This window comes from Meriones unguiculatus, chromosome 7 (assembly GCF_030254825.1).
Source record: "Meriones unguiculatus strain TT.TT164.6M chromosome 7, Bangor_MerUng_6.1, whole genome shotgun sequence".
Classification (NCBI taxonomy): Eukaryota; Metazoa; Chordata; class Mammalia; order Rodentia; family Muridae; genus Meriones; species Meriones unguiculatus.
In genome coordinates this window covers 17,249,433-17,529,969 of record NC_083355.1, presented here as the reverse complement: position 1 = coordinate 17,529,969, position 280,537 = coordinate 17,249,433, and the positions used below count along the sequence as shown (strand labels likewise).

The following is a 280,537-nucleotide window of genomic DNA, read 5'->3' as shown; positions in this document are numbered from 1 at the left end:
GCAGTGCCGTCTGGGTCTCTGACCAGGGAGGAGGGTCACTTGCACCTGCGTGGCATGAGATGCTAGGAGCAGACTGGGCTGGCGGTGGCCAGAGAGCTCCACAGCTCCTGCTGAGCCAGGAGGGTAGCTGGGGGACGAGGAGGAGGAGGAAGAGGGGCATTCTTGAAGGATCCATAGAGTGCCCATCCCTGACAGGTCCCCAAGCAGGAAGGTGCTCTTAAGGTGTGGATGTGGGGTCCAGAGAACACTGGGTGGGACAGTAATGTGCTGGTGGCTTCTGTATCGACTTAGGAGTTTGGGGGTGGCGTAGGGAGAGCAAGGGACAGCCCTCCCAGGTGACTGTAGTGACCTAAATGGACTAAGTGTCAAACAGCCACACTGAGACGGGTCTCCGCTCTGCCTTCCAGCCTGAGCAGGGGAGGGGGATACGTTGAGCAATGTAGCAGCAGGAGGGTATGTCCCAAGCATGCAAAGGGGCTGTAGTCTCCGAGAAACTGGGTGTGCCTGAGTGAGCAGGGCTGGGTTGAGGTGAGGGGTGGGCCTCCTGTCCAGGGGCTGTAAGAAAAAGCTGCTCCCGGGTACCAGAGGAACACCTGAGCACTGAGCAGCTCTAGGGGGTGTGGGTGTCCCAGGCTTCAGGCAGTGTCTGGGCAGGTCCCTCACTGGACATCAGGGGCCACTCTGCTCCAAGGAAAGTTGGAGTGGGGAAAGCTTCCTCTGGCTGGGAGTGGACTGACACACATCATGATGTGAAAGGGCCTGACAGCCGCTAACTGGATTCGCAGGGCCCTCTTCCACCCCAAGAGGACAGGCCTGTCCCTCTTGTCAAAAAGAATGCTGCTCCTATCACACCTAGGGAAGAGCTTCCTGAGAGCCACCCCTCGCAAAGGACCTCACTTCTCCTGAGAGTCTCTTGGTGGACACAGAACAGCAGGGAGAAAATCTACCCCTTCCTGACGTCACTATAGCCCCCGCACAGTTTCCCATTGAGCCTCTGTGATGAGGAGGGATTTGTCTTGGGGCTAAGAGCCACCAGACCAGGGGAAATCACCTTTTGAGGAGGTGGAGAAGGTTCTAGAATCCAGAGAGTTACACAGACCTTAACTGGGACCCCTGTAGGCTGCTTTACCATCCACCAAATCTGTTCTAACATATTATCTGATCTTTAACACAATCGGGGAGCCAGACCATTTTGCAGTAGAGAGAACTGAGGCGGAGGACAAAAAGCCAGCTGCACATCTGGGGGGGGGTCTCCTCTTCCTGGAGTCCCCTTGGCTTAGAAGGCCAAGACCCACAGAGCAGCACTGCGGTGAAGGGGCCATGAGGCTGACACGGGAGTCTCGGGCTGATCTCAGCTGTGCTGGCATCTTCAGAGGTTGGCCTGGTGTCCAGTTGCCAGGCCAGCTGGGGACTTCTTCTCTAAGCCTTCACTCATCTCCCTCCTTCAAATGATGCTTCACTTCAAATCGTACAACCCAGGTAACCAGAAGCCGCTGTCAGCCTCGTGTCCCCAACCAGGGACCCACTCGGCCTCTGCAGAGGCTTCCACAGGGCCTAACATGGGGTGGGAGCCTGTCAGCAACCCTGATCCCAGTCCTTACTATCAGCGGGCACCAGGCCTCCGACAGCGGCCACACTGCTCTTTATCTACCCCTGCGAAGCAAGTACTGTTCTGCCATTAAGAGCCCAGAGAGGATAAGAGGCCTTTTCCCAAGGGCGCTCAGCAGCGCCGTGACTCGCCGAGAACCCAGGCACCTGCTCCGCTGTTGCACCAGGTGCTCCAGCGCCCTTTGCAAGGTGGCCCGCTAGCTGCTCCGGTTCTCCAGCTTCCCAGTCGGTAGAGCCTCGGTAGTCAGAGATGAGCTGGCTGAAGAACACAGGCCTCAGACCATCCACCCTCCAGCGTCCCAGCCTGCTCTGGCTCCACATTCGAGCATGGTCCCCCACTATCCTGCTAGCACATCATCAGGGTAAGCTTTGTAGCTCAGGTTAAAGGAAGACCTGGACCAGATGAAGTCTGCAAAGCTCTCAGCCTTCAGGGGACAGTCATGGGTTCCAGACTGCAAGCCACTCCTCCTGTCTCTCTATGGGGTCCTGGGCAGACGCCCTGACACCCAGCCTCATTACCTATTGGACAAAGGCACAGGGCAGGAGCAGGGCATTTTAGAGAGAGAGAGGCTGAGAAATACCACAGAGATAGCCCCTTGAGTAGGGTGGACCACGGGGGGGCTGTCCCTTCTTTGGCCTTCATCCCCTGGGTGGTGGGGGGGAACACAAATAGTGCCCGGGGCCCAGATGTGTTCCAGCTGGAAAGGTGTGAGCCATTGGGCCAGGCCAGGAGGGTCTACGGCGCCCAGTCCCTTCCCCAGCTTCCAGAGTCCCATGTCAAAGTCCCCAACTCCAGTCCCCGCTACCTTGATTGGATGAATGCAGCTATTCCAGCTGCCATCTAGGACCTAGGTCACCGCAGAAACCGACACTTCCTCATCCCCAGCCACCTGGGGAGCTCCTGAGAGCCCCATCCCAGCTGTGGGTGGAGTGGGGTCTGGCGACACTGCTATCACAGAAGGGTGTAACTGGAGGCTGTGGAAAGACTCCTAAAGATGGATAGCCTGGAGAGTAGTGGAGCCCCCAGAGAGGCCCTGTGAATTCCCTAACAAAGGCACCAAGCAGCCACACAGGAGGACAGTTCTGGGGCTGCTGGGCTGGGGGTTTCAGGGGCAGCAGTGACTGAATAGGTCTCCTAAAGCCCCAAGTGAACCAGACAGGTGTGTGGAGTGAGCGATTAGGAGAATTCTGTTAGCCAGGGCGCCCCTCGCACCCCCAACCTGAGGATCAGGCATGGAGCATGGTGGAGGCAGCAGTATCGGGTGATCACATGTTCTCAACCTCACTGGGCCGCCCACTGGCCAAGAGAGTCCTGATGACCAAAAGTAACCCCATTCTAGGACAGAGCTACTGCCCGGGTTTCTTGGTTCTCGTTTTCACTACCGGAAAATGCACATGAACATAAAAGCTCACGTTCCAACATGCGAAAGTACACAGTGCTGGTTGGTAATATCATCACAGCCTATAAATAGGCTTGATTATTAAATGTCGATAAAACACACACACAACACTATTTCCAGAATGTTCCATCACCCTGAATGGAAACCCCATCTCTCCTCCTCCATCCCTGGCCACGGCGAATCTGCTTTCAGTTCTTCTGGGAGGGTCCCCAGGAGGATGCTAACTCCTAGAACAGCTCTCTGTGTAACTGAAAAGGGACCTTGTCACCCAGCTTCTCCTTTGGCCATGCCGCTGCGCACTCTCAGCGCTGTGCAGAAGGCTCCCATTTGCCCACATCTTCGCTTGTGACCCCGTTTGTTGGCTGATTGGATTGGTTTTAAGACAAGGTTTCATGTAACCCAAGCTGGCCTCAAGCTTGCTATGAAGCCAAAGAGAGCTTAAAACTTGTAGTCCTCCTGAGCATTAGGATTACTGTTTTTCTGTCTGTGCTGGGGTTCGAACCCAGGGTTTCACACATAATAGGCATTCTACCAACTGAGCTATATCCTTGGCTCAAGACCCCTTTTGGGGGGGGGGTTGCATATCAGATATTTATATTACAGTTCATAACAGTAGCAAAATTACGGTTACGAAGCGGTAATAAAATAATGTTGTGGTTGGAGGCCGCCACAGTATGAGGAACTGTTAAGGGCTCACGGCTAGGGAGGTTGAGAACCACTGCTCGGAGTTGACGTCACCACATGCCCTGACAACTGTTGTACAGGCTGAGCCTCCTCCCCATCCCCAGCACCCCTTAACGGTGCATCTGTACCTCTCCGAAATAAACATTCCTCAGAAGGGGACAAAGGAGCCGAGGGCAGCCATGTCTCCGGGCCCTGTACTCTCCCCCACCCCTCCCCCACCCCCGGCTTGTGGCAAGTCGCCAGTCGGTTGCTCTGGCTCCCTAATGTGTTTCTGACAGTTTGCCTGTCATTGTAATTACTGTCTGTGGTGTAATTAAATGTTACGTTAATGGATAAATCAGAAGTGCACAAACAAGGGGAAATGGTTTTGATGAGAATTCATTCAGTTGGATGCTTTGAAAGACACGGTTACAAATGAGTCACCAAAAACCAAGCTGTCAAATTAGGTGTCGGCAAGATAAACGTAAGTAAGTAGGAACAAGAAAAAGTCAGAATCCGAATGTGGCCTGCTGACCACTTTGCAAGGTTCTTTAAAAACGGCCTCCGCTTCAAAGACTTCAAGCTGGTGCTGGGGACACCTTTGGTGTCCTCTCACTGGTGTGGAGTAAACTAGGCCTCTCCAGTGTAATCAGATTCAGAACAAGTGGCCTGTAAGCCATGGTGACACCATGGTGACACTGACAGACAGGGAGAACATAACAGTACTGGCAGAGTAGAATGGCTCATTATAAGCCAGGGTGGCCCCAAGGCTGGCTGGCCACCACCTAGGAAGAGGTAAGCAAACATGCCGTCTCCGTCTCCCAGGCTCAGGCTGCTGCTGTAAGCACAGCAGACATTGATTCCTCAGGGTTCTGCAGAAATCAGCATCCAAGATCAAGGTGCCCACTGATTCGGGTCCTGAGGAAGGTTCTCCACCTATTATAAAGGGCCCCTGTGCCACGGTGTCCTCACAGGGCCAACAGAGAGGCCATCGCCCCTGTGTCCCTTCAATAGGCTCTAAGAATCCGATGAGAAGGCTCCCATCCCGTGATCTCATCACGTGCCCTCACGTTGTGGGCAAGGCTTCAGGGCACACATAAAGAGGGAACACAAGCCTTCAGTCAATAGCCCACTTACACCTTCCAGAATTGTGAGGGGATGTATTTCTGCTTGTTGTTATGGTTGCTGTTATTGTTGGTGTGTGTGTGTGTGTGTGTGTGTGTGTGTGGCGGGGTAGGGGAGGACGTTAGGTTGCTGCTGAGGTTAGCTCAAACTGGCCTCAAGGTCACCATCTTCCTGCTTCTGCCTCCCTAGTCCTGCAATTAGGAATATACGCACCGCCACACCTGGCCCCCTTTTCAGGGGTCTCTTTTTTAAATTACCCTCTATTTATTTACTCAGGGGAAGGAAGAGCCTGTTGTGTCATGGTGCGTGTAGAGTGGTCACAGGACATGTTTCAAGAGCTGCTTCATCTTCATTTCCTTCTGCTCTGTGGTTCCTGGATTGAACTCAGGCGGTCAGGCTTGGCAGCGGCCACCCCACCTGCTGAGCCAACGCCCTGGCCCCATTTCTGTTCTTTTTGAGCCATGTGGTTCATAACATCATTTAGCGAAGTCAAAGCAATTTGTGCAGTGAATGAATAGGGATGGAACTGTGTGTGTGTGTGTGTGTGTGTGTGTGTGTGTAATTCTCTTACTTTTCTATTGCTGTGATAAAACACCATGACCAAAGCTACTTACAAAAAAGAATTTAATTTGGTTTATGGTTTCAGAGAGAGTCCAGGATGCCAGAGAAGAAACAGCTGAGGGCTCTCATCTGGGTCCACAACTACTTGACAGTGGGCACCCAAGAATGGCACCTCAGATTCTGCCCCCAGTGATATACCTCTTCCAACACCTCCTATCCTTCCCAAACAGTTCCACCAGCTGGGGACCATATCTGGGAGCCTGTGAGGGGCCATGCTCATCCAAACCATCACCATAATGACGAGGATAAATGTCCCTGTGGGCACACACCAGAACAGGATGCACCCGGGGTCTTCCTCTATCACACCCTAAGCAATTCTTTTGAGAAGGGATCTCTTACTGATCCTTAATCTGCCCAGGAAGTTTCTAGATTCTCTCTGCCCCTCTAAGGCTGCAGTTACAGGCACACGCAGCTATTCCTGGCTTTTCTCTGTGGGTGCTAGAGAGTCAAACTCAGGCCTCACTCTTGCAGAGCAAGCGCTCTTATCCACTCAGCCATCTCCCCAGTACTGGCTACAATTTTTTTTAAAGGATTTTCCATTTCAATTGTCCTCGTCAATGAACCTACTTCCCGCCCTGGCCCCAGCACCACTACCTCCACAGTCTCTGAGAGGATGGTATAGGCAGTGATAAAGGATGCTATGCATAGTAGTGACAGGTACTATGTGCAGTGGCAATGGATACTATGTGCAGTAATAACAGATGCTATGTGCAGTGATAAGGGGTCAACCAGAGGCTCTGACGTTTAGCAGCCTGACTCTGGTTCCTAAACACAATTGGAACTTTGATAAAAAGCTCTGTAACTGCCCAGCACATCAACCCTGTGACTGTGAGTTCAGTCACTCACTCACCAATCCCGAACATTTTGAGCATTGTTTTCTGTTCAAAAATCTTAGATCGCTAAGTAGGACAGATAAGGTCCCCTGCCTTCACGGACCTCGTGTGCCTTCAGTAAGGAGCTAGAACATACCAGACAGGCACCGTGCTAAATGCTGGGCAGTAAGTAAAACCTGCGGCGTGATTGTGGTGGCAAGCTTGAGGCTCAAGGCTGTTTTTCCCCCTGGGGATGGTGGTGGAGATAATCCTGGAGCCAAGGCCTAGCTAGCACTCTCAAGCAGCAAGTGGTAGAACTTATACCAGGATGCTTGGGGCAGAGAGCACATCAGTAGGGTCAGGAGAGTTGGCTTAGTCATGAGATGCTTGCCTAGCACGCTTTAAGGTTGTAGGTTCAATCCCCAGCACAAAGAAAGGAGAGAGAGAGAATAAATTGGTTGAGCAGAGCTAAGAGGTCCCAAGTTTAGCCTAAAGAGCTGGGTGTGCACAGGGTTGACCAAGGTGGGGCATAAAGCCATGCTCAGGTTTCCTGATGTGCCCTCAGCATGTTCCAGAAGCCCTGAACCAGTTCCAGGGAGGGCCTCATCCTGAACCAGAGCCTCTGCTGCCATACTGATGACAGACCTCGTCTCCAGCAGTGAGAGGTCTCAGTATCGCAGTGACGGGAGCTGAATGCCAGGCAATGCATAGTAGAGGATGGCTACAGGCCAGCAGAAAACACGAGAACCCAGTGGCCACTCCCAGCATCCTCTTCTGGTCCCAGGGCCCCAAGGTACCTCCTGCACATACCTGTTGTCTTGACAATCACATTCAATGCATCCCTTCATGGGTGGCCTGAGGAAGACTCGGGATAGGACAGTTTGGGTAGCCTTGGGTAGAAACCTACTCATCCTGTACGTAGGGTTGGTTCTTGATTTCAAATTCAGCTTCCTGCTCAACCCCAGAAGATAAGCAAGGAGAAAGGTTTGTGAGGCATCAGAGTCCAGGCTTAAATAGTATGAAAAACTTTGTAGACTGGTCCACTTGGACTATCTGACTATACTCCTGATATAGGAGTATAAGGTAAGGCTAGGCCACCGTAACAAAAACGCCCATGACAAGCAGACAGCTTAATGTGGAAGATCATGTATCTCTCTAGTAGCAGTGAGCATCCCAGATAATTCCTCCATGCAGCTGCCCAGGGACCCTCCCCTCTCTTCACTCTGTCCCCATCCCTTCAGGCAGTGTCCTCACCACAGATCTGTCCTTGGCCTAAGTTTCAAGAAAAAGGGAAAGAGTAGGTTAGACGCTCCAAGATGACCCTGGGCAGAGGGATTGGTTTAGAGGGACAGTGCGCGGCCTCCAGCTAGATGGGTATTGTGGAGTTGCTGTGACTGCAGGTAAACACCCTGGCCCTTAAGGTACTTGCCATGGAGCTTGGCATCTGGGCTAGAACCTGGTGTAATGAATGTCCTTGCTACTTTGCAGCTAACGACATGAGTCCCCGGGGCTGGAGGGAGGACTGTGGGTGAAGGTGCTGGGTGAGAAACCATGAGGACCTAAGCTTGGATTCCCAGTACACAGATTTGAAAAAACGGGGTGTGGCCAAACCCACCTGTCTCGGCCCTGTTGGGAGAGGTGGGGAGACAGGATCACTGGGACTTGCTAGCTGCCAGCCTAGCTCCAAGTTCAGCAAGAGACCCCTGCCTCAAGGGAATAAGGAAAAGTGTGATGGAATGTGACGAAGACAGCACTGTGTCCTCCTCTGGCCTCTGAACCTGCGTAGGCTCATGCACCTACACATATATGTACAAAAATGACATCCACACTGCCCCGGTTTGCTTTCTATTGCTGGGGCCAAAAACAACTTAGGGAAGAAAGACTTACAGGTTCCAGTCCATCTTCAGAGCAAACCAAAGAGAAACTCAAAGATGGGAGCTGAAGCAGAGGCCATGGACGGGTGCTGCTCACGGCTTGCTCACCCTGCTTCATTATAGAACCCAGGACCAGCAGCAGCCCCGAGGTACCATCACCCACAATGGGCCCTCCCAAATTAGTCATGCAAAAAAAAAAAAAAAAAGATGCCCACAGACTTACCTCTCGACAGCCTGTTGGAGGTATTTTCTCAATGTAGGTTTCTTTTCTCAGGTAAAGCTGTTTCCAGGATCCTGCCTGGGCTCTCCATTGTCAACCCCACACACAAACTTACTTCAACTTCCCTGGCCTAGGATTACCGGGGTCCAGGTAGGGATAAGATCTCAGGTGACCTCCCTACTGGAGCCAGGGTTAAGAACACGATCCTGAGAGGCCTGCGTCCCACAGAGTGCCTTTCCTCACTTTATGACAAGGTAGGTGTGGCTCTGGTTTCCAGGACCGGTGGCCAAGCTGCTCTGTGACAGAGAGCCACACCCTCTCCCCGGGAGGGTAACAGAGCCGTGGGGCAGCTGCCTCTTTGGGAGGACGCAGTAGGTGGCTGAGGAGGATGGCATGCCTGGGGTCCCTCCTCCCCATTGGCTCTCTCCTCCTCCTTCTCCTCAGCCCCGAGGCCCGGGGGGAATACGGCGTGGTCCGTGTCATCTCAAAGAACTGGAGCAAGGACTACTGTGTCCTGTATAGCTCTGACTACGTCACCCTTCCCCGGGACCTGCGCCATGCCCCACTCCTGCCCCTGCATGACGGCACCAAGACACCATGGTGTCCGGATGAGGACTCTCTCCCCCAGGGCCAGGACAGCTCCCCTAGACAACGACCCCTCCACCAGATGGCTATCATGGTGATGGGTGGCAACTGCAGCTCCTATGCCAAGGGCTGGCTGGCCCAGGGCCAAGGTGCCCGTGGGTTGCTCATTGCGAGCCAGGTCAGCAATCAACAGTGTTCAGACACCATCTCAAAGTCCCAGGGCCCCAGCAAGCCCCGGCCCACCCTCAGCATCCCCCTGGCTGTGCTCCGCTACACCGACATGGTGGACATCCTCAGCCACACCCACCGTGACACCAATATCCGAGTAGCCATGTACGCTCCACTAGAGCCTATGATTGACTATAACATGGCGGTCATCTTCATCCTGGCTGTGGGCACTGTTGCCGCAGGCGGCTACTGGGCTGGCTTGATGGAAGCAGACCGGCTGCAGCGGCGCCGGGCTCGAGGAGGAAGGCGGCTTGGGGGTCACAGTCCGCCGCGAGCAGTGGCAGCTGAGAGTTTCCAGAGGGACGACGAAGACGACGAAGACGCACCTTTGGATTTCACGCCAGCCATGACGGGCGCTGTGGTCACCATGTCCTGCTCCATCATGATTCTGCTCTATTTCTTCTACGACTGCTTCGTCTACATCATGATTGGCATCTTTGGCCTGGGTGCCAGTACCGGCCTCTACAGCTGCCTGGCACCCATCGTGCACCACCTACCCCTATGGCAACACCACTGGGCCCCGCCTGGCTTCCGGGACCCTATAAAGCTGCCGTTGCTGCTGCTGGCGGGCCTGTGTGCCACGGTGACTCTCCTCTGGGTCATCTATCGCAATGAGGACCGTTGGGCGTGGCTCCTGCAGGACACTTTGGGTGTTGCCTACTGCCTCTTCGTCCTGAGGCGGGTGCGGCTGCCCACGCTCAAGAACTGCACCTCGTTCCTGCTGGCCTTGCTGGCCTTTGACGTCTTCTTTGTCTTCATCACGCCCCTCTTCACCAAGACTGGCGAGAGCATTATGGTGGAGGTGGCATCGGGCCCGGCAGACTCTTCGAGTCAGGAGAGGCTGCCCATGGTGCTCAAAGTGCCCCGGCTGAGCTTCTCAGCACTGACACTGTGCGACCAGCCCTTCTCCATCCTTGGCTTCGGTGACATCGTCGTCCCTGGCTTCCTGGTGGCCTACTGTCATCGCTTTGATGTGCAGATCCACTCTCGACAGGTCTACTATACGGCCTGCACCATGGCCTATGCCGTGGGCCTGCTGCTCACGTTCGTCGCCATGGTCCTCATGGAGATGGGCCAGCCTGCCCTGCTGTACCTAGTGTCCAGCACCCTGCTTACCAGCCTCGCCGTGGCCGCCTGCCGCCACGAGTTCGTCCTTTTCTGGACCGGCAAGGGCAGAGCCAAGATGCTGGCTGGGCCTGTGGCAGAGCCCCACGTTGCCTCTGCAATAGCCCCCAAGCTGAAGCTGGAGGGTGTGACGGGTTCCTATACTGCCAACAGGTTTGAGGAGGCCGTTGAGCAAGAGTTGGTGGACTTAGACAGCAATGCCGGGGACAACATGGCAGACATGGTCACCTTCTCCGAGGACGAAGCCACCAGTCCAGAGGGCCACAGTGAGAGCTCTGAGGGCTGGAGCGATGCCAACTTGGATCCTGATGAACCACCCGGCAGCTCCCCCGTGGCCCTGGAAGAGCTGATGCCCCTGGCCGTGTTGATACCGCTGATCTCCCCAATGCCACCCCCCTCAGAGTTGGGTCACATCCACACCCAGGCTCAGGTCCATGATGCCAACCTGCCCTGGATGGGGCTACACAAGAGGAAGGGCTTGAAGGTGAAGAAGAGCATGGCCGCGCAGGCTCCCCTATGAACAGAGCTCCCCAGAACCTGGACTTCTCAAAGGGCTTCCAAAACACCTCACAGCAAAGCCAGCCAGGATGAGATCAGGCATTAGAGAAACTCCCTATCTTCCTCTGGAGTCTCTTTGCTTATTAGGACCATATGTCAACCACAGTACAGAGTAAGCCTATGCCTGGCTGGAAGGGTCCCCATGGGTTGGTACCACGTCCAGATTGCACAGAAGGGAAACTGAGGCTCACGGAGCTCACACGACTCGTACAAGTCCATGCAAGATTTGTCCTCCCAGAGTTCCCTGGGAAGCTGCTCGCCCTTTCCCTGCCTGCCTAGCTCCTCCCAAGCCCCAATCCCTTAATCTGCCACATAGCTAGCTACCCACCCTACTTCTGCGCCCCTCCCCCAACATCAACACCCCCTCATGGCTTTGTGATCCTTTTACCTCCTCTTTCTCTCTATTTGTACATGCTGTTCCCGCTAGCTGGATGCCTTTTCTGTCACAGAAAGACCCCCCAAGACCCCAGGAAATCATGAGGCTTCCTTCCAACCTTAGTTCACAAGGACTTGCTGGAGCCCTCAGCTCAGGGCCCAGATATCAGCACCCGGCCCGGCCGGAGACGTTGAATGTGCTCCCGCTGTGTGTCCCTTGACTTGGTAGGCACAGGAGGAGGGCCCTGTCATCCAGAACCATCGCGCTATGGGGCAGGCAATGACTTAAAGTCAGAACGGAAAGCTTTACAGATCACGTGGCCAGGTCCTGCAGGGTCCTGCAGGGTCCTGCAGGGTCCCGCAGGGTCCCGCAGGACTGAGAGGTCTCACCAGTAGGCTTACAATACTGTATCCTCTAGAAGTAGGGGCATGGACAGGGCAACCTCTCCAGGCCTCCACAGAGTTTTAGACCAGGTAGTGTATTTAAAAACAGTTTGATTACAGCAACCAGGGTATAGGGTGGGGGAAAGCCTTATGAAGGGGGCCTTGTTGGAGGGTGGGGTCGGGGGGGCATGTCCCAAGAGGCAATGCTGCAAGGTGCTTAGAAGTCCTAGAGCTGGGAACCTCAGCCCCACACTGACTTAGAGTATGTCACCTAGCTCTGTGCTCTCAGCTTGCTTATCTGGGGCATGGGGCGAGCAATAAGACCTATGGTGGGACTGTCAGTAGGCCTGAAAGAGGTGTCTGTCAGATGACCAGTGCCCATCAGGGAGGAAGAGCTGCAGGCTGCCGTCCCCTCCTTCATGAATTTCCTGGGCCTCGTTCACACCAGTGGTCCCTGTAACTCTGGTTTTCTTGTTCTTTGTAGTAGAGTTTGGCTTTGTGAGGGTGAGGACCTACCTTGTCCTCCCTGTTCATAGGTAGGTTTTCAAGCCAAGGACAGAGCCTGGCATGTCACAGGTATTTGGTTTCTGTTTGCTGGAGAGAAGGAAGGAAGGAAAGAAGGAAGGAGGGAGGGAAGGAGAGAGGGAGGGAGGGAGGGAGGGAGGGAGGGAGGGAGGGAGGAAGGAAAGGAAGGAAGGAAGGAAGGAAGGAAGGAAGGAAGGAAGGAAGGAAGGAAGGAAGGAAAAAATTAGGCACTGATATCATTTAAACTGTAAGGACCGGGAGGGAGGGAGGGAGAAGGAAGGAAGGAAGGAAAGAAGGAAGGAGGGAGGGAGGGAGGAGGGGGGAGTGGGGAGGGAGGGAAGGAAGGAAGGAAGGAAGGAAGGAAGGAGGAAGGAAGGAAGGAAGGAAGGAAGGAAGGAAGGAAGGAAGGAAGGAAGAATTAGGCACTGATATCATTTAAACTGTAAGGACCGGGAGTCTCCTTGAAGACTCCATTGCCTATGCCTCTCTCTCAGAGTTTGGTTGGAGTGGACGGGCTTCTCAGAGCCCCACTTACGGGGAAGAACCACGTCTCAGCAAACAGTGGCTGCAGACCCAGCTGGACAGGACAGGGTGGAGCACTGGAGCCAAGTCTGACCTGAGGCGTTGGCAGGCCCTTATGCTGCAGCCAGCGGCCACCTGGCCTGGACAGAGGGGCCGCCATAGGCCCTGGCTCATCCCCAACTCAGGCAGCCTCCCCACTGCTGGCCTGCGTCACTGGACCCACGGGGCAGGCTGCACTCCTGCTGGGCCTGAAAGGAAGGGCTGGACGGAGTTCAGGCCTCAGCCCCCTCAGTCCCGGCAGGAAGCTTCCTCTCCAGAGTGTGTGTGGCAGGGAGCTCTGACGATGCCAGCCACAACAGGTGGGAGAGTGATGGAGCTGACCCAGGCCTTCAAGGAAAGAGCCTTGGGGAGGGTCTGGATAGGGCAGCTACCCTTTGCCAGAGTCCAGGTGGGCAGGGACCGCTCGGGGACGTGAACTCGCATACCATGTGCTGTTAGAACAGCAGAGCACCCACGGGGATTTGGGGAACAGGGCAGCTGTGCTGGAGCTAGCCTAGAAAGCAATGGACACTGGTGTCCCGGGCACCCCAATGCAGCCAAATTTCAGCTCCTCACTGGAAAAGCATTCCTGTATGCTAAAAGCCAGCTACCCTGGACAAGGCTCCCTATGCCTCCTCCCCCAACCCCACTCCCCAGATGGTAGGGGAGGCTTCTGTGTGAACAGCCTCACTAGAAGCTGGCTCTTCCTCCTCTCCCTGCTCCCTTACCTCCCTCCTCCCACCCCGTGTCTCCCCAGACCCCAGGCCTTTCTGCCTCCACCAAGGATTCTCCTGAGCTTAATTCCTAGGACCCCAAGTTAAGGAATCAGAGGCTAAATGCAACCTATAAAATGACCTAGATTCTCCTACCTGCACCTGCTAAGCTACTCTGCACAGGATGGGTGGGAAAGGGCAGGAGAAGGCCAAGGCATCTTTTTTTTTTTCTTCTGTCAAGAATATACCACAGTGATTCTGCGAACAGGTTTAAGCAATGACTCCAAACAGATGTTTCAGCCTGGGCTGTTTAAACACAGACATACTAGCTCAGCTGTATGCCAGGCACTCAGGTGAGGACACATTTGAAAAAAATAAAAGTTCCCGAGCCCCATGTTCTGACTGAGTGTGCCCAAGAGGGACCAGGCACCTATGGGTTTGAAGGGCACCTGCCTCTACTTCGGGTTGGGCCTCTTCAGAATGGAGCCCTGGTCCCTCTGTGCACCTGGGCTAGCTGGTGGGAGGACACAGACCAGAGCTCAAGGTACAGAACACAGGGCAGCCCCCAACCTCCTGCCATGACACGTTCTTCCACAGAGATGAATGCCCCTGCATGCCAGGTCCCTGGAGAAGGCCATCCCCAGAGGCTTAGGCCCCCACGGCTTTACTGGCCAATCATTGGGAAGGAGAAATTGAGCCAGAATCATCAGACCACCAATCAGCTTTATCCAGGCCTTAAACTCTGGAACAGTGGTTCTCCACCACTTTCACGCAGTTCATGTTGTGGTGATCCCTGTACCGGCTGGTTCTGAGTCATCCGAGAGGAAAGGGCCTCCATGAGAGCCAGCTGAAAGGCATTTTCTCAACTAGTGGTCAACAGTGGAGGGCACGGCTCCTTGTGGGACATGCGATCCCCTGGGCTGGTGGTCCTGGGTTCTATAAGAAAGAAGGTTGAGCAAGCAGTGTGGAGCAGGCCAGTAGGCAGCACCCCTCCATGGCCTCTGCATCAGTTCTGCCTCTAGGTCCCTGCCCTGCTTGAGTTCCTGTCCTGACTCCCTTTGGTGATGAACAACAAGGAGGAAGTGTAAGTTGAATAAACTGTTTCCTCCCCAGCTCGCTTTTTGGTCATGGTGTTTCGCCACTCTAAGAAGGATGTTGGTACCAGGAGTGGGGTTTTTCTCTGACAGACATGACCATGTTTGGGGGAGGACCATGGAAGGACTTTGGAACTTTGGGCTAGAAGAGCATTGAGCGTTGAGAGCTCCCAGGGGTGTTCTTCAGGAACCTGGAAGAGAAGGATGTTGAGAGCGGTGCAGGAGATGGAGGCCTGGCGGGTGGAGTTTCCGAGTGAAATGTAAAGCCTTTATCAGGGTTATTTGCTATTTTGAATTAAGATTCTGTCATTCTGGTCATCTGTGGGCGAAGAGTTAGTCCCGACTAACAAGAGACCAGCACCATTGAAGTGAAACCTTTATGTTACTGGGACAACTGATGCTGCTCAGCTGGAGCTGAGAAATTAGTGGTGATTAAGACCATCACCGGTGAGGTGAAATCTTCTGGAAAGTGCTTCTTGAGAGCACAGAGAAGCCATGTTCCAGAACTGGCCGAGGTTGTACCTCGTGCTGGCAGCCGAACTTGGTAGTGTCAGAGTCACCCAGGTGGTCCCGGTTTTGAAGGCATGAGGGGGTCAGGGAGAGCAGCTGAGGCTTGGCACTGTGAGAGGCCAGAAGAGGCCATTAGGCCAGAAGGTGCATTCTCTGTGGCAGCTGAAGACCCAGGACTAAAAAGGTCATGCAGAGAAGTTGAGGTTTGGCACCAAGAAAAGAGCCTGTAAGAAACTAACGGTGAAAGTGCAGCCAGATGCAGCAGAAGACACCAGCATTTTGGAGATGCCGCTACCACGGGACGACCACCAAGAACAGCAGCAACAGTAGAATGGAGTCAGCTGGAACCTAGAAGACAAGCTGTGTGCTGCGGAGGGCAGATCTGGAGAAGGGACCCAAGCCCTTCGGACCCCAGAAGATTGTGAGTGGATCCCAGATATTGGAGGGTTGGAATTTGGTTTTGCTTTGATTTGATTGTGACTGTGCCCTGATTTTTTCCCTCTTGAAGTAAGAAACCATTTGGTTTATTTTTGTTTTACTGGAGTCCACAATTGAGAGACTTTGAATTTTATTTTTTTATTTTTTATTAATTACACTTTATTCATTTTGTATCCCCCCATAGGCTCCTCCCTTCTCCCCTCCCGATCCCACTCTCCATTCCCTTTCTGCATGCATGCCACTCCCCAAGTCCACTGATAGGGGAGGTGAGACTTTGAATTTTAAAAGACTGGATTTTTTAAAAGAAATTGGCTGTTTTAGAGGGACTAAAACGTTAATGTGTTCGAATCTGCAGAGACTGTGGGACTTTTAACAGTATTTGTTTTTAATGTGAGATCTTGGGGATGAATGGGAAAGGAAGGGTTAACAGTGATGTGTTTGTGTGCCAAGCTGACAGGGGGTCGGTTGTACTGGCTGGTTCTCTGTCAATTTGACACAAGCTGGAGTCATCAGCAGGGAAGGAGCCTTAATTGAGGAAACGCCTCCATGAGATCCAGCTGTAAGGCATTTTCTCAATTGGTGATCAGTTAGGGAGGGCCCAACCCACTGTGGCTGATACCATCCCTGGGCTGGTGGTCCTTTTTCTATAAGGAAGCAGGCTGAGGAACAAGCCAATGAGCAACACCCCTTCATGGCTTCTGCATCAGGTCCTGCCTTTAGGATCCTGCCCTGTTTGAGTTCCTGTCCTGACTTCTTCCTTTGATGATAAACAGCAACATGAAAGTGTGAGCCAAAGAAACACTCTTCTGCCCAGCTTGGTTTTTGGTCACGTGTTCTGTCACAGCAATAGAAACCCTAACTAAGATGACCCCCAACCATAAAATTATTTTTATTGCCACTTCATAACTGTAATTTTGCTGCTATTATGAATCATAATATTGGGCTGGAAAGATGGCTCAGAGGTTAAGAGCAATGGCTGCTCTTCCAGAGGTCCTGAGTTCAATTCCCAGCACCCACATGGCGGCTCACGGCCATCTATAATGAGATCTGGTGCCCCCTTCTGGTGTACAAGTGTACATGCAGGAAGAAAACTGTAATAAATTTAAATTTTTTTTAAATGAATCGTAATATAACTATCTGATATGCAGGATACCGGATATACAATTCCTGCGAAAAGGTCGTTTGACCCTCAAAGGAGTCATGGCCCACAGTTTGAGAACCACTGCTCTAGACTATTATGACACCAAGGCAAAGACTACTTTTATCTGTTCATCATGCATTGGGTCTGACACATCATAGGTGCTCAAGAAAGCAGTTGTCAAACCAATTGTGGGGTTGGTGAACGTTTCCCTTGCTAACTGGGCCTATGGGGACGTGAAATGTTTTTGCCCACGATAAGGACAAATAACAGGATGTGGCCTGGTGTGTGTGTTAAGTGTTGAAGCATCTGGGAATGAGTGAGCCCCGTGCTCAGCACAGGCAGAGACCTCAGTGTTGTGGCTCTGCTCCTACCCAGGGGCGGCTCCTGTGTGCCTGCCCCACCTCGCTTTGCAAGTCTACTTCCTGGGGATTGGCCTGAGTAGCTGGTGGAGCCAGACCTTCCCAGAGCAGCCAGAGCTGGCAGAAAAGACACACATATGTGCATGCACACACCAATACATGTATCTGTGCACACTACACTACACGCTTATACAGACACACACACATATACAAGCATATATGCAGGCTACACTGCATGGACACACACACACACACACACACAACTATACGAAGTTCACATCCCCTACTATACACCTTACCACACACATACCCACACGAACAGACAGGCTCTAGCCTGTTCCCCTCGGAGCTGGTCCTTCCCCACTAGGCCTGTCCCAGCTCACGCACAGGTGGAGGCGCTGAGCATGTCAGTGAGGCAGGCAGGGGACGCCAACCCCTGGCACACAGAGGACAGCTAAATGACCTAATTCCCTCAATAGACGTGAATACCACCAGCCCTGCATTCTCGATGAGAAGCTTTTGCTTGATGACCTGTGACAGGGTCAGGCACCTCCCCAGCGAGGAAACGAGAGCATGTGTGGCTGCATCCAAGTCTCCCCGACCTGCTGGGAAAGGCCACCACTGGCTTTGGATGGGTGCGGTCTTCCCTCTGAGCCTGCTTTCCCCTCTGTAAAGTGGACTGATGATACCTACCTGTGCTTGGCTTAAGAGGAGGCAGGCAGACTTTGCTACGCGCTTAGAACAGATCAGAATAACAGGCGGTGCATCGTACACCATCCACGTTAGCAAGTTTCCAAGACAGTACCCAGCATGCCCAGTGTCCTTCTCCCTGGGAGGCAGTGTGTGGATGGCGTGGGCTGTTGCTACCAGGAGGAGGCGTTTCTGTGGATTACCAGAACCAGACCATCCCTGCTTTTGCAACTTTGAGGCTTGTGTGTTCTTGTGCTGCCACCTGCTGGCCAATATGATAAGTTCAGGCAGGCTCCAGAATAATTCCATATGATTAAATGTAAATATAACTACACCTCTTTACCGAGTTGGCGGAGTCCCCAGTGGTCCAGGATTGAACCTTTAGGATCTGATTTGTGAGGAAGTGAAAGTAACCTGGAAAAGGCATTCTGGTTCTAAGGGAAGTAACTAGAGCCCCAAGCATGTCCCAAACACCTAAAGACAAAACCTGCTCCACCAGGGCCTCACCCACAGACCACAGTGGACCGGGGTTCTTAGGAGGGGAGGCTTCTCCACAAAGCCAGCACCAGCACCTGCCCTACTGTGCGCACCTCCAAACTCATGAGAACTAGTCTGTCGTGGCAGTTCGTTGAGTTCCTAAACAAATTCCTACCACTGTCGCTGTTGTCTGAGGCAGGAACTCACTACGTAGCTCAGGCTAGCCTTGCACTGGAGATGGTCCTGCTTCAGCATCTGGAGTGCCAGGAGTCCAGGTGAGAGTCCCCAGACAGTATTTTCAAGTGCATACTGTACCTCTGTACCTCTGGCCCAGAAACTCTCATCTGGAACGCTTCCTGATATGAAAAGTCTGAGTGGGAACCCAAGCCTCCCTCCTCGACCTTCCCAGGAAGACCCCAGCCACTTGACTGGAGGGGGTTTTCCAAATCATGGTTTGCAGAGTCTTTCCAGAACTCCTGAGGGCTGTGGTCAGAGAAAGGAAGCACCCTGCCCAAGCTCACCCAGCGAGCCATCCCCGTAGCAGGAGGTACTGTCCCTTACAGTTGTGATTTTCCTTCTTCTAGGACAGGAACCTCAAAGCATCTTTTCTGTAGTCCGTAGCCACGTGCACATCTTCCTTGGGGAAATCTTTGTTCAAAAATTTTGCTCATTTTGAATTTGGTTACTGTAAACTACTGTACCAGACGATTTGTGTGAGATGGATCTGGTGATTTTGTTTCCAGAAAATCAGGGATATGAAAATCTTTAAAGCTCACAATGCACTTCACTAAATTACTTTTCAGACTCTCCTTTCATGGGCTAAAAAATGTGGAAGAGATGGAAATCATCCCTGGCAGCAGCTCTGCTGACCTGATATGAGGGAAAATTGTATCACTTTCAGTTCATACGTCTTGAAGCTCCTGTAGGGATGGGCTTTTACTTCCCCTCTTCTGATATGTTTTTGTTTGGCTGGTTAATTAGTTTTGTTTTGTTTGTTTACAGGATTTCTCTGTGTAGCATTGGCTGCCCAGGACTCACTTTGTAGACCAGGCTGGCCTCAAACTCACAGAGATCTGCCTGCCTCTGCCTCCCTGAATGCTGGGATTAACAGGCCTGCCTGGAAGGAGGTTAGACACAGGTGCCAGGTTACAAATGGTATTCTTTGGCCCTGAGGGTAATTACATTACTAATGAGTTGCATATTTCCAAGTAACAAGAAAAATGTTTAAGTGTTCTCATCCCAGTGAAATGGTAACTGTTTGAGGTGATAAATATGCCAATAACCACTCAAAATTTAATCATTTACATATCATTTGCATGTATCTAAACACCATTCAGACCTCATAAGCACATGCAATTATATGTTTAATTTTTTTTTAATGTAAATCCCAGCCAGGTGTGCTGGTACACACCTTTAACCCCAGCATTCAGGAGGCAAAGGCAAGCAGACCTCTGTGAGTTCAAGGCCAGCCTGACCTACATAGGGGAGCTCCAGGTCAGTCAGGACTGTGTAGTGAGGCCTGTCTCAAAACAACAATATAAAGCCTGTTTCTGGATCCCATCCCATTTCCTGAACCATTAGTATCCTTGTTCAAGAAAAGAATACAGCTGATGTCTGCTGGGTCCTTCCAACGTCTGCCAGCAAGTCTGTCCCCAAACCTCAGCCTGGGGTTTAAGGCCTCCAGGATCAATCCATTGCCCTGGCCAAACCTACCTCTTAGGAGCCCCTGGAGAGCTGGGTGGTTCTGATATGGGTCTTACACATTCATCGTCTCACACCCACGCCCTGCTGTTCCACTGACCCAGAGCTTTGCCCTGGTTCCCACACGAGATCTTCACTGAGCTGCCGTCCACATTTGCCAGGGCTGGGCACTGTCCAAGGTCCTGGAGAGAAACCGGTTGTGATACCCTAACTGAGAGGGTCTCACCAAGGAAGGAAGGTGGTCGGAATGGAGGGCTCTTCTCTTTCTCTCCCCATTCCCCTTCCCCTCCTCCTCCTTCCTCCTTCTCCACCCTCCTTTTCTCTCCAGGGTCTGGTAGCCCCAAATTCTCTACATAGCCAGCCAAAGATGACCTTGAACTTTTGATCCTCCTGCTTCTGCCTTCATCTCCTGGGTGCTGCGATCACAGGTGTGTTCCATGTCACTTGGATGGTATGACCATACCTATACATCATACATTCCCGAAGATCAAAAAGAAAAAAAAAAACTTTTGTCTTCAAAGAGTAGAAATTTCATCAAAGGAACGCAAGCAAAATAGCCAAGGAGATAGAGACATCGTCTCACAGAAGCAGGACAAACAGCCCAAGTTGGGCTGGTAGGAACAGGACTGTGAACACCTTCAGGCTTCCCATCATGCAACTTCTGCGTGCCTCCGCTTCCTCCTTTGCCCTCCCTGAACTAGTTATCCCTTTGCCTTTGGCCCTGAGTCCACCTCCCTGCATCTCAACCTAGAGGTACCGCCAAGGGCAACAGGCTTATACAATCCACCAATCAGAATCTCAGAGAGAGTGAGCCTGGCTTCCATTTGCCATTCAGGCAAGGTTTTAATCTTGGCTGTGAGTGAGCCTTTGGGCCCTTGACTCCTGGATCCACCTGTGGTTCAACCAGGGGAGGCGGAAATGAGACCAAGGAGAGCAGGTCAGATGGCATGAAGGAGGTTCCAGCCCCAGGTGACTCATGGCGCAGTTCCCCAGCTATGGAGAACAGTGCTTCTGGAAATATGGTCCTTGATCCAGCAGCCTCAGCAACAGCTGAAGTTTTGTTTAAAATGTCAGGCCCGGCTCAGCTGAATCTAAAGCTCTAGCTAAGTTTCAGCCCGTTGGATTCCATGTGTCCCAGAATGGGACCATCATCACTCTAGAGCAGAGCCCCACCAGCTCTTCCTAGGAAGGGCCACACAGTAAATACAGCTGGTCTTTGATATCTGTGAGTACAGCTGTTTAGGCCATAGGTCACAATTCCAGAAACAAGGTCATAAAACTCCCTCCCCAAGGAACAGCCTGAGGACAGCCATAGGAATGAGAAGGTGTCTTATCTCAGGGTGGGGCATCAGTGCCAGGCAGCCCACTGACCTTGTAGTAGAACATTTCATGGCATAGAAAATACCTAACACTCCTGGGTCTATAGATAGCTTGTTCGTTGTTACTTATGTTAGTTAGCCAATCTCTTTGTAACAAGCTTGCCCTTGCTGAATGTCATCCAGTAACTGCTAAGCTGGGAATTCCAGCTCTTGCTCAAAATCCAGTAAAAACCCTGCCGTGCAGCTGCTTGGGGCTCTCCTCTCTGACCCACTGAGTTGGTGATGGTGGAGAGACCAAGTTTAGGCCTGAATAAAGCTCTTTGCTCTTACATATGTGGTCCAGCTCCTGGTGGTCTTTGGGGACCTGAAGATCTGGACATAACATGCTCACCAAGAAGGTGCAAAAAGTTTCACCTTGAGAAAGGATCTATGAAGTAGGAAGACAGTGACTCCAGGGAGACTGTTGACACCCCGGGATCACAGGCCATGTGGAAACCTTGATTTCAGTCTGGTGAAACTCTGAGTAGAAGACCCAGCTTAATCTTTCCCCGACTCCTGACTCATAGAAAGTACAAGACAGTACATGAGTTAGAATAACTTATCCCAGCCAGTCATAGTGGCACACATCTTTAATCTCTGAGTTCGAGGCCAGCCTGGCCTACAAAGAGAGTCCAGGACAGCCAAGGTAACACAACAAAACCCTGTCTCGAAAGAAAGAAAAGAATAACCTATCCTGCAGCAATAGAAAAGTAGCTAAGTATGGCGAGCTCTGACAAGATTTTATAAAAGCAGACAGCAGGACAAGTCAGCAGTTGGTTGGGCCCAGTCTAGAGGCATGGTGTGTGAGCAAACAATTCGAACCCAAGAGTTACACAGAGGCCTGCGCTACACAGGAGCAAAGAGACGGGGGCAGCCTGGTGCTGCTCAGCTTAGGCTCTCAGCGCCTAAGATGCAGACAGGAAGGGCACTGTCTATTTCCTGCCAGTCCTTTGATAACAGGATCTACAAGCCACGTGTGAGTCATGCATGTGGACACGGCCACCGATCTGGAGAAAGATCTGTAGGCAGTCATAGGGAACCAAGTCTAGGCTCTGCAGTTAAGGTGAAAATGTCAAGGCTGAAGATCAGGCCCAGAGGATATTCTCACCATTGTCCAAAACAATGGACACATAAGACACTTTTGACAATGGGTTGTCTCTGAGATGTGGGCTCAGGGGCTCGGGGGCCGTCTTTCCCTCAAATGGCCTGTCTTAGTTGTTTACTGCTCCATAGCAAACAAACTCGAAACAGCATAACACAGTGCCAAACTTATTTTATTTTAGATAGGATCTCACAACCAAGGCCTGCCGCGGAATTCACAATACAGCCTAGACTGCCTCCCCCCTCAGAAGTGCTAGTATTATGGGTATGCTCCATCGCACCAGGAGAGGGGGCTGAAAGGGAGGTGGCTATAAAGATGGCTCAGCATATAAAGCTGCTTGCCACACAAGCCCAGAGACCTGAGCTTGAGCTCAATAGCCCATGTGAAGGTGGGAGGAGAAAACAACAACACAGTTGTCCACGTGTGTGCTATGTCGTACATATGGGCATACTGATACAACATGCACACACATAGTAATAAAGGTGTGTGGGGTTTTTGTTCTGTTTTGTTTTTACATTTCCCTGATGTACTGGGGATGGAATCCAAGGCCTCACACATACCAAGCAAATGTTCTACTTGTTAACCACTCCAGGATATTTGGTTTCTTGTTTGTTTGGGTTTTGTGGTTTTGTTTGTTGTTTGTCTGAGACATGGGCTCATGTATCCCAGATTGATCTCAGACTTACCATGGAGCTGGGGACAATCTAATTTCTGTTCCTCCGGCCTCCTCCACCAGTGCCAGACTAACGGGTGTGTACCAACAGGCCTGGTTTTATGAGGTGCCAGGATGGAATCCAGGGCTTCATGCAGGCTCAGCAAGCACTCCAACAACCGAGCTTCACCCCTAGCCCCACTTGATGTGCCCCCCCCAAAGGCTGCTTTGTTGCCTTGTCATTGTGGTTCATTCCTCTTTCTGGACGTTTCTTTCCTGCCTGTGGTACTTTCCACCTGACTGAGTGGCTTGGATATGAGAGGCTGACAGCCACTTCTTCACTTGGCATTGGCTAGAAAAGGAACCATATTTCCTGGGTTCGGTGGCTTGGCCAGGAGCCCGCCTTGCTGCTCTGAGGTATGGCTCCAGTGAATTAGCCAAAGGTCACACGGGGAAGTGATAAGGGGACAGGGCCTGACTGATGAAGACCTGCCAGTGTCCTGCCAACCCCACATGGCCTAGCAGTCACCTATCTGGAACCCTAGAACCTTGTTTGTCTATTTGTTCTGCCAAAACAGAATGCTATAGGCTTGGAGGCTTAGAGACAGCAGATACCTATTTCTTACAGTTCTGGAAGCCAGGAAGTGTAGGCATCAGGTTATTGTGTAATTCAAATACTGATTTCTATACCCCCTTCCCATCGCAATCCTTGTCCTGGGAATCTCCTGTCTTAATGTTGTGTAAACACTGCTCCCCAAATGTTCCTGATATGCCAATAAAGCAGCTTATAGCCAATTGCTGAGCAGGGGAGCGAATAGGGCTGGACTTCCTGCCAGCAAGGAGAGGAGGAGTTAGAAAAGGAAGTAGAGGATTCAGCCAGGAGACAGCACACAGCAAGGAAAGCTACAAAGTGCAAGTATCTCTGGAATATATACTGGGAGGAAGCCAAATTAGCTTAGAGGGTTAAGATTAGGGTGATAACTGCTCAGTTCTTGTGTTGTGAAGCTTATTGTTAAACATACATAAAAGAGTCTCAGTTATTTGTGTAATAACCAGGGTTAATGGAGAAACAGAAACACAGTTGTATGAAAATAACTAACAAGGAATCATGAAGAGCAGATGAAGTCTTGAGTGACTATTGTTGACAGTTGTGGACATGAGCACAGGCATGTCGCAGATGGTGAGATCTTCACCTAGTCTGAATACAGATGTGGACAATGTGAGGCGTGTGCAGAAATACCGATGGCAGCTTCCTCCTCCTGCATGACCTCAGCCTGAGTCTGCTCCCCTCCACCTGCTCCCCTACAGAGACCAGCTACCTAGACTAGCTAACCTGCTTCCTGGCTCCTGCAGTAGTTAAATCCGCTCCGTTCCCAGTCTGCTGCACATCTCCATCAAGGAACATATAGGCCTGTGGAACCCAGCTTTGTTTCCTCCTTCCTTCCTTCCTTCCTTCCTTCCTTCCTTCCTTCCTTCCTTCCTCCTTCCTTCCTTCCTTCATTCCTTTCTTTTTTTTTCTCTCTCTCTCTTCCTTTTTTGGTTTTTGAGACAGGATCTCACTATGTAACCTTGGCTAGCCATGTAGACAAAGCTGGCCTCAAAGTCATAGAGACATCCACCTGCCTCTCCCTCCTGAGTGGTGAGATTAAAGACGTAACCCACCACACCCATCCGGATGGTGAGTTTTAATGCCATCATTGGCTCCTACTGGTTTCTTGTGGATACTGTGACAGCTGGCAGCTCCAGACATCAGAAATCTATTCCCTCTGTCTGGAGATCAGAAGTGTGAAGTGCAGATTACAGGAGGGCCGTGTGCCCATCTGAGAGCTCTGGACGAACTCAGGGTCCAGTGACCCCAGGGCCCTATAGCTTATGGCTGCATGAACTCAACTCCCTTCTTCTATGTCCTGTGACCTCCTTCCATCCCTTGCGGTGTTTTTTGTTTGTTTTGGTGGGGTTGTGAAGTGAGGGTTGGGAAGAAGGGTCTCACAGTTCAAAATCATTTACTCAAACCAAAAGACAAAAAAAAAAAAAAATATGGAGAGATGGCTTTGTGGTTAAGAGCACCTGCTGGTCTTGCAGAGGGCCTGAGTTCAGTTCCCAGCACCCATGAAGGAAAGCTCACAACTGCCTGTACCTCCAGCTGCAGATGATTTTGAACTCTCAGTTCTCCTGCTTTTACCTCCCAATGCTGGGACTTCAGGTGTGCATTCCCACACCTGGCCTATGCCATGCTGGGAGTCTCTGTATGTGCTAAGTAAACATACTACCAACTGAGCTCCACCCCAGCCTGGCTCCTCTGGGTCCTGAGGCCACCTCTGCCTGTCTCTTGTGCTTGGATTTAGAGCCCCATAGGTGACCTAAAACAAATGCCTCCAGAAGTTCTTAAGGTATATCTTCAAAGACCCTCTAACCAGATAAGATTTTACTCACTGCTTCTGCATGGTCATGCAACTGACTTTGCCAGCCTCCCAATCAAAAGCACAGGTCCCACTGGGGACAAATTATATCCTCTGACATCTCCATCTTCAACAGAGCTACGATGATAAGATGCTTTGTTAACCCCATATCAGAGCCGTAGAGACTCTCAAAGATACCAGGCCAGGCTCCTGGGATCAGAGCAGTGGACAGATGCTCCTGCTCCTGCCCACAGCAGTGCCCACACCCACAACTTCCTGTGGCTAGGAGATGACATAATGCCCACAAGGCAAGTCAAGCCTCTTGAATGGCATCCTGGGAATTACAGGGCTGTTGTCCTGAGATGCACAGCCCCCTCCTGTAGCTTCCGATCTGCCGGCAGAGAAGGTTTTACCCATGCCAGAACCTCAATTAAGAAGGAGGTGGTCGGCCAAATGGTGCATTCTGGGGCCTCGGCAGCAAGCTCTCTCTGCAGCTTGTCTCCGCCGAGAGAGAGAGAGACTTCCCAGAAAGCTAGAAAGCAAACTGCTTCCAGACAAGATCCCAGCCGGATGCCTGATGGAGTCATTAGGTCAACAGTAGTGAATGATACATGGGCCCGGCAGTCCTGGTCTGCTGTGCTTGAGGGACACTGGTAAGAATGAAGCCTGTGACAGCTGGGGACACTACGCAGAACAAGGGGGAAAGGAAGACCAGAGGGCCAAGGAGAACTGGACAAGCGTGGGAGGCAGGAATGAGAAGTTAGGTTAGACATGGGCTCTCTTCCTAGTTCAGCTGCTAATTAAGCTGTGTGTGCTCAGAACTTTCTACAGAGCTTTTAGGATTCAGAAGGAAAAGACAAATGATCCAAGAAGGGGGAAATGGGCAAATAGTCTGAACAGGCATTTTGCAGAAGAAATACAGATGGTCAGAAAACATACAAAAAGATGGCTGATCTCCCTAGTTAAGAAAGAAACAGATTTGAAACAACGAGAACATAAGTGGGGAATTTAGCGGCATCTGAATTAAATCCCAGCTAATAGCATCATTAGCAGCATTAATTTCTTAGTTTTGATCTTCCTTCCTTCCTTTCTTCGTTCTTATTGTCATTGTTGTTTTAAGATAGGGTCTAATTATATAGTCAAGACTGTTCTCAAGCTCAAGGTGATCTTCCCCTCAGCCTCCTGGGAACAGGAGTTATAGGATGAAGGGCTTTTATTGTTGCCATTGGTTGTTTGTGACTTTCATTTTGTTTTTGTTTTGGGGTTGTTTGTCTGTTTGTTTGTTGAGACACAGTCTCGCTGTGCAACCCTGGCTGGCCTGGAACAAATATAGACCACACTGGCCTCAAGCTCACAGAGCTTTTCCTGCTTCTGCCTGCCACATTCTTGGAGTATAGCTATACACCACTATGCCTGGGATGAACATCTTTGACTCTGGGCTGCCATCTCCTTGCTCAGCCCTCAAAGGTCCAACTTTTCAGACTCCAGCGCCTTCATACCCATGGCTGGCAGGCTCCGGGTTGCATCTTTGCCAGCACCATTGTTCATAGCTTAGAGTAGAGTCCAGACAGCCCAGTGTGACACAAGAACTGGAGAGAAGGTAGGGTTCCAAGATGGGATCTTGACTGAGGACAGGAGCAAGGAAGACTACAGCTCAGGAGGAGGTAAATGTGGGTGGCCAACTTCACCCATTCCCCCAGGCCCTATCAATCCACTCAATCCATGGTAGACCACGGAACACGACATGGGCCAGAGTCCGAGCAGGTGGGATAGTTGGAGGCACGTGGAGCTGAGAGAGAAATCTGAAATCTGAGGTGCCCAGGTGGATTTCTAGGGAGCTTCCTTCAGGGCAGTGTCCCCTCCCCTAAACAGAGACCGTCCTTCCTTCCTCAACTCACTCAAGGCATGGGTTCCTTCCTGCTCTTGCTTCTTTAGATCCTTGCCCGGAAACCCAAATTATTCTAAGCGATGTCTCTCAGCAGAGCTGGAGAGATCACTCGGAGGTTAAGAGTGCTGGCTGCCCTTCCAGAAGTCCCAATATCCTCACGGTGACCTGTAAGAAGAAAAAAGAAAAGTCTCTTTCTATGCTGACACATCGTTCTTGCTTGTTCTCTTTTTGCCTTTCTCTCAACCAGTTTTCCTGTTTCCCACTGTCTTCTTTTTCTAGTATTTAGCTAAAGTCCTATCTCAGTCTTTTCTTTTTTATTACTTATTTATAATCCGTGTGTGTGTGTGTGTGTGTGTGTGTGTGTGTGTGTGTGCGCGCGTGTAAGCTAAGGGCTCCATTGCCTGTCTTCCTTAGTCCCTTTCCACCTTAATTTTTCTGACATTGAGCTTGGATGAGTTTGGAGCCTGTACATTTGGTCAGGCAGGCAGGCAGGCAGGCTGGCTGGCTGGCTGGCTGGCTGGCTGGCTGGAAAGCCTTAGCGATGCTCCTGCCTGTACCTCTCCATTGTTGGGATGGCAGGTGCACCCAGCCTGTCATTTCACCTGGGTGCTGGGATCTGAGCTCAGGTCCTCCTGCTTGGGAAGCACACACTCCTCAGCCCCTTCTGTCTTTGGTTAGCCAATGAGATCAGCCATTCTCCCTGGAGAATTGTACTTCTGGTGTCCCTACCCTAGTGGCCCCTCCATTTGACTACAGCTCCTGTGGCTTGGGCTTCAGGCCTGCTTGCCCACAGTTGAGCCCCTACCATATACAACTCCGCAGGATGGAGAGGAAGTCGTTGGCTTGAGGCAAACAGCAGGAAAGGCAGGATAGCTCAGCCTGGGCTCGCACCCTGTCAAGCATTTACCTGGATATTCTGTGCCCACAGAGCCTTGGGGCTACTTCTAGACAAGGTTCAAAACATCAAACTAATAGGACATCCCTGTTCGGAAGGAGAAAGGGTCCCAGCAAACCAGGCAGTAGGTATCTGTCTACATCATCTTGATGGCCTGGTCTTGTTGCACATGAAGATGGGCAGGTAGGATCCCTCGTGACCTTCTCTCCCCTCCTCTAACACACAGCTTCTGCCTTCTCCTACAGTGCCCACCCCTCACTGCTCACACCCAGCAGCCCTGCCTTCAGGACACTGGCTTCTGAGATGCTGCTGAGGTCTGACTCTTCGGCAGCCAGCCCAGCTAGAGGATGCCACTTTTAGATTTAATGCTTCAGGTTTTGTTATGGAAGTGGTTTGTTTTTCCAGACAGGGTTTCTCTGTGTAGCCTTGGCTGTCCTGGACTTGCTTTGTAGACCATGCTGGCCTCAAACTCTCAGAGATCCGCCTGCCTCTGCCTCCCTGGATGCTGATTAACAGGCATGCCTGGCTAACACATCAGGCTTTGAGAGCCTATCCATCTTGAAAATGTAGCACGTGTGTGGGAGAGAGGGCAGATTCTCGATTGTCCCCAGGACGCTGCTACTTTTCAAAGGACTACAGACTTCTTACAGCTAATAAACTCTTAGAAGTCTTCTTCCCCAAACCCCTTCCATCCAAAAGAGACCAGAAGTGTAGAGCTGGGGAGATGACTTAGTAGGTAAAGCACTTGTCAGACAGACATGAGGGACATGAGTTCAAATCACTGGAAGTCACATGTAGCCAACTGGGATAGCACACCTGAAATCCCAGCACTCCTATAATAAGGTGGGTGGTGGAGGCAGGAGGATCCCAGGGAATTTGCAGGCCAGCCTGGTGGGCATAGCAGAGAACAAGAAACCCTCTCTCAAACAAGGTAGAAGGTGAGAATGGACACCTCAGGTTGTCCCCTGAACTCCACATTTGCGCTGTGGCATGCGAATACCTGAATGTATGGGGACACACACACACACACACACACACACACACTACATTACATTAATTAATAATAACTTTTGAAGGCTCAAGTCAAAGACATTTCTACATCTCCACGAATATAACTATTTTTTTTTCTTTTTTGTGCCTTCATCTACAAGATGCTTCACCTTCACCGATCACCGGTGGAAATGAGTCTCATGCCACCCTCAGGTATGTGGGTGGGGGGGTCCTGTTGCTGAAGCAAAACACTTCAGGGCACTGGAGAAGTCAGGGCTGAAGCAATTCTTGTAAAGCTGACTGACCGCCTCTACCTGGCTTATCTAATGGGCTCCCCCATGTCTGTATTCGCCCCGTGTAATCTTCCTTCTATACTCTGCTCATAATTTTAATTCCATACCCCAACCCCAGGGCCACTGGCAAGAGAAAGGCATTATTGTGGATGAGCCAGTGAGGCACGCAGGCTCGAGACGCTATTGTTGGACACAAAAGCCGCTCTGTGAGCGCCGGAGCCAGTGCCCCGCATGTTGGGGCAGAGAGAGAAGGGTACTCGCTGTGCCCAAGCTCTGAGGGACCATCCTGAATCTGTAAACAACCAAACACACAAGTTGTGGGGTTTTCTTCTTAGCACGCTGGGTGCTTTTTACTCAATGTGTTTATTACAGGGCTCTATGCTTTATTTTTATTATTTTACTTTATTTTATTTTGAAACCTTCCGCATTTGAGCTGGGCGTGATGGTGCACGCCTTTCATCTTGGCAGAGGCAGGCAGACCTGTGGGAGCTCGTGGCCAGCCTGGTCTACAGAGTGAATTCCAGGACAGCCAAAGCTACACATTGAGAAACTTTAGATAGATAGATAGATAGATAGATAGATAGATAGATAGATAGATAGATAAAATAAACTTCTGCTTTTGAATAGACTCCACCCCCTGGTTTGAATAAGCATCCTTTTTGAATGCAGGTTGATGTATGTGTCTGAGTGTTATAGCAGTCAGAAAAAGCAAATTCATGGTGTAATTAGTAACAAATAGACTTAAAGGGCATGGCCCCACACTGCTCTCCATTCACAACCCTCTTGGCCTCTGAGGATCACCAGAAGGTCTGGGGCTCCCAGAATCATCTCAGCAGAAAGAGAGAAACCTGGAGGCCCTGGGACAGCAATCATGTGACTCCAACTAGAGATGTCACCTGCCCTTACAACCCTCTAGTGTCTGGTCATCACTAGCCAAGCAGCACCAGCCAAGACCAGGGGTCACAGAAAAAGGACTCCATGCCTCTGTTTGCTCTCCAGGGGAGGAGAGTGGTCTATTGCTCTGTTGAGGCCTCGGCACAGGTGCAGCACAGGACTCTCACCTGGGCCGTAAAACAGTGTCTCGGGAGAACCTCATGGCAAAGCACCCAGAGGCCCACGCACCAATTATGAGCAAGACTCTGAATGAGACATAGATTTCAGTGTTTAGTGTTTAGACATGTAACCAGTGTCACAGGGGTGCTACAGAGGTCAGGAACACTGCTGCAATGCTAAACAGCCAACAGCCCACAGGACTGTCCCTCAGAGAAAAACGTATGTGCTCATAACCGAACCACGGTTGCTGATACTCTGACCAAAATGCTTTACGGGACGACTTAAGGGAGGAAGGATTTGTTTGGGCTCACAGCCTCGGGGGGTTCTGTCAGTGGTGGCCTGGCCCCACACACTTGAGTAGATCATTCGGCAGCAGGAGTGTGTGCCCAGGAGCTATTCCTCACTTCTTGGTGAACAGGAATCAGAGGGCACAACAGAAAAGGGCCAAGGACAACATACTCCCAAAAATCCATCCTCGGTGACCTGCTTTCTCCAAGTAGGTTCTGCTTCCTACAGTTTCCGGAAGCTTTCAAACTAGCACCACAGCTAGATGCCAATCTTTCAACACAGGAGCCTTTGTAGCCAGACTTCTGACTACTTTATTGGGTTCTTTTATCTACCTCCAAACCCTCAGCACTGGGTAGGAGAGAAAGAAGGTTAGAGGGGGAAGGGGGTGTTGATATTGAAGACTACTTCCTGTTGATTAGGGGCATTGAGTCCCTTGAGGAGAGTTTGATCTTCATTGTCAGGATATCGCCAACCATCAAACAGTAACCAGCAACAGCAGGGGGAGCAGCAAGGGCCACAGCAGGGGGAGCAACAACCGCCTCAGGCATTTGTACCCTCTCAAGAGTTCCCAGAATTAAAAAACGAAAACTGTCTTCAGCTGGCAACATCGCACCTCTGCCAGAGCATGAGACCAACCATAGTCAGCTGCTGTGGACAGTCGGAAACAGCCCCGTACCCCACACGTGGGATTAAAAAAAAAAAAAGCATTCCCATACATTTCTGTGTTTTCAAAGAAACCAAAAAATAAATCTCACTGCAAGCCTTTGAGTGGGGATCAGTTCATATCCAAACTGGCCCAGCATTGGAATAGCACAAAGTTCACACTCAGAAAAAAAAAGAAAAAAAAAAAAAAGGAAAGCAAAAACAAGTCCCTGCCTTAGTCACCATTCAGAGAGGCACCACCCTCCTCTGATAAGGCCACACCTACTCCAAAAGGCCACACCTCCCAATCCTTCGAATCTTTTCCAACAGCATCACACCCCCGTGACTAAGCATTCAAATGTATGAGTCTATGGAGGCCTTTCTTATTTTAACCACCACAGTCCCCAAATCACAACAACAAAATGTCTGCCTTTTGGTACATCCTACATACTGAAGGAAGCCCAACAGAAGAGCCACATAGGAATGACCATGATACAAGCCACAGCAGGGACAGGCCAGAGCGACTGAGGTCACACCTCTGATCACTGGTTACCAGTGGCCTTTACACTGGCAAAATGCAGGTATTGCCAGACGTCCTGAAGACAAATTGCCTCTAACCTGAGACCATTTGGCTAGAACCTTCTAGTTTACAAAGGCCATGTTTGGCTAGGCAAAAGAAGGAGCCAGCCCTGAGAACATTGATGCCCAAGTGTAAATATACTACTACCACTGAATAAACCCTAGGCCTCCCTCTCTGGACCTCAGTTTCTCTGTCTGTAAACTGTCAGGATTCAATGAGACAACTTCTAAAGTCAGTTCAAAGCTTCCGGAATTTTTCATTTTGACCCCATTCTAGTTCCTCCCCCAGCCTGAAACACACACACACACACACACACACACACACACCATGAAGATAGCACTCCACTTAACTTTTCCACTCTAATGGATTTGAGACAGGGTCTCCTGTGGCCCACGTGGGCCAAGAGCTGGCTTTGGTTGAGATAACCGTTAGTTCCTGATCTAGCTGCTGGGATGGCAGGTCTGTCTAACAGGGTATGCACTCAGGAACTGCTAGAGACTCAAACCCAGGCCCAGGTACTTTTTTGGGGGGTGGGGGGGTGAAACAGGATTTCTCTGTGTAGCCGTGGTTTCTCTTTGTAGACCAGGCTGGGCTCACAGAGATCCACCTGCCTCTGCCTCCCTGAAAGCCAAACCCAGGTCCTTTGATGCCTCGGGTAAGCACTCTACCCATTGAGCCTAGGCAATACGAGGGTAATCGCAGAGCAGGCAAGATTGTGGCCAGGAGAGTGGTTGACGGGGGTGGGGTAGGGGTAGAGAGAGATAGCGTCCTGGTTAGTTTTACGTCAGCTTGGCATAAGCCAGAATCATTTGGGAAGAGGGACTCTCAATTGAGAAAATGCTCTCATAAGATCTCCTGAGGGCAAAGCTGTAGTGCATTTTCTTGATTAATGATTAATGTGGGTGGACCCAGGTTCCTGGAGGCAGTGCCACCCTGGGGGAGGTGATTCTTGATGGTATAAAAAGCAGGCTGAGCAAGCCATAAGGAGCAAGCCAGTAAGCAGCGCTCCTCCATGGCCTCTGCTTCAGCTCCTGCCTCCAGGTTCCTGCCCTGCTTGGGTTCCTGACCTAGTTTCTCTCAGTGATGGACTATGATGTGGGACTTAAGTGAAAAACCACCACCGAGGCAGACATGGTGGTGCATGTGTGTAATCCTGGCTCTTGGGAAGCTAAAGTTGAAAGTTCATGAGTTCAAGGCCAAGGTGGGCCACATAGTGAGTTTGAGACTAGCTTGAGCTACACAGTGAGTCCCTGTCTCAAGGAGGGACCTGAGGGGCTCAGCTGGCAGTGTTTGCGTAGCGTGCATGAAGTCCTGGGTTCAAGAGCTGGCACTGCAGGAAAGTGGGCATGGTGCTACCTGTTTATAATATCAGAGCTTTGGAGATGCAGACAAAAGGATCAGAAGGCCAAGATCACGATACATAGCAAGTTCAAGGCCAGCCTGGGCTACATGGGACTCAGCCCCAGAGGAGAGGGGGGATAAGGAGGAAGAGGAAGTGGCAACACACGGATAAAAGAACATTTATGTCTAAGAATGATGGAGGAGCATGTGTGTGTGTGTGTACACACGTGTTGATTTTACTGTAACCAAAATTCACCTCAAAGCCACCGTCAACATCTCTGAAGTGTCATTTGTCCTCTGACCGCTAGTCCAGATAAGGGAGAGAGGGCCTCACCCCCCAGACACTCCTCACAGTTTGGCCTGCTTCATTTCAGAATCCAATAAAGCTTGACTGTGGCCTGGAGAGGGAGTCTGGGAGTTTAATGAAAAGCTGCTCCATCTAAACAATGACTCAGGCCTCTCGGGGAACAGAGGAGGGTGGTCCCCTCACTTCCTGCCCATGTGCCCCTGAGCAAGGGCAAACTGTACTCTTCAGCTTCTGTGTGGAGCTGTCTTTCCTGCTATACCGACAGTTCTTGGGGGGTGCCAGGCTGTGGTGTACCCCAGCACCTCTTGCTCAGGAAAATCCTATTGGCTCGCTTGTTCATTCCTGAGTTCTTCCTGCAAGTGCTGTTTGGGGTTGAGGCTGTGAAGTAGCACAGGAGATGCACTCAACTGAGGGGTTAGAGTGTTTGCACAGCTGTGCACGAGGTCCCGCCACAACACATGTGTGCACACACATACTCGAGCACACATACACACACAAGTGCACACGCAAACACACATACTCAGCACACACATGCCCACACGGGAATAAAGCTCAGGCTGGGCGACGAGAGCATCACGGCATCTCATTGGTCTGAGAAACTCACTCCCCAGCGGGACACCTACAAGTCACATTTGACCCTGAAAAGTTACATCTGTGAGCCCAGCACTCTGGAAGTGGAGGCAAAAGGATCAGAAGTTCAGTGTCATCCTTGGCTACACAGTAAGGAGGGGTCAACCGATTTGAAATCCCATCATTAAATAAAACACAAACAAAACCTTCTGAGGCTAGAGAGATGCTTTAGGAATTAAAGCCATGCATGGCCTGCTCTTGCAGAGGACCTGAGATGAATTCCCAGCACCACAATTACCTCTTACTCCGATTCCAGGAGATATGGTGCCCTCTTCTGGCTTCCAAGAGCAACTGCACTCGCATGTACACACATGCATATGCATAATTTTGTAATCTATTTTCAATTGACTATATTGAAAAACCTAAACAGAAACCTATGTATCCCAAGTACTATCTATGATCTCTAAAGTAGCTCACGTCAGAAGTGTCTAACCTTGTGACATTTCAATGCAATGTTCTCATCAATAAAACTCAAAAGCATATGTGCCCCCTCCGAAAAAAAAAAAAAAAATCTCTTAACATTTTCAGTAAATCTATGAGGGTCGTGTTGTATTCCTAGCTACCATGGGGGCGGGAGTGGCATTCAGCCCACAGACTTGCCTGCTGGACACACCTAGCGTAAGAGACGCAAGAATGGATGGAGAGGTATCCACGAACAGAAGACTAGGGCAACAGAAGTCACACACCCTATCAGGCCGAGACATCAATCGGGGTGAGCCAGACTGGGTCAACGGAATCAGCCCCAACGATGTGCCTGGAAGCCCAGGGGGTTCTCTCTCCTGCCCCAGCCGACAACGCCAGAGCTCCACGTTCCCAGCTGGAAGAAACTGACAGCGGCTGTCAGAGCTGCAGCCCCCGCTATCTGCCCAGCCGGGAGCTGGAGGAGCCATCTGGCGGGCTGAGGCTGCAGAGATTCCCATGCACAGTGAGACGTAATCTGCAGGGACAGAGGATGCCCAGGGCTCTCCCAGGGCAGGGATGGGTTTGAAAGGCTGCATGATGCTGCCATGGGTTTCGTTTAATGGCTTAGGCCGCAGACAGTTTCTTCCACAGACAGAGGTGAAACAGAAGCCGCTCCCCTGGAGGCAAAATCTCCTGCCTGACTCCTGAACACACCAGGGACTGAATACACTGAGAGACTAGAAGTTGATTTTTCAAGCCACATGAGGTAGTTTGAATCCGACTGGTTTCACCATGCATGGATGGTATCTGACTCTTAATTATCTTTTTGTTTTTTTCATGCAAATGCTGTTTTAAGTATAATTGGAAACAGGATCTCACGAACTCCGGGCCAAGCTTAAACTTCCTATGTTGCTCAGAATGACTTTGGACTCCTGGTCCTCCTGCCTCTGCCTCCTGAGTGTTTGACTTACACATCTGCAGTGCTGGGGATCGAACCTGGGGCTCCAGGAAAGATGGGTAAGCACTCTACACTCCCAGCCTTTGCCTTTTAAATTTTTTTTTTTAATTTTAAAATGAGACCTTATTGGGTTTTAGAGCAATTTTAAGCCTACAGCAGAATTAAGCAGCAGGCACAGAGACCACACAGGTCCCAACTGTTCATAGCCATACTTGCCCATTGTCCACAAGCCTGAAGAGAGAGATCTCATCACTCCCAGATCACTATCAGCCAAAGCCCACGGCGCATACTGGGGTTTGCTCTTTCTGGGGTACACTAAGGATCTGGACAGATGTGTAATGACAAATGTGTACTGGTCTGGGTTTCTTTTCCATTGCTGTGCCGAAGCACCTCACAAAGAAGACAAAGAAGGAACGGTTTATTCTGTCTCATGGTTTGAGGTACCGCCCACCTTGCTGGGGACATCACGGGAGCAGATAAGCAAGACCACCTTGTTCCTGTAGTCGCGCGATGGCCAACCAGCGGGGCTTAGTCATCAAACGCCCACCCTCGTCCTAAGAAGGGACTCTGATCTCAAATGTCCACCCAAGGTGGACGGCTCCTGAGAAATGACACCCACCTGACCTCTGGCCTCCACACACGTGTGCACGCATCCACATGCCACACACATACATGCATAGGTACAAAATAAATAAACCCCGTCAGGTTGACAGTGGATACTCATCATCAGAGCGTGTGCCACCATCCTAAGTGCAACATGGGACAGCGTCACCGCCTAAAACCACCACGCTCGGCTTGTTCTCTCCCAACCCTCACTCCTGCAACATGTGGGGACTGTATTTTGAGGCAGGGTCTTTTTATATAGCCCAGGTTGGCCTTGAACCTGCCATCCTCCTGCTTCTACCTCTGAAGGGATTAGAGGCATGTGCCACCATGTCCAACTGAGGTCTTTTTGCTCCGCCCACGTCTTAACAGAACGCAGCTGAAACTCTCCCAAGTCAGCTAATTTTAGGGGGAAGGGGTTTGAGACCAATAAAGGTTAATAGAGCACCAAGAAATCATCTCGCTGAGCAGCTAGGGGGCTGCGTCACTGTTGTATTCGCTGAGCTCTGGAGACGGGGTCATGCTTCTTGAAGGATAGATGGAGGCAAACAAACCCTGCTTCCCTAGGAAAGACTAAATAAATAAACACTGTGTAATTACAGTCAGTGGTTGCTCTTGGGAAAGGAGGTGCTACGGTGCCTCAGGCCTATGGTAACAGCACTTGCAAGGAGGAGGCAAGAAGGTCAGGAGTCCATGGCCACCCTTGGCTAGCTTTCTGCTGGGACAGATAACAGCTTGTAAGATGATGCAGCCACACACAAACAGCCTTCACGTCACGAGACTTTAAAGCGCAGACTCACAGGTGTGGATCCGGTTTAGAATTCTGACGACCTCTTCCAAAAGGAGGGAACTTTGCAAGCGCTGAAGTGAGAGGATTTCTGTTCTTCTTTGGTTAGGTGTGGAGTTGGGGCCTCTCCCTCTGAGCACCACCCGAATGAGTGTCCCCCAGGCAGGGATATTCAGCGTCAAGGTAAAGCCAAATAGCTTGGTAGGATGACCCATTCACCCAGAATCATCCTCAACAATTCTTGGATGGAAATTAGACTGCCCTGACCCTGATGGGGAAGACCAGCATCAGTGGGAACAATAAAAAGAAAGAGGAGAAAGATTACAGGACAGTCACACTGGCCAGGGACCTTAAGTTCAGCCAATCGTCAGGGAGAAGTAAGTCAGAGGTGTTAGGGTCCATATCCGCTTCACTTTGTACATCAAGATATTAAATATGGGCTGGAGAGAACCTCAGAGAGTAAGAGCCCTGACTGCTCTTCCAAAGGTCCTGAGTTCAACTCCCGACAATCACAGGGTGGCTCACAAACATCTATCATGAGATCTAGTGCCCTCTTCTGGCGTGGAGGGGTACATGCAGGCAGAACACTGTACATAATAAAATCTTTTTTTTTTTAAATATATTAAATATGAGCTCATGAGTGCATCACATTTCTTTCTTTTTTTTTTTTTTCCTTTCTGTTTTTGGTTTTTTGAAACAGTATTTCCCTGTGTAGCCCTCCCTGCCTGGGAACTCACTCTGGAAGACCAGGCTGACCTCCAACTCAGGGATCAGCCTGTCTCTGCCTCTTGAGTGCTGGGACTGAAGACCACCTCACCCACCTTAGTGGATTACATTTCAGCTGCATCAGAGGGGAAGGCGTGGCTCCCGAGAACCTGACCTTTTGCCCCGCACAGCACTGTGTGTACCCCCTATGTGTCAGCCAGTAGCATCTCACAGGAGAGAGGACTATCTCATCCCAGCACCCGCTAGCAATTAGGCAGACTGTGCCCACGGGATGCACGCTAGGCTGTCTAAACACGCCCTGGATGTGAGCCCCTGAACGCAAATACTGAAAATAAAGGAATGCAGGTTTTGAAAGCTGTCATCTAATCTCAGAAAATGTGCCTTTTGAGACTGTGTTTTCAGGAAACGTTCAAAGAGAAAGATTGCTCATTCATAATTGGAATTTGTGAGTGAGATGGCTTCTTCGGAGCTTCTGGGCTCTTCTCCAAGGTTTCCTGGTATTTAGCTGGTCGCAAGGCCCTCTGTAATGAAGTAATATGATTGCCATTGTTTATTACAGTGATAGTCATGTGCACTGTTAATGCTGCGTTCATTATTAAAAACTTACATTTCAGCCAAGCTTGCCAAAATACAGCTACTATCCCAGGTCATGTGCAAAACTGATCAGTAATATGCTAGCAAGGATGTCATGCGTGGACAAGCATGATGGTGCACTCCTGTAATCCCAGCCCTCGGGAGACTGGGGCAGGAGGATTGCCGGTTGGGAGCCAGCCTTGGCTATTGTAAGATTCCATCTTAGAGAAAACAACAACAAAATACTATCAAGCTTAGAGTGGGAGATGGTGGGGTGTTTTTTTTCTGTGCTCTGTGGATGTCCTGGTGGAGTCATAGCTTCTGGACAAGTAGAACATGGAGACCGGAGACCGGTGTCTGCTCCGAGGAGACATTACGACAGCAGTAGAGACTGCACTGGTGCCATTCTGGCTAGAGGCCGTGTGCCTTGAACTCAGGCAGTCCCAGTACTGGAAAGCCTCAGAAGCAGTGTCCTCTGTCAGGACGGGGTCCACGTGACCCACCGTAGCCTTCCAAGACTGTAAGACAAGGCATCTTTTCTCCTGGAAGACATATGCTCGTAGCAATTTATTGAAGCATCTGCCTTCTCAGGCTGGGATCAGGCTCCTGTCATTCGACGGTGCCCGCTGGTCAAGGGTAGGCCAAGAAGCGCCCAGGTGCTGGCTGTGGAGGCACATCCCTGCAACGGCAGCACTTGGGAGGCAGGAGCAGGAGAATGAGGAGTCTTAGGTCAGCCTGAGTTCTGTCAGCTTTTCCCAGAACGCAGGGGGCAACCCCACACACAGAAACAAACAGGAGCCAGCCATGTTAGTGACTTGTTGAGACAGAACGCCTTACAAGAAGCAAAAAAACGTGAGGGAAGACCGGTTTAGAACCGTTGGCGAGTTTACAGTCCACTTGGATACGGAAGGTGTGGAGGCAACAGTGTGAGGCAGCTCTTGCCATCGTCTAGGAGTCGGAAAACCGAGAGGGAGGACCGAGCAAACTCAGCTCACTTCCGCCTTTCTGCGCTGCCAGGGCTCCAGCCCACAGCCTGCCGCTGCTTCCCCCGACCTCAGCCTGCCCAGCTCTCCTCATCAGTGATCTGTGGCCATCGGCTCGAGCCTTGAGTCTGTACATCGTCCAATCCTGAGCTCCTTTTAAAAAATACTACATTGGCTCGCGAGCGCGTGGCTTCCAGGATGCATGCGTGGAGGTCAGAGGACAACTTATGGAATTCATTTCTCTCCTTCCACTGTACAGGTCCTGGGTACAGAGTTAGGTAGTCAGGCTGAGCAGTAAGCACCTGGAACCAGTGAACCTCCAGCTTCTCTGCCCAGGCAAACTGGCTGAGCCCTGAACCTTGGGAAGAGTTGCTTTTCTCATTCTGGGACACAGCGCAATCACCGCCGCAACCTTCCCATCATGGTGGCGACCTCCAGCACTGTGGGCTCTGGGACACCGGCAGCAGACGACTGAACGGCTGCTGTGCTTGCTGCAGGGTTTCTTCCTCCTTGGAGACACGCTTACTGCTGGCAGCCTTTTATGCTGACTGAGGATTGATCCAAACAGCATCCCCAGATATGGAATACGCTGTGTCCGCACTCTAAAGAGAATGCCTCCACGTCGTCCCCCGCTTTATCACTTTGGGGAATATAAATCATGTGTTCTTCATCCAAAATTCTTGAGCCCGGAGTGTTTCGAATTCGGATTCTTTTGGATTTGGGAATATTTGTACAGACATGATTAGATGTCTTAGGGATGAAAGCCAATCTGAAACTCAAAATTCATTCATGTTTATATATACCACACATACGGAACTGGAGGGAATTGTACGCGGTATTTTTTTTTTTTTAATACATTGGAGTTTTACTCTGGGAGACTAGGAGATGGCTCAGTAAGAATTCTTTCTCTCCAAACACAGGGACCTGAGTCTGAGTCCCCAGCATTGACACGAAAAGCCTGGCATGGTTGGGTGTGTCTGTACCGCAGAGGTGCATGGAAGTGACTGGTGGATCAGATGTTCAAGGTCATTCTCAGGAGCCCGCCTACATTAGGGCCGAGTGAGGCTCCAGGCAAGCCAAAGCAGGCAGGTGAGCACACCACAGGAGCTGAGGGCTCAGAAGCTGCATTCTCAGCAGCGCCAAGCCCAATGCATCTACCCTCACTGGGAAGGCCACAGTGACACCAGGTGCTGGGTGTACAGCCAGGGCCCGCGGCACCCCTGGCATCCAATGATGCCAGAAAAAGCAAAAGCCAGCCACACCAGGGCCCTCGGGAAAGCCTCTTCCTTCCGTGTGCTCACTCCAGGGCACCGCTTACCGAAGCTTAACTATAGACTCTAATCTGAACTGGTTAACAAGCCCAGCTCCATCAGCACTGAGCAGGTGACTGGCCAGGCAGAGTGATGTACACCTGGAATCCCAGAACTTGGAAAGCAGAGGCAGGCAGGTGAATCGCTGTGAATCTGAGACCAGCCGGGTCTACACGGCTAATTCCAATCCAGCCAGGACTGCAGAGTAAGACTCAAATAATAATAGTCGTAGTAAAAGAGTAATAATGTTAATAATAATTTAAAATAAAACTTCTGCAGACTGGATGTCGACACAGGCCGGAAAATTCAACACAGTCAGCATTGCAAACGGTGGAGATCTTCTTTCCAGACAGGGAGGGAGCGGGATAAATCCACAACAGCCACAAAACGCGCATCTGAAGCTGCTAATCCTTTCCAGCAAAGCAGGTCTGGCTTGGCGGGCTCTGGGGGGCATCTTAGGTCCTGTGCTTTGTGAGCCAGGGCGGTGATTAAATGGTTAAATGGAGCTGTGGAGGGAACTCCACTCCTGCCTCCTCCCGTGTCCCTGAGGGGAGCCTCACTCTCCTCAACCCTCCCATTCACTTCTCACTGCAGCGGCAGAGTGGAGAGTAAGGGTTTCCCAACTGCTGTAACTCCGCCCCCACAAGCTAACATTTTGTGTGTGTGTGTGTGTGTGTGTGTGTGTGTGTGTACCACCACGGTGGGCGAGGACGCTCAATTCTTGAGTAGGCCGATCTCACTTTTTTCCATGGGAACCATGGACATCTTGCTGTGTGGGGCTTATAGACCCCAGGGACTCCTGCCAGCCAACCGGGAGACAGGGTACATGGTCTATCTAATCAATCAGAGCCTCTTTCTAGATGGAGACACAAGAAGGCCCCACACTAAATGAAGACCAAAGCATATACCCTTTAATAAAGCTGGTACTAAGCATTTTTTGTTTATTTATCCCTTTTTTTATTTTTTAAGATAGGGTCTCCTGTAGTCAGGTTGGCCTTGAACTCACTATGGAACCCAGTACAGCCATGAACTTTTCATCTTCCTTACTCTAGCTCCCAAGAGCTAGTACTCTAGGCATGTGTCACCAGGCCTGGCTTCCTTGTATGTTCTACACATAGAATGGAACTACATTTCTCAAAACTTTGGCAGCTATAGTCTAGATGGGTGAGGGTCGCCAGCAATATGGCTTTGGGTCCCCTGGAAATAAATACAGGTAGCAACAAAGTTAAGTAATATTAACCTTGTGCCCACATAGCAAAGAGCCACATCTGGGTCTTCTCGTGCCCATGAGGACCAGTGGGCCTGACTCTATAAGAGCACATTCTGGAGCTGGAGAAATGGCTAAGAGTGTTAAGAGTGTACACTGACCCATGCCAGGTAGCTCATACTCACCTGTCACTCCGGCTCCAGAGGGATCCAATACCTCTGGCTTCTGCAGTCACCTGCAGGCACATACCCATTCCCCAACATGGACACACTTATAATTAAAAATAATAAAAAGAAATCCAATATCCCATGTCCCTCACATTAGTATGAACCGCTTCTGTCTTGCAGGTCCTTTAGGGCCATGTTCCCTTTAATTCCTCATTAGGCCATCCTACCTGACTGATTTATACTGTGACCTAACCTTTGGTTTTATTTAGTTTGTATTTGTGCCAGGAGAGAGCATGAGGGACAGATACTCTGCTTGAAATTACATGTTAGCCTGGGGTAAGTCTGCATTTTCTCCCAAAAGAGATGGACGAGCGCACTCCCTCGGCCTCAGAGCTGTCCAGGGAATCTGGAAATCCAGGCCTACATGCCTTCCTTTCCCAAGAAGGGCCCTGACCTTGCTGTTGTACACCTACCTTGCTGGGAAGCTCAGCCTTTGGTGCTATTCAGCTAACCTGAGCCGAACTCCACCCAGTATGGAGCATCTCACTGTTCCAAACACCTGGCACGCTACACCAAATATTCCACACACCATGCCCGGGGACTGGACTGCTGCCTGTGCTGGGCTGGCTGTGCTCAAAGGGCCACAGGTGACGGGGTCCTCACTGACTAGCTCTAACGGCCAGCTCACCCTGCACTTTCTTGGACCATCCCAGACACCAGTCGCCCTGGGTGAAGAGCCCTAAGCAGCAGACACTCTGGGCTGCAGAATGTTTAATAGAGTGTTCCATCAACACCTGCCCAAGCTGGGGATAGGAAAAAGCTGAGCCTCCATTCGTCATGAAACAGCCTGTCGAAGCTTGGCTTCCTCTAAAGTTAAAATGGTCCATGATGAGTGTCTATGGCTGGGCCAAAAGGACCTGGCCTTTATCCCACACCTTCATCAGCCATTGACTCTGGGGTTTCCTAGGACAGGATATTTTGTTTATTATTTTGCTGTGTTTGTTTGATTTTTTGAGACAGGGCTCATGTAGCCCAGGCTGTGGTCTCAGACTTGCTGGATAGCCTGGGATGATCTTGAAGTTCTGGCTCTTTTGTCTCTACCTCCTGACTGTTAGAATTTACAGGTATGTGCCACCATGTCCACTTGAAGCAGAGGGCTCCTGTAGCTGAGGCCATCATCCCTGGAGGTCTGAACACCCAGGGGCCCATCTAAAGAGAGCTCCCCAACACTGGAGCGTGTTCTCCCTGAAGGGCTCTGAGCAATACTTCCCCACCACATACTGTAGCACAGTGATTTAATGTTCTGAAAACCATACATAAGATGTCTGCTTTGTAACTGGACATGTTCTTTAATATTTATTTCGCTTTACTTATGAGTATGAATGTGTGTGTGTGCCTGCATGAATTTATGTGTACCACATGCATGCAGGTGCTTGTGGAGGCCAGGGAGCATCAGATCCCCTGGAATTAAGAGCTGCACGTAGTTGTGAGGTACCTCATGCAGGTGCTGGGAACCAAACCTGGGCCCTCTCTATGAACAGCAAGCACTTTTCACTATTGATCTAGCTCTCTGGCCTGCAATTGTACATATTTTACTTTATGTGTTTAAAAGTGTTCTTCTGGAAAGGGGTTTCCTGAGATGTCTAGGGCTCCGTGGTGTTAAAACAGGTGAGCCACCCTCTGATAGAGAAGCAGGAACAGCATCTTCTTTCTCAGCAACTTCTTTTGAAAATTGGCTTTATCTTTCCCTGGTAGCTTTCCACCTTCCTGTCCTCCGTGATCTTCCGATACATACATCACATCCATACGGTCCCATACCAGAGTTCGAGTTCTGTTTTCATTTTCCCATGATCCTTTTAGCCCTCAGCATAGACCCTGGCATTTACCAAAATCCTTTATCCTTTTCTTCCAAAACTCACAACTCTCCTAAGTGTATTGATCTCTTCGTTGAAGATGACTGACTAAAGTGATCCTGTGCCAGCCTCTGGGACAACCAGCACCTCCTCTATGTGCTCCTCCCCTTCCTCCAAATGGACGCAGTAAATGACAGCCCAGCCTCTTCTCCCCACCCCCAAAGAACAAGGCCCTAAGACGCAGCAGTGCCACAAAATGAAAGGAGACTGGTTCCATGACTTTCCAGGGAGAGCTTATGTGCCCCAACCTGGAATTCCTACCTGAACTATTGGAATTGGGGTAAAACCGTCAGAGTCAGGATCCATTGGTTTCAATGCATCAGCTTATTTTGTGAATACATTTGGTGGCAGACCTTCCAGACTCTCCTGATCTGGGCGCTAACTCCATCGGAGACTATTCAATCAAGGACCTGAAGCCAGAGAAGGTAATGAGTTTGTCTAACCTCACACATGATGGCTAAAATTGGACCCACGGCCTGCTACCCCCGTCAATTTCCTTTCTCTTATGCCAACCTGCTTTCTATGGTCCTCCTTGTGTGGGCTTGTGCTGGACCCAAGAGGCCATGAGCTTTCTGTTTCAGCGAGAGGGAGGGGTAGAGGGATGAGAGGGAACACATTTTCTTGGCCTGCATTAGTGAGCCATTAGCTAGCCACAGTGATCAAATGATCTGGAATGAACACTCAGCTCCATATCACAGGCATTTAAGGAACAGATTTGCTTAAGACTCTTTCTAGCATTCATTAGCTCCATTTAGTGTGGGCAAATGTGACTGTTGGGTATCACGGGACTGCAGGGTCATTAGGTCCCTGACAGTTCTCATTCATACTCTATATTAAGGGCTCATAAAGTTAAATTTGAATATGGAGGAGTGTCACTTTGATGGTTACATATGACATATATTGAGAAAATCAAGTGTAACAAAAGCATTGACCTTGAAAATGATAATAACATAAATACAATTTATCATTTAGTGAGTGCAATTTGTACACACACACACACACACACACACACACACACTTACTAAACTGCCATAGTCAGCTTTGTCATGCCCAAAACCAGCTGCCAAAATCTTGGTGACTCCTGAAACAAATTTGAATTTTTGCTCCTGGCGTATGTACTTCCTTAGGCATTTTCACTCCAGAATCCGGGCTGCAGCAGGAGGTGGAGGGGAAGCTCCAGGCGATACATCTTTCTTCTGGTAGCAGAAAGGAAGAGTCAAAGACATAGAAACTTGTGGTGCCTTCCGCTTCTGTTTGGACATGTGTGCATCACATAGCTGGTACTGGGCAAGGGTGTGCGATGCCCACATGGGAAAAGGCAACTACTGGTGACAATAATAAAATGCCAGACCTGCAAGAGAAATGCTAACTCTACTCCTCTCCTCGGGAATAATTTGGCTAAGTTCCTTGGAGAGCCCAGAAATATCTCTTCTTCCTGGGGTGATTGGAGAAGGCTTTGGTAAAATCTAAGCTTGAGTTTGAGGGTTAGGTAGGGTATTAGTGGGCGGAAGGAAGAGCAAGGACCTTGTAGGCAAAGGGAAAGCCAGAGCACAGAGGTGGGCGGGAGATTTAGCGGAGCAGCCTCAGTCACAGAGTTGGAGAGCAATAAGAGTGGGATGGATGGGAACACTGATCAAGGGGGAAGGACTGATGCCGGCCAAGGAGCTCAAGCACACATTCGAAAGCTGGTAGACATCTTCTGAGCAAGAGACTGCCATGACTGAAAGGATTATGTCTGACCAAGAGTGCAGGTGGGCTGAGAGAGGGGGAAACTGAGGGCAGGGAGACCACTGAGCTCCTAGATGCCGAGAACCGGGGTAGGAGTCTTGAAGCATGGTGGTGAGAGTTGAAAGAATAGCAAAGTCAGACCTAGAAATTCAGAGCCTGATGATTAAGAAATTAGCCCCACTTCTATCATCTACCCAGAACTCAATAAAATAAAATATTAATAAATAAATATTAATTTATTAATATATAAATAAACATATTTATAAATATTTACAAATATATAAATAAATAAGTAAATAAAATATTTTCCCCATTAAGCCTACATGGGGAAAAATGTTTGTGGTGCTAGCAAATTTTTTTTTTATGAATGTTTTCCCTGTGTGCATATATGTATGTGCACCACAGGTGAGCTTGGTGCCCTGAGAGTCTGGAAGGAGGTGTGGGATCCCCCAGATTTGGAGTTACAGACCGTTGTGAGCTGTGATGTGGGTGCTGGGAATCCTGGTCGTCTGCAAACACAGCAAGTGCTTGCTCTTACCTGCCAAACTACCTCTCCAGTTAGGGTTGTTTGTTTGTTTGTTTGTTTTGAGACATGCTCTCACTCTGTAACCCAGTCTGGCTTGAATTCATGGCCCAGGCATGGTGACACTCCTGCCTCAGCCTTCCAGAAGGTTGGGATTACAGATGGGAGCCAACACACTGAGCTGATACAACGTTGGAGTTTTTGTTTTTTTTTTTAAAAAACTAGCTGGGATAGCAGTGCACACCTTTAATTCCAGCAGCAGCAGGGAGGGGAGGGAAAAAGAGAGGGGAGGAGAGAAAAAGCTTAAAGACAATTTTGAGAGGAGAGGAGAGAAAGAAAATGCTTAAAGGCAAGTTTCAGCCTGTCTGGCAGGAGGTGCCTGCCCCTCTTGGCATTTGAACAGGCTCCAGCTGTCCAAGAGCTTTGAGCTCTGGGGAGGTGAGAAATTAAGCTGCAGGCACAACCCACGCCTAGGTGGCTAGAATGAGGACTAATGGCCAGTTTCAACCGGAAGCTTGACTCCAGCAGGCACCTTAAAAATTCAGCGCTCAAGCGGTACAGAGGTGTCTCAGTAAAAGAGATAAAAATAACTGTGAAAATACCTTGCAGCGTGCTAAGCACCATTAAAACGTACCTTTTTTTTTTTTTTTAAAGATTTTTCTTCCCTAGGATCAGTTAGATACCTAATAGGTTTGAATGCTCCTTGATAAAAAAAAAAAAAATGAAAAAGTTTTTTTTTCCATGAAAACTCTAAACTGTATTACGATCAAGTTAATCTGTTTCAAGAGGATTTGTCAAGAAAATAATTCATTTTGGCCCTTAACAAAAAAGGTGGAAAGAAAGCAAGCCAACAGCGGTCCCTGGAAAGTAGGCTCCAGCCGGGAGCACACCTTTGGGGCGCTTGAAGGAGGCCTCGGGGTTCAGGGGAGCCCGCGAGGGTGAACTGAAAAGCACACGGCGACCCGCACACCGCTCCGCCTCGACCCCTCGAGGACCGAGGGAGGAGACCCCCGGACTAGACAAAGGCGCAGCCCCGGGAGGCCCGGGTGCGCGTGCGCCACGGAGCGCGCGTGCGCGCGGCGGTCAGCTCGGGGCCCGAGGCGTGGCGAGACCCGGGAAGGGAAGCCAGGCGGCGCGGGGAGGGGCGGGCCGTGGGGCGGCCGCGCGCGCCCCCTGGTGGCCGGCGGGGGGGTGCCCGCGCAGGCTTCACTGCCCGCCCCTCCCCTGAGGAGGTCCGCGCTCCCGCGGCTCGCGCCTGCGCCGCCCGCCGGCCTCGGGGACGCGCGCTCTCGGCCGCGCGCGCTCTCGCAGTCTCCGCCACCCACCAGCTCCGGCACCAGCAGCAGCGCCGCCGCCACCGCCCACCTTCTGCCGCTGCCGCCGCCGCCGCCACGGCCACCTTCTCCTCCGCGGTCCCCTTCTGTCCTCGCCTTCTGTCGATCATCAGGTAAGCGCCGCAGCTCGGAAATCTGCTCCCCATCTGCCCCTGTGCGCCATCCCCCTGCCGCCCCTCGCCCCAGAGATGGATTTAGGGAGCTGGGGCATCAGTCAGGCGCAACGGCGGGGGGCCTCTCTGCGCCCTGGGCGCCGGGGAGCTGGGAAGGAACGCGTGCAAGAGATGCACGCACGCAGGCGAATGCGTGTGTCTGTGTGTGCTGGGGTCCGCACCACCGGCTCCGCGCAGACAGGGTGGGGTGGGGGTGCTGTGCCCGCAGGGTGGGGCGCGGATGGCTGTGACCTAGGGGAGGAGGTTGTTCTGTAATCTGGATAGCAGCCTCTTGCCGCAGTGGGCGGGGGGGCGGTCCAACGACGACCCCCGAAACCGAACCTGAAATCAGATTTCTCTGCTCCTGATTGCCATCAGCCCTAAGGAAGGTGTGGACGGGGTTCTAGCAAAGATGACTGCCAGCATGCCTCTCCCGGTACCACCTCCCTGACAGTGATCCTGACAGGGCCTTCCCTGGCCCTGATTTAAGGCGGTGGCCCGCCCCCTCCCCTCTTCCTCCTTCAGAAGCCGGCAGGGGACATTTGGGGGCTGGGAGGACTCGGGAGGATGGGGAGGGGTCCAGGCGCTGTCACTTTAGCCGCCCTTCCCCGTGCGCGCGCTTGCTACAGCGACAGGGGCAGCGCTGGTGCCCGAGGAAAAGGTGGTGCGCGGATCCCAGGGTGGAGGGAGCTGGAGGAGGCAGGGGGTCACCTGGCCCCGGGGGTGTCAGCGGGCTGGCCGGCCGCGGCTCCCCGCTCGGGGGCGCGCACAGATCCAGGCGAGGGCTGCAGGTGCATTTCGGGGCGCGTTTCTTTCTCTGCGTTCGGCTCCCGGCTCCCGGCATGTGCGCTCCCTGCCGGAGGCGCGGGCTGGCGCGCGGGGCTCGCCCCTCACTGCGGCAGTGGGTGTGGACTCGGGTGGGCGAGGAGGGGGAGAGTAGGCTGTCTCCTCCCCCTGCCACCCCTCCTCCGGTTTTTTCTTTTTCGTTTTTTTTTTTTCCTTTCCCCCCCACCCCCCGGCTCTGAACGCGAGGTGCCATCTTTATGCGGCGGGCACGTCTCTATCGTAGCATGCCAGGCGCTGTGGCCGGGCTTTGGAGGACCCGTCTGGGACCCACGTTGAGGAGCAGGGGCTGATGAACACGGAGATGGCGTTTAGCGTCTGCAGCCGTGCGCGCCCGAGCGTTCACCTGGGCTCTCCTGGGGGAGCTCGCTGCTTTGTTCGTCGAGGTCGTGTGATTTAGGATCTCTGCCACCAGCTCTGAGGGGTTTTTTTGGCTTTCATTCGGCGAGGGGGGGGGGCATTTACCTGCGCGCCGTGAGCAAGTCCATCCTTTCCTCGCCACTCGTTTCAGACCCTTTGTTGGAGCTGCAGGCTTGCTGGGGGGTCTAGGCACAGCCCCCAGGGCACGCATGGAACTCCGCGCAGCCTCTCCCCCAGCTCATCCCGGAGCCACAGGGGTGGGGATTCGCGGTAGACTACAGGTGTCCTCCGGGAAACCACATTTCTCCCCACCCCTGGGCCGTCCTGAGGACCACACCCCACCGTGTTTCAAGCTTGAGAAGCTCTGCTTCCCACCATCGCCACCTTTGAGCTGCTTCTCCCGGTGGGAGACTGAGCAGGGGCCGAGATTCCCCTAGGGTGCTGCGGCCACACCCACCCCTCCTAACCCAAGAAGGTGGGGTACGGGGTTAGGGGTTGCCATGGGAACCACAGCAGCCAGAGGAGGAACCTCTGGGCGTTATCCCGCCCCTTACTTCGCGGAGATTCGGAGCCCTGGGGTAGTCTGACAGTGCTAGAAGATGCAGGGAAGGAGCCGCTCATCCCTGAGCCGGGCATCATTCTCATTGGCACTGGCAGCCATCAGCTAGGCGCCCCTAATGTACTTTTTATAGGCATACTGGCTTGCGTTAGTTTATTATTATTTAAACGAGGACTTTCACTTAAAAGTCCACAGCTACAACAGCCCCTTGAACAGAATAGGAAGCAAACAGGTCCCAGCCTCCCCACCCTGCAGTAGCCAGCTTTAGTCTCCGAGGTTTTCTGGTTAATTCTACCCCTGAATACTGGTGCGGGCGTGCAGTTTTGAGGCCGATGAGCACCTTAAGGGCCGAATCGCCCACGTCGGCTGCCTAGATTGATGTGCTTTTCTGAGAATTGTCTGGGCTGGGGGTGTGGGGGGTTGAGGGGTGGAACGCCCTTTCCAGGGCAAACGGCGGCCTGAGGCTGTGGCGTGGTGGCTGGGCCCACCCGGCTGACATTTCCGAGCAGCTGAAGGATGGCTTCAAATATGACCCATCCCTAGCCCCACGACGGGCTGCTGGGGGCAGGGTTCCTAATCTAAAAGAAGCCAGGCTCTTGGGGTGACGCCTGGGAGGGAGGCTGCCTATGGCGGCCCTTTGGGCAAAGGTGTCACAGTTCTGTAGGTGGGAGATGGGCGGGATGGGGAGGAGAGAGAACATTTCACCCAGCGCAGAAACAAAGCAACAGACCACGCGTCTCCGAACCCGCGCGGTCGGGTGAGGTACTGTGGTCGCCAAGGCCCCGGGCTGCTTACTAGTGTAAGATCATCCGGGCTGCTGCAAGGCCCTTCTGCAGAGTTTGGCGGCCTCCATTCCTGCCTCTGCCCCTTGCCTTAACAAACCGGCTTCCTTCGCCTCGGAAGCTACAAGTTTTCGCTGAAGCCGACACTGTGGAGCGCCTGGGCTCATCCGAAAGGGTTCAAGAGCCAAGATTACACCCACTGTCCTCAGCAGGTGACGAGCCATTTTCTGTCCTGGAGGCCCTCCTTCACCCCTGGCGCTCAGGAAATTGTGATTCCAAGCCTTCCCTCCCCACCCCCCCCACCCCCGGCTGTTTAGCGTTGGGTGGATGGTGGAATCGCCTCGCCCCACCCCCACCCTCCACCCCTTCAAGACTGTCCAGATTTTGCGCGGTCCGTGTTCGGCCCCTTCAACTGTCAGGTCTCACAGCAGAAAAAGAAATATGGTTAATTCTGTGGTTCCAATCTGAGACGTCATCTTGTGTTTGCTGCTGCTGCTGCCGGTGGTGCTCGCAGAATAGGAATTGCTTGCCTACTCGCCATTTGCAAAGCTTCTCTAGATGAATGGCCGTCCAGCTAAGCATGCCCATCCTCCCCCAGAGCCAGAGCCGCTGCGGCCACCGCTGATCTGTTCTGCACCGTTTGCCTGGCTGGCAGATGTGTATTGATACAGTAGTATCAATACTGGCTGGCTTTACCTTTGATGATCTGAATGTCCCTTAGCATGGCTGGGTTGGTTTTTCTGGATGAGTGACAGCCCGTGGTGTGTTTCTGTGGCCCTGCACAGACCCTGTCTACACACTTGCGTGGTGGTGGAAGGGTGTGGCCTTTAAGTGGCTTCTAGTGTCAGAGTCTGCTCCCCAGGGAGGAACAAAGGAAATAGACAGTGCCCAGGAACTGCAAGAAGAGACTTAGTAATGGAGTGATTGAGGTAAGGTCGGGCTTGTTCCATTTGGGAAAATGAGCCCTTGTACTGAGCAAGCCTTTTGACCCACTCGTCCTTGGAGGGCGAGATAAGCCTGGGGACAGGAAAGGACTGTGGTGGCCTTTGTGAGGATGGACTTTTCCTTCTCCTTTTTAAACATCAACCCATGCAGTTCACTTATTGAAAATTCTAGGGAACTGTGTTTTATTCGGTCTCCCCTGAGCATGCTGTACGTGGCTTTTGTGAGGCCCTGGGTGTGTGTATGAGCAGGCATTGTTTTTCCTACTGAATATGTGAACCTTTCCAACTGTGCCTTGTCTTCTCTTTATCTAGTTAAGATAGTCCATGATCCCCTCTTGAGAGTGAATCACTTCAAAAGAGATTTTTTTGAAAAAAGAATAACTTTAGAGACCTAATAGAGAGCTAGACATATAATGGGCGTTTGGCCCATAATCACTTAACAGATAAGTGGATAAAATGGAGAGACAGAGGTCAGGAGGGTGTCAAAGAGAAAGTAGAGTCAGGGGGTCATAGTCAAGGTCACAGCATCTGGGAAGCTTGGGCACAAATCTAGTCTATTTGTCTAAGTGCCCAGTTGGTGCCAGACACCTGCTTGTGATCACAGCTTCCACAGGTGGCTCACCTGCCCCTTGTGGGTAAAATAGAAGAAGAGCAGGGAGGGGGCCATCACACTCCACCAGCCCACCTGTGGGGGCCATGTTCCTGCTGCAGGTGACTGGGATGGGCCGGAGACCACACTCTCTCAGTTCCTTCCACTCTCCTCACCCTCAGGGGCTCATCTGACTATTGTGCACCCAGGAGTTAGGGGTGCCTGGCCAGGTGAGAAGGAGAGATGTCCCTATCCCCTAAACGGAACCACATAAGGCCACTGAGACTTGGGTCTGCTCCTGGAAAATCATGGTCCTCAGTGGGGGTGGCTGAAGTGTCTGGAAAGTAGTTGGGGTAGGGGGGCAGTTTGCTGCTATCGGCCTCTTGTGGGTAGAGGCCAGAGATGCCGCTAAACATTATGGGACACTTGCCAAATGGCACTGGCACTGGCGTAGAGCAGCCCTGCTGTGGGAACAGTGTTCCTCTGGCGCTTCTGTCTCAATTGTATGGGTGTCTTCTAGGAGTGCTGCTGGGGATGACCTCATGTAGTCCCCACAGCTATGTCCCTGGAGAGTAGTGACACTTACCCTCTGACGGATAGAGGGAAGCTGAAGCCCAGAGAGATTTATAGCCAAGCCCCACGAGGTTTAGTAGAATTCTGCGGGCTAGCCTGGGAACCTGGTCAGACTTTCCAACCACACAGCCCTTTTGGATCACGGGCTAGAATACGTTACGGAGGCGTGGATTTAAGCCCTTGGTGTCTGATTTTTGACATCTGGAAGAAAGTATTTTACTCCACCTTGGTGCTCTGACTATGGAACAGAGAGGAAATCTTCCCAGGGACCTTACCCCCCACCTGACTGAGGGATTCTGGACTCATCTGTTGTGTGAAGGGGCAGCCAGGTTTGATTGGCTCAGAGACAACTATTAAGATGGGGGGGATGAAGGGCAGGGGAAAGGGCTCAGCTGTTATAATGCCAGTTCCCTGGCATGAGGATCTTCCTAAGTTCAGATCCCTAGTGCTTACACAGAGGCTGAGTCCTGCAGTGTGTGTCTAGTGACCCAGCACTGGGCAGGGATGGATTCCCAAAGCTCCCCAGAAAGCCCAGCCAAACACATGACCTCCAGGTTCATTGAGAGACTCTGCTTCTAAAAATAAGGGTGGAAAGTGACACAGAAGACACCAAATGTCAACCTCCATGCAACTACATGTTTATACAACACACACACACACACACACACACACACACCTAAACAGAGATTGGAAGGTCAGTCAGATTCAGCTGTGGTGAGGGTAAAAATCACTGAGGTTTGGGGGATGTCAGATTCCTGTTAGATTCTGTCCCTCCCAGAGCCTGAGCATTAGCACCCATAGCTGAGGCCCCAAGCTCTCAAGCTGTGGACACATGTGGAGCTGTGGTTAGGAGAAACCCTCACTGCGAGCATCCAGGTCTTCCTGGGTGACCGTGGGCCCTGGAGGCTGCCCTTGTTGCCTGGCTGGACTCTGAAGTGCGTTTCCATCACCTCTGTGTGGGTGGTGCTCCTGAGACTGCTCAGCGACCACGGGCTCGCTGCTGCTCTGCGTGAGAGTTGTGAGGCAGTTGCGGTTTACCAGGCCTTCCTTCTACCCAACCAGTGCCAGGGACGGCACAAACACCGTCACACTCGCCTCACGACTGTCACCTTGCCAGAGCCATGGCAGGCCAATAACTCCCTCCCTGCGTCTGCTTGCTAGACCTCTGTTCCTGGGGCTCCCATGGAGTGTGGGGGAGGCAATGTTGGAGCCATCCCAGATGGCTGTGGCATCCGGGATTCTTGTGTGGCTAGAACAGGCTTCTGCAAAATGAAAGCTCAAGGAACTTTCCTGGCTATATCTTAACTTTTTCCTTTTGCTCAGGCACCAGCAGGCTATTTGCTGAGCCCAGTTGGCTACTCAGGGGAGTGTTGCCAATGGCTGGAGAGCAGGTGCCCAGCACAGAGCTGTGTTCCTGCAAGCAGAGGACATTTGGTTTCGAGTCCTTGGACACCAGTCCCTGCTTCCCATCAACCCAGCCTACAGCAGAGCTTAGCTACTTGGGAGGGCTTTTTTGTTTGTTTTGTTATTGTTGCTGATTTAATATATTCATATTCGACCTGGGGTATTGTGCCTATCTAGAGGGTTGCCAAGGCATTTGGATGAATTAATGTGGTACTTACCATGGCCTGCCATGAGACTGCTCCTTAACCTCGTCCTTTAGATGGACACTTGCAGTAGCATGTGGAGGTACCTTGGGCCACTAGTGTTAGAATAAATGACACCAAGTAGGAACCAAGCCCAGATCCTCTGGAACCAGGCATTGTTGTTTGGGCGGAAGTGGATCTCCAAGCTCACACACACACCCATGTTTAAACGAACACACAGAACTCTTGCCACAGCAAGCACTGGGAATTATCTGTTGTCCTGCTTCTGTCTGCTTCCTTCCTGAAACCTGCCCCATGCCAGGAATAGACTGCAAACTCCCCACACCAGCCTTGCCTGCATACCCACTGGCCCTCCCTCCCTCCCTCTCCCCCTCATTCCCTCCCTCCCTCTCTCATGGCAAGGGTGACCTGGCTCAGGGTGTTAGGGCCAGAGGTCTTCTGGTTTACTCACTGAATAAAAGTGCCTGCTGACGATGGAGAAAGTAATGACAGTAACGGAAAGCAGTGCCTGTGGGGGAGATTGCGGATAAAGTGTTCCGCCGATCCTGCAGACCTTAGTAGCCGGGTGAGCGGCCTTCCTGGCAGATGGTGTCAAGAGGCAGAGACCAATGTTAAGGGTCCTACACTCCTGGGATATGAAGCCTAGGAATTCCAAGCTTCCGATAAAGCAGAGTCCTATGTGATTCAGTATAACAAGCTTTCTCATCTGTGGAATCAGGGAATCCTAATGCATCAATTTTTAATCACTTTTAGTTTTCTTTAATTATTTGTTTGTGTGTATGTTTTTTTGTTTGTATGTATGTATGTTTGTATGTATGTAAGGGTGCCCTCAGAGGCCAAAAGAGCATCAGATCTGACCCCCTGGAGCTGGAGTTACAGGTGGTTATGAGCCATGGATGTGAGTCTTCTACAAGAGCAGTACATGCTCTTAGCTGCTCACCCATCTCTCCAGCCCCTTGAGCCTTTAAAAAAAAAGTGTGTGTATAAAACATGTGTTTATTTACATAAGGTGTGTGTGTGTGCATGTATGCCCGTAGTACACATGCGGAGTTCATAGAACAATTTGTGAGAGTCGGTTCTCTCCTTCCAACATCTGGGTCCTGGGACTCACACTCAGGTCATTGGCTTGGGAACAAGATGGTCAGCCATCTCGCCAGATCTGCTTATACCTTGGGGGGGGGGTCGTATTTGTGTATGCCTGTGTGTGCACCCCAGTGTGCTGAAAGTGTGCACATGCTGTGTGCATGTGTACATACAGGTGGAAGCCAGGGGACAGGATCAGGCTGGCCCTGCGTTGCCTTCCACCTTACTTTCTTGTTTATTAAACTTTATTTTATTTTTTGCGTATGGGTGTTTGGTCTACCTGTAAGTGTGTGCACCAGGTACATTCCTGGTACCTCCAGAGGCCAGAAGAGGCTGTTGGATCCTCTGGAATTGGAGTTACAGATATTGTGAGCTGCCGTGCGACTGTTGGGAATCAAACCCGGGTTCTCTGGAAGAGCAGCCAGTGCTCTTAACCACTGAGCCACCTCTCCAGCCCCATATTTATTTTTGAGGCAGCATCTCTCCGTGAATTCAGAGCTAAGCAAACTGACTAGACAGCCTGGCTCCTAAGTTCTGGGATCTCCTGTCTCCATCCCTCCTCGGGCTCTCAAAGCTGGCATTCCAGAGGAGCATCAGTAGTGCTGAGAATCTAAAATAAGAGTTCCTAGAGCCAAGTTGATGGGGGAGGGGGGGGCGGCTTGGGAGGTAAAGTGCCTGCCACACAGCATGAAAGCCTGAGTTCAGAGTTCAGATTCCCAGGGCCCACATACAAACCAGGTGAAGCACTATGCCTCTCATGCTTTCCAGATAGGCACTTATCTCTCTCCAGCCTCTAGCTTGTGCTTCTGTAAGTGAATTAATTGTGATATTAAGATATAATAGCTATGTAATGGTTCGAGTTATATGATTAGCATGGAAAATACCAAAAGACACAGAATGCTTCTAGACAAGCCCAGACTGTGAGCAAGAGCTTGGCTGTGCTGGGAGTCTGCCCTGGCTGCAGACAGGCCCTTTGGACCCTGGCCTTCAGACGCTGGTCTTTCATTTCTTCCTGCAAGAGGCCAGGAAGGCAGGAGAGACTTTTGTGTTAAGTTAAAGGTAGGTGTTCTCCTGCCTGCCCACCTTTGGCCTGTCTTTAAGGCCCCCAGAATACCCATAAGACTAAAATTTAAATTCATTCGACCCACGGCGCTCCTCTTTGAAATACGTTTTATTCAACAACGTAAAGTTAAAAAAAAAAAAAAGGAAAGCAAATCTGTAGTCACTGATAATGGCACTTAATCTGTGGCCTTTCCACCCCACATCAAGGGGTCAAGGAGAAGAGGAACATACATGATCTCTGGTCCCTGTTGCTCGTTTTCCTTCCAGCCTGTGGATTAGCGTTGTTTTCCCAGGAAGTGTGGGTGCCACCAAAAATCCAGAGATGTGCTTTTGATCTTGATGTCTTCCTCCCTGGGACACCAAGCATATCAGAAAACCCCTGGGTCCGTAACTGCCTGTCACATGCTTCACAGTCAACATGAGACGATAAACAGGGAATGCTGGGAAGACCCAGCAGGCAGAACCACAGGAGAGTGACCTCCTCAGGGCAGCTCGCCCATCAGGATGCATCAAATTATGTGTAAACAAAATTCTGAGAGTGGGTTTAAAAAATGGAAACAAAGTAAAACTAGCAAAACCCTCAAAATTATTCTCTATAAAATCTAGTCCTGCCATTGATTGCTGAGTTTGGGTGTCTCTCTCTATGGCTCCACACCTTATTTTTAATTTTTATTTTATTATCTTGTACGTGTTTGCCTGCATGTGTGTCTATACAGCACATGTGTGCCTGGTGCCTATGGAGGTCAAAATCGGGGAATCTGGGGACAAATGGTTTTGAGCTTCCGTGTAGGTTCTGGGAATTGAACCCAGGTCCTGTGGAAGAGCAGGCAGTGCTGTTAAACTACCGAGCTCCCTCCCCAGCCCCTTCACACTTACTTGAGCTCATCATTTCCATTAGACTGACTAGTCAATAGGAGCTAGCTGTCACACACACACACACACACACACACACACACACACACACACGCCCATACACACACTGCCCATACAGACGTAAGCTGCCACAGCTGGTTTTTATGTGGGCACTAGGGTTCTGAACTTTGCTCTTCACGCTTTGTGGTGGGCACTTTACCCGCCTCTGGAACACTTATTTCCCCCAAATTACCCTTCCCTTGTGGCCTTACCCCCCAAAAGAGGTTTGCGGATGAGCTGATAACCTGAGACCATTTGTAAGAAAGCGTTTAGTCTTTGGTTACACACCCATAAATGTACATATTGGCTAGCGAGCATCTGGAGTTTTCCTATGGAGCTTGCTGAAAACCTGGTCACTTTTTAACTTTGATACTGGCAGTGCATCAGAATTTAAGTAAATTTATGTTAATAGTCAGAGGGAAAGTTGGCTGCATGAATAAGGCAGAGTAACTGCCAGATGCCTTTGGGGCACAATGAAAACTGCAGTGTGGACGGAGAGAAACAGGTCTCTTTCAAAGCTGCCCGTCACCTAGAAGACTAGGACAAACTAGGTATCACCAGCCTACTTCCTGCCTGGTCTTTTTCCAGAAGAACACAGGAAATACTACATGGCCTCAATCTGCTTTGGGCACAGTGGTTCAGTCTCTGCCCCGCCCCTATGCAGCCAGCTCGGAAAAGGAAAGGAGGATAGATTTTGGAAAAGAAAAGAAAAAAAAAAAAAACACTAAATCCGCTTAAATATAGAATGATCTTCACACACTCCCCAGGACCTTCTTTAAGCCTGTTGAATATTCTCCTCCAATATGCCTCTTGGGAATGATCTACCTCCCAGGTGGCTCAGTGCTGGGCTGAGCTCCTCCCCCTGACTCCTAAGTCCCTCCCTCCCTCAGCTGGGAAAAGGCTAGTCGCGGCTGCACTGTTCCCTGCAGACTGCCAACAGGGACTGAGTACATTGAAATTCGTGCCTCTTCATATCATAAAACATTATAAACCATCACAAGACAGTGTCCGATGGCTGATAGATAGAGAAGTTGCATGAAAAAAACAAAAAAAGTCTGTCTTTTGATAAGCAGAATTCATGCTGTAAGTTGACAGTCAGGACCAAGGCTGAAAATAAGATTGAAGATGTGCTTCATCATTTGTTGCTGGCAAGACTGAATTACAGAAGCCAGGGAGCCACTCACAGCATGGTCTTGGTCATCATCTACCACTGCCTTCCAAATCTAATTACCAATTGCCCATTGGCCGATGAGAGATTTTTGGCAAAGATGGAGAATTCCTGGACCCTGATCCTTCGTCTGTGAAGTGGGAGTGATGCAGTCTCCCCTTGAAACGCAGTGGATGGGAAGGCCTCAGCCTCGATTTTCACTGGCTAGTCACAGAACAGGAATGAAACAATCCGTAAGAATTCCTTTGGGCACCTCAGAAGTCAGTGCACAGGGAGCCGCTGCACATGTCAGATCCCTAGCGGGCTGAGTGCCAACTGATGCCTGAAATGATACAGCTGCTGCCCCTTGCTCCTGTTTCCAGCCAGCCAGGGGCAGCTGGTCCCCTGTGGTGGACACCAGGCCAACATGGGCCCATGCCCCAAAGGATGAACACACAACCAGAGTCAAGTCTGTCCCTATTTTGGAGAGGAGGAGACCCAAATTCAGGGTGCAGGACAGTGGGTGGGGTGGGTGACTGCAAGTGATTTCTAGCCCATGCCAGTGCCGACCTCTCCCGAAAGGGGCTGAGACTTCCTGTCCGGCTGGAGCTGTGACCCTTGAATGGAATTTCCTGGGAGCGGTCCCATGTTTTTATGGAATTTGCAGCTTCTTCCTAGATGGTGCAGACTTGGTGCAAAACCTCATAGTCTAAACTTTCCCAGGGCGGCTCCTCCCTGCCGGTCAGTGTTAGCTTACGACAGGAATGACGGAGGCGAGAGTGAGTGAGAGCTGGGCGGTGACTTTTGGTGTCAGGATGCTTTTGTGGCTCATTAGCCGAATGGCTTTAATTGAGCTGAGTGCGGCTGGGCTGAAGTTCGTTGGCCTAGCCCTGTGAACAGAAGTTTTCTCGCCCTGGCCTTCCGCCCCCCCCCCCCCGTACTAGGGGACTGAACTTGGGGCTTCGTGCCTCTGCAGCCTGGATGGAAGGTTTCTGAAGGACAAGGCTGGTGGGAGATGTTACCAGTGTGCAACCCCATTCTGCCAGGGGCCGTGGGCTCGACCTCAAAGGTGAGCTTAGGTGTCTACTGACCCCACGTCACTGCTCCTTAGGAAGCCCAAGACCCCTTACCATCTGACCCTTCCCACGTGGATTGTTGACACCTGCCGTCTTCCAGTACCTTATGTGATAAGCCAGACTTGAGCTCTCCCTCCACCTCCTGGAGCAAACCTGGCAGCTTCCTGCAGACATCTTACCCTGGCCTCATTAGAGAAGCAATAGTAATTCCTAGAGTGAGTTCTAGAATGTATGTCTGCATTCCATTGCCAAACGCTCCCCAGAGCAACATGCTGTCTGTCACGCCCATGTCCGGCCATAAGTCCTAGTCATGTTCTCTGTCACCTGATTAGCCAAGCCTGCCCCCCAGACTCTGGACCCCCTTCCCACTTCTCACTGACAGCCAGCTGCCATCTCTCCTTCATAGACGGCACCCACTTGCGCCCTCATCCTCCGTGGCCCTCCTCACCTGTGTAGACCACTGCACGCAGTCTGTCCCCTCCCTGAAGCTGTCCCCTCCCGTGCACACTAGATCCAGGAACTCCACATACTTCCTCTCCCCACTCATTCCCACTGCAGTAGCTCATGTCTAAGCTGTGGGCCTCTCGTCTCGCTTTGTGTGCAATTTCTGTCTCCCCCCCACACCAGGTTGTCTGTCCTCTGAGAGCAGAGACAGTGTGAGCCGGAGTGCCTGGGCCCCAAGCGCATGCGCAGTCGCCCAACCAGTACTCGAAGCCCAGAATGTTGTGTTTTGGTTTAGGGTTTTGTTTTAAGATAGGGTCTCACTCTGGAGCCTAGGCTCTCCTGGATCTCCCTAGATAGTCCAAATGAACTTCAAACTCATGGCGATCCTCCTGTGTCAGCCTCCCGGGCGCGAGGATTACAGGGCGTGCCTGCTAGAACGCTGGGTGAATACTGCTTCGTGCTCACTGGCTGTGCAGGCTGGCGCTGGGTGAGCCTGACCTGTTTAAATGAGACAAGCCTTTCCCTGCTGCTCCATAGTCCCACTGCTCTGGACACCCAAAAATAAAAATCACATTTTCTTCGAGATTGCTGTCTGTTCTACTTCAGACCAGCCAGCCTCCCCAGTGATCCAGATCCGTTGGGCTGTATGGAGACACACAGAACCCAGCAATTACTAGTCGCATTTCTTTTACCAAAAACTGGGCCTCGTTCCTCTTTCCCCCATGAGTCTGGCTCATTTTTTTTTCAGAGGAGCAAAGAAGTTTGGGGGCTTAGGAAAGAGCCAGGTAGTGTCTTCAACCCAGGCCTGGCCCAGGTCAAAGCCTCCTCCATCAGGCTCCATGCTCTCTGCCAGGCCCCGGGAGCCAAAGGACCTGTCTTTAGTGCTAAGAATCTGGGAAGCATGCCCTGCGAACGGGTCACTTGTAACACGAGCCTGAAGAAATTATTTTAACCCGAAAGCAAGCCTCCAAAGCAGGCTGCTGCTTCACATGGCCCGTGACGGCAGAGCCAAATTTAGCATCACGGACAGGTCCACACCTACCAAACTCCACTCTCTTAAAATCTTCCTGCCCCCGGAAACCACAGGAAGATGCACACACACACACACACACACACACACACACACACACACACACAGTGCCACGAGGTTCCCACTGATCAGAGGCTGGGAGTTGAGTGTGAGGGGGGCCGTGTGTAAATAAACTCTCTGGGAAGAGGGAGGCATCGTCTCCAGGGAGAGAGAGAGTTAAAGGGGACAGTTTTCCCTGGGTGAGACAGACCAGGGCAGCTTCTGCTCCTGGGGGAGAGGGTCAGGGTGGGTGGTGGGACAGAGGTTTGCAGAATGATTTCGGGAGTCAGTTTTCTCCTTCCAGTGTGGGATCGAGGGGAATAAAAACACAAACAAGGAAAAATAAAAATAAAAACAGGCACAAGATGGGCTCGTGTTAGGGCTGCGTGCGCAGTTTGATTTCACTGATTTGGGTGGGTGGTGGGACAGAGGTTGACCTCCTGACTGCACTCAGGAATCCCTGTGCTTCACGCTGTGGGACTGACCCAGAAGAGGGGAGTGATGGGAACAGAGGGAGGTGTTCCCTGGTGAGGCTGGGGTTCTGTCATCTGGGCTGTTGAGCTCTCAGGGCGCTTCCGTGACACTGAGCTCTGTCTCCCACAGCTCCTCCTCGCTCTGACTGAGAGGGCAGCCATTTCTGTTCCCTCTGCCTCCCACACGCTTACCAGCATTTTCTAAAAAGTTTTCTACCAGCTGCAAAGATACCATATGTGAGCCATGTGAGATCCACCCAGTGTCTGTTCTCTCTCTCTGTCTCTCTCTGTCTCGCTCTCACTCGCTTTAACTGCGAGCAGGTGTCTGCCAGCCCTGTGTGTGCGTGACTGCAGGTACAAGGGTGTCTCTAGACAGCCCACAGAAGGCTGGTCACATTGGTGTTTGGGGACCTCACTGCCAAAGACTGTGCCACCTAAGACTTGGGACCGTCCTTACTGTGACTCCAACAGTGGGTCCCTCACGTTGCCACTTGCTGGTAGGACAAACCCTGACCCCCCGCTGGATCCCAAATTTGCAAAACAGCACTTGAGAAAACCTTTCTGGATTTGCCAAAACTGGTGTGATTTGGATGAATTTAGAGAAGATGAGTCATTTTGAGTTCTGGGTGTTTGAGATCTGGCACAGCAGCACACACCTGTAATTCCAGCGCTCAGGAGGCAGAAGCAAGCAGATCGCTGCGAATTCAAAGCCAGCGGGGGCTGCATCGTGAGAGCCTGGCTCAAAACAAACACAAACACAAACAAGGAAAAAATAAAAATAAAAACAGGCACAAGATGGGCTCCTGTTAGGGCTGCGTGCGCAGTTTGATTTCACCATTTTGAAGCCCTGAGCCCCAAGTTATATTCAAGGGGATAGTACTTTACAGTTTCCATGGTGGTGTCATTTAACTCTTGACAGGAGGCTGTTTGTTAAGAACTCTTTCTCCTCAAGGGTGTATGTCAGTGCTAGAGCTCTGGCCTGGTGTGTACAGGCCCTAGATTCTATTCCCAGCACCACAAAAAGGAAAGGGGGTGCTAGTTGGAGGCCCTGTGGGCAACAGTGTTCTCACCTGAGGTTAACCCCTCGATCCCACACTGGAAGGAGAAAACTGACTCCCGAAGTTTTCCTCCCGCCCTGACGTGCTCCTGCACTTAGACACACACCACACCCATGCGCCAATGAGGACACCAAGGCACTGAGATTTGGAGCGTTATGGTGGGGTTTAGGAAAGTCAAGGGAGCCCTGGAGTCACTTGGCTAGTTTGAGGCAGATGGGGAATTTGAACCCAGCATTTCTTCTTAACCCTAGCGCTCACCTGTGGAGGTCCTGCCATTGGTTAACTGCAGCCACTGAGCAGGGGTTTACACAGACCTCTCCACATTCTCTCCAAAGACAAAGAAATGTTTGCCTGCCTGTCTGCCTATCTGCCTGCCTGGCAGTCTAGATTGGTCAGAGACCTGAGAGCTTATACCATAAGGTAAATAAAGACAGCAATTGCAGCCAGGCAGTGGTGGCTCACGCCTTTAATCCCAGAGGCAGAGGCGGGTGGATCTCTGTGAGTTTGAAGCCAGCCTGGTCTATAGAGCAAGCTCCAGGACAGCCGCAGTTATACAGAGAAACCTAATCTGGGGGGGGGGGGGGAGACACAGATTGCTTTCTCCTTTAAAAACTAAAACTGTCCCACATAAGATGTGCTTGGGCGTAGGTGTGATTTGTGGGTGCAATGTTCCCCATAACTGTAGCAATGGGGGATAGGTGAGAAGAAAAATCCCACAGCCTAGGCATCCCTGTGGGGCTGAAGAAGGGTGGAGGAAGGCTGCTGGGCTCGTCCTGGGAAGCATGGGACTGCTGGGGCTGGGGTGGTCAAAGGAGGCTGAGGCCAAAGCCCAAGCTCACCCACATTTTCAGGGATCCAGAAGACACGGGAAGAGGAAGAGCCATGCCATGTTAATGAAGCTCCAGTTAAAGAACTCCTCTTCAGATACAAGTTAATTTTTTTTTCCTGAAACTGAAGTCTAAAAATAGGAAGAAGAACTTAAAAATAATTGGTAAATTAATGAGGTTCTGTCTAGTTCCAAATCAAATTGGTCTTTCCACCTTCCTCATTGCCTCTGCCCATTGGGTGTAATTCCCATGATAGTGTCTCGTCCTACTGTTTCAAGCCTCCCTGGGGAGCAGTTTTTCAGTTCTCCCATATGTTGAGGGGCGTTTCCCCTCTGTGTCCTCAGCCCCTGGCATACTGCAGGACACAGAATGAGCCCTATTCACCATTGAATGGACGAATAAAGGGGCACAGATTCATGAATTAATGTAGTATGAATTTCAGGGATACATGGGGCAAAGGGAAAATGAGCGTAGGTCTATGTGCTTATCTCTCTGCCTTCTACAGAGTAGTTACAGTTCTGCATTTGGGCTCCGCATGCTAAAAGTAGAAAGGCGCGCACAACTTGTGTGTACATGTATATATTACAATCGTCTTTTTTGCTTGCTTGCTTGCTTGCTTGCTTGCTTGCTTGCTTTTTGAGACTGGGTTTCTCCCTGTAGCTCTGGCTGTCCTGGAACTTGCTCTGTAGACCATGTTGGTCTCAGACTCGGAGCTCTTCCTGCCTCTGCCTCCTGAGCGCTGGGATCAAAGGCGTGTGCCACCACTGCGTGGCTACAATTGTCTTCGTAAAAGTTGAGTCAGATGCCCCTAAGTTCCCCTGAACATTGGGATGACACCGTGAACCGTAAGTCCCACTTCAGTGACCGTGAATCTTTGTGTACAGGGTTGGGGTCTGTGGCTTGGGTCAAAGCCTAATTAATCACTGGCACTCCATCTGACTTCTACAGTCCGGCTTCCAGACAGAGCTGTTAGAAGAGATGGCTCAGCAGTTAAGGGCATTGGCTGCTCTTCCAAAAGGCCTGGGTTCAATTCCCAACACCCCCCCCCACACACACACACACACACGATGGCTTACAACTGTCTGCTGCTTTAGTCCCAGAGGACACAGTGCCTTCTGCTCACTTCCAAGGGCACGAGGCTTACACATAGTAGACATACATACACGCAGGCAAAACACCCATATATGTAAGATAAGAAAATAAATCATGTTTTTTAAAAACAAAAACTGGAGTGGGCAAGATAGAACACAGGACGTCCAAGAGCTGGAGAGATGGCTCATGGGTTAAGACATCTTATTGCTCTTCCAGAGGACCTGAGTTCACTGCCCAGCTCCCACAGCCTGTAACTTCAACTCTGGCGGAATCCAATACCCTCTTCTGGCCTCCACAGGGCCTGCACTCCGGGGCACCTACCTACCCCCTCACACACACACATAACTAAAAATATAATCTATGTAAAAGAACAAACAAGGGGTCCAGCTAAATTTGGACAGCAAAATAAAATAAAATAAATCAGCATAGGAGTAGGAGGCTACAGAATGTCCCCTAAAAGTATTTGGTCCTAATCCCAAGAGCCTGGGACCTTATTTGCTAAAAGGGTCTTTGCAGCTGTGATTACATTAAGGGTCTTATGATGGAGACGGAATGCTGGATTATCCTAGTGCTCTTAGAACGGAAACGGGGAGGGCAAGCTGTGGCTCGGTGGTAGGGCATTTGCCTGGCATGCCTGAGGTCCTAGGTGCTTAAATGAAGGAAAACCCTAACCACTCTAATGTACCAATAAAAACTCAGGAGCCAGTTGCGGGGGTGAAAAACTGCTAGCCCAGAGAGGCAAAGGAAGTACCCAGATAACCTGGATGGGAAAAAAAAAACCCACAAGGCCAAAGGCTTGCTAGCTCAAAGCCCAAAAGCCAGAGGAGCTGAAGCCTAAGCTAAAGCCAGAGCTTGAACTAGTCTACTTCTTCTCCACACGGTCTTAAATACCCCTCAACTCAAAGTCCCTTCTACGCTTTAATCTTTGTCAGCTGGTTTCTAGCTCTGCCTCTTGACCTAGGGTTAACTTTATTAGATCCAGTATACAGAGAGGTCTTGGATTAAAGATGTGTGCTAGGGCTGGCTGAACCACAGAATAGAGGGACGTGGCCACCAACTAGGGATAGGAGAGAGAGAGAGAGAGAGAGAGAGAAGAAAGAGAGAGAGAGAGAAAGAAAGATTATATTGCCAAATTCTTTTATATCAAAAATAGCCCCACTGCTAGTTTTTCTCTTGGTGCTTTCACACAGATGACCTCATTGCATGCCCCAGGCCACTCCAGTGCTGGTGGCACTTCCTGTTTGGAAGGGGAGGAAACGGATGCTGCCTGCCTCCAACTCCCTGCCTTCCTGGGTGCAGATTCCGCACCCTGTCCCTGCCCAGTCCCTTGCCAGGCCACTCTTCGTGGTGAGCAGAACCTCTCCAGAATCCCTGCCAGCCCAGATCACCTCAGAGAATATACTGGAGACTCTGATCATCTCTACACCCCAGGAAGCAGAGTCCAGCCACCAGAAGACTCAGTACAGCACAACAGTGATGAAGGAGAGATGTCCCCTAAGCTGCCCAGGCCGTGGGGTTCTGCAAGTCCCATGGACTGGCTTCTCTCTCACCTGTCTTGTCCACGCCTCCTCTTTGTCCCCCTTCCCCTCCTGCATGACTTCTCTGCTGACTGCATCTGCCCACATCAGGCATGCTCACTAGAAAGAAGCTGGAGGGAAGGTGCAAAGGCCTCCCTCACACCTGCCTTACCTCTGGAGACCGGGGAAAGGTTCCTCACACCCAACACAGAGAGCTCTGTCCACCATCAGTCCCTGTGGCTGGACCTACACATGTCTTCATGAGAAACAACTGGTTCACATCTAGAGTGGGCTGTGCCCACCATGGGTCCTCCCTCCCTCCCCACCGAACCCATTGCCAAGCTTGATGAGGTTTAATTCTCAGCTCAGTTAAAGGGGCTGAGCCGATGTGGTTGCTCAGTGTCCTCAGAGTCTGTGGCAAGTACATGCTGGCATCAGCCTTGGCAGGCTAGGAACCTTCCAGATGGGCTCACAGCACAGGTGCCAAGAATGATGCTCTCCCCATGTCCCTTCATGCTCAGACCCCTGGGCTGGCCACACACATGGTACAAGTCCCAGGTCCATTTTTGGAGTTTCTATTTGGAGATATGGGGGTGGCCACCGAGCATAAAACAGCTGGTACATTCCTGGCTCACCTCATTTCCTCATCATGATGTGTTTGTACCAGTGTGTTTGCAGATTCTGTCCGCCTCCCCTCACCCCCATTAGGAAAACTGAGACCCACGGTGGCTAGATAACCTTCCCATGGGCCCTTAGCCCATAGCATCCTCACTGGGCACTGCAGGGGCTGCTTCGTCTTTCTTTCCGTGTTGCTTCCTGAGAGCTTGTCTCCCCTCCCTCCCTGTGGACTCTCTGTCTGGCCCACTTACTAGTGGCCTAGCATTTACCCTTGACCCTTCCCAGACTGCAGCGGTCTGGTGGGAACAGTGTGGCTGTATGGTTGCCTTCCTGTGCATTGGAATACCACAGGCACGCTACACACACCCCTCTCATCTGTGACCTATAGAGAGAGAACACACCTGAAATCCACAAGACAGCCAGGCCTGCTGCAGAGCCCAGCTGTTGGGCCCAGGCAAGAGTAGCGGCAGGGAGAAGGATTCTAGACACTGACTGGTGTGTGTGCAGCTGAGCCCTACCTGGCGCTATCCAGCACCACCTCACACCTCGCATCATCGAAGACATCACACAGCTTTCCCCATAGCGGGACAGAGACACTGCTCAATGCAAATCCAAGGAAATCTGACTGAGGAGATTTTTACTCCGTTCCCCTCCCTGAACTTTTAGGCTAAAGTTTGCTGATAATGTCCCTTTATTTGTCCTAGTAGTTGAGTTAGAAACTGAAAACATTGAATCAATACTCTTTTCTTTTATTTTCTTTTCTTTCTTTTCCCAGACAGGGTTTCCCTGTGTAGCCTTGGCTGTCCTGGACTGGCTTATAGACCAGAGTGGCCTCGAATTCACAGAGCTCTGCCTGTGTCTGCCTCCCCCAGTGCTGGGATAACAGGTGTGTGCCACCACCGCCTGGCTTGAATCAAGACTTATATGTCTTTCTCCAGTGTTTGCTTGTTTTTGTTGTTTTATCTTAAAAAAAAATAGAATGCTTTAGATTTATTTATTTTATTTTAGGTATTAAGTGTTTTGTTGCATGCATGTACACTCATGAGTCTGTGCACCACACTCATGCCTAGTGCCTGAGGAGGCCAGAAGACAGAATGGAAAACCTTGGAACTGGCATTACGGATTGTTGTGAGCCACCATGTGGGGTGCTGGGAATCGAACCTGGGTCCTCTGCAAAAAAAATACCAAGTGTTCTTAAGCAACGAGCCATCTCTTTGTTGTTTTAGTTTGAGATTGGGTCTCATGCAGACCGATGCTGGCCTGGAGCTCCCGAGCCTCCTGCCTCCATCTCCCAAGCGATGGGATTATAGACTTGTGACAGCACACCTGGATTTCCGTCAGGAGTGAGTGTTCCTTTCCGGCGTCCTTACCTGTGGAAGTCCTGCTGCAGAGCCAGCAGTGGGGACGTTCCAGAAGCCATTGTCCTTGCCGACGAACGCCATGCCTGGCCCGAGGCCCTGACGGTTGCTGTGAGCATGTCCTCAAACAAACCCGGCTTAGCCAGAGTCCAGTGGCTGCTTAGCATTCTCCCCCTGCACACGGGCTTTGAGAGCCAAGAGGTCCGGCTCCCAGCCGACAGGGCAGGACAGCTTTCGGTGGAGAGGCTCGGCGGCTGAGGGAAGGCTAAGGGTACCACACTGTCCACAGTGGCAGGTGACAGCACACTCCTCATTAGCCAGGAGATGGTGTGAAAAGCTCAGTGGCGCAGCATGCCACCTACTGCCCCTTGCAATTGCTGCTGCTGTGGATCCCTCTCCCCGCTGCCACCAACGCTGGCATCTCAGGAAACTATACTCCCATCAGAGCTGGCAAGATGGCTCAGCGGGTAATGGCACCTGCTGCCAGGTCGGGCAGCCTCAGTTCACAACCCACATGGCAGAGTGGTGGAAAGAGAGAACCAGCTCCCAGTAACCCTCCGACCTCCACTTGTATACCCTGGTCTGTATACACACACACACATGTAATAGCTGCTGCCATCAAAAATCCTTGTCCTGAGGTGTGGTGGTGCACACCTTTAATCCCATCACTTGGGAGGCAGAGGCAGGTGGATTTCTGTAAGTGAGAGGGTTGTATTTTGAGTTCCAGACCTCAACTCAGCTGGAGCTACAAAGTGAGATCATCTGGGGGAAAAAAATCCCTTTTTCAGACGTTGGCAACTAAACTAGGGAAATTACTATGCTCCCGGGATGTTTGATTTGGACTTCATCAGAAGGGAGCACTATAGGCAGACAGCAGGTAGAACTTCCTGAGACAAGTAAGACTGTAAGGAAGGGGGCAGGAGGGCAAGTCAGAGAGCAAGGGCCACTGGCAGCTCCAGGGAGCTATACTCAGTGATGAAACCCCTCTCATAACTCGCCCCAAATATCCCTCTCCGCTGCTCATTAACCAGACGACCCTGAGCCACACCCCAAGGGTGCCCTATGGAGAGGTATAGTGGGGTCTCCCTCTGCAGGGTGCTGAGAGGACTTGAGCATGGGGACCCTGTCGGAGCAGGATTACCATAAATGCCCTGACTCCCCCTCCATCTGATGGCTGCTGCTGGGGGCTATGAATTCTGAAGTGGCTGAGACAAACCCCTTCCCTCTGGAAGTCTCCAGGAATTCAGAGAGCTAGACCATCCGGAAAACAAGGGAATTGGGGTCCAGAGGAGGTTTGGGGAGCTCACGGGGACAGGAGCCCTTCCCCTCCCCCCAAGCCTGGAATGGTCATGGCCAGGACCACAATGGCCCCTTCATGGTGGGTTTACTCTTGATCTAAGCCACAGTAAGATACCCTGGGGACATTCAGCCTTCAGAGTCCTCATGGCTCTGGGTGCTCCCGTGAAGGTGACCTGTGTCCTCCACAGTCAGGCCCTCATGTGCTCAGCCACCAGCTATCTTACCTATGCACTGTTCAGTGCTTTGTCATCAATCGCTTCCTAAATAACACGGACCAGTGAGGAGACAGACTCCATTCCCACCCCAGTGGGCGTTATGTGCCCTAAGGACCTCTGTACTGGAGTTTCATTGAGAAGGCAGGGAGATTTTTCATGCACACGGCAGGGTGGGGGTTCAAGGGTCACGACTGTGTGAGCCTGGATGGGTCATTCAACCTTTCTGTGCCTCCTCTGTAAGATAGAGACGATGGGTTTTGGAGGGAGGGTAGTGAATTAAGGACAGTGTAAATCCTTGGTGTATAACTTTGCGTGGCATAGCAGCTATATAGGTGATGAAATAGAAAGAGAAGATCCTTAAGCATCTTCTGCATGCATTCCCCAAGCCCTCCGTGGTCTGGGTCTCACCAAGCTTTGTAGCTGTTTCTGCCTTGGGTGTGAGGCTGGTTCCTCTGTGTAGGAAGAGGAGGCCGCCTCAGCCCCAGGTGGTAAACTGGAACACAACTCCATCATCCCTGGCTGGTGTCCACCATCTGCAGCCTCCTGGTAAAGCTTCTCCCAACACCACCCCAATGGGATGGTCATGCTTTACCCTGCAATCCATGGGGACAGGACACTGACACTCCTCTCTAGCTGGAGCCGGCTCCTGACAGGAGCGATGCTGTCGGTCAGCAGAAGCCCAGCGTCCCTTGGGACTGTCACTCCCTCCCTGTGAAGATGCCGTTCTCCCGGCAGAGGGAGCGGATGCAGGCACACCCACTCTGTCCCTCCTATGTCTCTGTGGCTATACTGGGAGATGAATGGGGCTGAGACTTGTCTCTCACAAGGAAGAGCCCTTGATGCCTGAGCATGGATGGAGGCTGGCTTGCTTCCCGCCCTCCCCGAGTCCACCTGCCTGTTTTTACCTCCCCACCTCTTGCCTCCTCCATCAGACAGAGTGATGGCAATACGAAGACTCATGCTTCGAGCATTTCTTGAGTGTTTAAGAGCCAGGCAGAATGGGAGGCCTGGCTCCCATTCTGGGGTCAGTGGTCCCTGAACCTCTTCCCCCTGTGTTTCCACGGGAAGAGGATTTGTGTAGCTTCTGTGCTCCAGGACCACACCTCTCCCCCTCCTCAGTCATCTCAAGCTCAGTCTCCACTCCAAAGGGCAACATTTGTTCAAGCAGGTGCCCACACAGTGCAGGAAGTATGGGCAAATTGGAAGGAAGTCATCTGAGGCTAGGAGAAAAAGTTCATATGAGAGTCAGACAGGGTGACACATGCCCGTCATCCCAGTGCTCTGATGTTTCGGGCAGGAAGGTCTGACGTTGTAGGCCAGCCTAAGCTACATAGAAACTATGGGCACAAATGATGGCTTTTAGATGAAGACGTTTGTTGAACTGTTACTGATGGTAGAAAATCTCAGACAAACTACACTTTGACCTTTAGAAGATAGTGTAGTACACAGCCATTAGAAAAATTGTGTCCGTGGAATTTGTTAAAACTTACTTATTTTTAGTATATATATATATGCATGTATGTATATGAGTATTTACCTGCATGTGTTTATATGTACCACATGTACCTGCTGCCCACAGAAGACTGAAAGAGCACGTCAGATCCCGTGGAAGTGGAGACCACAGATGGTCATCAGCCACTGTGGATTCAGGAAACCAAACGCAGGCTGTGCAAGAGCTGTGAGTGCTCTTAATTCTGGGCCATCTCTCCAGCCCTCCAGCGCAATCTAAACTGTTTCAGAATGTACAGGAAAAGCTGGGTGTAGGGGTATATATCTGTAGTCCCAGCACATGGAAGACCAAGGCAGGAAGATCAATGCAGGTTCAAGTCCAGCTTAGGATACATGGTAAGACCCTGTCCAGATAGATAGATAGATAGATAGATGGATAGATAGATAGATAGATAGATAGATAGATAGATAGATAGATTAATCAGAATGTCTCCATTGGTAGTGACATTCTGTCTCTATCCTTCATAATATAGGTACATGTTACTTTTAAAATACAGAGTTTAAAATTGGAGTTAAAACAGTCCACTTGTGTATATCTGTAGGGCCAGCTACTCCATAAGCTACGACAAGTGGATCACTTGACCCCAAGGGTTTGGGCCAGCCTGCATAAGAGTGAGATCATGTCTCCTAATATAAAATCATCGGATGAAAGGGTCTTTTAGAAAGTAATTGTGCCTGTTACCCCGACATAGAGTCTCAACGAGGCAAGAAGACTTTAAAGTCAAAGCCAATGTGAGCTACATAGTGAGACCCTGTCTCAAAACAAACAAAATGGCGACCAATCTATAAATGACAATGGACTCATACAGGTTGATCTCACCCCCAATGATTGCCTGAAATGCTTGGGACTAGGAGTGTTTTAGTTTGGGGAGTTGTTGGGGAAGGAGAGGAGTACTTGTTTAGAATACCATTTAAATATTCTTGATCCCAAAGTCCTAAATCACAAATGCTCAGAAATCCAAATTTTTGGAGCATCAAGAAGTTTTGGACTTCAGAAACTCTGTGGAGGGGTGGCTCAGTGGTTAAGAACGTTTGCTGCACAATCATAAAGACTGGAGGTCAGATCCCAGCACTCACATAACAAACTAGGCATCCCAAGCATGCCGTAAGCCCAGCTCTTAGCAGAATGAGGATAGGAGGATCTCTGGGGCTTGCTACCTTCCAGCCTAGCCTGTAAAATGTGAGTTCCAGGTTCCGGGAGAGATCCTGCCTCAAAGGAATAGGCAGAGAGTGATATCAAATAGTGCCCTCTTCTGGCCTGTGCACATGTGTGCATTCACAGACATATTTATTACACAAAAGTAAATAAGTAAATAAATACATAGTTTGGGGTTTGTTTGTTTTTTTAAGGTTTGGATTTTGAGCATTTCAAGTTCTAGATTTCAGCTCTGGGATGCTCAGTCTGGTTTGGTTTGGTTTGGTTGGTGAGACAGGGTCTCTATGTAGCCTTGGCTGTCCTGGAACACACTGTGTAAACCAGGCTGGTCTCAAACTCACAGAGATCTGCCTGCCTCTGTCTCCCAAGTGCTGGGGTTAAAGATGTGTGCCACCATGCCCAGCCTGGCACATTCACCCTGTGTATCACATGAGAGGTTCAAAGGCTCTGTAGAAAGTAGACTCTTTCTTTGAAGGGAAATTTCTCTGCATTCTCTCTATGCCTTGCCCACTTCCCAGGCTGAGGAAGAAAGATCCTTCCTCCCAGAGGAATGTGTAAGTAGATGATCCTCACATAGTTCAGGAGAAAATGTGAATATGAATATTCATGTTGCACATATGCACTTGATTACATACATAGCATTATATAGGTATATACCTAAATAGTGACGGCTGACATATGGCCCCTTTAGCGGTAGATGAGACTGAATCCTGGGCCTGTGCTATTCTTTGTATTATTTGGGCAATTCTTCTGTCGGTTTGAAAGGTTCCAAAATGGATACTTGGGGGAAGGAGTACCAGCCAGCCCTTTGCCCTTTTTGTCACAATGGAAATTGAGCCGGTATAGTTTGACAGTTTAATTCATGGAGTGTCGATGAGCCTTACGTGTTGGGGGTAGGAACTCTTGGGCTGTGGCTGTCCAATGTCCACACTTCCAGGGTACAGGTGTTTCGCTCCACTGACCTTCGGGACAGGAGGTCCTGGTCTGCGGCTGGGAGGCGCCGACTCAGCAGAGTACACCACCTGCTGATGCATGCTCCTCCGCAGCCTGCCTGCTCCGTGGCCCAGCCTCCCACCCCGAGCCTCAGATCCTGCCCCTTGCCTCTCACGGCCTCTCCTCTGTCTCACAACCCTTGTTTAGATTTCTCTTTCCCCTTTTCTATTTCTATTTTCTTCTCTGCTGCCTCCCTGCCAGTATTTATTAAACTTTAAGTAATTCCCCCTTGGGCTGGCGAGATGGTTCAGTGGTTATTGCTACTCAAATGCAAACCCAAACCTAATAACCCCAGTTCAATCCTCAGAACCCATAGTGGACCGAGATAACCAACCCCTGAAGGGTGTCCTGTGACCTCCACACGTGTGTCACAGTACACACGTGCATGCAGGCACACATACACGTAATTAAAATCCCAAAGGTGTTGATAATTAAAGAATAAACTGAGTGACAGTGGTGCAGTCCTTTAATCCCAGCACTCAGGGGGCAGAGGCGGCCAGATCTGTGTGAGTTCAAGGCCATCCCTGTCTACAAAGCAAGTTCCAGGGCTACCTACAGAGAAACCCTGTCTTGAAAAACCAAAATAAATAAATAAATAAAGTTAGTTAGTAAGTAAATAAGTTATGTAAGCAATCCTCATCTTTGACTAAGTAAAGCACCTCCTTCACTCATTTTTTTTTAGCCCTCTCCTTTTCCTTTGCTTGTGGTGGTGAGGTGGGGTGGGGGTTGTTTACTTTCTGTACCAGGTCTTGAACCCAGGGCCTTACACATGTTAGGTAGGCACTCCACCATTGAGCCTTATCTCTAGTCCTTTTTTATTATTTTCATTTTAAGACAAGGTCTCACTAAGTTGCCCAGGCTGGCCTTGGCCTCCTTATGTAGCCCAGGCTGGCCTTGAACTTTTGATCCTCCTGCCTCAGCCTCTGAAGTAGCTGGGATCTCAGGCCTACAACGCCAGGCCCAGCTCCAGATAGATGTTTGCTGAGACATCCCGGATACTTCCAACATGGCCACCCTCTTCGAAAGAACCCAGAGAAGCCTGGGCTTTGCCTGTCTCCCAAAACCACCTGTAGTTGCCAGCAGAGCCAGGTAGATGCCTCAGTAAAAAGCAAGCCCCCAGCTGAAGTGGCTTCACATGCCCAGTGCACCGCCGGCTGTATCTTCCTTTGACTCCTTAAAACGTTTGCTCCCCTGGGCTAGCCCCTCTGCATGGACTGTCCCTTCCTCCTGCCTCCCTTTCCTCCGCATCCTTTGGGTCTCAGCACAAATGTCACTTCCCCAGGGAACTTTTCTCCAAACCTGACCAGGCTTGTGACCTACTTAGGGAAAATACAGGAAGAGCTCAATAAATATTACCCTCACCCCAAAGCAAAACCAAAACCTCATTGTTTTTTTAATCCTACTTAAACCTCCCCTCTTTCCTTGTTAGTCTCCCCACCTGCACTCTAGGCCCTTAATTCTCAAGGATAGAGTGTTCTGGGGTATATTCATGTCCACAGCATTGCGAATGGCCAGGTGACCTGGCCATTGTTTACCTTTAATAGACCCCTTGAAGCACAGGCTCCCAGGCAGCCGACCACAATGCTCCGTTCCCAAGGAAGCCACCTCTAACAAGCTAAGTCCGGTATGGCTGAGGTCTGGTGCTCTCAGGAGGGGTTTACACACCTGTAGAATTTGTTCTGGTGCTAAGGACTAAGGAAGGGATCGTGAGAAGGCTCAGTGGATCTAGCCACCAAGCCTGACTACTTGACTTCAGTCTCCCAATCCCACAAGGTGGAGGGAGAGAACCGACTCCTACGGATTGTCTTCTGACCTTCACATGTTGTGTCAAGGCATGTGCATACACACATGCTTAAACAGATGAATGTAGACAGACAGACAGACAGACAGACAGATAGATAAATTCAAAACTAAAGGAGAGGAAACTGAGATGTTCGCAGGTTCTTATTTTCATTCATGCCAGCGTGTCACAAAGCAGGAAAGTGAGGCTCTTCTACCTATGACTTTCATCCCCAGAATGTGATAACTGTTGTTTAGAAACGATCCCACGACAATTCCAAATGCACCTATTTCTGCTTTGTCATGGCTGCCTGGTCCCTGCCAGCAGACCAAAGAAGTAGGTCACGGCTGCAGGGACCATACACTGGCTGCTGCTTCTGTTTCCGGGACCAAGCAAAGGCCACAGCCTGCCAGGGTTGTTCATCCTCCATGGGCCCTGCTTGGGTTTCATATCCTGGTCCTGGGGAGCCTGGACCAGCTTTCACACTGCTGAGTTTTGCCTTCTTGAATTCTCTGTCTGTGGCTGCTGCGGGAGGCAGTGTCTAGAGGAACGCGTGTGGGCAATAAGCTCCTGATGAACTAGGAGCGTCTCGTCTCTCTTCATTCTCCTGGGGGCCGCTGGCCGCTGAGACCTGCTGGGTGCTGAAGCAGGGCTGCCCCGTAACTCACGCCATCCTACAGAACAGTGACACGCCGAGTCGTTAGCTGCCCAGAGCTAACCTTCGCTTTAACAGCCCTCTCCTCTGTATTCCTTTCAAAAATAACCCCCACCTCCTGCGTGTCCCACTGCGCCTGGCTCTTCTTTCACATACTTAAGCAAGTGAAACCTCCAGCGGGTCACAGGCAGTGGCCTTCTGTCTCTCCATCTTTATTTCTGTGCTCTTGTTCAAGTCAGGAATCTGCTGCTTGAAGGCAGGGGCCAGGGGTCTCTCCGGGGAGAGGCCCCTGCTCCCAGCATCTGGAACTCCTGAGGCTCAGATCTCACTCTTGAGCAAACAGGTACGCATCTGACTCCAGGTCTGCCGGTGCTGACCACGGAGTTGGGAGTGCTCCAGATAACTTCCATGAGAAAAACAAAGTGTGTTAAAGAACGACGTCTTTGAGATGCTCATCTGGACCTTACATGTGTGTGAACTCAATAGAGATGGCGCCAATTGTCTGAATCTTAGACTGGGAAAGTACTTCTGCCAGGAGGGGCATCTTAGCCCCAAAGGCTGCTGGTCTGTAACGCTGAAAGCAAGCTGACCGGCTTTTAATCATGTGGTTCGGCATTTTGGTTTTGGAAGGCGGGGGTTGCTTGTCTTTTTTCCTGAGTTTTGGTTGTCTGTTTTTGCTGTTTTGAACTCTGGAGTCCACCCCTTTATTACTTGTCCTGGGGGAACTATTTGTTCCCCACAGTGCAGCCCAGACCTTGTTGTTGGAGAGTTGAAGGTGGATTGTGACATAGCTGGGTCACCGTTCCTAGGGCTGGGCTCTAGGAACTGGGGACTCTAACACTAAATGCCTTTTGTTCAGAGGAAGCAGCACCCTTCCACCAAGCCTGAGACCGCATGCCCTTCCTTCTGGAAGGAGGAAGATGCCCTGGGTTCTAGTTCTTGATGTTCTGAGCATCTTTGCATGTTAAAATATTTTCAGTGGATTTTTCTGTTACACTAACTTCTAAAAACTGATAAGCAATAATGCTAGGTTTGAGAAGAAAGACACAAGGGATTGTTGTGAGCTATTTTTTTAAGGTTTATTTATTTTTACTTTATGTGCATTTTTAGTTTTGCCTGCATGTATGTCTGCACACCATGTGCATGCCTGGTGTCCAGACGGGGCAGAAAAAGGGTGTTGGGCCCCCTGGAACTTGAGTGAGAGATGTCTGTGAGCCACCATGTGGTTGCTGGGAATTGAACTCAGGACCTCTGAAAGAACAGACAGTACTCTTAACCACTGAGCCATCTCTCCAGCCCATGAGCTAAAGTTCTAACAGGCTTCTCATAGCAGAAGTGATGTCACTATCAGGCCTTGCACTGGTGGCTTTTTTCGGTTCACTTATGATCACTGGTGAGCACTCATATTTTAAAATGAGTTTTGTTTTGTTTTGTTTTGTTTTTAATGGCTCACTGGAGCCAGGTGATGGCACACACCTTTAATCCCAACTCTGGGGAGGCAGAGGCAGGCAGATCTCTATGAGTCTGAGGCCAGCCTGGTCTACGGAGTAAATTCCAGGAGAGCCAAGGCTACACAGAGAAAAGTCTATCTCAAATAAATAAATAAATAGATGAAACAAAAAAAAAAAAAGGCTCATTGAATCTAAGTGATATTTATTTTGTTCTATTCTCAGAGAGTGGTATATATTGGGGTTTAAATTTAATTTTAAGAAACCTTAGTTGGGACAGATAAGATGGCCCAGAAGAAGCCAGGCAGTGGTAGCATACACCTTTATTCCCAGTAGTTAGGAGGGAGGCAGAGGCAGGTGGATCTCTGAGTTCAAGGCTAGCCTGGTTCAGGACAGCCAGAGGTACACAGAGAAACCCTGTCTCAAAAAAACAAACAAAGAGGGCTGGAGCGATGGCTCAGAGGTTAAGAGTACTGGCTGCTCTTCCAGAGGTCCTGAGTTCAATTCCCAGCAACCACATGGTGGCTCCCAACCATAAGATCTGGTGCCTTCTTCTGGTGTGGAGGTGTGCATGTGTGTAGAACATTATGTATATAATAAATAAATAAAATTTAAAAAAAAAAAAAACAAACAAAGATGGCCCAGTGGGATAAAGTACTGGTCACAGAAGCTTGAGGATACCAGTTGGGTCCCCAGAGTCCACAAAAGGTGAAAAGCAAAACGACCACAAAGTTGTCCTCTGATTTCCACATGCAGGTGTCTACCCATATACAGACACATGCACACACACATATACACATGCAGACACATACATACACATGCATACACACACACCCATGATGATAATGATAAGTAAAATAAAGTTTAAGAAAACCTTAGTTGGGGCTGGAGAGATGGCTCAGAAGCACTGGCTGCTCTTCCAAAGGTCCTGAGTTCAATTCCCAACAACCACAAGATGGCTCACAACCACTTATAGTGCGATCTGGCGCCCTCTTCTGGCGTGTAGGCATACATGCAGTACAGAGTACTGTACACATAATTAATAAATCTTTAAAAAGAAAGAGAACCTTAGTTGGACAGTTGCCCGGATGATGTCATCAGCCATTCGACTAAGACTGTGTGTCACAGCAATTCCTGGTCTGTGTTTACTGGCCACAGACCAGGTAGACCCAGGCTCACTATGGCGAGCGTGACACCGTGGCACACGATTCTCAGAAGCATAGGCAGCTGCCAACCAGGACTGGCACAGAGCAGAAACCAGCTTCTTATTTTCCCTTTGTGGCTCACTGGCTGGGCCACTCCTCACGTCTTGCTTGGCCTCTTTTCCTCTTTCCTTCCACAGAGAAGGTGGACCCTGGGCCTGAGGCTATCTCATCTCGAGTTTTCCCTCCTTTGAGTTTAACCATTGTGGGTTAACGGTTGGGAAGAGCAAGGGCAAGCACTTGGCTATGTCTGGGTTATCAAGCCTGCCTCACAGGGTGACCTCCCCGGGGAAGGTCAGCAGCTGATGCTCTGGCCTTGCCCCCTCCTAGGAGACCTTCCCTCCTCCCAGCGGTCAGCAGGCATGTGGCCTCCCTTGGGTAGCCTGCCCCAACTCCGCTCTTCCCTCCTCCGTTCTCCTTCTGTTCACAAGGTCAGGGCCTCTTCAAGGCTTCATTATGTAACCTGACAGTGCTCCTGGCCCACGACCTGCCTGGAGCAGTGGTCAGGGGTGAGCCTGCAGGAGCCTCTAGTACTAATTTTGGAACCAGGACGTGGCAAAGGAATCTGGGATCTACAGGACTCCCCGACAGCCTCTGAGCCCAAACGTGAGAGTGACGCTCTCTCTCTTCATCCTTTGTTAACTTAAGCTCGAAGGCCTGGCACAGTCTCTGGCTTCTGCGGTCCTTGGGAAGCTGGTCCCCTGAAGCTGGCGCAGACGTTCACCATTCTTTGGGCCTCTCATCTCTTTCTCATCTGGGTCCCTCCAATATATTCTCTTTCCTGCCCCACCCCTCTGTCTCTGTCTTCCACCTCAGTAAAGCTTGTGTGTAGCATATGCAGGCCTGGAAGTGAGACACAGGAGGGGCGTGTGGAGTGCGCCTTCTCTTCCACTCTCCCGCTCATTGATCGAGTGCCTGCCCCGGGGCAGAAGTCCCGAATGGTTTCCAGTCGTTCAAAATAATTCATTCAGGAGCCTCTGTCCTTAAGATGCTTGCGGCCGGTGGGAAAGCAGAGGTGTGGTGTGGCGGGGTCAACAGTGTCTGGTGGAAGACATCAAGTCAGTGATTCCTGCCTGTGTCTCCAGCCCAGTCCTCCCGGGAAGGGAGCAGGACCAGGGAGAGCAACTATGGAACTCTTCTGCAGTAAGAGTGTGGTGATTGACACACGGATCCGACGCCCCTCAGCTTCCTCTGCAGCCTAGCAGGGCAGTGAGGGTGGGGGGAGGGCCTTCTGAAACCCGCCCTGCACCTTCCCTGGCAGCTAACTGGTCTCCTCACACATGATCACCTGCCCTTCCCTGTTCACCAACACTCTGCTTTAACGCGTCAACCCAGCTCGTGGCGCGTGCCCCTCTGTGCAGGGATGGTTGCTCTGCCAGTCCCGAGGCCCACCCGCCCGGGAAGGTATCCGTTGGCAGGGCCTTTGTCCTGTCTGCCTCTGCTCTCTGGTGGGCGGCAGCTCACGTTCCACCGATGCCCTGCCCTCTGGGATTCCCACCCCCCAATAATAATCCTGAGATTGTACAAACAATGGCCAAGCCACCTTGACAGTTCCACACAGACAAGATTTCCTCAGCGACAAGGTTTGTGCCAAATCAGATTGGCAGCAGGGAAACCCGTGTACAGGCCATTCCCTGGGGTGAATTCTTTTCACCCTATGGGGTCAGAAGGTCCTGCTAGGAGACTGGAGATGGGGAAGCAGAAGCCAACCAGCACCGGACTCTGCAGGCCACCTGGGAGTCCCAGCTGGGGCCCAAGCTCAAAGGTCTTCTCTATTTTTGGACATGACCAAAGAAAATAAATAAATTTAATGTCATGCCTGTTATGCAGCTTTTGATTTGGGGTGCTTTGCTGCTATATTTATTTATTTATTTATTTATTTATTTATTTTTGACAGGGTCTCATTATGTACCCTGGCTGTCCTGAAATTCACTATGTAGATCGGGGACAAGGCTGGCCTTGAACTCACAGACCTGTCTCTATGTCTGCCCCACCTCAGTGCTGGGATTAGTCATGAGCCACCACATCTGGCCCTTAAGTGACTTTTGAAAACAGCCTCCTCTTTCTCTCCTTTCTTCCTCTTCTTTATTTATTTATTTATTTATTTATTTATTTTTGAGACAGGAGCTCCCTGTGTAGCCCAGGCTAGCCTTGAACGTTCAATAATTCTGCCCAGGTGCTGGTATTAGAAGCATGGACCCAGCCCACCCACCCGTGTAGGGCTTTGCTAGTGACCCCTGTAACATTCAAAGACCCAGAGTAGGGCTGGAGAGATGGCTCAGAGGTTAAGAGCACTTGCTGTTCTTCCAAAGGTCCTGAGTTCAATTCCCAGCAACCACATGGTGGCTCATAATCATCTATAGTAAGATCTGGTGTGCAGGCAGAATGTTGTTTAGATAATAAATAAATCCTAAAAAAAAAAAAAAAAAGACCCAGAGTAGAGGTACAGATTGACATGACCATAATCCTCATTGACTGGCTTTCCTTCTTGCTAAGCTTATGTGCACACGGTACACCTACACATACACACGTAAACATGCATACACATACACATATGTTCACATGTATGCACAAACACACACACGAGCTCCTGTGCTGTCTCTCTTTCTTCCACCCCAGTGACATGTTTTCTTCGGACTTTTTTCTCATTCCCTTCTTCCCTCCTCTCTTTCCCTGTAGCCCTCTCCCCTCCCCCACCCCACCCCCACCAGCAGCCTTCCTGTTTCTGGACGTAACTCCCCTCCAGGCTCTCTGTGGGTCTTTCTGCTGCACAGTGGACACTTGGCATCCAGCAAGACGGCTGCTTCAACAGGGTGTTCTTGAGGCCCAGAACCTACATGTGTGCCCAGGCCTCCTCTCTCTCTCTCTCTCTCTCCCTCTCTCTCTCTCTGACCCAGATTTCTGCTGTGTCCACTCTAAGTGGTCCCGGCCTGCAGTGCCAGCCCGTCCTCCCTGGGCTGGACTCTGGAGCAAGCATGTTTTTGTTTTGCCCAAATGAGAGTGTGTTTATTGCTCTTTGTCAGCTGTCAATATGGCAGATGTTTGAAAACAACTGCAGTAAGGAAAAAAACGCACTCTCACAAGGACACACTCACAGGGGCTTCTCCTGTGGGAATGTCCCCCAAGGGGGTGTCTACAAGGGGATGTCTCCCAAGGGGGCATCCCCCTGCTGTACTTTTGAAAACATGCTTGTTCTTCCTGCAGCCTGAGGATTTTTGTCTGCATTCACAGATGCTCTCTCTGTAAAAGTGATATTCATGAATAATTTCTACTGTTGCTCTTTGCTCTTGCGGGGGGCCTTTACAGGCCCCTCACCCCTCCCACAAAGCGGTTGCCTTCAGGAAGGGTGTGCCAGGACAGGGTTTTGGCGTAGTCCCCGGGGTGTCACGGGACCAGGGGATGATCTCACAGGGTCCGCCATCTGCCCTGCCTGGCCAGAGGCTGCATCGGGAGGGCCAGGGGCCACCACGTGCCCTGGGTATTTTCAAACAAGAGCCTTTAGAGAGAGCTGGCGGCTCACACAATCTTCCTTTTGCTGACGGGTGCTTCTCCCCTGGTAGGCTCCCAATCCTATAAAACTCCAGGGGCTTCTGCAAGGGCAGCCTGAGGTAGATATTATTATACCAGAAGCTGAAGCAAACCTGTCCCATGCAAGGATCTGGGATGTGTGGGGGCATTTTCCCTGAGAAGCTGTTTGGTCTGAAAACACAACTGCACCATAAAGGTTCAACTGACTGAGTGATAAAGCTTTGATAATTAACAGAGAGGGCCCTTGTGTAGCTTTTAAAGCACGTGTGTCAGTTGTTTAACCCCCACGACTTATACACAGCTGAGGCTGAGTAGTTGGCCCAGGGTCACACAGCTGGTAACGGAGGATCCAGGCGGTCAAGGCAGGCTCCACCCTGCCCTGTTGTGAACTCAGTCCCTGCTGCCACCACACGGAAGGGCTGGAGCAACCAACTATGGTGGCACACGTCTGTACTCAGAGCACTTACGAGGCTCGGGAAGGGGGATCAAGGGTTCAAAGCCAGCCTAGGCTGCATAGTGATGCCCCCGTCCCCGCCCCTCCACTGGAGATAGAGTCAAACCTCACTGTCCGTGACCCAGGGCGGCATTTTGTTTGTGTGTTTGTTCGTGGCCGTTGTTTATTTTCTGCGCTTCCAAGTTCAGGTCATTCATTACTGAGAGACAACTGCTGGTTAGAGGGTGCTCCTCACACCGGCCCCTCCCCCACACCCCTCAGGACACGTCCTCAGACTCAAAATATAGGAATGGACACAGCTAAAAAAAAATTGCCCCCTTCCCTTCCCCAGTTCTCCTCTTCCTTCCCCCGGCTTCCTTGTTGTCCCCGGCTAATGAGACGTCTTTGCAGAAAGAGCCAATTTCGGCCTGTTCCCCATGGCCTTTCAAACTCTTGCCTCCCCCGCTGCTGTGGGCAGGTCCCCAGCAAGCTGAGGCTCTCCAGGGGAAAGTTCCAGGCTCCATCTATCCCCCCAGATCTGCCTGTGCTTCCCAGTACTCACCCAAGGACTGCGCTAGGAGTGAGGAGCTGGACCTTCCCCTGGGGCTTTCCTTCACTCTCCCTCTGCTGAAGGGGTTCCCCCTTCTCCTCCCCTTCCCCCTCTTCTCCCCTCCTCTCCTCTCCCCTTCCCTCCCCCTTTCTTCCCCTCTCCTCCCCTCCCCTCCAGCCAACCCACCCTCTCCAGGGCTGCCTTCTCTCACCTCCATCTAAGCAGACCTCAGGTTAACCCTCTTTCCTGGAGCCCCCTTATCCAGCACCCACATGTCACGGCGACAGGTCTCTTCGGGGTCCAGGCGTGCAGCCACTCGTGCCACCTTCCACCCGCAGTATTTCAGTCACACTCACAGCCACCGTGCACGGCAGCAGCTGTGCCCTGTTACACATTAAGACCCCGCAGTGTGGACAGGGTGGGTGACCCCCCACCCCTCCCCCTGGCCGCTTCCCCAGCTGACGTAGACCTGGCTTTTGACTCCACACTGGCGCCCTGTCTAGCCAAGTCTGGGGAGAGGTGTGAACGGAGAATCCCCCTCAGGGAGACTCAGACCCCAAAGCCACAAGCTTGGAGAGTCGGCCACCAATTCACCCTAGTTAGATGGACCCGCTGCATTCTGGGAGGAGGTGGGTGAGGTTGGAGGACTTCCCAGTGCAGAGAGGCTTGACACAAAGAGGGCGACTCAGATCCTGAGGTCTGGCTTCAGGGGAATATGGTTCGAAGGGAAGCCACAAAAGGGGTCCTCCGGGCTCTCCTGCGAGCCCCTTAAGCTCCTGCCATAAAGAGGAGAGGCTGCACGCGTCCAGCCACCTTCAGAGAGGCAGGTGAGGGCTGAGGAGAAGGTTCAAGCATGAGGACCTGAATTCGAACCCCTATGTGCAGTGGGACACTGTCACGTGAGTGTCTGTAATCCTGGTGAGACAGGAGGCAGGGAGCAGAGACCCCAAGAGCTGGCGAGTCAGCTAGCCTGGCATCTGCAGTGGTAAACCACAAGGAAGAAGGTGAGGACTGGCACCCAAGGTCGCTCCCTAACCTCTACATGCACAGTGTGGTATGTGTATGCCTGCAGTTAGACAAAAATGAACACACACAGGACACACACACACATACACACATGGCCAGGTGGACGGACAGACGGCTGGGAATAGGCCAAGGGAGGAGCACTCAGTGCTCTTCCCCAATCATCCAAGGGTGCTCCTTAGGCCTCAAAACTGTTTCGGGGCGTGACGGCCATTCATGGTGAGAGGATAGTCAGTCTTGGTGTCCAGATGCCTCCCCGGCCCACCCACAGCCCCTGCTCTAATTAGGACCACCCTATCCATGGCTGAACACCCGGCACTTGCCTAACTTTTATCTCCTATGCTGGGTCCACTTGAGGTTCTGGGCCTTCCTTCTTTCTACCTGCAACATGGACCCAAGACGACCTGTGTGCCTTACAGACCTGTGGCTGGAGCAACTCCTCCTACACCGTGGCCTCAAGAGGCTTCTTGAGGCTCCGAGGACCCAGCGTCAGACCGAGAGCGATGTGATTTAAGGGCAGAAGAGGCAACATGCTCAAACAGTACCTGGCTGTGGAATTATTCACTCTTATTGAAGGAAAGTGTGCACAGCCCACGAAGAGGGCAGCTGTGAGGCAGGCGTGGTAGGTCTCGCCTGTAATTCCAGCACTTGGGAGACTGAGGCAAGAGGATCTCGAGTTCAAGGCCAACCTGGGCAACCTATAAGAGATTGTCTCAAAAGACAGTGGAGGCTATAAGAGCTTCTCTTGGGGCTGGAGGGATGGCTCATTGGTTAAGAGCACTTTCTGCTCTTCCAAAGGACTGGGGTTCAATTCTCAGCACCCACATGGCAGCTCACCACTGTCTGTAATGCCCATTCCAAAGGATCTGACACCTTCATGCTAATGCAAATAAAACAAAGATAAATAAGTAATTTTTTTTTTTTAAAGAAAGCTTCTCTTATCCATTTGGGGCTCTGAGTTCAAGGGACTCAGTCTGAAAGTGCTAACAGAAACATTGGTGTTCCTTGAACCAGACAGAGGCTCAGGAACCCATCTCTACCCATTAGGATATTTTAAGTGACAGCTCCTGCCCTAAAATGACTTGGGTCTGGGGGTGTGTCTCAGTGCCAGAGCAATTACACTAAACCAACAAGCAAAGCCTCAGCAAGGGAGAATAGAGGACAACTACAGAATTTATTCTTTAATGCTTTTATTATCATTACAGCATTTATTCTTGGTGGGGGTGGAGGGCAGAGGGAAAGTTGAGACAAGGTCTTATTAAGTAGACCACGTTTGCCTTGAACTCCTAGAGCTCCACCTGCCTCTGCATCCTAAGTGCTGAGAGCACAAGCATGCCCCACCTTTAAGGCCAAACTATTTGGTCATAGCAGGAGTTACAGAGCATCTTAGTACAAACAAGCAAACAAAATCCCCAGTAACTTGCTTAAAGCCAGAACTGTAAACTGGGCACGGTGACACACAGCCATGATCCCAGCACTCAGGATGCAGAGGCAGAGGCAGGCAGATCTTTTGTGAGTACAGCCTAGTCTACAAAGTGAGTCCAGGACAGCCAAAGCTACAAGACAGAGAAACCCTGTCTTGGAGGGAAACAAACAAACAAACAAAAACAACAGAATTCTAACCAGGCATAGTGATGCACACCTCTAATCCTAACAAGGGGAAGGCATAGGTGGGGGGTGTTCAAAACTAGCCTGGGCTATATAGCAAGATATTTTAAAAAACGCCAAGACTGTCCTCTCAGGCCCATGTGACTTCTCTACACTGATGGACATCGCCAGCTGACATCAGCCATGACATCTATGCGCACACAGCAGCACCACCTTCTCTCTGAAGCGACTTCCATTCATCTTTTCACACAAACGCTGATTGTTCTCTCTTTTGATGGAGGCTCAGAAGCATCCGAGCTCCTCACCGACATGAGTCTCCTCCGTGTACGTGGTTTTCTCACAGTTAATTTGGCCGTTCTGCTTGACACCTGGGCCCACTATTGCTTGGTTCTAGGACGTTCTGTGGTAAACCCCAACGTGGTATGACCATGAGCTCAGGGGCCCGTGACGCTGTCTTCCCCACCCGCCTGGCTAGAGAAACGAGTAAGGATGTGTGACTTCTGAGGCGCCAGGACCCTGCTTCAGGAAGGCATGCATTTAAACCCTGGAGGATGATCTTGCCCTTTAGCTGCAGCCTGATCCCCTGGCTCTTCTGTGTCCTGACAGGAGGGCTATCCTCGCTGCCTTGGCTCCCGTGGAAAGCAGGGTTGCCAGCTCCTTAAGCAGCCTTTGTATGGAAAAGTGGAAGAACGGGACCACAGGCACTTGCAGTAAGGAGTACAAATACGAGGAGATCCTCCTTGTAGCCCAGGATGGCCTCAAACTTGACACGCGGCTGAGGATGGCCTGGAATTCCCTCCATCTCCCACGTACTGGTTTTCGAGCCCTGGTTCTCTTACATACTTTCTTTTGTGGCTGCGACAAATTGATCTTTCTGGGCCACCTGTGGGAACAGGCGCAGCAATCGTCTGCCGTAGGAATTAAATAAACCAATACCAGGAAGCTTTTGAAACATGGTTTCCTGTCCTTAGGAGAATCCCGCTTCCTGCCTACAGACCCTGGCAGATCAAAGGGAACAGAACAGAGAAGGACAGAACAGAAGCAGAGGAAAGATAGGGGGCACAAGCCAAAAAAAAAAAAAAAATAGCCTCTTTTTAAAGATTTCTTACTGTCTGTGGATAGGTGCTTCACCTGCATGGACACACTGTACCACAGTGCAAGCCTGGTGTCCACCGGGGTCAGAAAACGGCACTGGAGTTGCCTGTGGTTGGGAGCCACCATGTGGGTGCTGGGAACCAAACCTGGGACCTCTGCTGCTCTTAAGCACTGAGCCTGTCCAACCTTGATTTTTTTTTAATGATGTATTTATTTTGTACACAGTGTTCTGCCTGCAGGCCAGAAGGGGGCACCAGATCTCATTATAGATGGCTGTGAGCCACCATGTGGTTGCTGGGAATTGAACTCAGCACCTCTGGAAGAGCAACCAGTGCTCTTAACCTCTGAGCCATCTCTCCAGCCCCAGCCTTTGACTGGGGCTGAGATTTGACCTTACTATGTAGTCCAGGCTGGCCTTATTTCCGAGTGCTGTAGTCAAAAATAACCCTTGAGGGCAAAGCCCATTGGGAGGTTATCTGGAACTCTTAATATATACTTGCTTTTCAGCATATCTGCCTGGTATCTATTTTTGACTTAATGGGTTTCTTTGTGGGGATGGAGTCTGTTGAGACACGTATGTATGGATGTTTGTATGTTGCCCCAGGCTGGCTTTGAGCTCATGGAGATCTGCCTGCTTATGCCTCCCAAATGCTGGGGTTTAAGTTGTATGTAACCACTCCAAGGTAGGAATTTTTTGTTTTTTAAAAAGAACAACAAGCCAGTTGCTGTGGCACACACCTGTAATCACTCGGGAAAGCAGAGGCAGGCGGATCTCTGGGAAGCCAGCCTGGTCTACAAAGAGAGTCCAGGACAGCCAGGGCTACAGAGAAACCCTGTCTTGAAAAACCAATAAATAAAATAAAATAACAACAGCCAAAAACAAAAAAGAAACCCAGCCACTTTACGAACACAATTACCATGCAGTAGATGTCGTGCGTGTTTTCAATACATTCACAAAGCAAATGCGGCCATCCCTATTATCCAGTTGGTGTTTTTAACCCGAGGCGGGTGAGGACAATCCTCCTTTGGAGCGGAACCTGGCTGGTGGCAGCAGATCCGCTGAGTCACAGCGCCTGTGTCCGAGCTGATCCCGGGTCTGGCGTCGGGCGCCCCCTAGCGACTCCTGAGCGCTGCCGAAAACCCCACCCCGCGCCGCCCCGGGCACCGCGGTCCACCCGCACGCAGGAAGCTGCTAGGGTCATAGTCTCGCAGGGCACTCGCCGCGCTGTCACAGAGCCCAGACCAGCCTGAAGGAAACCTACTGTAGCTTCTTCTCAAGTAAGAAACGTCCCAAAGTAGGGCAGCCTGCCTTCCAGGGAGGCTGGGAGGTTCCATTCTCCCCTGGGAAGAAGGCTGAAGATCTGGGAGTTGGAAAAGACCAGTGCTTCCTTCTGCAGCCGGCAACGTTTCTCACCACAAGGGAACCGCTAATTGGCGTTTGTAGACTTGCGCACGTCGCAGCGCCGGGTGGCACTCAGGCCCCAGGCCCCAGCACCACTGGGAACCTTGCTCCCAGAGGGCATTAGCCAGTCAAGTCTTCCATAGACTCAAGCGTCTTACCAGCATGTCAGGTCCCTGTTAGCTCGCCTATCTGCGATTCCCGCCCTGCTCACCTTAAAGGTTTCCGTAGAGCTCAGAGGCCTGTCATGGCAGACATGTTCAAGAGAGCAGACAGGTCCCTGAGAGAGCTCCAGAGGGGCGGATGCGGTGGCAGTTGCTGAGGGTTTTCTTGTCCACCTCCTGATGCTCTAGAGGGCCACCTGAGCTGTCAAATGCGCTGTTACAGAAGACAAAGGAACCGATGTCTTTCAGCCTGGAAAGTTGCTATTTTTTGGGGACAGAAGGTCCTGGGGCTTCATTCCCAGGCCTCCAAAGGTCTGGGAAATGTGTCTGATAGGGTGAGGATGGCTGTTCTTATCTGAAAGGGTTGAGGAGCACACAGTAACTCCCCTCTTTGGCAGTGCCAGGTCTTGGGGCTCTTGAGGCATCAACCCAGGCAGATGCCCATGAGCCTCTTCTACCCCTGTGTCATCAGTCATAGTGCTGGGGAAAGGGGAACTGCCTCCTGCTCTCCAGGGACCAGTTCTGAGGTTTTGGTCCAGTGGACCCTCAAGAACCTTCTCCTCACCGCTCCCTCCTTTCCTCTTCTCCACCCTTCTTTCCACCTTTCCTATGCTGCAGTGGGAACTCGGGGCTAGCCTAGTGTTCTACCACGGAGCTACATACCCGTCTTGGCTTGTCCTGAGACCCCAGCTGACCTAGCCCAGCCATGGAGGGCGTAAAGAAGGAGCAGGATTGTAAGGGCACCTGGCCTCCCAGGACTTACTTACTTACACAGTTTTTCCTATTCCCCCACAAAGGGAAATAGTGGCCCTTGAGATGTGCACAGTTTATTTATTCTACGTAGTGAATAGTAACCTGTGTTTTTAAGGATGATTTAATTTCTGCACAGACCCTGCAATTCACCCTGCTTCCGTAGGCTGTGTCTGGCCCTCTAGCCCTGCCCAGAGGGCGGGGTACACGAAGGGGCAGAGGGATCACAGGAGCAGACCATAGCATGGATGGTGGTGTGTGAGTGGGTTGAATGAGGCAACTGAGCATCAGACACACCCTGAGCCATCATCCCCAGGCCTAAAAGGAAAAGCATCCATCACCCAAATGCAAGAGTGACTCTTGGCTCTCCAGCTCACACAGACATACAAGCAAGCAAAACACTGATACATACACACACACACTCAGGCATTCAGGGCTGGAGAGATGGCTCAGAGCACCGGCTGTTCTTCCAGAGGTCCTGAGTTCACATCCCAGCAACCATGTGGTGGCTCATATCTATAATGAGATCTGGTACCCTCTTCTGGCCTGCAGGTGTACATGCAGACAGAACATTGTATACATAATAAATAAAATCTTTTTTAAAAAAAGACTGCCTAAAAAATAATAATTTTTTAAAAGAAAGAAAAAAAATAGAAAAAATAAAAATAAATTAAAAGAAAGAAAGAAAGAAAATGTACTGGAGAACAGACAGGTCCTGTGATACAAACCTGTAATCCTGCACTCGGGCAGCTAAGAGTTCGAGTCTCACCTGTCTCTCAAAAGTAAAATGAAGGACTGAGAAGACGGCTCGGGGCATAAAGTGTTTGTTGAACAAGCGTCAGGACCCGAGTTCCAATCCCTAGAAACCACATGAAGCAGACACCAGAGCCCACAGTGCCTCTGCAGCAAACTGAGAGATGGAGACGGACCGGGCTGGGAGGTCGGAGTCTGGTGTGCACAGCAGGACAAAAATAAGAGAGAGGGAAAGTAAGAAAAGAAGAGCGCCTCTCTCAAATGCGGGGGTGAAAAGAGATGGACTGCCAAGGCTGTCCTCTCAGCTCCACCATATGATGAGGCCCCTAAGCACACGTGAGTGGCATTCACACGGGCAAGTGCACACGTGCACGCTCATACACACAACGATTAAATAGAAAATAAACTTAATAAAATAAGCAGGGCACGGTGGTGCACGCCTTTAATCCCAGCACTCAGGAGGCAGAGGCAGGTGGATCTCTGTGAGTTCGAAGCCAGCCTGGTCTGCATAGTGAGTTCTGGGACACCCAGGGCTACATAGTGAGAACCTGTCCTAAAAAAAGAAAAAGAAAAAAAAAGAAAGTGAGAGAGAGGTGGATGGTGCCTGAGGAGCAACACCTAAAATAGACCTCAGGCCTCCACTTACACATTCACATATGTGCACAGGCACCCTCCCGAGTGCGCACACACATGCGCAGGGGCAGACACACTCACACCAATAAAGTAACGAGTGGACTACCTCCGTATTGAAAACATCCATAAAAACAAAGACCCGTGGGGGAAATGGGATTTTAATGGAAATCAAAGCAGGAGGCAGAAAAATTCCCTGGGGCTTACTGTGTCCCGGATGTTGGTGTTGACACAAACTCAGTTATCTGGGAAGAGGAACCCTAATTGATGAGACACCTCCATTAGAGTGCTGGCAGGCAAGCCTGTGGGGGTATTGATTAATGATTGGCATGGGTGCACCTAGCTGCGGGCAGTGCCACCACTGGGCTGGCGGTCCTGAGTTATAAAAGAAACCAGGAGGCTGAGCAAGCCATGAAGAGCAAGCAAGTAAGCAGCACCCCTCCATGGCCTCCTGCCTTCAGGTTGCTGCCTTGAGCTCCTGCCCTGACCTCCCTCCATGACTCGGGACCTGAAAGTTGTAAGGTGACATAAACCCTTTTTTTTTTTTTTCATCACAGCAGTATAAACCCAATTAAGGCGGCAGGAAATGAATCGCCAGTCAGGAAAGTGCAGCAATGGAGAAGGGGCATCTTTTCTCAAGTAGTGATCTGCAAATAGAACTGCCCTGTTGTCCAGCCCCTTCCCCAGTCCCCATGGTGTCCCTTTACCCTACCCCTCTTTGCCCAGCCATCCAAGCCCCTGCCTCTGGTACACGTGTGGGTTCTAATCCCCTGGCTGACTGCAGTCTGACTTTGAAAGCCAATCTACCATGGTCCAAGCTACGTTTCTCGAGCCTACACCTTCCTTTCCACCTCCTCTACCCATCCTCAGGTTCCGGCCTTTGAGCTCTCCCCCAGGGCCACGGCTATTGCCTCCACGCCAGCAGGCACTCCATTAACACTGCACATTGCTGCCAAGTTCACCTTAGGGCGCCTCTTTGGTGCTGTCCCTGTCGGTGAGCAAAGTCTAAACCAACCACTTGGCCCTCCTCCAGACACTGCCGTGCCCCGCATTTCCCTCCATTCATCCCTGGCTGGGTGGACGTGCAGGGGCCGGAGGAGGGAGATGGCGGCGGCGGCGGCGGCGGCAGCAGGGGCCAATTTTCCTGTCTGAGTGCACAGCAGAACTCAACCTATGTCCAAAGGGACAGTGGTCCACTCTGCAAAAGCCCCCTTGACTTTGTGCCCATATTTGCTGTCTGGGGGCTTGGACTATGGCTCGGTTGACTGCTTGCTGTCTGGGTTCCACTCTCAGTACTGCATAAACAAGGCATGGTGGTGCCTAGTCTATGTAAACCACTTGGGAGATGGAATTTCTAGGCCGTCTTCGGATGTGTAGCTAGTCTGAGGCCAGCCTGAGCTACCTGTCTCAGAAAACAATAAGAGTTCAAGAATCAGAGCCAGGATCTGGGATTGGGGTAGACGTAGGGGTGTGGCTTACTGATGAAAGATAGCTGCTCAGCACTCACAGGGCCCTGGGTTCCGGTGTTCACTAACCGATAGCCGGGCTGGGCGGGCCATATTCCCAACCGTTTGGGAGGTGAAACAATAGGATCCCTTGAGCCCAGGAGTTCAGAGAGTTAGGTTTGTAGTCAGTTGGCAGTGAACAAAGCAGCCACTCACTTCCCCCAGCCTCCTTTCCTGGGGAGAGGGGCCCAAAATCACCTCCCCTCCATAACCACTGAACTACTTACCAGTCAACAGCACTTCTCATCTCAATGATGTAGAAAGAGTAGGAAATGACCATAAGCCAACTGCCTCATCTAGTGGTTCTGGATATGAGCTAATTCGATGGCAGACAACAGGAGACTGAAATGTCACGTGCTTTTGGCAGAGATGTTGGACTCTCAATGAGAATGGGCATCAGTGTGCTGGATGGGAATGAGGAAACTGAGGCCCTTCTACTGTGCCTTGGGGGGAAGGGTGCCTCTCTCCTTGTGCCCAATCCCACTACCCTAAGAAGCCAAATCTCCGGGTGTGACATCCACCTGTAACTCTCTTGCTTTATTTTCCTCCAGGCTTTGAAGCAGTATGGCTGAACCCCGACAGGAGTTTGACACAATGGAAGATCATGCTGGGGGCTACACTCTGCTCCAAGACCAGGAAGGAGACATGGACCACGGCTTCAAAGGTCAGTGGACAGCCATGCACGATAGACAGGCCAGTCACACAGCGCTGTCTGTGTTTGCCTCAGCAGGGGCTGCAGGAGGGGTTTCAATCCTAGATCTTAAAGGAGTTGTTCACCGCTTGTAGTATTAGAGCATTGGAGAGGGATGTCTTAGTAATCTGCATGGGCTAAGAAAAGTACAAATGTGAGGGTATTTGAAATTTCACTTCCCCAGACAGCGTGACAAAGATTGGGGGAAAGGCTGTCACTCTCAGCTCTACAGGAGCCTCTTTGAGTCCCTAGCTCTACAAACCTGGCCATGTGGTCTCTGTCAAGCAAGAATAGGTTACTCTGGGATTCTGGGAATATCCACATTAACAGGGGTGCATCAGGGATGGGGCACGGCCTGCTGCCACTGTCCAGTAATCCCAGGACTCATGAGACAGGGGCAGGAGGACTGCTGCAAGTTCAAAGCCAACCTGGTTTACATAGTGAGTTCCAGTTCAGCCAAGACTACACATATCCCCGTCTCAGGCCGTCTTAGGGCTAGAGAGGGGGTCAGTGGTTAAGAGCACTTGCTGCTCTTCCAGAGGACCCGAGTTTGGTTCCCAGCACCCACAGCAACCAGCCCACAGAATCTGTATTTTGGGAACTGACACCTCCATTCAGTTCATTCTCACATATGCATAAATAAAAATAACGGAAGTAAATCTGTAAAGCACACAAATTCAGCTTAATCCATTAAAACTGCACCGGGCTCTGCAGAGTCTATGTCTTCTGCCTATGTTGACGTGGCAGCAAACTCTCCTCCTTCAAATGCACCGGTTGTCACTGTGTGCGTGTGTTCACGACCTGGGGGTGGAGTGAGGGTGGGGAGAGGTGGAAGGGTGGCTTAGGGACACACACACACACAGAACACTGAAATTGCTAACCCTCGGAAGGTGCTGTGAAACAAAAGCTTGTTGACAAACCTGTAACTGTACTGAGATTTTCGTCAGAGTGAATCTTGCTTGCTAATGAGGGTTCAGAATGAGCTATTTGCAGGTATGGAGTGACAGACAGCTTTGACATGGCAGAAGGTATCACAGTACTAACAACAGCTCAGAGAGGTGACAAAAGACTGTTTTGAGTAATGACAGGAGCTGCTGAATACCAGAACAGGGTGTCTAAGCAGATGCTAAAAGCTGGGATATGACTAGATCCGGCCAGAAAGACTGTGGAGTGGGAGCCAGCCACACAGGCTCAGGAATTAAAAGGTGCTGATGTGTAGCGCTTTCCAGGCCTTTGAAAGGAAGCTGCTTCCCTCCCTCTAAGACGATGTGAGTCCCGAGGGAGTCTGAGTCCAGCCTAGGATTCATGAGACACTGTGACAAAACAAAACATAAAAAGGGCCTTTCTTCGGCTGTATGTTGAGTGAGGCTGTGAAGCATCTCATCCCTCAATGGACCTGAACGCCATCTGCCTTTCCTCTTTGTGTTCGGCTCTGGACATAGGACCAGCTCCTCCTCCACCATGGCAGAATTTCACTGTTGCCCAAGAGAAAGTGTCAGTCTCCACTCAGTGCCCCAGCCACACTATCACCTGACAAGTGCCCCTTGTGCTCAGTGCTCCCAACCCACTGATCCAGCATGGCCCTGGCCAGACTTTACATGGCTTTCTGTAGCTCCCTGAGGACCTCACACTGTCTCACCTAGTCCAGACCTCCTTGAACACAAACCTCAGGTGTGCCTCAGCAGCTCTGTGACCCGAACATGCTCCCTTCTTTGTCTAGTCATCACTAAGGACAACGAGGTTTGTCTGCATGTTTGTTTTGTCTTTGTTTTTTGAGAGAGCGTTTCTCTACATAGCCCTGGCTGTCCTGGAACTCATTATGTAGCCCTAGCTGGCCTCAAACTCACAGAGATCTGCCTCCTGAGTGTTGGGATTAAAAGCATGCACTACCACACCCAGCCCAAGGGCCATTTCCTGTGATACAGCATTGCCTTGATAAGCATGGACCCCAAGCCAATAGCCCCTCACCTGTGTGTGTACAGCCAGCTAGCTGAGAACGGCTCTCACTCTTCTCATGGTTCAGAAAGCCAACCATCATGAGTGTCTGGCTTCCATCTTCAAGGAGTCAGAAAGATGTGGGCTCCTAGGTAGGCCCAGCCCTGTCCTGAATTCTAACAGAATTCTGTTTTTAGGGACAGCAGATTGAATGGGCTCCCTCTTTGCCAGGCAGGAGGTTTTCAGCCTGCAGCTGACGGGGTGTCTTAGGGTTTTACTGCTGTGAAGAGACACCAAGACCTCAGCAACTCTTAAAAAAGAAAAAAAATTTAACTGGGGCCGGCTTACAGTTCAGAGGTTTAGTCCATCGTCATCAAGACAGGAAGCACGGCAGCACGCAGGCAGATGTGGTGCTGGAGAGGGAGCTGAGAGTTCTACATCTAGATCCGCAGGTAGCAAGAAATGGCAGTGACACACTTCCGAGGCCTCAGTGACACACTTCCTCCAACAAAGTCACACAAACTCCAACAAGGGCACATCTCCTGATAGTGCCCCTCCCTATGGGCCTGTGGAGGCCAATTTTATTCAGACCATCACATAGGATGCTAATCTCTTGTGGGGCGTGAAGTGATACTAGACTTTCCCCCACGGTCAGATCCCATTTCTCCCTGTGATACAATGGGCAGGTGACTCTTGGAGCCTCTGCAGATTCCTAGTCAACATCTGCACTGGAACAAAAGAGAAAGAGAAAAGAGCCTTGCACATTCCTACTGAGGCACAGTGCTCTGAGTCCTCCGACCAAGGTGAAGGAAATACCAACGATTGACCACCTCCCACGATGGATCTCACATGCCAGGCAAAGAGCTTTACCCAGTCGTAACCTGAAGGCCAAGAGCCACTGGGAAGACAGGAGAGGGCTTTCTGAGCATGCAGGAGCAGGCTTTCTAGATCCACTGCCAGGTTGGCAGTATTAGGGCCTTTGCCACAATTGGACCTGGGTGATTAAAAAGTCTATCTTTAGTTCCAGCACTCAGGAGGCAAAGGCAGGCGGATCTCTCTGAGTTCAAGCCCAGTGTGGTCTACAGAGTAAGTTCCAAGATGGCTGTAACTACACAAAGAAACCCTACACAAAGAGAGGACTGGAGAGATGACTCAGAGCAACAGGTCCTGCTTTCGATTCCCAGCAACCACAGGGTGGCTCACAACCATCTATAATGAGATCTGGTGCCCCCTTCTGGCGTGCAGGTGTACATGCAGACAAAACACTATACACATAATAAATAAATAAATAAATAAATAAATAAATAAATAAATAAATAAATGAATAAATAGATAAATCTTTAAAAATTTAAATAAATAAATAAAGTAAGTAAGTAAGTATATCTTCTCCTGCCCAAGAGCAGGCACAGATCACCCCAGGGAACCCAGCAGTTGTGTTGGGGGTGCTGGTCCCTTCATGGTTTGATTATGGAGCTACAGTATCCACACTCAAGGGATCGGAGCTCTCAGGTTCCTCTATGAGGTCTGAGGGCTCACTGTGTATGTTCCAGAGTCTCCCCCGCAGCCCCCCGCTGATGATGGACCGGAGGAGCCAGGGTCAGAGACCTCCGAGGCTAAGAGCACTCCAACTGCTGAAGGTGGGGCCTCCCTCCTCCCACGGCTTCCTTCAGCTTGTGCTTACCTTGCTTTGAGCTACCCCTGCACCCTCCCGGCTGCGCTAGCTGCTTCTTGTTCTTCCGGCTGAGATGCGCTTGCGCAGTGAGTGCTTTGCCCGGCAGTGGGAGCTGGGCCCTGCTTCTATGCCTGGCTCAACAGCGCACACCTTGAACATCGTCATCCTGTGTGCGCTCTGGATGTTCCGTACTTGGAGAAGCTTTGCTGTGCGGCACGGCGGGGCACACACACAGCTCAGCAGCGTTCCCATCCTGAATCCATTACCCTCCATGACCCCCCTCAGAAGCCCCCACGTTACTTTTTTCTCAGGGATCCACCAAAGCCCAGAATGCTCATTTGGCTGAGGAGCGGGGCAGGTCGGGCATCTCCCTGCTCGTGTGTTAGGAATGGTTTTGGTGTGTCATCATCATTTAGGAATGGTTTGGGTGTGCCATCGTCATTTCTTGGGCTCTGAACTTCGGGCATGGAGAGTGTTTCTCGTCTCTTCTCATCTGTCCGCTCCAGATATGTAGTGTCTGGGTTGTTGTGAAGCTCCTTGTCTTTTTCCTGAAAAGCCCCCAGGCTGTCTCTCTTGCTTCGCGTGTGGATCAGTCAAGACTACCGCATTTGGGCTACAGGAACCCAAAAGCCCTACCGACTTGAAGAGGCTTATCATAAGATGTCCGCACATGGGCTCAGCTCCCCAGTGCCATTTATGTGCAACTGTCTCCATCTTCCGTCATCCTAAGTGGTTGGACTGTCGCTTCATAGTTGAAAGATGGCTGCCGTGTTCCCAAACACCGTTAGAGAACCAAACACCGTTGGTTCTGCCTTGGAACCAAGAACCGAAGCTGGCGAGGTGGCTCAGAGGATAAAGTACTTACCATGCAAGCCTGGTGACCTGAGTTCAATCCCTGGAACCGACTCCACGAAGTTGTCCTTTAAGTGTCCACACATTGTCATGACATGTGCCCACATAGACATGTTATGCACAGTGAATGAAAGCCAGGCGGTGGTAGCACACACCTGTAATCCCAGCCCTCGGTAGAGCACACAGGCAGGTGGATTGTTGAGTTTGAGGCCAGCCTGGTCTACAAGCCAGGGCTGCACAGAGAAACCCTGTCTCAAACAAACAAAATATTATTATTATTATTATTATTATTATTATTATTATTATTATTGAATGAAATAAAAAAAAAAACAGTGCAAAACCAAGTAGCCAAAAGGACCCTGAAGCCAAATGTGTTGCCAGAATTAAGAAACGGAGAGTTTCCTGTAAGTTCCACCTGGCAGTTTTCACTTTCATTCATTGGCCAAAACTGGGTCTCTGGCCACCCTGGGCTGCAAGGCTGGGGATGTTGGGCATCGCTTTTCAACCCGCTGAGCAGAAGTCAAGGAGAAAGGACATTGAGAATAGCTTCTAACGAACCGTCTATAACATCTGTCCTTCCATCTCTCCACGGAGGTTGGAACTTCCCCTCCGAGCCCTTTCTCCACCCTTACCCACTGCTTGGGAGCTCTGTCACTGAAGGAGAACTTGGCCTCCACACCTTCTCTAGCCCCCCCCCCCCGCCCCGGCATCTGCCTTTGGATAAATCAAAAACATGGCAGTGCAGCTCCTGCCAATTGCTTGGCGTGCGGGCTCACTCTGGAGGATGCAGGTGGCATGGCCCCTTAGCCTAGTGAGAACATCCTGGCCAGATTTCCTTTGCCCTTCGGAAAACCAGTGATGCAAGACGCTTCCTGCTCATCCTGTTGGAACGGTTCTGCAAACTGTCTGCCCCCCTGAGAAAGCCCTGAAACTCGATGCCAGACTGGAGGCCAGCTTCCCAAACCCTCAGTCACCATTGTCCTGGAAGACACTCCAGAGGTCACGCAGCCTGGACCTGCACATGCTTGGGCCCCACGTGTCCCACTCTCACCCTCAGGGAGGGAGGTAGCTGGGGCTGAGCTTCAGTTTTTATCTGTTTTATCTGCACCAGAGAAGAGCATAATGAAAATGGCCTTTGTGGACTAAGCTGTGTGGAATTCTGGGAATCTCTGAGAACTGGCCACTCCTTGGGTGTGCCTGGCATAAGTGGTGGAGAGGCGGAGGACCTCTGAGCTAAAAGCATCGCCTTGAAAAGATGCTGCCCCCGGCTCCCGGCCGGTGATCCCTTATCTCTTTTCTCAAGACTGGATCTGGCCTGGTTGTTGCCCCAATAAGGAACTCTGTGCCTTTTAATTGGGTGTTAGGAGGTTGGGGGCGGGGAGTGAGAACTGGTCGACGTTTTAAAGGCCACCTAGAGATGGCACTCCTGTTCCGTAAATGTGGAAACAAAGGGTCAGCAGTGACAGAGTGCTTACTCAAAGCCTTACAGAAAAATCCGCAGGCTCAGTCTGCTTCTGGGCTTCCTCACACTGCCTGAGTCCCAGTGTGTCGCTTGTGTCGCTGCAAAAATCACACAGTTGCCTTCAGGATTTCATCTGTTCTCTTTAGAACCCCCAGGGATCAAGCTGTGTCCGTTGTAGTACTTACATGAGCCCTCTGGGCTTTCCAGACAGGTGTCTTAGCATCTCACTTCTGGGAGAGATGGACAGGAGGACTGTGTACCACCCCACCCCCCACCCCGCTTCGAGCTGGCTATTTTTTTAGGCTTTATTTTATATATATAAATGCTCTATCTGCATGTACTACTTCTGTGAGCCACCGGGTGCTGGGAATTGAACTCAAGACCCCTGGAAGAGCAGCCAGTGCTCTTAACCCCTGAGCCATCTCTCCAGCTCTTGAGCCGGCTTTTCTTGCATGTGGCTGGCAGGCCCCCTCCCTGCACCACCCCAGTGCAAGCAGAAGGGTGACTTTTGGTGGTTTCCAGACGTGACCGCGCCCCTAGTGGAAGAGAAAGCTCCCGACAAGCAGGCCGCTGCCCAGCCCCACACGGAGATCCCAGAAGGAACCACAGGTGAGGGTGACCCCCAGAGCCCCAAGGCTGCCAGGGCCCAGCTCACCTGCCTTGGACAGGTCATCCTCATAGCCTTTGGCAGAGCTGAGTAAATGACTCTGGCTTCTGGGGATCTCGGCTCCCCAGCCTTCCCTGGCTGCCTTGGAGTCTTAACTGCTTCCCACAGTAAGGTCAGTCCTCAGCCAACATGTCAAGTAGAAAGGTTCTCAACAGGGGTTTCCGGGGGGGAAGAGGGGATTGAGCGCTGCCATCCTCACACTTTCTCCAGGTCCAACTGCAGCAAGTACAGGTCACCCTTAGGGAACAGTTTGCCCCCAGGAGCACCCAGCATGCTGCAGTGACTACGTACGTAACTGGATCCCTTTGAAGGCCTAACGGGATGGTCCTGGAGTTCAGAAGGGTGACCTCACTCACGCCCATCTCCAGGGCTGTGCTGCCTTCCAGCCCTGTCTCTGTAGACTGCTCCACCCCTGTGGCCGATGGGGAATTGGTTCAGAAGGCACCCCAGCAGAATGAGCACTGGGCTTGGGATGCTCAGCTCTTTATAAGTTATCCTGTCCAGGCCCTAGGCAAGAGTTATCACAGCCCAGAGCCCCTGATACCCTTCCCCTGGTGTCCTCTTCCGGGAGCTCAGGGAGAATTCTACCAGTTAGTGTGACTGGCCTGAGGGGCCCAGTTACCCACCAGGAGCCACCTAATCACTGCGGTGGTGAGGAGAGCGCCCTTTCCTGAGGCCGAGCTCCTGCAACTGCGCTAGCTACTTACTCCTTTCCCTTGGTGACCAAATGTCTGACTGACAAAGGAGACCTGAGGAAGAAGGGTCTGATAGGGCTTGTGGCTTGAGGGGATGGAGTCCGTGTGACAGAGAAGGCACAGTGGCGGTGACAGGTCACCCTGTGTGTGCAGTCAGGAAGCAGACAGCGATGAATGATGAACGCTGGTGTTCAGCTGGCTTTCTCCTTTCTCCCCAGGACCTCAGCCCATGGGATGGCACTGTCCATATTCAGGGTAGGACTTCCCTCCTCAGTCAAATCTTTCTGGGGATACCCTCAAGGACACACCCAGAGCTGTGTCTCCTCCTAGGTGGTTGCAACTCCAGCAAGGTGACGGTGAAGGGCCAGCCTCCTAGCAACCTCTGGTGAGCTTTCTCTCACACATTCACCGAGAATGCTCATTGTGGGGCCATCCCGTCTTCTAAAATGTGTTTCCGCTCTGCAAGGTGATTGACTGGCAGTGAGGTCTTCTGAGGCAGGTGGGGTAGATGCTCTTAAAGCTTGGCCAGGCCTCAGCCTTGAGCATGAAGGAAGCTTAAAGTCCACAGAACACCTTACAGCATAAGGTCGTGGTTGGCATACTTTTGTTTTTGTTTTTGTTTTTTGTTTTGTTTTGTTTTTGTTTTTGTTTTGTCTCCGGCTATCCTTTCAACGTTTTGTCATTGAAGAAGTTTGTCCTCTATCTGGGATGAAAACTCTAGACTTTCCCGCCTCTCCTGGGTAGTCAGAAACGCTCTATAGTCTTCACGGTCACAGAACAGTCTGCAAAGGCTGGGAGGTAGCTCCATTGATGGAATGCCTGGCTAAGCGCACGTCAGAAGGGCCAGTCTGGCGTGCCAGTCAGACCCACAACCTTGTTCTAAGCCTGCTCTAGCCCTGCCCTGGGCTAGTGTGAGGCAAGCACGTAGGAGGCGGCAGTGGCTGCTTCCCATGCGCTGCAGGGACTCAGAGGCTAACCCTTCTCTCATGGAGACTGTTTGAGCCAGCGTCTCCTAAGTGTCCAGATACCTGGCAGAGACAAGTCAAGGAGAAAAGCCTTGGGCAGAGCATTATGGCAGCTAGCTGTGTGTGGTGGAGGGAACACTTCACTTCTTGGTGGACAGGGAGCCGAGGAGAGGGGTGTGACATTGGGTGTGCTTTCTCCTTCATCCGCTTTTGTTCATTACTGTCCCCACCCGCAGCCCACGGGATGGTGCCAAGGTAGGTCCTCCCTTCAGCTAACCCTGTCTATATATACACACTGTCGGACAGAGCCACCTGTACCTCAACAGCCCCCTAGGTGATTCTGAGTCTAGCCACCAGAGAGACCATTCTTGACTCCTTCCAGATTCTTCTTCCTTTCCAGCTCCTATCTCCTGCTTCCATAAAGATGGGCTCCTCTGAGCTGGATTTCTGGGGGATGTGTCATCCCTTCTCTCAGGGACCTAGCCACAGCATCACCTCTGCGGAGGGTGACTCATTCCCACTGGCGGCCCATTAGGCATGATCTGAGACGCCCCAATGCCATCTCTGACCCATGCCCACAGTTCCACGGAGAAAGTGTCAGCAACCTTGGCTGCACAGCCTGCTAGCAGGCTATTGCAATGGGTCCTTGCCCAGCCACCGTAGCAGGGCCAGCCCTTCCCCTGTCCTGTTGTGTTCCCAGGAAGGTCCCTGACTGCAGTCCACGAGATCCCAAGCCAGAGGGAACAGAAAGCAAGTGTCTGTCTCTAGGTGGTGCATCGGAGACCCTGGGGCCAGGCTAGGCATGCCAGCACACACCTGTTATCCTAGCACCGTGGCTAAGGTGGGAGGAGCAAAAGTTCAAGACCTGTGTGGGGTACACGGTAGGTACAAGGCCAGTTTGAGCTATACAGCAGGACTTTATGGAGCCATTCACTTCCTGGCGGGTTTAGAGTTGAGCAGGTTTCCAGCTGTTGGTGGAGTTGGCGCCTCACCTTGTATTCTTGAATACATGTTTGCTGCTTCTTGGTGCTCAGTAAAGCTGCTCAAGAATGCCATGTGACTTTCCACTCCGGGAGGCCTGAGAGGAGGCCTGCTCCCTAGAGAGCAGGGAACCTTGTGCCTCCCTGAAAATGCTCCCCCAGGAACATTTAAAAGCCGGTAGTGCTAGGACACCAACTCCTGCAGTGCCTTCTGTCTTGCCCCTTGAGTTTTTTTATTTGCCCCTCCCCCATGCTGAGCTCAGAGATGTCAGCACACACACCCCCACACACACCATTTCTGCCTCCTCCCAGGGGCAGGACAGCACAGTACTGCCCTGGCATGGGGAAATGAATTAATTCTCCCAGTGCCAGCACAGTAATGGAGTCCCAGAATGCCTCTAGCTAAGGACTCCAGGACTGCTTAGCTGGATTTGCCATCACTCCGAGTCTGTCTTTCATTTCCTTAACCTTGCTCAGACCAAATCCACACTTGGACTTCGCCTTCTGACAGTTGACACAAAGTGCGACCAGCGCTGTGTTATCTGACAAAGAACTGTTACCAAAAGACCCAGCACAGAGGAGGACCTAGATGTGTCTGAGCTGATAACCCGGTGGGTGGAGAGCTTCCAAGTTCACTGCCTGTGGCCCCACCCTCACTCAGCCATCTGGCTGTGTGTAACTATGCCGTGACTCAGGCTCTCTCCTCGGGCTGCTCTCCGGGGCAAGTGTGACAAGTGTGCTGGCTTGCAGTCTTACGCTCAGAGGCTGAGCACCTCTGTCTAGAGACGAGGCTGGTGGCCCAGCGGGCACTCTGAGAACATTTCTGGAAGGCGTCGGCCTCTGGTTGCCTCAAGGCCTTGAGGTCAGCGTGGGCCAGCTTGCTGTGCCATCCCGTAGCTGAACCCCGATTCTCCTCCTTGAGATCAGTGCTTACTGACGTGGGTCCCTGCTCGTGAGGCTGGGAGCTTTCTCGGCCTTCTTTGTTTGGGGCGACTGTAGGTTCTTCAGATAGAACACAAAGACCTCCCCCCACCCCATTGGCCCTGCTGGCCTCCCTCCAGCTGGGTAGTGTTGATTTCAGGTGTAATGTGTGAGGGGTTTAGAGGGAAGAAACTGAGCAGCCTGGGGTACCTCCTTCCCTCTGTTTTCCATACCTTCACTATCCTCCTATGAGACAACTCCACCTCATCTCGCTGAGGTTCCCACTGGGGAAATAGAGGCCCAGAGAGGCAGGGCAGGTGGCAGCTGGCACCTGGGTCTATTCCAGCAAGCACAATCTCTCCCCGACCCCCTGTCCTCCTGAAGTGCTGGCCAGAACGGGCATTGCCACCGTTCCTGGCATGTTTGTGGAGCCAGGTCAAGGCTGCGGGACCCTGGACACCCCTGTGGAAAAGCTCTTTCCTCCTAGGTCGCAGTCACCTGGAAGGTGTGAGGGTTTTGTTTAGGCCATCTCTGTCACCATTGTCCCCAGCCACTAGCCATGGCCTTTGCAGAGATGCCGAGCCCAGCAGCTGGTCCTGCACGTTTCCTGAGAGAAACGCAAGGTACAGAGAGCACAGGTTATAGCAAAAAGTAATGGTCTCTCTCCTGCCCTCTCCCTTTGCTGCCTCGGACCAGCTGAAGAAGCAGGTATCGGAGACACCCCGAACCTGGAGGACGAAGCCGCCGCCGGGCATGTGACTCAAGGTCAGTAGCCCTGATGGCCTGTAGGACTCAGAGATTGGGGCGTGGGGGGAACACTCAGTGGGCTGTACCTTGAAATGACATCTTAGTCCTGGGTCCGAACGTACAAGCCCAGGAGAGCTGAGGGGGGTGCCTTTGTCAGAGATGGGCTCTGTAGACACAGACAGTTTCCCAATACCGTTCTGATGCCTTCCCCGGTCGTTGGGGGGTAGGGGGGCTGGTCCTGAGGGAAACAGGCCTTGCCTAGCCTGAGGATGAGCACTGGGTAACATTCCCACAGAGTGCCCTCTGGCCTATCGATCACCTAACCACCAAACTTGTCCATATGAGCCTTCTTCCCTTCAGTCTTCGCACCTTATTATAATTTTCTTCTCAGGAACCAAATTGCCTGGTTCAAGACGAGTAGTTTCCTGCCACTGTGTGTCACAGATACAGTTTTTGAAATGAATTTTTAAAGCCTTAGAGAGTCTTAGTTTTAGGAAACGGAGACCTCTGACATAGATAAAGCATGAGCTGTCTTTGTTTTCTGTCTTTTTTTTTTTTTTGTCCCCTGGATAAATGAGCTTGAGAGTGTTCTGTTTGACAGAGAGGTTTACAGGTGGCAGAGGAGCTGGGAGGTAGTGACCCTTGCCCATGAAGGGCTCTGCCTCGCTGACCTCTTGCTTAGTTCTTCCCCTTTTAGGTGCCTTGGACACTAGGCTCCCGAGGAGGATTGGGGGAGACCTTTTGTCGTGGTCCCCTCCACCACTCCCACTGAATCTGTATCTTGTTTTGTCTTGAGATAAGGTTCACTGTGGCGCAAGCTGGCTCCATTCATATCCAAAGAGCACCTTGACCTTCTGATCCTCCTGCATCCACCACCTGGTAGCTGAGGTGTGTGACACCACACCCGGTTTATGTGGTGCTGGGGGTCTAATTCGGGGCTTCCTGTGTGCAGGGCAAGCGCTGGCCCCGGTCTCATATTTACTGAGTTCTTTACAGGATCCTGGGAGCTGAGCAGATGACTCTCCCAGCCCGGCTCCTCCCTCTAGGGGTTTTAATTAGGCTTAGGTTCCTCACCAGTTTTGCACACACAGAGACTTACTGTCTGTGTTTACTGTGTGTGTTTGGGGTTTGGGGCCTCATCTGCACTTGAATGGAGTCTTTGAAGATATTGCATTGTACCGGACTCCAGGACATCCCAGTGAAAATAATTTCTAGGCAGCATTTTCTTTTCTTTTCTTTCTTTCTTTCTTTTTTTTTTTTTTTTTTTGGGGGGGGGGGGGTGTTTGTTTTTATTTGTCTGTTTTCAAGACAGGGTTTTTCTGTGTAGCCCTGGCCATCCTGGAACTCCCTCTGTAGAACAGACTGGCCTCAAACCAGAAAAAAGCCTGCCTCTACCTCCCAAATGCACCACCACTGCCCAGCCTAGGGAACATTTTCTTGAAGGCATTAGAGACCCAAATCTGTTGGGTGGCATCATGGCTGTCTTGGCCCCTGGCCCGTGAGCCAGCTGGTACTGGGTAGCCCAGCCCTATGCTGCCTTCCTACTTTTTTGTCGATTTTCCTGCCTAAGACAGACCAAAGGCTCCAGTATGTGTCCTGATAAGGAGCAGGAATTGTTGTGCTGTTTGTTTGTTTTTTTTCCAGATGGTAGCTGGCGTATGTGGGATACATTTATTGATCAGATGCCATATGATAGGCTTGATACTGGGACCATAAATTAATCTAACTGTGAACTCAGCCTGGCATAAGGAAGGAGGTGCCAGGCTGGAGTTGGGTCCCTTGGTGGTGAGCTAGCCACACTGAGCCTCACTGAGTCACACAGACAGTGGTATTGTGTGCATACTGCTTGCGTGCGTCAGAGTTACACATGTATATGGACACACATTCTCCCTTCCCTTCCCTCCCCTCATCCAGATTCCTTTTCTGTATCCCCAAACCCTTTGAGATTATAGGTTTTGTCAGAGGAGACTTGGGAAGTTGTTTGGGATATTTCGTAGGATGTTCAAAAGTTCAGCGTTGCAGTAAGTGTGTGGTGGCCGGTGCTGTAATCTCAACACTCGGTAAAAAGAGATGGGAGGATCAGCAGTTCAAGGTCATCCTTGGCTTCATAGTGAGTCTGAGGCCAGCTTCAAGTCCAGGAGACCCTGTTACGAGCAAGCAAGCAAATAGAACCAGAAGATGCTTACTGAGGACCTCAAAATGGACGCCCCATCCTCAGTACACATATACGCTTAAAAGAGGTTTTTACATGAATCTCACATGACTGGCCCAGGGGGAAAAAACCCAACAATATGCTTAGATTAGCTAGGTTGGCGGGCAGCCTGCTGGGTGAGCACTTAGAGCAGGGGTCCCAGTGTTCCTCCCTCACCCGAGGCAAAAGGAGGCGGCAAAGCATGGCGCAGAGCTGTAAGCATGCTGCCGTCTTATGTGTAGGAATCTCAAGGTGGGTCTGTCAATAAAGGATCCGTCCCTTCCATCATAACTTGTGAACTTTCCATATCTGCAGTCAGAGCAGGGTTACGGCAGGCTGGGTGATTTCTGGCACCCGCTGGTTTCATCTGCCCAGACAGAGGAGGTGGGGAGCAGAGAGAGATGGGGGAAGAGAGAACAGGGCCACTGTCATAACCCAGCCCAGGTAGAGCCCATGCCGGGCAGCCACAGAGATGCCAGCGGGCCCTGGCCCAGCTGAACACCGACCAGAAGGGTCCCCGAGGTCCACTGAAGCTCTCCTCTGCTGGCTATCTCCACACAGAGCCGGAGAAGGTCAAGATTTTCCCAGAAAGTTTGCTTGGCGAACCAGGGCGCGGTGAAGGCCGGGCCCCAGATTCAGGGATCTCAGACTGGACCTGCCAACCGATGCCTAGCATGTCTGGGGCTCCCCTCCTGCCACAGGGCCTCAGAGAGGCCACACGCCAACCTTCGGGGACAAGACCTGAGGACATAGAGAGACGCCACCCAGCCTCTGAGCTGCTGCAGCAAGAGCCGCCTCAGAAGGAGGGCTGGGGCAAAGACGGGCTAGGGGGCGAGGAGGGGGAGGCAGATGAAGACCTGGACCTGGATGAGTCATCCCAGGACTCCCCTCCCTCCCAGGCCTCCCTGGCCCTTGGTAGGGCAGCCCCTCAGGCTGTCTCCGGGGAGACAACCAGCATGCCTGGGTTCCCAGGTGAGGGCGCCATCCCTCTTCCTCCTGATCTCCTTTCCAAAGTCTCCACAGAGACCCAGGCCTTGCAGCCGGAAGGGCCCGACACTGGGCCCACGGAGGAAGGGCAGGAGGCTGCCCCTGAGTTCACATTCCACGTGGAAATCAAAGCCGGCATGCCGAAGGAGCAGGATTTGGAAGGGGCCACAGTGGTGGGGGCCCCTGGAGAGGAGCAAGAGGCCCAGGGCACCTCTGTGGGAAAGGTCCCCAAAGAGGCTAGCCCTCTGGAGCCACGTGCCAAGCAGCCTGCAGCTGGCCCGCCAGGAAGGCCGGTCAGCCGGGTCCCTCAACTTAAAGGTCTGTGGTCTAAGCTCCCTCGCTCCTCCCCTGGTACCCTGTAGGCTGTGGACACTGTCATGAGCTTCTGGCCTTGACTCCCGCACCCTGAGACTCCAGGTCAAGCCACTAAACCCAGCACCGCCTGGGCTGTCGCCCTTCCCCCTCACCCCCAGCCTCCGCTCCGAAGCCTCTGGTAGCTCGCGATCCTCTCACGCTTGCCCTCATTCCGCATGTCACCGACACCTGGCCCTGTGCTTTCCACCCTGTTTGGTTCTCCGCCCATTCGATGTATCCACCGTGACCCACCAGCCCACGGGAGGTTGGTAGGCACACGTAGAGTGGGTAACAGCTTCTCTCGGTTTGTTTGTTTGTTTGTTTGTTTGTTTGTTTGTTTGTTTTTGAGGGCTTACAATGTATTTTGACGTTCACGGTCTAGAACATTCCCAGCACTCTGAAGTAGGCATAATTAGCCCCACTTCTCAGATGAGGAAACTGAGGCTCAAAGCAGTAAACTGACCTTGTGCTAGACCCCCCACACACACACCCCTCCCCCGAGTAAGTAACGGATGGAGTCAAGTTGAGAATCCAGTTAGGTCCGCTCTGAACGGCAAGCACACTCTCGCTGTGGTCCCCGCATTGCCTTCCGGAAGGTGCTGGAGTGCCCTTCCCCTGCAGACAGGGAGTCCTGGAGTGCCCTTCCCCTGCAGACAGGGATCCGCCTGCCTCCCCCTGAGCGCTCATCAACAGGCAGCTTGTGACATTTGAAAGGTGACAGCCACACCTGTGGAGGTGGCTAACGGCCCACTAACTTCTCCCCCCCCCCCAGCTTGCTGCAGGAATGATGAGGAAAGCATACCTCCCAGGTCTAAGGAGACATCCACTGTGTCAGTCGGGGACAGGTGGGGTCCCCGTGTGCAGCCCCTGCCAGAGGCTGCGGGGTGGGAACAGTCTCTAGGCAGGGGCATCGCTGCCTTTAAGAGTCCAGAATACTTGACCTTTGGTCCTCTGAGATGGCTTAATGGGTAAAGCCACTCGCCACCAAACTTAATGACCTAAGTTCCATCCCCAAGACCCACATTAACAAGGACATGCCACCACATGGGTACAGAGATCGGAGGACAACTGTGGGAGCCAGTCCCCTGTTCTCTGACCTCCATACACGTTTTAGCATATATGTGATACACACATGTCACATGTTCTTACACAATAAATAAATGTAAGAATAGACCACTTAGTATTTTAGAATTATACGCAGGGCCCAGGAACTGATGCCTCTTAAGCTCAGAGTCAAAAATCATCTTTTAGCTACTGACTAGACCCTCCCTACTCATAGAAGACACACCAATATATCATGAATGAAAGAGCCTGCCTGGATGGTGGCACAAGCCTGCCATCTCAGCACGCCAGAGGCTGAGACAAAAGGGTCACTGCAAGTTTGAGGCCAACCTGGGCTACATAATGAGTTCAAGGCTATCCTGGGCTACATGTAGCAAGATCATGTTTGTTTGTTTGTGTTTTTTAAATCTGGGCATGGTGCCACATGCCTGTAATCCGCACTGTACTCAGGATGGAGAAGAAGATGGGATCAGGAGTTCAAGAGCAGACTCTGCTGCATAAGGCTCTGTCTCAAAACAAAAGCTAAGACAGAGGGAGGGGAAGCCCGCAGCCTGTTTTAAAATCCAGGACAAAGGAGGGCAAGTGACTGCCTCCAGTGTTTTCCAAAGTATTCTTCTATCAAATCCTGGTCCCTGGGGTACTGCTGGGGAAGATAGAGTTCTTGGCAGAGTGAATTTAGAAGCGGGGGGTGGGGGGGGGGGAGAACAAAAAAAAAAAACAAAAAAACAGGCTAAGCAAAGCTCAACCACGTCCACTGTTGACGTGTCCTCTGGATTCCCCAAATGTACTTGACGGCCCCTACCATCATCTCCCAGAACAGGGCTTGTTGAGTCCTCCCTACATCAGGAAGTGCTGAGCTAGCAGGCTGATCTGCAGAGATAGTTAACTCCAGAGCAAGAGTTCGCCGTCACACAAAAATGGGCGAGTTGATTAGCTACGCTGCGGTACAGATGCCAAGGGCGACGTAGCAGAAACTGTGCAGACGAGGTCTCAGGGACTGCTTTCACCCGTACGATTGGGAATTAGCCAGCCAGGCGGTGTTCCACTGCCAATGAGCCCCGGGAACAGAGCTTTTGTGGTTAGTGACAGTCTGGCCTTGAGGAAATGATGGCCTTTCCCTGAGTCAGAAATGGACTGGCACAGCCATTTGTCCCAAGCGGACACACATGGTTGACAGAGGAAGGAACGCATAAGATGCACTGAATCCTCATTGCAGCGCAGATTCCTGGGGACCTGTTGGAGGCACACCCAGCCTCAGTGCACCCGGGAGTCCTCATGGTATCCCAGGTGATTCCTTCCCAGTAAAACAGGGAGACCTCTGGGCTGCCGAGTCAGGACTGCTCACTCTGTAAGTCCAGTCTTCATCCACCTGCAGGGAACTGCATGTTAACAGTGACATGACACTGGGGATCCTCCTGTGAGCAGGATGTGACGTATTTGAAGGCCCCTTGGTAGCGGCAAGGCGCCCTCAGAGCTGGGTCAGAATAGGAAGGGCTCCTTTGAAAGCAGCTGGGACTGGTGTGGAAGGCCCGTCCTTGTTTTCAGTTGCTGAGGGCTGCACTCCATAACAAAGACTATCCCCACTAGGTTCATCTGTCCCAGCAGCAGGTGACCTGGAATGGGGTTTGGGATGGTCAGGATAAGGTGGCCACGAAGGTGGGTCTGAGATCCTTTCCAGCCCGGGGCAGAAAAATAGAAGTAGCTTCCATTGGGCCTGGAGGGGCAACTGGGGATCTCACAGGAAAGCAGTGAGAGAAATCCCCCCGACCCTGATCCTGGTCCTGCTGTAGCCCAGAGCCAGGCTGTGCTGTGGTCATCCATGGTCTTGGGGATTTTAAACGGCCCTGCGTTCAGTGGGGTTGACGGATGCGGAGAGTGAGCTCCCCACAGCCCCGTGTCAACACGCACCTCTAACAGCACCTGCTGCGCCCCCTCTGCATGCCCCCACCCTCCGCCGGCCTGCTTCCCCCCCTTACCAGGTTGCTCTGAGCCCTGGCCCTGTGTGCTGTGTGGTACTAACGGCGTGAGGCCTTGCAGGGCTGAGGACTGAGAAAACCAGCCGGGGTGTCAGTCAGTCAAAGGAAACTCACACCTCCACCCCTGAACTCTGTGAACCTTAAGCATGGGGCATCATGAGGCTTCTCATTTTGTATTTCACCAGCTCGGGTGGCCGGTGTCAGCAAAGACAGAACGGGAAACGACGAGAAGAAAGCTAAGGTAAGTCACTGACCAGCTGGTCTCACTCGCCAAGAGGCTCTGCTTCACGCCTGTGTTTGCACTCATCTATAATGTGTGGAGAGCGTTTGTCACTAGAGCACAACTGTCACTTAAAGGCCGCTGCTTTTTACAAGGGCAGTGTTTCCCTCTTGATACCTAACACAGGAAAGGGTGGTGGGTCGGCAGGTTCCTCGGTTCCTCCCCACAGCCTCCCCCGCGCCCCCCCCGCCATTTCCTCATAGTTTAAATGAAGGTGTGTGAACATAGAGTGTTTAACACACGCAGAATACACTGGGGGCCGGAGAGCCATGAGCAAGGGAGGAAGTGAGTTCCAGACAGAGGCAGGAAGGATTCTGGGTGAGCCCTCAGAGAGAGGAGCTGGGAGGCAGACAGGAGAGGAAACACACTGTGGACGTACCAGAGCAGGGAACAGCCAGCCGAGGAAGGAGGAAGGGACAGAGCCGAGGCTAGGGAGACTAGGCAGGTCGCCTCGGTTTTGAGTCCTATGTGGGGCTGCCTTGGGTTCTAAAGTAGCGCCTCCTTTAAACGCAGTGTGGGTTGGAAAGCCTGATTCCGGGTTAGCCCCTGCCAACAAGCCCAGCAGATAAGGCAGCCTGCTCACCACGGACCGGCCTCCCGAGCCCCATCTGTCCTCCGTTTTTTCATCTGTAGTCCCCTCCCTCTCAGGGTTATCTTAGAAAACCCTGAAGCTGTGTGTGCAGTGCTGTCCTTCCAGGGAAACCCACTATGGCCCAGACTGGATCAACTGGGCCGCTCCTGTGACTGCTGCCCAGAACATCTGGCCTGTAACTGACTGGGGCCCCAGATGTGAAGCTCCAGATGTGGATGATGGTGCTAGCTAGTCTGGTAGCAGAGGCTGAGGGCCACACCCCAAAGGGCCTGTTCTGCACTCATTAGGGCTCCCTGCTCAGACGGAGAGCCTCGTGCGGAGGCTTAGCCCTGCCCTACCTCTTCAAACAGGAGTGAGAGCTGCCTGTCAGTCAAGATGCTCATTTGATTCCAGAGTGACGGACAGGGAGTCCTGGCCTCATGCTTGCATGAGCATGCATGTATTCATCATTTGGGTGTACACACGGGTACACAGACCCTACCCTGCACTGACTCACAGGACAGCAGGGGCCGAACCTATTACAGATCTAGGCTGGGTAGAGAAAGCTGCCAATGGAGAGGGGTCTTTCCCAGCTAGGGAGCAAGGGGATCCAGTAACACCCCCCCCAGCTTTTCTCCTCTGAAAGTAACCCAGAGAGTCTGTCCCTTGAGCTGTCCTCTTGGCGCTGGTGACACAGACTGGGCTCTGTCCCCTTCAGTGGGAAGTTTGAGGGAATAAGGAAACAGTGGAGTCTCTGCTCAGGATTCCAAAGCACCCCACACTGTTCTGCCCCCCCCCACCTTTGGTCTGTTTGAGACAGGGTTTCTTTATGTATCCCTGACTGTCCTGGAACTTGCTCTGTAGACCAGGCTGGCCTCGAACTCAGAGATCTACGTGCCTCTGCATCCTGAGTGCTGGGATTAAAGGCATGTGCCACCACCACCTGGTTGGCATCTCGATTCTTTATTTCTAAGGGTCCGGTCTCACACCTGCACCACACCAGGGCCACACTTCCCAATCAAAGTCCCCCGAAGGCAACCGTGAGTGTCAGCCTTCAGCCCTCGGGTAACTTCTCACAGGACACGCAGCCCCACAGGCACTTGCTTCCTTAGGTGGAATACGTTCTGCAGTTAACTTTGGCCAGATCAAGACTCCGGATAGCATTAAAGACTGATTTTATTTGAGTCCTTGTTTAATCAGAAAGTATGTGATACGCGCACGTGTGTATGTCTGTGTACGTGTGTGCGCGCACTCTCCTACGTTCGAGTGTGCATCTGTATGTATGTGTGTGCGTGTGTGTGGCATCGCGTATGTCCTCGGTGACACCCGACAGAAGCTTTGGGTTGACTCTGGCACAGTCCTCCTTGAAGGCTTAGGGTTTTGCTGGCGTGGGTGGAGATGAAGGGAGCTTGCACGAGTGCTTCCTCTGAGACGGAGCAGAAAAAGGGGCTGCCTCTGACCCGTGGCAGGTTGACCTTCTGAAAATCCTGCTGCCTTCGCTCTGATGGTCTCCACCACGCACTTACTGAGTGAGAGGCACCTTCAAGCCAGTGTTCTCCAAGTAGGAGGCACAGCAAGGTCCAGTTGCTAGAGAAGGGACGGACCAGAACGTCTGCCCGTGGGTGCTTTAGCATCACTTTCAGAAGTCCTTCCTGTGTGATTTTAACAGTGTCCATCCCGTGTCAGCTGTGTAGCGTGTGTGGAGCTGCTGGGTGACACAGTGCTGAGGGACAGGGCTCCTGTCCTTTTTTACTGGAAGGGCGGTGGAGAGGGCTGCTTTGAGCTGTGACCTGCCTTATTTTTATTTACATTTAGGGGTGTTTTTTTGTTTTTGTTTTTGTTTTTTTTTTTCCTTTCTTCCGTTTGTTTCCCTCCCCCATGCGCTGACTTTTATTTTGATTTTATTTATGTTTATGTTTAAGACATCCACACCTGCTAAAACCCTGAGCAATAGGCCCTGCCTTAGCCCCACACGCCCCACTCCTGGTAGCTCAGACCCTTTGATCAAACCCTCCAGCCCTGCCGTGTGCCCTGAGCCAGCCACCTCTCCTAAAAACGTCTCTTCTGTCACACCCCGAAATGGCAGTCCTGGAACAAAGCAGATGAAACTCAAGGTAAGGAAACCAGCTTTGGCAAGACCCAGGCTGCTGGACCGTGGTGTTCAAATGCTTTCTTCCACTAAACATACAGGCAGTACAGGATGGTTCAAGAAGGGACAGGGAGGGGACTGGGGACTCAGAGCTGAGCTTATAGCCTCTGTCCCCTCACAAGAAAATCAGGGGATCCCAGTTTGAAAGCTGAAGCTCTAAGCTGAGCACGATTCCTGATGCCTATAACAAACCCCAACAATGAGGAAGATTCCTGTAAGTCTGAGGCTAGCTTGAGCTTGAGAGTGAGTTCCAGGCAAGCCTAGGCTACAGAGTGAGACTCTATCTTCAGAAATAAAAAAAGAAGCCAGGTGTGGTGATGCTTATAATTCCAGCACGCAGGAGTAAGAAGCAGGAAGATCGCTGCAGTTTCCTGGACAGCCAGTAATATATAGAAAGACTCTTTCTCTTAAAAATAAATAACTAAACAAACAAACAAACGAATGACTGAATGAATGACAGAGAAAGCCTCAACTCCATGTAGAGTTCTATGGAAGCTGGCCACGCCTCCAGATGGGGGGCATGGCTGCCAGCTGTGCCCATTGCAACAGCTCCTTCCTCCCCCCTTCCTCCAGAGTCTGTGGTTCCTGTGGTTTCTCTGTGTGGCTCACGCCATGTCTGATGGTCATGTACTGACCAGCAGACCCACAACCACTCACAGTCAGCTGATTGTGTCTGCCTCCACCTCCGGCTGCCAGCTTTCAGCCAGTGTTCATGGCCAAGGGTCCATGGCACACCTAAGAGTCCCTGAGTCCCCAGGGCCATGGAGAGAGCAGAAGAAAGACATGGTTTGGCTATTTGCCTGCTCTGCCGAGGGCTGCAGCACAGGTCTTCAAGGGCCTCTGGCGAACCCAGCCTCTGTCAGTCAGCCACATCATAATTACGAATCTGAAAATAAATAAATAAATAAATAAAAGGTGTGGTTTTTCTGGGTCAGCCTACTGGTCTACCCCAACCCTGACCTTGTTCCAAGTAGTACTATCATTGTATTTATACCACAGGCTAGCTCACAGTTTGTCTAAGAGGAAATGGGAACCTGGTACTTCACTTCTGAGAGAACTGTGGGGCTGCTATGTGCCCCACAAATTCTTAAGACTGTACAAGACCTTTCTAACATCCGCCTCCAACCTTCACCTTCTTCCAGTCCAGGTGGGAGGGTGGGGTTGACCTTTCCTTGGTGACAGTCACCTTTCACCCTGATTTGGTCTACAGGGGGCTGATGGCAAACCCGGGATGAAGATCGCTACGCCGCGGGGAGCAGCCCCTCCAGGCCAGAAAGGCACAGCTAATGCCACCAGGATCCCAGCCAAGACCACGCCCAGCCCAAAGACTCCCCCGGGCTCAGGTGAGAATGCTCTCCTGAAGTCTTAATCCAGAAGCCACCCATAATTAGCAACCCCTGGCACTGACTAACACCTTGGGGTTTGCTGAGCACATCTGTCTCCTTTTTAATCCTTTTGACAGTTTGAGGTAGATAATGGGTCCTTGCCTTTTAATCAATGAGGAAGTCTTGCTCATTTTCAAAGCATGAGGAAATTGCAGTCACATGATTAGTGAGGGGCAGGGAAGGAGCATGACCCCTAATCCAGGGCTCTAAGGACACAGCCCCAGCATGAGATGTTTTCAGGCCTCCTGCCTCTTCAGGAGAGCAGTAGCCAGGGTGGGGCATCGTGGGAAGTCACTGGCATCTCAACCTAATGCAGCTGGGGCCTTAGGAACCTTCTAGTAAAAGTGAAGGCTTCTAGCTGAGCAGTGGCATGCTGTGATCATTACTCCAGCTTCCTGTGAATTAAAATCCACTCGGCCTTGAGAACCTGGCCAGGCTGCAGTGGGGCTGTCCCATGTCCAGTGGAGAAAGAGAAGCCCTGGGGCCCTGCTCCCAGAAGGCATTTGGATACCGTGTGACTCTGTGTTGTGTGGACCGCATTCGCTCCCTGGTGGTTCCCAGGAGGGCCATGGGTCTCTGGGTCTGGCCTGGCTCTTGATGTCCCTGCTCTCCTGGCCAGAGGCAGTCTCTATTGCCTGCTGCATGCATCTGCTTGGCACTGAAAAGGGGTGCTGCCTGACATTCGGGCTGTGTTTCCACTAAGAAGCCTTGTGTCTGGTGTGTTCCTCTTACACTGATGATCCAGGAGCATTAATGACGTGTTAAGTGGGTTTTTGCTGTGGCTCAATACTGTGCTGGCCCCAACTCACACAGTAACCTAGAGCAAGGGCTCCCCTTGCTCTTCCAATCTCACCCGTGGCTCCACGCGGACTGGCTGCATCTTCCTCACTGGTCCCGGCACCTGTCCCCCCTGCTTCTGCCTCTTATGCTAGGTGGGCCAGCCAGACGCTGCCACCTGAAGCACTCCCAGAGACCCCTGTGAGCCTGATTATAATGAGGTTGTCTGTGGACTTTTTTTTTTTTTCTTTTCAAGCTTCCAAGCAAATGCAGAGAAAACTACCCCCTGCAGGGGCAAAATCTGAGAGAGGTAATTCTGGGTCCATTACCCTGAGCGGTTGGGCAGACCCTCTTGGTGTGTGTTCTGCCGTCATGCTTGTCTGCAAGGCTGGGAGGACCCGCTGCTTCAACCCGGGCTACCCAGGAGAGGCCCAGTCTCGAACTATCAAGTGTACTTCTCCAGTGTGATTTGCATCTGTGCACTCACATCCCATGTGTTTGGATCTGCAGTGGGAACTAGGGCTATTTGTGGGATGGGGATCGTGTGCCTGGAGACATTTGGGGGCGCTGGAGGTTCCAACTGTCTCTAACCTAAGTTCCAATGGGAAAGCATCGCTGGTAGGCCGAGAGTTTTGCTGGGCTGAGTTTTGTTGTTGTCTGTTTTAAGAAATGGCATCTTGGGTGTGGTGGCGGACACCTTTAATCCCAGCACTCAAGAGGCCGAAGCAGGCGGATCTCTGTGAGTTCAAAGCCAGCCTACAAGGCCAGCCTACAAAGTGAGTCCAGGATAGTCAGAATTCTTGTTGCCCAGAGAAACCCTGCCTTGAAAAGCAGAACAGAAATGGAAAGAGAGAAAGAAAGAGGAAGGAAGGAAGGAAGGAAGGAAGGAAGGAAGGATGGGCATCTCATTTTGTTTGCCAAAGCTGGTCTCTTGGCTCGAATAATTCTCCTGCCTCAGCTTCCCATACAACTAGCAACATAGATGTGTGTCACCACACCTGACTCCACTGCATTTACTCAGTGTTCACCCAGCACAACAGATGCCGTGCTGGATCCTTTGTCTGTGACCTCCCTGCCTCAATTCTTCTAAAGGTTTATTTATTTTTGTTTTATGCATACAGATGTTTTGCCTGCACATATGTCCGTGTGCCACATGTGTGCCTGGTACCACAGAGGCCAGAAAGGAGCTTCCTATCCCCATGTAACTAGACTTACAGACAGTTGTGAGCCACCATGTGGGTGCTGATACTACAACCTGGGTCCTCTGGAGGAATAGCCAGTGCTCTTAACTGCTGAGCCATCTCTCCAGCCGCCCTCCCCCAGATACCCTTCTCAAAGCAAGGTCTTGAGGGCTCTGATGTCACCCATCTCTCAGATGAGGGCACAAGCATAGTGAGGGTCATTGACTCTCCCAAGGTTACCTTGCAAGTGTCAGAGAAAGGACACAAGCCGCCACCAGCCTGTGTCCCTTGGGGCGTGGAGGCAGAGCTAAGCCCAGAGTAGCAGTGGCTCCACGTGAGACCCAGAGCTTGATGGCTTTAGGGCTTCCTGAGACTCGGAACTGGAGACTAGACATTGACGAGCAGATGGAGATTGGCTGCAGTGTACTCAAGATGAGGCTTCCTGCTGTGGGTTGGGGAGCTTGAGAAAGACCAGTTTTGCAGGCCTGGTGCCTCCGTCTATCAGATCTGGATGGAGGCCCCAAATTTTGCATATCACAAGTCCCACCTCTTGCTAAGAACATCAGAGGCTTTCAAACACAAAACAAAACCCCATGGGTGTGTTACTCTGGATGTGTCAAGGCATGCTGAGTACAGTCAGAAAAGCATGGGGGGTGGGGAGGAAGGTGGGACAGTCTTTTGAGAAGTCCAGGCAGCTTTCCTGGCACCTGATGGTATTTTGGAAAGGTGCGTGGGGAAGGGCATTCCAGGGCTGGAACAGCTATGTGGGGTGTGGCTTGTGTGGAAAGCTCTGGCCTTCTGCAGCCCAAACTGTCCTCTCTGAGATGCCCCTCTGGATCCTGGCAGTGGGCCCCTGGTCCAGTGGCCTCAGGGACTTTGCAGACCCCTACCCACCTGGCCTCAGACCCTTCCTCTCTCCCCATCCTCCAGGTGAACCACCGAAATCCGGGGAACGCAGCGGCTACAGCAGCCCTGGCTCTCCCGGGACCCCCGGCAGTCGCTCCCGCACCCCATCCCTACCAACACCGCCCACCCGCGAGCCCAAGAAGGTGGCAGTGGTTCGCACTCCCCCAAAGTCGCCCTCCGCCAGTAAGAGCCGCCTGCAGACCGCCCCTGTGCCCATGCCGGACCTGAAGAACGTCAAGTCCAAGATTGGTTCCACTGAGAACCTGAAGCACCAGCCAGGAGGCGGGAAGGTAAGGGCGTGGCCGGCCTTGTAGGATGTGGTGCAGCCTGGAAACCACCCCAGATGCGTGGCCCCACAGTAGCCAGAGTTGGCTCCTCTCCCCTCCTCCCCCCCCAAGGAGCACACAGGCCACCAAACACTGGCTCCTTTCTTCAGCCTCGCTAATTGGACAGCTGACCGATTATGGGGCCCACCGATGGTGCCCTATGGATTTTGATGGGTACCACCCTCATTTGGCTTGGCCTTTGCCCTTGGTTCTGGGGAAATTAAGGTTTTAATTCGAGGAGCTGGTTCTATGACTGTTTATGAAATTTCTAGGCCTCTGGCCCTGAGGCTTCTGGAGGCACCCCCCCCCTCCTTGCTTTCCATCTGAGAGTCTATCAGGCTGACTGACTTGTCCTGCAATAGAGATTGTGGGCATCAGCAGGCAGGACTCCCCAGAGCTTCCTCTGTGAACCCCTGAAGTCTCACCATGAGTCCCAGTCTCGTAGGAGGACACTAGCCCTGTGGGATTAGGGTCACCCTACTGACCTTATTTCAACACTGCCGTTGCTCTAAAGGCCTTATCTCTAGACACAGCCACATTGTGAAGTTGGGGTGCCAACATATAAATGAGGGAACTCACAGTATGGCCCCTCCCCACCAGGCACAGGAGTGAGGGGGGTCAAATGTGGGGTAGGAAGCTGAGACCTATTGCTGAGTCCACTGTCTTTGCCTTCTGGGCTAGCTACTTTTGGGACAACACACTCCTGAGGTGCTAAGGAGCTCCACAGAGTTTAGGGCCAATGGCCCCTCCCCATCAGCACAGTGAACACTCCCCACTGCTTAATTCGTTGGGGCTAGTCACCAGAGGGAAGTTGGCGCTAGCCCCTTCAGGCACCTTCCCCGAACCCTGTACTTTGCCGGGGAGCCCTGGGCCCCCTTCGGCTCTACAGGATGTTTTTGTTCAGCATCTGGCTAAAGCACATAGCTCGTGTCACTCTCTTCTCCAGGCTAGAGGCTCAGTGCTATTTCTCACTAATGTCACTGCCTTGGACCACTGGCTTGGTCCAAGATTGTGTTAACTACCCTCAGAGTCACCTGTGCTTTCCTGCCCGAAAAGATACTTCCCTGCCTCCTCCAGAAGGCACGCCTTTACTCCCAGCACTGGGAGGCAGAGGCAGGCGGATCCCTGTGGGTTCGAAACCAACCTGGTCTACAGAGTGAGTTCCAGGACAGCCAGGGCTCTTGTTACACAGACAAACCCTGTCTTGAAAAACAAACAAATACAAACAAAAGAAAGAAAGAAAGAAAGAAAGAAAGAAAGAAAGAAAGAAAGAAAGAGAAAGAAAGAGAAAGAAAGAAAGAAAGAAAGATAGAGAAAGAAAGAAAGAAAGAAAGAAAGAAAGAAAGAAAGGAAGGAAGGAAGGAAGGAGAAAGGAAGAAAGAAAGAAAGAAAGAAAGAAAGAAAGAAAGAAAGGAAGGAAGGAAGGAAGGAAGGAAGGAAGGAAGGAAGAAAGAAAGAAAGAAAGAAAGAAAGAAAGAAAGAAAGAAAAAGAAAGAAAGAAAATGGCTGGCATTTGGGAGGATCACAAGTTTAGGCTAACTTGATCTATGTGATAATACCCTGCCTTAAAAAAAGAGATAGGTGGAGAGATGGCTTAGTGGTTAAGAGCATTGTCTGCCCTTCCAAAGGCCCCGGGTTCAATTCCCAGCACCCACATGGCAGCTCACAACTGCCTGTAATGCCAGTTCCAAAGAATCTGACACCTTCACACTAATGCACATAGAATAAAATAATAATAATAATAATAATAATAAAAGAGACAAGTGCCTAGTGGCATAAATCTTTAATCCCAGCACTCAGGAGACAGAGTCAGGTAGATATGTGATCAGAGTCAGGTAGATCTGTGATATGTGAGTTCTAGGCCAGTCTGATCTATACAGTGGTCTCCAGACTAGCCAGGGCTATAAGGTGAGGCCCTGCCTCAAAGAAGAGAAAGAAGAGGAAGAGGACGAGGACGAGAAGGAAGAGGAGGAAAACCCACAAAGCCACATGGTCACCTCTGAGGAAAATGAACAGCGAGGTCACAGTGACTTGCTGTAGCAACAGGGGCATGGTGGCCATCAGCACCTTCCTGGTCCCAGCCCCAGGCCCTGGAGCTCCTCTGGCAGCCACCAGCTGGCCAGCCTCACTGGCAGGATGAAGCTGTGGTGTGGAGCTTCACTGTCCCCCGAGGAAGAGGAGCAGCAGGCAGAGGATGAGTGTTCAGAACCCTCGGCCATCAGCCTTGGAGCGCCAGTGCCACTCCTGAAACAGACTCCGCAAAGGCCCCTCTCGTGGAGGAAAAGATGATGGCCGCTCCCTTATTGGACACTTACTGCATTGCTAGGGATGCTGGAAGGAGATGGGAAAGTGCCTCTCTCTCTCTCTGCAGCAGCAGCTCTGATTATATTGATGATGCTGAGTGTCCCACTGTGGCTTACATGTGGTTTATAGAGGCAAAGGTCATGGGACACCCCCCCATACCCTGGTCAGTAGAGTGGCTCAGAAGACACATGAAGCCTCTGGCCAGCAACTGCAGCTGCCATCCATCATTTGGTTTCACAGTCTTCAGACTTCTGGTCCTTATTCCTCATCCACTTCTCAGAACTGACTGTCAGGACCAGCAAGATGGCTCGGAGGGTGAAGGTACAGGCCATCAAGCCTGGTGATCTGGGTGTAATCTCCAGATTCCACGTGGGCAGAGAGAGAACTGGTTCCTGAAGGTTGTATACACACACACACACACACACACACACACACACACACACATACAGACACACACACACACACACACACACACTAAATTAAAAATGTCCAAACAAACAAAAAAGTGACTTCCCATGATTTTCGCAGTCCCAAGTGTCAGGACTTAGGGCTGCCCAGAATCTATGAAACATCATGACTGGTTCTCCTACCTTCTTTCTCAGCCAGAACACCCAGACTAGGAGGCAAGATCCATCAGGGTCTTTGAGGGAACGTGGCTGCAAGTCAGGGACCCTGAGGCAGACACAGCCAGTCTCCCCTCTTTCCACCACCCCAGGGGCCACTCAGGTCTCAGTGGCTGGGCTGTCAGGCTCCTGTCCCTTCTGTGCCCCTTTCCTATTTGTGCCCCTCCTTCCTTGCTGAATCATCCTGTTCCCATTGGTTCTGTTCTGGCCCTGGGTCGTGCCTCCTCCAGCACTGTGTCCAGTGACCTCCATCAACCTAGGCCACCCTTCCCTCATCTCTCTTTCCCCTGTGTGGTCAGCCTCAAGCTCCCTGATGTGATGTGTGGTAACTGAAGAGATCTGTGAGGATTTCATCAAGGACTCAGCAGAACCGGCATCGTGGGCCGCTGCCCTGTCAGCCCCTGCCCATTGCAGGGCGGCTTACCACGTTTGGCAGTTCTTTCAAATTAGTACCAGGAACTGGCCTGACCAGGAAGTGCAACATTCTGCAGTGTTCAGTAGAAGGAAAGGGCTTGGCTAGCACCGTCCGAGAAGCTGGGCTGGGCTGTGATGACCTGTGTCTACAGAGGGCTAGAAAAGACAAAGTGACTTGCTCCGGGACTCCAGGGTTGACAGCATGAGAAGTGACAGAGCCAGGGAACAGCCTCTCTCACAAAATGTGAGGGCAGGAGGATTGTCTGAACAAGCCCTGAACCCTGCAAGCAAAGGGCAGTGTTACCTCCCCCAGGAACTATGACAAGCCATTTATTCCAGGTTGATGGACAAGACTCGTAACACCCACTAATGAAACAGTCCAAGAGCTGAGCTGACATCTTGGGTCCCTGACATGTCTGTTTAATGAGAGCCTATCTCAAAATAATTGTCGGCCACGAAAGGGCAAAATTCCAAGAGTCTGAAGAATAGGGCCAGATATGTGGCTTCATTAGTAGGTCTTGCCTACCATGCATGAGGCCCCGGGTTCAGCCCCCAGCACCAGATAAACACTTCCTGGTAGCACACACCCATAGTCCCCAGAGCAATCCAGAGATGGAAGCAGGAGGAAGCAGTTCAAGAATGATCATCGCATGAAGATTTCAAGGATAGCCTGGGATAAGAGACCTTATACTTATTTAAATAACAATGAGGATGAGATTTTAAGAAGAGCCTGGGGCCTGGTGAGTTGGCTCAGCGAGCTAAAGGTGCATGCTGCCAAGTCTGAGGACTTGAGTTCAACTCCCGGGGCCTATGTTGTTGCAAGTTGTCCTCTGACCTCCAGGCACCCGCCTCCTCCACAATAAATGGATAGGGCTGGAGAGATGGGTTAGAGGTTAAAAGCCCTTAACCAGAGTTCTATTCCCAGCACCCCCTGTGGGAAGCTCACAGTGGCTTGTAACTCCAGGTCCCTGGCATCTTACACTTCCTTTCTAATTCCTTGGTTATCCATATGCAGGCATACACACACACTAGTGTTTAAAACATGTTTAAAAAGTTCCTCACTGGATCTGGGCATGGCGGCACACACCTTTGATCCCAGCACTTGGCGGGGGTTGGGGGAGGAGGGAAGAGAAGCAGGCACATCTCTGTGAGTTCGAGGCCAGCCTGGTCTACAAAGCGAGTCCAGAGAGAAAGAGAGAGAGAGAGAGAGAGAGAGAGAGAGAGAGAGAGAGAGAGAGAGAGAGAGAGAGAGAGAGAGAGAGAGAGAGAGTTGTTTCCTAACCAGCTTTTGGTGAGTATCCATCTGGCTGACTGAGCAAATGGAAAACTGAAGATTTCTAGGTTCCTCGAGTCAAAGCTTGGAGCGCCAAGGACAAGGGAATGTAGTTTCACAATGACCACAAGATGGCGATGGAGCGCTGTAGACAGCAGCCTCCATGCCTAGACCACCCACAGTTGGCCCTTCCTGCTCTCCAAGTGTGCTATGATCTCAGTGGATTTCTTCCACGAACCTTGGTCTTTTTCTATCTCTCATCCCTGCCTATTTTTTTTTTTTTTTTCTGTTTCTATCTGCCCGTCCTTCTTCTCCTTCACCAATGGTCATACAGAGATATGAAAGAGTTTTTTAAAAATGTTAACATTTGTGTGTGTGTGTGTGTGTGTGTGTGTGTGTGTTTGTGTTTATGTGTGTGTTTGGGGGTGGTAGTTGCAAGCGTTTGGTTGGTTGGTTGGTTGGTTGGTTGGTTGGTTGGTTGGTTGGTTTTGGTTTTTCAAGACAGGGTTTCTCTGTGTAGCCTTGGCTGTCCTGTACTCTGTAGAGCAGGCTGGCCTCCAGCTCACAGAGATCAGCCTGCCTCTGCCTCTCCAGAGTTGGAAATGTTTTAAATGCTACATATTCACTGACACAGAAAAAAAGAGTCACTTTTGTTTTGTTTTGTTTTGTTTTTCAGGCAGGGGTTCATTTATTCTAAGCTGGCCTCAAACTTACACGTGGTTAGAATGGCCATGAACTTCTGATGTTCCTGCCTCTACCCCCCTCCCTGAGTCCTAAGACAGGCTTGAATCGACACATTCAGTGTTGTACAGTGTGAGTGTTTGAACCCAGGGCCTTGTGCATGCTGGGAAGGTCTTCTACCAGACACCCCCACAGTTGAATGGTGTCTGTCCTCTGGTACCTCATTGCCTTTCACAGGTTGGCTAGACTGGATACAGGCAGGCTTTCTGTGTCCATTCCCAAGCTGATTGCTTGGACGGTAAGGCAAGGCTTCCTGTGGGCCTCAGCTGCCTATACCAGGTTCATTTCCCAAATGGGTTATAGCCCTCGCCCACTGTGCAGGTGAGGCCTGGCCCAGCCCAGCTAGCACCAGCAGCCTTTCCGTGCCTTGGTCTGAAGGCTTGGGGCCAAGAAGAGATCCCTGAGAGTTCTGAACCCAAGCAGAAGGGGAACAGAGCCCCTGTGTGGCTTGAAATGGCTTTGGGGTCTCTGGGAGGCCCAGCCCGCTTCTCAGGGCCACTCTCTCACCACAAACACTCCCCTCCTGGATAGAAGGCCCTCAGACGGAAAACATTCTCCTTTCCCTCTGGGATATTTCCGGTGTCTAGTAAGAGCCAGAGCAACATACGTGCCACTGTTGTGGAGAAATGGCATTTCAGGACTCCAGTTTCACAACACCAACCACCGCCCTCTGCTCCCCACTCTGCAAGCCTGAGCGTCAGTAAAGGGTATTATAGGCTGAACATGACCACTAGCGGTAATTCGAGTCTGCTTCGCAAATATCTGCCTAGTGCCAAACCCCACAAAAGCTTGCTTCCTTTCCTGTGGGGTTAGAATTAAACACACACACACACACAGCGGGCTATCTATGTATGTTGCAGACTGTGTGTGATTGTTTGACATTCTCTGATTAATTTGGTTTCTTGGTGTCTAGAAAATAGTTACCTTCCTCCAGTTGTGTTCTTAGTCAAATAAGGAGTCATGTGATCAATTGTGTTTCCTTTTTTCTCATCAGCTTCCAGGAAGCTCAGTAATGAAAATAATAGTTTGCATATCTCAGTGGCCTCCCTTTATTGTACCATCATCCTTTCATTTTTTTAAGCTTTTTTTTTTTAAGATTTATTTCTTTATTTTACATATGAGCGCTCTATTTGCATGTACATCTGCATGACAGAAGAGGACACCAGATCTCATTATAGATGGTCGTGAGCCACCGTGTGGTTGCTGGGAATTGAACTCAGGACCTCTGGAAGAGCAGACAGTGCTCTTAACCTCTGAGCCATCTCTCCAGCCCCCATCCTTTCATTTTTATTATTATTATTATTATCGTTTTTTGAGCTAGGGTTACTTTGTGGAGTCCTAGCTGTCCTGGAACCCACTCTGTAGACCAGGTTAGTCTTGAACTCACAGAGATCTTCATGCTTCCCAAATGCTGGGATTAAAAGTATGTGCCGCCACTACCTGGCTTGTTTTCTAATTATAAACTGCTCCCATTCTGGTTTTCTTTTTCATTTTTATTTCTGTTTTGTTTTGTTGAAACAGAGTTTCTCTATGTAACAGCTTTGGCTGTCCTGGAACCAGCTTTGTAGACCAAGCTGGCCTCGAACTCACAAAGACCTGATTGCCTCTGCCTCCCGAGTGCTGGGACTAAATGTGTGTGCCCCCACGACACCCGGCTCATTTTTATTTTTATACAGGTCTCACTCGTACTCTGGCTCAGGCTGGCCTGGAACTCACTCTGTATACAGTTCAGGGTAACCCTGAGCTAACAGCACATTCTCCTGCCTCAGACAGGCAGGAATAATAAACATGGGCCTCCACACTCAGCTTCATGTCCCTTTATGAAAGCAGGCAAATCTTCAGGGGTTCATCCAGTGAAAGCCATGAATAGAGCTGATCGCTCCCATGGCACACACCTGTACCTGTAGCTGTACCTGAGAGGTCAGGGCAGGAGGGTAAAGAGTTCAAAGTCCTCTTGGCTACTTAAAAGGTTTGAGGCTAACTTGGGCTACATGAGACCTTTGTATCAAAGAAGGTAAAAAGAATAAAAACACACACACATACACACACAGGGATGGAGAGGGCACTATACAGAGCATTGACGAGAGTGGCATAGGTGGGGGAGCTGAGGCACAGAGGGGCCAAATGGCCATCGCAGACCAACAGTCAAGTGGGGTTCATACCCAAACTTGTTAGTGTTACCCTGCCTCTCAACCAGGAAGCACATTCCCCTGCCTGGAGCTCCCCTCCTGGGTAAGAGCCAAGCACTGCCAAGTACCCCCAGCCAGCATCCAAGCAAGGTGGCTTTGTCCACGGAGGGCCCAGGTTGGATCCACCCAGCCCTTCAGGAGGCCATTCGGAGGGTTGAGCTGAGAGGTTTTAGAACACCTATCATTTTGACTTAGAAGTACTATTTCTAGGAATCTGCGCTATGAACATGATCCACAGTATGGAAAAATTCCTTGCCAAAATATGTTCACAGTGGGCTGTTTATATTGCTTAACATGGAACCAAAGCAAATATTTGCTAGCCCAAGAACACACAGTGTTCACACAGTGATGACACTTATGGGGACAGTTTTATCTGTTTAGCCTAGGAGCTCTGGAGCAGACAGGCGCAGCTGTGAGGAATAAACTGGCCTGGCATAGTTTTACGTACTGGTAAGCCAGCGCTTTGGAAATGGAGGCTCCGGGGTTTAAGCTCACCCCTGGCTGCTCATTGAGTTTTGAGACCAATGGGCTCTCTTTCAAAACATGTCTGCACAAAGGGGGGGGTGCGGCATTTTTTGGCCACGTAAGCCATATTTCTAATATTCTGATCCGAGGTCAGGGTTAGAGCTAGACTTTCCTCAGCGCCCTATGGCTTTGAGAGCAGCCGAGGATGTTCTGTGACTCCTGGTGTGTTTGAGAACACAGCTGTCGCCTCAAAGCCAAGAAGAGATTATTCTGGAGTGAAAATTGTGAGTGACCATGGCCCCAGAACATGAATTTAGGTTACCCCCAAATACTATATTCTGACCCAGTAATAGTGGAATGAAGGTTTTCTGATAACACAGCAAAATGCAAGTGTAAGTGGAGGTAGTTTTCATATACATCTGGGGGAAACAAGAGTAGGCCAGCAAAGGAGAGGCAGCCCTGCCTGCGCCCAGGCTCTTGGTGGGAGTCAGGCGTCTGCACCCTCCAAAAGGGTTTGCCAAATAACAACAATAACAACGGTCACACAGAGAGATGGCCAGCAATGAATGACTACTAAAAAGCTAAAAGTGGGGCTGGAGAGATGGCTCATTGGTTAAAAGCACTGGCTGCTCTTCCAGAGGACCCAGGTTTGATTCCCAGCACCCACATGGCAGCTCACAACTGTCTGTAACTCCAAGACTCAGGGAATCCCGTATTCTTTTCAGGCACACATATGGTACACATACACAATGAAATGTTATTAAAAAAAAAGCATGAGTCAACCGATATTCTCTGCGAGAGGTTCATTAGGAGGGAGGGGGGAAACGGGGAGCAGGACATGGTGGGGAGAGAGAAAGGGAAATGGAAAAGGGGTGCCCCAAAAGAGAGAGGGAGAGAGAGAGAGAGAGAGAGAGTATAAGAGTGTAAGAGAGAGTGTAAGAGAGAGACCACGTGTCTGGGTTAGCCCTTTAAGGGGCAAGGTAACCACGCCTTCCAAGTGTAGCCACCTGGCTGACGACACATGATGACATCATAAGTTGCTGGGTAACCCAGGAGCAGGTTGTGTTCCAAAATACTAATACACACATTTTTAAAACTGGGCATGGTGGCAAACACCTTTAGTCCCAGCACTCAAGGAGGCAGGCAAGCAGATCTCTGTTAGTTCAAGGCCAGTCTGTTCTACAAAAGGAGTCTAGAACAGCCAGGGCTATTAAAGAGAGAAACCCTGTCTCGGAAAAAAAAAAAAAAAAAAGAAAAGTTTTAAAAATCCTTTTTTGTTGTTGTTATTTTTGTTACTTGATTTTGTCTGTGTTTTTTGAGACAGGGTTTCTCTGTTTACCCTTGGCTGTCCTGGACCTCATTCTGTAGCCCAGGCTGACCTTGAACTCAGACAGGCAGATCTCAGCCTGGTCTATGGACAAGGTCAGTTCCAGGACAGCCAGGGCCGTTCCACAGAAAAACCCTGTCTCAAAAAGCCAGTGTAAGTTGTCTTGCACTGGTGTGGCTGTCTGGGTTTTTGTTGTTTTTCTTCTGAGAACTTGACACGGGGGGGACTGTCTGTTCACACCTGTCACTCCACCCAACCTGGTGCCCTCCCGGCTCTGTTTTCCAGTCCCCAGTCGTGTTTTCTTCCAGGTCTGTTTCGTAGGTCTCCAGGGTTCCATCTCAGAGCTCAGGCCTGGCTCCCTTTCCCCAGCAGCCTACAGGTCAGGGGTCAATGTTCTGGGTGTGACTGTCACTCATTCTTTTTTCTGGCTATCAAAGGTGCAGATAATTAATAAGAAGCTGGATCTTAGCAACGTCCAGTCCAAGTGTGGCTCAAAGGACAATATCAAACACGTCCCGGGCGGCGGCAGTGTGAGTACGGCCACACTCCATGCAGTGTGCTCCGGCTGTCGCTGTGAGAAGTGTCATGAGTGTGTACTTGTGAGACATTGCATAGAATAAATCATCGCAGGCTCGGGGCCTCCCTCGTCCCCACACTTGTGTCTGCCGTCCCCAGACACCCCCTCCCTGTGTTCATTGGAGGGCCCGGCAGAATAGGGATGACAATTGGCTTCCGCTGTCCCTTTGTCGAGGAGCTGGGTCCCCACATTGCCTTGTCTGTGTTCCCAGAAGCCCCACAGCTATTGGCAATGTGGCTGAAGACGGTGGCCAACACCCCTTCCTCATCTCTGGGGCAGGCTCTGCTGTGGATGGTCCCTGTGACCTGAGTAGACACTAGAACTTCCTGTCCCATGCTGGGCTCAGAAAGGGCCCTAGCTACCCTAACCCTAAACACCATCCATTTTTCTTCTGGGTCTCCATCTCTGAGAGAGGTAACCATTTCCCAAGCCTCTCAGTTAAATTTAAATTCCTCCCCTACTCCCCACCCTCCAATACAGGGACTCTGGTTGCAAAGATCCTAACAGAGCAGTCACAGGTGACATTGCCTGCAGCCAGTTGGCCAGAGATAGGCAGTTAGGGTTTTAAGTTTGTCCTCCTTTAACCACCTCCGGGGACCTGGCACATCTTCAGCCAGTCCCTGTGAGATATTCTCAGGCTCCCTCCATGGGTTTAGGGACTCCCTTGTCCTCCTGGCTGGCCTGCACCTGCAGGATATGTAAACTGGCCTCAGTTTTCTCCCGGCCAGCTCCCTCACTCCCCCGCCCTGGGCTCTCCGTCAGTCCCAGAAGGAACCCAGGCCCTCTAAAAGCAAGTTCCGCGCTGGCTCAACCTTGTGACTGCTGGGAACACTGGGATGGGCTCTCTTCACCGAAAGGGCCTCGGCCCACAGGGTTTATTCTTGCAATGTGCTTCTGACTCCCGCCCTGGCACCCGCCCTGCCTTCTGACTCTTGGACCTTTGGCCCCAGAGCAGCAAGTGCCGGCCCCGTGGCTACTGCTTTCTCACGCTTACTCACAGTGTCTGCCTTCTCCTCTGTCTTCCACTCCCCGCCGGTCACCCCACCTCCCATACTTGTTTTTCTGCTTCAAGAGAAAAGGTGGGGCTGTTGGCTACACGGCAGTTCCTGCCCAGTCTGATGCCCTGTGAGGGTATACTCAATAAACAACGGGTTCTGGAAAGAGATGTGTGGCGGAAAGAGGTGGGCTTTAGTGATCAATGTCCTTGTCCCTGGGCCCTGTAATGTCGTTTATGACACTCTGGCTTCCCAACCCAGGCTTCCCTTGTGGCTGGGGAGGAAAGCCAGGGGTGTCTGGTTTTGCTCAGGTCTGGTCTGCTGCTGGGGTTGCAGCTCTGGCTCCTGAGGGCTGCAGAGGGCAGATGTTCTCTCCTGCAGGGGAAGTCGGGCAGAGCCGGCTCAGGGCAGCTCTGGTCACATGCTGGTTGCCTAATGAGGCTCCAGGGTACCAGGGAACTTTCTAATGTATAGTGCAACGTGTCTGCCTGTGAGCTAGCCTACGACCTTGCATAGAGTCACAAGATAGCCTGGGCTGACCACGAGGGCTGTCCTTGGCCTGTGGCCCCTGTTGACTACAGGATGAACTTGTAGAGGAAGCTCTCTTGAGGGAGGGGGAGGCGCTGGTGGTTACAGCCTCTGACAGTTTGGATCCCAGGCCAGGGCTCCACATCTGGCTAGCTCCTGGCTGGCTCTAGGCAGACTGCTTCTCCTCCGGCTCCACCTCCTGGCTGGGCTGTGGCCTCCTCTCCAGGGTTGCTCTGTGAGATCTAGCCAGAGCTTCTCCCCAGTGCCGCATACATTCCTTTCTCCTATAGCTAGTCCAGGCTTCCAACATCGCCTACCGCCCCCATAAAATACAAAACACCATCAGCACAGCTGTACGTGAAAACGAGAGGGGTTTGTCCATTGAGACCTCTGTGGAAGGTGCACCTTGCTTTGCTTGCACGCTACAGGACAGGAGAGGAGCCTCTCCCTCCTTGGAATGGCCGCAGCCACGATCTATGGGACAGCGGCAGTCAGTGACCAGCCATCTAAGCTGTAAAACCACAGTTCTGAGAGACAGGCTCTCAGGAGCTCCATCTGCATGGGTGGTCTCTGTCAGGGTGTCCTCTCAGGGAAGCAACTGTCATCCCCTCCCCCCCATTGCCGCAGGGCCGCCACGCAAAGGATGTTTGGGCTGGTGGGTTTCCCTGTGTGTCCTGTTTGCTCACTCATTTGCTGAGACACTCACTAAACCTGCGATTTCTGCTGTGTGCCTGACCTCCCTGTCGGCGTCGCTTTGCTCTTCTCGGTAGAGGCTGGAGTGTCCGGGAGACTGTGTGTCCAGACACCCAGTGGCTCCTGCTCTGAGCCACAGTGCTGTTCCGGGTCCTGTCTGCCCACTAGTGGTCCAGGACTGTGGGAGCTTCCTGGATGAAGCGCACCCATCCTCATCTTTGAGTCCCTTCTGAGGAGATTGTCCGAAGGGCTTCGTAGCCCTGTCACTTCTTCTCCCGCTGGTTGTTTCTGGTTCTTCCTCAAGAAAAGGAGTTCTGTTTTTTTATATTTAAATATCCACTAAATAGATACCATGCTTGCATAGAAAGACCAGGCATCCCTGCTTTTCTATGAGAGGCTCCTGTGTTTCCGGTATTGAAGATGTTCAGGTCCCACAATTTCTTTTGAGGACCCAGCTTCCTGGGGCATGGGGGTTGGCTGGATTTGGGGGGGCGTATTTTCCTCCCTGAGTGGGATGTATCCAGTAGCAGATGGAAGCCACCGACAATTGGTCCATCGGCCTTTGCATTGTCTTACCCCCCTAGTAACACAACCCTCTTTATTCTATCTTTTTCCATCCTCTCTGACCTGCAGGTGCAAATAGTCTACAAGCCAGTGGACCTGAGCAAGGTGACCTCCAAGTGTGGCTCATTAGGCAACATTCATCATAAACCAGGTAGCACTTGAGGAAGGCAGGCTTTGGGACAGGAGAGCGCTGGCTGGGCTGGAGGGAGGGTGCTTTCTGGAATAGGCTAACCTGGGCAAGTGACTGTTAAATGTGAAAGTGCTCCTGTGGCCTGGGACTGGGACTGTCCCTGCTGGCTCCTGAGCAGGGCCTTTTGTCAGCCTAGACGGAGGGTTCCAGAGTCCATCCTGTGGCTTTCCAAAAAAGCCTGCATAAAAGGACCAGCCGTGGTTCTGATTGGGCTGGCTCTGTGGACATCTCAGTTTTGTCTCAGCCAGCATGGGGGACGCTTCATCAACCACACCAGCTGCACAAGCCCGAGCTGTTGTCCTGTCCTCGCTGTGACTTTGTTTAAACCAAGCACCCTTCCCAGGAAAACGGTACAGGCTACCACACCCTGGTAGCCTGGTGTGGTGACCCGAGTCAAAGAGGGAGAGGGAGTTTAGGGTCTCCCCTCATTGTGCGTTTGGCATGCAGTTTGAGTCCAAGGTCTTGAGGGGCCTACAGGATGCTAATACGAAAATCTCTACCCCTGGAAGATATCCGGTTTAGAACTTAGCAAGCCTTTTCTTGGCCAAGCTTCACGTGCCTTCAAATGATCTCAGGAGTAAATGTCCAAGGGCACGTCAGTTAGAAGAGGCAGGTAGTTTGCAAGACCTTGCAAGGGCTGTCTTACGCCTCAGCCTCCTTCTAGGCCAAGTAGAGCCCTGGCAGCTTCCAGGGGTTGGTTGGGCTGTTCTGCAATCACCTGCCCAGCCTCTGTCGGAGTCTGAGTGCGCATGTCTTCCAGTGCTCCCCTCCTGAACGAACGGTAACACCTGACCTCCTTTTTGACCAAGCCTCCAGCAGCCCCAGGCACTTTGCTCTGCTGGCTTCCAGCTGGAGCTCATTTAAATATGCGAAGTCCCCCCCACCCCCGCCCCTAGATCACAGAAGAGGGCGAGCGGGTCAGGGCTAGCGGCATTTGTGTGGTTGTGTTCCAGGAGGAGGCCAGGTAGAAGTAAAATCAGAGAAGCTGGACTTCAAGGACAGAGTCCAGTCGAAGATTGGCTCCTTGGATAATATCACCCACGTCCCCGGAGGAGGGAATAAGAAGGTAAGGGGGAGCCACATGGGGAGGTGATGCTGGGAGACGTGGTTGAGGCTGGGCCCAGAGAGGTGGTTCTCAACCTGTGGGTCGTGACCCCTCGGGGGTGGAGGTTCACATATGGGATATTTATATTACGGTTTATAACCGTAGGAAAATTACAGTTATGAAGTAGCAACAAAATAATTGTGTGGCTGGGGGTCACCACCACATGAGGAACCATATTGAAGGGTCTCGGCATTAGGAGGGTTGTCCTGGAGGGTCCCATATGGACTATCTGGAGATAGATTCTCTCCCACTCAGCTGAGTGTACCAAGAACAAGGCCAGATCAGAGACCAAAAGCAGATCTTTCCCACTGGTTACCAAAGAGCTGGAGTGAAAGAGTGGTACTGACTGGGCACGTGGCCCAGCTGGCAGAGAGCTTGCTCAGCATGCACAGAGCCCCGGGCCCATCCCCAGCTGCATAAACTGGGCTTAGTTGTGCACACCTGTGATCCCAGGTGGAGGCAAGAGGATCAGGAGTTCAAGGTCACCCTCGGTTAACCGGGTGTGGTGGCACACGCCCATAATCCCAGCACTAGGGAAAGGCAGAGGCAGGCCGATGGGATCGCTTTGAGGCCAGCCTGGTCTACAAAGCAAATCCGGACCAGCCAAGGCTACACAGAAAAACTCTGTCTCAAAAAGCCCAAAAAAGAAAAGAAAAAAAAAATCACTCTCAGCTACCTAGTAAATTTCAGGCCAGCCTGTGCTACACAGATTCTCACCAGACAGACAGACAGACAAAGCCATTGGGGCTGAAACCTCCGCCCATGGGCAGGGCGCTTGCTCACACAGGCTGCTGTGCCTGTAGTTCCCAGTGCGGTCTCCAGGCTGAGGACTGGCTACACAGTGGGATGGCATGGGTAGGGGAAGGGAGCACACTGGTGTGTGCGGCTCCGAGCCAAGCTTCCCTTCACAGGGTGAGGCCGCCCTGCCCCCACACTTGCCTGCCCCTGCCTTGTGGAGGCGGCCTCCTAGGCAGGGTCCTCCCAGCAAATGACTGAACAGAGGAATGTGCTGGACTCAGACCCAGCCTGGCATGAGAGAGGGCACTTCGCCAGGGTGGCTCAGCTGTCTTTCCACTTGGCCATGTCGGGCGGCCACTGTGAGTTCCCTGCCTGGCCAGTCCCCGAGGCATCCCACCTCCTTCTGCAGCCCCATCCCTTTGCATCTGCTGCTGTTTGTGCCCACCCCCTGGCGTTACTGGGAAGCTCCTGCTGAGCTGATGAAATGCCTGACACAGAGCCCGCAGGCTGAGAGAACCTTGCCCCTGGATGGCAGGTCCTCTGGTCTTCAGGACCCCAAAGTGGACATGGACCTTTGCTGCCCCAGGGCAGGAGACCTTTCACTCTTGGAAGTTGTCAAAAGCAGAAGACAGACAGGAGGCCATGCCTGACGGCTGCCAGGCAGGGCCCCTCCTCTAGGAAGGTGGGAAAGCATCTTCAGTGATGGCCAGAGCGCTGCTGTTTCTGCCACATGACTGCCCTGTTTAAAAGTATGTTGCCCCCTATATGGGGCTCTTGCCCCTGGGGTCCGCCCAGAGTCAGGCTTGGCTGCACCTCAGTCTGATTCAGTGGAGCTGAGGCAGTTCTTCGCCTTGGAGATTCCCTGGGTAAGGGACGTTCTCCACCAGCCTAGGAGCTTTTACGCATAGAGGAAATTCTGGGCAGGCAGGATTCCCTTGGAGGCCTGATTTAGACAGATCTTCAGCCCCTCAGACTGTGTCTCCTTCAGAGAAATACCTGCGCCCCAGAGGTGGGGTGAGATCCAAGTAGATGAAGGTGCCCTGTATCCTAGGACTGGGGCACAGGGGACAGGTGGCTCAGTAGTTCAGTGTCATCCTGAGCTGCACAGAATTGGAGCCAGTCCCGTGAGACCTCATCTCACAAAACCAGGAACAGCTGGGCTTAGCAGTGCACACCTTTGGTCCCAGCACTTGGGAGGCAGAGGCAGGTGGATCTCTGTGAGTTTGAGGGCAGCCTGGTCTACTTAGTGAGTTCCAGGACAGATAGGGCTAATAGAGTGACCTTGAAACATGTGCGCATGTGCGCACGCACACACACACCCCTTTATCAAAGCTTCTCTCAAATAGCCTTTCAAGTGCAGTAATATGGAAGGTCCTACCTAAAAGAACAGCATATACATGTAGCCTAAATGAAAGCCTGATATTTCTTTGTGCCTACATTCAGGGTCCCTGCAAGAAGGGTTCTTCACCTCCAGGGACCTCAGACTTTGTATGGAGATGCAGTATGTGTATATCAGACATGCGGGTGCACACAGCTCAGAGCTTGGTATCCAGAACAAAGTTGAGGCATTTGTGTCTGCCATTTTAATATGTAGAGACTTTTAGGCACGCCTCAGACTGCCACCTCATGTTTTCTGCTCTGCCTCCTTTTGGACTCCTGGCTATGGCATTGTTTTCCTCCAGCTACTGTGTCTGTGTGTGTGTACACGTGTGTGTACATGCATGCAGAAGCCAGAGCAGAACATCAGGTGTCTTCCTCTATTACTGTCCTCTCTATTGCCATGAGACAGGGTCTCCCACTGAACCGGAGGCTTGCTGCTGCTGCTAGGCTAGCTACCAGTGAGCTCCTGGGACGTACCTGTTCCCATCCCTCAGTGCTGAGGTTACAGGCTACAGGCAAGCACAGCCATGCCCTACTTTATTATTTGTGTGCCAAGGATTTGAACTCGGGCCTTTGTGTTTGCAGAGCAAGTACTCCTACCCACTTGGCCACCTCCCCAGCCTGTGACATCGTTTCTTAAGGAGGGCTTCTTGACATCAGACCTTCTAGCACTCAGGCCAGTGCCTGCACCTGAAAGTGCTCTCTGGCAAATGTGTGTGTGTGGTGGTGGCTGTTGGCATCCGTGGTTCTACTTCCAGCCCTTTTCTCTTTTGTGGCTTTTTTTTAATGCTTTTAGCTGTGAGTTGGCAATACTCTAGCAGAGTCCAGAGCTGGCTGTGTGACGCAAGAGTAGAGCATTAGCAACAGCTTAGCATTCTTGAGGCTATGGTTCCATCCCCAGCACCGATAGTCAGACGGACAGAATGACTGAGTAAAGAGCCGTTACTTTTTTTTTGCCATTACATTTTTAGGATACATTTACACACATGTAAAATGTACAAGGTCACTCAAGGTTATTACCAGTCCGCAGTGTCCGGGTGTCAGGAGAACAGAACTGCCTCGGCCTCCATCAGCAGGGAGCAGACAGATTTTGATGCACATGGTACAGTGCAGTAGCTGTTGGCATGAGGAAGCTCTTTGTGGAGTAACAGAATACTAAGCTTGACTCTTGCTGGGGTACACATGTAATCGCAGTAATCAAGAGACTGAGGGACAGCTAGTTCCTGGCCAGTCTGTGCTACTAAGTAAGATCTTGCCTCAAAAAACCAAGCCAGGCTAGTGAGATTTCTCAGTGGGTAAAGGTGCTTGCAATCTAGCCTGATGCCCTGAGATTGGTCCCCAGGACCCAGATGTGAGAGGAGAGAACCAGCTCCCACAAGTTGTCCTTTGATCTCGCATGCTCTAGAGCACATGAACACACACACATATAAACACAGACACACAAATGTGAAAACATTAGACATACAGCCAGGTGTGGTAGCACGTGACTTTAATCCCATCAGTCAGGAGGCAGAGGCAAGCAGATCTCCATGGTTACCAAACCAGACTGGTCTACATAGTGAGTTCAAACAGGCCAGAGCTACATACTGGTGTCCTGTCTCAAAGTAAATAAATAGATCAATGAATTAATTAAAAAAATAATTGAGCAAGGATGAAGCAAGCATTAAGTGTGAAAAGCAAAGTGCAAAGCCCTGTGTATATTGTTCCCATATGGGTTAAATACACGTGTTTACTTGTTCGTGCAATGGGATATTTAAAAGACATACGCAGTGGTCACTGTCATTGGGTAGGCCGATGTGGGATGGACGCACAACTATTGCTAATTGGAAAACAGTAAAAACAAGTAGGGGTGGTGGCTCCTGGGCCTGCAAGTTAGTCGGTGAACTGCTTGCCCTGCGTGCAGGAAGCTCTGTCTGACCATTGACTAAGCCAGGTGTGGCGGCATATGCCTGTGACTCCAGCCCTGGGGACAGGGAAGCAGGAATATCCGGAGTTCAAGGTTATCCTCAGCTGGATAAGAATTCCAGGCTAGCCTGTGCTACATGAGAGCCTATTTGAAGAATAAGTAAATGGCAGGGCGTGGCAGCGTATGCTTTTAGTCCCAGCACTTACGAGGCAGAGGCCAGTCTGGTCTACAAGTTCCAGGACATCTGGAGCTACACAGAGAAACCTCGTCTCAAAACAAGTTTAAAAAAAAAAAAAAAAAGAAAGAAAAAGGCAGCAGTTTCTTCTGGGTTTCCTCACTGACTGTGCGACAGTCGGCGCTCGCCTGCTTCCCCCAGCATTGCTTCTTCCTCATCTCAGCCTCTACTTCTTGCAGATTGAAACCCACAAGCTGACCTTCCGGGAGAATGCCAAAGCCAAGACAGACCACGGAGCAGAGATCGTGTACAAGTCGCCTGTGGTGTCTGGGGACACCTCTCCACGGCATCTCAGCAACGTGTCCTCCACGGGCAGCATCAACATGGTGGACTCACCGCAGCTTGCCACGCTAGCCGACGAAGTGTCTGCTTCCTTGGCTAAGCAGGGTTTGTGATCAGGCCTCCGGGGTGGTCAATAATCGTGGAGAGAAGAGAGAGTGAGAGTGTGTTAAAAAAAAAAAAAAAAAAGAAAAGAAAAAAAAAAAAAGAATGATCTGGTCCCTGGCCCTCTGCCCTCCCTGCTGCTCCTCACAGCCAGGCTTGGCTGGCTCGTCACCTAACCTGCTTTTGTGGCTCAGCTTTGGCTTGGGACTTCCAAATCAGTGATGGGAATAAGTAAATTTCACCTTTCCAAATTGATTGTGGGCTAGTCAAATAAAACAATTTTTAAGGAAAAAACAATGTAAAAACACGGCCAAACCCAACATTTCCTTGGATAATTGCTATTGATTTTCCCCTACCCCACCCTCCCTTTCTTAAGTATTAGAGGGTGAAGGAGGTTCTGGAGGCTGCTGCTGGGCAGTTTTGAGGGTCTAGGGCAACTCATTGCCCACAGCCTCATCCTAGGGGCATCAGGGACGGTGGCAACAACAAAAGATTTGAAACTTGGTGTCTTCGTGGAGCCTTCGGCAGGTGATGTTAACGTGAGAGAGGACTGTTGGTAGCGAAGGCTGAGAGATGGATGTGCTGGGAGTCAGAGGGGAGAGGTGAAGAAGACAGGTTGGGAGAGAGGACACTGGCTCCTGCCAAGCAGTTTGGGAAGCCCCAGCTGTCTGCAGCAGCATTCTTGGATGGCACAGCTGCCTGTTTGGTAAGGCCCTGGGGAGTGTTGTGGGTCTGGGTGACCTTCCTGTAGGGCATCTTGTGGGAGTAGGGACACTGGGCGGAAGGAAGGTAGGCTAGAAGGCGGCACCTTGTAGATTGGTTCTCTGAAGGCTGAGCTTGACCCCCCCAGGGCCCTGTCTACTTCCTCCCTCTCTGTAGGGCGGGAGTCCTGAGCTGAGGAGCTTCCCTTTGCTCTCACTGAAAAACCTATGTTCTGAAGTTTGGAACTGCTGCCATGATTTTGGCCACCTCACAGACCCGGGACTTTAGGGCTCACCAGTTCTTTGTAAGGACTTGTGCCTCTTGGGGACATCTACCTGTTCTCAAGCCTGGTCCTCTGGCACTTCTGCAGTGTGAGGGATGCGGGTCCCAGGCCTGCCATCCCTGCCATCCCTGCCACAGTCACTGCAACCCCTCTCCCTGCCCTACATTGCCCACGTGTCTGCCACGAGAGCCAGTCACTGCCGTACTCTCATCATGTCTCACTGTCCTGAGTGCCCAGCCTCCCCTAGTCCCAGCCCTGGCCCCTGGGTGGATGTGCCCAATGCCTGCCCTACAGGAAGGGGTGGAGTCCAGGGAAGGCAAAGACTTAGGGTTCAGTCTCTAGTCTTAAATCCCACTAATCCAACCAGTGTGCCTCCCAATCACTCCCCACCCTGGATGGGAGCTGGTGTGTGCCTGGAGATGACTCTGGACACATCTGCTTTTTTTGCTTTAGATAGCGGTTGCCTCCTAGGCTTGACCCCCTTGTTGTGTTGAGCTGGAGGCGGTTAAGCCAGTGTATTGCTACCAGTGTGAGCAGGCAGGAGTCCCAGAGCAGGGCCACACGCCTCCTATCTTTCCCTTCCACCCCAGCTTGTGATTGCTAGCCTCCCGGAGCCCAGCCGTCATTAAGTCCCCATGCACGTAATCAGCCCTCCACACCCCAATTTGGAGGGAACATACCCCTTGATTCAAATGTTTTTCCTCCAGTCCCCAATGGAAGCGGTACTGCCTGCTCTACTGGAGCAGCCAGACATCTCCATAAATACAGCCCTTCCTTCCCTGTCTGTACCCTGTTGCGTCGTAGTTGGATTTGTCTGTTTGTCTGGGTTCACCAGAGTGACTATAATAGTGAAAAGAAAAGAAAAAAGAAAAAAAAAAAAAGGACGCATGTATCTTGAATATTTGTCAAAAGGTTCTAGCCCACCACAGGGGATGGAGGGCCTGGATATCTCATCAGGACTTGGCTCCAGGCCAGTGCAGTGTTACCGTGCTGAGGCATCCCAGGTTTTGAAGGGTTTCCTCTGCATCTGGGACCTCACAGACACTGGATTGTGACATTGGAGGTCTCTAAGTTGTCAAGGCCTGAAGCACAGGACTGGCCACTCCAGAGGCAGCAGGCTCCAGCTGTCACAGGCTCCAGCTGTCAGGGAGAGCTTGTAGATGGCCTATTTTGCAGAGTGAAGATGGTCCTCTCTAATCACAGCCTCAAGTCCCACAGCAGCCTTGAAAGACAGTCTAATGACTCCTGCATCAGAGAAAAGGACACCAGTGCCAGCAGAGAGAGCTGTGGCCCTAGAAACTCCATGTGTCTCCAGTAGGCATCACCCGGCCCTCTCCAAGCCTTGGCCTCCTCACCACAGGGATTAGGATGCCCCACCGAGGAAGGGGACATCTTAGGAGACTCCCTTGGTTTCCAGCATTTCGGCCCACTGACCTTGCATGATTGACTCCCACAGCTGCAGGGAGTAGGCCTTTGGAGATTAGGACCCTCAGGCCCAGGTCTGCCGCTTTCGCCTTAGGTAGTTAAGGACAATGTGGAGGGCAGAAGGAAGCAGCCAACCTTTCCTATTAAAGAACTCTGTGTGCCCAGAGCCATATACTGTGAGCCTCCCACTGTCAGACTTTACCTGTCCTTACAAATGGAGGAGGTGTGGTTTGATGGTCTGTGGTCCCTTCATCATGGTTTTCATCTTACACCCACTTACCCATTCTGCAGTTCCTGTCCTTGAATGGGGGTACTCTGCCGTATCTCTTGTAGGGCAGCCAGCCCAGAAAATCATGCTTGGGAATTATCTGGTCAGTGCTGATAGGCTTGTGACTTCAGTGAGGACAATCCCCCGGGGGGTGGGGGCTGGCTCCTGTCGTTTTCCCTCATGCCTTCCCACTCCAGAGCCAGTGTCTTTGGGTGGGCTGGAGAGGGTATACAATTTGCCTGGTTCCTCCAAGCTCTTGATTCACTTTACCAATAGTTCCACTTAAATTGACTTTAATGCTAAGACTGTATCCTGTTTGAGAATGCTTGTGCTGTGGGGGGAGGGGAGGGAGGTGAAGATAGTTCATATGGGCAAAGACTTGGAGTTTAGCAGTTAAGTCATCTGTAACCCCGTTCATGATTTTGACCACTTGGCTAGAGAGAAGAGGTGCCATGAGACCAAAGCCGGGAGGCTTGGCTGTGCCACTGACAGCCTTTCCCACGGCAGAGGTAGTGAGCTAGTTCCCTGCCTTCCCAGCCAGGTGCAGCTCTCAGGTTTGTGTAGGTATCTATGAACTGCTCTTGCCTGCTGCCCACTTGTGGCGTCCAGAGTCCCTAATTATGCCTCCTAGAAACCCTGGCTTTCTTCCCTCTGACCACTGGCATACCAATATCACCTCTGGATTGGCTTCAGATCTATAGCCTATACCACTAGCAGCGACCAAGACCACTTCCTTATCCTAGTTGGTTCTCCAGTAGAGTAGGTGGGGATGAGGGCAGGGGTGGTTGGTAACCAACTATAGGTCTGTGGCTTTATGAGCCTTCAAAGTTCTCTCTGGCTTCTGAAAGGGTTACTTCGGGCAGCATCTCAGTCTCACCCTCCTGATGGATTGTAGCCTGTGCAGTTACTGTGCTGGGCATGATCTCCAGTGCTTGCAAGTCCCGTGATTTCCTTGGTGATTTTGAGGGTGGGGGGAGGGACATGAAATCATCTTAGCTTAGCTTCCTGTCTGTGAATGTCCACATAGTGTACTGTGTTTTAACAATTGATTTACACTGTTGCTGTAAAAGTGAATTTGGAAATAAAGTTATTACTCTGATTAAACAAAATCTCTGTTCATGAGTTACAAGACAACAAGAGTTAGAAGTTCTTTTCCCCTCTTAGAAAATTCAGAACAGTAGCTGAAAGTAAAAACCAAACATCAGACAGCTTTCCTTTCTTGGTTCATTCTCAGATTGTACTCATTGGCATACTGCACTCAATCAGTACTCAGTAGCTAAGACCAGGTTGACAGTCAAGAGTTCCCAAGGCCAGTGCCAGTTCATTCAAGGGTTGGGGTGTATGAGATCCTTCACTCCTGGAACTTAAGTGCAGGGGTCTGGGGGTGGAACAAACTCAAGCCAATCAGCTGCAAATCACCTTAACATGCATACATCTATGTATTGCCTTCCTACCTTGGAATCTTACTATAAATCAAGGAATATTTTCCCTAAAGACTGGGGAGCTTTTCGCTGGCAATTATCACAAAAAATGAAAGACATTACCTACATTTTTGGCAGGCTATTTCTCATGCAGCCCAGGCTGGCCTTCATGCTCCTGCTTCCACCTCCTCAGTGCTGGGATTATAGGGCCGTACCATGCTGTTAAGGAGGTCGTAGAGCCTCATGCGTGTTTAAGCAAGCACTCTACCAACTAAACAGCCCATCCTCAGCCCCGATTTTTGTTGAGTTCTACGGCACGTGGTCAGAGGACCTTGGGTGTCAGCCCATCCACTTAGTTTAAGACATTGTTTTCCTGCACACGTGTCATGTTACTCTAGTTGCTAGGTATTCTTGGACTCCCCATCTCTCAGAGGAACACTGTGATTACGGATGCCTGGCATTTTGTTGGTTTTTAGATTCAAATTCAGGGTCTTGTATATAGCACATCATTCACTGAGCCATCTCCCTCCCTCTTTGGTAACTGTGTTGAGGTCACAGTCCTTAGATTTCTAATTTTAAAGTATTTGTCTTCCTTGGCTCCCCTGATGTGCCTAGCCTCTGCAGACAGCTGCGTTAGTCCAGCATATTTTAATGCACACAGAAGCAACATAAAGGCAGGAAAACGGTCTGGAAAAGATTAGCTCTAAGCCTTGGAGAAGGCACACTTGCTTAACGGATACTGCAGATGAGAACTGGGCCCTTAGCCTCCTTGTAAGTAGCTGTAGTCTCTGCCAGGTGATAAGGACCAACTCAGACACCATGCAAATTACATACATTTCCATTTGATCCCTACACCCCAAAGTTTGACTGGGTTGAAGTTAAAAATCCTCACTGGAGAGAACTTGGAATTCTATACTACTGACCTCTTAAAGGAACAATGAGAGTACTGAATCAATTGTTTTCCTTCAAGAGCAGATAGTATTTCTGACTTTAGTGAAACACCCATCACATTCCCTACCCAGCATTCCCAGGCAGTGTGGGGCTGCCAGGGCTCAGAGCAGCATAGCCTCAGAGAATGCTGAGGCTATCAACTCTGCCAGATACACAGTCCAGTACTACCAAGAAAAGCCTAACACAACTTTCTGTATCTTTTTTTATTATTATTTTTTTCATTTTTCCTTCCTTTTTTTTTTTAAGCACTAGTCTGTGCTTTGCGAACAGAATCAAGACATTAACAAAGATCAGCTTCTCTGAAGAAAAGCATTTCTATAGAACAAAGACAGCTACATGTTCGCTGCCATTACACAGCTCAAAGCAGGAAAAGAAAATATTTACAAAATACAAGTTTTTTTAAATTTTTGTCTTTTTTGGTTTTTTTTGTTTTTGTTTTTTTACAATGCTAAAAGGGTTATTCAGAATTTTCAACCTTATAAATAGAAGAAGCACTTTATGCATAGGGATATGGTGCATTATTGTTGTTTAAAGAAACAATGACAAACCTTTAAACTTGCAAACAGAAAGAAAAAATCACTAATGTTGAAAATTGTGAAAAAACCCCAACCATTAAGCAGTCTGCCTACTATTTTTGTACGATTATAAAATGGCAGAAAAAGAAAATTCCTTTCCCCCTCCCCTTTTTTTTTGGTGATGTGATTATACATAAGACAGGCACAAGGCTAACAGGAGGTTGATGGGGAACGATGGAAACCACAGCTAGGACCAGACAGTGTTCCACAGGCAAGGGGAGCAGGGGAGAGGGAGAGGCTAAGTGACTGACAGGGACGTGAAGGAAACATAACATGTGAATAGTCAGTGAAAACATGATACAGTGATGCTGTGTACTCCACAGGCTCCCTAGTATGTTGGGGAGTGGGAATGGGTTAAGCAGTCCGAACTCTAATGTCATAGATGCTCTGAGTGCAAGGACTAATGTGTCTGTGTGAGTGCATGAATGGGAGAGAAAGATGGGGAAGGAAAAGATAGGGTGACCTGAGCAGCTGCAGCAGGATGCTGCAGTCAAGGAGCCAAGATGGATGACCAAATGCAGATGAAACTGAAAGTAAGTCTTCAAAGTCCAGGTGACAAGGTGAAGCTAGCTATCCTGCTGGCTCAGAGCTCAGTGAAGAAGACCTGGCCAACAGAGCCAAGAGGTTGGCTGGAAGGGTGCTCCAGCATAGAAGACCAAGGAGGGGTGCTCAGCTAGAGCTGAGCCAAGCCACAGATTAGAGGGAAGGGTAAGAGCCCAGACTGCTCTCTTCTACCCGACCAGAACCTAAGGAGGCTATGCTGACCTGGAGCTTTCCACCCGCTGCCATTTGGCTGGTCCACCCTACCCTACAGGTGCAAGGGAAAGGGATGATCATCTAACACTGGTAAGATCCAACAGTGCAGAGGATACCCAGGACCAGGCCAGCAGGGGCTCTTCCTTAACTTGTCTGCCAACTGGAAGAAGTGCTCAGGTGTGACATGAAAACAAAACAAGAAAACAGAAACAACAAAACCAAACCAACCAAAGAAGGATCTAAATTCCTTAAATTCACTAAAAACTGTGAAAATTTCCAGCATATGATGTTTGAATATCAAACGCAGAGATTTTTGAAGCTTTAATGCCAATAGTAGTGAGTCTGTATAGTCTCATCTCCCGCTCATCTGTGAGTTGGGCGTTGAGCTGCAACTGCTGCTGTCAGATGCCGACTCTTCAGGGGAACAACAGGAGGGGAGGTGGGTGCCACCTCTGTCTCCCGGCCAGTCTTGCTGCCTGAGGTGCGGCGAGTGTATCGGGCTGCTGTGTCCTGTGCATCCAGCGGCTCCTCACATTCTGCCTGGGGACTATAGGCCAGAGGGAAGGTTCGCCGCTCCCACGGCTGGACAGACTGTGGACAGACAAGATGATCTGGTGATGACCTATTCACAGCTCATTTTCTGTGCCAAGGCCTTGACCTCAGACTCATTATCCTGGAGCCTATAACCAGTCTGGGACAAGTTTAGAAGACTCCTCCCAAGGCAGGTCCCCTCTGAACAATGACTACCATATTCCACTGCACTTCACAACAATGGAGAGGTAAGCACTATCTGTAGCACAAGCTGCTTCTCCCAATTCTACCTCACATCGGGCCCTCCCCCATCCAAAGAAGGCACCCCTCCTTCACCTGTTCATCTAGTCCCAGCTCTGGTGTAGAGCAACGGGTGTCTTCACTGGCCAAGTGTCGCAGACTGTCCCGAGCCACAGGGGTGAGGGGGGCTGAGTGCAGTTCTGGGCTAATGGGACTTCTAGGAGATTGACCATGGGAGAACTCTGACAGAGAGTGGCTACTACTGACATCAGGGGAGGCAGGCTGTGGGGTGGAGGGGTTGGCACTGCCCAACTGAGGGGTGGTCCGGCCGTCTGATGACCTGTAAGACCTAAGAACCAAGGAACAAGCAAATGAATGAATACCTAGGTCATAGGCATTTCTTTTGTTTCTTTCTGGGGGAGAGTAAGAGAAGTTATATTAAAAACAAACATACAAACAAACAAACGCCTCTACACCAAAGCAGTTCATGTGAATGAACTGACAGCAACTGTGCTCTTCTAAGAGGCACTGACTGTATCTGCTCCCACTTTTACCCACACAGATAGGTATATAACATGACATCTAAGAGCTGTGAGCAACTCTCAGCCTAAGAGAAAGCCCTGCCTTTCTAGTGAATTCTCATGAATTCACATTAGGGACTAGTTCAGGTTTTGAAAACAAGTCAAAGAAAAACATGTGGTCTCCTGCCACTCTTTTAAGCAAAGGTCCTTGCCTTCCACTGTGGGTTCCAAGAATTGAACTGAGGTCTTTGGAGGACTTGGAGAACGAGCACTTTTAAAGCCATCTAAAGTTAAGATAGCAAAACGAGTCCCCATCAAAAAGCAGATCAACTTATAAAGACTTCTAAACAATTCTGGCTAAATCACCATGACAATCAATAGGCCAATACTTTCCCTGGTTACCATCCTTCCTTCCCTCAACAGATTGTGGGAGCCTGTGCCTGCCCATTACCTGCTGCCCCGACGCTGAGGTGGCACACTTGTGGTCCACAGCCACCTTGCCCTCTCCATCTCCTCACATTTGGCATGTAGGGCGGCAAAGGCTGCATCAGATAGGTCCTCGATCTGCAACAAAGTGGTTTCATCAAATCTTTTCCCCAGGAAGCTAAGATCATCAATTGGCAGAATAATTCTAGAGCCAGTCTCACCCCACTGTAGATGTTGCTAATTAGAAACAGAATACAACCGCCTTGCATTTGACAGCCCTGTGTCTTACGACATTTTAAGTGCATGTACCCATGGTTGGGATGTGTGTGTGTGTGTTCCTCTAAGAAGGTGTAACATAGGTATTACCTCCTCATTCTCTTCATCAGGACTCCCCTTCAGAGACTGAAGATCAACTTCTCGCCAGCTGCAAACCCCGGGAAGAATTAAAATAAAAAAGAAAATTATAGAATTATAGGCAGGCTAACTCTAACCCTACCTCTAAATGAAGCCCCATGTAATACCCACAAAGGCCAGAAATAGAAGCAGTAAGCTTCTGAGTTGGTGGATTCATATAACAGAGTAAGAAAAGCTAATGAAGAAATAATTTTACTCCTATCTGGCACACCCCCACCTCCTTATTTATTTGCTCCTGCTTTTTTGGAACAGCAGTGCCTCGGTATGTAGCCCAAGCCAGCAGCAAACCTCTGGCAACCCACTGTCTCCATCCCCTAGTTGCAAAGTCCATAGGTATGCACCACCCCTGCTTTACAAGCCGCCATCACCAATTAAAACAATAGTAACAAAAATAACACCCCCAAACAAACAAACAAACAAACCTACGTGTCATCCTGTAGCCCAGGCTGGCCTTGAACTGCCCAAGCCTCAACCCCCACAATGTCTAGGATTACAGCCATGAGCAACCATGTCTGTTGACTCCCTTTTTACTCTTGTTTTTGGAATAATAACAAAAATAACACCCACAAACAAACAAACAAACAAAAACCCAAACCTACGTGTCATCCTGTAGCCCAGGCTGGCCTTGAACTGCCTAAGCCTCAGCCCCCACAATGTCTAGGATTACAGCCATGAGCAACCATGTCTGTTGACTCCCTTTTTACTCTTGTTTTTGGAGATAAGGTCTAAACCCACAGCCCACAGTGTACTCTGGGGAGTTGGGATTACAAGTGTGCACCATCATGCCTGTCCCCAGACCCCAGAAAACAACTTAAGGATAGGGACCGCTTAGTCAGAAGAGAAAAGGAATATAGGACAACAGGAAGAGAGAGAGAAATCCTACCTTGGAGTAAGGATTTCTTTGTATTGTAGTTTCTCAACACGAGTTGTTGCAGCAACAGACATTGGGATGACAATGTTATTAATATCAAATGAGCTCTCTCCCCTTCTCCTCCTCACTGGCTGCTGTAAGATAAAAGTTTAAGTTGCAAGGGAGGCATAATGCTACAAATTTAAAATCATCAGTCATATGGCAGAATGACCATGCACACAGGTCCCTGGATAGCAGTGGCCACCACAGCATAAATGCCTATCTAAACAGATTGTCTCTAGGAGCAGAGTTCTTGGGTTACATTAATGTGGGGGTGGGGAAGGATACCGGGTGGTAACCCCAAAGAATAAATCCCATTCACAAGGCACTATCCCTGGTCGTCCTCCTTCACAGGCTCATGTGGAAACAGAACTGCTAGATTTACAGGCAAGTGTCCTAGATCTTAAGCCAGTTTTGGGGAGGGGGTTCCCTATTACTTTATCCCTATTACATTACTCTTTTTTGTTTTTTGAGACAGGGTTTCTAGCTATTCTTGAAGTCAGAGATTTGTCTGCCTCTACCACTACCATCTGGCTTCAATATTCCTCTTTTAAAATCCTAAAATTCCTGTTTCAGAGCTGGAGAGAGGGCTCTGTGGTTCAGAGCAATCACTGCCTACTCCAGGATTTAGTTTTCAACACCAATACAACTGTATGTAACCCATTTCAGGAGATCTGACATGCTTTTCTGATTTCTATAGGCATCAGGTAAACATGTGGTGCACATATATTCACGCAGGCAAAACACTCATACATATAAAATAAATCTTTTTTAATAAAATCTTTTTTACCCCTTTTGTCTTTTGTCAATGACTTTGGCTCTTAAATATAATGTTTCCAATTAGTGGAGACTTATGTTAAATGCAATGAACTCTCTTACCAGAAATGAGGCTCAAAGAGCAGGCCCACCTTAGCAAGCCATCTTACCTCAGCTGCCATGAAAACCTTTCTCTTGAGATACCAACCACCTTCTCAGCCCTTACATAACTCTCATCTTTCTATTATGTTTTGGGAAAGAGAAGAATGGAAGGACACTAAAAAGAAGGACCTATCTATAGCTCCCATCCTTCCCTCCAAAAGAATATGTGTTTCCACAGTAAGTGGGGACATTAAACCTTTCGTGGGTCCAGTAACAGAAGCAAAGTTGGGCATCTATGGTAGATAGGGCACTAAGTATGAACAAAGCCAGGTGTGGTGGTACACATTTTCAAGGTTCGCCTGCTCTATAGAGCAAGTTCTAGGACAGCTAGAGTAAGACAGAATGAACAAAGCAGAGAGCCAAATGATTGAGTCTCCGAGACAGAAGAAAAACTCTATTAACTGCTTCTGCCCAGAGAGCAAACTTTGTGTTTTGCTCTGTTGTGAAACAGCCTGTTAACTGAGCTGTAAGAGGCCATAAGGAAACAGTGAGATGACAAACATGTTGTCATGGCAACAATACAGCTGGAAACACCCAAGAGGCTGCATGCATGTCCAAACCACCAAGTGTGGTCAGCCCACAAGGGAAGGATTAGTAAGGAAGATGACCTACTACTTCTAACCAACCATCAGATCTCCTTGGAAGGTGAGATAATTTATTGATTCCATTATCTTAAAACACTGTAAGACTATTAAAAGACCAGGATTTCAGATGATGTCATGAAAAACTCCAGGTCATCATACTTCAATTCCCTTCTGTATCAGTAAGACTAGACTGTCACTGACCTCACAAATTTTGGGTCATAGCCTAACTAAAAGGGTTGAGATTTTTGGAAATCTTGCTTGGTTGAGTTCTGCAAGAAAGTATTAGTGACAGCATACCCAAAAGCTTCTGTCATTGTCACATCTTGGCTTAAGTTCTATGATCCACACAAGACATGAATCTTGGCAAAGCCTTGAGAGAGAGACAGCTTTTCTTCTACCTTAAGTCGAGTAAAGCTCCTGTTAGAGACAGTGTGTATTTCCCTGAGAATTCTCAGGCCTCTGGCTTGTATCCTTCACCCCATTCTGCTGGCACCTAATCAATTTAATTTAACTACTTGTTCCTATTTGGAGTTGAAAAGGTGTGTCTGTGTGTGCGGGTGCACATCCAGCACAGCATTTCTAAACCTGACTTCACAACAGAAGATTCTGGGTTCTCCCCTACTTTAAATATGTTTTGGGGGCCTGGAGAGATGGCTCGGTGGTTAACAGCACTATCTGCTCTTCCTAAGGACCCGAGTTCAATTCCCAGCACCCACATGGCAGCTCACAACTATCTGTAACTCCAGGCCTGACACCTTCACAACAATACATATAAAATTAATGTTTTGGGTGGTCTTACTATGCAGCCCAAGCTGGACAGCTTCAAACTCATGTTCCTCCTGCAGGGTTTCTAAGTCTTTTTTTTTTTTTTAATGCCACTGGATTTCAAGACACATATAAAACACACAATTTGTTTAAACTATTATTTAGTAAGTTTAAATTCCAAATGATCTAGGCTTAAGTCACTACTCTTCAGACTCATCAGGTCTGACAGATGAAAACATAAATGCTAACTTACCAAGACCCGGACCTTAGAGTTCAGATGTTTTAATGAGAATCATTCTTTTCTCTGTTCTCTGATCATGTGAAACCCTTTGCTAGTGTTTGGTTGAGTGTGTGAGGAATATTATACACCTAACTCAGACAAAGTCTGTGAGTGGAGAAAGTGAAGGAAAAAGCCTATTTGGAGAGACAGTCTGATCTGTAAGAGCAAAGAATAATGTGAGTTTCTACCTGATTCCGGGAGCACATTCTGCGAGCTCAGAGCTTCTATAATAGCCCTTCTCAGGCCAAGGCTGTGCGGTGTACTGGTGAGAGAGCTGACTCTGTAGTCAGACTGCAAGGGTTTGAATCACAATCACAACCCTCACAAGCTGCCTCACCTTATGAAATACACTCAACCTTGGCAAGCTTTAGTCTTCGTGTCCACAAAATCAGGACTCATAATGCCAGCTATTTATCAAAGGGTAGCATAGAATTAAATGGGGGGGCAGTATGTGCACTGATCCTTTTGCCTCAGGCTCCGGAACGCTACAATTATAGACTATCTAGCCCAGTAGCAAAAGTGATTAATAAATATCACAACACCAGACTTTATTATATTATTATTATTGTTATTACTGGGTAGTAGGGAGTTGAGACAGGGTTTCTCTGTGTAGCCTTAGCTGTCCTGGACTTACTTTGTAGACCAGGCTGGACTTGAAATCAGAGTTCCTCCTGCCTCTGCCTCCCTGAGAGCTGGGGTTATAGGCATGCACAACCACACCAGTCTCTAGAATTCTTCATCATCATCATCATCACCATCATCATCATCATCACCATCATCACCATTATTTTTAAGATTTATTTATTGGGGCTGGAGAAGTGGCTCAGAGGTTAAGAGCACTGGCTCTTCTTCCAAAAGTCCTGAGTTTATTTCCCAGCAACTACGTAGTGGCTCATAGCTATCTAATAGTAAGACCTGATGCCCTCTTCTGGTGTGCAGGTAAAATAAACAAATAAATAGATAAATAATATATATAAAATATGCATAAACATATAAGTAAGTAAAATAATAAATACATATTTTTAAAAAGATTTATTTATTGATTATGTATACAGTGTTCTGCCTGCATGGCAGAGGAGGGCACCAGATCTCATTACAGGTGGTTATGAGCTACCATGTGGTTGCTGGGAATTGGAAGAGTAGCCAGTGTTCTGAGCCATCTCTCCAGCCCCAGAATTTATTATTGCGAATATAGTTTCACTTGCTTGGGTAAGTATACACAGCTTATAGGTATGTGTTTATGAGGCTATGTCTGGAATGACTATGCCAATAGCGTCCTGAACAGGATTCCATAGTAGTGATAAAAGAACGGACTCCAAGGGTCTGAATCACAACTACAACCTTCCTAAGCTAGTGCAAAGTAGGGATTATGCCCTAAACAGCCTTCCATTTTACATATACTAAATGTAGGTATGACCACAGTAGCCTGCCTACTACATCAAACTTCTCTGTACAACTGAAAAAAACATCGATTCTGCATTCTCCTTTCTACCACCAGTGTTCATTCTTAGCATCTTATTGCCACTCATCAATAACAGAACAAGGAAACTGACTGTTGCCTTGAATGCCTAAAAATAGCTCTCCTTTGAAAAGATTAGGGCCATGGTTTTCAAGTTCTGGGTGAAACAGATTCTAGTCACAAAGCACCTTTAGAAAGCCTATCTCTAGACTGAAGGTTGAAGGTCAGACCGTGCCTACTATGGACCAGGCCTTAGTACTCTCCTGCTCAAAAAAATCAACCAACCAAACCCACCATCATGATCACCACCATCACCAAAAAACAAACAAACAAACAAAAAACAAAACAAAAAAAACACCATTGCCTCCACAACAAACTGTTTACCCACGGCTTAGCAGAGATCCATTTTTACTATGAGAAACAATTCAAAGAAAACTCAGCAGAGAGTTAACTATTGTAACTATACTCTCTACATTGGTCTCTACAGGCATTATGAGTGCCTTGTAATTGGTAGAATGTCCTATCAAGCACTCAAGTACTTACAGATGGGTTGGCTGCAACTTGTGAGCTAGAGCTGGTAGGTGTGGAGGGGTCTGATGAAGTGGAGAGCTGTCTCACCAGGGGGCTGTGTGGTGGATGGTGGGTAGCTGTTAAGTAGCTCGAACTGCTCATGTCTGTGTGATGCTTCAACACTGCAAAAGTCAATAGAAAAAGAGAATGCATGGCTAAATGGCTATTGTAACCAGTTAGACTTCTAACATGCTAGAAATGCCAGCAATGCAGACTAAAGGCAAAAAATGCTTTTTTAAGCCTAGAGGATAAAAAGCTGCAGCAAAGTAGTTGATGGGCAGATATTGCATCAGTAAGAAGTGACCTGCATTTAGAAGCAATGGTGTCCCCTACTATGCCTTTCTAGAGAGTGATTGACAAAGCTTGGGTTGTCCCAGAAAGCTCTGAGCAAGTGCCGATGCAGGTAGAGGTGCCGGGCCTGGCCCTACCTTCACTTCTCTCAGATGAATGGTCTCGCAATCTCATTTTGCTGTGGTTTGGGTCATGCACAGGTGGCGGTGGGTTGAGCAAGCGCTCTGCTTTTGGAGCTGTCACTCGCTCCACCATGGGCACAGCCCCCACATCGTCTAAGTGCTGCCTGTGGGTCCTGTCAAGCCGGGTTTGGTGATGGGACAGCTCTGAAGAGGGGAACAAAAAAGAGCTGTGAAGTACATTTACTCAAATCTTAATTGAGTTCTGAGCTCTTCAGTTCTCCTTAGGCCAGTGTTATATATGCAGGGCAGCAGGATAGATCTTTGGGACTCAATCCTCTAGTTAATGATACAATAGGTAGGCCAGGGACAGGGAGTCACAAACAGAAAATTTTAACACCAAGCTTCAGAAGACAACCTGCACAGGTGGACCCAGTATCATGTTACTGCTGGCTGTTCATGAACATTTTGGATCCTGCCTGGTTGACAGCTTCCAAAGTCTATCGGAGAGCATCCAAACTAAGCAGACGTGGTAAGCTATGAGCTGGATTTCTACTGAATAACTAAATGCCTTTTCCAATTTCAGAATAATGGAATAGCAAACCAGTAATTTAAAAATATAAAAGGTGTAAAATGCAGCAATAGTGATTCCAGAGGACTCCTCAATTCACTGAAACTTACTGGCTGTTGTAAGGAAGGAGTTCACCAACTTGTGCCTGTCTTTACGAACTGGATCTGACAGACTACACTGCATGGGTGCTCTGTGCTTAAGTGAAAACTTTTTGGTAGGTTTGATCTTGTCAAAAGGCTTGTTTTGCCACTGAGACTTCAGCATGCTCTGCAAGTGCAGGCTTGTGGGAACATCTGTAAGAAACATAAAACATTGCAGGTTAGTCCAAGAACCTAGCCACTGGGCTCCTCTGTCCTTGAAGGGTGTTCAGCCCCTGACACCCCAGAGGTCAATATATCTATCTCACATACCTCTCTGGCTTAACAAGTGATCTAACTTGCCAAATCAGGGGCTACCACATGGAAGACCCACTTAATGTGAACTCTATTATTGTCCTGTCCTTGCTATCTAGAGCCCTATCATATTGTCTTTTGATTGTTTTTTTTAAAAGCTGACTAGTTAATGTTAATACTAAAAAACTAACTACAAATCTTCACTAATTTTTCTTCTCCCTCCCCACCCTCTTAAACCAAAGTCTTAACTATGTTGCTTAGGATGGTCCCCAAATTCCAAGGCTCTAGTGATCCTCTTGCACGAGCCTCCTGTATAGCTTTGACAGTAGCTTTTGACTGCCTCTAAGTTAGTACGTATTTTCCTAAGAATTAAGTATTTTGGTAATCCTCTGAAAAATAACTTCTAGGGTTCCAATTATTTTCCTGTAGACTTTAAGATATTCTTCCATTGTACCCTAGCACTAGTGCTTATTCACTAAAGATAATATAAATCTCTTTCAAGCTTTTGTGAAAAATTGCCAAACACAGCACTTTAAAAATGTAGGATTACTATGAGATTGCTACAGTCTAAGATAGACTGTCTCAATAAAAGTCAAACCAGGCCCTTTCATACCTTCTCAATTTTGGCAGCCGAGATTAAAGATATAAGCTATATAAAGATAAACCACTTCTGGTTTTTTTTTTTTTAAAGCAAAAAAACAAAACAAAACAAAACAAACATGTTTGTGTATTTCTGTGTGTATAAGGTATATGTGTACATAACTCAGGTGTCTAAAGAGACCAAAGGCTTCAAATGTCCCTGGGTCAACATGAATGCTGGTAACTTGTTAAAATGAAAGAAAAGTCCCAGCTATTCAATTTTATCAATGAAGACTCAGGAGCCATACGCTGGGGTGGAAACTTGTTAGCTCAGAGAAACAGAGAAAGCACCCAGCTGACCTTCCTACTCAATCCAAGTCCCGAAGGAAAACAAAAAACAAAACAAAAAAAACCTCTTTCTCCTTCAACTACCTTCCTCTTGGATTAAAGGTACATGCTAGGATAGAGCCACAGCACAAACACTTGTTTACAGTAAACAGAAACCGCTAGGATAATATTGAGCCATATCATAATTACAAACAGGATTTTACAGCTCACAATCTCCTGGCTCACTATGGGGTTGGATAGATATCCTGTAACAGGAACTAAACTCAGGTCCTCTTCAACAACAATATGCATTTAAGAGATGAGCCATTTCTCCAAGCCCCTCAATTCCGGTGTTTTGGTTTTTGTTCATTTGTTTGAGACAGGTTCTTTCTATTATGTAGCTCTGGCTATTCTGGAATTTGTTGTGTACTAGGCTGGCCTTGAACTCACACAGATCCGCTTGTCTCCAATTGTGGGCCACCATGCCATCATCATATTTAGTTGGAGACCTGGATATATGAGAGACACTGTCTCAAAAAGAAATAACCACCCAATCTCACAAAAAAAGAAAACAACCTCCTTGCAAGATATACCTGTGCAATAGTGACACAATTATGTTAAGGGAGTAAGCAACCACTTAAAACAATCAAACAAAGCTGGACTTAAGGCCCAACCCATGAGACAGAACCCACACTTGACATGGCTAAGACAGCCAAGAACCTGAGACTATACAGGTCATGAACCCATAACAGTAGAGGAAAACCCACTACTATTATTCATCTAAAGGAACACAGCAATGAAGTGATTCCTAATGACACATTGCTTTACCCATAGATCAGAACAGCACCCAACCCTCATCATACTTCTTGCAGTAGATACTAATTAACACAAAGACCCACAAATGTAAATAAAATGTGCTGATGAGAGACTTTCTGGGACTTAAGCTCTAAATGGAATTTTTTTTTTTAAATCAAACTCTTCCCCCTCAAAGATCTATGAGGTTGATAAGAGTGTAGAAGGATTTTAAGAGCTAGCAGTAGTAGGGTATTTCAAGTAAACAGCATCTTCCAAACACAACAGGACCACAGGACTGGTAAACATATGAATTCATAGATTTTGACAACACACATAAGACCTACAGAGATTCAAACCACACAAATTGCAGTACTTGGAAGTAGAACTGACAAAGTTCTATTTTTAAGGAAAAAGCAATTGATAAGCACTGATAAAGGGAAAATCATTTTTTTTTCCTCCAATGGAGTGTTACTGGGTAGATCAACCACATACATCCCAGAGTAGGCCCCATGCCCAAGAGTAGTTGGCCAACACATAATGAACTTCATGCTTTTGTTTATTCTTTCTCTTTATTTGGTTTTTCAAGACAGGGTTTCTCTGTTGAGTCCTAGTTGTCCTGAAACACTCTGTAGACTGGGTTGGGCTCAACCTCAGAGATCTAAGTGCTGGGATTAAAGGCATGTGAGGCTGCCATAACCACACAGTTGGACTTCATTTTACAGTGTGGTTTTTATTTCATCCTGTCATTTTCATTTATTGGTTTGTTTGGATTTTCATTTTTGTTGTTATTGTTTCTGAGAGAGAAAGAACATGAAGTTGGGTAGATATAAAGATAGAGAGGACCTGGAAGAAAGGAAAGAATATGACTAAAATATATCACACACAAAAATTTTTGTGCTGGGTGGTGGTGTACATGCCTTTAATTCCAGCACTTGGATCCCTGAATTTCAGTTAATTCTAAGAGAGCCAAGATTTCACAGAGAAATCCTGTATCAGAAAAAAGAAAGAAAGAAAGAAAAAAAAAAGACCCCAAACAAACAAAAACAGAAATTAATATCATGGGAAGTAGATTAATGAATTTTAAAACTGCACCTTTTAATTATAAAGTGTATGCTGATGCTGAATAGATGACTTGGGTAGTAACACTTATTGCTCCATTACAGGACTAGAGTATGATACCAGAATACACATGAGGTGGCTCATAAAGTTATAAGGGATATGTAACTATACCAACTGAGCTATAGTGAAAGTCCTTGTACAAAAGCATTTAAACTGTGGCTCATCAATTTAAAGAAAACTTAAAGCCCTCTTACTGGTGCCTCCTTTTGGCCCTTATGAGCACTCATACCCACACCCAAAAAGGCAGGCATAGACAAACACACAGATACACTTTAAAAGAAAAAGTATGACACAGACAAATCCTGTCTTGGGGGGTGGGGAAAGAGGTATTTATGCTTAGTATAATTCCACTTTCTGCCTGTTTTTTCACTGTAGCCTTGGCTGGCCTATAACCCATAGAAACTGACTGGTTTTGCTTCCAAGTGCTGGGATTAAAAGCTTGTATCACCGACTCCAGTTCACATGATACTGGGGATGGGAATTCAGTGCTTCAACCTTATTAGGCAAGCACAATACCAACTGCACTATATTCCAAGACCCTGTACAAATGTATTTTAACTATGCCCATGACTTAAAAAAAAAAAAATTACAGTCCTCTTACTTGTTTGTGAAGAACATAAAACAGGCCACTTGTGGTTGGTACACATAAATATTTATTCATTTTTATTTTATGTGAATGAGTGTTTTGTTTGCATGTATATATGTATGATGTATGCCATGTGTGTACTTGGTACCTTTAGAAACTCAAAGAGGGTGTCTAATCCCCTGAAGGTGGAGTTAGAAATAGTTGTGAGCTACCATGTGGGTGCTGGGAACTGAACTGTGGGTCCTCTGCAAGAGCAGCAATGGCTTTTAACCACTGAGCCATTTATCCAGCTCCCTTTGAAAGATTTTTAAAAACACACTAAAGTATTATAATGAACTTTTTTTCCTCCTTTTCTCTACTTTTCTTCATCTAAAGGAACACAGTAATGTTTGTGTAACAGCCTTGGCTATCCTGGACTTGCTTTGCAGTTCAGGCTGGTTTCACAAAGATCTGCCTGTTTCTACCTCCAGAGTGCTGGGATTAAAGACATGTTCCATCATGTTCGGTTTATAATGAGCACATATGTACTCTCTCTCTCTAAAATATAAATATATAGATTATCTATATATAAACAACTACCGACCATAATCTGGGGCCTATTTCCCTCTCAGAACTGTGGAATAAAACAGACTGAACATTAAAAATGACTTATTCTCAGTTAAAAATAGAAGAGGTCCGACAGAGACTTAAGAAAACAAAACAAAACAAGCTGCAGGTGGTGGCACACACCTTTGATCTCAGCAGCCCTTTGGAGGGAGAGGCAGATGGATCTTCATGAGTATGAGTTCAGTCACTCTACTCTACCAAGAGTTCCAGGATAACCAGGGACATACACAGAGAGACTCTGCCTCAAAAGACAGAACAAAACACAAGCAGGGGTTTGGGGCTATAGTTCAGTTGCAGAACAATTTTGCAGGATGTGCACACAGAAAAAGGAGTAAGGATGGGAGAGACAAATGGAAGGGGCAAGCTGACAGGGGAAGGGAGAAGATTCACCTATCCTAACCCTCAAACAAACAGCTGAGCAGGATGGCACGCGGCTCTAAAACCCAGGATTCAGGAGGCAGAAACGAGACGGACTGGTACAAGTTTAAGGCTAGCCAAGGCTACATATAATGAGACCTTATCTCAAACAACAGCAAACTATTTCTTAGGTATTGTTGGTCAGAGTGTATACACACAAACTGAGTAGTAGTTATCCTAGGACATGGAAAAAGCCAAAAATCTGAACAGGGACTGTGCCTGCAGCTCAGTGGTAGAGTGTTGCCTATATACACAAGGAATTAAAAGTGGATAAGACGGGAAGGCCTGTAGCTTGAAAAGGGGTTACCATTATCGAAAGGTCAGCCTGGATACACATAGTGATACTGTCTGGGGGGGAGGGGGCAGGGAGAAGGCAAGAGATTCGTTCAGCTGTAGGATGCTCCACACATTACTTACGTAAGATTAAAACACTATTATCAAAGAAGGTGTAGTTCATTCTTTATTAGATAAATGAAAGGAAAATACAAAATGATTAACTCCATCTTAAATTACTGTTTCCTCAAAAACAAACAAAAAAGTGACTGAAAGACTGTGTTTTCAGTCCACTGAGCTGTAATATTCTGTGTTCACTGACTGATTCAGCTCATTATTTTCCCAAGCTTACTCTTCTTGGTGCATTTTCAACACTCATTTCTTCCTCCTGCTGGGAAGTCGTAATACCTGCAAGTATTCATGTTGGTAGTATCTAACAAAACAGCAAAGATTTCCTAGCCAGCAGGTGGTGCTCTCATCAGGTTACTTTTCCCAAAGAGCACACAGGGCTGTGATTCCAAGCAGGAACTAAGCAAAATACTAAATATGGTGATACAGAAACAAAGGTCCTCTCCTGCTGCAATACTAATAAATAATCAAGTGCTAATCCCTCTTTCCACTGTTAGGGATAGAAAAAGCTTCATACAACTACTGAATCTATTTTTATTTTTTAATATATATTGAACACAGGGGGGTTGAACACAGGGTCTTACACATAAATGCAAGCGCTCTACCATCAAGCTACATACATCCCCAGCCCAATTTATCCCCCCCCCCCCCCCGCCTGCCTCTGCTTATCAAGTAAAGGCCTGTGCAGATACCACGACCTGGCCTCCCTGCTCTTTTCACTTAAAACAATTCATTTGTTGTGTTTCACTGTTGTAATGGGAGTTGATTTTTGCTTCTACTGTTGCAGTACAGTCTGGGCTAGCTGACCTGCAAGCTTCTGGGTGACTCTCCTGCTAAGGAAGTGCTGAGATTACAGATGTATGCCACCACAGACTTTATACTGAACACAAAGAATCATGCTTGTGTGGGTTATGCCATTACTTGCTGAGCCATTTTCCTTCCTTTTTTTTTAGACAGGGTTTCTCTGGGTAGCCTTGGCTGTCCTGGACTTACTTTGCAGACCAGACAAGCTTTGAACTCACAGAGATCCACCTGCCCCTGTCTCCCCACATACTGGGATTATGGGTGAGCGCCACTTCACCTAGTATCCTTTCCCTCTTTTGGGCTCCTTCACCCCCACACCCCCCCTTTTTTTAAAGAGATGGGTCCCAGCTGGGCATCCCAGCCCCAAGAAGGCAGAAGCAGGCAGATCTCTGAGTTTGAACACAACCTGGTCTACAGAGTAAGTTCTAGGATTTACTCTGTAAGTCCTAGAGAAATCCTGTCTTGGGGGAGTGAGGAGGGAAAGGGTCTCTCGTTGCGTAGCCTTAGCTGGCCTGAAACTCACTATGTATAAAAGGCTGGCCTTAACCCACAAAGATCTATTTGCTTTGACCTGCTGAGTACACTAAAAAACAACAACAACAAATCAATTTCTTTCTCAGTCTCTTCAGATGAAGTCTTACTATAGATATAGCTTGTTATGCTAACCAGGTGGGCCTCAAACTCATGGCAATTGCTCCAACTCTCCCTCCCAGGTGCTATGATTCTAGGTGTGGACCACCACACCTGGATCTTTTTAAGACAGTCTAAGTTACCAGCAGTCCTCCGTCTTAGCCTTCCTTGGATAGCTAGGATTGCAGGACTGCACCATGAAGCCTTCCCAGCACAATTTCTTATTTGGACAAAAGTAATGGGAGTGTGTTAAAGGTGGAAGATAGATTACAATTTCAGGACAAAGAATGGCAGTTAGTTGTGATCCTAACATCTCTACAAACTGATTAGGAAACACAAATAAAACTACTAATGTCTTTTTGTTGTACAGGGCCACAGACTAGCAACCACATTCAAAAATTGTAAGTGTAGAGGGAAAAACCCAAACAAACATCCAATAAGTTAATAGACAAGAAATTTGATGAAACCAGTGGGTTAGGAATGCAGCTCTGTTGGCAGAGTGCTCCTCTTAAAGACCTGGGTTCAGTGTCCAGCACCACATAAACCCAATATGGTGATATACATACCTGTAATTAAAATAATAAGCTGGGCACAGCCCCCCACTCCTGTAATACCAGCACTCTGAGAGGCAGATCTCTGTGAGTTAGAGGCCAGCCTGGTCTACAAAGTGAATCCAGGATAGCCAAGGCTACACAGAGAAACCCTGTCTCAAAAAAAAAAAAAAAAAAAAAAAAAACACCAACCAAAGAAATGAAAAATAACAACAACAACAAAATTAAAATAGTAAATAACCATAAAAAACCAGACTTGGTAGCATTTGGGAGGCTGAGGCAGGGTCACCTCTGATATCACTGATTTTCTTTCACCTGGAACCCTTTTAGACCTCACTGACTAGACTATAAACTTTGGGTCTTTCTTACCATCTGGAAATGCCAACACAGGGTGAACACAAGAGTCCAACTGGGAAAGACGCTCCAGCAGAGGGGCTTCATAGTGTATTTCAGGAGGCATGGTGTTTACACTGCCTGAACCACACAGTGCACAAGAGGGATTCACATCGCAGATAGAGCGGACGGTGCTATTCCGGTGAACCTGTGAAAAGAAAAATAAAACTGATAATTTGTCGTTGATCAAAAACCTGATGTTCTTGCTGGGTATGATGGTACATGCTTTTGGTCCTAAGCACCTGGATCTCTCAAACTGTCCTCCACCTTCAAAAAACAAAACACAACTCATGACTATATAATGAAAATAAATTACGTATGAATGTTTCCCTTCAGAATTTATGTTAGATTAATTCCTAGGATAAACTGTTTTCTTTAAACTGCCTTAAATATATACAGACAAGATAAGAGTTATATGAATGAATTTAAGTCCTCCAAAGACTTAATTATATAAAACAAACTTTTCCTCCTCCCCCCTTTATTATTTTTAGGCTTTGAGATAAATACCTAATATGGGATCTTTGCAATTTTGTGTAACAAAGAACAAGTCATACACTTGCACAGGGAATGGCACTGTGAAAAGGAATGCTAGAAGAAAGCCTAGTTATCATAATAAAGCAAAACAGGAGCACCAAAGCTCAACCCAAACTGTCATCCCTCTCAGAACTCACACACGCACAAAAAAAAAAATCCTCTTAGTTTTAGTTTCCCCCATTGAATGCTGGTTTTTTGTTTTGTTTTGTTTTTTTTTTTTTTTTTTCCTGAGACAAGGTTGTACTATGTTTGCCAGATTGGTCCTTAAATATCCAAGAATCCCTTTTTATTCTCCTGTGTGCTGAAGTGGTATGTGCCTATACCTGGCTTATAATTATTATGTCTTCTCTGTTTCTCCTTTCTATGAAAATATGAACATAGCCAAGTTGATTCCAAACTACTAATGCTTCTACCTTTACTACCCAACCATCAAATGCTGGGAGCCAATCTCCTGAAAATTAGATTGGGTAAACTAAAGGGGAAAATTCTAGTAAGTTGCAATGCTAGCCAGGCAAGGTGGCACATAATGCCAGCACTTGGGGAAGCAGAGGCAGGCAGATCTCTGTGAGTTTAAGGCTAGCCTGGTCTACAAAGTGAGTCCACAACAGCCAATGCTACAAAGGGAAGAAACCCTGTCTTGAAAAAAAACAAAAAGTTGCAATGATAGATGCTACTGAGAGAAAATGATATTGATATATTATATATGGACTCCATTAATTACTATTTGAAGACAAAATTACCCATCCTACCCACTTAATTAGGACTACAAGACTGTATCTAAACAGGGCCCCCAAACCTTAAACCATCCAACCATTTATCTCTCCATTAAAATAAAAGACTTCCAGAAAAAAAAAAAAAAAAAAAAAAAAAAAAACAAAAACCTGAGAAATGGCTCACCAGTTAAGAGCACTGGCTGCCCTTCCAGAGACCTAGGTTCAATACCATAAGAACTACCACTAAAATCAATTACATTTTCAGAATTGTTATGTCCCCCCTTTCAGTGGCCATTCTCTTTTGCTTTAATTTATCCCCAACATAAATGATCTCCAGGTTTATCTTCTGAAAATACTTTGTGACACTTTCCTGTCAATTTTAAAATTAAAATCTAGACCCAAAACTCAAAACATCTCTGGAATTCAATACCTTTCATAATTTAAGTGTAATTTTCAATTATTTCCAACAAATTTATTTTACTAAAGTCTGTTCCAACACTGGTATTACAATCTACAAATGACAGACATGTAGACAAAATACTCATACACATAAAATAAAAATAAATAAACCTAAAAATAAAAACGCCGTAAGTATCAAAGATAGTGGGACTATACTATTATCTTAGCCACTTTGGAGGCTGAGGCCAGATGACCACAAGTTCAAGACTAGCTGGGGCCATTTAGTGAAAACTTGTTTCAACAGAAAAGAAGTAAGGATAAACTCATTGGTAGAGTGCTTGGATAACATGTGTAAGGACTATGTGTTTACCGGACCCCAAGATCTGGTTCCTACCCAGGACATCCTCACGTAAAACCTGTTCTCGCTGTATAAACTTTGTTCCACCTAATTTAAAGTTGATTAGATGGTTATTTGAATAAATTATTAATGAATAAAGATTTATTAAATGTATGACTGAATATTATTTTTTAAATATTCATGTTCCCTGTTTGACCAGTAAAATACCTGAGCGGGGTAGATGGGGTAGGTATGGCCAAAGTTCGAAGGGCTGGAGCCGGTGAGGACAGGAGGATCACTGGAAGGAGAGGGAGACAGATGATGTGGAAGGAGACACCATGAGTTAGTGTGGAAGAATCACATGGCCAGATGAACATGGCTGGAGAAAACAGCCCATATAATAAGCATTATCACGTATTTTGGGACTATGAATGGGAAGTAGCTCAGATAGGAATGATTACAACAGAGAGCCTGGGGGCTGGCAGATAGATAGGGGCTGGCAAGTTATGAGGATACGTTTAGAGGATTAATAGCTGCCCACTCCCAGGTGAAATAAGGTTGGTCTAAAATAAACAGGTGTCTGTCGTTATTGAGTTCAGTTCCCAGTACCCAAATAAAGGCTCACAACCATCTGTAACTCCAGTTATGGGGATCTGACACCTTCTTCTGACCATTATGGGCATAAGGATTGCAGGCGGTGCACATATACACATGGGCCTACATTGATAAAAAGAGGCACGGTGGTAAGCTTTTAATCCTAGCACTCTCCAGGCAGATCTTTGTCAGTTCAAGGTCAGCCTGGTTCATACAGTGAATTCCAGGACAGCCCTGTTACATAGTGAGATGATGTCACAAAACTCAAATCCTTAAAGATACAGGGTGGAAAGTGACTTTCCGACAACTGATAAAACATGCTACTTAACGCTTCTTTTTTTCAGGCGAAGGCTCATGTAGCCAGCTAATAACTTCAACCCCTGAGCCTCTTGGCTACACCTCCTAGTACTGTGATTATACAAGTGTACATTATCACCATGCCCAACTAGTAACATTATTTTCTTGTCAGCAAATAAAAAAAAAATCACTGAGATTTATATGACAATGACTGAAAGACTGCCAAATTATTTTACTATTTGGGCATTTCAGTCAATTCTCACAATACTGCCCTTTAAAAAAAGATCACGACAAGATTATATACACTGTACAAATGCATAGCAGAAAAACACTAGGCATTGAAAATCCACTGTCCAAATAATTAATGATTACTACAATCTTCTTTTCAAGGTGAGTCATCCAATGTGGTGCTGAAGACCCAATCTGGATCCTCCTTAAGAGTAGTATGTGCTCTTAACCACTGACACATCTTTCCAACTCTATCAAAAATTTTTTTTCTTTTTTGTAAAACAATGGTTACTTCAATTCTTTTTGTCTCATTCTCTCCTTAAGATATTACAACCACTGAGGTCTCCAGTAATGTTGGTCCTGCTAGTTTCATCTTACAACACCTTCTGACACAAACGATCACATGACTTTTCTCCTAGAAACTCTGCCACACTACACTTTGGTGAATATTTTCCTTTCTAAGTCACTCTTGGTTCAGATTTTGTCTTTCATAGCTACAAACATTGAACTACATAAGGAGTTCATAGTCATGACCTCTTCCTTATCTGAGATTCCCAGCACTCTAGTCCACTGTGCTGCATTTTCCCATACCATTTACAGGATAAATTGGGTAATACATTTATTGATTTGTTTCCTTCAATAGTAATTAGGTCATTCCACGAGGAAGAATTTGTTTTTATCTAGTAATGTATCACCAATACCTAGAATATACTTAACTCACTGAAGTTCAATAAGTATTTTACAAAGGAGCATAAAAACGTAAGATTTCTAAAGGAAAAAATATTTTGTCCTAGTAACTTAATAAAATAAACTCCACTATCCAAAGAATAAACACTCAAAAAGTTCATTACAATTTTGAAGTCAGCTCCTTTTCTGTGAGAACATTTGTTTAGTAATATAAATTTGGAAACTGTATTGGAAGCTGGGCAAGGAGGCATATGATTTCATTTTTAGACCAAAGGAGGTAAAGGTAAAAAGGCCTAAGAGTTGAAGACCAGCTAGGGCTAACAGAGACTCTGTCTCAGAAGAACAAAGAAGCGAAGAGCAAAGGAAGAAGGGAGGGATGGAGAAGAGAACAAAGAAAATAAATTGAAAAGGAGATTCTTTTTATAAAGGAAGTCTTTGTGGTTGGACAGATGGTTCAGCAGTTAAGAGTATGTTCAGTTCCTTCTTGAATTGGTGGTGAACATAGTGGTTTACAACCATCTATAGCTTAAGCCTCAGGGTATCCAATATCCTTTCCTGATTATCAGAGGGTACCAGGCAACACACATGGCACACATATAAATATTCAGGCAAAACAAACACAAATTCCTTTATTTTTTCTTACTTTAGTTAATACTGTTTTTATATAAAAACAAGAGTCTACTAAAAACACACAAGAATCATACATAATATTACATCTTTAAATGGAATTTAATTCCATTCAATTCCAGTGATTTAGAAGGTCCCACTTCATATAATTTTATGTATGTTTTTCTTTTTTTCCTTAATATTATTACTGATTATTTTGGAATTTCACATCATGAACTCTGAGCACACTCTCTATCCTCCCATTCCTCCCAGGTGATCCTCTCAACACAACAACAAAAACAAACAAATAAACAAAGAAAAAACCCCTCAAGCCCATTTTGTGTTGCCTTATATACCCACTGCAGCATGGTCAAACTCCTGGTGGCCAGGCCCATAAAGAAAGCTAAGTCCACCAGGCAACACACACGGCACACATACAGTCAGGCAAAACAAGCACAGCAAAACAAATTTCTTTTAAACAATAAAGTTAAACCTTCAACACTGCCACTTTTGGCAGGGTGTGGTGATGTACACCTGTAATCCTCAGAACTAAGGCAGAGGACCAGGAGGTCCGGCCAGCTTGGCTTACACATTGAGACCTTGTATCAAAACAAAGAGTTTCAGGTGGCTCATTCCTGAACCCGGAGTTACATAGGCAGTAAGGCAGGAGTCTATCAGCCTGGTCTACAAAGAGATCTTCTTGATGCCTGGCTACTAACAATGCCAATTTCGGTGAGAACAGTGCAGATTGGACATGTATCTCCCTTTAAAGTATTCATGGCAGCACCTAAAAACTTTCAGAGTCTCTACCATTTTGTTTCAAAACAAGACAGCAGTTTTCATATCTGGCTGTAGTGGTCTAAGACCTTCCTATGAAAAAAAGTACAAAGGATAAATGTGAAACTGTCACATCAAACATGGCATGCTAACTCAAACCTTAAAGGGATGGAGAGAGGGAGAGAGAGAATTATAGTCCTAACTCCAAAGCAACTAAATGAAGCTCTAGGGAGCAGGTTTAGGAACTTAGTATGTTCCGAAGGCTCCTAGGAAAACTTGGGGGTGAGCCAATTTTAGAAAGCACTGGGTAAAGTACTGGGAGTGAAGCTAGGAACAGACTGATTCTCTCAGTACTCACCTTCTTAGAAAGAGGAACAATGCTGCTGGGCCTAACAAGCCTCCGTTTCTTACAGCTCAGTACAGGCCTTGTTCGGGCTGCCACACAGGTGCCATCAGACGAGGAAGAAACTAAATTCAGCCGTTGCTTTTTATGTAATTGCTCCTCAGCATCAGAGCTGTCACCTGGAACATGGTCTGACAAGACAGGCTGAAGACTACAAAAGGGAAGGAAGACACTCACTTTCAGAACACAGAGGAAGCAAAGCCTGTAACTTGGGCTCCATCTCCTGTCTTTCCAATGTTCATAGACACAAACACACCCGCCTTCTACAGATGCACGTCAACTCTGGATGACAGTGCACTCCAATGTAAGTGTGTGTACTCTGGCTATGCCTGTCATGAGGCTGTCAGTGCACAATACTTATTATGTCTGAAAGGTGCAAAGGTAAATAAGCAAACTCAAGTTTTGTTAGTTTTTTGTTCTTCTTCCATAAAACAAACATGATTAGCAAAAGCTATAGAAAATAATGATTGGTAAGAAAACAATTTTGGAAATATTAACCAACAGTCTTTTTTTTTTTTTTTTAAACCAACAGTCTTAAAAACAGTTTTGTGAGTAATGAAATTCCAAGGATAATATATATTTTATTCACATGCATAGGGAACTTAGGAACGTTTACATAATTTAATTGAACTTTTAGACAATACACTTGGCATAACATAAGACACACAAACTATGAATGAGTGGTAGGGTTTATCTAGTCAATCTTGGCTGGGAATAACCAGGGGCTCCAAATTCAACTTTTACAAGGGTATTAAGTGTGAGAAGTAGAAGAGATAAAAATTACCTGTTAACAACTCCATTGACAGGTCTCAGTGCTCCACATGATTTGGTAGACAATGAGTCTGCAACATGACCTAGAGGAATACCATGGTTTTCTGATGGCTGGGTAACAGGCTCAACCTGTGGAAAGCAAAGAGAAGATACACAGTAACACTCACACCAGCAGCACTTCACTGAAATTTCTGACTAAACTTGAAAACCGAACAAAGATATGAAGTGAGATAAAATAATTAAGAGAATTGGCTCTGCAGGAAAGAGGAACCCAAATATTTACCAGATTACAAGTAGTACATACGTAGTGACCAGGGCAAGACCTCAACATAATTCTATGGAACAAAAGTTTAGCAAAGCAATTAATATAACTTCCAAAAAGGGTAAGTAACAAAGTATAAATTTCCTTTTTTCAGTATCATTAACTTCAGCTGCTGTACCATAAAAATTTGCTTTTTCAAAAGCTGTTATATAATTTCATTTTAGGGTGCTGGGTTATCAAACCCCGTACCCTAGCATGCTTTGCAAGTGCTGTAGCACAGATCTAGGATCCTCAGTTGTATATTTTAAAATAGCTCCACATGGATACACAGTCACACAAAATGCATGGATGTATTTTCTGTTTTGCATTGTTTGAGACAGACCTTGTCTGTGTAGTCCTGGCTGTCCTGGAACTTGCTCTGTAGACAAGTCTGGCCTGCCTCTGCCTCCTGAGTGCTGCAAACACCACTACTACCCAGCTTGCATATACTATTTTTTTTTTGACAGGAAACAAAATTTAAATCTCAAATGATGGCCACGGAGATGAGTTAGTTATTAAGTGCTTGACACAGACACAGACGCACGCTAACCTGAGTTTACATCCCTGAACAAAAAATTAGGTCAAGCAGTACACACATAAAGTTGATGCAGAGGTTGAAGAGATACCTCAGTGGTATCTCAGTGGCACATGCTTGTGATCCCAGCACTCAGGATGCAGAGGGGCAGAGGCAGGTGGATCTCTGTGAGTTTGAGGCGAGCCTGGCCTACAAAGCAAGGTCAGGACAGCCAAGACTACACAGAAAAACACTTGTCTTAAAAAACCAAAACTAGTTGTCTGAGAAAGCGCCAGATTGATTTCCAGAGTGGTTGTACAAGTTTACATTCCCACCAGCAATGGAGGAGGGTTCCCCTTTCTCCACAGCCTCTCCAGCATGTGTTGTCACTTGAGTTTTTCATTTTGGCCATTCTGATGGGTGTAAGGTGAAATCTCAGGGTGGTTTTGATTTGCATTTCCCTAATGGCTAATGAGGTTGAGCATTTCTTCAAATGCTTCTCTGCCATTCGATATTCCTCTACAGAGAGTTCTCTGTTTAGCTCTGTTCCCCACTTTTGAAGTGGATTACTTGGTTTGCTGCTTTTCAGCTTCTTTAGTTCTATATATATACTGGATATGAGTCCTCTGTCAGATAAAGGGTTGGTGAAGATTCTTTCCCAATCTGTAAGCAGTTGTTTTGTTTTGATGACAGTGTCCTTTGCTTTACAAAGCTTTTCCAGTTTCATGAGGTCCCTAGAAATAGCGCTTCCTCAAGATCCAGCCATACCACTCCTAGGCATATATCCAAAAGAGGCTCAAGTACACAAAAAGGACATTTGCTCAACCACATTTGTAGCAGGTTTATTTGTAATAGCCAGAAGCTGTAAACAGCCCAGATGCCCCTCAACTGAAAAATAGATGCAGAAATTGTGGTACATCTATACAATGGAGTATTACTCAGCAATGAAAAATAAGGAAATCATGAAATTTGCAGGTAAATGGTGGGACCTGGAAAGGATCATCCTGAGTGAGTTGTCCCAGAAGCAGGAAGACACACATGGTATATACTCACTCATATAAACATACAATATAGGATAAACCCACTAAAATCGGTACATCTAAACAAACTAAGCAAAAGAGAGGACCCTAACTAAAATGCTCAATCCCCATCCTGAAAGGCAAAGAGGATGGACATCAGAAGAAGAAAACAGGAAACAACCTAGGAACCTGCTACAGAGGGCCTCTGAAAGCCAGAAGAAGAAAACAGGAAACAACCTAGGAACCTGCCACAGAGGGCCTCTGAAAGCCTCTGCCCTGCAGACTATCAAAAAGCAGATGCTGAGCCTGATGGCCAACTGTCGGGCAGAGTGAATGGAATTTTATGTAAGAAGTAGGAAATAGTAAGAGCTGGAGAGGACAGAACTCCACAATGAGAGCAACAGAACAAGAAAATTTGAACACAGGGAACTTCCCAGAGGCTCATACTCCAACCAAGGACTATTCATGGAGATAACCTAGAACCCCTGCACAGATATAGCCCATGGCAGTTCAGTGTCCAAGTGGGTTACATAGTAATGGGAAGAGGGACTGCCTCTGACATAATCTGATTGGCCTGCTCTTTGATCACCTCCCTGAGGGGGGAGCAGCCTTACCAGGCCACAGAAGACGACAATGCAGTCTGATGAGAACTGATTGTCTAAGATCAGAAAGAAGGAGAGGAAGACCTCCCCTATCAGTGGACTTGGGGAGGGGCATGCATGCAGAAAAGAGAGGAAGGGTGGGGTCGGGAGGGGAGGAAGGAGGGGCTTATGGGGGGGATACAAAAATGAATAAAGTGTAATTAAAAAAATAAAATAAATAAAAAAAAAAACAACAAAAAAACCCAAAACTAACAACAACACGGAGATTGGGGTGAGGAGTGGGTTTGAATGTCAATCTTACATCATTGAGGTATAGGCAATAAAGACAAAAATGCAGCTAATTATTGATTCTAAATTTGCAGAAATACCAAAGAAAAAGGCAGTGCTTGTAGTTTCTGATTCTTTACACTCAAAATTAGCTTTGGGGTATTCTGAATTTATTGTTATTGCTAAAGATCAATGGTCCAAGGCATCAGTTTCCACTCTACCCCCACTTCCAGTGCTAAGGATTACAATATTCTAAGCCAGCGGTTCTCATCCTTCAGGCTGATTCCTTTGGGGGTCCAATGACCCTTTCACAGGGGTCCCCCTAAGACCATCAGAAGACACAGATTTTTCATATTATGATTCACAACAGTAACAAAGTTAGTTATGAAGTAGCAAAAAAAATAATTTTATGGTTGGGGGTCACCACAACACGAGGAAGTTAAAAGCACACTGGTTGTTCTTACAGAGGACCAGAGTCCCCACATGGTGGCTAATAAGCTTTAACTATGGTTATAAGAAATGCGATGCATTCTTCTGGTCTCTGTGGGTACCAGGTACACATAATGCGTGGCAAGCAGATATAAATACAAGCAAAACATCCACAAACATAAAATTTTTAAAAAGCATTTTGGAAAAAAAAAAAAAAAGTAAATTTAAGGGATGGCTCTAGGCATAACTTCCAAGCATTGAAAATGGAGAGGGGGGAAGGACAGAGGGAGAGGGATAGAAAGGCCACACAAGCAAACTCAAAATTATGGAGAATTAACAATATAATAGATAAGAACTATTTTAAATTTTTTCTTTACAGTTGGGTAATATAGGCTTACATGATGATATAAGCCTGTAATCCCAGCCACCTGGGAAGCAGAGGCAGAAATATCAAGAGTTCACGCCATACTGAACTACACAGCCAAACCAGGACACAATAAAAAACACCAGATTAAATCCAAATAGCCTCTGAAATGCTTTTAGATTTATTAGTTGCAAGGAATCTGAAAAAGCACAAACAAATATTACAGCAAGAAAAAGGAATGGAATCTGTTAGTGCAAGCCTGTGCAGCATATGGAAGGGGCGAGAAAATCAAGAAGTAGTCAAGGGCAATCTCAGTTACATGAAACCCTATCTCTACCACACCACCCAACACTACTCAGCCTCCCACCCCCCCAACCCCCGCAAAACACACACACACACACACACACACACACACACACACACACACACACACAGAAAACCCAACCCAACAGGGGTGGAGGGACTGTGAAAAATAAACATTTTCAGGAAAATTAATCTGTCACCTGCAAAAGTTTGGAATATTTATTTATACAATATGATCATAGATTATTTAAATGAGAAAAATTTAGGTTTAGGTTAATATTAACTAGAAGATGGATACTGTTTGGTTCAGAATTGGTTCCAATCCACTTGCAAATGCTGTGACTGTCAACCATTTGCTGTTATGTACAAATAGTACATATTCACTTAAAATATAACCTGCACTATCAGGCCTTGTAGATCTGTGATCCAATTATTTGTGAGGCAGAGGTAGGAGGATTTCAAGCTAAAGGTTAGACTACATAAAAGGTGGAGCCCAGCTTGAGTTATGTAGTGAGAATCTGGTCTTGGAAACAAAATAAAATAATCTATTTGTAAAATGTTTCAGCATTAAAATTCTGAAAACAGCTTGATGTTTGTGTCTAAATGTTTTATAAGTTACCGATATTGACTCTCCGTTAAATTCAGGTTTCTTTAGAAGAAAGAAGGAGAGGTTCATTTTTTTCTGTTTTTTTTTTTTTTTTTTTTTTTTTTTGACTCAGGGTCTCTCTCTCTATATTTCTGGCTGGATTGGAATTTGCTATGTGGACCACCAGATTGGCCTCAAACTCACAAAGAAAACCTACCTCTGTGTTTTCTGAGTGCTGGTGTTAAAGGTGTTTGTTGTCATGCCCAGCCCAGAGTATGAAACTATTAACTGCAAAAACAGTTGCCAGTTTTGTTTTTCATTTTTAAAAAAATTTTTAATTATAGTTTATTTACTTTGTATCCCCCTGTAGCTCCCTCCTTCCCCCTTCTCCACCTCTGCCCCTCCCCCAAGTTCACTGATAGGGGAGGAATTCCTCTCCTTCCTTCTGATACTAGTCTATCAGGTTTCATCAGGAGTGGCTGAACTGTCTTCCTCTGTGGCCTGGTAAGGCTGCTCCCTACTCAGGGGGAGGTTATCAAAGAGGCGGCCAATGAGTTCATGTCAGGAGACAGGCCCTGTTCCCATTACTATAGAACCTAATTGGTCAGTGAGCTGCCATGGGCTACATCTGAGCAGGGGTTCTAGGTTATTTCCATGAATGGTCCTTGGCTGGAATATCAGTCTCAGAAAAGACACCTGTGTCATATTTTTTGGTTCTGTTGCTGTCCTTGTGGAGCTCCTGTCCTCTCTTACTATCTCCCCCCTTGTTTCCTAAGATTCCCTGCACTCTGCCCAAAGTTCGGCTATAAGTCTCAGCATCTGCTTTAACACCCTGCAGGGTAGAGTCTTTCACAGGCCCTCTGTGGTAGGCACCTGTTCTGTTCCCTGTTTTCTCCCTCTTCTGATGTCCATGTTACCACTCTTAACAAAACCTTATTACAAAACAAATTTACAAAAATTCATTACAGAAAGAACTTTCTCTATAGAAAAGTAAAACCACAGGCAATCTTATCACTCACAGCAAACGATTACTCAGCAGTTTTAATTTTCATGTCTACAGATAGATATACGTATTTAAAAGTGTTGCTATAAAATAATTAACACAGTAACAAAATTCAGATTTGCTATTCTTCCCTGTCCCAGGGTTTCTTTGTGTAGCCTTGGCTGCCCTAGGCTTGCTTTGTAGATCAGGCTGCCGTCCAACTCACAGAGATCCACCTGCCTCTGCCTCTGCTGAGATTAAAGGTGTGAGCCACCTTGCCTGGCTCAGATTTGCTGTTCTTTAATGTGGATACTTATTTTCACAAAGGAAGCTACATTTTATTTTTTCAAACTTCTTTTAATGGTTTTAACTGTATGTACATTGGTGCTTTTCCTTACAAGTGTGAGGGTGACAGATGCCCCAGAACAGGCGTTACAGAAGGTTGTGAGCTGCCACATGGGCTGGGAATTGAACCCTGGGTCTTCTGGAAGAGCAGCCAATTGCACAATGTTCTTAATCACTGAGCCATCTCTCTAGTCCTAGAAGCTATTTTTTTTCCCCCTGAGGAAATTGAGTCTCTTAGAAATCAATGCTGAAGTGTATAGGAAAATATTATTTAGCACAGAAGTGATACCAGGAGTGAAGAACACAGAGGTCAAGACCATAAAAAAAAAAAAAAAAAAAAAAAAAAAAGCTGTGTCAGAATTTAGTTTAGGAGGGGGCTCTGGAAACTTAAGATGGGTCTATTGTATTAAGAGAATTTAAGAAAAATCCTTTATTAATCTGAGTTTAAAAGGCAAGGTATTTGAATAAATAGAGTCACTCATCCCCAAAAGTAAATACATAAAAACAACTACTAAACCCAACCACTATGTTCTATTTAGAAAAAGAACACAACTCACAATTATGTGTGAAGTCACACAGTTCTTAAACACATTCCTAATGCCTTAAGACAAAAAGAACATACTTCTATTCTGTAGTCTAAAAGCTGCAAAAATGTTAACAAATATTTCATAAACAATCTTGATACACTTTAGGCTTCATCACTACTATTGCAGTGGTCTATATCATTTGTGTTTTCAGAAAACAAAAACACAATTCAAATGTCTTAAATACCTGCAATAAGAAAGTATAGAAAAAAGCTGGGTATGATCCATGAGACAGGCAGAAGCAGGTAGATCTCTGAGTTTGCGACCAGTCTGGACTCTACAGCTAGTTTCAGACTAACTAGGGCTATATACACTGAGGCCTTGTCTTAAAAATAGAAACTATAAAAAGAGGCAAATGTTCAGATTTCCTTACCCAGAGTGTAGACATTTTTACAGAAGCTTCCATGAGCTTTTGTAAGTATACAGATGCACTCTAAGGATTTATATAGCTCCCATTAGTGTGAAGCATAGAGAAGTTAAGGTGGCAGACAGAATGAATTTACAATCCTTATCAGTCTAGAGCAGGGCAACAAAGGACTGCTTTTGGGCAGCTGTGAGAATTAGTGGTAATGAGGGTACTGTGGTTTTTCCTTCTGTTATTGGACGAGTCAGGTATAAGGAGTAAAATTAACACAGCAACAGAAAAATCAGGCATTGGACTTGATAATTTGCTCTCTTGATCAAACCAAAGAAGTGTAACAAAAAGCCCTGAAGAAAAATTATGTAAGTAGAGGTTTTATATAGTGAAAGGATTGCTTAGAGTAAGATTGGTATGGCCAAATAGTATGAAAACAAAACCAACCACTCAATCAGTGCCATACCACATCTTGAAATATCATTTTCTTTATACACATCATTTTTGTTTAGCTAACACATGTAATAGTTTAGGTTAGTTATTCCCTGACAAACATCCAAATTACAAGGCAAACTAGGTGACAGGAATTTAGTTTGTATTCTTGCCTGGTCTAGTCATTTATTTTAAGCCAAGAATACTCAGGCTGGCCTTGAATTCAAGAGACCCACCTGCCCCTGACTCCTGAGTGCTAGGATTAAAGATGTGAGCAACCACTGAAACTGCCTTTATCAAGCTGAGTCATCTGATACTGAAGATAGTTTTAAGTGAAATCAGCAAATACATCAGCTATACATACAGAGCACCAGTCACTTTAGCCAGGAAATTATTGGAATGGAAGTCGAAGACTGGGCAAACTCTGCTGTCACTGAGTTACTTATTTGGTATTAGTTTAAGCATATTTTAAAGTGAGATCACACACCTTACCGCACTTTCCTCTTTTATGGCCTCAAAATCTCTATATGGCTGGGGATGACCTTGAGCTTCTGATACTTCACAGTATAGTTAGTAACAGCAGGTACACAGCACCATGACTCGTTTATATGGTGTTAGAAATTGAGCAGAGAGTAGCTTCAGTGAGAAAAAAAAAACCCTTGACAAGCAAGCATGAAGACCTTAGTTTGGATCCCCAGTGCTTATACAAATCATGGGCTAGAGTGGCAGCCCTCCTATAATCCCAGAGCCAGAGGAGCAGAAACAAGGGAGCCCCCCTTGGAGCAAGCTGTCTAGTTAAGACTAGTTGAACTGGCAAACTCTGGGTCACCAGGTAGCAATCTTGCACTTCTATATGCACACACAGACTCTCTTACACTCATACTAAATAAACAAATAACTGAATGAAAAGAAAGATATGTGACCACCCACGTAACATTCTCTCTATTCTGGCCTCTTTTTGTTTTATTTTAAATATTTGGAAATAATCTCATGTATTGCAGCTAGGCTCAAACTGACCGTATAGTCAAGGCTGACCTCGAACTCCTGATCTTCTGCTCACACCTGGCATGTGATATTGTTACAGGTGTGTACAGCTTTATCTGCCTTTCTTCTTTCCTCTTTTGGTTTTACCGGGCAGGATTTCTCTATTTAGCCGTGGCCTGGCCTCAGACTCAGAGATCCACCTGCCTCTGCCTATTAAGTGCTGGAATTAAGGTCTGCACCACTATCTGCTTGGTTTCTCGATGGTACTTATTCAATTACTTGCTGTCAATAAACTGAAATGCAACTGACTTCAATACACTGATCTTTTATCTTGGGACTGTTATATAAAAGGTCTAATGGCTTCTTCATATCAATTTTGCTTTGTCTTTTCTAATTTGAATGACTTATTTTCTAGCTGTAACAAAATATGGTATCTTTGCAATATTCCTTGTTCTACACAGGCAAAAATGCAGTTTTACCAAATAATACTGGCACGGCACAACACACACACACACACACACACACACACACACACACACACATTTTCTAAGGATGTTTGCTTCTAACTAATTTTAAATTTCATTTATTTGTGTTTGAGCAAGTGCATACCAATGGTACAAATGTGGAGGCCATAGACAACCTGTGGGAGTTTTTTTCCCTTCAACCATGTGAATCCAAGGATTGAGTTTAGGCCATGGGGTTTGATCTCAAACATTCTCACTGGCTGAGCTACCATTCAAGGCTTCGCTAGTTTTTGAAACAGGATACCATATAGCTACAGTTGGCCTCTAACTCTAATGATGCACCAATAGAAACCTTTTTGTAGTCTAAGACATATCCTATTATAATCATTGATTTGACTTGCTACTATGTTACTCAGAATTTTGTGCTTCTATGTCAGAAAGAACAATATGGACAGAAATTTTCTTTACCTACTTTTTTTTTTTCATCAGATTTTGGGTACTCTGGACCTATCAAAATGGTTTGAAAAGGTTTGCAAATACAAATATTTTTAAAAACAAAAATATGGCTATTCACTTATTATGCTACATAGAGAAACCCTGCCTCCAAAAACAAAACAAAACCTCCACCCCCCCTTAGCAAAAAAAGAGACTGTGATGTCCACTGATGGGGAGGGGTAAAAGAAAGGGAAGATCAAAGGAATTTGTTCAGTATTTGCTTAACATCGGTAATCCTTATCTCTTAAAGAATCTGAATATTACATCAATTTAGCCAAAGAAAGTATTAAGATGTTTATAAAACTGTATTATTTATAAAATCTGTAATGACAGTCCTTCATGCTGGCAATTTTTATTTTTCTCTTTTATACTGGTAATGAATTATTAACTTTACTATCTTTTCAAAAGACAAACTTTCACATTTGATTTCTATTATCTATCTTGTTTTAAACCCCCCCCCCCCACACACACCCTTTTCTTTTAATTTTAAGATTACTCATTTTGGGACTGGAGAAATGGCTCAGGTTAAGAGTATTGGTTGCTTTTCCAAAAGTCCGGAGTTCAATTCCCAGCAACCACATGGCAGCTCACAACCATCTATAATGAGATCCGGCGCCCTCTTCCAGCCTCCAGGCATACATGTAAGCCGAATACTATATAAATAATAAATCAATCTTTTCAGATTATTCATTTTTATTTTATGTGTATAACTGTCTTGCTTGTATGTCTGTGCACCATGTGCATGCACTGCCTGCAGAGACTAGAAGGTTCAGATCCCCTTAGACTGGAGTCCAGATAGTTGTGAGCTGCCATATAGATGATGAGAATTGAACTTCAATCCTCTGGAGGAGCAGCCTGTGTTCCTAACCTCTAAACCATCTCTCCAGGCGCTAGATAGAACTACATATGAGGAATTATAAAATTAGGTTAACTTGTGAGTGTCTCTATTCCCTGGGATAGATAGAGTCCTAGACTACACAAAGAAGAAAACTAGCTGAGCACCAGCATTTATAGCTCCTGGCTTCTTGACAGCAAAAGTTTTGACTTCCCTGTCATGGCCTACTATCTCCTAGAACCATGAACAGTCTTTTCATCAGGTTATCTGACCACAGCAACAAAAAAAGTCAGTCTCAAAAACTTTGTAAGACCCATTCTCAAGACAAGCAAACAAGCAGAACCAAACCTAGTAGAACTAGGTAAAGACCTTTCCAGCATTCAAACTCTTACCAAACTCCTTAGTTTAACTTAAAACAGCAATTTAAACAAAGCTCCAGAATTTCATGTTCATCTCTTAGGAAGTATAGCCAAAAGAAAAAACATTAAGGAAGTCTGTAATTTCAAAGTCACTGAAACGCCTATCAAATAATGTTAAAATTTAAAAAGTGATAAAAATGAGTATTCTTAAAATCCAGAATAAGATTCACCATGGTGCCAAGAGAAAGGAAAAAGGATAAAGATTTGAGCTAGAAGCTAACAATATAGAAGATTATTAAGATAGCTTTATTCTCATTATGAACTAAGAATCATTCACAAAAGCAAGTCTGCGGTAGTAATCTCTAATTCAACATTTTTACCCCCTGTTCTTTTCATTCTGAGAATTTTTTTTAACAATGTTTTTGGATTAAGGGTACACACATTTGTCCCATCTCCTCCCAGATCCACTATTCCCCTCCCTACATATCCAACTGTGTTGTCCAAAAAAAAAAAAAGAAAAAAAAAAAAAAAAAAGAAGTAGAAGAAGAAAATCTGACCCATGCCTTTAATCCCAGCACTTTGGAAGGTAAGAAGCAGGAGAATCTCTGTGTGTTCAAGCTGATCTACATAGTGAGTTCCAGGACAGCCACAACTAAAGAGACCCTGTTTCAACATCTGCCTCCCCCAACTCCTGAAAAAAATTACAATTGTGCTGCCTATATACTCAAGTAACTCCCTCTTAGTAGCTATCAGTGGGTGGTAGCTTCTTGGCTAGGGGTTAGGACTTTTTGCCCAACTCTCCCTCTATGCTGGTATTTTGTCTGGCTAGAAAGTTTGTACAGGTCTGTGTACATTTCATAATAATTCTGAGTTTACACATGTAAATTGCCCTGGTGTGACAGGAAGGCTGGTTTCCTAGTTTTCACTCACCATCTCTGGCCCTTACAATCTTTTCACCCTTCTTTCCCATTGGAGAAAAGAAGGAATCATACAGATGCCCCATTTAGGACTGAGTACTCGTAATCCAACTTTTACTGTTTTTTTGCTGTTGCTTTGTTTCTGAGACAAGGTCCCATGTTTCCTAACCTTGGCTCAAACTTACTGGGTAACAGAAGATGACCTGATAGACATCCTTCCCAAGCGCTGGGCCTGCAGGTGAACACTACCACACCTGGCTTATGCAGTGATGGGGATTGACCGGAGCTTCGGCCATGACAGATAAGCCCTCTGCTAAGTTTTAACTTCAGCCTTTATCAAACATTTTACTGAAAAAGCTTTACACACATATACTCTCTCTCTCACTGACACCCCTCCCCCATGTTTAGTCCAGAAAAGTTACCCTACCAAAACTGTATGAGTATGCTACATCTTTGTGCATGTTTGAGCTGGCTGCAGTTTTTTCCATCTGTTAAGAGCTTCCTTATTTCTTTCCCCTTTTCTATCTTTTATACTTACCAATTTATCACTCCCGTGATCTGTCTTCACCTCAGAACTAAGTGAAAATAAGTCTGTTGTATGGTCTGGGAAAGGTGCCTCCCCAAGGACTATCAACCCCTGTAGGACAAAAAGTAGAAAAACAGTGTGAGTGGTATAAACTACACGTTCAGGAATTAACCTCAAACTGGATGGGGCAGGGAGTTGGTTAACCAGAGGCCTTTCCCCTTATCCAATGACTTAAAAATAGCCTGAAAAAGCAGTGGCCTTACTTTTTCTGAGATTTATTTCAGGGCTGCAGGTGTAGCTCAATGGCAGAGTACTGTGCAAGGCCCTAGATTCTAGTACCGTCAAAAGGCTTCAAAAATCTGGGGAGTAGAATAATTTCACACCGAAAGTTATTTCCTGGATTGGCTAGATGGTTCAGGAAATAAAAGCATCTGTTCTGCAAATCTGACAACCAGATTTCTACCTCTAGAATCCACACAAAGGTAGAAAAAGAGAACTCAGTCCACAAAGCTGCTATGACCTCTACAAGTTACACCCCACTAAAAAAATTAAAAGTTATAAAAAAAAAATTCCCTTAATGGTAACAGAATAATTTCAGTAAGGAGGAGAACTGGCTGCTGTCCCTGATCCATGGGAGGGAAAACTGTCTCCAGAGTTGTCCTTTCTGTGATGTGTGTACATGTGTGCACACCCATAAATAAATGTAAATTTAAAAAGAAGATTCAGACCCTCATGCCTTTTTCTTTCACTCTAGTTTACTTACATGGCTTATCTTAAACATCACTCCTTTTATTCTGATCTAGAACCTTATCAAATTAGTTTATTGTACCTGACACATTATCAACTACTCTTTATTAGATTAACATCAACAACACAAGGTTTTCGGTTATATCTGGGCTACTTTTGTAAATAACGGATTCATGAACTCACATCTGAGCACACACACACACAAAAAGAGTGAAAGCACAAATGGACAGTCTGTGCAACTGAAACCATGAATTTCTTATAACATGTCATGAAGGAACCTATTTCTTGAAAACTAATACCTCAGATTGAATCTGTGCCTAACAGACTTTATATTCATCATATAAAGACGTTATGAGATTAAACAAGATTTAAGTTCTTCAGTTAGCTGGTGGCATATGCCTATGATTCTATTTCTGGGAGGCCAGAGTCAAGATTATCTTGAGTCAAGAAGTTTGAGGCCAAATTAGATAGTTAAGACTTAGCTTCAAAACCAAACAGCAGTAGTTTTATCTGGCGCGTCGTGTCTGAGGGATGTGTGCATGCACACATCTATGTGAATGTGTGAGCTCTAAAGTTGACAGTAAGTTGTCTTTCCCAACCCCACTGCACCTGATGGAGGCAGAGTCTCTCACTGAACCTGGAGCTTGTCCTTTCTGGTCAGTCTAACTCACATGTCTCTCCTGGTGGTCATATGTCTGTCTCCCCCTTTCTCCACTACCTCTCCCTCTTGACAAGATCTCACTATGAAGTCTAGGCTGGCTTGAACTCATAGCAGTCTTTCTGCCTCAGCTTCCTGAGTTCTGGGGAGAGGTATGTGCCACAACATTTACCACCAAAGATTCTGAATGTATTGGTAGTTTGAGCTCTTTGGGTCAAATACAAGCTTTTTGAATGACTGAACCAATTGATCCACCACTGGAATCTGTTCTAACTCAACATCTTTATGAAGCAAGACAGTTTTAAGAGATGAAAAGGGGAAGATGAGAACACTGGCTCCTCTTCCTAAGGACCAATGTTCAATTCCCACTACCCACATGTTAGCTTACAACTGTCTGTAACTCCAGTTCCTGGGGATCCAATGTTCTTCTGGCCTCTCTGGAAGCCAAGCACACAGCAGTGCAAAGAAATACAGGCAGGCAAAACACCCAGACATATAAAATAAAATTTGAAAAATTTCAAAAGGATGAAAAGAGAGAAAAAAAAAAAAAAGAACAAAAAACAAAACCCATAAACAACAACTTGAAAATACAAAGAAAACAATCTTAAAAGGAGATTTTCTTTCCTCCCTGAAAGAAAAACATCTGAATATACAAGAATAGGACTAAAGAGTCCTAAGAAAAGAGAGGCCAGTAACTCACATGGAAGAAACATTTACCTTTGGACAAATGGGGTTCCCATGCCAAATTAATACTAAAATTTTTTATTAGTTTAAAAACTAAATGTTCAGGACTAAGGATACAATTCAGTGATGTATTTGGTCTGTGCTTAGTGTGAGGGCCTCTAAATTGAATCTTCAGCACAAGAAAAAGTCCTTTATAAAACCACAAAAACAAGATACTTGAGCCATAAATTCTTTCTGGTCCATAATAGGATTCTGTTTAAAAAAAAAAAAATCTTTAAAATATTTCCTTATTTTATAAGCATAAAATCGACTTCCTAAACCTTACCTCTTAAAAAAGTAAAAACTTTTTGCACAAAGCATTGTTCTTGTGCATTATTTCTGAAAAATATCTCATCTATATTGGGCATGATGGTAATTTCTATAATTTCAGAACTTGTAAGGAGTAGACAAAAGCATTTGGAGTTCTAGTTCAAGGCCAGTTTGGGATATGAAATTCAACTCAGAAAACAGTACTTTCATGATGGTGAGCTATTTGGAGTGGTGATTAATGGAAGAATTGGGAGAGATCACAACCGTAAAATTACAAAGTTGTTCTCAGCCTACTCACACTTCAACTACCTCTAAATATCTAGTATCACACACTCACTCACTCCACTGTACCACTCTTGAGAAGGTAAAGCTTCCCTAACATGACCAAGACAAATCAGGATCCACTACAAACCAAACCCACAAGAACCAAGACATGTACAAGCTTGTACATGACACCTCACAACCCCAGATGAAATGGGAACTTCAACTGATTTACAGTTTGAAAATAAAAGTATAGACCTTTAGTTGATTTCACTCATCTTCCTTCCAACTTTTTATTAAACTGTGTGTGTATATCTGTGTCCATAGACCAGGATAGTCTTAAACCTTGAAGCAATTTTTGTGCCTCAGCCTCTTTAAGTACTACATTAGTACTTAAATACAATGCTTGGCTTATTCTTTCTGTATTAAGGTTTCAATGCTCTTTCTTTTTTCCTCTTCATTCTTTCTTTTCTTTTTCTTGTTTCCACTGAGACAGTTTCTCTTTGTAGTCCTGGGTGTTCAGGAACTCACTCCGTAGACCAAACTGGCCTTAAACTCAGAGATCAGCCTGCCTCTCTCTGTCTGAGATTAAAGTAAAAATTTAATACATGTGTTCCAAAAAAAATAAATAAATAAAAAGAACAAATGCATGTATTGAAAAGAAAATATTTTGAAGACAAATTAGTTAGGGCCTTCTTGCAGCTTTTTTCCCATCCAGGTACAACAGACAAAAAACCCACTATGTTTGCAAGGCAGAAGTTACTAAAGTGGGTAGGCCAAGATCAGAGACCACTCCCTAAGTATTTAAAGTAAGAAAGTTCCTCTGTTCTGTGGTGTTGCAGTTACCTCTTCTATCCTAGCTTCTCTAAAGAATATTTCACCTGAAAGCTATCTTAGCATTTCTCTACAGAACCTTACAAGAATCTTTATGATTTAAAACAACACACTGTTCTCCCCTTTTAAAGGGAAGGAAGCATCTTATAAAAGTGAGGAGCTAACTAGCTGACCCTAGGAAAATTAAACAATAGCATAAGTATGCACGAGGCCCAGAGTGCAATACAAACAGTAATTGGTGCTGCACTAAGGAGGTAGAAATAATAGAAGGAATTCAAGGTCCTCCTTGCCTCAAAGTTAGAGCCAGACTGTTCCCATACAAAAATCTACTGATAGCACAGCATATAAAAGAGTAGGACGCACTAGAAATTGTACTTTTGTCAGGGAACAACAAAATAAATATTTCTGAAAATAACTTTCAATAACTTCCTTTTTTGGAAGAGAGCACTTTAAATTTCTAAATTATATTTTATTTTACTTTTATTTTATGTGTTTTGACTAATACTATGTCTATGCACCACATGGATCCAATGCCTTTGGAAGGCATTTGATGCCCTGGGACTGGAGTGGAAGATGATTGTGGGCTGCTATATGGGTGTTGGGAATTAAAATCTGGGAAGAGTAGTCAACTGCTGAGTGTCTATCCAGTCCCTGGAATACATCACTTTTAAGTGGGGTGGGGAAAAGTTCAGAACAGCCAAGGCTGTCTTGAAAAAAAAAAAAAAAAAAAAAAAAAAAGGAGGGAAGGAAGGAAGGAAGGAAGGAAGGAAGGAAGGAAGGAAGGAGGGAAGGAAGAAAAGAAAGAGAAAAGAAAAGAAACAGACAAGAAAGACTGCTAGGTGTCGGTGGTGCAAATCTTTAATACCAGCATTTGGGAGGCAGAGGCAGGTGAATAACTCTTGAGTTCAAGGCCAGCCTGGTTTACAGAGTGAATGCCGGGACTACAAAGAGAAGCCCTGTATCGAAAAACAAAGCAAACAAGCAAAACGAAAGAAGGTAACATCAGTGTATAGCAAAGTAAATACGGAGTGGTAATACATATTTCCATAATCCTAGTGTCTAAGGTGGCAGAGAGGAGAATTTCAAGTTAAAGGATAACCTGGGCTACACATCTGAGTTCTCGGCTAGAGTGTGCTATGTAAGTGAAAGACATCTACAAACCTAAACACAATACTGCCTTAAAAAGAAAAACTAAAAAGCCAAATATGGCAGACAACTTTAACTGTAGTACCTGGGAGGCAGAAGCAGGAGATTCAATCATTAAAGGTCATCTTTGGTTACACAGTGAGTTGAAGCAAAAATGTAACTGAGCTTTATAATTTGTCTGTCCAAAGATGTAAGAAAATTGATGCTAAACCACGGCAAATACTTTAAAAGTTCCATGCACCCTCATCCACTAACCAAATACAAATTCACAACTCAACAGCCTGGGTAAATTAGTGAGATCCTGGAGCTATAACACATAGCTTGTACAGTACTAGATCAGGACATGCAAAAAAAAGCCAGGAATTCAAATCCCAGAATCAAACTTATTTATTAAAATAAATGCAGAGAACATTAACATTGGTAGAAAGGGGCCTGGCACACTTTTTTCCAAAAAAGGGACTTTATTATTACAGTGTTATATAAAAACCAAGTTCATATTGACATATCACTGGACTAAGTTTTAAGACTTATCTGCTAGGCTCATCTGTAGAATCTCTCTTCAAAATTCATGCTAAGAACCCAAAGTTGTGAAGTTATTTCAAAGCAGGATCTTTGCAGATGACAAAGTGAAGATACATTTTTTAGTGTGGGCCGCAAACAGAATATTCTTTGTATATTTTTTGTTATTTATTATTATTGTATGTGTAAGCATGATATGTATAGTGTATACACCATCTATGGAGCAGAGGACAAATCTGTGGAGTTGGCTATCCCTTAAAGCTTTACATGATTCTGATAGAGTCAGACACAGGTTGCCAGGCACATATTACAACTGCCTTTATTCCAAATCATCTAATGAGCCCCCTGAATGGTGTATTTTATAAGGGAAATTGGGATATAGAAGCACAGCAAAGAGTTACCCATGTGAAGACAGGCAACAATGACTGACGCAGCTACAAGCCAAAGAAAACTAAGGACTGGCAGCAGCGATCATAAGGTAGAAAAACATAAGAAATGACTCTTTCAGGCAGGACCACGCCTGCCTGTAATTCCAGCACTCAGGGAAGCAGGCAGGCCAACCTGGTTTACAAAGTGAGTTCCGAGACAGCCAAGCCCACACAGAGAAATCCTGTCTCGAAAAACCACACACACACAATAAACAACAACAAAAAACAACTCTTCTCTATAACCTCAGACAGAGCATGGCTGAGTGAACACCCTGACTTTGCAACATCTAGTCTCCAAAACTTTGAAAGAATTTATTTCTATTGTTCTGAGTCATTCAATTTGTGATACTTTCTTATGGCAGCCTAGAAAAGTAATACATCTTCAGAACAGGGGCTGGAAAGATGGCTCCACAGTTAAGAGCATTAACTACTCTTGAAGAGGACCTGGGGTTCAATTTCCATTATCCACATGACAGCTCACAACTGTCTCTAATCTGACACCCTTGTAAGCAATACACATGAAATAAAAATAAATAAACATTTGAAAGTGTTTTAAAAAGAGTTAAAAACAACAACATCAAAAAGCAGAGTTTGCTGCTTTTGTAGAGGTCCTAGGTTTGGTTCCCAGCATCCACACAGTAGTTCAGAACTACCCACACAACTCTACTTCCAAAGGATGTAACATCCTCTTCTGATCTCTCTAGGCATCAGGCACACATGGGATGTAAATACACACATGCAAACAAGACAGTCATATGCATAAAATAATAAACATAAAAAAGTAAACTATTAAGAACAAATGTTAGACAAGATAGTGCACACATCTATAAGGATCAAAATTTCAAGGCCAGAATAAGCTACTTGTTTACAAACAAACAACAAAAGCAGATAAAAATTATTAGTGTTTTTGAATCAGGTAAAACTGTTTTATCACAACATTTTTAGTGCTCCAACGAGAACTACATTAGAGTATGTGAGTGGCAGTTTCATAATAAGGACTTGGGTTCTTTTAATTGTTTCTACCCTGTCATAAGCATCACTAGACAGTGGCATCTGTCCTCTCACCTCCTTGGGAGGCATCCAAAAAAAGCACAAGGAATCTGAACAAGCATGTAACAGTCAACAACAACAAAAAATGATAGCTAAAGTCAAAAACATTTTTTAAATGATAGGGAAATAGTCAAGGTTAACACATAAGATGACATGACAAAGTGCAAGAAACTTTATTTGCCTAGTAGCTAAAAATATGAACTCATACACACATACACCTCAAAATTTTGTACTGGATTAACTTTGATTTGGGGATGAGAGGGGTATGTATTTTTCTTTGATTTTCCTATGATTTACAAGTTTCTTAAAGTGATAAATTACTCCTGAATCAACCTTAAACCATACATTTAGATATGCTAAGATTAAAATTTATTTACTTTTACTTTTTTTTTTTTTAATGTACGTGTGTGAGAGCACATTTATGCATGCCTGTAAGGACATCAGAGAACAACTCACACGAGTCTTTCTTTCCACCATGGATGTCACCAACTCAGATCACCAGGCTTGGCAGCAAGCACCTTAACCCACTAAATTATCTCATCAGCCCCATACAAACATTTTAAAACTCAAGATGCAGGGTAGAGAGATGGCTCAGTGGCTGGTTAAGAGCACTCACTCATAACTCTTTCAGGTGACCTAGGTACAACCATCTATCTCTGTAGTTTTGGGGGGATCTGAAGGCCTCTTCAGAAATGAGGCTTGTATGTGGCTCACATACATACATGTAGGCAAAACACACATACATACATGTACATGGTTTGAGTATGTGCAAAATAAATGTACCAACAAAATGACTGCATTATACCAGACTCAGTTTGTTATTAAGAAATTCTCATTCTCAACATATAAATTTACACTTAACTTATTAGCTGTAAAAACCTTCAAGCAGACACTGAAAAGGTATCCCTGACACAGGACAGGCACAGCTAGTTGCTCTCACTTTTTGTTTTGGCTTCTGGCATATATTTTAGTTTTTCTTTAATTAATTTTTTAAAAGAAGTTATCCAGGAACAAATTTAAAAAGAAAACACTATAAAGCTGTATTTCTGATGAGCTTTTGGAGAGCAGAGAAACTCAAGTTCAACTGCCAACTACACCTAAACAAACAAACAGATCAGAAAGTCAAGCATCGCACAACAGTCTTACAATCACAGAGGTACTAGAATGGCAGACATAGGCAGCCCCTGCCAGACCAGAACTTCTTGCTTAGCAAGCTCCAAGACAACTACCAGTGACTCTTGTCTCACAAGAAGAAAGAAAAGATGGGCAGCATCTGAGGAACTTATCTAAAATCTTGTTTTGGCCTGCACATGTGTATGGGGGTACACTCACACACAGTATAAATGAAGATAAGGAGGCTGTACAGAACTTTTTTAAACAAATAATTTATGTTTATTCTATATGCATTGATATTTTTCCTCCATGTATATTTATTTGGGTGAGGGTGTTGGATCCTAAAGTTACAGACAGTTGTGAGCTGCCACGTAGGTGCTGGGAATTGAACCCAAGTCCTCTTAACCACTGAGCCCTCTCCTGCATCCTGTATAGAATTTTTGTCAGTTGTCCATTCTTTAACTAAATACAGAATGACAAAGTACTATCATTCACACTGTAATACTTTTCTTAATGTCAGGCCTCTAATTCACAGCAATTCATTTGCTTCTGCCTCCTAAGTACAGGGACTGTAACTATGAACTATCATACCACTTCCAGCTTTAAAGACTTTCAGAAGCCTGGAAGAAAAAACACACATGGCATTTTTAAGAGTATTAGGCTTTATCTAGACCTGTGTCAGTCTTGTAGCTCAATCATCACTGTTTTTTAATGCCTGTCTGTCACTTGTGCAAATACTCTCAGAGGCCAAAGGGCATCAGACTTCAAGCTAGAGTGATAGGTAGTTATGAAGTCCAAAGTGAATATTGGGAGTAAATTCAGACCCTCAAGATGAGCAGGAAGCACTCTTAAGTATGGACCTATCTTTCTGGTTTTGCATCTTGAGCTTTGAAATCTTTGCTTGGGTCTGATGAGATAATTTAGCAGGTTTAAGTACTTGCCACCAAGCCTGATGACATGAGTTGGATCTCTAGAACCTTTAATCACAAACTATTATAAAACATGTTTTGTAAGAACGTAAGCACCACGAGAATAGGATTTTTGTTCACTAGTCTATCCTACCAGAGGCCACTGTAGGTACATGCTAGGTACACAGTTCGTTTGTTTCTTGAAGGGTTTGCTTCCTGTGCACATCCTTTTTTTCTAAAATGACGTTTCAAAACAAAACAAAAAAACCTGCTCAATGTCATTGCCAAGGTAATTATCAGTCCTCTGCAAACAAAACAGAAGAAATTAAAATTTTCTTCAAAAAAAGGTTAGCAGTAATAGAGAATATCTAATCAAATATAGAAAATGAAAAAGCAGTAGCTATGGGACTCCCCTCCCACCTCTTACCCCGAGACTTGCTTTGTAGACCAGGCTGGCCTTGAACCCAGAAATCTGCCTGCCTCTGCCTCCCAGAGGCAGGGATTAAAGGTGTGCTCCACCATGCCTGTAGGTATGCCTTTCTCTAAATGAAATAAACAGCTATTATTATAATATGGTTTCTTTTTCGCATTTTGGCCCAGGTACCATTTTTTTCTAATCACATGTCAACTGAGGGTTACATTCTACTCTTTTCTGAGCTACACTAGTACCATCAGGCTCTTAAACCGTTATAATGAACCATTAAACCATTTCTCTTGACACAATTAAAGAGTTATTGAAAGAATGGGAACAAGGGGATAATGGCAGCTTTTAAACTGGTCAGAAAAAAATATAAATGTACCCCTTACCTTATTAGCACGTATCTGTTTGTAAATATCTGTTTGCTGACGAATTCGATATTCCAAGTCGGAAACATGGGCCTGAAGCCAGTTCCAGCGGCTGACAATAGCTGCTCGGTCTGCAGCCCATCTCCATTCAGACCTGCGTTTCCTACAAGGAAATAAACCAAGTGAAATTCAAGAGCAGTATTAACATCTGTACCAAATTGGCAGAGGAACGGTGTGGGTAATTTCTTATACGGACTACCTATGATATAAAGACAGACAAAAAGACAAAGCACACAATCCACGGGATTAAAGATCAAGATATAAAACTTCACAGCAGAGTAGAAACTTTTAAATCTTAGTATCAGAGAACAAAAGCTAACCCTATAGAATTTTTACAGCTAAAATCAGTCACAAATAATCTACATAAATTATAGAATATACTCTTTAGTACTGCGATTTTTCAAATACAGCTTAAGATTTTTTGTTTTTAATCTCAACTAAGTTTGTTTGCTTGAGTTTTTTGTTCTTGCTCCTGCTGCTGCTCTTTAGAGGCAGGATCTCGTGTATCTCAGGCTGGCCTTAACCTCTAGCTAAGGATAACCTTGAATTCCTCACCATCCAGCCACCATCTTCCGCAGGGCAAAATTACAGGTGTGTGCTACACTGTCTACTTTTAAAATAGTTGGGGTTTACTTGGGGGAGTAGAGGTGATTTAAATTTTTATGTGTAGGGTTGTTTTGCCTGCAGGTATACCTATGAAACAGTGTGCATGGCTGGTACTCATGGAGGCCAGCAGAGTGAGCCAGAGCCCTACCATGTGGGTGGTGCAAATCCCACCCAAGTCCTCTATAAAAAGCAGCCACGGCTTAAAATGGTTTCAACTGAAAGAAAACTGAGAACAGAAATACAGAAAAGCAAAGCATGATGCAATCTTGAATAACTAGGTATCATCGACTTATTAAAATCACTTGTGCCATGACACTACCTTTTCAAACTGTTTTACCTCTACAGCCAATACAGACGAATGAGTCCTAAAGCAGGAAGAATTTTCAAGTAAGACACAGAAGCATAATCAAAATTTCAGCATACAACAGAAGATCTAGCGAATAAAGTTAAAGAACAAACACTCATTAGTAGAGAATGCCTGAATTGAGCACACTGAAGATCTGGCTGGACATGGCAGCACACACCTGCAAGCAACCCCACCCCATGATGCTGAGAGATAGAAGGGTTATCACAAGACTGACTGAGGGCCTAGGCCACAGAGTGAGATCCTGTCGACAAAACACAAGAATTCTTAAAAAGAGCATTAAAAACAAAAATATAACAAGAACAAGATATTAAGACTACCATAATAGAAACATTAAATTCACCGAGAAAAATCCAAATATGCAATATATTAAGTCTTTCACACAGATTGGAAAAGTCCCATAAAAGTAGGAGTTGGTAAGATAAGAAAAACAGAACCTATTTTATATTGCTGGTAACTGTAAAAACTGGTAGAACCACCTTTCAAGAGCAACTTGGTTAGGCAAAAAAACAAGCATGGCCAATTAAAAAGAATTATGCTTCTGAGAATACATTCTTACGTATGCATGGGGAAACAGGTTCATTACATACTTTAATTCTGCCAATGAAGGCAAATAAACTAGTTTATTCCTTAAAAGATTTTTCCTACAGTAATAAAAAAAAAATTAACCAGAGCTCTAGGTATTAACATAACTAAATCTCAGAAGACAATACTAAGAGAAAAATACACATAAAAGCAAAAATTAAGTGAAAATGATACTGCTGGTACACAAACAAGTATTAAAGAAATTCAATGTACTACTGCTTAGCAATTACAGTGTAAACCAATGACTTATTTTAACAATGCAGAATGAGAAAATGTGAAAATATAAAAAAAAATACACAAAAGGTCAATAATAATGTATTATGTGCTCGAAGCTAACTGACACGCAGCAGATTCGGGGTCAGTGTTAGTCAAGAGTTAGTGGACTAAGAATCCAGTCAGTCTCTGACAATGACCCTGAATTTAGCTTATGAACCTGTAAATCTTTTCAGGAAACCCCCAGAACACCAATCACTTTAAACTTCTTTACAAATAAAGAAGAAGTTTATTTGTAATCTCTGAGTTTTTTAACAACACTTTTTTTTCTTGTTTACTGTCAAACGAGTTAGATAAAAAAGCAAAACACTTTCAAAGTCTACTTGAAAAGATACTGAAAGAATAATATAGTTCAATATAGCCAGCTGGGTTCTGGTTCATACACAATGTTAGTAGGTTTCTTTTTAGTTACCTGAACTTCTATTGTAATAGTTCTTACAGATTTAGTAGATTATTACCATATAACCTAGAACTAAGGATATTGTACACAAACTATTACATAAAATCGGAGAGGAAAATGTCATAAAAACAAACCCCATTCTTCTAAAATCATATGCTGAACAGTACCTATTTTCATTTTGAAAATATAAGACTCAGCTTAATGTTTTGCTAATATATCAAATAAAAAAGGATTACTTTTAGTTTTTCTTCTGAGGTTCCTTTAGTAGGTTAAAAATCATTTTGAATGGTACTGTCAAAAGAAATATTCTGTTAAAAGGAACAGTAACCAGATTAATCTTTCTTAATGTGAGAACCAGGGTCCTTCCATTTCAGTAAAAATTATATAATGGATTCTAAAAGGCATCAATGACATCATCCTTCCTACTATACTAAGGAAGAAAATGACTCAAAACACTTGACTGTGATGACCACTACTAGTTTTGCTAAAATCAAAGTGTCAAATTAGGAGGATCATGACTCTGAAGATAGCCTAGGCTGCCTAACAGACAGCAAGATGTCCTCCAACACATACTTTCTCCCCCAAGACAGTGCGTAGCCTTGGTTGTCCTGAAACATGCTTGTAGATCAGGCTAGCTTCTAACTCACAAAGATCCACCTGCCTCTGATGCTGGGACTAAAGGTGTACACCACTACACGGAGCATCAAGAGCATTTTAAAACAGAAAGAAGTAGTACTAGGTGATTTTTGGTAATAGTGAAAAATGAGAACTTGCTGTAGTGACCAGTTCACTCAGTTCATTTGTAGGCCATAAATCCAAATACAATTATATCAAAAATATGCACTTTTCTACACACCATCTTGCCAATGCTAGCCAGTACTTCCCAAACTAGCAGAGCAATACACAATGCCAGATACTTTTATCTGAAGAGAAAAAAAACAAAAAACCACAACACTACAGTAAAGGCCCCTGATCTAATCTGCAATTAACAACAAAACCTAGATTCTAAACTAAATCACAAACACCTGACCCTACCGAGTGTTGCTTTTAAGTCTTCCAGTTTTATTAAAAATTGAAAGTTCAGTAAATCCAATAGAGAACAGGGCTGGATGGGCGCTTGTCCCACCCTGTGCCTAAATGGCCGCATGGAAAGCTCACTATATTGCCTCCTTGGACACTAGGCTGCCATGTGGCACACAACGACAACCCACACAGAGACAAAGGGAAAGGAAGAAAGAGCAAAACTAGTGGATTATGTTTCTGCTTTTTTAAAATACCCGGTTTTAATCCTGTCTCCAGTTCTTTCCTTATAATCCAACAAATAAAGGCTCCATTAAGAAACCCAACTCAGGGGGCTGGAGAGACAGCTCAGCAGATAAGAGCAATTCCCAGTACCCACATGGCAGCTCACTACTGCCTGTAACTCCAAGATCCACATCCTCACATAGATAAACATGCAGGTAAAACACCAATACACATAAAATAAATAATAAAAGAAAGAAAGAAAGAAATCCAAATTAGCCAGGTATGGTGGTATACTCCTCTAATCCCAACACTCATGGACACAGAGGCAGGCAGATCCATGTAAGTTTGAGGCCAGCCTGGTCTACAAAGTGAGCCAAGGACATCCACAGCCATACAGAGAAACCCTATCACAGGAGAAAAATAAAGGGAAAAGAAATCCAAATTAAAATTGACTTTATAACAAATTACAGATAACAAAGCTTAACCAACACTGGCAGATAAGTTATTTCAATAGGTTATATACTACTTCTAAGATTACAAGAATCTTCTTGTTTAGATTCATAAAAACCAAAAGAAAACGGTTAAGTAAAACTGAGGCTGTCCCAGAACACACAGAGAGCACAGCTGCCAGTATCTCAGTAAGACAATTCCTAAGTGACAGGAAGAGGAAATTTTCAAAATTACTAACTGCAGGAGGATGCAAGCAAACAAACAAACAAACAAAAAAATTCAAAAGCAGCCTGCTGGGCATTTAATCCTAGCACCTGGGAGGCAAAGGCAGGCAAATCTCTGTGAATTCCAGGCCAGCCAGAGCTACATAGTGAGACCCTGTTTCGGAAAAGAAGGCACCGTGGGGCTGGGCGTGGTGTTAAGGAAGTAGTAGAGGCATGTAGATCTCTGTGAGAATTCCAGGCTAATCTGGACTACAAAGCAAGGCCAGAACAGTCAAGGCTACGAAGCCATGTCTCAAAACAAAACAAAACAAAACAAAACAAAACAAAACCCACATCAACTATAAAAAAACAGTGTGAAACAAAGAGCAGGAATATAATGTTCAAGCAACAATTCTCCTTTTTATAATCTTAAAAATGTAAATTGACCTTTGGAAATAACAGCAATATCTGCCACAGTTATGCTATTCATAAAATGATGAAATCCTACTATCAATGCACAGTGTGTATTTTAGATAAGAACACGTAATAACTACCACCCTGGAATTCAATTCCTTATCAAAGGTACAAAACAGAAAAAGGTAAAAGAGTAAGATAAAAAGAAGTTAAGACAAATTCAAGAAACGTGTTCTGTAAATTTTTAAATTTTAATTTTATATGCATTGGTGCTTTGCATGTTTATCTGTGTGGGGGTGTCTTTTGGATCCACTGGAACTGGAGTTACAGACAGTTGCCATGTGGGTACTGTTGAACCATTTGTCTAGCCCCAAATTTGATTTTTATCTTTTTTCTTGGTTTTTTGAGACAAGGTTTCTCTGTGTAGCCTTGGGTCTTCTGGACTTGTTTGTAGACTAGGACCTGCCTCTGCCTCACTGAGTGCTGGGATTAAAGGTGTACACTAGCAAGTCCAATATGACTTCCTTAAGCCTTGATTTTATAATCATTTAAAAATTCCACCGTAAATGGTAAAACCTAGCTACAACTTCAGTACTATTAACCACTGCCCTCAAATTAAAGCTCCTGAGGAACTCTAAGACATGGGTCAAGGGTAAAGAACAAACGTTCTTAGGTATTTTTCACATTGCTGATACATATACACCTTGTCTCCAAGTATAACTCAATATTTAAATTCTTGTCTGTATCACCAGATGACCCCTGGTGTTAAAATGAGATGTGATTATGTTGGTAGATTATTCAGCCAAAGAATTAACACACTTTCAATTCCCTTACTCATTCTTCACTTCCATTAGCCAATCTTTAAACTTAAAATCCAACTTAAAATTTTTACCTTTGACTTCACTTGTTTCTATAAATAACTACAACAACTACACTTACAACAGTAATAAATATTTAGAGTTCCTTATTTCTAAATAAAGGAGGGAAAGAACAAGGAGAAATGTCCCCTATATGAGGGAGGGTGGTGTGTGTGTGTGTGTACATGTGTGTGTGTGAGCGCACACCTGTGTGCGCATCATTAAGGGAACTGCTACAGGGAGAAGAGTCTTACCAACAAATACCTCAAACACTGTTGCTCTCTCTCAGAGCTGCTCAGTTAAAAAAGTGATGAAGAGTGTGTGTGGGGGGGTGCAAGCCTTTACTCCCAGCACTCAGGAGGCAGAGGTAGGTGGATCTCTGTGAGTTCTAGGCCAACCTGGTCTATTAAATGAGTCCAGAACAACCAGGACTGTTACACAGAGAAACCATGTCTGAAAAAAACAAAACAAGAAGGTAATAAGGCATCCCAATAGGAATGTTTGAAACAACAATCTTAAAGACCCTCTATAAATCTGTTTGAAATGAATAATTAAGGTCCTTGTTAAAATAGGACTCCAGTGTTTCCTATTTTGGACAAAAACATCAAAAACTTTTATTTAAACCACTCAGCTTCCATACAACATAGAGTCTAAGGCAGGCTTCTCCCTGCTGTTACAAATACTTAACGAAACAGTTTAAGTGAAGATGCTCTCTGGTTTGCTCTTCCAGGTGTAAGTCCATACTGCTCCATTGTTTCTTCTAATAAAGCAGTGTCCCCCAGCACAACATTGTGATAGAAATAAGGCTGCTCACTTTATGGTCGCAAGGAGAGAGACAAAGTGCAGGAAAAGGCTAGGTCAAGGTCCTGCCCCAAGGATGTCCTCTATGTGGCTCTTCCCCTAGCGTTATTACAACAAACACCACCACCAGTTGAGGACCACCCGATCAACACATGTGTCTGTGTGGAAGAGTATCTTTTTCTCTTCTTCCTTTTCTTCTTCAATATTGGATAATGAATCTAGGCCCTCACATTTTAAGGGAACTGTACTGTCCTCAGTTCTGATTTTTATATTTTGAGAGAAGATCTTGATAAGTTACCTTGGCAGCCCTTGTATTTGCAATCTCCTGCCAGAGCCTTCTGAGTAGCTGGGATAATAAGCCTCAACCAACAGGTCAGTCTGCGTGTGACATTTCATATTCAAACTCTAAAAAACTAACATGTATGTACTTCTGTGTTTTGGTTTTTGTTTGTTTGACTGGTTGGTTTTGTTCGAGACAGGGTTTTTCTGTGAAGCTTTGGCTGTCCTGGACTCATGCTGCAGACCAGGCTGTCCTTAAACTCGCAGAGAAATATGTCAAGCTTGGCTTCAATCTTCCTGTGTACGCCTCCTGAGTACTGGTCTCATATCAGTATATACTAGTGGCTAGGAACATTTCTCATTAAAAACAAACAAACAAGGTAGTCACAGTGGCACATGCCTATAATACCAGCACTCGGAGAGCGGAAGCAGGCAGATCTCTGTGAGTTCCTGGCTAGCCTGTCTACAAAAGCAAGTCCAGGACAGCCAAGGCTACACAGAAAAACCCTTTCACAAAAAAAAAAAAAAAAAAAAAAAGTCAGAGAAGCAGAACTTCAAAAAGAGCAGAGTTGAAGAAAAATAACCAACTAGAATGAGTTCAGAAGGAATGATTATATACAATACAGGGCACATTTCCTTCTCCCTAATTTAAGTCTGTTTCTTCCTTGGTAAAACGAGGATACTGCCCAAGTTCAAAGTGTTGTTACACTGACTTAGTATTTAAAGTCTCTAGCAAAGGAAAAACACACGCATTATATATACTAAGCGTGAACATTTTCTCTAGATTTTAGACTTGTGTACATTCATGTGCACACACATACATGATTCTGTGTGCCAATGGAAGTCAAGTGTCTGATCCCTTGGAGCTTCAATTACAGGCAGTTTTGAGTCACCCATTTCCCAGTGGGTGCTAGAAAAAGAATTCCAGTCCTCCCTAAAAGCACCAAGAGTTCTTGGGGTTTTAGGGAAATTAATACAACTACTGTTTTAATGTTTCACATTAACTCTTTTTACTTGCCTCTCACTACTGGTGGAGATAATACTCAACAACAGTAGTAACAGCACACAAGCACTAATGTATGTATTTCTCAAATACCTTGACTTCTGCTTAGGAATACTAGCAAGATCAAAGGTGGAATCACAAAAAATCTTACAAAGTTTAGTAATTTCTGTCCTAGGGTGATAAACCATAGGAGGAAACCCAGTTTCAAAAAAAAACAAACAGAGAGAGAGAGAGAGAGAGGGAAAGAAAGAAAGAAAGAAAGAAAGAAAGAAAGAAAGAAAGAAAGAAAGAAAGAAGAGCTAGTTCAGTTAGCACAGATAGTTCAGTTGGCAAAGCAATTGCTTTGCAAGCCTGAGGAACGCAGGCTTCATCTCTAGCACTCATGCTGATGAGAATAAAATATAATTCCAGCATTGAGAGCAGAAGTAAAGGAGAAGAGAATACAAGGTGCTCAACTGTCTAGCCAAGTCTGAGAGACGCTGTCTCAAAAGAGATGGAGATTCTGAGAATGACACCCTCCTGAAACTATACTCTGGGTCTGCACCTTTTGTGCATATTCACATACACCACGCCCACATTTGAGGTCTTTAAAACATAAAGGCCTCACATTGCACCAAATGCCAGTTGATGAGCCTCAATTTCACAATAAATGACATTATTTAACTTTTAGATGCAATAGAGAGCACACAGCTTCATCTACAAGTATTTTCGCCACTCTGAAACCAATAATCAAGTCTCTAGAAAAACTTATCAGTATATATAATGTAGAACATAGCATGGTGACACCACAGGAGCACAAACTCAGAATGTAGAGGGCATTATAGGATAAATGACCCACTTTAACAAGTAAATGGATGAGTAGTGGTAGGGGAATTATTACAGATTAAACATAACAGAAAAATGTAGTGTGTATAGGACATTTCCTGGATCTTGATCTGAATAAATAAATCTACTATTACATATATACAAATGTATATATCATACATATATAACAAAGAACAATGGCTGAACATTGGCCATTATTATACTACGTAGTGAAATAATTTAAGTAGGAAAAGAGTGTTGTACTTTGAAGCAAACAAACCACTGTCCCTTAAGAGTAAAGGCTAGGGGACTGGAGATGGCTCAGAGGTTAAGAGCACTGGTTATTCTTCCAAAGGTCTTGAGTTCAATTCCCAGCAACCACAAGGTGGCTGATAACCATCTACAGTGAGGTGTGGTGTCCTCTTCTAGGATTCAGGCACAAATGGAGGCAGAACATAAATAATAATAATAATAAATAAATTTTTTAAAAAGATTAAAAAAAAGAAGAAGAAGAAGAAAGGCTATGGGGTGGGGGGTGGAGTCGGGCACAGTGGTACATGCATGTAGTTCCAGCACTCTGGGAAGTACAGGCAGGCAGATCTTTGTGAGAATGAGGCTGACCTGATCTACAAATTGGGCTGGGGGGGTGAGAGGGAGAGGGGGTGAGAGGAAGAGAAGGAGAGAGCTGGGGGTGGGGGGAGAGAGAGAGAGAGATCCTCAAGCTGTCAGACCTGAACACCAAGCTTTTTACCTGCTGAATCATTTTGCCATCCCAAGGTTAATTTTTTTTCCCCCTTAAAACTTTCATTCCTTGCACCATTGTTGTACTTCAGGCACATTCCATCTGATGAAATCCAGTCTTCACAAAGAAAGGTATGAATTTTCCAAAGTCAAAGTCTGGCATACTGACACATGCCTGTGGTTACAGCAGTTGGCAACTTGAGTTCCAGGCCAGTCTTATGCAAAGGATGATCATTTCAATAAACTACCAGTTAAATGGAATTTAGTTTTTACAGGGACCATGGGTGGTACATAAAGCTCAACAGACAGCTTATTAGAATGGTTGACAAATGTCCACAATTTAAACTTCAGTTCAATCTCTATTTTGGATCTCAAAAGTCATGTAATGACATGCTATCACCCCTTAAAAAAAAAAAAAAAAAGGCCAGAATGGTGTTCCAGCAGCTCAGTGTCTTTATCATTGGAATATAAAATCTCCTCCAACTCCCAGTTTTCTCACCTCATTACAGAGACACACCTTCCATCTACTTTGAGATCAGGAAGTCTTTCTTCTTTTTTAAGCTTCTTTCCTAAGCTGCTGTCAAAAGCTAATTGTTAACTCACATAACCTCTATGACCTGGCCCAAGCCACCATTTTTTTTTTTCTCACTAGAATACTACAATCCCCCAATCTTCATTTTCCTGCTCCTGTATTCAGCAGTAAAGCATTCCTTTCAAACTACATTAGTTCAAGGAGTCAAATGCTTTCTTTCCATACCTTGGAGCAGTTGTTCTGAACCTGTGGATCATGACCCCTTTGGAAGTTGAACGACATTTTCACAGGAGTCAACTAAGACCATCAGAAAACAGATAGTTACAAATTACAATTCATAACAGTAGTAAAACTATAGTTATGAGGTAGTGATGAAAATAATTTTATGGGGGGCCGGAGAGATAGCTCAGCTGTTAAGAGCGCTGACTGCTCTTCTAGAGGATCCAGGTTTAATTCCCAGTGCCCACATGGCAGCTCACAACTGTCTATAACTCCAAAATCTGACACCCTCACACAGACATACTTGCAGGCAACACCAATGCACAAAAAAAATAAATAAAAATGCACTTAAAAATTAATTTTATGGTTGGGAGTCACCACAACAAGGGGAACTGTATTAAAAGCTACAATCCTTTTAACAAACAATATTCACGTAACCTGTCTTAGCCTTCCTTGATGTCTCTGCCATTACCTCCTATTTCCCCTTTAAAGCTCCACCGGCTTTCTTGATGAGAACACTACATGCAGGATCCCTATCTAAGGTTTTGGCACCGGATTCTTTTGCCAAAGACATCTTCCCTATGTCTCCATGGTTGACTGACTGCTATCTCTGTACAAAGAGTATGTTAGGCTTGAGCCATTCTCCTTATCACTACATTGCCTTAGGCCCTACCTACTGACCCTTTCTGCTTTATTTACTGTAGTGTTTAAGATAATATAAGACTACTTATTATTTTAATAAACCCTCCCACAAGAAACTAGGGGTAGTATTTATACCGTTTTCTGCAGCAAATGAAAATTGTCTGGCCTTCAAAAATAAACAGTCAGTAATTATTTGGTGAACTAATGAATAAGAAATAATGACTCTGAAGGATATAAAAAAAAAAAATGGTGAGGAACTGAAGCCAGAATGTAAAGCCCAGCCTTTGCTCAGAAGTTGGAATCCTCTGTTAGATATGTTCATGGTCTGAGGCTTGGCTTCTATTCTTTGGAATTCCCTTATCTATTTCTCAAGGCTCTAATACAGCAACTAAGTATACAAAATTTTAATCTACTATTGATAATTATATAGGCAGATTTTATAAAAATACTTAAACATTTATTTACACCATAAAGTATGGCATATTTATTCATGTTTATAACAAAAATGCTGTAAAATTAACTGGCTAAGAAATACTATGTGGGGGTCTGGAGAAACTGCTCGAGGTTTAGGGCACTGATTGCTTTTCCGGGGGTCCTGAGTTCAATTCCCAGCAACCACATGGTGGCTCATAACCATCTATAAGGGGATCTGGTTCCCTCTCTGGCCTGCAGGCATACATGCAAGCAGACCATTATATACATAGTAAATAAATCTTAAAAAACAAAAACAAACAAAAAACAAAACAAAAACAACACTATGAATCAAAGGTCCTTATCAACCACAAAGATTATTTAGAAACCATTATCCTAATCAAGCACCTTTGTCTCCTGAAAAATGAAAGCACTCTAACTAAAAGCAAGTGTCTAGACCAAATACACCCATCTACAGAGGCACCAAGTGGCAATGCCTTGACTGGGGTTGGAAGAATATGTGCCTCTCATTTAAAACTTCATTTCCAAAGATTCTCTGGCTTCTTATTTAACAAAACCAACTTTTATGGTTAAAAATGAAGGTCAGGAGACGGGTGCTCCCTGGCATCACAAGTACAACCCTTATCCTTATTTTTATTTACATGGGCTCTTACTGTATATTCCTGGTAGAATATAGAATTTAGAAACACTAAACTTTCTTCCTTGTGTTTATTTGGTCTGGTCACATTGACAGAGTCCAAAGTAAAGATCATTGGTAGGTCTTCTCTCAAGATCCTTAATTTTGGCTCTGCTATACCCACAGTAACTACAATTTTAATCAGTAAATTGAAGTACTTTTTGGATGCTTATTATGTTTCAAAGTATTTTTGTTGGGGTGGTGAACAAGGCAAACCCCCTAACAAGAGATTTACATTCCAGACAAGGAAACTAAAAAGGCCCAAACTGTGTATGCACATATTGAAAGTAGCGTTTTTAATGAGTGCTGAAAGGGGAAAATAGGTAATAGCAGAGAATGAGGTTTGTCTTTTAAAGCTGGATATCAAGACCTTTTCTTTTTTTCTTTCCAATTGAAAGTGACAGAATCTTGAATAAGGATGAAGAATTGAATCAAGATGACAGTACATTTGGAGCAAAGCTTTTTAAGCAGAAGGAACCCAAAATTCAACAGAAACGGGAACATTCAGCCTATTGAGAAAATAATCAGTTTGACTGGAGGCCAGTGAGACAAATGACAGAAGGTGAGACTGTAAGGAGCAGAGCCTCGATCCTGTAGGTACTTTGTAGAACCGGAATTTGAGCAGAGGTACAATATGTTATTTTACATTTGGATATCATGTGATTGTTATTGGAAAACAACGTGGAGATGAACAAGAATATCGAGGAGATGAAAAAGACTGAGGTTGCCCAGGCTACAGATGAAAACAGTTTAAATCAGAATGACAAAAGCCAAACTGCAGAGTGCCACTTGAATTCAGAATGAATTTAAAGGGAAGAGTCGACAAGAGTCAGTGGAATAGAACACAAGATATGAGGAAGGCCATGCACAGATGACCCTGACAACTGTCTCTCTAACAGGAATGTTTCTGAACACCACAAATACAGAGGCGTTGTTTGACACACTCACGTCACAGAAAGTATGCAGTATATTCTAGTTCAGTGAATAAACAGTTCCCAGTAGAACTAAAATAGTGAAATTATTTTGGTGAGAAAACAAAGATATTGAGTGTAGAAATTAAGCACTTTTGGAGGAAAAGAGACTAGAGTCTCAGACATTTACAAGTTTAAGTGAGGGTAAATATGCTCCAGGACCTGAGCTTATTGGGGATATTTTCCATTCTAACCAGCACACTGAACTCAAAAATTCAATTTAAAGCACCATATGTTTGAAAATGGAATAATGTACATAAAAACTGGTCATTTATGGAGCTGGAGAGATGACTCCACTGCCTGTTCTTCAGAAAAACCTGGACTTGACTTCCAGCACCTATATGGCAGCTAACAGCTGTTGGTAACTTCAGCTCCAGGAGATGAACATGCGCTTCTGGATTTTGAAAGCATCACATATGTATGATACACAGACCTAAGTATAAGCAAAATGCATACACATAAAAGAAATAATTTTTAAAGACTGTTCATTTACAATGAGAAATCACCAAATTTAATCAACCTCAGTTGATTAAATTTGCTACAAGATTACAATATCCTTCTGAATGCTGGAATGCTAAACAGCTGGGTGTGGTGGCGCAAGTTTCTAATTCCAGTATTCTAGAAGTTAAGGCTGGAACTTCCCATGTAGTTATTCTGTTAAGAAGTGTAGATAAAAGGGAAAAGGAGGGGGAGGAGGCTAGAGAAAGCAGGAAAAAAAAGGAAAAAGAAGAAAGGGAGAGGGAGGTAGAAGGAGGAATATGAGGAGAAGGAGCCATCTAAGGAGATAGATTCTATAAAATACTGAGTAATGTAATAAAGTTCTTTGGAATTGTCTTTGCATCATTTAGGTTGATGTACAATAACTGGGTCATGCACATACAGGGGTGCTGGGATTACAGGTATGCGCCACCAGGCCTGGCTCACTTTTTTAAAAAATGTTTTCTTTATGTGTGTAAGTGAGCACCTACATATATGCACCACATGTATGCCTGCTGCCTGTGAAAGACAGAAGAAGGTGTCAGATCCCAGGGAACTGGAGTTCTAGACAGTTGTGAGCCACTATGTAGATGCTAAGAACCAAACCCCAGCCCTCTGCAAAACAGCAAATAATTTTTTTTTTTTTTTAAATCACTGAGCTATCTCTACAGTCCTTGGAACCCAGTGTCTTATAGATCCTAGGCAAGTGATTATATGAACTCCCACAGTCCATAATCTACATATTCTCTAAACAGAAGTATAAACTTCTGCAAATTAGGCTGATGAGCCTTTCTTTAATTGAAAGTGTTATTTTTCCTGAAAGATGGCAAAGTTGTTTTCACTTTATCACATGGCTTAAATCTATATATACCAGTTCACTATTCTTGATAAGAGAAAAGAACCATGTTTCTCTCTCCTTTTCTGCTACTTCCCCTGTAAATGGTGAGGACTGACATGATCAACAAAAAAGGAACAAACTAACATTATCAACTTTCACACTGCAAGTTATTTCCTGGATTGGCTAGATGGTTCAGGAAATAAAAGCATCTGTTCTGCAAATCTGACAACCAGATTTCTACCTCTAGAATCCACACAAAGGTAGAAAAAGAGAACTCAGTCCACAAAGCTGCTATGACCTCTACAAGTTACACTCCACTAAAGAAATTAAAAGTTATTAAAAAAAAATTCCCCTAATAGTAACAGATAAGACAAACATTAAGTAGATTCCCTCATTTCTTCCTGGTTTTTCCATTGTGCTCACCTCCAAAATTCTTCTGTATATTTTTTCCTCTGGTTTTTGTAGCCCTGGCTGTTCTGGACTCACTTTGTAGACCAGGCTGACCTTGAATTCAGAGATCTGCCTGCCTCTGCCTCCCAGAGTGCTAGGATCACAGGCGTGCATCACCTCGCCCTGCTTCTTCTGGACATTGTAAAGACAGGATCTCACTATAGGTCAGGCTGGCCTCCAACTCAAAATCCTCTAACCTTTACAGAGTTATGCTATAACATTTGACTTTCCCCATTCTGTTTTGTTTTTTTTTAAAGCATTCTGCCTGCATGCGTGCTTGTGTACCAGAGCTCATTACAGATGGTTGTGAGCCACCATGTGGTTGCCGGGAATTGAACTCAGGACCTTTAGATGAACAGCCAAAGGTTGTTCTTAACCTCTGAGGCATCTCTCCATACCCACCTCTTTTTTTAAATTCACTAGTCCCCCCCCTTCCTGAAACCAGAGTTCTCTGTGCAGCCCTAGATTCCTTGGAACTCAAGAGATCCACCGACCTCTGCCAATGTCACCATGCTTATATTTAACTTCTTATCTGATCTGACATGTTCAGTAAAACCTAACAGAACAAATCCTAACATATAGCTGGCACTAAATAGCTACTGAAAAACAAAATGGACAGCTTATCCTTCTCCTTGATACAGAAATTATCATTAATCTCCAATGTGACTTAATCTGAATGTAGCTTTCACTTCCTTGTTTTAAAAAAACTTTCACAAAAAACGACACATCCTTTGGTGCAAAATGCGTAATTCCCACGTTTCTACAGATGTCCTCTACAGAGAACAATCAATTTTAAAAGGATGTAGTTTATAACTATATGATTTATAACATAAATCAGCAATGAACGTAAGTACTCTGTGTAAGTATACTGCTCTCATATATGCAAATAAACTCTTACTTTCAGATCCGTAAATCAAGAACAAAACTAGTTATATAGATACATGGCAAAGGTTCAAAGTTCTTTAAATTACTAAGTCTGATAAAATGATGATGTAATATTCCCCACGGTTCTTTGAAGAACTTACATTAGAAAAAAAATAGTAATTAATCAACATAGATATAATTTACAATATTAGAAGACAATGTAATAGAAATATAAACGACATACAAATTTTAGTTCTAACTAGGAATTCTGTGATAAAAATTCAACTGACTGATTTAAGAATTGTTCCAGCAGTAATGGCAAAAGCCTTTAATCCTAGCACTCGCCAGACAGAGGCAGGCAGATCTGTGTGCCCAATCTAGTTTAGAGAGCGAGTTCCAGGACAGCCAAGGCTACATAGAGAGAGCCTATCTTGAAAAACTAAAACTAACCCCCCCGCCCAAAAAAAGAATTGACCCAAATGATGAAAAAATAAAAAAACATTGAGTAACCTTAAAACTGTAATTAGAGTAAATTTCAATGAAACCAGTGCCAATTCATTAAAATGAAAGCAAAGAAATGTTAAGTATTACTTCCTATTGTAGTCTGAAGACACAGAATGCCAGAAATAACAGAGGACAACAAACGGCTATACATTAGTAAATAAAACACCAGCCTTAGTAAAGCCACTTCTCCATACAAACATACAAAGCCCCACTTTTTAAGTTCATGGCTTTTGCAGCCAGATTTAATATATTCAACAGCAGATTTAAACTACTCAGGGAAGGATCTGAAGGAAGGAGACTTTCTTCAGTTCACTGGCTCACTTCTACTTAAGTGGTCTTTTTTTACTCCTTAATAAGCTATGTCTATTCTAGTCCTAACTTAAAAGGCATGACTTTTTCTAACTCTTTTCCTGGTTGACTGCTGCAATTTTCACCTTACCTTTTTTTTTCTTTCTTTTTTTAACTTTTATTAGTTACACTTTATTCACTTTGTATCCCCCCTATAAGCCCCACCCTCCCTAAGTCCACTGATAGGGGAGGTCCTCCTCAGATCTCATCAGGAGTTGGCTGCATTATCATCTTCTTGGCCTGGTAAGGCTGCTCCCCCCTCAGGGGGAGGTGATCATTCAGATTATATCAGAGGCAGTCCCTCTTCCCATTACTATGGAACCCACTTGGACACTAAATTGCCAAGGGCTTCATCTGTGCAGGGATTCTAGGTTATCTCCATGCCTGGTACTTGGCTGGAGTATGAGTCTCTGGGAAGTTCCCTGTGTTCAAATTTTCTGGTTCTGTTGCTCTCCTTGTGGAGTTCCCGTCCTCTCCAGCTCTTACTATTTCCCACTTTTTACATAAGATTCCATGCACTCTGCCTAACAGTTGGCCGTAAGTCTCAGCATCTGCTTTGATAGTCTACAGGGCAGAGCCTTTCAGAGGCCCTCTGTGGTAGGTTCCTAGCTTGTTTCCTGTTATTTTCTTCTTCTGATGTCCAGCCTTTCGGGAGGGGGATTGATAGCATTTCCTCAAGATCCAGCCATATCACTCCTAGGCATATATCCCAAAGAGGCTCAAGTACACAATAAGGACATTTGCTCAACCATGTTTGTAGCAGCTTTATTTGTAATAGCCAGAAGCTGGAAACAGCCCAGATGCCCCTCAACTGAAGAACGGATGCAGAAATTGTACTACATCTACACAATGGAATATTACTCAGCAATGAAAAATAAGGAAATCATGAAGTTTGCAGGTAAATGGTAGGACCTGGAAAGGATCATCCTGAGTGAGCTGTCCCAGAAGCAGAAAGACACACATGGTGTCACTCATATAGACACTGATTCATATAGACATTTTGAGATAGTTCTAGGAAATAAGCAATTCTGTTGATAAAGGTTTCCTTGAAATATATAGCTCCCATACAACCATCCCAAAATTTAAAATCTAAGCTTCAACAGTTAGATTAACATTTATTTCTACTCTGAAACACTGGCACAAGAAGAAAATGTTTTTTAATACACATGCAACAAACTCATAATGAATCACGTATATGAATATTTAAAAAACTACAATCTTCCTGGAAGAAAGAATAAAGCACAAATTCCTCATGAGCTTAGGCTAGGAAAAATTTCTTCTACTGTGACAAAGAAGGGAAAAGGAAGAGCTTATTACAGTAAGGAACTGCTGAACGATGAGCACACACTATGAATAATGTGGCTAGGCTATTCTGTCTCGGTCTAAATGTCCTACTCTGTGCTTACATTACAGAAACCGACATGGAACAAGGCAAACACTCAATGTGGTCTTGTAATGCAGTCCAAGGACATAAAATGTACAAGGACACAATTAATGTACCACCACACACTGTGGTGCAGCAAGTTGTGATAACTAAGAATAAACCAACAAAAAGCACTATAGTACCAGGACCAATGAGATAGATTAGCTTTCACAGCACACACAAACAATAAAGTAAAAAAAAAAAAAAAAAAAAAGGTTAACAATATGGAAAGATATTTCTCCACGAATAACGAATAAATAACTAAAACAATTATCAACATCTTTTGTCATTAGAGAACCTAAAACCCAAGCTAGCCACGTCATAGCCACTACCACGGCAGACAGCAAATAAGCAGTAGTAAGGGGTATGTAGAGATTGGAATCCTCATTCACAACTACTTAAAATTTAATATGATAGAACAGCTTCAGAAAATAGCTTGTAGAAATTAAACAAAAGTTACTCTATTACCTAGTAACATGCATAAACTGAAAATACATGTTCATACAAAGAAACATGTACATGAATCTTCATGACTAAAGGTGGAAACAACCCAAAGCACTTCAAAAAATGAACAAATTATGGCAGAACACAACAGAGTACTATTGTATCAAAAAGTATTAAATAGCTGGATGTGGTAGCACATGCCTTTAATTCCCGTATTCAGGGGCCAGGACCAGGGAGAGCTCTATGATTGAGGCCAGACTGGTCTACTTAGAGAGTTCCCGACCAGCCACGGCTATGCAGTGAGACTGTGTCTCATATCACACACACACGAAAGTATTAAATAATTAAGTACTAACATAGGCAGTATTATCCATAACCGTTAAAATGAATCAAGCTAAATGAAAATAGCTAGGCATTAAAGAAAATATCATGCCATTTGTGTGAAATGTCTAGTAGCAAAACTATACAAACAGAAAATGAATCATGGCACAAGGAAAATGAGGAGGAACAATGTTTTGCTTATTGGAATACAGTGTTTATTTACAAGAGTGAAAATCTTCTGAACTAGACAGCTTTTGTAAATAAATACTCTGTGTGTGTATTAAAATTTTATTTGTTAAGGCAGAGGGATGGTGGGGAGGTATATAGAGATCAAAGGACAATTTGTTTGCAGAAATTGGATCTCCCCATGTCAGTCCTGGGGATCACCTTAAGGCCTGAGAATAAATGACTTTACTCATTCATTGAGCCACCTTGCTGGACCCTATATTTTTAAAAGGTGATACAAAATATTAATTTCATCACAAAAAGTAACAGTCAGCCTGATGTGATAGTGTATACTTGTAATTCCAGTACCCAAGAGAATGGGCAGAAGGATCCTGAGTTTTAGGCTACGCTGTCTCTAAATGAATGAAATTGTTAAAAAAAAAAATCTGACTGGGCACAATCCTATCAAAAAATGAACTGGGGGGTCAGTAAGGTAACACAGCAAGTAAAGGTGCTTGCCACCAGGTCTGACAATCTGAGTTTGATACCTGGGAGACACAAAGGGGTGGGAGGTGAGGGGGGAAAAGGCATGATCTCCACATGCATACCATCACATACATACATACATATATACACACACAGCGATGAACGAATGACTTAGCAAATAGTTTTGGCTTAGTTTTGTTTTTTTAAAGTCAGTATCTGCCAACTTACAATCTGGGCTACACTGTCTCAAAACAAAAGAGGGTAATGACCTATATATGAATCCATTTCAGTAACGCTGTGTTTAAAAATATGAAGGGTTTTCCTCACTTCTATCTGATCTAAAAGAAAACACTTAACAGGTAAAATGCAGTCAGTCTAGTATACTGCCTATACATCTTAGTTCCTTTCCTAGTCCCATGTAAAAATCCCTTTTAAGTATTTCCTTTGCCCAAACACCAGAACTATTGTGTATCACAGATAAACTCTTTCTTGGACAGATTCTGAACCATTTTGGAAATGAAAATCTTGCTGTTGGTGGCTCAGTTTGGTTATGAGCATTGGACTTGATGCTCTTTCAGAGGACCTGGTTGATTGCCAAACACCACGTAGTGGCAAACAGTCTTAACTCTTGTTCCAGAGGGATCCGACAGCCTGTCCAGTCTCTTGAGTGCACTGCATGCATGTGATATATATACACCAATAATCCAAGCACCCACATGGCAGCTTACAACTGAGTGTAATACCAGTTCCAGGGGTTCCTGTGCCCTCTTCTGACTTCCCCAAACACTGCATGCATGTGGTGCACAGACATACATGCAGGAAAAGCATTCAGACACATAAAGCTTCTAGGTGACACTGGTGGAGTTTCTGAGGCTGTTTTGAGGACCATCCTCTGAGAATAACTGTGAGGTCAAATGGCACATGGCACAGAATAAAATTCAAAATAACTAAAATTATTGTTACTATTATAATTATAATATTTTATGTAAACTTTTGTGTGAAAGTACCCACAGAGAATACAAAGGACATCATATCCTCTAGGGCAGAGTTTTATCTGTGGGATTAAATGTGTAGTTTTATAGCTAAGGAATCACCTAGTGTGTGTGGTTCTGGGACAGAAAGGAAGAACAGGAAAGAAAAGTAAAAATAAACAAACAAACAAACAAACAAAAAACCCAGCAACACCCACACTAACATACCTCATTATTTTCTTAGTAAGAGTGAATCAACATCACTGATCATTAACAACATAACTATTTTCTTAACTAACAATGACTCAATACCTTTTGACATACAAGTGTTCAACGAAATAATAACCTGGTCAGCTAGACCATGAAAGAAATCAATCTTTAAGGAAAAAGCAGGGTTAGGGGGTGGTGAGGTAGCACCACCAGGCAATGGTGCTTGTTGCCAAGGTTAAGTCTGATACCAACGTTAAGAATTCTTAAAACTTCACAGTACTTCAGCAGGGCATGGTAGCACATACATGCCTTTAACCCTAACAGAAGCAGAGGCAGGCGGATCTCTATGAATTCAAGGCCACCTTGGTCTCCAAAGTCCAGGATAGCCAGGGCTACAGAGAAATCCTGTCCCAAGAAACAAAAACAAAACAAAACAAAAATTCACAGTCCTTCAAGATCACTAATTGCTTCTTCATGTATGCTAGACAATGTATGCAGCTACTAAATTACCTATAGTTCTTTTTACAAGTGAAAAATGTTTCTTGCTTTCTGAACTAAAATTCCTCTTATATTCATGAATGTGAATGTACAGAAAATGAAACAAATATACTTAATACCAGTAGAGGTCTTGAGATAAAGAACAAACAATCACATTTAGGCATGGGGGTAGATCTGGAAATAGCTGGGGAGAGGAATACAGGTCAATATGATCAAAATACATCATATGCATATATGAAGTTTTCAGATAATATTTTTTTTAAATTGTTATATAAAATGAAACTCCCAACCATTCTGTTTTATCAATGAAGACTCAGGAGCCAGATGCTGGGGTGAAAACCTACTAGTCCAGAGAGGCAGAGAAAGCACCCAGCTGATCTTCCTACTCAGCTCAGTCCCTGAAGGAAAAAGAGCTAAAAGCTTGCTACCTCAGCTGATGGCCCAAGAAGAGAAAGCTGAAAGTTCAAGGCCAAAGAGCTAAATACCCTTGTTTGCACTGTATTAAATACCATACAACTCTAAGCTCCTCCTACTTCATATCCCTGTCAGCTCTACCTCTTGACCTAGGGTTAACTTTATTAAATAATCTAATAATCTAAACAGAAAGCTCTTGGATTAAAGCTGAGCCATATCACAACCACCTATTACAACAAAACCAAAAGTTTTTGGATTAAAGGTGTGTGCTGGGGCTGAACCACACCAAACATAATGCAGGTTTTTACGTTAGAATATGTTTATGCTCACAATTTCCAGGTTTACAATGGGATCAAATGTCCTGCAACAACTCTTTTTTTGTTGTTGTTGATTTTCGAGACAGGGTTTTTCTGTGTAGCCTTGGCTGTCCTGGACTTGCTTTGTAGACAAGGCTGGCCTTGAACTCAGAGCTCTGCCTGCCTCTGCCTCCCTGAGTTAACAAAGAGAGTCCAAACAAATTCTTTCAGTAGAAAATATTTTGCTATTAAGGCCTTTTGCTATTAAGGTTTTACTGTTTACTACATGAAAGTGTTCCCCACAAAAGCTGATAGTTTTAGGGTGTTACTTTGTTCTGTTTTGAATCAAGTGTCAGTCTGAAGATGCAGCTAAGTGATGAAAGTGTATATACCAGTTAAGACCCTTGCTGTACAGGGGTGTGAAAGGGGGCTTTTATGATCAAAATCACTTCCTGGGCCTTTTACAGACAGATAAGTGTCTCCATAGCTATATTAAAACTTAAATGAAGCCGTCAAGTTTCTTAGATATCAAGGAAAACCTCTCAACGTCGATCTTCTTGTATATAACAGACCAACTGAAAACTAAGCAAAATGAGACAAATACAAAAAACTGACACAGAACCGCCTCAATTTCCCAATCTGCCTAAGCTATTATTGCTCAAAACCCAGCTCAAACACAAGCAAGCAACAAACTAAACCAACTACAAATACATATTAATAGTCTACAGCGTTTAGGAATATGTTTATGCTGAGATCACCACTAAGCACACAACTTAAGATAACGACAGTTCTTGATGGACAGGGCCCGCATTCATACCTGGTGCCTGAGGAAATCAGAAGAGAGTGTTGGATCCCCTGAAACTAGAGTTACTGATGGTTGCGACACAACATGTGGGTACTGGGAACTGAACCCAGGTCTTCTGGAAGAGTAGACAGCACTCTTAACTGTGGAGCTGTTACTCCACCACCACAACTTTCTTCTCGATCACAATCAATTTGTTAATGCAGTATCTGGAAATGCTAGTAAATTCCTCAAATGCTTTGACTAGAATTTTGAAAAGGGGTTCTGGGAAGATAGCTCAATCAGTAAAGTACTTACAAAGGAAATATGATAATCTTAGAATCCCCAGCACATATAAAAAGCCAGGTACAGCAGAGCTCAGGTCTGTAATACCTGGGAGAAGGTGAAGACTGGAGGCTCCCTGGACCTTGTTAGCCAGACTTTCTAGCCAACCATTGAGCACCAGTTTCAATGAAAAATAGATAAGGTAGAGAAACACTAGAGCAAGACACCGCTGTCAGGCTCAAGCCTGCACGTGCACAGCACATAGAGGTAATAAAGAACTTTGAAAAGACTAAACAGAAAACCCATCTTTCTAAAGAATGCTTCTGCGTTTTATTAAAACATTACTCTTAGGAGCTAAGGAGCAGCTACTTAGCTCTTCATTTTCATCTATTCAATAATTTTACACAATTTTTAGTTTTTAAAAAAGTAGGGAGGTAGAACCCTGGAGGATCAAGGCCAGCCTGGTCTACATAGAGATTCCAAAAAAAAAAGGTATATACAGGATCAAACTAAACCAGCTATCAAAGCATCTTCATGGAGATAACTAGAACCCCTGCACAAATGTAACCCATGGCAGCTCAGTGTCCAAGTGGGTTCCCTAGCAATGGGAACAGGGACTGTCTCTGACATAACTGACCGGCCTGCTCCCTAAGGAGGAAGTGATCAACAATACAAAAAGTCTTCCATCATCATTTAAAATGTTGTCTAAGAAAACCATAAGCTCTAAGTGAAATAAACAAAAGATGTTCCATACACATGAAATGTCTCCTTTCATTTATTCCTTTGTTCTGTACTCCAGAAACCTAAAAGGGTGTCGACATCCGATGTGCTTCCACAAACCCTCTCAGAAGGCACTAATTATGGTTAACTGTGAAAAGCACTAGAATAAATACATCATTAACCACAGCATTCTGAGACTTTCTCCATAGCATATTTGAACAAGCCATGTGATCCTCTTTAAACACCACAGGAAATAACTGTGGTGTCAAACCACATATCATGTCTATTACACATAAAAAATATTTTCAATTAAAAGGGGTGGCACTGGTGGGAGTAGTGCTTTAATCCCAGCACTTGGGAGGCAGAGCAAGTGTCCCTTCAACATGAGTTCTAGGACAGCCAGGGCTATGTGGAAAGATCCTGCCTATAGAGACAAATTAGACAGATAAAAGATAGATAGAGATAAATACACAGATAGATAGATACATACATACATATTAAAGTGTGGTGTAGTTCAATCTAGGCCATAAAATGACTAACTGCCCAAGTATTACCCAGGGTTCTTTTCTCTCCATTGATCAAGAAAAAGTAGAAAAATGTCTTCCACAAGTTTTTTTTTAACAACATTTTACTTTTTACAATTTTATTAAAATATCCAATGAGCTAAGAAATGTCCAACATCATTCTGCACAGCCCACCAGCTGTCTCAAAATAAAAGCCACACACAAAATCTAAAAAGCACCGAGGGAAGGGCATAAATCAACATCCTTTATTTTTGTTTAGATTTATTTTATATGCATGGGTGCTTTGAATGTGTGTGCCTGCACACAAGCGCACCATGTGTGCCTGCCTGGTGCCCAAGGAGATCTTAAGAAGGCATCCAATCCCCTGAAACTAGTTACAGATGGTGTCAGTCACTTATGTGGGTGCTGAGAATTTAACCCAGATCCTTTGCAAGAACAACAAATAGCTCTTAACCACTGAGTCATCTCTCTAGCCTCAATTAACATTCTTTTCAGTTTCATAAGGACAAAGGATTTTTGTCACATTTCAAGGATTAGAATGAAAAAATCTTCCTATGTTCACATCTATAACCATCACCTAATTTAACAATGTTGTCAACTTGACAGGATATAGAAATCACCTAGGAGATAAGCCTCCAGACACATCTAGCATAAATTATCTTGATTAGGTTAAATGAGGTAGGAAGACCCGCCTCACTGTGGATGGCACCACATGTGCTAAGGCCCCAAACTGAACAAAGGAAAAGCAGGTAAGTATAAATATCCATTGCTCCTCTGCTTCCTGATGGCAGATAAAATGTGACTAACCATCTCAATCCCCTGCTGCCAGGACTTCCTATCCGTTACATACTATTTCCTTCAAACTGGAGACTAAAATAAACTCTTCTTCCCTTAAATTACCTGTCAGGATTTTTTCTTTAAAAAAAAAAAAAATGAGAAAAGTGACTAATAAATATACCTAATGATCTGTCTAAAACATCCCCAACAATAAATAAATGGAAGCAATATTACATGACTGTGTTCCAATAAAGCTCCATTTACCAAATCTAGCCTTGGCTGGCTGCATTTGCACTAATTTTGCTAACTCAAACCACTAATATCAACTTGCTAAATTCTGTGACAAACCATGATATTTAACTTTTTTAATTACATTATTTATTCGTTTACTTATTTATTTCATGTTGGGACCATATACCATAATGTGTATGTGGAAGTCTGAGGACAACTTAACTATATTTATCTCCAGCAGCATGTGGGCCTCAAGGACCATTTCACTACCAAAACCAATGATTTCTGATCAAAAGTCCTTTTTCTCACAAGGAAAGCTAAATACTCCCTTTTCCATTTATTCAGGGGCTTCATTCATGTAGATTTTAATCTGTCATGGTTATCTCTTTTCTTCTACTCTATTACACTGGCCTAACTTACTAAGGGTCCCCCACCACCATCATTTTTTTTTTTTTTTGCAATTTTGCGAATGAATAGTCTGTTTCTTCTTTCCTTCTACAGTCACTTCTTGTGCTGAGCTGATCTCAATCTAGAATCAAATATTAGTTATGCACCAGCTTCTGCTTTTCCAAGAAACTCTCACTGCATTTTCTATTTTGTGACAGCATCATGTAAATGTCTTAGTTTTCTTTAGGCTATGGAAAGAATCTGAATCATCTATATTTCCTATAACACTTTATACTCAACAACAAAAATTTTTTTCAAAGAAAATGTTTCTAAAATTAAACCACTTTAATGGTGCATTTAAGTGAGTTTGTGTCCTTATTTTGTATTATATTATCTTTAAAAACTAATGACTTATTATTTTAACAAACCTGGCTAATGAGTGAGTTCCAGGACTTCCAGGGCTACACAAAGAAATCCTGGGGGGTGCGAGGCTGGGGGTAGAGAGATGGCTCAGTTGTAAGAGCACTGGCTGCTCTTAGAGGTCTAGGTTCAACTACCAGCATCCACATGGGTGCCTGCAAACATCTGTAATTGTAGCTCCAGTAGACTCGATGCTCTTCTTTCCTCTTTGGACACTGCACACACGACACCCGCACGTTCAAGCAGGCAAAACGCCATGCACATAAAAAAAAAAAGACCACAATTTCAGAGGGGGGTTAGAGAGATGGTAAGAACACTGGTTGTTCTTCCAGATGTTCCAGGTTCAAAACCCATCACCCAAATGGCAGTTCATTTCTATCTATAACTGCAGTTCCAGGAGATCTGACATATACATATATACATGCAGGCAAAACACCAATGCACATAAATCATTTAAAAAAAATGTCTCAGGGGGGTAAAAATTAATCTCAATCACCAGACAGGACAGCACAAACTGGTTGGCCTCACAAGACTAAAAGAGGACCATAATAAGAAGAGCTAGTCTGGGCTATGGTAAAACACTATCTCAAAAAATTACGGAATGAAGGCCAATGAGATGGCTCAGTGGGTAAACACGCTTGCCACCTAGCCTAATGAACTGAATCTGATCCTTAGAACCCACGAAGTGGAAGAAGAAAAAATTCCTTTCAACTGTCCTCTACTGACACACATGCATTAAGGTATTCAAACACCCATACAAAATAAATGCAAAACAAACAAACAAACAAACAAAAAAACCAAATTAATATCAATCCTATTACTCCAGGAGAGCAAGTTTTAATTTAAAAAGTCCAGATTTAAATCCAACTCTTCCTCTATTATTGTTTCCTCCTCCTCATGTAAAATTGACCACCTAAGAAGACTATGAACCACCCCCAAAGACAGGGTGGTAACTCTGGCTATCCTGGAACTTGCTGTGTAGACCCATCTGGATGCATAGAGATCTGCCTGCCTCTGCCTCCCAAGTGCTGGGATTTAAGTCTTGCCACCACCGCCTGGCAAGATTGTGAATGCTTACTAACATGTAACAAGTACCATTAGATTACTTAGCATATAACTTTCATAACTATAAACTTAACAATGGAGACTGGTCCTATTTTGCCAACAAAAATTTCTATGTTCAGCATTATGGATGCAAAGAGGGGGTCCCCCTCACCACAGAAATGCAGTGCATTTTAGGTTAAGGTACTAGAAAGCAATGAGTGCTAACTTGCCAGATATATCTGAAAAGAACACTAAATATTATCCTTAAATTACTTCAAACATAAAGGTAACATTTAATTCTAATAAAAAATAGTCTATCAAATTAAAATGCCAAGGTTATTAGAACCACACAGGGCTCTCTGACTATCCACACCCCATTCTACAGTTTTCCAAGGAATGGTTTTGTCTGTCTGGCTTTGGAGAGGCTTTTGATTTGTCTGATTTGGCGCGCGTGAGGGGGGAGGGAGGGTGTTGAGACAGGGTTTGTCTTTGTGTTACAGCCCTGGCAATAGAACAGACTGACCCCAAACTCAAACAGACCTCCCTGCCTCTGCCTTCAGAGAGCTCCATCATGTGTCACCACTGACCAGCCGAAAGTGAAATTTCTAACCAGCGAGTAACCTACTCAATACATTCTTTATAGCCGACTTGTTGTTCATGGAGTACAAGGAAATTTAAGTTCAAATCTTGCTGAAAGTCATAGACAAAAACCTAAAGATCTAAAGATAAAAGCTAAATAAAGTCAAAGTCACCATTTTCCAGCCCTTGATTCTGGATGTCATCCTTTAGTTTTTTTTCTCAAAAACCAACAATGGTTTCTGCCACCTTTCCTATTTCCTTCAGTAATCTAGAATCAAAATTCAGTCGTGGCACCAGGTTTCCAGTGTGTTTAATCAAGGACGATATTAATATTGGGAGTGAATACCTTTATTACAACCTTGACTCTTAATGTAAATAATCTTTAGCATGGAAGTTATCTGATGTATCTTATTTGTAAAGGACAATCTTGTCCCCAATCTCATCTCTAAAACTCAAGGACATCAGTCTTATATGTGGACCATTATTTCTTCCATTCCACCTCCACCATTCTCAACCAAAATCTTTTGTGATAGCAAGGCTATCTCAATAGTCTCTCTGCCCTATACTACACTTTTAGTTCCACACTGCCAGAGAGCCACCAATTTATCCAACTCACAATTGCATTGATTGGAGTTCTTATATCATTTTCACATTTATCTGGTTCTTTACCATCTGCTTCTAGGGATAAAATTCAAATGTGCTAGCCCAGTAATCAAAACTAACATCACTCCAGCTTACCTTTCCAACCTCATTTTCTACTTTCTTGAACGTTTTAATCTTTGGCATACAGAACTTTTCTGTTTTCTATTTTAATTTTAAAGACTACTTTATTAGTTTCTATAATAAAATATACATAGGTAAAACCTTACATATTTAATACCACCTGTTACCCATGTACAAATGGGAAAAAAAAATTAAGTTTGACATTTCTAGAAAAATACAACTCTTGACTTTTATACAATGCCAACACCACAGTTTTTTACTCATAACCAATACAACATCCTCACTCTGAGCTCTCTCATCCTTAGAACTGGCCCATTCTATCTCTTCTTGGAATTGTGTATCATCGCTGACCGAAATTTGATCTTAGACCAAAATAACCACCTCTGTCCCTGAAAGCTCCCAATATTTATTGCCCATACTATACAATTCCTACAGGGCGTAGTGGTGGACACCTTTAATCCCAGCATTCAGGAGGCAGAGGCAGGTGTGTAATCACTGTGAATTTTAGGCTAGCCTGATCTACATACAGAGTCTCAGGAGCGCCAGGGCTACATTGAGACCATCTCAAAAAAAAAAAAAAGAAAAACCAAACAAACAAAATCACTACATGAAATGCCCATAACCTGTACCTATTCCTCACCACAGTATTTTTCCAATGATTCCTTTCCTACTACTATGCTGGAGATGATTTAAAACCAAAAGACTCTTTGAAGGGAAGAACCAAATTTTCCATTCTTGCATGTTTTCATCATTTTTTAGTTCCCAAAGTGTTTCCTTATCCTTTTGAGGCAAAGTTAACTGATCCTGAAAAGCTAGTCTCAAAGTAATTAGAGTCCACTACAAGGTATTTCTTACTCTTTGGTTAAATAATTCTGAACTTCTCTTCTGGAATGGCCTCTGGGACACTGTGACTAACCGCAGAATGATATGTTCAGATTAACTACTAACCTAACTCCTCTGATCCATGCTGAAGGATTTATCTATCAAAGGGACTGGACACAAGCTTATATAATGCCTTGAAACTTGTCCAACCCCTACACCCTTCCATAAGTTCATCAGCCAATCTTTTTCAGGGATGAAGTTAGAGATATTTGCAAATATGGTGGTGTAATCATAGGACTTGGTAAGTGAGGCAGGATCAGCAGTTCAAGATCATCCTTAGCTACGTTATGACTTAAAGACTAACCTGAGCTACATTTAAGACACTGCCTCAAAAAGATTTTTTTAAAAAGAAAATAGAGCTAGATATGGTGGTACACAAATTTATTGCAAAGCACTTGAAGGCAGAGGTAGAAGACTTCTCTGGGAGTTTGAGGCAGCTTGATATACATAGCAAGTTTCAGACCAGAGCTATATGATCGCATCTCAATATATAAACAAGAGACATTTAACCAATAAATAAAATACTCTAGCACTACGTATTTACAGAAAAACCATAGAAAAAATAATCTAACACCGCTTTAGACATTTATGGAAATAACCTTTATATTTAGTATAAACTACAGAAGGACTAGAGAGAAAACTCATTGTTTAGGCGTATGTGCAGCTCTTCCAGAGGACCCAGATTTAATTCCCAGCACCTACATGGCAGGTCACAACTATCTGTGACACCAGACATGCTCTTCTGACCGCCACATGAACATGTGTGATACATACATATGTTCAGACTCATTCACATAAATAATCTTTAATTATAAAGATTAATATTTTATAATAATATTACTATTTTATAATAATATAAATAAATAATCTATATATATATATATTAAACAAACTGCAGGGCCAGGTGCAGTAGTATACACCCTTAATCCCCATCAAAGACACTGTTTCATAATCAAAACAAAATGAAAACCATACAGAAACACATATACACTCACTTCATCATTGGGACTGCACACTTAGCTTAAAATTTTCTAAGAGACATTGTGTTTCAACTCTAGAATACAGGACCTACCACCTGACAGGTTATCATTTACAACAGTCTTAAGTATTGGTTAACATGGAAAACAACTATGTACTACACAAAGCAAACTTTAAAAAATTAGCCTTTCTGGGGCTGGAAAGATGACTCAGAGGTTACAAAGGTCCTGAGTTCATTTCCCAGCAATCATATGGTGGCTCACAAACGTCTACACTGTGATCTGGTGTCCTCTTTCTGGCCTACAGGCACATACAGGCAGAATACTGTATCAATACTGAATAAATAAATCTTTAAAAAAAATCAGCCTTTTTACTTGCCCTTCCAAGCCAAATTACTTCCTTGAATGCCTGAATGTATTTGCATATGAATTTCATATATACACAGGCAGAAACTAATCTTAAGCAAGCTTCATTCTGTTTTCAGCTTACATAGGCCTGTCCTCACAGCTTTTAGAAGAAGGATCTTGCAAAATCTACTATGTACAGAATGTGCTAAAAGAACACTTCTTGGGAATGAAAAATTTCTGATAGAGTGCCAGTTTAAAAAGAAAAAAAAATTTTTTTTTCCACCAGCTGGACAGCTATCTAAACCCTGGACTGGGGAAAGGACAACACACTTATCAACCCCACTCTAAAAATCTGTAAAAGGCAAATGAGTCGATGAAGTAGTCAAGTATGCTAACTTCATAATCTAAAAAGCAATACAGGAAATTGTGTTGATATAGATGAATCATAAGGCTTTATATACCTTACTTGTTCTACATAGATCAATTTCATAATGTCATGTTTTACTTTTTTTTTAAGTACTAGCCTCAGGGCCTTGGGTGTCTTATCAGACTTGTTAAAAATAACCATTTCTGGGAGAGGGGAAAACTTTATTATTTAAAATAAGAGTAAATCTGGAGTTGGTAACCCACACCTCTGATACTAGCAAAGACAGAATACGAGTTTTGAGGCTAGCCTTGTCTACATACAAGAGTTCTAGAACAGCCAGAGCAACATGGAAAAACTCTGTTGCAAAAATAAAAACAAACAAACAAAAACAACAAAAGGAACTGGAGAAAGATAGCTCAGCAGTTAGAACAGTGATCATTGCTGGGGCAGAGGGCCCACACTGGGTCCCCAGCAGCTACATCAGGCTGCTCCTAACTGCCTGTAACTTCAGACCCTAGGGAATCCAATACTCTGCCTGTTCGGCTCTCTGCCAGTAAGGTACTCATGCTCACAAACCCACACACAGGTTTAAAATATTACTATATGTACTTATCAATAAATAGATAAATACAAGACAAAAGAAAACGGTTCTATTATTTTCTTTTTTGAGAAAAAGAGAAATGATAGTATTCATTAGGCTTTTTTTTTTTAACCAAATCTTATCACTCCAACAAGCAGCTTTACTAAAGTGAAAAGAATTTTCATCTGGTAAAGATCTTTGTCTTTAGTCTTACTATGCTCCACCGTCTTCATTCACTCAAAACAGCATCATCTTACACTCAGATATTTTACTTCTGCAGGTGAACATATACCCACACAAAATAGTGAACACCAGGCTGGTTGTCTCATGAGAGAAACAAGAGGCCTGCTCAGCTCTGTCACTGACTCCCTGAGGCGCAGGCTGACTCCCTATGGAGATTAAGTGTTTCAAGTTAAGTATCCTGGGCTCTCAACATACCCAACAAAATACAAGGCCTATCTCTGCCTAACAAGACAGCCTTTACCAGACAGGGAGGTCTGGTCCAATAATTACAGGATAAGTTAGCAGTAAGGAAAAAGATGCAATCTGTAAGTGTTAAGTTAGGATAGTCAAGCCTAGGAAAATAAAATTCAACAGTTTGTTCAGAGTACCTTCCACTATGATCTTCCACTGTTCAGAACAATTTCACAAATGCTAAGAAATTAAACTCTACTTCATCTATCAGGTTTTCTGATGCTTGCAAAAAACAAACAAACAAAAAACCCCATCATGTTAATCATAAACCTAATTCTGGCACTGAAAACTAAGTAGATAAAAACTCATCAGGATACTCTTCACTGTTCCTAAATACCTTTCAAGCTCTTGTAAATACATATCCAAGAAAAAAAAAATTTCTTTGAGACAACGTCCTTCCGCATCAGCGGTTCTACACCAGTGTGTTACAACTTTTTTTTTGGAGGGGGGGGGTTGAATGGCCCTTTCACAGGAGACGCCTATCGGAAAACGCAGACATATACATTAACAGTAGCAACATTTACAGTTATAAAGCAGCAACAATGATAATTTTATTGTTGGGGATCACCACAAGAACTATTGGAAAACACTCTTCTACACAGTCTCTGTGCTAGAACTCAGTAGATTAGGCTGGCCTTGAACTCAGAGATCTACCTGCCTCTGATTCCCAAGTGCGGGCATTAAAGGTGTGTGCACCACATCCAGCTGGAAAAATTCATGGCTCCCAAAAGCTACAACTTCAGGCCTGTGTACCCCATGCCCATCTTAGAAACATATTTTCATAAGCAGCAAGCACATACTTATAAAACATTTACCAGCTCTAAGGACAAAGAAGACAGAAAGAAAATATAAAATATTATCTCAAAAGATCTACTTGGAGGTTAGGAGTTTGGCTCAGTGACAGAACACTTACTGGAATTAATTTCCTTTCCTCTTAAGAGTGTGTATCACTTCTACTCATTCTGACTAGTCTCCAAAATGTCCTCTAGCCATCAAAGTCTATAACTTTTAAACTGTCTTCCCAGTGTACATTGTGTCCACATCTGCCTGTACTGCCTGACCTCAACAGACCACAACTCCAACTTCCCCCAAATATCTGCCTATCAAAATCTGGACCAGCAATCAAGGTTTGTTTCTAATATCCATTATTTTCCTTTTCCATCTTTCTGTTGCAAATCTCTTCCTATTTCATTTCTATCATCCAGTGTTTACCTTACGCTGTTGTATGCTAGACACTAAGTTTCACTTTGTCTCATGATAATTTCATTCTCTATTCATAAGAATTACTTCAAGTAAGGCTTAATTTATTCACCTGTAAAGTTCCACACATTTGTATTTAGGAAAACTATATAACAGCCCTAACACAATAAACGTACCTTCTTCTTTTAGAGAATGAAAACCAGTCAAGAATAGCAGAAATGTGTAGCAGCTACATCTGCAGCAGTTAACCTCTAAATTCCCTTTACTTAACTGCCCTTAGAATCCCACAAGCACCAAGAAATTTCAGTACCTATTACCTATTCAGAAATAAAAAGGGAAGAGAACTGGGAAGGGGTGTCCTTGCTCACACAGATCACAAAAGAGGTATTACACTTAAGATGTTGAGCAAACCAAACATCAAGAAATACTGTAACATCAATGGACTATTTTTAAAGTAGTTATACTTAATATACATATGCACGTACATTCTTTTTGTTTTTTTTTTTTTTTTCCGGTTTTCTGAGTCAGGGTTTCTCTGTGTAGTTTTGGCTGTCCTGGACTCACTGTGCAGACCAGGCTAGCTTCAAACTCTGGATTACAGGCATGTGCCACCGCGCCCGGCTCATACTTAGTATTCTTTAAGTAGTCTGACTGCGTACTATAGTCAGCATATTTGTGTGGTTGTTCAGTATTTTGAGAATTTGTACAATGTCATTTGTTCATTCTCACCATCACCACCTTCACCCAACAAAGGATGATTATCAGAGATTACAACTTACTCTCCCTAGCTGATTTTTTTTTTTTTTTACCCTCTCACTGTGGAAATGAAAGAATAGGCAAGTAACAAAACAATCTGACCGCCATTTTTGGCAGCATCTCTTAACTTCAAGGAGGAACTATAATAACACAACATTTTAGAGTATCTTAAAAAAAAATTAAAAAAATGTGCAAAACCTACAAAATCTTACAAATCCACTCTGTTACAGAGTAAGTTCCCTTGCAAACAAGAACATCCAAAATTCAAGAAAGTAGTTTTACTGTCACAAGTTTATTTGGGGGTAACTGGTCAGAACAGGCTTCAGGAGGCTACTATGGAAATAAAATACAGGTTAGCATAAACTAAGCCCCAAACTAAAGCATGAAACAAAACAGAAAAACAGCATGAATCCATGAATAAAGTTTTGAAAAAGGACACTTACTCTTTTGGGCTATAGATGTAACTCAACTGGCAGTATGTACTTGTTTCTCAATGCAGGGCACTCTGTGTGTGCTCCCAGAACCTCATAAGGCATGGTCAGCAATCACCTGTTATCTCACTATGCAGGGTAGAATGCTAAAGAACACCATCTCCCCTACCTCCTAAAAAAGCACACTCCTCCAAAACTCCAAACCAACAGAAGCTTATAAATGTCTCTATAACTAAACTAGACTACAAACTATGTTCTCTCTTTCGAGTATTTCATGTCTTTGTTGTTGTTGTTTTAGGGTTGCTGATATGGTTTTAGTTGTAGTGTGTTTATGTAGCTGTAGTGAAGAGAGCTCCGGATTAAACCCAAGGACTTTGTGGATTTGACAAAAAATAAATAAATAAATAAAAATAATAATAATAATAAAGCTTGACCACTAAACCATATATTCAACCCTCTGAATCAGATTTCACAATGGATTTAAATAGCCTTATAATGACAAAAACACAGAAATGTTTTCAACAAAATATATTCTGAATACAGTAAGCATAAAGATTTAGATTCAGATGCTTGGTTGTTTTTTTTTTTGGGGGGGGGGGAATGTTTCAAATCAGAGTTTCTCTGTGTAGCCTTGGCTATCCTGGAACTCACTCTGTAGACCAGACTGGCCTCGAGCTCAAAGAAATACACCTGCCTCCACCTCCCAAGTGCTGGGCTTAAAGTATGCGGCACCCAGCTAAGATGCTTGTTTTTTTAAGTTTTTGGAAACAGGGCCTATGTTCCTGGCTAGCTGGCCTGGAACTTAATTTTGTAGACAAAGCTGGCCTTGAACTCACCTGCCTCTGCCTCCTGAGTGCTGTACACAGCACGATATCTGGCAGAATGTCTTTTTCTTGAATAAACATGTTCATGCATTTTATCGTATTTCAAATGCAATTGTCTGTTTTATCTTTTAAAAAGTGTTGGAAGCCAGGCATGGAGGCAAAAATTACTTGGTCTTCCCTAAAAGTTTCCTGTCAGACAAATAAAGTATTATTCATGTGGATAATATAAACAAACTTAATAAAACAGGTCTTTCACCAACTAAAAGTGTAACTGTCTCAACAATCGAACCCTCCAATGAAAATAAATCACCTTTTTATTAGCATCAAAGAAAAACTATTTAAGCCTATCTATATACTACACCTTGTCTAGTAAAACAGACTGCACATCTCTAGCAGAAGAGGCAGACCTACTTTCAAAAAATCAGCCTGTTTTTCCCCCAAGTGTCTGTCCTGTTCTCACAGACCCAACATATAGACAGTAAAGGCAGATTATTTCGTCTTCAAGTGTACTTTCTTAAGTACATGAACACAGAACAAAAGAAAAGAAGCTCAGCTGGGTGGAACACACCTTTAATGCCAGCACCTGAGAGGCAGAGGTAGGAGGATCTGAATTTGAGGTCAGCCTAGTCTACAGGGTTCCAGGACAACTAGGGTTACACAGAGAAACCCTTTCTCAAAACAAAAAAAGAGTTAAGAGTAAGAGCAGTATGTCACCCTGAGATTATGTATTATTTTACAAAACTAACAGATTTAGAAAACAGTAAAACTTTATCGAAATACATGTTAACTTTGCTGAATTTAAAAAGAAAAAGAAGAAAAGACCTCCCTCATTGAGCTGGGCATGGTGGCAGACACTTATAATCCTCAGAAGACTGAGGTAGGATAATTCTGAGTTAAAGGTAGGTCTAAGCTCCATATTAAGACTGGTTTGCTAAAACAAGAACAAGAGCCAGGAGAGGAGTTGTCTCAGTGGTTAAGAGTACTTCCTGCTCTTGCTACGGACCAAGTTCACCCCCCAACCCCCAGGACATATACACAGCAGCTCATAACTGTCTGTAACTCCAATTCCAGGAGATCCCAAACCATTTTCTGACCTCTCCAGGTACCAGGCAAACACATGGTTCACAATATACTTTTAATAATAAAATATAAAAAAAATTTAAACAAAAAATTAAGACAAAACAGAAAATGAATCTGATTTTTAAAAAATATATACTTGTGTATGCACATAAAGTATTTAAAAAACAGAATCAAGAAGTAAAAAGTGGGTTATATAAAAGGGCAATGTTTAAAATACTCTGAAGCATTTTGTAATAATCCTTAGAATATGATACTATGAAATGCATACTGGTTTTTGCCTGTTTCCTGGCACCAAACTACTAGAATCCCTGGGCTCTCCAAAGTGATAGGTCTTTTACAGTGGTAGGTAGTAGGTAGTTAGCTGAACTGATGGCTTGCACCCAGAGGTAACCTCAAAATGAGAGTTAGTCACCAGAAAGACGAAGGTGGGAGTAGACCATTAGAATTTTCTGTCTCACACCCCTCCCCAAAAGAGAGATGAAAGGGAACAGATTACTACTAATGACAACTGAGTTATGATTTTATACCTATATAACCAATGTTCCCCATAAAAATAAAAAAGGACAGAGTTTATAAGACTTCTGGATGGTTGGAAACATTAAAGTTCCTAGAGTAGAATGTCCCTTCCTCACATCTCATCCATGTATTCATCTGTTTTTGTTTTAGTAATATAATTTACAACAAAAGCTGATAAACATTAAGGCAATGTTTCTGAGTATTGACTTGCTTATGCAAACTAATCAAATATGAAGCTAAATTATGAGAATATTGATTTATAGACAAGTAACGAAAAGCACAGATAAAACAATCTAGGGTTAGTAACTGGCATCTGAAGTCATACCAAGGGGCAATCTTCAAGACCATGTCCTCCTACTGTGGGACCTGGCACTATTGTCAGAATTAAAATTAAATTACAAAACAATCACTACAAGTGACTGCCTACTTGTTGAAATCAAGGAGGAATCATCAAACTCGTCATGGTCATGAATGTCTTCTTCTCTATGCTGACTGTTATAGCTGAAAGCAGAGGGGAAAATAGCTTTGTTTTCCAACAGAAAGAAAATCTCATATTAAAATGACAGGTATGCTGAAAGTTCAACAGGAAGCACTACAAATTTCAACCTTACTTAATCAACACTTGTCCCTACTTCCTGGAAACAACAAAATGTCAAGTTACACATTAGGTTTTTAAATGTCCTAGAGTTTAAAACTTAGTCAGGTATGTTTTCTGGTTTCTTTTCAGAAGACTTAAAAAAAGGAAAACTTCAGCACACAGCAAAAGAATGCTATATAGCAGAAATGCCTTCTATTTTTCCACTTGAGGGTATATGCTTTCATTTACCTCAAACTAGAAAAAGATCAGTGCAACCTATTTGTTATTATACAAGAAAAACATTCTTCAGAAAATAGAAATTTACTTAAATCTTGTCCCAACATTTTTCAAGAATGACTACAACCTCATGCGTTCTACTCACAGGGGTACATGGCATTGCTCAGGGTCAGCTCGAGTCAGTTCTTCCTCTTCAACATCAGACTCCCCTCCTGAACTACTGTCCGTGACATCTGAATCAAATGCTTGCTCACTGCACCTTAGGTTGGATATGCCACTAGCTGTAAATCTCTCCAATTCTTCTGAAATTGAATCACTTTTCAAAAAGTTGCTTAGTCCCTCAGAAGTGGCAGTCTCACTGGCAGCTTTTCTCAAGGCAGCTTCAGCCTTTCGGGTCAACATCAACTGGCTCCGGGACCTCAAGGATTCCAAATTTGGCAGTTTATTCAATGTCTTCTCCAAAAATCCACCCAGTTGGTGCTGTAAATGTCTCTCTACCTGCTTGGCTTGTACAACCTGTAACCGCTTTTGTAACCTTCGGGCACGGATCTCAATATCAGCCTGCCGCCTCAGTAAAGCTGTTATTCTTGTGTCAGAGTCTAAAGCACTGAAAAGAATGGAAGACAGAGGAGACTTTTTGACCTCTAACTTCACATTTGTCAAGTTAGAGCTGGAGTCTGTATTAGGTGATAACCTACTGCTTCCTTGAAGTGCCAACTGTTCCATGGAATTAACAGAAGATTTGTTTGCAGTGCTATTATTGCTATATGGAGTTGTGTGTTCTATATCAAGGCTTCTATGTGGAAGAGTGCAATTGGTCATACCCCCCTTCAAGTTCCCAGAGTCAGATCCCCCCACTTCACCTCCCTGCAGAGATGATGAAGTGAGAGACCGTTTTCCCCCATTGAGGGAACTGGAATTGTCATGATCCGAATGTGTTGAACTTTTAGTCAATTTCTTAGCCAACCCATTTACAGGCGCTTGTGGCAGAGCTGTCTGACCACTTGTATTCATGGTTCTAAGATTTTCTAAGGAAAACTCCAAAACTGGCTGTCTCCCCAACAGCTCAGCTCGGAGTTCATAGGATTGAGATAAAAGAGGATGAGACTTAAGGACTGTCTGCTTGCTGAAAACCCCTTGTAACTTCAAAGACTCCTTTGAGGGAACAGATGTTACATCAGAGCAGAGATAAGATGCCACCAATGGTTGCAGCTTTCCCAAGTCTTCCTTGGTAGGATTATTGCGGAAGTCTAGATTGGGATCCTCCGCAGCAATGGCTTTTCTTTTAGTTCCGTTGGCAGAAATAAGAATATTGGCGTTGCCGTTATTTTCGGCACTGCCAGGGGACAAGGTGGAGGATGGGGGAGCCAGTTTGAACCGGATGTGGTGTGCTTCAGCTGCTGCGTCAGTGAGAGCGGGCGCCATCGCAGCCATTCAGCACAGAGAGACAGGAAGTCCAGCCTCTCCCAGTGCTGAGGCCAGCTCCTCGGCCCCTTACTGCCTCCCCTGAGAATACACTGAAAAAGAAAGAGAGAAAGGAAGTCAGAAATACAAGCACATTCAAGGAACAACACACATTTTCAACAGAAGCACCACATGAGGCTATTGTTCAAACTCTGCCCCCAAAAAGAGAGTAACTGTGAACCCACTGGAGCCTGGAGGCATCTTTCACATACGGGAAGGAGAGAACACAATCCTTTCACAAGAAAGCAATTTTACCCTTCATGTCATGTGTTAACTACAAATTGAATACTGTCAAAACAGAAGCCTCATCTAAAAATAATCACAAATGGTTACAATTACCTGCATTTAAAAGAAAACCTCTTTGCCTATCAGTGGTGGTGCAAGCCTTTAATCTCAACACTTGAGAGGCAGAGGGAGACTAATCTCTGAGTGAGAGGTAAGCCTGGTCTACAGAGAAAATTCCAGGAAAGCCAGGGCTACACAGAGAAACCCTGTCTGGGGTGGGCAGAGAGGGGAGATGGGGGGAATGAGAATGGGACAGACAACTCCTTAAACTTAAAATTTCAATTATTAGACTGAATATGACCACATAAGATGAATACCTAGTAAGAGAAAAAAAATGTCTTGTTCTCATAAAAAAGTTTATGCCAAATATCATGGTTTTGTGTTATTTTTCTGCCCAGGAATCCAGTTTCTTCCTTACAAATTTATATTGTATTATCAGTCTACCTACATTACAGTGTAACATCAGTATTTCAAAATATCAAAATATTGTTAATTTTGTCTTCTTCCATTCAGCACATAACTTTTCTACTGGGTTCTTTATTTACAGAGTGAATCTGGTTTTTTTTTGGTTTTTTTTTAAGCTAATAGCCCAACATAACTCTCTCCCTTTCCCAAAACACTTTAAAAGAATATAAACAGTTGTCTTTACATTCTTCACTACTCTAGAATTTAGATTCTACCTCCATCACTCTGGATAAGGTAAGCAGTACTTTCATTATCCAATTATTATTCAATCAACAACCCCACTCTGACTTTTCCCTGAGCGTTAGGTAGAGTGGACTTTCTTGAAATTGTCTTTCCGATATCTTGACACTACTACTATATTCTCTTCTTCCCTGTGAACCTCCTGAACTGCTGGTACTGCCCAAGATCCCTTCCTTTTGCCTTCTCCTTCAACTCACTTTCTTAGCAACATCTACTAGCACATGAGGACCACTCCCTCTGAGCTGCACTAATCAACTTTCTAACCCTCCCTCTAGACCTCTGAAAATTCAGAATTCACTGTCTTTTTTCAATATACTTTTTACTTTCTTATCCTTCCTCGTTTTTTTAATTAATGACATACCTCAATTAACTGCTTCTTCTTCATTCCTGATTCATCTATCTGGGTCTGGAAGCAAAGGGAAACCTATATAAAGCACTACACCAACTACCCCTCAAACCACCATCTCAACCGCCTCCCCCCAACATGTGGCTGCTGGGGGTGGGAGGACATACACTTGTGCTTCCAGGCACAGATTCCTACAGTGAGTGTGGCATCAGAGAACAACTTTTAGAAACTGGTTTGCTCCTTCCACAGTCGATTCCGGACATGGAATTTATTTCCTCAGGCTTGCAAGTACTTTTGCCTACTAAGCCATCTCGGCAGTCTGTAAAGTCCATTTTAAAGGTCACAGTAATACTAAAAACATCATTTACCTTTTTTTAAAAAAAATTATACTTATTTTCGTATTTATTTACTTTTAAATGGGACTATGTGTACATGCCATGGCACACATGTGGAAGTCAAAGGGCCATGTGCAGAATTTGGTTCTCTCATACCATGTGGGACCCAGCAATAGAACTCAGGCCAGTAAGTCTTTAAGCCCACTGGCCTACCTGTGTTAACATTTGCAGTAAGGGTCCAAAAACAAAGATAAGAAAAACTGCTGGTATCTTAGAACCCAAGACAATACCACCGAACAATGTGAGTAGTCCCATTAGTCCTCACGTGCAGCTTTAAAAAAAAGATGCCAATGACATTTACTGTGTTCTTGGACCTACTATATGACCCAGCAAGTAAAGATGTCTGCCATCAAACCTGACCACCTGGATTTAACCAATTCTTCGAGTTGTTCTGATTTCTACACATACACTATAGCATAAATCACAAATTTAACTATTAGTTGATTCTTAAGAGATGTTCTTGATGAAACAGTAAAGATTACACTAAATTTATTACTTTTAAAACTTTTTAAATTTTCCAAGTAATTGTATCATTTACCTCCTTCCCTTTCCTCTCTCTAAACCCTCCCATATGGCCTTTCTTGCTCTTTTTCAAATCCATGGCTTTTTTTTTTTTAATTAACTGTTGTTACATTCCTAAATATAACCTGCTCAAATCTGTATGTCATTCTATATTCAGGGCTCACTGTTTGGTATTGAGTAACAAATCAGTGTGCTCCTCCAGGATTTTTATTAACTCTTGACCCCAGGTACATTTTTAAAAGTCTGTGTTGAAAGGAAAAGTATGTATAAAAAATTCAGCTAAAAAAAAAAAAAACTGTCTCAGGGAAAACTCATTTTATAAAAATTGTGAGTATTTTGTCTGTTATATCTATTTATCAGAGTGTGTGCCTGAAGCATTCAGAAGAAGAGGGCCTTGGGTCCCCTAGAACTGCAGTTACAGATGGTAGTGAGCCACTATGTGGCACTATGGCTTAGAACTCCAGTCCTCTGGAAAAAGTGGTTTAGAGTTAGCCAAGCCATCTTTCCAGGCTACACTCTTACTTTTTAAATTGCCAAGCTGAAGCAGTCTTCTTCACAGAATACTGTTTTTTATAAAGATTTATTGTTATCTGTATATGTGTTCTCCATGTACATATATGCACTGCTTGCATGTGCATCAATTATAGTGACTCATGCCAAAGGAGGCCGAAAGACGTGATACCTTGGAACTGAACCATATGGATACTGGGAACTGAACCAAGGTCTTCTGCAAAATCAGTAGGAACTCTATTGCTGAGCCATCCCTCCAGCTCATAAAATACTATCTTTCTGTGGCAGAATAGACAGATGAGCTATGACTATTTAAACTTGAGTACAAGGCACAGGAACATGGCTTGACTGCCTCAAGATGGAATGTTTGATGCCAGGCTAGACTATGTATTTCCAAAAACAAAACAAACTGGTTCATTAGCAAATTTTCTTTACAAAATGAACAAAGTAAAACCCAGTTCAAGGAAAATCACTAATAATATTTGCTGGTAATGATAAAAACTTAAGTTTTTAAGTGAAAATCAGTATTTTGAAAAACTGTACACAGTACCATGAGTTTAAACATTTCTCCAATCCAACTTAAAAAAAAAAAAAAAAAACATTAGTGGTGACTTAATAGACACAAATGTGTGTTAAAGTTTCAGCATTTGGAAGCAGTTCCTTCTCCCTCCACCTTCCCAGTGCTGAAATTATAGGTGATACCACCAATACATTCTCAGTAATTTTTACAAGTGAAAATGGAGTCCTGAGCCCATGAGGGTTTTATTCACAAACTAATTCTCCTACCAAAAGAAAGGGACAACTTCCACTTCTGCATTCAGTTAGGGAGAACAAAGGCTCAAGTGAGCAGGTCTGGGGTCACATCCTGGCCTGGTAGTAACATCACCACGTGGTGTCAATTACCTAAGTATTCTATTCTTTCCGTTTCTTCATCCAGTTATAAACCTATACCACCTACCTTTTAAGACTACTGTCATGATTACATAAGACAGTTTCATTTTCTTATCCAGCATTTGGTTATTATAATCTAGACACAAAAAGTTGATGTATAAGAAATAAATTCACTGGGCACGGTAGTGCACACCATTAATCCCAATGGTTTAATTGGGATTAATGAGGCAGAGGCAGGAAGAGCTCTATGAGCTCTGACGTCAATCTCTTTTTACACAGTGAGATCCAGGTTAGCCAGGGCTACAAGAGAGCTCATGTCAAAAAGAAATTTTTACAGAAATTTTTATAAGGAAAAATAAAATGCATGTGCATAAGCTCATGTGGGAGTGGGAATGCGGGATGGCCAGAGGTCAGAAGAAGGCATCAGATCCTGCCCTCTACAGCTGGAGTTTCAGACAATTGGGTAGTTGCTGGGATACCAACTCCAGTCCTCTGAGAGAGCAGCAAGTGTTCTTCCTGGCTGAGCCATCTCAGCCTACACACACACACACACACACACACACATATATATATATATATATATATATCAAAGAATCTGCTAAATTAAAATACCATTGAACATTCCTAGCACGGTGGTACACACCTTTAATCCCAGCACCTGGGAGGCAGAGAAAGGCCTATCTCTGTGGGATCCAGGGCAGCCTGTTCTACAAAGTGAATTCCAGGACAGCTAGGGTTGTTACACCAAGAAATCCTGTCTCAAAAATCCAAAACTCATTATAAAAGGACTCCTACATATAGAAAGAAGAGCCAAAACACTGGATATGGCACTTATCAAATCTGCTTCATTAGTTACAACTGCCACCTGAATGAGACTTTCTTACTATTTTTAAGTGTGTGTGTGTGTGTATATATATACACACACACATATATACATATATATATATACACACACACACATATATATACACACACACACACACACATATATAAACTATTTCATAATGGGGCTTATAAAAGGAAAACAAACAAGACATGGTGCAGTCTTGTTTACTGGTCTTGATTACAGACCAGTAATCTCAGCACTTAGCAAGTAGAAACAGAAGGATCAGGAGTCCAAGGCCAACCTCTATTACATATAAAGTCTAAGTCCACTCTGGGCTACATAAGAACTTTCCTCAAAAACAAAAATCTTTAATATGTATGAGTGTTTTGTTTCATACATATGCACCACACCCATGTCTATTGTTCTCAGAAGTCCGAACAGAATGTCAGATTCCCTGGAACTGGAGTTCTAGATGGTTATGAGGCAGGATGTGGGTGATGAGGAACTTAATCCAGGTCTTCTGCAAAGGCAAGTACTCTTGGAGACAACTCCCTAGGCATCAAAATTAGCTTAATTTTTAAAAGGAAAACAAACTAGATGACCAAAAATTTAAACTATGAACTAGTCATATAATGTAATATATACAACATTGAATAGCATTGCACATCTATATTTACTGATATAAAATGTTTTGTTAAACAAAAAACAAGTATTATACAATTTAGAAGCTCATTTATTTTATAAGGTAGGTAGTAAGAGTCTCTCCTTTGTAATGTCTACAATAAAAAATGTCTACATAAAAAATATTACTTTGTCAGAAAGGGGTGACAAGCAATAAAATACGAAAAAGTTTTAAGAAGCCAAAAATAAAAGTACAGCAAAACATTAAAGCATACTTTCTTTCCTTTTTTTTTTTTTTTAAATCAAGACAGGGTGTCAACTAAGTAGTTCTGGGGACCAGGCTGGCCTTGAACTCAAAGAGAACTGCCTGCCTCTGCCTCCCAAATGCTGGGTGGGACTAAAGGCCTGTGCCACACTATGCCCAGCAACCATAGTACACTTTCTTAAATTTAACAAACTGAGCAAAATGTTGATGAAAACAATCACAGTAATATCAATCTTATAAATCTCCAAAAGCATCACTTAACAATGTAAAGCTCAGACAGCTCAAAGGCCCTGATCAGAGTTCAATTCCAGAGCCAAAGGTAGGAGAAAGTCAATTCCATAAAACCATACTCTTAACCTCCACATGCATACCGTAGCACACGTGTGTACAGTTAAGAGTACTGGTTGCTCTTCCAGAGGACTTGGGTTTGATTCCCAGAACCCACATAACATCTTACAATTGTCTAACTGCTAAATCGAGGTCCAATACCCTCTTCTGAACTCTACACACACCAGGCATCCATGTGGGGCATAGACATATATTCAGGTAGTAACAATCATACATATAAATTAAATTTTTTTAATTTAAATTAGGGCTGAAGAGGTGGCTCAGTGGTTAAGAGCACTGAAAACTCTTCCAGAGCACCCAGGCTCAATTCCCAACACCCACATGGCAGCTCACAACTGTCTGTAACTCCAAGACAGTCTTATCCAGATGTACACGCAAGCAAAACACCAATGCACATAAAAAAAAAAATCTAAAAAAATTTACATCACTCTTTAAGCTTACGATAAATCACCTTTCTTAAAAGGATTCTAAGGCATTAAAAGCTATAATTAACTTTAACACTCATAACACAGGCAGTATATTTAGGGCTAAGACATTTTCCAATTTAGTGATGGAGCTAAATAATAGTCAAATTACATATACAGAATACGGAATCCGAGACTGATACATGCTCATTTTTATCTATCTGACAAGAACAGATGTTTCAGCTGGTCATTGTGATACATGCCTGTGATCCCAGCACTTGGGAGGCAGAAGCAGGAAGATCTCTATTTCAGTCTAGACAAGGCTATGCAGTGAGATCCTGTCTCAGAAAATAAGCAAAAACAAAGTATTGTGCAGTACCGGCTGTCACTGACATAAATTAATTTTGTGAAGTGAGCTTGTAGAAACAAAAGGAAAGAGTCACCAAAACAGTCTTGGCTTATAGAAATGTCAGCTGGGTAATCATTTCTCAATTCTAAAGCAGTACTTTAGAGACAGGAAGATGGAAAATACATCCCGAAAACACATTTGAGAAAGCTGACAAGATGGTCTAAGAAGTTAAGGTGTGGGCTCCAAGCCTAACCACCTGAACTCAATCCCAGAATCCACATGGTCAGAAGGAGAGAACAGACTCCAATGGGTTATACTCTGGCCTCTACATGTACAGAGTGGCACAGTTCCAATTGAAAAACTTTTTAGAAAGCTTCCCTAATGGAAATTTAGACAATCCAGGCCGTGGTGGCACAAACCTTTAATCCCAGCAATCAAGAGGAAAAGGCAGGGGGATCTCTGAGTACAAGACCAGCCTTGTCCATACAGAGAAACCCTGTCTCAAAAAAACAAAACAACTACTAATACCACATACAGCATCATTCTGAGGAATGCAAACAGTGCAACTACATGAGTTCTAGCATGTGATTCTATTTTCCTTAATCGTGACACAGTTTCAAGAGTAAACTCCTTAATAAAAGTGACACTTGGAAAACAAAAAAAAAAACAAAATATACACCCAGTGGGCAATTTCTCAACCACAGCATTGGTAACATCTTAGACTGGAAATTTTTATCATGGTGGGGAATAAAGGGCAATTCTGTACATTGCAGATTATCTAACAGAATCTCCAATTTAGTGGATAGATTCCAGTAGTACCTTCTCTAAGGAAACAAACAAAAAACAGCTATGTCAAATGTACCCCCAACAAGAGCAAAGTAAAACCACAACTACCTGAGAAATTTTGACTAAAAATAAAAATCTCTCCTCACTGCTCTTCTGAGTACTGTAAGCCTGAACTTAAGTATGAATAAACACCTCACCTTTATTCCTTGTAATTCCCTAGTCTGCAACTCTGATGCACAAGATTTACCTGTAACTATGGCCCTTAAAAAAAAAAAAAAAAAGGCTGCAGAGACCTAAGGGCAGCTGGTTAGTCAATAAGCCAAGTATTACAATAAACCAAGTATTACAATAAACCATACTTATACTGAAAACAAAAACAGAAGAAAATCCTATTGTCTCTAATGGGGTTTCTACTAATGGAGCTTTCTCACCATTACCTCATAACTTTACACAAAGCAAAAATTTAATTAAAAAAAAAAAAGAAAGAAAGAAAGAAAACCAAGAACACTTTTCTTTTGTGGGCGCTGGGAATTAAGCCCAGGGCCCTGGAAGAGTAGCCAGTTAGTTATCTTATCTGCTGAGTCATCTCTCCAGGCCCCAAGAACAACTTTTTTAAGTGCAGGAAGATTAAAAAGGCATATACAGAAAGTTGTCAAAATTTCAGTTGAGCTATAAACATTAGTTAAAAATTTAGCATGAAAGACAAGGACACAAAAATGATGATGTTCCCTTCTGGTGAGAGAAAACGGTATATAGAAAAAGGTTCTAGGAAACCACCAGACCTAATACGGTTAGTTAACATCAAGGAAGATTGTGGTTTGATAGACAATCATGAACGACCAGACCAGCAAATGCTTGAGACCACTGTGTATTATTATCATTTTCTCAAATGTGAGCTGAGCTCTACCAGCTAGCTGGACAGATGGATCACAAGTTAAAAGGGAAAAAGAAAATGTAGAGGGCAAGGATTAATCAATGCATGACAACACTGCAATGAAAACCTCTAAGATTGTCATCAAAGCAAAATACTTTTCAAAGCTTAAACTGGAAATGTGAAGGGGCTGAGTCTACATTAAGCTCAAATACATGGTATATAAAAAAATAAAATGTAGTATTTACAAAGACAACATACAGAGAAAGCTCTCTCTTATCCATGCTAATTTCACCTTCACTGTGATCAAGTTCTTTCACTTATGTCTCAGGCTATTGCTAACCTTAGCAGTACAGCCCACGGCTTCCCCAACCTACACCTAGATCATCCTAACAGCTTCCTGACTGCTACTTCAATCTTGCCAAATATGCTTAACTCTTTTTTGTTGTTGTTGTTTGTTTTGTTTACACTCAAGACAGGGTTCATCTGTGTAGCCTTGGCGTCCCGGACAGCTCTGTAGACCAGGCCTTGAACTCACATCAATCTGCTTCTCTCTGCCTCCCAGAGTGCTGGGATTACAGGCGTGCACCACCATATCCAGCTATGCTTGACTCTTCTACTGCCTCATTTCCATAGTCTCCAATTTGCTACATTGCTTTTCCACAAGTTCAAATTCTTTGAGATGAAACTTAAAAACAACATCAGGGCAAGTATACATCAAAACACCATAGACCTAGAAACTCCATTCCCACAGACTCGCCCCTCCCCCAATTCCATATTTTTTCCTTTTAATGCTACATCTACCTCAAAGACCTTCTAGCCTTTTAGTCCCAAACTTCATCATTTCCAGCAGCTCCACAAAAATTCTCTGGCTACTCAGATTCTTACCCTCTCTTCCTGCTTAAACTATATGATGTGTTTAAAAGCCAGTTGAATTCAATACAAATTATCTCAATGTTCCCAACTGCCAAGTTATTAATTCTAAGAAAAGCAAAATTCTTTGACAGTTTCTGTCTTTTACATGCTTTAACAACTTTGTCTAGATGACATTAAAATCATTAAGTACCATCACGGAAGATAGTAAGAGTTCCCCCAAAACAGGCCTTCAAGTAAGAACTAGTTTTGTTAGAAGAAAATCTAATCAACTGACAAAAAGGGAACATGGGAGATGACCCAAAGAGCAGCTGGAATAAATCAGATGGTGTATTACAGCTTCAGGAAGAAAGGGACTACAAAACAACCTGTGGATGAAGTAACTGGAAGCCACGCCACAGAATACAGTCTTTCTGGGTTTGGTTGAGTTTTTTTTGTTGTTGAGACAGGGTTTCTCTGTGTGACCCTGGCTATCCTGGAACTCACTCTATTTATCAGGCTGGCCCCGAACTCTCAGAGATTCGCTTGCCTCTACCTCCCAAATGCTAGGATTAAAGGCATACACTACCACTACTACCTGGTGGTACAATCTTAAATATAAAATAAAGGTATATATACAGTGGAATGTGCTAGAGAAGGGCGACAGAATGTTTTTTATAATGTGGATCTGGCTACCTTCACAGTTTCCTAAATGACTGAGCCTCTTAACTGAAAATGCTTCATAATTACTAACTGGAGTGCTGTTCATGGGGCCAGAGAGAAGCTCAGCAGGCTTACTACCAAGCCTGACTTCTTCACTTTTACTCCTAGAGTCCAAATGATGGAAGGAGAGACCCAAATTTCACAAGTAGTCATCTGACTTTCACAACTGAGTACATACACACCCACATAGCATGGTACATGTGTGCCTACATACACATACACCGAAATAAATACAAGCTGTTTAACTGTTGTTTACTAACATTAAATGCCCTTTTACTATGTTAGCCAATATTATCTTTTACAAATTCTTTGTTTAATCTTCACAGTAACATTTTTTATTAAGTCCTACTGTCCTTATTTTATGAATGAGGAAAACTTGATGTTCCAAGATAGGTAATTTGCCCAAGGCCACACAACTATTAAGTTGCAAAGGCAAAATCTCATACCCTTTAAACAGTTACTTTTTTATCCATGTATATATGGGTGTGCCTATGAGCCTGTAGACCTAAAGAGGCCAGATCCCCTGGAGCTCAAGTTCCAGACAGTTGTAAGCAGCCTCATGTAGGTGCTAGGAACCAAACTCTGGTCCTGTAAAAGAACAGGAAGTGTTCCTAACAGTTGAGCTATTTCTAGCCCCAGGCTCATGCTTAAAACTACTATACTAGGCAGAGTTCAAGGCTAGGTTTAACATGATAGGACCTCAAACTGCTAATGTTAAAACTTAAATTTTAGTCTTTAGAGGAAAATCAATGAGAACACCCAACTATCTGTTATCTCCAATACATGTTTATTAAAATGCAAATATCAATGAAAGACTATACTGACACAAGCAGGGGAGGCTTGGCAGAGGAACAGGTCTAAGTAGAATTCAACATTACTCAAACAGCTTATGCAAGCAAGAATCCTATTACCAACCCCCCCCCAAAAAAGAAAAAAACTGTCCCAAACCCAAAACCAATTTCTGCCCTTCATAAATATTCCCTATGTAAATGAATTGTGATTTTTATTGGTGGTTTATATAACACAAACATCTCATTATATGTCTACTAATGTCAAACCATAGAAAGATTACAAGAGACACTAAAAATTGTACAGCCTCACTAATGCCATAAGATATAAATTAGGGGGGCTGGAGAGATGGCTCAGTGGTTAAGAGCACTGTCTGCTCTTCCAAAGGTCCTGAGTTCAATTCCCAGCAACCACATGGTGGCTCATAACCATCTATAATGTGAACTGATTCCCTCTTCTGGCAGGTGTAAATGCAGATAGAACACTCATATACATAAAATAAATAAATCTTAAAAAAAAGATATAAATTAGGCATGAAGATGGTTTTGTGTTTTATCTGAAGGGGTTAAAAAAGTTTCCAAGCAGGGAGGTGTGGCAATGTACAACTTTAATCCCAGCACTCTGGGAGGTAAAGGTAGGAGAATCTTGTTGAGTTCCAGGCCAGCCTGGAATATAGAGCAAGTTCCAGGATAGCCATGGCTACAGAGAAAAACCCTGTCGGTCTGTCAGTAGGAGGATAGAAAAGAGGGAGGGAGGGAGGGAAGGAAGGAGAGGGGAGGGGAGGGAGGAAAAGTTTCCAAGAGAAGACATTATCAATGATTCGAGGATAGCTATAGCTTACTCCACTTCATGCAAACACTGAGCAACCAACTCACAGGCTCAAGGACCCTGAAAGTATCGAAATAGACATGGAAATCTGTCCACCCTTCTTTCCCATAAGATAGACACTTGAGCTGAACAGGTGGGTCAAAATGCAACTTCATCCTGAAACAAAGAAACAAGTGTAGGACACTCTAAATTTTTAAAAGCAAAGTGGAAAGGTGGCAGAATAATCAGTACATTCACTGTTTTTTTTTTAGTTCCACTGCCTTACTTCAGAACCTCATTATGTATTTATGTATAATAATTAAGGCAGTAGTAGTAATAATCTCCAGCTCTTCTTCCATCCAGTCTCAACAAGTCTCCAATCTTGCCTCTACTATCATAATGACTACATCAAAGGCAAGAATGGAAGGAAGGAGGATAAGAATAAATTTCAAATGCCCTATATACTCCCTCAGCATTCAACATCATCTGAAGCTCTCTACATTCTGTCCTCACTACACTAACCAGAGTATACAAAATTTCATGCTCTTTCACGGTCCTCCTTTATCTTTACTCACTTAACTCTTTCAAGGTTTAGCTCCAAATTACAAGGTCATGCAAGTATGCCTCATTCCTTCCAGCGATCTCTCCCTCCAGCCTCATAATCTGTTCTCCCAACACTGAAACTCTGAGCAACATCAGCCAGTATAACATAAACTCAGATTTCAGCTCATTATTCCTTAGGCTATGCATTTCTTAAATAGACAGTAATGTTTGTTAAATCTATTTTCTAGAAGCAGCACAGTGCCAGCAGCCCAGACCAATACATCCTAAGTAGCACAAGCATTTACACTGAATCAGCTGCAGGTCCACTAGGAGAACAGTGGGAATATCTGATCATGAGGCGACATAATCTCAAATATTTAACAACTGAATACAATCTCAAAATCTCAATCTTGCACAGCCAAACACCTGTACCCAAATTGGAAAGCTTAAAACAAGGTTTCACTATATGGCCCTGGCTGGCCTGGAACTCACAGAGACCTGACTGCTGCCTCTTAAGTGCTGTGATTGGAAATGTGCACCACAACCATTTGGAAAACTTTCGAACTATTATACTTTGAAGGCAATGTCTACCAAGTCTTAAATGCAATTACTCAAACTTTTTATCTAGCAGCTATACTTCTAGGAACCTACCCAACAGAAGTATTTTCATGGGTGCATAGATATATACATAATCTTGTCACCGAAGAACTGTAATGTTGTTCAACAGCTTAAAATTTAAAAGCATACAGCCATCTAAGAAGTATGATCCAATTTGTGTATAAGATACAGAAAGAGAGATTTATTTGTCTATGGACACCCATAGGCCAACAGGCAGCACTGAATTCACTGAAGCTGGACTTAAATGTGGTTGTAAAGACACCTGACATGCGTGCTAAGAACCAAACTCCAGGCTTCTGCAAAAACAGGAAGCACTCTTAACTCCTGAGCCAGCTATCTCTCCAGCCCTAGAATGTAATTTTTTTGAAGAATGATTATATAATCAAAGTATTAACAGTGTTTATCTATTTTTACCCTATCATGAACTCAAATTCCTTAGCAGTCATTAGATCACAGACACAAACACACAGAACTTTTATCTCAAACAAACCTAGTGGTTTTTGAACAATCTTAAAATTTAATCTGCTTGAAGAGCTCAAGCCAATTCAAAAAGAAAAGGGTTATTCTTCAGGATTCACAGTCAAATTCCAGAAATCCTACTAACACCTACTTTATCCCTTTAAATTGAATTAATGATTGAAAATATTTTCCAATGCCAGAAAAATATTAAAAATACTAATAGCCATCTTTTGTTCTACTCAGGAGTCCCAAAACATATCAACCACAGAAAAACTGTATGTACATACATACATATAGTCCCTAATCTCTGAATATAAATAGCTTACTGAAACTTAAAAGATTTAAGTATTTCTTTGTGCATGTGTATAGGTATGTGTGTATGTTTATATTTCTAGAGATCCCACTCAGGACCTCACAAGTGCTAAGCAAATATTCTAAACTATACTCATCACACGCACATTTCTATACAATCTCTGCACTAATAAATGTTAAAAACCCTCAGAAACTAACCAGCCCTAACCCCATTCACACTCTTGAAGTACTAACAAGCAGTCAATAGAGGCCAAACAGCAAGTACTGAAGACAATTAGATATCACATCTCATCTTAACAAAATTGTTACTCAATCTTGTTATTCCTCAATATTTCCCCTCCAACTGACCTTAAACTGCTCTATTGTTTTGTTTTGTTTTGTTTTTTAAAGAAACTAAAAGGTGAGGGACCTCATTAAGTTTCTGCTTCTCAAGAAACTTTTTCTAAACTTTTCTAAAATCTTAGTACAGATTCCTGGTTCAAGTAACAACTTTCAGTAACAAAAACTACACTGAATTTAGCCCTACTTTATACTCCATGAACTCTAAAGAGAAGAAATTTAAAAACAAAAACCAAGCACTAGAATTAAAACACAGCAACAAATTCAGAGCCAGTAACTGTATAAATAATTCTGTGGTAGAAGTCATTCAAAAGCTTATATACTATGAAGCTGGTTCGAAATCTTAAAAAAGCAGACTAGTGGAAAATAAATTTTACGTAGGGCATGCTGGCATACACCTATAACTCCGGCACCCAGGGTGCTGATGCAAGGTTCTTAAGTTAGCCATAGTGAGTTGGAGACCTGCCTAATAGACCACGTTCTGAAAAACTAAGGTTGGCATTACAGCTTAGCACCACAAACAAAAGGCAACTTTTATTAAACAATTTGCATTTGCCAAACTGTGGTAGCCAACAGAAGATTAAGAGTTTAAAGGCGGGGCTAGAGAGCCATTAAGAGCACTTCCTGCACCCATACCAAGCAGCTCACAACTACTATTTACTACTCCTGCTGCAGAAGCTCCAATGTCTCTGGCCTCCATTGGCATCTGCACTCACACTTACATACTCACATGTAGACACACACATCCACATAACTAATATAATAAAAAGAGATCCACCTGCCTTGCCTATTCTGGGATTAAAGGTGTGCCGTTCCTCCTGGCTTCCAACTTTGTTTTTCATTCATGACCTATGCTCTCTAATTTGGGGAAGTTGGTTTCCACAACTCTACATTTTGGCTTTACCTTTTACTCTATCAAAAATTAGAAAATGCTTAACATAAAGTATCTATTCCAACACCTGTGAGTCAAAGCTTTTTGGTAAATCACAACTATTTATCTAGCTAAGTTCTTCCAATACCCTATTAACCAAGACCTGTGACTAAACACAGAAATGAATCCCGGAGTATTACCTTCATTGTTTACTTTTAAAAGACCTATCTTTCTTCATTTTAAATAAGCTCCTACCTTCACTGGTTAGGCTGTTCAGGTCTGGGGAAGGGTATTTTATACTAGTGTCCTTTTCTTGCTCACTTTATGGAATACAGTGCAGGTGTCTCAAATAAAATGGGCCCAACACCTGGCCTGCTGGTTATCTAGTGCAAACAAGATTTGGACCATTTCCTTTACCTAAAAAGACTTCTTTTGTTGTTTTTAGATTTTTTTAAAAAATCTGTAATATTTTTTTCAACCTGAACAGACATATTTATAGTGTCTAACCTAAAAAACTCCTTAACAGCTTATGGATATTGAAGTTGTACAAAAACATTACTACCAAAGTGCAGTAATGCATCACACAAAGCACAACTCTTGGTATTTCCCATTACCCAAGTTGTAAGCTCAAAACTGAGGTGAACAACAACAAAAGACAATGCATATTAGGAAAGTACTGTGGGTAGAGGTCATCAGCATTTCAAGGCTGCCAGAAGATAGGAAGTGGTATCTTTTTAAGTGTTATTTGTAGATTGAGTAGAGAATTGTGGGTCACAGAAATAACTAGAGAAAACAGCTAGTTATCACTATCACGTACTTAATCTACACTATTCCTTTCCATCCAGATAAAGGAATAGACAGGTCTTGAAACTAGAGGCAATACAATTAAATATATAGTATAATATATTTTACACATTTTTCCAGAAAGTCACTTTCATTTCTGTGTCTTAACTGCCTTACCAAAAAAGGTAGTGGGGGAAAATGATCCCTAAAAACCCCCAACCTAAAGAAGCTGAATAGGAAAAGAACAAAGATTACCATTAAACTCAAAGCTTTTTATAAACAGTATAGATTGATGGTTGTCTTTTTTTTTTTTTCCCTCCAGGAGTGAGGACCAAACCCAGGGCCTAGTAAGCACTCTACAACTGAGCTAAATCTCCAACCTCTGGACTGATGTTTTAAAAAGTTTTGAAAAATTATTCTTCTAAAATAAAGAAACAACTACAACTACTCACTACTAAAATACCTTTGAAAACAGTCATCACCACCCACAACAGCCTTGTTTGCAGATAACACGAAACAGCTCAGATCAAATACAGCCAACATAAAATTTGTTCACTTTAAAAGTAATTAAATGTGGTCAAACCAACAAAATCCAGGGGCTATACTATAGAAACACTGATTACAGTGTAGCATTACTAGAGATGAAAAGGTATTGGTAGTGTTTGAAGGGAAAAAAATATTATTTTCTTCTCACCTTCATTAAAGTTCACAAGTAAATTAAACTGTTTTCTAGCTTCCACAATTTTCCTTAACAGGGTAGTAAATTACCTAAAAAAAAATCAAAGATTGCTCTGCAGATTTAACATTATGGTAAAGCATGAAAGTCAGATACTAATGGTCTGAATAAGGTTTTTAGGAAAGATGTAGCAACCCAGTATTTCCAGATTCCTATAGGTGAAAAGACCAAAACTTCAAGTTATCTCAAAATCTGTATATAACTGATGACTTTTGTTTTCTCAAGACAGGGTTTCTCTGTGTAGCCTTGGCCGTTCTGGACTCACTTTGTAGACAAGGCTGGCCTCAACTCACAGACACCTGCCTGCCTCTGCTGGGATTATAGGCATGTTCAACCATGCCCTGCTTACCTGATGACTTTAATGTTCGTACAGAAACAAATCATAAATATTTACACATACACTTACATAACCACCTTCACCAAAATAAAGATTTTAAGAATTTATGCGACAGCTAATGTTTCCAAGTAGTTCACCCTTCAAAAATAAAAGTCAAAGCACCTAAATAAAGTTCGGAGTTCACTAACAAATCACACTAAATATTCTTAAGGTCAAAAGAACTGTACACTTTGTTGGCTAAACATAGCGGAAATCCAACTCAAAATTCCATGACTAAGGATCGGTATCTCATACTTATTAATACATTTTTTAAATTTCCAAGGGACGAACATTTTTACCTTGCCTTATTTTTAGAGCAACACATCACATTGCACCTATCACATGACATGATGTAACTGTTAGCAAAGAAAATGGTCCAAGCCATTGATAACACACATGGCAAGAGAAAACATCAATGATACCCAAGATTATATTTTATATTTAGTTTTTAAAGCCAGTAACTTATCCAGAAAAAGAAAAGCTGTACTTCCACATTTTAGTTAGAATTTACCCAATTTACTGACACGAAGAAATATACAACCAAGTAGCATGCTTCAAAAACTAGAATTAAAAACAACTTCTCTATCAAACACACAACAGAGAAAAACCTCAAAAGTATCCACTGTTAAAAGAAAAAAAAAATTCTCAACTGTCAACACCTGAAGTTAATTGAAAATTTCTAAATTAGTAATGAGTATATAACACAAGGAACCAAGTACAGCCTATAGAACAGGGAGAAGGGAAACACGCCCACTTTATGCCTTTGTAAATACTGGTACTTTAAATGACCTTAAAAAAACAAAAAACAAAAACGGGGGTGGGGGGAGAAATACAAACTACAGATCATTCAAAGAAACAGAAGTCAGTGTAATGTAACGATTTTCCTTACTTGAAAGTTCTTTTGAGAAGAAGTTCTGTAACTATATCATGATTATGCAAGGCAAGGATTATGTAATTTTATCGTTTATTTTAAAATGTTCTCTGAATGTATCAAAAAAAAGAAAAAAAGAAAAAAACCCTAAAGCACCGAGAGCTCTCCAACGGGGAGAGGGACACTTCCTTAGCTACAAGGTAAACTATTAACATTACACCCTCAAAACAAACAAACAAACAAACAAAAAACCTACAATGATTGCTAGCCACGTGATGAAGGATATGGCAACACCAGGATTGTGAATGGAGGGGAGGAAAGCTAGGTTGGAGGACTAGGGAGATTTCTCTTAACTTTGAGGACTGCAGAATTCAGGTCTCTCGGTCCTTAAAATCCCAAAATCTAGCCCCTACGAGTTGTACAGCAAACACCCTCAAGTGCGGTTTTATTAATAGGTCACGGAAAATGCTCCAGTGACCTCCAGGATAAAGGAGGAAAAAACAGGCGGAGGAAAGAGCAATTTAAAGTGGCGCCATCATGTCACCCCTTTTCCCCTAAGGCAATCAATAAGCAATAGTTTAAGTAACGAGTTTCTCTAAAAATCCACATTGGGATTCCAGCATTGGAAAACAAAAGGATTTCTAGGCAAAACATGGGAGTAGGATTGTTTACAATATGGAAAACAATTACAAACTATTTGCTGAGAATCAAAAGACCGTCAACCGGAAAACAGGCCCCCCAAACCCAAAAAGCAGTAAGATTCCAACTCACTTAAAAGCAAGTAAATGTCTCTTCCTCTTTAGTTTAAAAAAAAAAAAAAAAAAAAGGAGGGGTGTCTGAGACTAGATTCGAAAACGCAAATGACCTCAATATACAAGCAACAAAAATGTTAACAATCAAGAGTTGTGATACAAACCGTAAGACAGACATGCAAGATGTGTTTGAGCAAAGAAAGGCCTTTTGCAGTCAAGAGAAGTTCAAGGCGACAGCAAGAGTTTGTTTTTAGTCTTTTTTTTTTTTTTTTTTTTTTTTTTCACGGAAATAAACCATGTTCTCCAGGCCGCCTTTTTAAATAGAACGCCAAAGGAAAGCCCGGCGAACGAGGCGGCAGCTGGTGGGGAAGGGCCCCCGCACACCCCCGCCCTTGGGGCGACTCCCAGCCCGGACCCGCAGCGGGGAAGCCCGGAGAGGCCATTTAAAGTTCCGGGGATTTTTCCTCCCCTGCCCTGCCTTTCTAGTTACAACTAACAAAGAGAGGGAGAAATGGGAGCCACAGAGAGAGCGAGGAGAAGGAGAAAGGGCAGCGGGAGGAGGAGGAGAGGAGCAGCAGCAGCACCTACCACGTGATGGAGGAGCGTAGCCCGGGCGGATTCGGCCCCACAAAATGGGCGCAGTTTGCAAACAGACCCCCGGCCTGGGCGCCCAGGACCAGCGGGCGGGGGCGCGCGGCGGCGGCTCCGGCCCGGCCCGCCGCTCTCCTCCCCCCCGGCGCCCGGAGCCGCCCTGACTTTCCGGGCGGGGGGGGCGAGGCGAAGGGGGAGGGGAAGGCGGCGGCGGGGAGCGGCCGCTTTTTCTTCTCTTTCGGGCCCTTTCTCCGGCCTTCCTCCGTTCCGGCGGGGCCTGGGCACGGCCGGGGACCGCAGCCCCGGCGGGCGGGCGGGGGCAGAGGGTAAAGGCGACCCCCCCCGCCCCGCACAAACAAGCGCCGCCGTCTGCAGCCCGCACCCGCACCCCGGCCGCCACCCCGGGCGCTTCTTCCCGGTCGGGGAGCGCGCTTCGGCCGCCCCCCTCGCTGCCGCGGCGAGACGAGTCGGCTTCGCTACGGCGCTCGGTTCTCCCGCCGGCTCGGCGAGCGGTGGCGGTGGCGGCGGCGGCACTGGGAAAATGGCGGCCGAGCTCCTTTTCCCTCCCCCCCTTTAATCTGAAGCGGAGGGAGAATGGAGCGAGCAAGCGAGCGGGCGAGTGCCGGGGACACGGGGAGGAGGGACAGCAGCGCCTCCGCCGGCTGCGGCTGCGGCGGGCCGCTCCGCCCCGGCGCGCCGCCAGGGGGCGCCCGCCGCGCCGCCCCCGCGGGCTGCCAGGAGGCGCGGCCGCCGCCGCCTCAGTCATGGCTCCTCGCCGCGACCGCGGCTCCTGCGCCTCTGTTTGCGGAAGCCGGAGCCCGCTGCCTGATTCGTGCGGCAGAGACACGCGGCACTGCGGCAAGCGGCGCGGGGCCCTCGCCCCGACCAAGGTGAGGCTAACCTGAGGCGCTGACGCCGTCACATTCCCTCCGCGCCGGGGCTGGAGGGGCTGGCGGTGCCGCGCGCCGGTGAGGGGAGGGCGGACTAGCGCGGCAGAGCCGGAGGACGTGAGCGAAGAACTGTGTACAGTGAATGGAGAAGCTATCGCGGCCACACCACCCCGGGGCCAACCGTGCTCCGGCCGGGCAGGAAGCTCCCTGAGCAGTGACGCGGTCCCTGCCACCCGCCCTTTGTCCTACACCCTGCTCCGCACACTGCAGCACACGGCTGGCTACTAGCCCTAGCGCCACGCTCCGCAGCCGCCAAACCAAAAAATAAGCGGACGCCATTGCGCAGGCGCGAGCTAGGACTGACTCGGGGCTAGCCCGGGCAGGGGCAACCAGAAGCTGGAGGGGAAAGTAATGGCCCACCAGCGCCGGGCCCGCTGGGAACTGTAGTTTTCCTTAAGCCCGCGTCTTGTTTTCGGTTTCTTAAATCCGCCAAAATAAGCAAAACGGCATTAATTACACAATAATATTTATGTTTCCTGCTACCACCAAATTAAAGTTCACCGCCCCGCTAAAAGTTTAACAAAGAACCACAAAAGCAAACTTGTCATGTTCCTACCACTGTTGGCACCTTACTCCGCGTGACAGTTTGTCGGCACAATATTGATTCCTTCCTCCCAAGTAAGGTCTTAATATGATAACTTTTTCTGGATTTAAGACACTTAATATAATGCAAAGTGCAACATTACACAATATAAATCCACCCTCCCTTAAAGCTAAAGATGCCAAAAATTATTAGGACTCGCTGAAATTAAATAGCGTAAAATCTGCTCCAGCAACTAACTCGCCAAACTCAGTAGATGAGAAGAGTGAAGTCTACCGAAAAGAAGCAGCAAAATGCTCAGCACTTTTCTGTGGGGTACCAAAAACAGCACCCGGTTATGTGCCACTCAAGCTCCTAAAAAAATTCCATCCTAACAGAACAGCTTTGTCACCCCACAAATTCACAGGGCTTCTGCAACATATATTTCTCTTCAGTTTCCGTCTGTTTTTTTTTTTTTTAATTACACTCTCAAACATGATCTTGGTTCTTAAATATCAAAGGCAGGAGGCACCATAGCCTTAAAAATTACACACGGATAAAACTGATAGATTTATACCTATTTGTATACACACCCAGAAAAGATCCTTAGTTTCGGCTTTTTAATTTATAAGATTTAGTTAAATACACACACACATACATACACAAACACACATATACACGCAAATAGTGATGCCACAGAGTATGCTGAATACATAATTACAAAACCAACAACTAGAGCCCTAATGTGAAGATTACAAAGTCTAAATTAGCAGAATGAAAATAAGGCAAAGCTTTCTACAATGTATAAATATTAGTGAAAGAAACTCATAATCTTGTTACTATCCCAACTCTTAAAAACTTGACTATCACTGGCTGGAGAGATGGCCCAGAGCACTGACTGTTCTTCCAGAGAACACAGAAAAAAAAAAAAAAAAAAGTTTAGAATAGTCATAGTTGGACTGTTCAATATTCTATCCTGACCAAATATTTTTCCTAGTGATTAGTTAAGACTGACCATGAGATAAGAATGGAAGCCTGGGGCTGGAGAGATGGCTCAGTGGTTAAGAGCACTGTCTGTTCTTCCAAAGGACCCAGGTTCAATTCCCAGCAACCACATGGCAGCTCACAACTGTCTGTAACACCAATTCCAGGGGATCTGATGCCTTCACACTAATGTACATAAAATAAAAAGGAAATAAATTAAAAAAAAAAAAAAAAAAGGAAGCCTGGCTTAGTGGCACAAGCCTGTGATCCCAGGGATCCGGGAGGCAGAGGCAGGCGGATTGCTGTGAGTTCGTGGCCAGCCTGGTCTACAAAGTGAGTCAAGGACAGCAAAGGCTACACAGAAAAACAAGCCAAAAAAAAAAAGAATGGAAGCCATAAGCTGGAGGTGGTGACTTTGATCCCAGCACTTGGAGGCAGAGGCAGGAGGATCTCTATGAGTTAAAGGCCAGCCTAGTCTACAGAGCAAGTTTCAGGAGAGTCAGAGCTACCCAGAGAAACACTCTCTTGCAAAACAAACAAATACATAGTTACCAGAGCCCCCCAAAGACACTAATACTTTAAACTGTTAAGGTATCTTAGATCTTTAAGATGTCACCAACAAAGTAGGCAGAAGAGCTGGCAAGAACCTTGGTCTTGATGAAATTTACATCATCATAACAATTCTCACATGTGCATGACTTCTGGGCTTTCAGCTATACCAAAACAATGAAATATTTGATAATTTAAACCAGCTGGAGTTAGGTTTCTCACACCTTAAATTAGTAACATAAGGATTAATTTCTCATGTTTTAGAGTATGTACTCCATGAAAATGTTTAAAAAAAAAAAAGTACAGGTAAAAATAAAGGTAATTTTCCTCCTCATACTAATACCACAGTTCTAGAATTAAATAAATATATTCTCTCACCACAGATATTATCTGATATAAAGAAAAATTCTAAGGCAACATCATAAATTAACTGTGTTAACAAAAAACTGTAACATTCAAAAGGCTAACTCTGAAAGCACTTTCTTTGTTGTTGTTTTTTTTCGAGACAGGGTTTCTCTGTGTAGCCTTGGCTGTCCTGGACTCACTTTTTAGACCAGGTTGGCCTCAAACTCACAGAGATCTGACTGCCTCACAGGCGGGCGCCACTGTACCCAGCTTGAAACCACTTCTAAAACTAGAAATAACCTGGGAATAGTTCAAAAGATAGCATTAAAATTTAACCCAAGCCACCACCACAACAGCTTACTATAATCTCAGCTATTCAGGAGTCTAATGCAGGAAAATACTGAATTTGTGGCCAGCCTGAAGTGATTCCATCATTTGCAGCGTGCTTACCTAACATACACAAAATCTCAGACAATCCTGTCACCACATACACCAGACACAGGCCCAAACCTGTAATCCCAATACTTGGGTGGAGGCAGGAGTTACCTACTACATGGAGAGTTCAAGGCCAGCATGGGATACGTTAAATTATGTATAAATAAGACAATAAATTTTCATAAATCAGCTGCCAATCTAAAGCTATAACAAAACATAAATCTGCTCTGATGGCAGAGTAGACCTAAGGATTTTGAAAAATGACACAGCTGTTCCATGCAATGTAAAGAGACATCATTCTGGGAGCTGGAGAGATGGCTCAGTGGTTAAGAGCACTGGCTGCTCTTCCAGAGGAGCCGAGTTCGATACCCAGCAACCACATGGTGGCTCACAACCATCTGTAATGATGTTTTCTTGTGTCATACAGGCAAATATTCAGATAGAGTGCTCATATGTATAAATAAATAAATCTTAAAAAAAAAATCATTCTTAGGAAGAGTCATTCCTTCCCCAATGCGCACGCTGTGTGTGTGTGTGTGTGTGTGTGTGTGTGTGTGTGTTGAAAAAGCACATTATATATATATGGATGAATATGGCCATAAGGAGGCCAGAGAAGACCTCAGGTATATTCCTGTATTACTTTATACTTTTTTTTTTTTTTTTAATGGTTTCTTGAAACAAAGTTTCTCTGTGCAGTTCTGGCTGTCCTGAGACTCACTCTGTAGAACAAACTCACGGAGATCCACCTCCTTCTGCCTCCCAAATGCTGTGATTAAAGGTGTGTGCCGCTGCCACCCAGTACTTCACACCACTTATTTCTGAGACAGGGACTGAGCTATGTCTCCAACCTAATCATTCATTCTTAAGCCATTGATTTTGGGGTTGTATGTATACATAAGAACATACAGTAATAGAATAAGAAATATCTGAAGCTATTTTAAAATTAACTAGCTAGGCATGGTGATGCACACTTTTAATACCAGCATTTGGGAGGCAGAAACAGGCAGACCTCTTGAGTTCAAAGTCAGCCTGGTCTACACAGAGAGTGCCAGGACAGCCAAGGCTATACAGAAAAACTTTATCTCAAAAAACCAGAGAGAGAGTTAGTTTGTTACAGGATAGCCAGAGGTAAAGAGAGACCCTGTCTCAAGGGGGAAAAGGAAAAAGGAAAAAGGAAAAAACTTGTTCAGTGTTAATTTAAACAAATTGTGTAATAAAATCAGAAATACTTCTGCCAAAATAAACACAATTATGTAACAAAACACAAAACTGTCATCATCTCCAAAACAGAGAAGTTTTTTGTTTGTTTGTTTATTTGTAAGATTAGTTGACTTGTTCTTTGAGTCAGTCTCCCTGTGTAGATCAGGCTAATGTGAGCTTATGAACACACTCTTCAGCTTCCCAAAATGGTTGGATCACAGACTTGCACTACCATGCCTAGCAAAGAAGGTATTTATACCAACAAGATTTTCTGCAAACACTTGGAGAAAGAGGATAGAAGAACAACCGATTCAGACCATTCCTAGAGAGGTGCACACTGTAAAACCCACACAGATATGCTCTCTGTTCAGATGAAAGACATATAACAAACTCATCATGGATACAAAATTATCAAAGAGATGTTACGTTACTGAGAACATGTGAACATGACTGGAAATCAAGACATGCTAAAGTCTTACCTATCTTACCTCTATCATTCATCTACAAAGAAATCCTACATAATTTCATCAACAGTTTTTTTCATTTTTGAGTTAGGCTGACAAAGTTCAGAATTCAGCATTTATTTTCAACCATATTTCAAACTAATTTCTACAATCAATCTCACTGAGACACAGCAGGGCAGTGGTGACGCACACCTTTGATCCCAGCACTTGGGAGGCAGAGGCAGGTAGATCTGTCTTAGTTCAAAACCAGCCTGGACTACCCAGCAAGTCCAGGAAACGGAGGGCTACACAGAGAAACCCTGTCTCGAAAAACTAAAAAGAAAAACAAACAACAACAAAACATTAAGACACAAACTTAGCTACAAGTATCCCAAATGAACTAATTTTAAGCACATGAGAAAAGCCAATCTAATTGAAACTATTTTCTGTGGTAAAATGAGAGGAAAGGCAGGCATGCTAGAGTTGTGTCTATAATCCCAGCTACTCACAAGGCCAAGGTTGGAAGATCTCCTCATTCACATAGCCAGACACTACCTTAGTAAGAATCCAGGTTTGCTTCTCAGCACCCACGTGATGGCTCACAACCATCCATGATGCCATTTGCATGATCCAACACCCTCTTTTGACCCTTGCTAAGGCAATAGGCATGCATATGCATATGCATATACCCATATGCAAGCAAAACACTCATAAAGTAAACAAACCTAAAACAGTTATAAAGAGAGAAGTACTTTACTAAGCATGATACTACATACCTATAATCCTAGCACTGGGGAGAGTAAGACAGAAGGATCATGAGCCCACAAACAACCTGAATTACATAATGAATTTTGAGACCACTTAGGCACAAACAAAACTGTGCTAAAAGAAAAGAGGAGGGGGGGAAAGTCACAATTCCTGGAGTGTCTACGGTAGTACTATCAAAATATTTCCTTGTCCAGCTCAACATGGAGGCATACACTTTAAGCACTTAGGAGGCAGAAGCAGGCAGATCTCTGTGCACTCTAAGCCAGCCTGGTCCATGCAGCAAGTTCCAGAAAAGCGAGGGACACACAGTGTGGGACCCTATTTCAAAGTAAAAAAAAAAAAAAAAAAAAAAGTTGTTGCTTTTTCAAGAGAGGGTTTCATTTGGCTTTCTTAGACTCAATTTTTAGATCAGGCTAGACTCAAACTCAAGAGATCCCACCTGACTCTGCCTCTCTGAGGGCTGAATTAGAGGCATGTGCTACCATGTCTAGATAAAAAAAAACAAATTTAATAAAACCTTGTTGCTAATATTTACACCCACAGATGAAATTTTTGTAACAACAATATATTACCTATATTTATAACTAAAACATTTTGGGGGAGTCACTGCAGATTGAACCCACATGCTAAATATGCTAAACACACAGTCAACTAACAACTGTGCTATGTACCCCATTCTACTCTAAATGTCACTGAAAGTGGGCACACCTTTAACGCTCGACCATAAACATTTATTGTAGAGGGGCTGATTAGAAGCTACATGGTACATACACAAAGCATATCTATCCAATATTATTTTAAATGGGAAAAAAGATCAAAGCTAATGACTGACAAAGATCAATTAGTAAAATTTTAGTAGGTTTTACTCTCCCAATTCTCTCTCCTGACACCTTCTGAAGACTGCCTAATTATCGTAGGAAGTCTAAAATTAGGTGTTACTTAAAAGCATATCCAAAGCTTCACGCCTTTAATCCCAGCCCTCTGGAGGCAGGAGGACCTCTGAGTTCAAGGCCAACCTGGTCTGCAGAACAAGTTCCAGGACAGCCTGAGCTACATAGAGAAACCCTGTCTTAAAAAAAAAAAAAAGAAATAAAGAAACACATACTCAAAATAAGGTAGCAATCCAAATACCCCAAAGAAGAGGAAAAGTTAGGGGACCCAATAGGCAAAAAGGGATCTACAGTGTTAGACCTCTACCCTAAGTGTCTGAAAATAAGCAAAAGGTCTCAAAAGGGAAATTTTGTGACCTAATCTACTCATATTGATTTCTGCCTTTTTCATTCTCAAATGTTTGCTGTTGCCCCAGGAGACATTTCTAGATTTCTTTCTATAACAGACTTGTAAACATTACTTATACCTTTAACTATTTTATCTTCATTGAGTAATTAGGCAATTAAACATATCTCAATCAAAGGCATTATTACTCTGATACTAAAACCAGATAAAAACCTCAGGATAAAATTATACAGATCAATTCTTTATGATATAGTTATAAAAATCCTCATAAAGCAAAAATGAATCCAGAAACATACAAAAAAGGATTAACTTTGCTAAATGTGGTTTTATTTCAGTAATTCAAGGTTAGTTTAGCAGCTGAAAGTCTGTTGTAATACACAGTGTTATTAAAGGACAAAACCACAATGACTAGAGCTGGAGAGATGCTCAGCAGCTAAGAACACTGGCACAAGGAATTGAACACCCTTCTACGGCTCCAGTTCTGGGTGTCCCAACACCCTCTTCTGGTCTTCTTGGCCCCTGCACACATGTGCATACATGGCATATACGCAGGTAAATAACCATACAAATAAGTCTTTTAAAAAAAATCAAAATGCCCTTGTAACCATCTAAACATATAAAAAAAAAGCACTTGGCAAATTTTAATTAAAAATATTTAACCTAGAAATTGAAGAAAACTTCCTCAACCTAACTAAATGGTAACTATGAAGAATTTACAGCTAAGTTTTTTGTTTGTTTGTTTTGATTTTCGAAGGTTTACTACGTAGTTTAGACGGTTCTTGAACTTGTAGCTAACTTTCTACTTCTGACTCTGAGTGCCAGAAATACAGATCCACCAAACTCATAATCTTTTATTGTTTGTTTGTTTGGAAGGTAGCAGGAAGAACAGGGTCTCACTGGGTAGCCCTTGCTTGTTTAGAACTTACTATGTAGAGTATACTGGCCTTGAACTCACAGAGATCCACTTGCCTCTGCTTCCCAAGTACTAGGATTAAAGCCAGGCAAGGCCAGATTCACAATCTTGACAGAGGAAAGACTGATACTCTCTAAGATCAAGAATAAAACAAGGGTGTTGGTGGTGCACACTTTTAGTCCCAGCATTCAGGAGGCAGAGGCACACAGATCTCTGAGATAGAGCCAACCTGGTCTACAGAGTGAGTTCCAGGACAGCCAAGGCTACACAAAAAAACCCTAACTCGAAAAAAACAAACAAAAAAGAATGAAACAAGTATGTACACTATTACCATTTCTAGTCAATACTATACTAAAGGTTCTAGCCTGTGTAAATAAACAAAAAAAATCTGACTGAGAAGAAAAAAATAAGTCCACTTTTATGTGCAGAGTCTATAATCTTATATATAGAAAATACTAAATAGACTGGGTGTGGTAGTGCCTTTAATCCCAGAACTTGAGAGGTAGAAGCCGAAGGATCAGGAGGAGTTCAAGGCCAGCCTCACTACTACACAACCAGTCTAAGTCTAGCCTGGAATGCATGAGAGACCCTGTCTGAAAAGAAGAACTATCAGAAAACACTAAGGAAATCACAAAGTATTAGCACTAAAAAATTCAATAAGGCCGTCAGGTCAATATACTAATAGTAATTACATTTCTACTGGGGAGTAGCTCAGTGGTTACAGTACTTGCTATGTAAGAATGAAAAACATAAGCCAGGCACAGTAGTGCACGCTTTTGATTCCAGCACTCTGGGAGGCAGAAGCCCAAGGATCTCTGAATCCAAGGCCAGCCTGGTCTATAAAATGAGTCCAGGACAGTCAAGGCTACACAGAGAAACCCTGTCTCAACAGAAAAGAGGAAAAAAAAAAAAAGAAAAAAAGAAAAATGTTCAGAACCCTCAAACACGAAGTAGATATGGTAGCCCACCTGTACTTTCTTTCAATCACAGAAGTGGATCCCTGGAACAGACTGGCTTCTGAGACTATTGGTGAGCTCTGGGTTCAAATGAAAGACCCTGCCTCAATGAATAAGGTGGAAGAGCAATTGAGGATGATTCCCAGCATAAACCTCAGCCTCCATATAAACACACACACATATATGCCCATGTATGTGTGAATATTCATACATATACACAATAATAACACATATACATGCAAAAAAGTAAAAAGAAATTAAAAAAAAAGCAAAATTGGAGCTAGAAAGATGGCTCTGTAGTGAAGAGCACTTCTTGCTCTTGCAGAGGACCTGGATTCAGTTCTAACTACCCACATGGTGGCTCACAGCCATGTGTAACACCAGTTCCAAGGGATCTGATGTCCTCTTCTGATCTTTGTGGGTACCAGGCACACACGTGGTATACAGACAACACATGCAGGCAAGATACCCATATACATAAAAAAAAAGTTGTTGTTTTTTTTTTTAAATTAAATTTGTTGCAGGGTGTGGTGGTGCATGCCTTTAATCCCAGCAAAGGTTACTGGATCTCTGAGTTTGAGGCCAGTCTGGTTTACAGAGAGTTCCATCCAAGACAGCCAGAGCTACACAGGGAAACCGTGTCTTAAAAAAATAAAAATTAGGGGCTGGAGAGATGGCTCAGTAGTTAAGAGCACTGTCTGCTCTTCCAAAGGACCCGGGTTCAATTCCCAGCACCCACATGGCAGCTCACAACTGTCTGTAACACAAATTCCAAGGGATCTGACACCTTCACACTAATGCACATAAAATGAAAATTAAATAAATTATTTTAAAAAAATAAATAAATAAAAATAAAAATAAAAAAAAACAGTAAGTAAATAAGTAGATAAATAAATGTGTTTTAAAAGATGAAACTAAAGTAGTGTTTAATTTCTAAACAATCCACTTTCCATAACAATGAACCACTTGTGAAACGTCAGAAGGCAAATCATATTTCTGTCCTTTGAGAAATCACCTACATGCACTAATCTGTCCTCATGTCATACTTTGCAACTTCACTGCCAATAGTGCATTATGGGAAACTTAAGTTTCCTTCAAATTTAAGTTACTCTAAATTACTCTACGGGAGAATGAAATAAGACCCAGCATGTCACAGATATAATCAGTCATCAAGCAGAATAATTGTGGCTAGATCAGTGAGTTAAAGAGTTTGAGGAACACAAAATCCTATTACTAGAAGAGTTATCTTTAGGGACTTACAACTGGAATGTGCTATTATTTTAAAACTTAAACAAAAGCCACAGTATTATCCACTGCCTAAAGAATATAGTAACAGATACTTGGCAAAGTGTCTATTCAAAGACAAAGTATTAGGCATTCTTGTCACCAAAACCATCCAGGGCACAAAGATGCTCTCACTCTAAAGTATGAACCCTAGGAGAGTGTGTTCTAGAAAGAGAATATAAGCATCAAGAAACTCACTTCCAATTCATTCTAATAATTTTATCTTTTTCATCTATAAATCAACAGTGCTTTTTCTGCATATAGCCTGATATAATTATCATTAGGAAAGTCACTGGAGTCCAGTAATCAATCACTGGACAAAGACAATGTTAGACTAGATTTCAAGTTATATATCTATACCTAAAGTAGCCATGTCATTTTTTATAAACTACTTTATTGCTCTAAATGTCCTCATGTATAAGATGAAAACTTTTACTGGTTTGAATCAAGGTTTCTTTTTTTTCTTTTATGTGAGTGAATGTTTTACCTGAATGGATGTATGTGCACTGCATGCAGGCCTGGTACCTGCTGAGGTCAGAAGAGGAATTGTACCCCCTCGGACTGGAGTTACACTTGGCTATCAAGGTTTCTTTTTGCTCTTTTAAAAGACCAAAATCAAGGTTTCTTTTTTTCTCTTTCAAAGTCCTAAGTCAAAGTTTCTTTCTTTTTTTCTTTTTCTTTTTTTTTTTTTTTTTTTTTTTTTTCCTTTTTGATTTTTCTACAGAGGGTTTCTCTGTGTAACCTTGGCTGTCCTGGACTCACTTTATAGACCAGGCTGGCCTGGAATTCACAGCAATCCACCTGCCTCTGCATCCCTGAGTGCGCACCTGGCTAAGTGAACACCTGGCTAAGTTCACTAATTTGGAAACACAAAGTAAAAGAATAGTAGTAGTAACAATAATAAAAACCATAATGAAGTGAGGTTCAATAATCTACATTTAACAGCACAAAATTTAAAAGAAATTATATAAATTTTAAATAATAGAACCAGTATTTTCTCCAAAAATATTAGAGTAGCCTCCTAAGACATACATACCTAATGGACCTTCTGGATTATAATCAGAAGTTAATGCATATGAACTGGGCTCAGTAGTTAAAGCACTGATAATCAAGAGTGGAGACGTAAGTCCTAGCTCCCCAAACCATGTAAAGCCAGGCACAGTAGCCTGCATCTGGAACACCAGTGCTCCGACCTTGACATGGGAGGCAGAGACAGGAGACTGGCAAATGCAGAGGACAACAAAAAGAGCAAACAAGGTAGAAGCCAAAGACTGATATCTAAAACTGTTCTCCAACCTCCATATGTCTAATGGGATGTGCACATCCTCACTCACATAATCATACACTCACCTGTGCTTGCACACACAAAAAGGAAACTGACATATATGGATACAAGTAACGTAAATAAAAACACAATTGTCACCAATATATACATGGGGAAACAACTAAAAATGGTCACACAGTTTGAGAAAACATATAAAACAAGTATCTAGACTTTAGTTATATTAGTTTTTTACTTAAAAAGATGTGCACTATAAAGCCGAGATGAACTTTAAAATACTTCTAAAAGCAAGAGATCACAAAATTTAGATGTTCAACCAAAAGTCTTAAAGTGCTAGGTAGCACACACAATAAGGGATAAGAGAGTGGAGAAAATCTGTACTTCTCAAAATAGAAAAAAAATTACAAATGAGAGTAAGCATTAAAGATCATTGCAAGTGTCCAGTAGCACTGAGACTTATGTCAGCAAAACCTAACAGCTAGGTGTGCTACTTCAGCTCTGCAATCCCCCCAACTCAGAAGACTGCTAAGCAATCAGGGCGAAACTGGAATATAAACTGAGTTCCAGGACAGCCTGGACACAAGAAGTTATCTTAAAATAGAAGGAAAAAAAAAACTTATAAAAACATTGCTACTAAAAGATGGAGGGGTCATTGGTAAGATTATAAAAAGTGACCAAAGCAAAACAGCTGACATGCAACTTTTATTTACTTCAATATTTACTAAAGAAGACTCACGGGAGAAAAACTATTTCTAAATTATTCTTTAAAGCAAACAAATCCCTGGGAGTGAACCAAATTCATCATCAAACATGCAAAATGTTCCAAATGTCAGACAAACAAAGTATAAATTGTAAGACTACTCAGGAAAGCATACTAGCTGATGGTCAGATGGGAAAATGACCTGCTGTAGGTCTCAGTTGGAAAGAACTGGATCTATTTGCTTTAGCAACATTTACCCAATCCCTTTTTCAACTCTTTACATATTAACTATTCAAAATACTTGCTGAAGAGCAGGGTGTGGTGGCACACGCCTGTAATCCCAGCACTTGGGGAGGCAGAGGCAGATGGATCTCTGTGAGTTTGAGGCTAGCCTGGTCTACAAAACGAGTCCAGGACAGCCAAGGCTACACAGAGAAACCCTGTCTTGAAAAACCAAAAAACAAACAAATAAACAACAACAACAGCTTTTATGTTTTATTACCAATTTTTTTAAAAAAATTCTTTTATTTTGTGTGCATATTTATTTTGCTGTAGGCCAGCAAGTGACCTAGCAGGTAAAGACCCTGGCTGCCAAGCCCTACAACAACCTGAGTTCAATCCCAGCAGCCCACATGGTAGAAGAGAACTGACTCACCTAAGTTGTTCTTTGACCTCCACACTAGTATGGTATGTTTGTGTGATCTCATACATTCATAAGCATGCACAGAAAGTAAGTGCACAAAAAAAATTTAGTAGAAAAATAAAAACGGCACTGGGGGGTGTAGTTCAGCTGGCAGAATGCTTCCATAGCACACATGAAACACTGGATTGCATCTCCAGTACCACACAAGCCATCCTATAATCCCAAAATTCAGAAAGGAGAAGCAGACGCAGGAGTGAGTTGAAAGCCAGCCTGGATTACATGAGGCACCACGCCAAAACTCAAACAAGTAAATAAATACCAGATGTGGTAGCATTTGCTTGGAATCCCAGCAACTGGAAGGCCGAAACAGGATAGCCAGATTGGCTATAGCTTAGACTACATGGCAAGACTCTGTCTCAAAAAATAAAAAAAAAAAAAAAGGAAAAGAGAAGGTACCTCTGGGTAATTATTATAAATCCAGGAGAAGAAAATAAGCTATCAAAGATCTAGAGATCATCACAGGAATGAAGAAGCTGAAACAAGTTTCCCTGAAGATTAAAATTTAAAACCATGCATCCTTAACTAAGAAAACATGAAAGACAGGGACTGGAGAGATGGCTCAGAGGTTAAGAGCCCTGGCTGTCCTTCCAAAGGTCCTGGGTTCAATTCCCAGCAACCACATGGTGGCTCACAACCATCTATAATGAGATCTGGTGCCCTTTTCTGGTGTGTAAGCAGACACACACAGGCAGAATACTGTATAATAAAACAAGTAAATTTTAAAAAAGAAAGCCAAGGGATAATATGACTTATTTTTTTAAAAATAGGAAAATCAAATATGGTAAATTCTAACTCACTAAATCTTAATATATTAACCACTTAACCTTGAAAGTTAGAATGTGTCTTTCTATAAAAAAAATAAAAGTATGATGGTAGCAGAGCACACCTTTATTCCCAGTACTCAAGAGGCAAAAGCAGATGGATCTATCTCTGAATTTGAGGCCAGCCTGGTCTACAGAGCAAGTTCCAGGACAGCCAGGGCTACACAGGAAACCCTCTCTTGGAAAAAAAAAAAAAAATCTGTGGAATGGCTTATCACCAAAAGTTATGTGAAGTTAAAAATAGATTTCAAAAAGTGTACATCTATGGATAAATTCACCCTGAGTCCTACAGAATAGAAGTAATTTCTAAAAGCCCAAGGTTTCTAAGAGTAGCTCTTTTTTAAGGTCAATATAAAAAACCTTACCCCAAACATTCCTTAGTGCCAATCTAGTCAGGTCAAGCACAGTATGGTAGTTCTGTAGCCTGAGGTTTTTCACTTCCCACGGATTAATTTTTAAGACATGAAAAATATTTACTTCTTACACAGAGAAACCATGTCATGAAAAAATATCTACTCTTGCTAAGCACTATTGGCACACACTTTTAATCCAGTGCTCATGAGACAGAGGCAGATAGATCTCTGTGAGTTTGAGGACAACCTGGTCTATAGGGCGAGTTCTAGAACAGCCAAGACTACATAAAGAAACCCTATCTCTAAAAAAAAAAAAAAAAGAACCAACAAATTTACTTTTAAACATAATTATCTTCCCATTAAACTTGCTGACATTTAATTGTAGTCTCAATTTTCATTAGTAAAAATAATGCTACAGTAAGTATCTTTAGTCACAAATCTTTCTATGTTATCTTTCCTCCCTTTAAGATAAATTCATGGGGCTGAATGCCAATTAAAGGACATTTTTAAGTTTACTGATATGTGCTACTGAAGTGTCTTCAAGAAAAATTAGGCCCAGTGCACATTCCTACAAGCAGCATTTAGAGACTATTTAGCATCTCTGACAGGTCATTTGCCACTATGGTAGGTGAAATTATTTATTTTGAATACCTTTGGTTACTTATCTGAATAAAAATATTTTTCATATGTTTCTTTCATATTTTCTTTTTATAGCTTTTTGTTTGTTTAGGGTTTTTTTGTTGTTGTTGTTTCGTTTTGCTTTAGTTTTGGTTTTTTGAGACAGGGTTTCTCTGTGTAGCCTTAGCTGTCCTAGACTTACTTTGTACACCAGGCTGGCCCCAAACTCAAGACTGCCTCTGCCTCCCTGAGTGCTAAGATTACAAGCATGCATCACCTGAGACCAGCTTTTTGTGAACTTTCATCATGTTCTGTCATTAAATCTTTTACTTTCTCTTGATAAACTTGAAAATCAGTTGAGATAAAGCCACATGAGTAACTTTGGCTCCCCCTGCTGGTCAAATATAACCATGCTCAAGAGGCAGATAAATGGATACAAATATTGCTACAAACACCATATACACACAGTGATAAAGTTCTTTGTCTCTAAACTTATACTTAACATGTTCTAGAGAAAAGGAGGGCAAAAATCACTCATTAATGTGTAAGAACAACTGTAATAGTTCCTTACTAAATATACTAGTTGGCTAGCATTACAGGTCTACATTATTAATTTCTCTATACTTTAATGTGAAAACATTCTGGTTACCTTTTGACACTGAGTTGTCATCAAAAGTAAATATATGCAAGGGGCTGGGAGATATATATATATATATATATATATATATATATATACACACAGACATATATCAATAATACAGTGAAGGTGAAGGTTCAATCGTCGGTACTGGGGAGAAAAAATAAAAAGGAGAGGGAGGGGGCTGACAGTGAAGCTTGGTGGTGGAGTGCTTCCCTAATATGCATTAGGTCCTAGACACCACAAGAAGGTAACTACTGATTACCCTCATCCCAAAGGTGCTTACATTTATCAGACTGGACTTTGTTTACTTTCAAAGAGATGAAGAAAGAGTGGAAGTAGATATAACTGATTCAGCTTTTCCACTGATACCCTCCTAAAGATATATTCCACTGTGCCTGGGAGACTGAAGTGGGAAGACCACAAGTTAAGAGGGCACCATGAGCTGCACAGTGAAACCCAAGCCAGCGTGGCCTGCCAATAAAGAGGTTAGGTCCAAGTCGGCAATGTCCTCAGACAACCCACTCCAGACACATTTACTAAGTGCAAAACAATGAAAATTTAAAAATTAAAATAAAATAAATAAACAAACAGGGCTGGAGAGATGAGTCAGAGGTTAAGAGCACTGGCTGCTCTTTCAGAGGTCCTGAGTTCAGTTCCCAGCTCACAACCATCTATGATGAGATCTGGCACCCTCTACTGGTATATATGTAATAAATAAATAAAATAAATCTTACAAAACAAACAAACAAACAAGAGCCAGCCTTTGCTCTGAGAGAACTTATGAACTACACAAAGTAAAAGAGAAACAAACTAGTGGGCACTAGTGGGTTCATCATATGGGAAGGAGGGAACTAAAAGTTGTCTCTCTGACCTTCCCATGTACACTGTGACAGATGTGCACATGCATGCACATACACAATAACTAGCAACTTAAAAATGAGTAATTCAGGGGCTAGGGAGATGGCTCAGTGGTTAAGAGCACTGGCTGCTTTTCCAGAGGACTCAGGTTCAATTTCCAGTATCCACATGCAGCCCACAGCCCTCTATAACTCCAGTTCCAGGGCATCTGACACCCTCACACCAATGCACATAAAATGAAATAAATTATTTTAAAAATGAATAATTCAAACATAAACCTGACATTTAAAAAAAATAAAGTGGAGCTAGAATGATGGCTGAGAGTTTAAGAGCACTGACTGCTCTTCCAGAGGTCCTGAGTTCAGTTCCCAGCAACCACATGGTGGCTCACAACCATCTATAATGAGATCTGGCGCCCTCTGCTGGCATGCAGGAAGAACACTGTATATGTAATAAATTAAAAAGATAAAAGCGGTGGCTGAAGTGGCACAAGACTCTCCAGAGGCCTTCCATACCCCTGACTTGAGTGACTGGATGGACACTGATACCAACGTCAGGGTATGAATATAGGAAGAGGTTGTACTTGCAAAAATAAGTAATGAGAACTTTTTAAGAGTTCACTTTGTTCCAATGTCATAAAGACATCTAATACATTAAATACTTATTTTTATATAATACTTATTTTATAAAATTAAAATATAAAGATACCTAATTGAAAACATCAAAGAAGTAATTAAAATTAGAAATCAGAAACCTAGTCAGAGCTAAAAACAAAACAAAGCAAAACACACATTTGCAAATCATCAGCATACAGACAGAAAGTGATTTACAACTCACTTCAGATTCTGATTTCCTACACAGAATGCGAAAAGAAAAAAATCAAAATATGACACATGATTTTTTAGAAGAAAAAAAACAAAACAAAACAACAAAACTGAGGACTAAAATGTAGCTCGGTAAGAAAGATGCTGTTAGGTGCAGGGAGCTCTGGGTTGGGCTCATTAGCACCACAGCAAAAACAAGGCATGGTATGGTAGCTCCTGACTATAAATAATCCCAGCACTCAGGACCTAGATCATACTCAGCTACATCATAAGTTCAAAGCCAGCCTTGAGCTACCTCATACCCTATCTTAAAAAAAAAAAATTAAAAATTATTGGGGACTGAAGCAATATAGCAGCAGTTAAGAGTACCTGCTGCTCTTACAAAGGACCCAAGTTTGATACTCAGCACCCATATTGGGTGAGTCCCAACCACCTGTAATTCCAGCTCCAGATCTGATGCCTGCTTCTGGCCTTCACAGGCACCCGTACACATGGCATACACAAACACACAAGGCACATACATAAATAAAAACTTTTTAAATTGTTTAGGGCTGGGTGTGGGGGTGCAAGCCTTTACTCCCAGCACTCTGGAGGCAGAGGCAGGTGATCTCTGTGAGTTCCAGGACAGCCTTGTGGTCTACAGAGGAAGTTCCAGGACAGCTACTTTCTATATAGAGAAATCCTGTCTCAAACAAACTAACAAAACTAGTCTTCCCTCTTATCCAGACACAAGGGAAGATGTAAGGAATTATCTGTTAGTTTTTATACTTATTTTTAAATTTTATTTTCAAATATTTGGATTGATTCAAACAACAATAAATATAAAAATGGCTCATGCCTTTAATCCCAACACTCCGGAGACAAGCATAGTTCTCAGTTCAAGGCCAGCCTACATAGAAAGTTTCAGGCTAGACAGGACAGCACTGAGAACTTGCCTGAGAAAGAGAGAGAAAGAGAGAGAGAGAGAGAGAGAGAGAGAGAGAAAGAGCGCCAGCAAGACGGTTCAGCAGGGAACATCTCTTGCCATTCAAGCCTGACAATTCCTACAACACACATAACGGTGCAAGGACAGAACAAACTCAACAAAGTTGTCCTCTGACCTCCACATATGCACTGCAGCAGCATCAGACATAAATCATCACAACAAAATTCTTTCTGGGTAAAAGACAGTGTTTTAAGTCTCTTTCCCACTCTTGTCTTTCCTAGACCAACAGGTAACCAATGCCATTAGATATCTGTCTAGTCTTTACATTGGGGATCTGCTTGCCTCAGCCTCCCCAGTGCTGGTATCATAAACACATGTTTTTTCTTAATTTTTAAAATATTTCATATACACACCCCAAAACCATCTCTCTTTCTTTCTGTAGGCACTAGAGATTATACCCAGAGCCTCACATGTTAGACACATCACTAACTATAGCATAAGCTTCCTTTTCAAAACAAAGTAGGCTGCCAGAGTGACATACATCCGTAATCTCAGCACTTGGGAAATAGAGGCAGGAGGATCAAATATTCAAAGCCACTTTGGCTACAAAGCAAGTCTGAGGCTAGCCTAGGTTACATGAGATCCTATCTCAAAAAAGAAAAGCCAAAACACAACATTTACATACCACATCTACTGTTCTGTATCTTGCTTTGACCACTTCACTATATCAATCTTCTTATAACATATTGACTATGCTTGTATTCCATCCTTTTGCTTGTCCTGGTGTTTATTACTTTCTTTCATCACAGGCCAGTCTAATACAGAAGGTGCCCAATAGCCACTAATAATTGCCTGAAATAACTGGTGGTGACTTCATGTCAAACACCAAGTACCACTTTCTATCATCTTCATTTTCTTTTCTCTAACTCACCTAACTCTCTTCCCTGCTCCTCTCCCACCTTACCCAGGCCAAACCCTGACAACCACACCTAGAGATCATGTTTAGCCATAGCTAGCAAAATTCAGGCTTTTAAAAAGGTGAGGAAAAAGCTCTGACATAGAGTAAAGAGAATAAATAACAACTTCCATTAGCACTTCTGATTGACAGAAATTTATTAGAGCTCTGAAGTTTATTTTTCCTTTATTACTTTCATTTCTTTGGTACTGTGGCTTGAAAATGGTCAAGATGACACTTTTTAATACCATTTTCTAAATGCATGGAAACAAGTGCATATTCAGGTATGACATTTAACCAACTAGAGTACATTCTAAAATGAGATCATTGGAAGCTGCAGACAGGCTCAGTCAATGTCATACCACACAGGCACGAGAACCAGCTTCAGATCCCTAACCCCACACAAGGTCAGGAACAGCAGCATGCAGCTCTCTCCAAACACGAGGAGGTGGAGGTAAGAGCCCTAGCTTACTGGCCAGCTAGCCACACAAGCCTATTTGATGAACTCCAGGTCAGTGAGAACCTGTCCTAAAAATACAGTGGACAGCAACTGAGGACAACACCCAACATTGCCCTCTGGCCTCCACACACACATATGTTTGTATTCATACACACACATTTATTTCACATATTCATACAAATATATACAGACATATATACATACACCATACATGCATTAAAAAAAAAAAGGTTAGTAAGATACCTCAAAGGCACTTGTAAAGCCAAGTATTCCAACCTGAGTTTGATCCTCAGAACCACATAAGAGAAGGAAAGTTGACTCCCCCATGTAAGCTATGTGCACAGTCAGAAATAAACTAAAAAGAAAAATTTCGACCAGGCGTAGCAGCACACGCCTTTATTCCCAGCACTCAGGAGATAGAGGCAAGCAGATCTCTGTGAGTATGAGGCCAGCCTACTCTACACAGTGAGTTCTAGGCCAGCCAGGGCTACATAAAAGAAAAAAAAAAGCAAAATTGATTGATTGATTGATTGATTGACTAATTAATTAATTGGTTCAATTAGGGACCAGCAAGACAGCTAAGCATGTAAAGATGATTACTTGGGAACTGGAAAGATGGCTCAATGATTAACAACACTGGCTGCCCTTCCAGAAGTCCTGGGTTCATTTCTTGGCACCTACATAGTAGCTCACTCAGAACCATCTATAACTTCACACACATTCATGGAGGCAAAACACCCATATACAGAAAATGAAACAATAATTTTAAAATGTTAAAAAAAAAAAAAAAAAACACAACAAAAACAACGCAGCGGCACAAGCCTGCAATCCTAGCACTCTAGAAGGCAGAAGCAGGTGTATCTTCAGCCTGGCCTACAAAGAGAGTCCAGGACAGCCAAGGCTACAAGAAAAAAACCCATCTCAAAGAAAAGTAACTCCAGACCAGATGGTGGTAGCACACACTTTTAAGCCCAGCACTTGGGAGGTACTACACAAAGAAACCCTGTCTAGAAAAAACAAAATTAGATTAGATTAGATAGATATAGACAGACAGACAGACTCCAATCTGAAAATACAGATCAAAGGATTAGCAGGGAACATAAAACTAAACACCACATAACCACCATCTCAAGTAGTTAACAGACAATTCATACACACTATAGGCCACTGACTTTTGGTCTGTATTCCTGTCATGCCAAAGGACTCTGGTCCAACAGTGGGGGTTACAGAATTATAATACCCCAGATTTGCCAAGAATTTGAGGTAAAACCTTAAACACTATACATCATCTTTAAAAACTAGGCCTCAATATATTTGATACCTTAAAACAAAAGAAACTTGATCATAGAGGCCAGCAAGTCCTGGCACAAAACAACTGTTTAAAAGTAGAAACACAATTATACAAGGTCTTCCAGTTCCCAGACATTCAGAACTTCCGGCTGTGTTTCCCCATTCAACCCTTCCAACTGCACTGGGGAAAAACTGTGTCCCTTGGATCCCTTTACATTAATGTAAGCAGTCATTATCCAACAACAGTAGCCAGAACACACATAATGAGGATAAGATCCGGTCTGCATTACCTGAAGATTCCCCAAAAGCCCAAATATTTTAGGTTACACAGACTGCATTATTCTGATTTACCCACTTGGATATTCTGAAATTCCACACAGCAGATCACCACAAAACAACTTAACTATGCCATTATCTAACTCTCAAGGAAGGAGAAGCTGACAGAGGACTCCTAGCGCTACTTATCATTTCTTGTTCTTTCCTCTCACTTCCTCACTTCCTATAGCTTTGTCCTCTGCTTAGCCCTGGAGAGTTCTCTGAACAACAGATCAGAAAGAGCCACAAGAGACTTAAAGAACAGCTACCAGGGACAGCCTTTTTTTATCAAATGGTTGCCTGTCCAAATTGCCCAAATGAGGTGCACCCTGCAAAAGGAAAGGGCACAATGCCCACCTGGTGGAAAAACATCGTGTAAGGAAGGGCTCATGCACTGGCCTAGGGAGCAGCAAGACATCTGAAGAGTCGTACACATAAACCTCAATATATGAAATGTCAGGGTAAACAAATGGTTAATGACACATCTTTTGTAACACATGAATCAGCTACTGATTTGCAAAAGTGGGGCACACCCAACTTCATATGACTCTAAAGTACCTGTGAAAATGGACCTCAAAGTCTGAACTGACAACCCATCTACCAGGTTTGGAACAGAATTTTACAAGTACGTAAGCTGTAATATGTTAAAGTTACAAAGATGAACTCATCATTATAATGAAAATTAATTTAAGAACTTCATTAATATTTTAACACCATTAATCAAAGAACAGCAATAACACAAATCCTAAGAAGCTAATAGTTCTGAGGGTGAGTATCCTGTAAGGTAACTGAAGAGACTCAAATTCTAAAACATTCTACATAAGTCTAGACACAGTGGCAAATACCCATAATCCAAGCATTTGGAATGTAGAGGCAGGAAGTTCATTAAGTTAAGGCCATTGCTCAGCAACCTAAAAACTTCCAGGGCAGCCTGGACTACAATGAGACACTGTCTCAAAACACAAATAAAGAAACAAATATACTTGATCCTTAAATATGCATATGAAATGACGAAAAGTGAATACATCTTACCTTAAGAAGCACCCACGTAGCATTCATAGTGTCAGGAATATCTCAGACAACTCAGAAATAAGCAGGAAGAGACTAAGTAATTCCCTCAGTTACCACGGATGAGGAAGTAGGAAGATCTGAAAGGAAGATTTGTCTTCACTTAGATGGAAAACAATCTAGAATATGTAAATAGCTTATTCCACCTGGGAAGAAAGCACGTTAAGGAGGAACTGCAGCACCATCCTAAAAAGTGCACAAGCGCTGGGAGTGGCGCACACCTTCAGTCCCAGGCCTCAGAGGAGGCTGAGGCAGGCGTTACCTGAGTTCAGCAGCAGCCCGCTGCACACGGTGAGTTCTGTGCCGGGGAGGCTACTTACTGAGATGGTCTCAAAAAATAAAATAAAATAAAACGGTAAAATAGACAATTCCCATTGTAGAGGGCATATGTGTGTCTCTAAATGTGTGCAGAAATGTATTTTACATCAAAAAAAAAAAAAAAAAAAAAAACAAATTCTAAATAACAGAAAATTGCTTATCAAAGTATCAGAAAACCAAAATCCCAGAGGAAAGAAGCTATTACTCCCAGAGTATTTCATACGCACTATTGAAAATGATTTTTTAAAAAACCACCCGAAAAAGTCTGCCACTACCTTTTTCTGGTAAACTAGAAACCTCTCTGACAATTCCAGTGTCCTAACTTTCCTTAAAATTAAATTTCAGGCTAGGCGGTCAGGGAGGCAGAAGCAGGGAGGCAGAAGCAGGCGTATCTTTGGGAGTTTGAGGCCAGCCTGGTCCACAGAGTGAGCCCAGGACAGCCAGGGCTACACAAGAAAAGAAAGAAAAAAAAAAAAAGAAAGAAAGAAAAATTAAGTTTCAGAGCTGATTCTACATAGAAAAGAAGGAAGGAAGGAAAAGACCCTTCTTTCCCGGAGATCTTAAAAAGCAGACCAGAGGAATTAATTTCGAAGATGGAGGGTGTTAAGTTTGCGGGGACTTAAGAATGGACTAAACGACCCCTGGGAGGAACCTTTAGTCCTAGGCCTGAATGAAAATTCCAGCTTAACCAGTTACTGCTTCACTTAAAATGGAGGCTTGCCCGAGTTGGAACACAAAAATAACACACTCACCTCTTTAAAAATAATTTCATGAAATCTAGAGTCGAGGGCCCCGTCTTAAAAACGAAATAGAGCTCTGGAGCGGGTCTGCTCTGTCCCTGCGTTTGTCACTCGGGCTCGGAACACTTGGCATCACTTTGCCTACCGCTCGTCGGATTTGGGGGTGGGGACCGACGGAGTTTGACTCTTGACCCGACTCTCGGGCGAGCCTGAGCGCCCCCACCCGACCCCACCCCGCGACGCGAGCCCCGGCTCCACGGGACCGCGGGGCCCGGAGCCCAGAGCGCGCGAGCGCGCGCCCCTCCCCCGCCGCGGACCCTCGTCCCGGGGCCTCCCCCACCCCCCCGCGGCCCGCGACTCCTCCGGCCCGGCCCCCATTGTTAGGAGGGGGCGGCCGTGGCCGGGCTCGCGGCCCGGAGCCCGCGGCCGTGGCGGGACTCGCCTGAGGAGGGGGCGGCCATCGGGATGCCGCTTCCCGTCCCGGCCGCCGCGGTCCGTCCCACCTCCCTCGGCCTGGCGCCCCGGGGCTACGCTCGGCGCACGCCCTCCCTCCCCCCCCTCCCCGGCCCCCTCGCCTCCGGCCCCCCGGTCCGCCGCGGCCCACGGCCCGAGGCCCAGGCCTTGAGGGTGGGCGCCGGCCGGGGGTCCCCGCGCCCCACACACGCGTCCCCGCGTCCTCAGCCCGGCCGCCTTCAGGGCCCGCGGCGGCGCCCGCTCCCGCGACCCCGCAGCCTCCCGCCGCCCCGCGGCGGCGACCCCCGCGGCGTCCCCGCGTCGGGGCGCCCCCCTCTGCGCCGCCATCACCCCGACCCGCCGCGCCCCCACCCCCCGGGGCAGCAGTGCCAACGGCAGCTCCCCCGGCCCCGGACCTACCTGCACGGCTCAACCAAGCCTAGAGTGAGGGGCGGGCAAGCTTCCGCCCTCCTCTGTCTCTCATTGGCCAGCCCAGGGCAATTCTCGAGCGCCATTGGCTACGAGTGGACGTCTGTCAGCGCTGTGGGGCGGGATGGGAGGGGGGGAGAGATGCTGGTGCCTCGGCGTCTCTGTCTCTGTATCTCTCTGTCTCTGTCTCGGCCCTAGGAAAGGAGAGGCTTGAGCCGGTCGGAGCTGGAAGGGGGCCTAGTGGGAGAAATCAGGAGAGGAATCCCTACAGTGCTTCACAGCAGTCCACCACTCAACCCCTGGCCTCAGTCCCTCGGGTCCTGTTCTCTGTCACCCCCAACCCCTGCCCCTCACCCTTCCAGGTTCTTCATCCAGGAAGCGATGTGATGAAAACCCGGCCCGGAAGGCCATAGGGAGAGATTTTGGATATGTACATAAAATATACACATATAAATGTTTATTTAGAAAGTCAACCATATTTGAGGTCCTGAGGGCCTGGAAAGGCCACACATCTCACAGACCAGGAAGGAATTGAGAGAGAACTGAGTCAAAAATCACTCTCAGAGATGGTAACCTCCCAGGATGAGATGGAGTAGAGTACCCTGCAGGCCAAGGAAGAGGAAGACTTCATCTCGGGCTCATCTGTAGACACTGATTTTCGCACCATTCATAAACATTCCAACTAAAAATATATATTAATATATATTAATTAGCAGAGCGTGATGGCATACGATTGTGATTTTAGCACAAGAGACTAATGTAGAACGTTATTAACGTTGAAGAGCAAGCCTAGGCTACAAGGAGACTTTTTTTTTTTTTTAATTTTAAATCGGGCCACAAAATCAGAAACAAAACGGTTATATAGGAAAATCAGGATAACATCCACCTTGAAGTGGAGAATCTCAGTTTTAAATTTCTTCAGTTTCAAATACCAGTAATAAGTGAGTTCCGAGGAATTCCGTAATACAGGAGAGAGTAAACAATCCACAAATGAGGAGCTGACACGCTAATCAATCGACTTTCCCAATTCTTAAAACACCACACACCTAGCTCAAATAATGGCGAAAAATAATGGCGAAACAGCGTGAAAGCAGAGGAGCAAGGGTCCATTGAAAAACAATACCAAAACTATGAGAGCACCTTAGGTCCTGAGGCTACTTAAAGGACAGTCTTTAGGCCCTACTAGACACATTACAGTACAACTAAAAAAAAAAAACACCCCCTAAGTCAGAAGCCTTAATTTTTTTTAATATTTATTTTTACTTTTGTACATTAACCTTTTGTCTGCCTGTGTGAGGGGATTGGATCCCCTGGAACAGGAGTTATAGACAGTTGTGAGCTGCCATGTGGTTGCTGGGAACTGAACCCAGATCCATTCAGAAGAACAGACAGTGCTCTTAACCACTGAGCCATCTCTACAGCCCAAGTCTTAACTTTTTCAGACTTAGCGACGGGTAAGAACTCTCTCAGAACGTTCTTAATCACATCAAATGTGTATAGGAATCCAGAGGAAGCAGGCCAAATATACACTGGCGGCTCATCTGGGCTGCAGAGAAATCCAAAGAAAACTAAATACAGTTTGTTTTCTAAAGACATTTATTTTTATGTGTCTGAGTGTTCTCCCTGCATGTATGTAAAGTGCATGTATGAAAAGTACAGGCCTGGTGTCCTCAGAGGCTAAGAAAGAGCACTGGTCCCTGGAGTAACTGGAATTACAAAAACTGCTGGAGCCATTGTGTGGGTGCGGGAAACCAAACCTTTGTCCTATGCAAGAGCAAGCAAGTGCTCTTAACCAAAAAACCACCTCTCCAGCCCCTAAAATACAGTTTTAGAACAAGCATCATGGTACGTGCAGTTGATCAAGGACCTGGAAAACAGTTATAAAGAAACACAAAAATTGGGCTGGAGAGATGGCTCAGTGGTTAAGAGCACTGTCTGCTCTTCCAATAGGACCCGGGTTCAATTCCCAGCACCCACATGGCAGCTCACAACTGTCTATAATTCCAGTTCCAAGTGTCTGACACACTCACACCAATTTATATAAAATTAAAAAAAAAAAAAAAAGAAAAGAAAAAAAACACAAAAATTTCAAAATTTTTTTAATTATAAAATTAAAAAAAAAAAAAAAGAAAAGAAAAAAAACACAAAAATTTCAAAAGTATTCCTAAAAATATATAGTAGCAATATAGGCATTTTAAAATAATAATCAAGGAATAATTAATTGAATGACCACTGTAACTTTAAAGTCATAAGTGAACCATTTTTTTTAAGAAACATGAAACAAATGCCGTACACTATGAAGCTGGTGACAAAGCCATGGGATCTGCTGAAACTGCTAAGGTTTGCTGTCTCCATTCACAACTGGAGAAAATGCTAATTTTCTCTAGAATTAGAGCAAAACTTCATGGAGTTCCTAATCTGCGGACCAAAAAAAAAAAAAAAATCACTAAAGAAATTATCCAATGCCAGATGCAGTGGTGCACGCCTGTGATCTCAGCACTCAGGGAGGAGACAGAGGCAGGCAGAGGAGCTCTGTGAGTTTGAGGCCAGCCTGGTCTACAAAGTGAGTACAGGACAGCCAAGGCTTCACAGAGAAAGCCTGTCTCGAAAAGCCAAAGAGAGAGAGAGAAAAGAAAGAGAGAAAGAAATCGAGCTTCATGCTGGAGAGATGGCTCAGCAGTTAGCTGCTCTTCTGGAGGACCTGAGTTCAATTCCCAACCCACATGGCAGCTCACAAGTGTCTGTAACTCCAGTTCCAGGGCTCTGACACTCCCTCACACAGGCAAAACTCCAATGCACATAAAATAAATTGCAAAAGAAAAGAAAAGAAAAGAAAAATAAATTATCCTCTCCCCCTTCCGTGCCCTGTCCTCTCCCTTTCTGGTTCCCACTCACACCTGCAGATGTCTGACATCCCTGAGACACAAAGGACAAAGGAGTAGATGAGAGGAATGTGCAGATGCGCTGAATAAAAGATAAATATGCATCTTGTCTTTCTTCAGAGATGAAGAAAGGGCTGAGGGAAGAGTCCGGAGGGATCACTTGCCTAAGGTCAGAGGGACCGAGGGCACTGGAGGCATGTCGCAGACCTATAATTATGAGGAAAGAGAGCCTTGGATGGGATGTCATTAATTCCCAAGAATAACAATAACAAGGAAACATCTTGAGCCAGCTATGGTGGTGTTAGAACCCCTGCACTTGAGAGACCAAGGCAGGAAGATCTCAATTGGAGACTACCTTGGGCTACATAGCAAGACCTATCCTTATCTTACTTTATTCTTGATTCTGCCTTTTAATTAAAGAAGACGTTATGAATCTGAGAGGAAGTAGAAGGGACACAGAAGAAATTGGAGGAGGGAGACATGGGGATGAGAATGATATAAATACAATTCACATGTGTGAAATACTTAATTTTTACAATAAAAAGTCCTCTGTCAGTTAACATTTTCTTAGTTGATTAATTCCGCTTAGACGACCTTCAGTGAAGCTCCTTGCTTCCTGTCTACAAAACGGGGCAGATCGGGGGTAGAGAGGTGGCTCCCTGGTTTAGAGTACCAGCTGCTCTTGCAGTGGACCTGGGTTCCGTCCCCCTCACCGACATGGTGGCTCACAAGCATCTGTAACTCCAGTCACAGGGAATCGGATGGCCTCATCTGGCTTCCAAAAGCATGTACGTGGTACACATGTACATGCCTACATGTAGGCAAAAACTCATACACATACAACTAAATCTTCTTTTTTAACTTACTGGGTTAGGACTGGATTATCTAGCATATCTAGGGTCAATCCTCAAAACTAACCTATACAATACAAGCTGGGTATATTGGCACATGCCTTTAATCCCAGCCCTCAGGGAGGCAGAGGAAGGAGGATCGCTGTAAGTTTGAAACAAACAAACAAACAAACAAACAAAAACACAAAGCATACATACAAACATACATACATACATACTAACACACATATATGTACATACATATATCCATATACACACTTGTTTGTTTGCTTGTTTCTAACAGGTATGGGTTCACGTCTCTAATCGCAGCACTCTAGACAAAGAAGGATAACTCCAAACTTGAGATTAGTCTTGTCCACCTAGTGAGTTTCAGGCCAGCATGGACTTCAGAGTGAAGCCCTGTCAGAAACCTAACAAAAAGGAGCCAGAGGTGATGACATTTGCCCATAATCCCTGTTTCTGGGAGGTGGAGGCAAGAGGTCATCCTCAGCTACACTGAAAATTCCAGGCAAGCCTGGACTACGTGAAACTCTCTCTCAAACCAGAGAACCTCATCCAAAAACGGGAAAGTCAATAATAATAATAATAATAATAATAATAAATAATGCTTTCTCTGTTAGGGCTGTTATGAAGATTAAGTTAATAATTGATTTGGGATTTGGGGGGTTTGTCGTTGCTGTTGTTTGTTTTTTTAACTATTTATTTATTTTTATTTTATGTACATTACTGGTTTTGCCTCCATGTCTGTGTAAGGGTGTCAGATCCCCCAGATCTGAAGTTACAGTTTCAAGCTGCCATGTGGCTGCTGAGAATTGAACCCAGGTCCTCTGGAAGAGCAGCCAGTGCTCTTAACCATTGAGCCATCTCTCCAGCCCCTCTTTGTTTTTTTTGTTTTTGTTTTTGTTTTTGTTTTTTTTTAAGACAAGGTTTCAGTATATAACTCTTGGCTGTCCTGGAACTCACTCTGCAGACCAGGTTGGCCTCAAACTCACAGAGATCAGCCAGACTCTGCTTCCCAAGTGCTAGAATTAAATCCCTGCCTGTAATAGGTTTTCAAAGTCCCAAAGGAATAGAATATGTAGTTCAGTGGTAGAACATTTGCCTAGCAAGAATGAGGTCTCACAATCTCCTCTCTAGCTCTGCAATTAAAAAAAAAAAAAAAAAGTATCTGATACAGGCAACATACTCAATACTTAAATATCATTATTATCATGGTGTGAGCATCTTATATTCCAGACAGCTCCAGGGAAATTCCGCAGTGATTGCTTGTATTAATGTTATGGAAGACAGCAAATTAGATTAGTAAGAATAGTAAGAAGGTTTACCACAGCTCTTGTCTCTCACTTAAATATTTCAAAGTTTAGACTATTCCATTTTCTTCAATTATGTTTTTCTATTCCTCTGGGAAGGAAGCTCAGTCTTTCTTTAAAAGCCTTGTAAACTCACTCATTGGAAGGGGAAGGTGGGGGAGGACACTAATTCCCAAAGGCCATGCGTAAGTCAGAGCTAATGAATAAAGACCAGTGACCCTTGTGTCCGCTGGACAAGCCTCCTTAGAAAAGACTGTGATATAATCTTGTGAAATTGAAAAGCACATCCTCTAGGACCAGCAGCCCTACTACTATAGAGAAAATACAGAATCACAGCACTGGTGTGCCCGCCATGGCCTCCAACTGAAAATATCCCAGCTGTCCAGCCACAGCATGGTTAAACTGTGGGTTTTGTTGGGCTTCTCGTTTGGTTTGGCTTGGTTTGATTTTGCCGGTTGGCTGATTTGGGTGTTTGGTTGTTGTTTGGGATGTTGTTTGTTTTGGGTTTGAGGTTTGTTGTTTTTTGTTTGTCTTGAGACAAGCTCTTCTTGGGTGACATAGGTTAGCTTGGAATTCAGTATACAGTCTTCGCTGGCTTTTTGGTCCTGGCGAGCTGCCCTTGTTTTGTTTTGTTTTGCTTTAGCGTTACTGTGTGTGTGTGTGTGTGTGTGTGTGTGTGTGTGTGTGTGAGTGTAGGCCATGGCAGTTGTATGGAAGTCAGAGGAAAAGCCTTCAGAACTGCAAGTCTGGCAACCTGAGTTCAATCCCTAGAACCCATTTTAAGGTGAAAGGAGAAAGGCAACCCATCAAAATTGTCTCCTGACCTCCACAGGTGGGCCAAAGGTGCCCACACACTGACAAATAAAAAGTTTTCATTAAGTCGGGTGGTGGCACACACCTTTAATTCTAGCACTCAGGAGGCAGAGGCAAGCAGATTTTTGTGAGTTCGAGGCCAGCCTGGTCTACAGAGAGAGTTCCAGGACAGCCATGGTTACACAAGAGAAACCCCGTCTCAAAACACCCTCTCCCCCAAAAAAAGTTAATTAAAAAGAAATGTACAAACAAGCAATACATTTTACCAATAAAAATACATTTAAAAATCTCTACAGAAAAATAGGCAAGGCATATGGTAGAATAGAAAAGAAAAACACAAATGCTTCTTTGATTTTTTTTTTTTATACAAGGCATCTGTGTATCCTGGACTCTCTTTGTAGACCAGGCTGGCCTCAAACTCACAGAGATCCACCTGCCTCTGCCTCCCTGAGTGCTGGGATGACAGGTGTTCACACCACCGCACCCAGCTCTTTTAATTTTTTTTTAATTTCATCTTTTCTATTGTGTGTAGGGTGTGCACACGCAGCAACACATGTGTGGAAGTCAGAAAGCAACTTTCTGGGGAGGCGGCTCTCTTTTTACCAAGGGAGTCCTGGGAATCCAACTGAGAGCACCAGGCCCAGCGGCAGAGACCTTAGTCCCTAAACCATCTGCTGGCCTCCTGAAAACAGGAGGGGTTTTTCCTTCATCCTTTTAAAAGATTTATTTATTTGTGTGTGTGTGCATGTGTGTGCGTGTGTGTGTATGAATGTTTTACCAGCATGTATATGCATCATGTGTGTGCCTGTTGCACAAGAGAGGTCAGAGGAGGTGTTGGGACCGAGGGAACTGGAGTTTGGAGTTAGAGCTGGTTGTGAGCCGCCATGTAGGTGCTGAAAATCAGCCCCAGGTCATCCTGGCAAAACAAGTGGTCTAAGGCACTGAGCCAGCCATCCCTGGATAGTCCTCAGGGGAATGAAAATGTGCTCAACTTCACTAAAACACACACAGACTCCGCCGGCATGTCGTTTCATGCAACAGATTACAAAGAGAAACAATATTTGCTAACAGCCTGTTAACAACAGACGAGTGATCTGGACTGCGTCGTTTGCCACCTGTTAAAGTACAAATCGCTTCAGGGCCAGAGAGATGCTCAACACTTAAAAGCACTGTCTGTTCTTGCAGGGGACCTGGGTTCAGTTCCCAGTGCCCACAGGCAGCTCACAACTGTCTGTGGCTCCAGTTCTAGGGGATCTGAGCCCCCCCCCCCCCCCCCGCCACCAGCCTTCACAGGCAGCAGGCACATGATGCAGAGACACGCAGGCAGGCAAGAAATAAAGTCTTTTTAAAAAAATTTTTTTTGTTTGTTTTTTATTTTTGTTTTTCAAGACAGGGTTACTCTGTTTAACAGCCCTGGCTGTCCTGGAACTCTCTTTGTAGACCAGGCTGGCCTGGAACTCACTGAGAGTCTTTTAAATTTTTAAAAATTATGTTTTCTTATTTTATGTGTGTGAGTGTTTTACCTGCAGGTATGTCTGTGCACCGTTTCTGGTGCCTATGAAGGCCAGAGGAGGGCCTGAAACTGGAGTAAAGGAAGATTTTGAGCCGCCACGTGAGTGCAGGGAATTCAACCCGGGGGTATCTGCAAAAGCACCAGTGCCCTTAACACTCCAGACCTGTGAAAAACAAGAATTCTTAATTTTACTTTTGAGCTAGGGTTTTGTAGGTAAAATCTGATGGGACAGTGAAGAAAGAGTGAGCAGCGGTGACGGGACAGTTCCTGTCACTCTTCCGTACAGACTTGTGATAGTCTAGTCTGTGACACTGGACTGGGGGGCTCTGTGATGGGCAGAGGTTTGACAAAACTCAGCCGCTCTACAGAAGGTGTGCTCCACGTGGGACCGAGAAGCCAGCCCTGAAACGCATGTTTTCCATTCACACCAGGAAAGCTAAAATGTCCAACAGAAGCAGCATTCCCCTCCCCCTCTCCGCCCCCCGCGCCTTGTTTTGTGTCGTGTATGTGTGTGTTTAAATTTTATTAGGCCTCTACAAAGTTGAACCATCTGGGGGCTAGAAAGCTGCCCGAGCACCCAAAAGAACTTACTGTTCTTGCAGAAGATTTCGGTTGCCAGCCCTCACATCAGGTGGCTCACAAACACCCGTAATTCCAGTTCCAGGGGTCCTAATGCTCCCTAGCCTCCCGGACCTGCATTCCCGGCTGTGGTGACACACGCCTTTAATCCCAGCACTTGGGAGGCAGAGGCGGGCGGATCTCTGTGAGTTTGAGGCAGCCTGGTCTGTAGAGCGAGTTCCAGGACAGGCGGGGCTACACAGAGAAACCCTGACTCGAAAAACACAAAATAAACAACATCAAAAAAAAAAAAAAAAGTAATTCTGTGTGTGTGGTGCATACACATAGGTGATTTAGGTGTTCTGTCCTATCACTCTCAGCTTTATTCTCCCTTGAGACAGTCTCTTGTCAAGCCTTGGGTTAGGCTGATGGCCAGCAAGCCCCAGCAATCATGCCTTGCCCCCACAGTACTGGGGTTACAGGCACAGAGCACGGCTATGTCTAGCTGGAGATTTGAACTCAGAGCCTCATGATTGCACAGTGAGCGTTCTCTCCATAACATTAGGCTTGTTTTTAGACATGCACATGAGAGCATTTGCGTGAGCCTGTGTGTATGTGTGTGTGTGTGTGTGTGTGTGGTTTAAGTGTGTGGGTACCTGACGGTGCCACAGAGCATGTGCAGCAATCAGGAGACAACCTGGGAGAGTTGATTCTCTCTTAAAAAATATTTCACAAGCCATGAAAAATGAACTGTTGAGTGGTCAACCTCATGTTTAAAACCTGAGCCGTAGTTTGCTTCACCATGACCAAAGACAAGGTGGGGAGAAAAGGGTTTATTGGGAACACTTCGGTCATCTCGGGAAGCCGGGGCAGGAGTTCAGGGCAGACTCCTGGAGCCGGGGAACTGAAGCAGAGACCATGGAGGAATGCTGCCGACTGGCTGGCTTGCTCACCCACCTTTCTTACACAGCTGAGGCCCACCACCCCAGGGATGGCGCTGGCTACCGTAGGCTGTATCAGTTTGCTACATTGCTTGCTCCTGCATCAATAAGCAACCACGAAAGGCCTCACAGGCACGACCAGCCTAACCTCAGAGATCCACCTGCCTGTACCTCTCAAATTCTGGGATTAAAGTCATGCACAACCACTACCCGGTAAGAATGAAAGGGTTTTCTTTTTTTGTTAGTTTGTTTGTTTTTAACGATTTATTTGTTTTTTATGTGCACTGATGTTTTGCCTGCCTGTATGTCCGTTGTGAGGGTGTCAGATCTTGGAGTTACAGACAGTTGTGAGCTGCCATGCGGGTGCTGGGAATAAAATCCGGATCCTCTGGAAGAACAGTCAGCGCTTGTAACTGCTGAGGCGTCTCTCCAGCCCCTGAAAGTTTTTAAAATTAAAGAAAAAAAAAAAAAAGATACACTTGAGCTGTTAGCATGAAAGAACCGATGTGGTGTCAGACGCCCGAAGTCAAAGCACATGAAATGGGGGAGCCGGGGAGAGGGGGATCACAAACTCAAGGTAAGTGAAACTTGGCCCCAAACAAACAATCCATTCCTCACCCCTGTGGTGACCCTCATCGAGACCACTAATCCCGTGACTAGCACTGAGGGAGCTAGAGTCTGCAACTGTGCAATTTACTTCACAGAAAATTCAAATTCAATAGTCATCATTTTCCCACATCGCCACTGTCAGACTTCAGTGACTACCTCTTAGATTTTTTTAAAAATATTAATCCCCCCTGAGGGTGTTGTAAAAATTCACATAGAGAAAAGTCTTGGGCGTCATCTGTGCTTGAGGGTTTGGCTCATAGCATTGTTGCAGGTCCTTAGGGCTTTGACCCTATGGGTTTGTTGTGACCTGCTTAAACTCTATAGGCCCTCTGTGGAGACCTACTTCAGTTCTTAGCATGACTGTGGCTCCTCTGTTATCACCTGCTGTCGTCTTTAGCAAGTCTCCATTTTGATCATAAGGTGAAATTAAGTTCTCAGGCCCCCGTGTGCCTGACACCAGGACAGTCCAATACTTGCTGCTTAGAATAAAACAACAGATGATAAATGCTTGTTCTGCTCGATTGTTCTATCAGAGTTAAGACCGAAACATCCTGCTGTGTTCTCCTGAAACGATGGGGAACTGGAAAGTCCCCAAGCCTGTGTCCTAGCCAGTCAGCTTCAAGTGTTTTGTCTAGCTCCCTAAATACAATACACTCGGAACAAAATCCATTATGTTTAGCTAATCAAAATGATATAATGCTGCCCCTCCGGGACTCCCCTCCACTTCCTACACCTGGTTACTGGGTCGTTGGGTCGTTACCTGGTTTTGGTTTTTCATATAAAAAGCCTGCCTTAGAAACAGGTCGACCGGCATCATAGTTTGGCCCTGAGCTCAGGTTATGTCCCTGACGGGTTCAATAAACTTCCATCAGTTTGAGTCTGGTGTTAGCGTGGTCAATGTGAGGCCATTCACGAACCCGTAACAGGTTAAAATATAAGAAGAGGTGCCAAGGAGATGGCTCAATCTGTAGAGTGCCTGCTGCGCAAGCATGAGGACTTGAGTTCAAACCCCGCCACCCACATAAAAGGCAAGGAAGCACATACCTATAATCCAAGCACAGAGAAGCGGAGACAGGAGGAGGCCTGGGGCTTGCTGGCTGGTCAGTCTAGCTGAATCGGAGAGACCCTGTCTTAATAAGGTACAGAGCAGTTCAGTTAAGGAAGACACCCAAAGTCGACCTCTGGTCTCCATCCATGCACACAATACACACACAGAGAAAGAAATGAAGAGATGTAGTTCTGAATTACACATAATGCAAGCACATTCATTTGTATTTACCCTCCTCTACAATATCATATGTTTATCATTTTCTCTATCCCTGCTGTCATGGATTTAATTAAAAGACCATTATGCAGCAAGGCATGGTGGCACACGCCTTTAGCCCCAGCACTTGGGAGGCAGAGGCACATGGCTATCTGAGTTCGAAGCCAGCCTGGTCTACAGAGTGAGTTCCGGGACAGCTAAGGCTACAGAGTCTCTAAAAACTGAAAGAGGGAGAGAGAGAGAGAGAGAGAGCTATCACTGCACAGAGCTGTTCAGTAGTGCTGGGGTAAAACGAACACAGGTGCAGTGACTGTGTTTATCTCTGGGTAATCGCGCACAGCTTACCAGGTGCTTCAAGAGGCCCAGCAGTTAGAGGCTGTGCCTGTCTCCGGCTATTAGGCTCCCGTCCATCTCCAGCTCAGGGTTCACTGAGCACCTGCTATGAGCCAGTAGATTGAGCGGGGTGCCTGGTAGTGGGCAGGAAGTTCAGCATGCTCATAAGTAAGCACTTGAAGAACCTGGGATGTTGAACACATGGGCTGCTCCTTCAAAGCAAGGAATGCATGGGCTTTGAGCCACTTAGAAGGCTGGGAGCAGACACAGTTAATAGCCTGGGGACCCTTGCAATATCTGTGTGGCCACGCTGGCTCCTCCCCCTAGTCCCTGATCATAAACTTGTTTTTCTCAGTCTTTAGAACCTATCTGTATGAAAGGTGACTTGTAGCCAGTCTACAAAACCTGTCTTTATGAAAGGTGTCACATGCAGGTCACATCCAATCTTTATCTAGCTTGCTTTCTCAGGGAGATTTATGTCTGCTTTATTGTACATGAGATTGAGTGAATTATCATCGGAAGAAAGTGTGCTGTGCTTAAATATGCCTAAAATAAACCACTCATGGTCACACTCCAAAAGTTTAAGCCAACGCCAGCGGTCTAGTTAGGATGAACTGAGTTGCCTTTTTGCCACCCTTGGATCTTCACTCTGCTGGCCGTGGTGGTCACAGACACACCCTCTGTCTTCCAGTGTAAAGGAGGCGGGCAAGACAGATGAAAATGAGCAAAAGCAATACAGTGAGGGGAGATGGACCTAGAGGGAAGCAGAAGACAATGAAAAACTAGACTGCACATTCCAGGAGGTGAGGGGTCAGCACAGCCCTTTCTAGAAACTGGTAGTTCGGTGTGCCTGAGTCATGGACTGGCTTGTTTCTCTTTCTGCTTCTGCTTCTGCTTCTGCTGCTGCTTCCTCTTCCTCCTCCTCCTTTTTTTTTTTTTTTTTTTTTTTTTTGTTTTGTTTTGTTTTGTTTTGTTTTGTTTTGTTTTGTTTTGTTTTGTTTTTCCAAGACAGGTTTTCTCTGTGTAACCTTAGCTGTCTTGGACTCTCTTCGTAGACCAGGCTGGCCTTGAACTGACAGAGATGTGCCTGCTTCTGCCTACCGAGCGCTGGGATTAAAGTGTGCACCACCACGCTCGGTTTATGGTCCGGAGTAGTAAGGCACTTGCCGCCAAATCTGATGACCTGAGTGCGCTATCTGGGATCCACGCGGTGGAGATGTACAGGAAGACAGAACACTCATACACATAAATAAGTAAATCTTTAAAAAAAAAGGAAGAAAGGAAGGAAACAAGAAAACAAGCGATTAATCTGGAATGGTGACTCACGATTTGGGCTCATGAAAGCCATTCCTGAGGGCTTCAATTACAGGCACTAGCCACCAGAATTAGCTCTTTAAAAAAAAAAATTATTTATTTTTATTTTATGTGCATTGGTGTTTTGCCTGCATATATATCTGTGAAGGTGCCAGATACCCAGGAATTGGAGCTACAGACAGTTGTGAGCTGCTATGTGGTTGCTGGGAATTGAACTCAGTACTTACTAGAAGAGCAGCCAGTCCTCTTAACCTCTGAGCCATCTCTCCAGCCACCCCCAGAATTAGCTCTTTAGAGTTCTTTTTTTTTTTTGTAGTTGTTTTTATAGTACAGGGGATCGTACCCACACCCATTGCAGGAGCAAGCAAGGACGCTACATTCGAGCTACACCGCGGGCCCTGGGAACCACTCTTCTGCTCTTCTGAGGTTCTGATCCGATCCTCCGGGCGGAGCCTGCCGTCTGCGGCTGCTGTTCTAAGAGTCACGTTCTAGACCTCCGTCTGGATGAGAAGCCTGGGTGGATGGAGCAGCTTTGAGGGGGTTTAAATCCACAGGAGATGCGGGTCCATGGACATTTAAGCAGAGATCAGGAGCGGATGAGGCGTTAAGACTGCTCAGCTGATAAGAGGGCCCGTGTAGAAGACCTGAGTTTGGTAACTAGCACTCAGGCAGTTCACAACCACCTGTAACCCCAACTCCAGGGGATCCTGTATCCTTTCCTAAAGCCCCTGCAAGCACCCATACTCATGGCAGACACACGCACACACCACACGATTTTATTTTAAAGAAAAACAAAATAGCTGCTTTTTTTTTTTTTAACGCAATCATAGGAATAAGGTCTAGAAAGAGGTTCAACTTGTTCTCCAGCACCCTGGTTTAACCCCAAGGCAGGGGAAGGATGACCTGGCCATCACCGGGTGGCTCTGCAGGATGAACCTCACAAAGGCCTGTAGATTATACCCAAAGAGCTGCCGTGAAGGGCATGGGAGCAGCGGAATACCCCAAGTTAGCTACAGTGAAAGCACCCAGTGCTTCCCACCTCCGTGACCCCTTTTTTAAAAAATTATTTATTTTTAATTTATGGACACTGGTGTTCTGCCTGCATGTAGGTGTGTGTGAGGGTGTCAGATCCCCAAAAACAGGAGTAGCAAACAGTTGTGAGC

General features: G+C 45.6%; 3 protein-coding genes across 34 annotated transcripts; 2 read left to right on the top strand and 1 right to left on the bottom strand.

Moving 5' to 3' along the window:
* Nucleotides 1-8,711: 8,711 nt before the first annotated feature.
* On the top strand, nucleotides 8,712-10,781 carry Sppl2c (signal peptide peptidase like 2C). The gene has a single exon (XM_021631854.1). The coding sequence runs from the start codon at nucleotides 8,712-8,714 to the stop codon at nucleotides 10,779-10,781; it is 2,070 nt and encodes a 689-aa protein (XP_021487529.1).
* A 36,572-nt stretch (nucleotides 10,782-47,353) lies between these two features.
* Nucleotides 47,354-136,743, top strand: Mapt (microtubule associated protein tau). 23 transcript variants are annotated; one of them, XM_060386585.1, is made up of 15 exons: nucleotides 47,354-47,532; nucleotides 91,811-91,923; nucleotides 95,436-95,522; nucleotides 98,394-98,480; nucleotides 102,796-102,864; nucleotides 105,599-106,342; nucleotides 109,602-109,657; nucleotides 112,190-112,381; nucleotides 113,627-113,759; nucleotides 114,835-114,888; nucleotides 116,690-116,955; nucleotides 126,765-126,857; nucleotides 129,754-129,835; nucleotides 130,828-130,940; nucleotides 135,418-136,743. In XM_060386585.1, the coding sequence occupies exons 2-15, from the start codon at nucleotides 91,824-91,826 to the stop codon at nucleotides 135,631-135,633; spliced, it is 2,292 nt and encodes a 763-aa protein (XP_060242568.1). In that variant the 5' UTR covers nucleotides 47,354-47,532; nucleotides 91,811-91,823; the 3' UTR covers nucleotides 135,634-136,743. The 23 variants fall into 23 exon arrangements, with proteins under 23 accessions (XP_060242568.1, XP_060242556.1, XP_060242553.1 ...); XM_060386570.1 differs by lacking the exon at nucleotides 112,190-112,381 and having other exon boundaries at nucleotides 47,359-47,532; XM_060386573.1 differs by lacking the exons at nucleotides 112,190-112,381; nucleotides 126,765-126,857 and having other exon boundaries at nucleotides 47,356-47,532.
* A 4,117-nt stretch (nucleotides 136,744-140,860) lies between these two features.
* Kansl1 (KAT8 regulatory NSL complex subunit 1) lies at nucleotides 140,861-267,004 on the bottom strand. Of its 10 annotated transcripts, XM_060386566.1 has the most exons (17): nucleotides 266,978-266,992; nucleotides 265,011-265,126; nucleotides 225,457-225,501; nucleotides 222,787-224,158; nucleotides 185,677-185,818; nucleotides 176,225-176,323; nucleotides 164,563-164,678; nucleotides 163,734-163,929; nucleotides 158,180-158,351; nucleotides 150,713-150,895; nucleotides 150,050-150,238; nucleotides 149,595-149,743; nucleotides 145,019-145,140; nucleotides 144,088-144,145; nucleotides 143,747-143,859; nucleotides 142,871-143,123; nucleotides 140,861-142,594 (listed from the first exon to the last, which is right to left on the bottom strand). In XM_060386566.1, exons 4-17 carry the CDS (start codon nucleotides 224,073-224,075, stop codon nucleotides 142,367-142,369), a joined length of 3,309 nt encoding a protein of 1,102 aa, XP_060242549.1. In that variant the 5' UTR covers nucleotides 224,076-224,158; nucleotides 225,457-225,501; nucleotides 265,011-265,126; nucleotides 266,978-266,992; the 3' UTR covers nucleotides 140,861-142,366. The 10 variants fall into 10 exon arrangements, with proteins under 10 accessions (XP_060242549.1, XP_021487547.1, XP_021487548.1 ...); XM_021631872.2 differs by lacking the exon at nucleotides 225,457-225,501 and having other exon boundaries at nucleotides 266,978-266,995; XM_021631873.2 differs by lacking the exons at nucleotides 225,457-225,501; nucleotides 266,978-266,992 and adding an exon at nucleotides 266,117-266,319.
* Between the last annotated feature and the right edge of the window lie 13,533 nt (nucleotides 267,005-280,537).

Bases quoted from the DNA above. Each gene is read 5' to 3' on its own strand.
- Kansl1 (XM_021631872.2), bottom strand. From the start codon at position 224,075: ATGGCTGCGATGGCGCCCGCTCTCACTGACGCAGCAGCTGAAGCACAC. The intron at 143,124-143,746 runs GTAATGGGCAGG...CTTGGTTCTTAG, and splicing joins CCTCAGCGTCGGGGCAGCAG to GTCTTACAGGTCATCAGACG. The intron at 142,595-142,870 runs GTGAAGGAGGGG...GTCTGTCCACAG, and splicing joins AGCTGGGACTAGATGAACAG to TCTGTCCAGCCGTGGGAGCG.
- Mapt (XM_060386585.1), top strand. From the start codon at position 91,824: ATGGCTGAACCCCGACAGGAGTTTGACACAATGGAAGATCATGCTGGG. The intron at 106,343-109,601 runs GTCTGTGGTCTA...GTATTTCACCAG, and splicing joins CCGGGTCCCTCAACTTAAAG to CTCGGGTGGCCGGTGTCAGC. The intron at 126,858-129,753 runs GTGAGTACGGCC...TCTGACCTGCAG, and splicing joins ACGTCCCGGGCGGCGGCAGT to GTGCAAATAGTCTACAAGCC.
- Sppl2c (XM_021631854.1), top strand. From the start codon at position 8,712: ATGGCATGCCTGGGGTCCCTCCTCCCCATTGGCTCTCTCCTCCTCCTT.